The following is a 256,387-nucleotide window of genomic DNA, read 5'->3' as shown; positions in this document are numbered from 1 at the left end:
AGTATTTTGGCTTTCATGGCGCACGTACTGTGAAGGCAACTACGAAAGATGAAGGTGGCGAGAAGACGAGCGAAGACGACGACCTCCTGCTGAATTCGTTTCAGATTCTTCAAGACATGAATGAGGAGGACTTCCGGTACTTCACTCAGAATCCCGATGCGTATTTTCGCTTATGTGCCTCACGTCGACCACCAAAATAAGAAGAAGAAGAAGAAGATAGACGCAGGAAGAAGAAGATTCGTGTGTGAATATACTGGTGTGATGTATCTTAGATGTATGTTCCCCATCTCGTGACTTGAAGATTCGTGTGTGAATATACTGGTGATGAATACAACATCAAATCATGCCAAAAATGAAAATACAAATACCCCACCAAAATCCCAAGTCTCATCATTGATTATATTTTAGGAGCAACCGAGGGTGTACATGAGAGTGTCAAGATCATGCATCCCGGTTTTGTCCACCTAAGCTACATAATTGATGTATTTATTCTACGCAACAAAGAGTAGCACAGGATGATGACATATTGATCAAAGGCTCCCCTCCTTTATCATTGACTGCATCACATGATCATAGACAGAGGCTCTAAATCACCAAAATAATTGGATTTCTTTGTTCACGACATGTTTGGGGATCATGAAGGAGACGTGATTCTTTACACGATGTCAAAGACAGCAAGAGGCCATGCCTTCAAGCTCCTCATTTTGGCCTGAGGAAGTGGAAGGATCCATAGGAAATGCCCACTCATTTATTCGAGTTAGGTTGATGTGGATTGGTGCAAGTCACACAAGTGTTGATGAATCTATTCCCTCGTCAACTTTAGCTTTCTTTTCCTTGTGGCTCTTCTAATTCAATTCACGTTCCAAAATATTTTTCTCTTTAATCATGATTTCAATCCAATCCGTCAATTTTTCTCTACAGGGAGTAAATCATATGATGAAATTTCAAACTCTCAACATGAAATATTTTCGGTATAAGAAAATATATAATAATAATTTAAATATTTAATCTAAGGATAAATAAAATCAGATAATTAATTAATACAGCTAAATTCGATGCAGACATTAAAAATGGCAGATATTTCCCCATTTTGTAGAGGGTATTAAGGTCAATTAGGGTGTAGATCGTGAATATAATAAAACAAGCTCTACAAAGCAAAAGGAAGCCGTGCGATCTAACCCACCTTCGCCTACAAAGCGTAGAGGGTCGACCTTCGCCTCTTATTCCCGAGAGCTCTCTCTCTCTCTCTCTCTCTCTCTCTCTCTCTCTCTCTCTCTCTCTCTCTCTCTCTCTCTCTTCCGCGCTTGAAGGCGATCAGCTGTGCCATTGCCATCTCTTCCTTCAGCCTTTTGTTTCATTCGGTAAGGTATGCTGCTTTTGGATCTCTGTTTGTGATCTATAACCCCTGTTTTGTGTTAGCATCTGCTTCTTTCTTCTGAGAAATGTGAGTTGAGAAGATGAATCGGGGAGCGATCTAATCGGGCAATGTTGTGCTGAATGCATCGGTCTAAGAATCCTGTAGTCTGTAGTTTGCCATGGAATTAAGCCGTTCAGTTATCAGGGAATCATGATTTGTTCTTCGTCTTCTTCTTCGGTGTCATTTAGACACAATGGGCCACTTATTGATGTTATCGTGAAGTGACAGTAGTTGCAAGGTCAAAACCTTTGTCCTCTTTCTCCGGTTTCCTTACCGATGTGTTTGCTTCGACAATGGCTTCGACAACCTTTTCTCTTCTCTGTTCCCTGTTCGACGCGCGTCATGCTAGGTAAAAGATCCCAACTTTCTTGCTTCTCTCCTTCCAGGTCTGCATCTTTCTCGTCGGAGCGATGAGAGCAGAGCACACTCGGATGCCCAAGGTGGGATTTTTCTCCCAGAATTGAACTCCTTTCGCAGTGTAGTTTTCCTTATCTGCTATCAAAAACTTATTACGGAGCTTGTTCGCAGTCTTCTTCTTGGACAAAGACCGTGGTCTGGAAATGGTTCCAGTTGAAGAACGCAGAGTCCTCCTCTGACCGCAACAGTAAGCCCAGTCCTCCCACTGCCACTTCCTGTCCCTCGATCTCTTCGCTTTTGTCTTTCTTCCTCGCTTTATGATTGAAAGCTTGCTTCTTTCTCTCCCCCGCCCCCGTCCCGTTTTTTTCTTTTTGGATAAAAAGCAGATAAACTTGGAGAGCAACAAAGGAGGAAGAGCTGTTCGGACAAGGACAGCAGCGTGCTCGGAATAAGGGACTTGTCAGGTACTTTGCTACCGCCTCCTTCGTTGCCCTCTCTTAAACGTACTCAGCGCATTTAGTTGACGATGATGACACAACATGAAAAGCTTCGTTCTTTTCCTCTGTTTCTGTGAGTAAATAGGTGGGTGGGTGGTGGAGCGCTCCGGCAATCTCGAACCTCCCCCTTCGCAAGACAAGTCACTAGCCGGCTCTTCTCTGCCCACCGAGAACCTCCGGTAGCGAGCATTAATCCATCCCATGGAGAATATTTTGGAGTTGATACCACCTCATTTTTCTTACTCAGCAGTGCACTAATCGTCCTCTATAATTGTTGCGCATATGCTGCTGATGATGGTGGGAGAAGGGTGTTCGTGGGGACATGGAACGTGGGAGGGCGACCACCCCACGGTGGGCTCAACCTAAGAGATTGGCTCATGAGCACGCCGTCTTCCCCTGCAGACATCTATGTCCTCGGGTACTGCATCGAACCTATCACATAAAAGATCACTTTCTGCCAATTATCATGATGACTCCCTCTCTCCCTCTGCTTCTCCTTTCCCTGAAAGATTAAACATTTAGCAACTTAATCTACTTCTTTCGGCTGTTCTGGAATTGGAGTTTGCTGTGACTCGTTGTGAAGAACATGATGACATGAATGGAGCCAAGTCACACGCACTGAGAAGGATGATGTGAAGGAGCAAGAAGAGTCCTTTCCACTCCTTCCCTGGAAGCAGTGAGAGGACAAGAAGGTGCAGGGAATCAACGAGGTCTGGCACTCGCAGTAAAGGCGGATGGGAGCGAGAGTTGTTGACTTAGTGTACACTACCATTCCTGTGCAAGTGTCTGACCCATCAGCAGGAGACATCCTCACCATTCGACTGCTCTGCAGCAAATTACTCCATCTAAATGTGTCTGGCCTTGTGCCGCAGGTTTCAGGAGATCGTCCCCTTGAACGCCGGGAATGTGCTGGGCCCCGAGGACAAGGGCCCCGCGGATAGGTGGCTCTCCCTCATTGGTCAGACGCTGGACTCCCACCACAGGGCCGCCCCTGGCGTTCCCAGTCGTTGCACCAACGCCGCGGAGAAGCGGAGGGTCAGCTTCCCAGACCTCTCGTCCGTTGAGCTTGGGCTGGAGGAGGCCGAAGACGGCTGCGAGGAGTACCACCTCGTGGCAAGCAAGCAGATGGTGGGGATCTTCCTCTGTGTTTGGGTGCGAACCAGGCTGGTGCAGTGCATCACCAGCCTCGAGGTCTCCTGCGTCGGCAGGGGCATCATGGGCTGCATGGGAAACAAGGTTCGTAGGATCAGCTCAGTTACTGTTCTTGCTATTTTTGCGCGCCATGGAAACATGGATGATGTGATCGGCCGCAGGGATCGACCTCCGTCAGCATGACACTTCACCGGACCACGTTCTGCTTCGTTTGCACGCATCTGGCTTCCGGGGAGAGAGATGAAGACGAGGGCCGAAGGAACTCCGATGTGATGGAGATCATGAAGAGGACGAGGTTCCCACAAGCACGCAGGAGGATTCCAGGAGCAGCATCACCTCGTTGTCCACGGACAATACTGGAGCATGAGTAAGCCTTAATAAAAGGAAGCTTTGGTCGTGCGTATATGATAGTATCTAATCCTTCATCAATGTGTTTATCTTTGCAGTAGGATCATATGGCTTGGAGATCTTAATTATCGACTGGCTTCCGCCGGCAACGACACAAACGAACTGTTAAAGAAGCAAGACTGGCAAGGCTTATTAGAGAAGGACCAGGTGAGTCGAAGACACGCAGCACGATCCAGTTTAAGGCTACCATCACTGATCGATTAGGTTATTTGTATGAATGGCTGCAGCTTCGTATACAACACAAAGCAGGGGTAGTGTTTGCTGGGTGGGAGGAAGGGAGGATATGTTTCCCTCCGACTTACAAATACATTTCTAATTCCGACATTTATGATATGAATTGGGCAAATTCAAGAGACAAAAGACGCACCCCAGCTTGGTAAATGCCTCCTCTAATTCTCTCCTTTCATCTTGTTTTAAGCTTCCTACTATATTGATAGATAGATGTCAGAGTCGTGTCATGTGACTGACTGACTCTCCAATTGGACAGGCGGCTGAGGTTGTTTGACTTTGACCTGCCCAATTTGCATGGCATGTTGGGATTAAGAATCAAAGTCTGTCATAGCTTTAATCTATGGCTACTACTGCCGCACATTGGCCGACCTCCTTTATTCTAGTCCAAGCACCCACGTTCGTGCAACCTAAGCCTTGCTTAGGCTCTTTGACATTTTTGCCCCTTCTTCCCTTGTGTTATAGCAGATCTGCCGACACCATGGAGTTAACCATGGTCTATGTTTTGATCGCTGACATTGGTTGATCAAGGACTAAGATTTGCATGTTCAAATCTTATTCTATGCTACGTTTTTATTATCATATGTATGCATATATCTGATGCTGTGCATGGGATGTGCTGCGACAGGTGCGACCGTATACTATGGCGAGGGAAGGGGATGAAGCAAATGTGGTACGTGAGAGGAGAGTCGCGGTTCTCCGACCACCGGCCGGTAAGCTCCCTCTTCGCTGTACAGTTGGACGACGGACACCACGGTGTGGCAGCCGACCAGCACAGAACAGCGGGAGCAGATTCAAGAGGCAGCAGCTCGCCGTGCTCATCATCATGGGGGAAGGTGCAGGCCGAGGAGATGTTCCTCGTAGGGAGAACACACAGCTGCTTGGAAGCCAGCAGATTCTGAAACCTTTTGAGGGAACCCATTGTTTAATCCCGGAGCTCAGATCCTAATTTGCCATCCAAAGAATAGGTAGAAGCACGAGGGAGAAGAAGAGGCCAACTGTGTTCACAAAAGGTCTCATTGATTCAATTCACCGAACACCTGGTAGGCGCGTGCAGAGAGGAGAGGCCAAAGGCGGCCTTCGCACGTCTAACCACGTGCTCGAGACCGGGGAGAAGGCAACCTTGTCAACTGACGGAATCTAATAATTGTGGCCGCCGCATCGAGGAGAAACGGTGCCATGCTTTTGACATTAAGATAGAGAATAAAAAGTGCGATGATTTAGAAGCCAACAGGAATTTGCATACCGCGGCAAACCTAACGGATGGCAGCTTTTGAGCTCCCTCTTTCTGTCATCATCATCCTCTGCTCTCCTTCTGCTACCAGTTTTGGGCGCTGTGCAATAGCGTGCAAGAAAAGTAGGGAACAAAGAGGAACGCCTGCTCGGTTCGATGTTGTCGACGAAAAGAAAATACTGTACATACGTCAATTGATCGAACATGTGAAGCTCGCATGGTCTTCACGGTATGAATGTGGTGGTGGACTGTCACCAACATGTTATACACTGGAAATACTACAAGTGAAAAATCACCGCTTGCTGCCATTTGCAAATGACAACAGAGGCACCAAAACAATTAATGATGAACTGGTTCATGAGCTTAAACACCTTGCCTGAAACATGTTACAGAGTTCAGGCAACAACTCATTCCATCTTATTCCTTTAGAATCGGAAACAGAAGAAGAGTTTTAATGAGGATGACTGATCGGACCAGGCTGCATTGCTTTCTGTACAAGCTCAGTCTGCTCCTGGACGTGAACCGAGTAGAAACCGGTAGCTGTTGCGGCAGAAGGTGCCCTTCCAACATATTTGATATCTTCAAAAGTCCCCCGACCTAGCATCCTCATCGTGGTATATAGGCGAGGAGTGATGTAACCGTATGCACCCATGTTCATCGGCTCTTCCTGACACCAGACGATCTCTGCATCTGCAGAAACACATATGACGAGATTGAAGTTAGCCACAAAGATCATCAGCAAATTAATACAAAAAGAAATGTAATGCAGAAGCTGAGGAGTGATGCAAAATAGTGTACCAGCAAAAGTTGTAAGTAAACACACAACATGTGCAGGGTAGGAAGCAGAAAGCAACATGTAGATGCAGCAGCTCTACATACGCATAAGGGACAAGTTGTAATTTAAAAGACACCATGGGATGATAAGAAGTTTGGCCTTTAATCCTAAAATTTTGTTATTCATGCCGCTGCAAAGCTTTAGTTGAACTTTTACTGAGCTTTGTGGGCAAACTTGTCAAGTCAGAGCTGAAACTGATGCTGAACAACATGACTTGCAACAAGCATGAAAGGGCAGCTAAGAACACAAGATTCAGCCAAGATTCTTCCCTAGCTAATCTGATCGCCAGCAGCCCAAATTCATCCTGATACAATTGAATAGGATGAATCCCCAGCAATGGCAGGGAAGCCCAATGCGATATGCTATAAAATGAGTCAAAATCCAGTAACATTCCTGGCCCAGCTGACAGTTATGTATATGACAATAAACAAATTTAACAAAACACTTGAAAGGAAGTTCCACTGAAGATGGGAACTAAAAGCAGTTAGCATAAAGAAAATGCATCTGTGGTGATCAAACAGAGGAGCCCATACTTGGATATCGCTTAAGCTCTCTTTGAATTAGGTCATAAGGGAATGGGCAGAGCTGTTCGACTCTACAAATTGCAACATCCTTACGGTCCAACTTCTTACGTTCTTCGTGAAGTTCATAATAGACCTGCAAAGATCATATTTCAACAGAAATGAACTAGTTGGATCATTTAAAATGGTGAAAAAAAAAAACAAGCAAGCTCAAATGTTCTAGAGAAGAAAGATGTGAAATCATATAACTTGCCTTTCCAGAGCACAAGATGAGACGATTAATACCCTCCTCAACTTCTTTGTGATTATTCTGGTCCTTTACAAGGCGCTTGAAGCGTGTTCCTTGCATATCAAATCCTGGATGGCCCTCCAGATCATCAAACTCGGATAGATTTGATTTGCAGTCCTTGTGACGAAGCAGGTTCTTGGGAGACATTACAATCAGAGGTTTCCGGAACTCCCTATGGATCTAGATGGAAAATTAAACAATGACTTCAGCTTAATTCCACGACAAAAATATAAAGTATATTTCAGAACACTACCTGACGTCGCAGAACATGGAAATAATTAGCAGGAGTTGTCACATTGACAATTTGCCAATTACATTCCTGGATTTGTTTCCGTAGAGTTGGTTCCATCTCAGGAATTACATACGGGTTATCGTCGCTCATCTGTTTAACACAGTAAAACATCAATTTTCAGATAAACACTATAACTATAATACTTCAAGAAGCTTAAAAAAGTGTAAGAAATTATAACATTAATTGGTAATAATATTCTTATATAGCTCAAATGAAATTGATGCAATGAAACTACATCATTGAAACCATTAATCACCTTCTCAAGCCATAGAAAATAACGGCCAAAGAAAATGTAGAGCTCTACAAGTCAAGATAGACATCCAATTGCAACCAAATACACAACAGTATCTCTTATGATGTACCTGAACTTTAATTACAATATCAGTGAGAAAAGCAATGAACTAGTGGATGAACAATGACCTTGGGAAAGGGGGAAAGAAAAATAAACATCTACACATAACAAAACCAGCGCGATACAAGCATGGAGATCAAATGCAAATATAGAAGCCGATCTGCTTAACGATAAAAATGACAGATGACTTAAATGTGATAAACAGCACATGATAGTTATAATAAATTACCTGGAGGAAACGCTCCAGTCGTGCACTTGAATGTTCTGGGCCTTGACCATCATAACCATGGGGAAGTAGAAGAACAAGCCCAGTTTGGCGAAGCCACTTGGATTCTCCGCTGCTCAAAAACTGATCAAACATTACCTGAGCACCATTCGAGAAGTCACCAAACTGAGCTTCCCAAAGTACCAATGAATTAGGATTTTCCATTGAGTATCCTGATTCAAATCCAAGGACAGCAAACTCTGAAAGCGAACTGCAATTTGAATGGAGTGTAAAAAGATCATACTCATTACAACATAACACAAATGGTGGAGGTTAATTCATGTATACAGTAACTCAAATGCATACCATGCCAGTTCTTGGACAACTCTGAATTGGTCCTACTTTTAAGACAACAACCTTAAGTTATCCCAACAAAAGCATGTAAGCAAACAAAGATGAAATACATATGTAAAGTTTTTCAAGACACTATCTTCAAAGAAAAATAGATGCCAAAATAGGAAAAAATTCCACTGTTATCATGTGTTTTTGATAAATAGGACAAATGAAAGGCCCTTGAGAACCTACAATGCTTTGAGTACCAACAGAAGCAGTAATAGGTATTCATCCTTTTGTGTTTTCGCAAGTCAGCTCCATTTCCAGGAACAAGCAATTAACACACCTCAGTGAAACTATTGCTTGAAAAAAATATACATTTCCAAGATAATCCAATTCTTTGGAAACCAACGGTGACACTTTCTAGGTGTAGAAAAGCATGCAAGTAAATGGTAAGGAAAAGAAAAGGTAGTCAATGATTAGGAAAATCAATGGCATCCCACAATAAAGAATGAATATAATCAATAGCATCCACGGAGATTTAATTTTAATTGGCACGAAGAACAAAGTCATACCAGATCCAACCATCAGATGGTCACTAAAGGCTTTACCAGCATTTGTGAAAAATTTATACATCTGAACCATTTAGCAAAAGAATTGGTCAATCTATACGGTAAACAATTAATTGAGTGATCAATCCACCTTTAAAGAGCAAACAAACTGGATAGAAATAGCACAGATGAAAATGATAATGTTTACATGGTATTGATATAGATATGTGTACTAAAACTCCACTGATACAACATTTATGTTAAGAAGTCCAGACAAGCAAGAGCATTATACAGAACCAAATCATAACAACTCAATTATATGGCATTTATTGATCACGAATTATTTGACTTCCAAGAACATAAATCATATAATTAGGTGAGATTTATAAGTTATCTGTGTCCATTAGTATATGAACCTACATACTAAACAAGCAGAAAACTCATAGTACAGACCTGTTGCTGACGGTGAACATCTCCTCATCCTGGTTCATCAGAACATGATCCAGAGGGCAGTACTTCTCTCCCGTTTGTTGGTCATGAATAACTGAATGGCGATGACTAAATGTACCTCTTTCGACATCTTGGCCACTCAACCTAACATGGTTTCCTTCTATGATAAGAGTAGCAAAAGCTAGCGCCTCTCCCATTGCCCAGTCAATGCCTTCCCCAGTTTCAATCATCTGACCACGTTGCTCGAAGATCTTTTTCACTGCTCTATGAGGCTTGAAATTTTCAGGAAGAGATGTAATGGCTTGTCCAACGCGCTTTAAAATCTCAGGTCTAACTCTGCAGAATGATTCAGAAGTTTACATTATGCATGACAAGAAGACAACAGATTACAGGAAATTTAAAATCAACGAACAAGCAACTGTACCCAGTGTTTCGAATACGTGATATCTGTTCTGGAGATTTAAATCCTGTCCAAAATGCTGAAAGCCAGTCCCTCCTTTTTGGAACATAGTCTTTGCTATTAATGAACTCCTCGTTCAGAATGGAAGTGACTTTGCTGCGGATCCTATCAATCTCTTCTTTAGAGATCTCTCCTGACTCTAAAAGCTTGCTTTGGTAAATTTCAAGTGCACTTGGATGATTCCGAATGACCTGCACGGTAGAAGAAATAATTATTTGCTAATTTGGTCGAAAAATCTTTTTAAAAACCTAAAAAGAGTAGAAATAGCATGTGCATGCAAACAAATAGAACTCGGAGTCACTGTTCTCATGACTTCACAGCTTAGCTATTTATGATTCATTACCATGCAAACAAAAAAAAGTTTAGCCATGCAAATAATGAGTGCAAGATAAAGGAAACTGCAAAGTTGCGTTAATGGAAAATAAACAATGTGTTAGAGAATATTAACAAATGCAAGCCAGTGTGCCAGAAACTGTTACACTGAAGAATTATTCACCTGATACATCTTTGGTTGTGTGAAAGAGGGTTCATCTATCTCATTGTGGCCAAATCGTCTGTAACAAACAACATCAACCACCACATCAGAATGGAATGTCAGTCGCCACTCTGCTGCAAGCTCACAAACATGTACAACTGCTTCCATATCATCTCCATTGACATGAAAGATTGGTGCATTCAATGCTTTAGCAACGTCTGTACAGTATTGAGAAGACCTTCCTGACCTAGGATCAGTGGTGAAAGCGACCTGGTTGTTAATCACTATGTGAATTGTTCCACCAGTAGTGTAGTTGGGAAGAGCACTGAGATGTAGAGTCTCATAAACCACACCCTGCCCCGCAAAGCTTCCATCTCCATGGATCAATACACCCATATTTTTCATCCTCTTGGTATCATTGGAGTGGTATTGTTTTGCTCTTGTCTTCCCAATCACAACAGGATCAACAGCCTCCAAATGACTTGGATTGGCAACTAAAGACAAGTGAATCCTTTTCCCACCCCTGGTCGGCCTATCATATGAAGTACCCAAATGGTATTTCACATCACCAGTTCCTGTATACAACCCAACTTCTCCATCCACAGGCTTTGTGCCACCACTAAATTCACTAAAAATCTGGCGCAACGGTTTCCTGACAACATTACCCAAGACATTCAACCTTCCTCTATGAGGCATTCCAATAACAATGCTCTCCACCCCTAGGTCAGCCGCTCTATCGAACATCTCCTTCATTCCTGGAATCAGGGTTTCTCCACCTTCGAGGCCAAACCTCTTTGCAGCTGTCCACTTGGTAGCTAAGAAATTCTCAAACTCAGTGCTCCAAATGAGCCTGTCAAGAATGACTTCACGACGATCCCGACTGTATTCCCTTGGTTTCACCGTCTCAATCTTGTCCCTTATCCAATTGCACTTATCCCTATCAGGGATGTGCATGTACTCATACCCCACATTCCCACAATATGCCTGCTCCAGTCTGTTCAATATCTCGCGGAGGGTCTGCACAGGGCGGTTCTCCGACAAGAAGCCGGCCATCCTCCACACACCGAGGAAGAATTCCCTATCCAAGTCTGCGTCCGTGAATCCATAGAGGCCCAAATCCAAATCCTCCGGAATCTCCCGCTCCTCTAGACCCAAAGGATCCAACTTGGCCTTCATGTGGCCGTTGACCTGGTAGGCCCTGACAAGCAGCAGCAATCTCATGCTCTCCTGGATGGTCTGGCCGGAGATTCCTGGCGAGGTGGCAGCCTGTCCAACAAAGTTCCTAAAGAAGTTGTCCCAGGATTCATCGACGCTGTTGGGGTCGGCTTCCCAGGCCCTCTGCAGCTCCTCCAAGTAGACACTGCTGGTGCCGTCGAGGAAGCTGTCGGACAGACGGGAGAGGGGCACGGGGCGGGGGATCGGCGCGGCTGACTCGGCCTTGCGTCTGAGGGCAGTGGAGTGGAAGGTCCGGGCCGGCGGATGGGGCAGGGCGCGCACTCTGGCGGTGTGATGCGGCGCTTGAGCCAGGTTTCTCCTAATTGCCGATGTGGCCACACCTGACACGGCCCTAAGCCACGCCATGGCGATGGATCTCGACTAAGAGGAGTCCACCGTGAGTAAAAACTTCAGCTTTCTTGCAGAACACCTGCCTGTCTCAGAGAACAAAGAGATCAAGACTAAAACATACACACCTCAACCTGAAAATACAATGAGAATTCATGGAATAAACATATAGAAAAAGAAGAAATGCTACCAACCTGCAAGAGATCTTGGAAAAAATAATATTCTAACGAATCAAAGCGAGAAAAAAGAAGGAACGATCGAGAATTGGATGAGAAAGGATGAGACGGTACCTGACGAAAAGGGGTAGGGGAAGGCGAGACCCCGGGCGAAGGTTCGTCTTCGGAGGGCGGAAGGCCCGGCACCAACTTTGCGTCGTACGCTGCTCATCGAGCACGGGAGCTTCTCTTATTCCGCTGGGTCTCTAAACTACACCCCTTTTTCGATACATGTACTCTCTCCCCATCATCTCATAATGTCGCCTTTGAGTGAACAAATTGGGCGTCCGAGGGAATAAAGGGGGGTGTCAGTATCAGAAGGTGGAATACGCACCTTATTAAGCGACTTGTACGCGTGAAACGGTGACGCCATCTACCAAGCGCCGGTCCTCTATACAAGTGTACAGGACCGGAGTTGTTGAGCCTTCTTCCCTGTCTCGGGCGCCACAGGATCGAGGTTTCGGCACGATTCATTCGTTTTAGACCGTAGATAAATAGGAGCCCCACCTGACCAACGGTGGTGATTTTAATGTACGCTACCATGATTCAGATTTGTACAGAGTTGTTTTGACTAAGGTTTATGGGATTTTGTATATCATCGGCATCACTTTCAAGAGTAGATAGTATTAGGGACTCAGCATAGCTTATTTTGTATTTTATACATTTAATCATATTATATTGCCGGATAGTTGTGCTTCTTAAATGTATTGCTTATTTATCGAAATATATTCACATTAACTCCATCGTCCACATGGAGAAAAGGTCAAACGGAGATGGTTAGAGAGGACTATCTTTTCATAAAATATTTTATATTCTATCCGATTAGGTATAAAAATTTATTTTTAGCGCAATCGTAAGGGGATCACTTTTAACACTTATGATCATACGTATTTATCTCGGGTTACTAACTTAGGTATTGAAGAAACCAGGTCAAGAAACCTCTTCCGACCTCAATCTTCATATAAGTAGCACTTAGGAGCTCGATGTTTTTATCTTGAAGGTATCTTGAACAACCCTACGCATATGAGTCTAGATCATATCGAGTTAACCAGGACGTTTATGACATCTTCCCATAACACTTTTGACATTAGAATGAGGGCTCAATGTTGTAGGAATGCCCGCCCTTAACCTTCTCAATGAATGCTCAAACGAATAGGCATTGCCCATGACCTACAATATTGTTACTAAGGGGGGCAGTAGTCACCCTTTCTACACATCAGTACATCCACCTCGGAACAGATACTAACACAATACTAACACTTATTCAACGACCCAAATTTCTCACCCCTAGGGATCACCCTAAGCCACCTACTCGTCCTTGCTAATGTGTTCTTAAACCCCACTCAGCAAGTGTAAATGCTAACGAGAATGATATAAGCTATTGTTTTGCTTTTGCCCCAGTTAGCTTAATAAGTGATACCACCAGCTTAGTTGTAATACTTAGCTCCATTAATAACGGCACCTGTTGAGGTTTCCTAACTCGATGTGATGCCAATATCCTAGGAGCGCTTTAGACCTATCCAACTATCAGTCGATGGGGCATTTCAACCAAAAATTATGGAATTCAACGGATCACACCACCCTAAGTATGCTCGACCTAATTCCGAGGCTCAATCAACGAATTTGATGAAGGACTCCCTATGGATCCAACCATGGTAAATGAATTAATATTTAGATAAGATACGACCAAAGCTCTAGCAATCAAAAGGGGAAACTCTACTCAATCCCACCTCGAGTCAATTATTGTTCACCCAAAAAACCTAAGATGAACCAATTCCAATGAACTTTTGTCTCACATCATTGGAGATATTCGATGGTAATCTCAATCCAATAAAGCACATTACAGTTTTTCATACCCGGATGTCATTATACGATACTTTGGATATCCTAATATGGCGCACCCTCCCAACCATGTTAAGAGGCATAAGATGAGAATGATATGTTTGTCTGAAGGCACTTTCCATCTGCTCTTGCACCCAACTATTTAGAGAATTCAAACTTTACTTTCTTAAGAATGTACATCCTCAACTTTTAACGATAGCACTCCTTGAACTTAGGTAAAGAGAGGAAGAAACGCTTGTAAACTTCGTCACTCAATTTAAGATCTAAGACGTAGTATATGCTCATTCATCTGATACAAACTTTTATGATGAGACTCAAGCTATGTTGTCTCTTTTAGTTATTGATAGAAAAACCACCAATAACATATCATATGCGTAGCACAAAACTATAGTATGATCTGATGTTTATAGAAAATCGAAATGCAAATTTTCTATCAATATAGTATGATCTGATAGAAAAACATCAGATCATACTATATATATGTCCTGATCCCACCAAGAATACAACAAAGAAAGCAGCATATGATATGTTGACTTTTGCACGTAATACGATCACCTGAGCCTTCGATGTTGCTATAGTATACTCACTGTTGATGATGGACCAAACAAACGGCATGCTTCCCATCACGGCACCGTAGCAAAAGTTGGCATTAGATAAAATGAAGACCAATACAAGGCACTACAAAATTTGCTGGTGTTAAATCTTTGATAAGACGATCAATACAATGAGTTACACAGATCATTCGTGACAAGAACAACATTTTTAACAAAATTGCAATACAGAGAGAACACATTTACAAATTAGGTTCAGAAAATGTAAATAAGAAAAGGAAAAAGACAAGTCTGATGAAGTTAATGCAGTTTGGAGAAGTATCCATCCTTGCTTTTAAGTTTGATATTATACAAGAAAACAACCTAGTTATTAAACAACTGCATGCGAGGAGATCAAAGAAAATTCGTTACTTGCCGAGGATGCCCAGATTAAAAAAAAACTGCATAAACCCCGGTACAACATAGTCGCCAAAATTTGATGACACAAGAAATTTGACTCTCATGGGGCAAACTCATCTCCAAATGCCGGTGACACATGGTCTGCAACTATACAAATTGCAAGCTGCACCGGTTATAATGTAGTACATCCAGTTTCCGCAAAAACGAACTGCCCGATCTGAACAAGTAGATACCCCGAACATTGAAGAAGACTTGCCATTTCTTATGCGACTCAGCAAAGGAAAATAATTAAAATCAATCAATAAATAAAGCGGACTCAGGTTCTGTACATCACATGCTTCTAATTTTCTCTTACAAAATGCTAATTTACAACTTCTGATCCAAAACCTGCAAAAAAAAAAAAAAAAAAACCCATTACTAATAAGAGGAAGAGAAACTACAATTTCATGCATAAAAGAGAAGCACATAGATATGTGGCAAGATGAGGCCCTCCAACTAAATGTAGAAAATGCTTGAATAGACAACAAAACCAATACCATTTAATGGCACAGATTGGACATATATACAACAATATGGCATCTAAAGTTTTGAAATGACAAAGAACAGGAGATGGCATCAAACAAGCAGTATCAGAGCCAAAAGTATCAAGGATCGTTCCTAAGCAATTTTTATCTAACACTGAGTATTTGGCAAAAGGCACTCGATATTCTTTCAATCAATCATCAATTTCCAAGTCCTAATAATTCAAAAATGTTTTACTTCTAAGCAAATTTAAATCACCTCTTACTCAAGTAGCGGAAAATTTGCTCTGGATGTTCTGCCTGTTGCATTTTCTAGCAACACTGCAAGAATATTGGGTACGAAGTCCGGTTCGACCTTCATTCTGAAACCAAAAAATCGAACTTCATGATCTTATAACAGGGATCCAAGATCATTTGATAGTTGCAGTATCCCACGCATTTGAAGGTAAGGGTTCTCCAGAAGCTTTTCATTGTTGCTCTATCAAGTAAAAACACAATAACATGTTAGTTGATGTGTTTATTCACTAAACTATAATGGAAATATGCATGCCTTCTTTTTAGCATTGTGTTCAAGCCTGCAACTAGAGTAAGGTCTACCTGTTGTGCCTTAAAAATAAGACTCTGAAGCATGCGCTGATAAGTTTCAGGTTCTTCTGTCATCATTCTCTGTAATGCAATTTTGAATTGTAAAAATTGTGAAAAAGAACCAATGGTGCAAAACTAATAAATCACAAATTTATGACATACCTTTAAGAGAAAGGAAGCAGAATAATATGCTACTCTTGAGTCCATGTCATCTAAGAGTCCCCTGTAAATGTTGTCAAGTCATATCATTGAACCTACAAAAGAATCATCCTACAGAGCAATGACTATGGGCAGGCAATAGCTTACCTAAAAAACTCTTTTCCTTCGATCTCCAAAAGTGCATCTGGATCAGCAGTACATTTACCAATTAAAAGGAGGAGAAGGGCAGCTCTTATATCTGACGTAGCACCTGGTATATTCCCTCTTCCTTTACTGCCAACAGCAACACCTAATGCAATATCATCCGTTGCAGCACCAGCAAGTTGTATTAATGGCCAATAGAACAGGGATGCTGGAACACGAGCTACTAGCTGCATCGGAGCAATCGCATGTCCTCGAAGAAGCATTGCTGCCATTGATGCTGTTTCGCATACTGTGCTGGCTTGATCAGCACCAGAGAGATTATCGACAGCCTGTGACAACTCATCTCGCCGCTGATCAGAATTAGATCCTTCTAATGAAATATGAGTTACTAAGTTGCCTTCACGACTTTTAGTTGTGCGACAAGAGAGATGACTGAGGTCATTGAAATCACCAAGAGGTACTTGAATGGCAGACTGAAGCCTCAAACATATTTGAGCAAATAACATATCGCACATCTGCAGATGTTCACAATCAAGTAGAAATAAGGACAGAAGACACAAGTTACCTCTTTCCAAAAAACTCGAGAAGTTCTTGGTCAATCGTTCAGGTGAAAGAACAGTTACTTGGTCAAGAAACTTGAAAAACTCGACCAAAAAACCAAAGCATACAGACTATACTGTGGGGTGCCTAAAGTAGGTAAATTCTTGGACAACAATCAGGTCCGATTCAAACAAATCATTAGTACGTGCCCAGTCTAATAAAATGATGACTTTCACATGCACGGATAAGGTAACACTTTAATATTGACTGTGAAACCAAGTTGAAGCTGGCAAGTTCAAGTTGTATATCTTCAGAAGTTCAGTAAGCAACACTACAGCATGATTGTATCAAGTTGAAATTACTTCTCTACCACAAGTTACATGCAGGTAGACAGACAGACAACTAATCTCTAAGATATATCAAGAAACATTTTAAAATGACACATGAAAGTTACCTTTAAAATGTTGATGTGATCAGTCTCATTTATCTGAACCACCAACGATAAAGCACCACTCATTATGTCTATCACTGCATTCGCTTTGTCCAGACGATTTTCAGTATTGTTACTGATAACATTATCATTGTTCATATCTTGCAGCTCAGTTTCATCAAGCAATAATTTGCACCGTGTAAGAAGTTTCTCCAGAACAAAAAGGAAACCCCATCTAATAAAATTGTGTTTCGACTTCAAAAGCCCACACAACATACAAATGGACAGTGGTACTTCTGAAAAAGCTGAGTCTTGATTACCAGTGACAGCAATTTGCTGCTGAAGGTTTTTGACATTCGACCATATACTCTCATTTTTCCTCTCACTGATTTCCAAAATAAGTAATTCAACAAGCCATATGTACCCATGATGACGGTTGGCAAGCCTTTCTGAGTGGAGAAGAGAGTGCAATGTAACCCATGAAAGTCTAGCTTTCTCACCAATATCTGATTCGCCAAGGACATCCTTAATGCTCATTGAAGATTTGCATGTTTTTGTAATCCGAAACATATATGTGAACTCAGTATCCAACCTAGTGAATACACTTATAGTCGCATCAAGTTTTCTCATAATTTTGTCCAACAGCTACAGATAAAAGCGGACTGATCAGATTGGTGAAATAAACAATAGAAATTGTGACAAATTACAATTCATTACAATGAAAATGAAATCGGCTTCACATAGAAGCCAATTAAATAAGTCAGAATGCAGAAAGGCAACCAAGGTACTTGGTGATAACAGCTCACTAATAGACTAACTGCTGTAGTTCCAAGCAATAACACATTTTGTTTCATCACTATTGGGTTTGCTGGATAATCCAGGTAACACTAAAACAGTTTTGGCAGACTGGAAAATTTCTGAGCAAGAACACTTTTTGGTTCATCGCTATTGGGTTTGCTGAATAATTCAGGTAACACTGGAACTGTTTTGGCTGATTGGAAAATTTCCAAGCAAGAACACATTATGGTTTATCACTATCTGGTTTGATCAATAATTCAGGTAACACTACAACTGTTTTGGCTGATTGGAAAATTTCCGAGCAAGAACACATTTTAAGCAAATCTATTTTTCTGCTTGTAAGGTACAATGATGAAACCGATGGGCCTCAAAAGATAACACAATACACCAACAGGTACAGTCGGTAGACCATGTGGCAAGTAGCACTAAAGCTGAAGGAATGGGAAAATTTTGTAAAATTTTGTCAAAACATGACAGGTAAATAGCTCCTATGAAGTCTTTTATGGTAGCAATTGAATATTTAGTCGCTGCACTAGATATATGGTTCGCCCTGAGTAACTATGGAAGCCTGATTTTCATTCGTTGTTGCAAGTTCAGGAAAGTTCTCTGTGGAGTGGCAAATGAAAAGTACCAGAACATGACAGAAGACAATAGGTTCTGAAACCAGATACCACAGCAAATCAGCTTAATAACAACTTTCTAGCAAGTATTTCCTTCATAATTGACCATTTATAGCAAAAGGTTGTGGTTTGTGATTAATTTATAGTTTCAGAAAAGATCTATCATAACCATGATGGTAATAAGCATATTACCATATTTTGGCGCTCATAATTTGATGATCTCAACAAGGCTACAGAGATGGATCTTTTCAAGATCTCCCCAATGCCATCCATACCATGCTTAATGGCAATGTAAAAAGCTTCAGGTGCATTAGCAAGCATAAGCATGGCCACAAGAGGTTGAATGTCATCATGGGTATATGCAGAAGCTCCACTAGCCAAGCAAATTTCATTTATCTGATGTACAACATAATCAAAAAGAACAAGGAAAAGGTTGTTCTTTTCTTCCCTGGAATTTGCCCGTATATACTGCACAGAAAAATGCAAACAATTCAACTATATATTAGCATAAAATAAATGACTTTCATGTTCATCCTTCAGACAACGAGCTTAGAATAATTGTTGGGTGAAAAAAAAAGAAAAACAACTATGACAAGACATTTTAATATACACTGTTTCATAGTCCAAAATTTTAGGATGACAGGAGATTCATGAACAGGTTAACGATAACAGCCTCGAGGAAGAATAGTGGGTTGAAATGCCTGTCACAACATAAATATTCCCAAGTAGAGTTGTACATGTAATCATGCATCTTTTATTTTCATCCAAGCACATCAAAAGCACATTCAGGCTGGATTTAGTTATGTCAATATGCACTATGTCAAAAAGATGAATAGTGAAGCAGAACATACAAACCTGAACTCAAAACACTAACATCTTACCATTGGCATTTTAAATCATATTGTGTAGGTCAATAGAACATGTGGATATGGAGGTTGTTTACCATGATGTTTTAGGACAAACTTCTAAATGAGTCTCTCACATTTAAAGGTATAAATTCTAAGTTGAATCTTGAGTCTTAACTAGTTTTACTAGTAGCCATTTGCATATAGAGAATGTCTAATTGCAAACAAACTAAAAATGATCGTAGCTTACTAGGAATATTCAAAATCAAATTTTGTGGCACACATAATCTGCTGAAATTGTCTTGATCCGTGAAAGCCAAGTTAGGATGAAGTGAGCAAAGGAGTTTAATTTTAAAAATCAAAGTTTTTAGGCTAAGTAGGACAACAACTAAACAAGCAAAGATATAACTGGTAAAGCAAATAGAAAACTCAAAGATCTAGTTAATAGTAGATGGACAAAAAATTTGCAATAGTAGAAAAAAGTTCAGCATTTACTATAAAACAAGCAGATGACAAAAAAGATACTGCTCATAGAGATGAAGTGACATTTTCAAGTGGAAAGATGCACCTAAAGTCCTGTGTTTGTCCTGTGTCATTAAATTACAGAAGAAATGTAATTCAAAGCAAGTATTGTCATTTGTAGCATCAGTGTGCTGATAACTTTTTAGCATGACATGATCCCATGATATAATAATTGACAAGCCCTTGTGCCAGCCAATACAGAACCAAATATGTGCAAGCCATATGTTGGTACTTCTCAAATTGGGTTAACATCATGCATTACATATTTCTAGCAAAATGCAGTTCAATCCATGCCAATTAAACAAGCATCATTGGTTGCAAGTCCTGCCATATTTGTATGAATCTGAATGTTATGCAATTAAAAATCAAATAACAGGAAATTAGAATCATTGAGAAGGTGGCATTGAATGTATGAATAAGGTTGCTAGAAAAGATATAAGAAATGTTTACAACATTGACACATGGGGATAGTTCAAAATGAATATATAATAAAGAAAGGATTCTTTAAGATGATTAGACATGTACAAAAAAAGAACTACGAATGTGCCATTTAAGTGATGTAAGTATATTTAGGTTCATCATGAAAGAAGTAGAGACTTTGTTAGAAGAAATACGAGGAGTTTCATAGCAGAGTTTGACTAGTGATGTTGCTCACAACAAGGCTTCAGCTAACCCCACAAATTATGTTAACCCCAAAAGAAATTATCATGCATTGTGTAGCAAAGACAAATGCACTTATTTGTTTATAGCACTTAAGGGTGCACCTCTATACAGATGAAGTCAATTCCCCCAAGACGATCAACCTGTTGAACCAGGAATGTTGGAATTTCTGGAACATCCTCTGCAGATTCATTCGAAGTTTGATATAACATGTTAGTCATCATGCAGATAAGCTTGCAATGAACAACTTCGGCCCATGAATATTCACTGCTGATTTCTAGAAATGTCTTAATAACCTGAAGTAAAAAACAAGGATAAAAAGGATTTAAGTTAAATGGTGATGTTCATAACCAAAGCAAAATCCACATATCTACAGCAGAAACAAGTAAATGTTTCAGATAGTTCTATCAGGTATATGATGGCATGAAAACAAATTAGAACTTAATGAATGGTTCAAAACTAGAAAGACACATTAGATGTTGTCATGGAATACCACAAGTAGAAAGATAACACTTCACAATATTGCCCTAGGCAAAGCAACAATGGCTTAATAAGAGGAATTGACACAGCTCGGAGAAGTTGGGTGAAAACATAATGTCAATGACAAGGCCCATATTTGTTAATTGTAATAACAGTTTCCACTGAATTTTAGCAACCAACCATATATCTATTTATGAACAATAGCTGCCCACTCCAGAGATACCAATAGTTCACAGAGATACACATATTGACTAACATCAATATTAAAATATTTCCTCATTATAGATGTCTTGCTATATTGCAAACCAGTCTTGCTCACATGGTCCCAGCAATACTAGGGAAAACTTTTAAAACATGAGCAAAAAAGAAAATCAGTCATTGTACTCAATGGTTATTCTAGTCTCAATGCAGTACAAGGTGCATCTCAGATAGTAACACAGGCAAGGTTCAAGGTCCAGATATTGGTTCTTATAAAATGTGCCGATAGGTTAAGTCAGGCCTAATGCCTGAAAGGCATGGCTACTCTGACCATTCTTGGACTAAAAGGAAACTAGTTAAGTAGAAAAGCTTGAACAGGAATATTATTCCATTATGTATGCCAAATTGAACTAAACCATGAAACTATATGACACATAAAAACCCTATGTTATATAAACTTGTGCTACTCTTACAAGTCTCTGGAATTTATACATTCCTTCCTAACTAGTCTCCATGAGGATAAGGGTTGTTGGTCACCATATAAACATATAAAACAACAATATGCTGCACAAAATGAATTGTGAACAACATTAACTAAAAACCAAGACAATGGATAATTTGAGGCTTTAATCGGACTCTACCTAGCGTTAGCAAGTCTTGGAATGGTCTTAGGTCCCGTGCCAAGTATAAGTTCACTACAATCTAGAGTAAGCCAAATGCATATATCACTCCTTAGGTCAATCAGGACTACTTTATATCAACCACATCTATATTGAACTGCATGTTAGGTATATGGAGTTGCAAACTATAAAGAGATGAAGTTGGTCCAGAGAAAGCAAAGAAAGCAAAGCAATCTTGCTTGTACTCGGATGTTAGTGTTGAAATTTGTTAAAACTCAATGAAAACCTTCTACTTTCTTTATTACTTCTTATAACACATGGGATGCAGTTTGAACTGTAATTCTTCCCAAAATTTGACAATACTATTTCTGTAATGATACATGTATAATATCTGAATAATATAAAATGAAGTATCTTTTTATACAAGAAAGCACTTTTTACAAAGTATCTAATTGCCATGCTAATTAGACTTCAAATGACCAATGATAGATGCATCCAATAACCTGAATTGGAGAATTATGTGGTTTATGCACCATTATCATGTTAAGAGACAATCTATAAGTGTCACAACCCGAGCCTGATGAGTTAACTAGCCCATCAACTTCGTTTGATCTAAACCACGAATCAAAATACTTCAATTGAAGTTAATAGTACTACACTCATCAGACCCTTATAAACCAATATTAGTATTACCCACTTCCGTCGTGGGCCTAATCGAGGTGTTACAATAAGATTGATGCTATGTAAGTGTGATACATATCATGTCTATGTGATTATCTGATTCATAATCGTAAATAATCTGAAGCATATACAATAGACCAGCCTAATTAGGAGTAGTATGAAACAATTAGACGTACTACAGTACAACCGGCCCTACAATAATCAGTCAGCATGTATTCGGTCCAATACAAGTATTACACAACAATAATCATCAAACCACCAAGCACAGCATAAAACATAAATTTGCACCACAAACATTATGCAAATCAGGTGGAAGGAAGAAAAGAACCCTGATCAAGTTGTAACTAAGCATACTAAGTCTTGCCCACCAATGCCAGCCCATACGTGCCATTGCCTCAAATAGCAACATCCAATATGTAACACTAAAATTCTTGTCTAAAATTTTAGCTCAAAACCCTCAAAACATTCTCCACATCCCTAAGATTGGTCTTATGCTGTTTACACTTGCCATATTTAGGAGGTACCCAGTGAAGGAAAACCACAAAAATCATATTGATATGTTGAGCACTTTGCTTTTAAAGCAAAAAAACTCAACTGTCATTTTAGTAAGTTTAATTTATTAATAAAAATGACATAATCCCTTATTAATGTGCAAGTGGATTCTAATCCAGCAATTTTACCCATGAAATGTAAAATGAAACAAGCTGCTGCTGGTTTTTTCAGGTAATGCCTGATACGATATGAAACAAGCTATCAACAAGACATAACATTCTTTCATTTCATCCAGCAGAATTACAATGCGGATAAAGAAGAATGTTTCTCACCCTTATATCAAGACCATCAAGTCTCCTCCTTAAAATGTGTCCCTTATCACAAACAAAGTAAAATAAACAACTCAGAGCAGATGCCCATACAATTTCTTCCCTTTCATCAATCTGCAACAAACAAAATGCATCACATTGTTGCCCAAAAAGAGAAAAAGAATTGTGTACTTTTACATAGGGAACAGCAACAAAAAGATAATGAAGTTATACAAAAAAATCCAAGCAGAAATTTAACATGATAGATCAAAATGAATCATGAAAAGAAGGGCCCAACAGTTGCTCAAGTTTTATATTTTATATTTTTATGTCATTACTCTCTAGTCTTTAATTCATATATAAACTTAACTATTGAACTTCAATTAGAAAAGCCAATCATTATTTATAATCCTATTATCAATTAACATTGATTAAAGAATACTAGAGATAAATTAGGAGAAAGAGATTAACCTGACAGGATTAATTAGAAGTATGAAAAGCGAGAGATAGAAAGAGCTTAATTTAGTCTATTGGCTGAAAAGTAAACTACTAGAATTAATCAAAGACTAAAATTAATTATAGAGGAATACCGATTCAAGGTATTAATTAGAAGAAATAATTTGGGGTGGAGGTTAATTTGCCTACATATTTAATTAATCTTTCTAAATTTATACTAAAAAATCAAACACATGGATCATGCAGGCATATGACTAGTTCACAGATAAGCAGGTCCTTCAGCGTCCCAGAAGTAACTGCACTTCATGTCAATTTAATTATATGTACAATTTTTGCTAAAAATAAGCATAAATGTGAACATGACATGCCATTCCACCAAAGAACATAAAAATAAGTAGCAGCATATGCAATAAACGAATTGAGACCATAAGACAAAGCTACAATTCTCTGCTTAAAAGAGACAAGTACAAAAGGGATGCGGTAGTGTGACCTCAGTCCTATCATCCAAATATTTTAAACAATAATTTTCAGAAAATAAGCAAGCACAAAACAGAAGATCACATTCTGAACCATATAATGAATCTGCTTTTTTTTCCAAAAGTCTTTGAACAATTGACGAAAAAGAGCATGAAAAGCAGACAATAAACCAGCAATATATTCATCTAAATTAGTGGCAGGCTTATATTTATGAATTTTGCCCATCTAAAGGTTGTAATTCATAAGCAAATTCAACTTTAAAATTCAAAACGAATCAGTTTGATTCATTTATAAATACCAAACATATCCAAAGAGTATTTTCAAATGATCAGTGAAAACAATGTGAGCCGATTAAGTCTACACAAGGGGGCAAGAGAAGCCCAAAAAAGAAGTCTTGATTACTGATTAAGTATAGCCTTAAAGTACAGATGCTGGCAGGATTTTATTAGAAAAGAACCTTAACAGAGTTAAAAGCTGTCAATGACACATGTAAGTTCTCAAATAAAAAGGCAAAGGCTTCTCGTTACTGTTTTTGTCACTGCATATCCAACTCAACTAATGAACTGTAATTTTAAAACCTATGGTTGCTTGTTTTTGTTGTTTTCATTCTTTACATATTAGTAGGTGAATAGGACTCAGTGTCACACATGTACATAATGGACAAGGCATTCACAAATAATATGCCACAATATCTATAAGATGTCTAAAAATTATCCAAAGTAACTAGACGTTCTATGCATAATTACCTGAACAAGAAGACGAAGAATCTCAAATAGGATGACCAAAAGCCAAGACTCAAAATTATCAACAGCTGAAAAAATCCTTTGCTGCATGCTAGACTCATTATTCATCTTTCCTGGTGTTCCAGGCTGTTCTTCATTGTTTATATATGGTTCTTGCAAAGGTTTAACCACCTCAGATGATTGAGGGTCTTCAAGTAACATAGGCTCCAACAGTTGTGCGTGGACACCAAGGTTTAAAATAAAATCAAAAGCCCGAGCTCTAGAAGCCACTCTTTGAGAGCCAAGCATACCCTAAAATTGTTCAAAATATGAGAAATGCTAACAACAAATTCTAGTCAAGTTGCTTTAAAAGTGCAGCACCTCCAGCATATAAAGAGCGAGAGGAGTAGCAGTCCCAGGATCCAACATATACCTACAAAAGTTGATTATACTCTTAAAAATGTGACGGACTTCTCGAGTAACACAAACAGTAGATGTACATTGGAAAAAGATACAAAGTCAACATGAAGGGCATGCTTGTCAACTGTCTACTACACATATAAGGAAACAAGTTTATAGTCAGCTTGCAGTCTGCTGACTGTCTAAAGACAAAGTCTTACTATTAAAATCTGATTCTATAGCACATAAGAAAGATCCATGCAACTTCAGATCAAAATTTTTCATTATTAACATTTTTTATGAACAAAAAAAAGCTGGAAACAGCAAAAAGCATATATACCAAATACAGAAAATATTCAGATATGAAAATACCAATCTAGCTGTTGATTCATAGGAAGATGAAAGAGAACCAGAAAAAAGAAGACTTTGATAGTTCCTGCTCCCTGAGCAAGGATCTTAACTCCATTGGTCAATATTAAACCCGAGGAAAATATTTAAAGATATCTATAGCAAAAGAAAATGATTATACACAAGATTCAGACAAAGAAAAAAAGGGGTGGGTGGGTGTGGGTTTCCCTTGTCAAATACCTATTAGATCAAATGCAAAATTGGATAAAATATTGAAGTCGATAAAATAGGCTTTGAGGTAAAAAGATGCATCATTAAGTTACTTTAACAATGTGAGTATCAAGGTTTCAAATACTATTCAAACTGATATACACCAACTGGGTATTTACTGATAAACACACTTCACACCATCCTTCAAAAAATCAACAGGAAGCTTATAGTTATATTAGGTGGTGCTGTGGTAAGATGGTAGGCTGATTGAACCTTTAATGTACCAGTTTTGGTAAAAATTTCCAACTGCAAATAGTAAAAGAACTGTGGAGAATGTACAGCACTTTGGATTACTAACATAAATGGGTAAACTAACAACTAAGGTCACTCCTTTGCGACCTGACAGAATAGGAAAAGTCTCAGAGATAGCCTCTTTAAAATAGATATAAGACTATGTGCATTGACTATCCCTAGACGCCATGGTGAGAGCCTCATACACTGAGTTCGCCCTAATAACCAAGGTTTTAAATACCAATAAGTGGACCGATGTGCATTTGGCACTAACTTGTGTCTCGATACATGGTACACTGGCATATCGATCAACACACATGAAAGAGAAAGAGGGAGAAAAAAAGAGGAGGTGGAAAAGGGAAAAGACAAGAAGAAGGATAGTAGCAAAAAGAGGAGGAAGAAGCAAAAGGCATAGTGGAGGAAGACGATACAGCCGGAGGAGAATCCGAGGAGCCAGAGGCAGAAAAGGAAGCAGTAACAACAATGACAATGGTGACACAATGGGATGGCAGGATGCTGGAGCTGCGCGACAATGGTGATACATCGAGGAGAGAGGGTGGGTGAAAACTTAGAGAGACACATGAAAAACGAGCAGGAAAACGAGAGAGAAAGAGAAGTGTGAGAGGAAAAGGAAACGAAAATAAAAACAATTGTCAAAAGCTGTAAGAAAATCCAAAAAATGATAGGAGTACCGGACAGTAGGCTTGCCACCAGACACCCCCGATCTAAACCATTAGAACTGGACAGTACACCTAGTTTGGTAAGGATACTAGAAGCACCTATCTTCGAACCAAACCAGGTGAAATCGCTTGGTCCGCATCCTGATCCATGTCAGTATGGCCCAGTCCAACCAGTTTAATAATAGCCGATAATAATAAAGTAGGAAAAAAGAATATAACAGCAAAAAAAGAACATTTTGTTATATTTTAAAATAGTAAACGGTTTAAATAAAGGTTCACAAAAAAGTTCAAAAGAAATAAAAGCACATAATTAGACTTTCGCATACACTCAACAGTTAGTAGTGTATACATATATATGAGTGATCTACAGCTATTAAATGAATCTCGAGTTAATTTGTTCCATCTTCATCAGATACTCACACTAACACCATCCTGCCATGTCACCTGCAACAAGAATCATTCTTGAGACTACTTAAGATAATAGGAACTGGAACACTTGGTCATAGAATAATGGTGATGCCACATTCAGGTTAAATATATTAAGCATCACATTGATCCATCAGTATAAGAAGAGTAATGCAAACAACTCATGGAAGCCATCACAATAATACAAAGCAATCAGAGATGTGAAAGCATACATGTCTATAACCAGCTTGATGAGAACACTAATAGCAACATCTGTAGCAGGTTGACTGATGTGGTTCGATTGTGACGTTGCAATTAATGTATTAGCATTTGATGTAGTGGATTCTGAGCAAACTTCAGCTATGACTTCATGAATTTCAGCAAGACTTAACTTTAAAGGTTGCTGCTCACTAGCATAAATTAAGATGATAATTAGAAGCAATAGAAAAGAATGGCAAATCACCAAGACCAAAAATAAAAAAGATTCTTCAACATTTCAAAGTAAAAACAAGACACTAATTGTTATTGTGTTGGATCTCTATCCAGCTCTATCTCCCATCTAAGTAGTGATGCGACAGAGACTATAGTCTACACATTTATAATAGTGAATAATTGCCAAAGCATACCCCAAATCAAATATATATGTAACATATTATGCAAATATCATATGCTACTTCATTTTTCCTCTTTAATAAACCATTTTTATGTACCATACTTAGTACATAGGCCATAAGGTTACATTACATCTCACTCATCTGATTTCAATAGTTTGTCAGGTACTAGGTTCTTCAGTGAGTACAAATATCATCTTATATGTCAAATTATATTTGTCATGTTTTTATTGTTTAAAATATCATACATTTCTGATTTGTTACTTAACCAGTATATTTTGAATAATTTAAATTAATTCTCATAGATGGCTCCATACTAACGCGCATGCATATATGCTGTGCAATATCAGAAATACCTGCTTGCTGAATTTGGTTTTTGGAATATTGAGTATAGTGATTAGACCCAGACCAGCCATGGACACAATCATGTTTAATATTTTTATTAAAAATAAAATAATATTATATATCATATCAAAAATACAAAACATATGGATAACTATTAAAATATTTTTCCTAATACTATGACAGAGAATGACAAGGGCATGGCAGACATGTTGAGAGCAGGTAAGAGTAATTCATGTAATTGAGCGTTCTTGTCTTTCATCCTTATCATGAAAAATAATTAAATGCCCTCCAAAAAATTCAAACTGGTATTCAATAAAAAGTTAAAGAACTTTCGCTCTTTTTAAAGTTTTCATGGCTCAGTGAACTGGACCAGTCAAAGGTCCAATGTTTCTGACCCAACTGGCCAATTCGACCTAAGTTTTATAACTATGATATTAGCTGCCATCTCTTTTTCTTTCCTAAAAAAATATTTACATGCTTCACAAATATACCTAATTTTCAAATTAAATATACTAGTTCATAAAATTCTTCATCTGTTTAACAAATATACTTATAGGAACTAGTATCATTCTTTGACGACAAAAATCTATCAATTAAAAATATCATCAAAAGGAAGAAAAAAATTCTAAATCAAATATAAAATATTAACTTCTTGGAAGGTATAATTGATTGATTTGACTGGATGTAATCATATTTTTCCATATTTATGTATCTTCTTTTTCTTCTTTGTATTTATTGTCTATAAAAGGCAGATAGGGATTGTAAATGGATAAATAATAAGCGAATGGATGAATGCCTTTTTCTCACATTAGGTATGAGTGGTCTAAGGCCGTATATCTTTTACGATGACATCCGCGTGTCACGTGTGCGAAGGTACATGACTTTTAATCCTACACCTTAAGCAAGACCAAGTCCAATTATTATCAAATTTCTTCTATTATCTTTACTATCCTCTCTCTTTCCCTTCCTGTATTCTCACAAAAAAATATTTCCTCTGTTCATCATGAACTTGTTATACATCACACTGCATGATGAACAAGGAGAGAGAGGTTGAGATGCCTTTTACTTGTTATACATTCAATATGCAAATCAGCATCCGGTTTACAATTTAAAATTTTGACAAGGTTATCCTACAAATAATCCAAGTAAATTTTAATAAAATGAAATTAGTTCATTTTAACTATCAATCACTGGTCAAGTTCAAATCAACTAATGCCACAAAAGGTCATGTCCAGAGTAACTTGTAGTTCCATGTTTTTGCCAAACCACAATACCAAATGCAGAAAGCTACAGCAATAGCAGAAAGTGTTTGATCATCATCCAACATAAAATTCATATGAAATACAATTCACGCCGACACTTGTAAATGATGCAGACACCACCTGAAGCTTTAAGGGGCAAAGTTATGCAATTTGTTGCTTTATGGATTTAAATGTTAAACTATTGAAAAATAACATATGTATATATATATATATATGTATGTATATGTATAAATATATATATATATATATATATATATATATATATATATATATATATATTGTTTGTGTTGCTTAGATAAGAATATTGAGGTGGATGTACGTGACTAATAGGAAAAATAAGAAAAGAAATGTTTACATTCATAAACAACTAGGCATCGATTTGATAAAAAGTAAAATGAGAGAGAATTGTTTAAGATGGTACAAGCATGTGTTCAGAGACCAACCAATATGATAGTTAAAAGAGAAAAAATAATTATTATTAATGGTACGAAGATAGGTAGGAGTAATGATACGAGGATAGGTAAAAGAAGACCAGAAAGAACTTCAATAGAAACGACAAATAAAAACTTAAATACTCATATCTTAACTAAAACATATTGTTCTCTACAAATCTTAATGCGACAAAAGATCCACGTTATAATTTTTTTAATTCTTCACAATGCAAACGAATAAAATGATTGACAATGTGAAACTAGTGAAATTTCTTGTCACCTAAGAACAGAAGTTCTGGTGGATCCACATTATCACAACAATTTAAGCAACTTAGAACCATCCATATTTTGGCAACACCTTGCAACATGAACTATGATATGACACCAATTTAATATATTATGGCCACGAAAGATCCAATATCAAAGCACAAATTTCAAATTTTCCTTTTTCATTAATGCAAATTCATTTAATTGTAAATATGCACTTATAAAACTTCATTGTTATTGAACATTTTTTTTCTAATGTTATTAGCTTTAACTAGTTCTTCACTTTCCTTTTATTAAGTCTTGCAAATCTACATACTTAGAAAATTTCAGATTGATCTATATTTGATGAAAAGTTATTTCAAGAGAGTACTCATAAAATAAACAATCAAGAAAATACATGTCTGCATCCAGATGCGTAATAATGCAAGGAATGTCATATACTATTTCCTTTTTGAAGAATAAACAATTCAGAAGATGGTAAGAGCTTTCCTTTAGTACCTGTAATGTCTATATTGAAATAGGGGCCGAACTCGTGGATGAAATGTGCTCACTGGTATATTGGCCCTGAAGAAAAGAACAATTAACTACATACACAAACTCTTACATGTTCAATTATTTATGCTTCCAATTCGTCAATCATAATGTAATTATTTAGCTTTTGATAATAACATGTTTTTCATGGAACCAAATAGATTGGCAAGACTAGCCAGCAAAACTTCCTTTTTTTTCTTGAGTAGAATTATTTTCAATCATCTAACATGAAGATCTACTGACCAATTGCCATAAGAAAGAATAATCTTAAAACTTTTACATGCTAATGGGTATTTATAGATAACAGTGTCATACATCATCTAAGTGAATCTAATAGTGTAACTCAGGCAAATTACATGGTTGACGTCTCTTCACATAAATCTATGAACTGCTATTAGGTGGCAAATATTGCAATGCACTTGCAGAACTGCAGGAATATCTGAAAAAACATGAACTAACAAAAAAGGTACTGAAAATGGCAATGAAAGAAGACATGCCAAACTTGTTGAGGGCCTGGTTTCATGCGCTTAAATGCTGTTATTGCTTTCAAGTGGCTATTAGACGATGAAAAATTGGTAGCCATTGTAGTTGTTGAAGGCCACAACAGGTCAGTATCCCGTAAGTTGTGAGTTACAGAATACATCCAGGAATGGTCCTTGATTTTGGTCTCTATGTCTCCCACTAAAAGACCTGCAGCACCAACTTCTAAAAAACTATGTGTATGAATGTCTTGAGACCGCATAACACCACAACTGCATGGCAAGGAAAATCTTGTTAGACTTGAGTTTCAATTACTATCCAAACATACATAAGAACACATACCATCTGAAATTGCATTAGTTGGATGGAGAAGTGTGACTAAAAGATATTTGTGCTATACCTTTCCTTTGTTAAACAAGACATTCTGTATTCTCCCTCCCCAGGCCATCGCCATTTAAGTACATCGGAAAATATATACTTATTTCCTTCTCCATCAACTTCTTCAATATTTGATAATGCGGAAGCAGATGGACCAGAAGGTTCTTTAATCTCAAGGGCATCTTTGCTACTAACAACTTCCGGACTTAATTGAGAAGTAAATGATCTAGTCAACAAAGAAGATAGAGTCGGAAGTAATTGTTTTGCAGAAGTTGATGCTGTAGTTTGCATGACAGGTTGGAAAGACAATTTTGGTGTATGCCGTGCCACAAGAGAGCGCACATAATTTAAGGATTTCATAAGTGAAGCAGACGCAAAATTGGGGCGTGGTAAGGAAGGAACACAAGCATTTGACACCGTCGATGATGATTTAGATCGTTGAGTTGATGACTTGGTCAACATTGGCACTCTTCGACTATTTACAGATTCGCACTCAGCAATTGCATTCATGCAAAATAGATCAATCTGCCGCAATGTTGAAACCTTTGGCACATATCTGCAGGAGAGAGATAATACGACCAGAAATATAAACCTAATCAGACTTTTTTCCTACTATAGCACTGAATGAGAAATATCAGTTGCATGGCATCAAGTGCAAGAATAATACCACAGGTAACTCACCGAAGAAGATAGAACTTCAAGAATGCCACACATCTTGGAAGTACTGCTGGGCTGGTCCATAGAAAAAGGAAGAATTAGATACTGCATCATGTTTAAGCTATGATCCAAAATTCCAAATTCTAAGTACATCATCACACAGCAAAATCTGCCTGGCTTGAAATCTTCTTTTTTATACCCAACCTTAGTCAAAATCAAGATGTAACAAGATCTAAAGCATAAAGACCCATCAATTTTAAGTTTTACTAAAAATCATCATAATTCATCCTATGCCATATTGTACACTGCCCAAATTCCACTAATGTTACGAACAATTTCATAAAATCTTGCTAAATAAAATATAAAGAGTAAAGAATTTCTGGAAAGTATAAATATGAGCTTCTATTTTAATAGAAATAATACCAGAATATACATATCATCAAACAACATAGTACCTCCGATCTCTTTCTGCCAGTGCATGTTCTACAAGCATGGTATAAGCCATGTCAGTGGTTGAAGGGTTAGCCATGAAATCCTGTCAGCATCCAATCACTTTAATGCTAAACTCAAATAGAAACAACATGAAAGTAATAAATGAGCCAGTAGAGAGATGAAGCACAATGAGAAAATAATAGAAGGCATCTTAATCAAGAGTCATGCTACTAGGTCTTGTGTGCACGAGACTAACAGTGGCATCATGTACACAAGCGGCTGGGAGCAGTCTCTGCAATGGGCCCCTGCTGCTTGCCCAATCATGTATGCTACCGTCATTATCACTCAACTCCAATCAATAATAATATCACACTATTCCTTGCCAATGGCGAACCCAATAACAAGACCACCACATGTAAGATGCTGAGTTTGTACACTTTCAAAATGGTTGATGAATATGGGTTCCAGATGTGAATGTTGACACGAAGAATCAAGTGTATATATTTATGAATGAGCATAAGGATAAAATGAGGGGAAAGCTGAAACATATGATTACTGACACAACACCTTGGTATTGCAGGCTCAAAACACCAAATATCATTTCATCACTTTCAGAGTTTCAGTTAGTCATAAGACTTAATACAAGGCAACTTTAGAAAATGATCCTACATAGTTTTAAATGTCTTGATGGAATAATAACATTCCAATTATTACTACCATATAGAACCATTAGATTTAAAGAAGTTCATTATGGAATTTACATAGTTGAAGATGTGACCATTTTTTGACAGAAGAGCAACATGAGTGCAGTAACTCAAAAATTCCAGTAGCAGAAGCCCCAGTGGAGCTTAAGAATATTTTGAGAAAGTTTGGTTTTACCAAATTGGTGCAATGCAATAATGGTTAAAAAAAACATATTAACTATCAACAGAAACTAAAACATTCCAAGAAATGACAACACCTGAGATGTTTATTTTATTTTATTAGGCAATTAAGTTTACTTAACAAAATTAATGAGAAACAACCAAGAAACATCAACTATCTCAGAATCAAATTATAAATATGAACTCTTTAAATGTTATCTAAAAGCATATATTGAGAACATGATCATTAGTAGGTAACATAATGCTACACCATACAGACAAAAAATCCAAAATATACTAGAGTATCTGCATGCTGTAATGTTTTACTGAAAGTATAAGGGATAAAAAGATGCAAGATAATTTATTCAATTCACTGATTTCAATATAACCCTTCTTATAACTGCACTGAAGAGGTTTGTAAGTCAAATATTATCCGTTAAGATTCAAGAAATTGTATAGTCAATATAGCACTATCAAATTTTTAAACATATATAACTAAAATTACACAGTTAGGAAAACCTCTCGAATCATCAAACAAGATTAAAATGGATTTGCCTTTTAAGGGATAAATTAATCTAATGCATCATGCCTTTATTGGAAAATCTTGTTTTTAAGCACAATAAGCAGAACATTGATGCTATACTTTTTGGCAAAATATAAATGTGGCTGAACAAGACATGATCAAGCTACAAGTCAGCACAGTGACAAGTACGAATTGCTGAGGTTCACAAATCTGACAGGAAACGGTTTACCATATCACGTTAGTTCCTGATAGGATATTGAACATACATAGTCTCAAAATTCGCATTTTGCTTGGCGAGCACATTATGAAAGGAAACGCCAAACTTGGTAAACCGCAGGTAAAGGTGGCATTTGAGACCTAAGACCAAATCAGACCCGACGGACCACAGGATTAGGACCAATAGGAAAGAAGCAAGAGAAGGCCAGGATTTAACAAGAAAAGAGATCCAATCACAGAAGTATACAAGGGCGTGTACGAATGAGAAAAATCAGACCTTCGCATCCAGATTTATAAGAGCAAAGTGGTTCCATGTCGGTGGGGTTCTCAAACCTTAAAGCACCAAAGACATGTAAGAAAGAGACGGAAGAAGATGACTGACCCGGAGGATCCTCGCCGCCTCAGAAGCGAGGGTCGAGGGGTTCCCATGTAGGTGGGGGGCGGCGGGCGAGAGGCAGTCCGCGACGGCCCTACGGAGCGGCTCCGGTGGCTTCTTGACCGCCGACGTCTGCAGCGCAGGCCTCCGTGGCGGCACCCGGAAGAGCCTCGTGCTCGCCGGACTCCGCGACGGGCTATAGCTCAGCGGCCTCTTCGACGATCCCGGCAGCGCCTCCTCCACCGGCATCTCCTCTCCACCTCAATCTCTCTCTTTCTCTCTCGAAACACTTCTTCTTCAAAGATCACTTCCTAATTTGCCACCACCTTGATTACTTCATTCCTCACGTCTTTTTCTTCACATTGGATGCCTCTGCAGGATGGAAGGGTAGAACAGAGAAAAGAATGAGAGAAAGATGGAGGATTTGAGAGATTTGGGGGATGAGTTAGGGTTGAGGGAAAGAAGACGAGCTTTCGAATCCTTGTTTTAATTAAAGACGAAAACACGCCAAAGAAAATGACCCTTGCAGGGAATGACATGTACTCCACAGGCTTCTCGGCGATTCAGGTGGCTGGGTGTAGAATGGGTGTTTACCAGGTTAGATACCAAGAAAGGAGGTGTTCGATAGAGGGTTATAGCTGTCACCGGGACCCGCCACTAGGGCTTCTTTTATACTAGATCATACTAACCCACTGTCCTGGAACCCGATACCGACTGCTTGCGCGTCGTCAACATCGTTATTACAAGTATAAACCAGGATACGTATGAGTAGAGCACGCGGCTCGATCGATTCGGATTGAAATCGGTGAGCGATTAACGTGATAGGTTTTGACCTATTCAATCAAATTTCCACCAAATCTTGAAACTCCATCTGGCAAACGATCGATCGATCGATCGATCAAGCCATTTGCTATTTCAATTATCACAACCGACCCCAATTGATTCATTTTGGTGTCGGAGATCAAAATGGCATAAGATAGTTATTATGACTTGATGTTTACTGCTGACAGTCCAACACCAAATTTTGGTGACTTCCTCTCGAAGTCGCTGTTCTGGTGGCTCTCGATCAGAAACCTTGGAAGCTTTTCACCCTGAAATCTTCCATCTCAGATTCATAATTGAATGTTATGGACATTACAGCGAACGAATGAACAGAACATGCATCTCGATCGACAAGCTTAAAAGTTTCTAGCAGAACATGTCAAACAGCATCATAACATCATCATGCACTCGACACCAAAAAGGATGCATCTCAATCGACAAGCTTAGAAGTTTCTAACAAAACATGTCGAACAGCATCGTAACATCATCATGCACTGAACAGCAAAAAGGATGGCGCTCTGCTGGAAGAGCTGAAAACAGAACTATTATCATTCAGCAGAGATAAAGATTCAGCAATCGAGAACGAGAATAAGTACCAGCGCCCAGAAAACCAAAGAAACCCTCGATGAGCAATCCCCCCGTTCGATCCGGTTTTGCCTTTTTTCTTGGCAGCAAGCCATTACTAAAGACGAAACCCTAACCACCATAACCGTAGGTAGTCCTTCGCTGCCTCTCAGGTCATCCGACGAGGAGGCAGCTCAGCGTAGGGGGCGGCATCGCGGATTGGATTCGCGAGGAAAACCTTGAGGACGCCGCGGGTCGATGAGGCCGCGCGTTAATACACGCTTCGGGCCGCCCCTAGTCACGATGCGACGGATGGCTGGCTACCTGAGGCCCTGGATGCGGTTGAGGAGCACCTTGAGGTGGCGCTTCGCCCAGCCCTAGCCCGATCCCTTGCCGTGCGCGCTTCCATCGGCTGATCTACAAGTTCTCGGCAGCAATTCAGGGCGCCATGAGCTTGATTTGCGAGGAAGATGGAAGAAGGGAACAGAGGGAGTGCTTCGATTGCTCGAGATCGCGGGAGCCGGGAAACTCGAAGCGGTGCGAATGGGTTGGCGTTCGAACGTATTTATACGTGGTGGGAAGGAGACGAGATTGTGGGAGTTGGAGGTGATTCGGACCGCTGGAGATGGACGGCCAGTATTGACTGGAACTTCCGGATACGGATCACTGAGGTGGCACATAGTACGTCAGTAGATAGTATAAAACAGTAGCCTATTAGTATTTTGATCTGAAACTAAATAATAATAATAAATGCTTAGTGAGTTAAAGGTTCCACAGCTAAATCCTCATGCATATCTTTGTGAAGCATGAAATATATAGTGCTATAATAAGTTGGTATGAAATAGTTTTTTGTATGACTGATTGCAGTGCTATATATTCAGAAAATACAAACGAGTCTCATTGACTAGTCTGCAAGCAGTAAAGGCTTGAAATCTTGTTGAAAGTCGACTGCGTACTACTGTCAAAAGTGGGCAGCTTTTAGAATCTACAGAGAGAGATACGAGAAGGAAGACGTAGCAGTGCATGCAGATGGACGTACTGAGTGACACCACATTACAGTTCCGGTATGCATACTAAGGCAGCTAAAGAGATGCAGATCTTTAATGTCTCGTTTGGTTGATCGATGTAGAAGATGAGGGCTTGGACATGGCGAAGCGAGTGAGTTGGAGTCGCATGGTGGAGCAAATGAGGGAAAGCAGGAGCGTCCTGCATGCAGGACAACTGGTGATGAGGGAGTGACTGGCCCGAGTAAAGAAGCTGGTAGTGCCTGCTAAGCCTCCTTCGAAGCTTCTGCCCGTCTCTAGCCTTGTGGTTTTGGGAAGCAGTAGAACGCGTTCTTGCCCTCTATCCTGCCATGGTTGGATAGACGGGCTATTATTTTCTGTGTCTGTGGAGCACTTGGGGTCCTCACCCCGCTCCTGTAGATCACCTCCAGTATCATCAGTTGTTCTGGCATTCGACACCGCCGAGTAGAAGGCGACTGAGATATCTCTTTCTCACACTTTCTGGACCCCTGTCTCTCTCTCTTCTATATTTGTCTCTTACTTGGCATCGATCAGTGGTCTGGGTTTGGAGCCCATATATAGAGAGAGGGAGCACAAGGAAGAGAGAGCGACAAACATGTTGCAGGGAACTATAAAAGGTTAAGGGATCGGCAAAGGGAAGGAAAGTACCGTCACGCTGATGCTTTGTTCCCATCCGAAGCACTGTGAGAATTCAATGCTTTTGCTTCTTTCTTTTCTTACGTTCCTACTCTCTAAAACTAATTTTGTTTATAGTTGGGTCATCAGGTCATGTCTATCCACAGACAATATGTGTGTGTGTGTGTGAGAGAGAGAGAGAGAGAGAGAGTCGTTGAAGAGAGGGAATGACACGCAGCTGCACAGGAGAAGGAAAATTATAAGGAGATGATGCCGCTCAACTTTCATTCCAACAGTGGCGATCCGGTTTCCTCATATTCAATGGCGATCATGTTCATATACATTTCCGTCATCGTATTCTTTCACCCTTCTCTTCCATCACCTCCTTCTTGTTACTCTTATATTGTTGCCGATCAGATCCAATGATTTGAACATATAAATCACTCACAAATTCTTGGATATGAACTCGATACGATGGCTAAAGGTTTTCTTTTTAGCTTTTCAATCGATCCTATCATTGTCAAATATATATATATATATATATATATATATATATACTCAAGATGCTTTAAAACTATCCAAGATCAATTGGGTAATCTTGTTATTGGTGAATAAATGTACCATGGCTGATGAGTCAGCACGGCTTGGTCTTTGGGTTGATGTCGGGAGCTGTCAACTAAGCTGGATGACGAGGTGGCTGTACCCTCGGAAGGGGGTGCTTATCGACATTTGTCAGTCTCGGGGCCGGTTAGCGGCTCGCCCTTACGTGCTGGATGGCGACCCCTGGGTTGAGACGCTCGCAGCTCGCAGGTGGTCATTCGATTGCAAAAATGGCTCTCGTCGAGTGATCCTTGACTTTGTCCCCTCCGACGAGCAAGTCAGTAGTGAGTCAAATTATTTTTTGCTCTTCTTTGGTCTGATGCCGGTCGAGGGCTTTTATACTATTGCATGAGGGTCGATTGCACGCGGGTTCGGCATGGCCGCTAATCCTCGAGGGATGGGATGACACTTCCGACTGGCCGCCATCTCGGGACGTGCGGAGTGGCGTCAGACAGCATCGCCTCGAGCTCTCGGGACGGGACATGTTGAATAGCATTTCGGAACGGATTCTGACTTGGCGTGTGGCATCGGCTGTAATGTGTCTTGGGCCCAAAATACACCTTATCACCTATGTTCCTTCTTGTTGAATATTTCATGGAGATAGTTCGATGATGTGCTTGTAAATTAATGTAGAAATTTGTATTGTATCTTAGGATGGAACAATTTGTGGTTTTTCTAAGATATCTTTAATTATGGGAAATCATGAAGATCCTCTAAAATTGTAGTTTCTCGGAGAGGAAGTACTAAAAGATCTTATCTAATTAGAATGAGTATAATAGGATATGCTAGCCAAGAAGTAATATATATAAATAAATATATAATAAATGTATTACGAATAAGTTTTGGATACAAAAATTCTATATTTGAAATAGGTTAAACAATTATTTAGTCTTTTCAATATTGTAATTTATAAATCATATTTGCTTTTGTAGCGAGTAATTTCTTCTTCGCATAAGATGACCATTATATCAATCATCATGATCATGATAAAATAAATAATTCATTAACTTCATTGAGTCTAAAAACAATAACATATTTCGATATCACGATTTTGTCGACCCAATGAATGCATTAATATTGAACGGTTGAGATCGCTTCATGATGATATGTGGAGCTTCTCCTTGGGTGGCAATTTCATTTTTTGACCTCCCCTAACGTGGTTAATCTCGAAGGGTATGATTAGACTTGAAAGAAACTATTCTCGACTTGTAGCACCTTAGTGTTAGCTTCTTGGATTCCCCGGTCCTAAGGATTCTCTCGAATTCCTATTTCTCAAGTCACGGTTACACCATCACATTCTAATTGTCCGATATTGGAGCCCGTAAGATGTACAGTTGATGAACGTATTCGAACCATACAATACTAAGAGAAAATACCGACCTACGGTATTGTCACCAGATCATTACATCCTATTTAAGGACAAATGCCCTTGCCTCCGTCGAGTATATATGAGACTTGGTTGCATGGAGTGGAAATCATCCCATCCCATAAGCTCTTGTCTGTCTCTACAAGCATTTGGTATGAAAGTTTTGTCTTGGAGATTCCAGACTTCCTATTCTCTCCCTTTGTTGTTGAATTAATTTAGTTTAGCTTATTTAATCTTATTACTATTATTATGTTCTATATATTTTTTATATTATTACTATTATTTGGATTAAACTCCCTTCCATATGGCAGGAGAAACAATGGCCTTTAGTCAGACCGCTAGAATTGGAGCTTGTGTGTTTTGTCTTGGGTTCATCTCCTTCTTACTAGCTATATTTGCAGAAACCTCAAAGGTCCTTTCTTACATCTCAATTTTTTGACATTATTATTCGGAACGAAATGTTACAGTGAGCATCCATGATATTTTATTTCAGAAAATTTCTATTCTTCTTAGATCTCACACGGTTGTTGCTATTCATTCATGTGCTTGATCGACAGCCTCCCTTCGGAACTCCAATCCAAGCAAAGGATGCAGTGATCTGCAAGTTCCCAGATGATCCATCCATCTTACTGGGGACTCTATCTGTCGTCACACTCGTTCTAGCTGCCATTGCAGGGCACGTTGCTGTTTACTTCCCTTACAAGGGCAAGTCGGTCCCAAGAAATGCTTTGTTTCGGAGCGCTACCTTGTCTACATTCTTTGTCCTCGCCGAGTAAGCAAGCGAGCCGGCTCTCGAACCTACCCTGCGAAAACTCCTTCATGCTTCTTCACTCACATGTGCTTCTTTGTGGTTTCAGGGTACTCACGGTTCTGGCTTTGTTGATGCTGCTGTGGACTACCATCAGCGAAAGCCTCCACAGGTCTCGCAACGTGCACCGTGATCTCACCACGCAGTGCCCAACCGCGAAGACGGGGCTCTTCGGCGGTGGCGCCTTCCTCGCCCTCGATGCCGCTCTCTTTTGGCTTGTTTGCCAGATGCTAACACTGAATGCGAGGTCGGATTACTTGGACGAGGACGACACCAAGGGAGAGTACATCGACGTCTGCACCACCGAGTTTGATGTCGCTGAGACGCATCTCCCCACTGCGTAGACAGACGTGGATAAACACAAGGTTGGAGACTCCGCACTGTTAATATTGGATTGTCTGTCTCATCGAGGGTCGGGGGCGTGTAATTCTACTACTAACACCTGTGATTAAGACCAATACATTAATTTCATGAGTCGCCAAAGGATACCAAACTTGTTCGTTCTATTTACATGCAAAAATATGCCTGTCTAAATATTATTAATCTGCGCGTGCTTATATTGATTGTATACATCGTTAACTGTTCTTGCAAATCCACAAAATTAACATTTACTCTAAATAAATAAGAAGGAAATAATAGTGACTACAGCCAATTGAGTCTACCCTCATGTTGAGGAAGTGAAGGCCATAAAAAAGATCGAGAGAGATGGGAGTGTTTGCCACCATTCGAAATCCATAATAAGATCAACCACGCGCACGATCTAATAAAAGTGTTTAAGATATTCTCAAGCTTCGCAAAACATTGTTGTCGTATCAGTATCCAACGTGCACAGCTATCAGGATATAGTCAGCCAAACATTAGAGTAAGTGTTCCTAATCAACTTCTTAAAACTTTATTATTTATCTTACGAGGAAGAATTGTGGACTTTGGTAAAAGATGATTTTATTCATCTACAAGATCATCCTAATATTACTAAAGATCAAAGAAATCAGATGAATGAGAATATATAAAAAGATACAAGAGCCCTCTACATGCTACAACAAATTAGCTATAAACCATTTTCGTTTATATATTCAGAAAATATAGATGAACCTTTTGGCTTTGCAAATTAGTTATTCATTCTCAATTAGTGGTTAGATTGCTGCCTTGTGATGCCTCATTTTTCTTGATGCATTTCTGCTAAAGCCATTAAACCGTATTCCGACGACATAATTCTTTGAAGTGCATTAGGTAGAGACTAGATTTCAAGTAGTAAAGGCTTGAAATCTTGTTGAAAGTCGCTTGAGCACTACTGTCAAACGTGGGCAGCTTTTAGAATCTACAGAGAGAGAGAGAGAAGAGAAGGAAGACGAAGCAGTGCGTGCAGATGGACGAACTGAGTGAGACCACATTACAGTTCCAATATGCATACTAAGGCAGCTAAAGAGATGGAGATCGTTAATGTCTCGTTTAGTTGATCGATGTAGAAGATGAGGGCTTGGATGTGGCGCACTCATCCTTGAGGCCGGTGCTCGTAGTTGGGAAGAGATCGAGAGTCCTGAGAGATCTACGGTTCGGAAGCATCATCATGGACGTCCATTCATGGCCAAAGGCTTCATAATTCGTTTCTGGTGCTTCTTCGGCGTTGCTGATCTCCATCTTCTCTAGCAGATTCAGCCCTCCGTTTGACTCCTGCAATGATCACAAAATGTGTAAGTATCAAATATGATGTTATATCTTCATGACTATAAATGATATTGCACATCAGTTTTGTAGGAAAAGAAGAAAATTGGAATGAGGAAAAAGATCAAACACAACAACAAGTTCATACAACCCTGCTCGATGGCTTTTATAGCATTTCCTTATTGTAGCAGTAGAACACTAGAATTGATTGTTCAGCAATAGCATTTTGCGAGAACAGAAGTTTACTGATGAGAAGGAAGAAATAGAGCTGGATGCGAGTGGAGAACCAGATGAAGGGAGTGAGTTGGAGTCGCATGGTGGAGCGAATGAGGGAAAGCAGTAGCGTCCTGCATGCAGTACAACTGGTGATGAGGGAGTGAGTGGCCCGAGCAAAGAAGTTGGTAGTGCCTGCTAAGCCTCCTTCGAAGCTTCTGCCTCTCTCTAGCCTTGTGGTTTTGGAACCAGTAGAACACGTTCTTGCCCTCTATCCTGCCATAGTTGGAGAGATGTGCTGTTACTTGCTGTATCTGTTGAGCACTTGGGGTCCTCACCCCGCTCCTGTACATCTCCTCCAGTATCATCAGTTGCTCTGGCGTCGGACACCACCGACTAGAAGGCGACTGAGGCATCTCTCTCTCTCTCTCTTCTAGATTTGTCTCTTTCTTAGCGTCGATCTGTGGTCTGGGTTTGGAGCCATATATAGAGAGAGGACACAACAGAGGGGGCACAAGGAAGAGAGAGCGAGAGAGACACATGCTGTAGGGAACTGTAAATGGTTGAGGGATCGGCAAAGCGAACGAAAGTACCGTCACGCTGATGCTTTGTTCCCATACGAAGCACTGTGGGAATTCAATGCTTTTGCTTCTTTCTTTTCTTACGTTCCTACATGTCTATTCACAGACAATATGTACGTGAGAGAGAGAGAGAGAGAGAGAGAGAGAGAGAGGGAATGACACGCAGCTTTACACAGGATTAGGAAAATTATAAGGGAATGATGCCACTCAACTTGCATTCCAACAACGGCGATCCGGTTTCCTCATATTATATGGCGGTCATGTTCAAATACATTGTCTTCCTCGTATTCCGTCACCTTTCTCTTCCACCATCTCCTTCTTTTACTCTTATATCGTTGAACACATGTTGTTGACTGCAATATCATGCAATATTGAAGGACCAAGGAGCGAAGTAGAAAAAATGATTATTTTTTTCATGGAAGTAATTATCTATAACAATTTTTGATGGAAGATCTTCCTAAGAACGTACATGAACAGTGATGAATAATCCGCATTATGATCCTATAGGATCTTACATCAATACCTTCTTTAAGTAGTGCGAGTTTGCACTGAGTGAGGTCTTCTTAAAGCAATCTATCTATTCCCATGCTCCTTGCATCCATGGTGTTCCTGAAGCATAAGAACTTGTATGCAAGTAGTGCAGCAGAGGAGAGGAAGAGAGAGAGAGAGAGAGAGTCCTTGTGTTGGCATTCAGTATTATGAACTAGCTTTGTGACTGCATGTGTAGTCACGCATCACAGACAGGTTAAATGTTTCAACGGACAAAGGACAATGCCTTGGCTTTATCTGGAGCCAGCAATTGGACTCCTACGATTCTGTCTAATCCAACAGCTTAAGCTCTCTAATGCTCCGAAGGGAATGTCTCCAACGTAGATTTTTAGGCGACGAAGTTGGTCGCAGCAACACGTACTACTTTTTCTTCTTTTGCCAACAGATGATGTATGCGTCTGACTTGACGAGGCAAGGAGGAGAGTTGACTACACGCTCAGTGACCCATTAACTACTCAGCAGATCGAACCTGGGAATGTAAGGAAACAGGCTATTTTGTGGCGTTCCTAGAATAAGTTAATGCAGCTCTTGTTCTTTTTTGTGTCTTTTCCATGGCCTGGGAGATGGTGCGAGATCCAGTGTCATCGGATTTTGTTCAGACAAGATCATTAATGAAGTCGTAATCCTCAGTGCAATCTGTGGCTTTGGTTTTGTTGTCGAATGTTGACCATTGGTTCTCTAGTAATGGCACGTAGATCCATGCATGGTGGACCGGGTAACCTGTTCTTTGGATCTTAGTGCTTGTTTAATCTTCTTGCACAAAAGCCAACGCTTTTCTTCATTGCATCAGCTTCATAAAACTTGATCCGTATTAAAAGGAAGTGTGAGTATATATACAAGGATTCCTTGTGTATAAAGGCTTTTCTTCCACCTCTGCAATGCCACTGCTCGCTGCATTCCCAGTCTCTTGCGTTGACCGACAACATTCCAAAGCAGCCGCTCTCCACCGAATCACACGTCAGTGACGACGACAGTGGGGAAGGCATCAAGGCAACACCTCGAAGTCCGAAACGCCTGCAGACTCTGAAGTCTATCGAGTGACAAGACGTCCGCTTCAGCGACTCTCTTTCTTTGAGAGAGAGAGAGAGAGAGAGAGAGAGCGCATTGATGCAGCAGCTGTCCACTGTGGCAGATGATAAGCCTACAGCGATACGTTGACCAGAACGCTTCGTTTACTAATGCAGGCAAGTTAGCTGAGACGCAGTGGTATAAGTTTAAAGGAGGAAGAGGAAGAAGAATCTCTGCGAACAAAAGTCAACTCGAATACTTTGATCCCCACCTAGAGAAGGGCTACAACAGCATCAGAGGAAGTCATAGCGCAGTAGGGCACGCAGTGCCCAGCCCGACGTGACATTGTCTCCCATCACCTCATTCTCCTCCCTTGCACGCCAAGTTCTCTCTCTCCCCATGCCTGACAATGGTAGGACATGAGCGACGTCATGAGTCCAGTGTTGCAGACTCACAGGAACGATACTAAATGCTTGCTTGCACTCGCTCGCCCATGCCGGATATATATATATATATATAGTAAATGCTTACATAGAAATAACTAATTATTTTAATTTGAAATAGGTTAAACAATTATTTAGTCTTTTCAATATTGTAATTTATAAATTATATTTGCTTTATAGCAAGTGGTTTCTTCCATACAATCTTACATAGTATTTGAATTTATATGTAACATAATAGGTGTTATAATCTTCACTTAAGATGACCTTCATATCAATCATCCCTATTAACTTCATTGAGTCTAAATCATCAATGAAATATATGCTTAAACTCAGGCTAATAGTAGCACATTCATCGATATAAGTTAATTTATTTAAATCTTAATATATTTTTTATGAGACTAAATTAATGTGGTACATCAAATTCTTCGAATCATAAAAAAAAATAACATGTTTCAATATCACTCTCAAACTAAAAATTAGTTTCTCACAAAGAATTTGCTATAGCTTTTTTTTTTATATATAGCAAATTAAAGTTGTGGGTAGTTCAATGGAAACAGACAACGAAGGTTGTAGAGATCAATACGGGGAATAATACCAATAAACTTGTACTATTCATTTAGCGGTTTTGGTGTCGTCCCAATGAATGCACTAACATTGAACGGTTGAGATCGCTTCATGATGATAGGCGAATATTTGAGCCCGTAAGATCTATCTATAGTTGATGAACATATTCAAACCATACGATATTAAGAGAGGATACCGACCCACAATATTGTCACCAGATCATTACATCCTATTTAAGGACAAACACCGAACGACTCATAAATATTTATCAAAATACCCTTGCTTCCATCGAGTATATATGGGATTTGATTGCATGGAGTGGAAATCATCCCATCCCATAAGCTCTTGTCTGTCTCTCTATAAGCATTTGGTATGAAAGTTTTGTCTTGGAGATTCCAGACTACCTATTCTCTCCATTTGTTGTTGAATTATTTAGTTTAGCTTATTTAATCTTATTTCTATTATTATGTTCTTTTTTTTTATATCATTATTACTATTATTTGGATTAAACTCCCTTCCATATGGCAGGAGAAACAATGGCCTTTAGTCAGACCGCTAGAATTGGAGCTTGTGTGTTTTGTCTTGGGTTCATCTCCTTCTTACTAGCTATATTTGCAGAAACCTCAAAGGTCCTTTCTTACATCTCAATTTATTTGACATTATTATTCAGAACGAAATGTTACAGTGAGCATCCATGATATTTTCTTTCAGAAAATTTCTATTCTTCTTAGACCTCACAGGGTTGTTGCTATTCATTCATGTGCTTGATTCACAGCCTCCCTTCGGAACTCCAATCCAAGCAAAGGATGCAGTGATCTGCAAGTTCCCAGATGATCCATCCATCTTACTGGGGACTCTATCTGTCGTCACACTCGTTCTAGCTGCCATTGCAGGGCACGTTGCTGTTTACTTCCCTTACAAGGGCAAGTCGGTCCCAAGAAATGCTTTGTTTCGGAGCGCTACCTTGTCTACATTCTTTGTCCTCGCCGAGTAAGCAAGCGAGCCGGCTCTCGAACCTACCCTGCGAAAACTCCTTCACATGTGCTTCTTTGTGGTTTCAGGGTACTCACGGTTCTGGCTTTGGTGATGCTGCTGTGGACTACCATCAGCGAAAGCCTCCACAGGTCTCGCAACGTGCACCGTGATCTCACCACGCAGTGCCCAACCGCGAAGACGGGGCTCTTCGGCGGTGGCGCCTTCCTCGCCCTCGATGCCGCTCTCTTTTGGCTTGTTTGCCAGATGCTAACACTGAATGCGAGGTCGGATTACTTGGACGAGGACGACACCAAGGGAGAGTACGTTGACGTCTGCACCACCGAGTTTGATGTCGCCGAGACGCATCTCCCCACCGCGTAGACAGACGTGGATAAACACAAGGTTGGGGAATCGGCACTGTTAATATTGGATTGTCCGTCTCATCGAGGGTCGCCAATACATTGATTTCATCCAATATTTAAGAAAACATGACTGCGTTAGTTAATGCATGAGTCGCCAAAGGATACAAAACTTGTTCTATTTACATGCAAAAATATGCCTGCCTAAAGATTATTAATCTGCGCTTATTTTGTATACATTGTTAACTGCTCTTGCAAATCCACAAAATTAGCATACTCCAAATAAATAAAAAAGGAAATAATAGTGATTACAGCCAATTGAGTCTCTATTTTTCAAGGTAATTATAGATTACTCCATATAGTTACATAATATTAGCATTCCGGTTCCTATATTTTAAAAAAGAAACATTTAATTCAATTCTCCATCAAATTCGTCGTAAATGGAAGAGGTAAAAACATAATTTCATATAAACTTTTGGCATCAACAAGAATGCATGATGCAAACTCGTACGGTCATCTTTTTAATATTTTTTTGGATTTTTAATCACCGATTAACACTTAGTTGATTCTAATCCATCATATATTTAATTTCATAAAATAAGTATAGTCTTAATTTTTATATGATATCATGGATGCTCTTTCTCTTTGTGTCTCGTTCTTATCGCCATTATTCTGGTTCCGACGGATGAAGAACTTCTAGGCTTGGCTAGCGACCTACGTCAGTGTTCTTGTCTTCATTGCCCACCATAAGATGTTCCTCCAATCCCCCTTCTTGTACTTGGCCTAGGGGATGCCACATTTCTGCTCCTCTCCCTTGCCTCGGACGATCGGTTATGTTAAGATCGGAGCGACACTAAGAGGAGGGGGTGAATTAGTGTAGCGGATTAAAACTCATAAGTTTGAAAACGATTTCGTAAATGTATAGAGATTTCGATTCAACAATGAATGACTTGGTGAAAGTAGCTCGAGTAAAGTGAGAAGATGAAAATTGAAAGCTTGCTGCTACGTAAATAACGGTTTCAGAAAAGTAAATACTCACATATTCAAGGAACACACCAATTTAAAGTGATTCGGTCAAAATGACCTATATCCACTTATGAAGCCTTCTTCGATGAGGCTCCCAACTTTCACTAGCAAATCACTTTGAAGGGGAAGGACAAATACCCCTCTTACAACCTTTTACAAGTGATTCACACTTTTACAAATTTTCAATGAGAAAGAAGGAGGTGAACACTCTAAGCAATTGAAAACAAGACTTGCTAAAGACTTTGCTAAGGCTTTATCTCAATCTCTAACTTCTCAAAGGTTGTTATCTCAATTGAGAATTAAGGGGTATTTATAGGCCCTAAGAGGATTCAAATTTAGGCTCCAAATTTTGAATTCTCTTGGGTTCTCGATGCTGGCGGTGCCACCGCCGGACCTCTCGGGTGCTGGGTGGTGCCACCCCCGAACCTTTCGGGTGCTAGGCGGTGCCACCGCCCAGTCCGACGGTACTATCGTCTGATCCTCAGGTTCTGGGCGGTGCCACCGCTCGGTCCTACAGGTCACTAGATGGGCTTCAAATCTGGCCCAAACTAGGTAATATTGGGCCCAGTTGGCTCCTAACCAGGATATAAGACTATCCATTAATCCTAACCCTAATTACATACAAACTAGGCAACTGAAAACATAGTCCTAAGTAAGTTTTCAACCGGCAAACGTCGAGTCTCCTTCCGGCAAGCTTTCCGGCGATCTTCTGGCGGACTTCCGATACACCCTCGAATTTCTTCCGGTGGACTCCCAGCAAGCTCCCGATCTTATGGCGAGTTCAGCGAGTAGCCGAGCCTTCTCGGTGATCTCCGCGAACCTCCGACGATCTCTTTGGCGGACTTCCGAAAACTCCGACAAGTCCCCGATTTCTTCTCGGTTGGTTTCGGCAGCATCTCCGATGAATCTTTGGACTCTCGAACGCCATCGAACTTGACTTCGGTAGACTTGCTTTATATTTTCAAGCTATCGTAGTTAATCCTGCACATGTAAAACAAAAGTTCGATCTAGACAATTACTCCTAAGCAATTAATCAAGTTGTCCGGCATGTCATTGGTCCCTCGACGTTTTGTCCGATTCTTCGGCGCATCGTCCTCTCCTGTGGCCTATTGCCCATTCGGCCAGTTGACTCCGCAACTCCGATATCCTTGGCGTAATACCCACTCTTTTTGGCCCGATGCTTGAATCCATGGCCCAAAGCCTTCTGCCAATACGTCGACCGATCCATTGGCCCGACGTCCAATCTTCTGACATGTTCCTCCGGCACAACATGATTTTCCTACTTTAATTGTCTCATCTTGATCAAATCATCATGCGTCACTCAAAACGCAGATTAAATCATAAACAGATATTAAGTGGTTTCATCATCAAAATACGAGATTCAACAAGTTATTAGTGGTGCCATACGCCATCGTCGGTGTAACACCCCTGATTAGTCACACATCGAAAGTGGGCAAGATTAAGATTGACTTATAAGGGTCTGATGAGTGTACTACTATCAACTTCAGCTTAAGCATTTTGGTCTGTGGTTTAGACCAAACGAAGTTGATAGGCCAGTTAGCCTATCAGGCCCGAGTCATAATAGTCGAACTCGTCGTCGCATCATCGTTTGCCTCGCCCTAGTAGTCCAACATCTCCATCATCCCTCGCTCCCAACTGGGGTGACCTTTGGGTACACCACCAGGGCCAACTCGAGTTTGTTCTCCTCCCGCGTCCATGGCCTCAGCACCATCCCCATGAACTACCTGGAGAACATGGACATCAAGTCACCCTCGCCCATCTGACTTACTCTTCTTTCGCAAAGAATGAGAGGATTGGTGGCATAATATTTTTTACTTGACATCGCCATTGGTCTGTCATCCACAACGCAACTGGAGGCACACGAGGGTGGCATTCCATAAGAGATATGGGCGTCGGCCTCGCATGCCACCGGTGCCGTCGGCCTTGTGCCCCACCAACGCTGTTGTCATCCGCAAGGAGGAAAGTAGGGAAGTTTATATGAAATTATTTTTTTACCCCTTCCATTCATGATGAAATTAATGATGTGAGGAGAATTGGGGTTAAATGTTACACTTTCATAAGTATAGGGATCTTAATACTATTTTTTAAAGTATAGGAACTAGGATGCTAATCGTATGAAACTATAGGGGGGTAATCTATAATTACCCCATATTTTCTCGAATTATGATAGTATCAACATCAATAAAAAATCTGAAAAATATTAAAAAGTGTGTTTGGAGGCATAGATAAGATAAAAATTTCAAAGCTTCAAAATTTTTGACGTAAATTCAAATTCTTATGATAAAAAATTTCTGAATCTATTATTGATTTTTTTTTTTCAAAAATCTCTTCTACTGTGAATTAAATGAGATGAAAACCTAAAAGATCAAACTATAGTATAAAATATTTTACGAAGTTTATCTCTAAAATTTGATATAATTTCTACCGAAGAAGCTAAAGGTATAAATGCATTGTCTATTAATGAATTAATGAGCTCCTTTTTAGTTTATGAAATAAACTAAACAGATCTTTCGATGAAACTTCAAAACATGATATTCGGACGAAGATAAATTAAAAGAAGGACCAAAAGAAAAATTTAAAAATTAGATCTTAAGAAAGAGATCAAAATGGTAAAAGTTGTCACCGATTAAATGAGGGTAAGAGGAACTCTAATAAAGGTAATAAAGAAACTCGTCAATATTTTTGTTTAAAAAAATTGGCATATTAATAAAATTACTGGTACAAAAATAAAAATCTTCCACTTTGCTCTCATTGTTAAAAATATGGTCATTTTGAAAAAGATTATTGAAACAAAAATTAAGAAAATTATTATGAGAAAAATAATAGTGAAAAAAGGATGAAGAAAATATTTTGTGGATAGCATCTAATTAAGAATATTCTATACCTATTTGTAATCATATAACAAGGAATAAAAGTTTGTTTAAAAACTTGATGATTCAATTAGGTCTACAGTACATATAGGAAACGATAGTAAGGTACAAGTGGAAGGAAAATGAACAATTACTGTTAATACCAAATCTAATAAAAAATTTATTGATGATGTGATGTTTATTTCTGATTTAAACAAAATATAATTAGTATAGGGCAATGAATTTCATGCCATGACGTAAGTAGTGATAATTGAGGAAATATAACTAATGTGACGTATACACACAAAAATGATAAGGCCATAAACTCCAATGATAATAAACTTGCAATCAAAAAGCCACACAAACAAGAAATTTTTTGACATTCTCCGAAGAGACCAAGGATAACAAGAAAAGTACAACTAATGATCTTATCTTTGTTATGTTAGGTTTTGATAAGGATTCAAGAAAAAAAAAGAAAACACTTATCGTGATGTACGAAGCATAAAATCATTGAGCATCAATGAGTTCCTAAAGTCAACTAAAAAAGTTCTTAGATAAAAGATTATGACATAGTTATGAGTAGATAAAAGATTTTAAGCTATATTATTATACTGTGATTGGACTGGCCTTGCATATGATAGAAAAAATACTTTAGGATTTGTACTCAACCTTGGGTCAAGTGTGATTTCAAGGATAATAAAAAAATAAGGATGTGTTGCTCTCTCAAGCTCTAAAGTGAAGTATGTTGCGACTACAAGTATAACATGTCAAATAGTTTGGCTTCGAAAAATTCTAACAGTTCTCCAAGAAAACTAAGATTTGGACCAACTAAAATCTATTGCGACAAGTCTACTGTTGCAATGACGAAGAATCCCATCCTCTACGAGTACACTAAACACATTGAAGTTTGATATCATTTCATTCGTAAACTGATTGATAAAGAAAAAAATTAAATAAACTATTACAACACCGAAAATCTTTGATGAAAGATGAATTATGTTTCTTCCGAAGACATCTTCAAGTTACAATTATTTTGAATTAAGAAGATATGATAAGATTAATTTAAATAATAAAGATTAAATAAAATAAAAATAAAAATTTAGATTAAAATATATAAATAAGAATGAAAAAAATTATTAGAATATGATACATTATTTTTATGATCAATATAAATAGGTGCTCTTAAAAATCCATAATAAGATCAACCATGCACATGAACTACTAGAAAGTTCTTAAGATATTCTCAACCTTTGTAAAACATTGTCGTCGAATCAGTATCCAACGTACACAGCTATCGCTGCGTCAGGAATGTATGTTTACTAGCTTCGTATTGGTGGCGAACTTCACATCGGACATGATCCACAATGGATTACGGGGTAGTCTCCTACCAGTATATGGTAAGGCCATCCCTTACAAAAAGAACATACTAGACTGTCAATTTGCGGAAGATCCAAGTATATATATATAGTTCATACTGGAGACCAGCATGATAGATCTGGTTCACCAACCCAGTTTCTGTCACTCGGTTAAGCCACCTGTGAATCGTGAGCCCATATGCTCATTGGCGATGCGCGAGAAGCCAATGCTTGTTCTCATCTTGAAACTACTAGTAGCTGCTACATCAGCATGAGTCTCCATATATTCCTCATGTACACCACCAAGGACCACACAGCAAGGCTGGCGGATGCGTAGAGTAAAGCTACACCAGAAGCAACTACCATGTCTATCCCAGTGAGGCTGCACAAACAAAGAAATGAGAATTAACAATTAGGCCTTGAGGACGATGCCACAGATACTCAAAAGCATGTAAAATAATAGCATGACAACTTGGAGTCTCTAGTTGCAAGGAGTATGGTCAGTGCGATCATCTGCATCGCCGTCTTCCACTTCCCCAATTTATTGACCGCCACAGCCTGCCATCACAAATTGACATCAGGAATCTCTACATCAGATTGTTAAAAGAGAATTGAACGACGGAAGCAACCTCAAGAACTTTGCTATTTTGAGATGCAGCCCACTCTCTAACTGCTGACATTGTGATCTGCAAAGAGATACCAGATGATATTATTAGCTGCCTCTACCGATGCTATCAATGCAAACACGCTCCTAAACAGGGAAACCCTTTTCGTCAACAACATTACCAAGCACATGGTAGAGTAACTTATCTCAAGGAAACAAATTCATCCGTCAAGGTCTACATCTTCAAGCACTCTCCACAGGATTTAATTTTCATTACACTTTTCTAAACAAAAGGACTGAATTGGTGCATCTTATATTCCATTGGAAACAAAGCCTAAATTACATCATCAAATGACCCATTTTGCAATTATTTTCCTCCACTGAACTCCTCAAGTTAGCAATTAGATGAATATAATAAGATGTTGCTTTCATTCCTACAGGCAATACAGTAACTTGTACTTTGTAATCGTATACATGGCAAAAATTCACCATAAATAATTAAAATGATTCTCTATATCACATGATTCCTAGCAATACATTTTCATGATGACAAATGTTAAAACACTATATTCCTATACACAAGAAATTAAATTTCAGCACGATGCTGGCCCTTGGTAAATACCAATCCATATCAATTGGTACATCCGAGTTTTGACTCCTTGTCTATACCAACATTTTTATTGAGAAGTCGGATCTCACCAAAAACTTCACTGGAAATCCAGATGTCATGCAGGTTAAGAAACCTACATCTGTTGCATGGATATAGGTGCAAGAATCAAATTTGGAAGCATATCATACAGTCCTAAGTAGTAATAAGATAAAGGAGTATAATAAAATGTAGGCAAAAGGTAATCCTACAAGCTTCAACATTATAAAGATACATTTTTTGAAAATCAGTTTAGGAGATGCCTCAGAAACCCAGAATGTCTAAAAATGTATCTTCATGAGATCCCATGGATGTCTCTGACAAGTGAAAATGTTTTATAGAGCATGGATCCCATGGAGTCCAGCTCATATTACCTTGCATGTGTTGACAAGTAGACATTAAAAATTTAAAACTACATACATAAGCAAAAATTTTTTATCCATTCAATTAAAAATCGATCAAAATATTCCCCCCTATGAGTTTGGGACGATGTATTCAGAAATATAAAAAAATGCAAGGAAAAAGTAGCAATTTAGCTTAATTAAAATGGGGTTTGATGTCACAAGAAACTAACTACTGCCACATCTCGCAGTAATATCTTGAAGATACATAGCAAAATGTTCGTGTTAATTAGCTCATTATCCCTTTTACCAATTAAAAACTCCTCCATGAAAAACCTAAATATCTCAAATGTGAAATAATATTTTTTGCCTAATGAAATATTGTTTTTCTCCACCAAGAATTAAGAAATTAAAATTAAAAAAAGTGCTATCAGTTCTCCATACCACATTTAAAAAATTTTAGTATAGAGTTCCCTAATCAAATGGCTAAAATAAAATAAGCATAGATGAACCAGTATTCAAACTCCACATCAATTATGTTTTCTCTCTCAAAAAGAGGATTTTAATTAACCAAACTGTTAAGAAAAGAGAACAAGATGGTGCAACATTATGTTAACTCCAAAACGTTAGGAAAAAAGCAACAAAGTAAAAAGAACAGAGAGAATAAACAATGTGAACCCAGGTAAAGCTGAAGTAAAAATTTCAAAGCAAAAGAAAGTTAGATTTAGCTGGTTACCTCTCTTCCAATAATTGCAATTGAAGGTATTGTTAGAAGCCATGGTACCTCTCCAAATGTAGCAACTTCCAAGGGTCTAGTACACAACAATACTAGTGTGGCAGCTACCATAAGCTATATTAAACCAGCATAAGAATTCAAATGAACACTTTAAAACTGTCAAGAGAAGTCCAATGATGCTATTAGGAACCATCTCATATCAACTAGCAGAGAAGAAACAAAACCTTGAGCATAAGGCAATGGGAATACCTTGTCAGCCACTGGATCCAAAAATGCCCCAAATGCTGTTCCCAGATGCTTCTGAAGTATACCAATATTTTGAAAAGAAAATGTTCCATCAAAGCATGCAGTCGCATCGTACTACTTTCTGAAATAGGTGTCACTTAAAGTGGCCACAAACCTTTCGAGCAATATAACCATCAAGCCAGTCTGTGATTGCTGCGGCAATAAAGATGCTTGTTGTAGCAGTTGTCGCCCACCAACCATTCATGTAATAAGCTAGTCAGGCAAAGAACATATTAGCTAAACGAAGTGAAAAAACATGGACATGTAGATCTTAAAGGCTAAAGCTGTACAAAGAATACAAAGCATGAAATTAACAGTTGAAGTATATTGAAAAATGAGCTATTAGGCATAGATGTTGATTGCCAAAACATATATGGTTTGAAAAACACTACCACAGGCCATGCCAAACCTTCCACACTCTAAAATGTAAAAAATGTTAGATCAATAACATCCAACACCTGAAATTCATTATGGAACATTACAAACTTTTCAATAGGAAACCGCATTATTATTTAAGCTTTGCAATAACGTCAACTACCAACATTAATGATAACAGGCCTCTTTTCACAATTTTTTCGTATCAACCGTATGCTTGTTTTCTCTCCATTGTGTTCCGTTTAGGGCAATGTCATAGATAAAATCAATGGCCATCATATTCATTCTTATTGATAAAAATCAAGTTTTCTCGAGTACGGCTCTGCTTCTCTTGGTGTATTTGATCTGAACTTACATGACTCCTATTATCTAAACTAGCACCCACATGTCGATCATGTTTAAAGTTAAATTGTAATTCTTTTTATTCCCATTCCATAATTTTTTTCAGGCAAGTAAAAGGTCATGTAGAATTGTAGATATTCACTTACTTTTACAATTAACAAATAGAACTATCACCCAGAAAAGTAAATTGGGTTTGAGAGAAACTATCTAGCCAATGTTAGTTTGAATACAATCCAAGTAAAAGGCAGTAAGAATTTAAATAAAATTATAAATTCATTCAATTTCGCAGGGAAATAGGTTGGCAACGACTTTTTCTCAGTTGAGCAAAATGTCGCTCATAAAATAGTGAAGGGGCTAATTACATGACCCCGTATTGTACTGATTAACCCAATTTAGTCATGAACTGCAAACTAAAATTGGCTGACGGTTTCAGCAAGAGGCAACTGAAACTAAAGCAAACCTAGTTGGAGACCTTTAAAGTTGCAATCGGACGCTCAGCTGTTATATAAGTAACCACAGAAGAAAATAATTGGGTGGAAAAATGTTATGAGATATTTATAAGGACAGTAAACCATTATCTTTGGAATTCCTGTTCAATGAACAACAAAATGAGGAGAAGATATGGAAACCTACTGCACACAAGAAGGGGAACTGCCGCGACTCGCCCGAGGGTGAGAACAGTTGGCAGCGTGAGCAACGTAGGAGGATCAGAACTTCTCTGTTCTTGCTGCTGCCGCGGAGGATGACTCCCATTGATCTCCATCTCTCCAGACTCCGCCGGACCCACGACCTGAACTGCGTCCCTCTCGCCGGCACCCCCGCGATCCGGCCCGCCGGCCGCCCAGCTTCTCGCGCCGAGGAAGCCTCGACCGAAGGTCGCCGGCCCAGATCCGGGCCTCATCATCCACCACGAATCGGCCCCGGCGGGTCGGGCCCAGCCGCGGAAACCCGTCCCGCTGATTAGGGCACCGACGAGACTCCTCGGGCCGACGGATGGATTTAGGGCGACGCTGGGATCGGCAGCGGCGTTGAAACGGACGATTCTATGAGCCGATTTGTGCTGCTGCTGGTTGTGCTTTCTTCCATGAAGAAGGGGGGAGGGAGGGTGATGGTGGCGGGAGGGGAAGGAGACAGCAACCTTGAGGAGGGTTGAGGAAGGGAAGAAGGTCGGGGGCATGGAATTGTTTGGAAGAAGGAAGAAAGGAGAAGACAACGCTAGCGGATGGCCGGGCTTCAATGTTAACTAAAAGAAATGGGAATTACCGACCTCGCCGACGAAGGATCGAGAGAGGCGATGGAGACGAAGAACGAGCGGACCGGGAAGCCGAAGACGAAGGGGACAAAGGAAACGCGCACGTGTGGCGGTGATGCTTGTTAATGCTGTGGGCAAACTATAAATGAAGATGGCTACTACCACCATGTAATGTATGATTGGGATGAAAACATTTCCTGCCTTGTTCACTTGCTATCCAATAACAACAACAATAAATGTATGATTGGCATCAAAACATTTCCTGTCTTCTTCACTTGCTATCCAATAACAACAACAACAACATCTTCTCCATTTTTTGTTTTCAAAATAAAAAAATTATAATAATAGAAATGTTTGGTGAATAGTGTGCTCATATTATCAACTCATAAGAGAGAGAGAGACCTAAGGACTCGGGCCATTAATCTTTTCAAAAATTTGCAGCTTCGCTCTATATTGCGAGTGATAAAAGAGAAAACACCAATGCAAGTTGACTTCCGGATACATCCATAGGATTCCTGGCCAAAACTATGAATCCAATGGCAGTTCCTTTTACATTGCAACACTTCCAGCAGTCTTTAACATTGCAACAGTTGTAATCAACTTTGTTGAGACTAAATTATTGATCAAAATTATTGAACTCATCAATGCATGTCTTGGGTTATGACTAGTGTGGCAACTTCACATCCATGATCTATCCAAACTGGTCAATATTGATGATCTCATATGCTGAATGAGCTTGCTAAATCCATAGTGGAAGCCAGCATATTTAGTTCAACCAAGGAATAGTATGCTTGTCATACTAGACAAGTAAGCTTATTAGTTCCCAGAGTAAAGAGTCCATGATATAGCAAAAGTTTTGACAGCATGAAACTACAAATTCTAGCGATTTAGGAATGCAGTTACTTAGTATAGCTGATTGATACCTCTCCAGGGTTTACAAAGAGGCAAAAAAAGAAACATACACACATGTGATTGTTACTGGTACAATACATAAAGTCATTTCTATCTAGTGTTCTCACATCATTTAACTGGAAACTATCCATCAATCAATTGTTCTTCATCAAGCAATTTCAAATGCCTACTTTCTAATACTTACGTAGCCCCGACAACCACAAGCATGGTGGTTATCTATCTGCATCTTGGCTACTTTGTTCTTGCACAGATTGCCGAACAAATTGTCCACGAACACGTGGCCGCTGCTCTGCGAGTCTCTTCCTGCTTTGGTAGCGGACCTAGTAACCAAAACCAACAAAATTCCACTTTCAACTGTAATTTCTATAAGGCACACTTAAATAGAAAAATTATGGCAAAACATTGCTTGAAGATTAAATCAATGACCGATTATGATGCTGAAAAGCAAGCAGGCGCCACAGCAATCAGAAATATTTGGTACATGTTATTGAGGCTCTCCTTTATAAAGCTTATCCTACTTAAGTAAACATTTTTGCAAGTTTGTCACTCCTTAACACACACAGGAGAAAACAAATAGTAGTCACTTGAAGGAAGACGAAAAATAGAAGGTCCGGAAAACAATATGCATAATCTAATGCCAATTCCTGTATACATTGTGATTAAAGTAAGAAAACAATAATATTTTCAATGACAGTTGAGATTCAGCCTGCTATCCTTAGAAAATTAGAATCACCAAAGCAACTGTTTAAATCCCATGTTCTTCTCTGAGTACTACGTTTCCCTTTTATGTTAGTCTACCGTTTTTAAAGACTCCAGATGGTTACTTCTGTTGTTGTAAGTTGTAACCATATATTTACCAACAGATTTCATTTGCATCAAAAGAGGCAGCATAGTTGAATTTCAGAATAGGAAGCATATAATTATATTTACCCAACTTCATAAATAACCAAAAAACACAAAGACATGACACTAGATGAGGCCCCCACATGTACTTATAACAAAGGTCTTAAATACTAGTACCATAGCCGTTCTAATAATCCATTGACATGTATGCTACAAAAATACCGAATTCTTGTTCACTAAATAAATTAATAATATAATATGTGATATACAATGTAGATCAAGCTGTATGGTCTGCTTTTGGTACTTGATCAAACCAGTAAATAAGGTAAATAGCAGTCAGTACATACCGATCCAACAAGTATTGTAAACTACACATACAATTTTGTAAGCAACATATGTCTTGGTCAGTTCCTTTAATTAAATCCTATATTCCCCATGATCAAACTAGAAAAGAACCAGTGAGGTCCCTTGTTATGATCCTCAAAGAAAAAATTTAAACAGAATTCTGAATTTCACTTTTTTTGCTTGCTCGTCATTTTTTTATTTGCTTCACTGTTGCTTTTATGTTTATTTTATTTTCTGGTTCTGTTAGTCAAAGGCTGGCTGACAAATTTAAATATGATAACATAAACGTAAATTTAGCACACTGAACTGCTCTTTCTTATTGGGATGCATACAGTTCATGTTCAAGGATCACAATATGCCCTCGAAAGAAAATTTAGTAATACCAAACAAAGCAAGTTACCTTCTTTCCGAAATTCCTTTCTTTCCGTTTCTGTCGAAACTTCTTCAAGGCAGCCTCTCGTTGAGCTAACCGATTCTCATCTATTAAACTACCACTGCCACTCCCACTTCCAGGTCCACTTTGGTTTGCAATACCATTAGCACTCTCTATATTCAATCCTCCAGTTTGGATAACCGTATGACTTCCATTGTGCCCATTGCTACTGTGATTACTGCCTGAATTGCTTCCATTTATGCTATAATTTGCAGCATCACCCTCAAGCAGCCTATTGGAAGTCCCACACTGTTGTGCAGATCCTGCCCTGTTATTCAGTGGCAAATCATTGTGAGTTTTTGGTGGCTGTGGTTTGTGCTGCTGCACATTGTGAATATGGTGGTGGTGATGATGATAGTGGTGGTGATGATGATGTTGAGCCTGAGCTTGATGCTGAATCTCCCTTGATTGACCTGTGGCTGAAGCTATTGTCACATTTTCCACATTCTGTTGTGCAGGCTCCTGACTTTCTGAGGCTCGAAACTGCACCGGATGAAAAGCTGAGGGCTTTGTGAAGACATTCTTGGTAGTGGATCCCATATCATTGTTATCACTACTGCCATTGGAACCTTGTTTCAAGGGAGCCGCATTTGAAGTAGAGATTACATTGCATGTGGACTCTGTCTTAATTGCTTCTGAGCTGTTATCAAGTGGAGAGCAGCTTTGTCCACATCCAGTAGGAGCTTGATTAGAAGCAGAAGATGTGTGATATCTTGAACAGTTAGAGCAGTTAGAATATTTTATTTATAAAAGGAATAAAAATTAAAAAATAATTAATATCTGTTTCTTGCACCTTGAGAATGCAGACATATCTGAATGTCTTAGAACATTGCGGTCAACTTGAGTGGCAGTTCTGCTCTCACCAATCGATCTCAGTCTCTTCAAACTCAGCTCAAGGGATGGTAGATCCACAGAGGTGTAATTAATCTTGTCTTGGCCTTCTGAGAACTTTGAGAAGCCACTAGGAGCCTGAATAACCGTGGTCAGCACTCGAGTATCTGAGCTATTGGCAGTCACACCAATCGGATTAGAACTTGGCTCATCCAACACATTGTTGCAAAGAGCGCCTAAACATCCCTTAATCTTGGGGTCCGTTTCAGACAAGTTACCCGCTTTTGTGTTTGTTAGCTTGATACAGTCCTGCTCAATTTGATGAGTTTCATATTGCATTTCTAGGGTCCTGTGTACTCGAATTTCCAAGTCTTTGATCATGCAATCATCTAAGGAACAGAACAGGGTTAACAAAAACACTGGAAACAGTGCAAGAATCTAGTTATCTTTGAAGAAACATTAGCCTACCAGGAAGTTCCTTTTTACCCTGGTTGTCACTATTGGCAGATGTAGGAACCTGATCTTTGCAGAAGGTTTCAGTTGTTGGGAGAATGACCTGTGCACAAGTACTGTCAGGTGGATCTGCTAACCGATATGAAGGACACATAGGTTGGGGGCTGTCAACTTCTGCAGCAAACTTTGTCCAGGAGCTCTGCATGTCAAAGTTAGAATCTTGTCAAGCATTTGTTCTGTATGGAAGCCTTTATTTCTGAAAGTAATGTTGGGAAGTTGCAAAAGAAAGGCGACGACACTTGTTCATTCAAAAAGTTCTGCCAATTAATGATGATTTTTTTTCACAAATATCCCTTCAAAACAGTCAAATGTCTTATTAATCCATCCGGACTTCAAAATAACATACTATCCCTTCAAAAGTGAAAATTTTATCTAATATGTTCATCTGATCATTGACTGCTAGCCTAATGCTTGCTTTGACTTTTATGGGGCTCAAGTATGATCCTACAACTGGTGAAATGATCATTTCTGATTTCTTAATTCCTTAATGGCCTGACTTAAATAAATGTCTCATATAGTCTGGTCCACTTTTTATGAACGGCAAGCACCTCTCGGCTTCACTCCATAAAATCATTCATCTCTGCCACTCATTTTCTCATCACAATGTGCTTGATATGAAGCTTCGATAACCTTTTGTCATTGCAATCAAGTTTAAGGAGAATTTGCATCTGGGAAAGACTTGGTCAGGATCAAGTTTGGAAGGGGTAAGAAGAAAAAAGAGGTTGCTTGCTAAGTTGGAGGTACAAGGGTTATCCCATATTTGATTCATCCCTCACCTGCATTTAGCTAATGTTCGAGCAACACTCACTAAAGGTAGCTGATGGGAGGGATGTATTTGATAAACTACAAATTTTATGGGATATGTTTGACATTTTGAAGTTTGGAGGGATTAATTTGATACTTCTGGTGTTTTGCAGGGGTATATATGAAAATTTTTAATTAATGATTAATCCAACTTTAGATGGAATGAGACACATCAAGGTCTTCAATGTGAGAAAACATACCAGGAAGTTCTATTTATTTAGAAAACAACACTTCTTTACCTTTTGAGCTAGTCTACTAGCTTGATCGCCTTTTCTTCTTGGTTTTTCTTAAGAATATCCTATAAGAGAAGCAGGAAAAACAATGGTATGGCCCACATACACTACATATTAGGTACCTATATGAGCAATGATTTCTCTAAGCTAGATAAATATCATAAACGATTTAGGAAGATTCTGATCTTTGTGATCATCACACTCCGATGATACTAGAATAAAAGGCTATATTAAAAGGGTGGACAAACGGAAATGAATAAATTACTGATTATGCATGCTGATGGTACAGCCATGGATTAGATAAAAGGGCGATCTCTGATACTCAAAGAGACTTGTTTTTGTCCCACACCCAAAAATAAATAAATAAACACACCAAAGAAAATCCTAATATTCGTTGGTAGATCCAGTCAATGATCCTCCAACAGATTGCTCTATCCGATACAGACTGCTGTATTCTTTTTGTACTTTCAGCATAATGCCACTGGACCTAACAATCTGAAAAGATAGATCTAATCTGTAGTATCAATTGTTTGAGTACTTCAGAAAGGCTTGTCACCAAGTGAAACCTGATTGTTATGCTATGTATGAGCAAGTTAAGATGTCAATGGATCATATTACGAATGCACCATTGCTCATTTCAGAAGTGAAAACAACAAGATAATGAAATCTTCCATTCATAACTTGTTTACAAGATAACAATTCTGATGCTTGCAAATTATGATTAAGGTGGGTTCTTTGCTTTGAATGAAGAAAATTAATGAACCAAATAATGTCACTGAACTTAAGGAACAGGCAGGTTGGACAAATAGAGATGAAAATACAGCAGTATAGCATTTCTAGGTTCTTGAACTTCCAGTTGTTACCCACAAAGTTAATAGTAGCACTAGAACCATGTGTATGTTCAGAACTTCGGATATCAACAAAAAAAGCCACATTCAAAAAAGAAAGTGTATTGTTCCTAATAAAATTGAAGCTGCAGCATAAGACAATTTGGATGCATTAAACATTTATTAGTAATCATACAAATAAAGGTTTTACATATCGAAGCATACCGCTCAATATGGGTTGTACGTACTGGTCTAATAGATGACTAGTATGGGCGGTACATTGGTACATCCTAGTGTACCATATGTCAGTACGCTCGATACAACTTGATACATATCATACCAACAACTGGTCGGTATTCTGGTATGGATCGGTGATGCGAACCATGATACAAATATTATATTTTATGCTTTCCTAATTAAAAAATAAGAAAATAAGTGAAAAATCTTAGGTGAAAGGTTCACCTGAGTTCCACTTCCATTATCACTGCCATCTCTTGCATTCAACCCTACACTAGCATTCTCATCATCATTGCTTCCAGTGCTATTGTTAGAGTCATCAGAACTCTTTGACTCAACTGATTTCTGGGTTTGGATGCCACTTTCACTTCCACTACCGCTGGACTGCAATAAAGCAAAGTTGGTGTAACTAGATAGCAAACACAGGAGAAGGATTAGCTTATACAAGCAACAAAGGAGAGAGAACAAAAGTCCACATGTGAGTGAACCACTACCAAAGGCCTTCTTGATCCATTATAGATTGAAGATACTGATGATGATAATATATATGATGACTCATCTTGACCTATGCCATATTGAAATTATCGGTAAACATAGTAGCTTACACTGTGGCATCTCCTCCATACATGCTGCCAAAGATTTTTAAGCTCATTCTTCCGGATAGGTTTCAGTAAAAAGTCAACTGCACCTTCTGACAGACATTTAAAGACTGTATTCATGGAATCATTTGATGACATCACTGCACACAAAGCTCATAAAGTGAAGCAGTTAAAAGTATGAAGCATGAATAATTTATGAACACATTCAAAAGATGTTATTTTAATAACATGATACAAGAATAATACTCACTGATCACAGGAATAGTCTTGCAAGTTTTATGGCTCATGATCTTGCTCAGAAGACCAATGCCTGTTAAACCGGGCATGGTAACCTCAGTTATGACAAGGTCGATATGATTAGTTAAATCCTGTAATATTTTCCATGCTTGTAGACCATTTGCAACAGCAGTAACTGTTAAAAAAAAGAAGAAGCTTTAGGTCAAGAAATGTCCCAAGCCCATCAAACTGATCAAACCAGGAGATTTCTTATTATTAAATAGAGTGATCCCTGATAATATTGAAGCCATCATATGATTTTTCAAACATTAATTGTAGTTGTAACTGAATGGGTGTTGAATTAAGTAAGAGCATTTGATAATCCAAATTATATGTATATCTTATGAGAATATTATAAGCAGGAATGCCAGACTGATTATAAAGATTTGATAGGAAACTTTTCAGGAGTATATTGCCATTTAATATAGTACTATTTGTCATTTCTACATGCAAACACAGAGAGCACTTAACCCTATAAATTCTATTGCAAGACCATCAAGTCAGGCACATGTACCACTACCAGCCACCCTTGCATGGAGCATATAGAATTTTGGACCTCAGTCCCTGCAGTTTATGCCAAGGTCAATTCTGAGTCCAGGTTGCTTTTGAAATCTCATGGGGACTCAGGCAAGGTCCAGGTTTCACTGGTCCACCAAAAAAGGGCAAAATTGAATTTAGGAATGTCATTTTAAGACCATAATTGGAGTCATCATTATAACCACGCAAATTTAACAAACTGATTTAAGACGCAGATTGGAATAAATGAGAATAAACCAGCTGGATACTGCGGAAAAGAAGGGTTAGACCAGAATCTAAATACACCACCATTCCTAGTAGTGCTCTAATTATCAAGGTCTGCCATACCGAAGCGTACCGCCCATACCGGGCGGTGCGTACCGGTCCGATATATTACCGGTACGTGAACCATCCGGTACCATTACAGTGCTACAGTACTATACTGTAGCATTGCTACAGTATGAAAAAATTTAAAATTGTTCGGTACACCCTGATGTACCGCCCGGTACACCGGTACCGTACCATACCGAGCCCGGATCAAAACATCGATACGGTACGGTACGACGAACCTTGCTAATTATAACATCCTATATACGTAAATGGCAAAAAAGACAAGCATATGGCTTACATCAGTTATAAAAAAGAAGCTTGCTATTTGCAATCCCCTTTTTGCTATTGGAAACCCCTTAAAAAGAGAGAGTTTTACTATTTGCAACCTCTCGATTACCAATGTTACCCTTTTGTTACCACACTGCTTAACGCCGCTGGCCGCTCGCCAGCGACGTCAGGCCGGGTAAGGAGAAGAGGAGGAGATGCTTCCTGAGGCCATTTCGGGAGTAGGGGCAGCAGCAGCAACATTGGAAGGGAGAGACAATGAGGGCGATAATGACAAAGGAGCAAAAGAAGAGGAGGAAGAAAAAGAGGAGGAGAAAGAGGAGGAAAAAGAGGGTAATTACATCTATTTGCAGGGGATATTTTAGGAATATTAAAAGTTCTTAAGATGAAGTTGTAAATAGTAAAAAGGGGTTCCAAGTAGAAATCTCCATAAGAAATATCAGTTAAATGGGATCCACATTGGATGTATGTTGACCTGGCCCACAACCAGTCCAGAAGTTTCTAGTGGGTGCCGGATAACCAATATTCCTAAAAGAGGTATAACACAACATATGAGCTCTAACATCCCCTCTCAAGTGAAAGCAAGATGAAATAATGGACTTGTGTGGAACTTAATGCAAGACAATAGTTTAAACCAAAGGTTGACAAGCATTAGATAACGATCCATATCAGGGTGAATTTATATTGTTTGGTGAAATATGCATGAGATGAACAGAAAAGAGCCAAAATCAAGATTAATGTCCAACTCTACCAAAAAGGAAGCCCACAACTCAACACTCCCACCAATGCAGGCCTTCTTTACTATTATGATAAAAAGTCCATCATAGGCTTGAACATTAAATGGATTTAATCTTTTGTCTAAGATCACTGTGATAAAAATAATAATTTTCATTATTCTAGACTTTAATGATCAATCCCACTAGGGAAAAATGATTCATAAGCAAGCAAGGCAAAATGACATAACAAAAAGAGAAAAATAAACAACAAAACGGAAAGTAGATGCACGTTGACAAAATATTACAAGTAAGGTGCGGTAAGGCCACAAGTATAACACACCGATTAGTCCCACACATCGGAAGTGGGCAAAACTAAGATTGACTTATAAGGGTATGATAAATGTACTATTATCAATTTCAGCTTAAGTATTTTGATCAGTGATTTAGGTCAAACAAAATTGATGGACCAATTAGCCCATCAAACTTGGGTCGTGACATTTAGTATCAGAAGTCGATTTAGTATTTGAGTGTGAGGAGAGACTCGAGTAGGAAAGGGTTGACTTGCGGAGATTGTTCATCTACTTCTTTTGGTTGAAGTAGATTGTTCATCTACTGTGGTAGAAGCAAGACAATTCGTTGATGTAACACCAATTGAATATGGAATGATTACCTTCATAACTGCAGTTGCGGAGCAATGCACTGACAACTTGACGGGTGGAGTCGTCATTCTCCACAAGCAAAACCTTGAGTGTTCTGATGGGAAGAAACCTCTCCCAGCGGACGATTGGCCCCAGCGGCTGTTGCTGCTGCTTCTGGGGATCACCACGCTGTTGTGAAGGCTGTGCGACATCCGCTATCTGGTTATTGTTCAGATCTCCGACCACGACATTGATCTTGGACTCATCTTCTTCCGAGAGTCCTTGACCTTCCCCAGCCGTGGCATCCCTGACTTCCCTGTGCCCGTTCTGATCCTGATGGTTACTGGTCGCCTGCCCCTTGGTTCCAACCCCATCGTGGCTCCTACGATGCGAACCTGCCATCAACCAGACTCACGATCGAGAATAGCACTAGGCTGAACCAGTCGTATCCCCACGATTGTCCAACAATGGAATGTGCACATATGCAAACTCAGCTAAACAATACCTACATCAGAAACCACAAGAAAATATTTTGTGCGTGAGAACCAAAGAACGGAACTCGAAGCCCTACAGATCAAAGTCATCCCCAAATCGGCAAATGATAGAACAAATATTCCAAGTAAAACAGTATATTTACCTGCAAATAAATACAATTATTGAAGAAACGAATCAAGGCGTGCATTAAAAAAGAATCGGTCCAACGATTCACGGCTCTAGATAACGAATCAACAGAAATACCGACAAAAAAAAACCCAAATAACTAATCGAGAACCACAAGGAACAAAGATCCCGACGGAACAAGACCTTTCATGAGCAAAGAATCCAAATCGAGAGGAATTCACATCAGCTTCAACCAACGCCGACAAGAACAAAGAAAACGTATCAGATTTCGAGTACGTCAACCCTCGATCAGAATGGAGAATCCCACAGAAAGGCTCAGGAACCCATTCCCGAAAATCTAACCAGCACCTCCAGAAATCCCAAAACAGATACGTTTTGGGGAAGGAATGGATTTGGCTCGTCCTCTTGGGGAATCTAAATCTCAAGTCACGGTCGAGGGGGAAGCGCCATGGCCGAGTGCTTCAGAGCGCAATTAAAGTCCGAGTGGGGGTAGACGATGACATCCGAGCCGGAAGCGTCGAGGTAGAGAGGCAGAGAGAGAGAGAGATTAGGGCCTCCACGGAGATGACGTGGAACAAGTGGAGGTGGGCAACAGGCCATGGATTCCACGTCGGATGATGAATGAACCCGTCGTGGCGTCACACGTGGACGAGATCAAAAGCCGCGAGCTGACGCGCGCCGTGCGCATCCGTTCCGATCGTGTATCGGCCACGTGTGACGGTGCGGGAAGTTGCCGAGTCAGCTTACCGCGACGGCTTTGGCTGCCTCGTTCGGAAAAGAGAGAGCGATGGGAGGGCGGTATGGGTCTTGGGGGACTGAGGGGACCAGTAGCGGAAGAATAAAAATCATAACGTCGAAGTAACGGTGTTTACTAGTCCTAGACGGAGGAAACGGATCTCCGGAAGTTTTGCAGAAACGCCCCATTATTTCATAAATTAAAGCCAGGAAGCTCCAATAGCATTTATACTTTTTGTTTGCAGGCAACAACATTGCTATCATAATAGTCAGAATAATAAAACATATATATATATATATATTCTAACTATTATGAATATAGGCTGCATATATCTTTTATCATTATTGAGCTATGTGAAAAGTCATATCCTTTGTAATTTATAGGTTTTTTAAATATATTTTATCTTCTAACTATCATGTGTATTTATCTCATTAGTATATATTCACGTCATCTTAAATATTTTCTTAGTTATTTATCAAAGTTATACCTAATATTTTAAGAATGATTTTTTTTTTTATTTATCCTAATAACTTCATACATTAAGTGAACTTTATATTTAAGTAAAATTAATTTGAAAGTCTGAATAAAATTGGATTAGAGCGTGATTAAGTGCGATATAGAACCTATGAGAGGGGGAAAAGTTGAAGGATGAATAAAGTGTTTTTTACTTGGCCGTCTTCTTTCTTTGCCTACTATGAGGGATATGACCATGTCGAACATGAAGGGCTGAGGTCGACAAAGGTTGAAGACTTCAATTCAAGCCCACGTCAGTTCCATAGGAGTTGATGCTGCGTCCATCTCCCCATAGCAAGCGACAAAGACTGAAATCTGCATTGCAACTGGAACGGATGAAGGAACATAAATGCGGAAGAGATGCTCTCAAGTTAAAAGCGGGACGTGGCAACAGAGATCACTGATTCCATCGTCTTCCCTCGAGTGAGGTTCTCCTACTTTATCTATGCTTTCCTTGTTGTGGCCCAAGAGGCAGTGCTCGGATCTTTGCATCTTCTTCTTTCTCCTCGTGTGGCCTGCCTTCGTTACCTTCTTCCATTCGATCTGGCATCTGATCCATCTGGTTTTTTTTGTCTCTCCTGGTTGTGGTCGGTGCACGCGGGAGGAAAAAAAAGTTGAGATCTTTCTTCCCCAGTGCTTGCTTTTGAATGATTTTGCTTGGCCTTCTTAAAAGCAATGCAGATAATGGGGGAGGACATAGCTTTCGATTGGAAAGCTGGAAGACAGTGCAGAAGGTGGTCTAGGGATCAGATTCAGCGAAGATTCCCGAGGACAATGGCCTAGGAATCTTCTTATGCTCACCATTGCATGGTATAACAACAGTATTTTAGCCCACAGTAATGGCAACTACATCGCCTTGCATTCTGCCGTGGGAGTATTCTAAGTTGGATCGGAGACCAAACCATATTGGTGATGCAGTATCTTCTTATCTTCACAGTAACTTGTTAGGATCTTGCTGTATCTGAATTCAGGGATGACGCCCCTGAAGACTACTGATGTAAGGCCGAATGGAAAACCTGCAACTCCATGAAAGAAACCTTGCACAAGTTGTGTTGGATTCTTGGAGAACAAAATCTAATGGAAATTAACAAAATCTCCAAGTGATGCTGGATGTAACACTTGTGGGCTTTGAGCCTCCGGGAAGAACGAAGACGAAGCCCGAGAAGGCAGATGTCAAATTAACTTTGGCTTCTGGAAATTAACAACAAACAAACATTAGACTGCCGGTAGCCGATGTCAGAATTAAGACTCAGAAGAATAATATTCATATTTGAATATTTGGCAGGAAGAGACGAAGAAAGGCATAATATTCTTATTGCCGACAACGCTATGGCCATAAACAAATCTTGAAGAAGAAGCCAAAACGTAACGCCAGGACATGGATTTGAATATAATATAATATTAAAGTGACAGATTCATACAAACACGAGAGAAGAAAAAGTACGAGCAATTGAGAACAAGCATACGTAAGCAGTGACGTGCTTCTTCGCGATCAAGAAGGATTAATTAGTTCCGCAGACTTCTTTTGGGACAGGACAGGACACAACTAAGAAATATTTCTTGACACCAAAAGACAAGGAAATATTCTTGAAACTTATAATACAGATATGTAGGGAAAAGCAGACGATCGTAAACGCCAATTCAATCGTATAAAAAAGGGTTTGCTTTCCGAAAAATAAAAAGAAAAATACTCACATGTGTTTTCTTTAAAGAAAGGGAAAGAATAACTCACATGTGGGAAGAGTCTTCTGGCGGTGTTTGGACGAACGGCGGTACGTCTCTAATAATTTGCGGCTTATCCTTTTCCTGGCAATCACGTGGAAGCAAATGAGTTACCACAAGCTGGAGACTGTACCAACCTAAAAGCATCTCGTACCTTTTAATGGTTGAAAGATAGGCAGGGGCAATTGTGAGATCGGGAGCGGAGTAGTTTAATATCCAGGTACAGGTCCACTTGCACTTGTTGCTTTTTGCTGTTGTACCTACACAATAATAATAAGCAACAAAAGAAGCAAGAACGTCGACACTAATAAGTCAAAGTTTATCGTCCAACAAACAAATAATATTAATCTGACCACCTGCAGTCTCGGGTCTACGCAACCTTAAGATCAGTTCGAGAAACCAGAGTCACCCATAGACATTGCCAAGTTGAAGAAGCTGAGTTGATGGTTTAAGAGGGAATATTTTGAAGCTAAAGCAAACAGTGAAGGTTCCATAAAGAGGAAGAGCTGAAAACATTGCTCCTCCTCACACGTCCAAAATAAGACAAAAGGGAAAATGAACTCGCCACAAGGATTTTTAAGAAACAAGCACCGTCAAGTAATGTGTCTTTGAAACTGGGCAGAGCCTCCGCCTTACCCTGTTGATAGGTTTACAGCATGTTCACTGTTGTTTTGTCTGCAACATTGCACCGATACTGAAACAGCTTCTGGGGAGAAACGGAGACCATGGGTTGTTTAAGGTGGTCATTGCTGTTGATAAAGAGCAGCATCCTGGTGATTCTGCAGACGGAAACAGTGAGAGCTTGTGAACCAACCTACTCAGAGCTCTTCTGTCTCATCCTGTCCTGCATTTGTTGCCAGAAACTGTTAGAACAACTAGAAAAGATGTCGAACATAAAAAAAAAAAAAAATCATGTAGTAACAAGAGATAAATAGATACAGCAGATTGCAGTTATCCCAGATTAATATAAGAGGCTCCGATGGACACTACCTAACCTTCACAGTAGCACGTAACAGGCTTAAAGGTTTAAAGCCCTAACCTGAGTTTAGGAGGGTGAGATGGGACCCTAGTAGTGACTTCCGCATGGACCTCTTAACACTACCTGGCTTTCTCCTAGGAAAAGCCAAAAGCCTAGAACTGTATGTAGAAAGTACAAAGGAGCTACAATGATTGTTCTACCAAAAAAAAAAGAACAAAATTTTACTTGATGAGCCTTTCGGGCAATGGAACTGCAAAAGCAGGCTTTAAACCATAAGAGCTACAGGCAAGGCAATGATACTGACACCAAATATTTCTATTACCATTTAAAAGGTCACATAACCATCTCATTAGAGTTAAATTCATCAATGAAGTTGTACATAGAAAGATCAACGATAATGTATATTTGTGTGATGTTCATTGCATCATATGGTTGTTAATCTTTCGCCTTTCTGGGGCACACCCATACCAAGTTATGTCTAAAAAGACAACTTTGTCATAAATGATGCATGCCAGTCATTTGAGCTTGAAAGCATTTTACCAAGTTATAAAAGCCAAAATGGGCATCAGAGTTTGAGAAGGGCACTCTATCATCGAACTCCAAATCAAACAATGGAAGAATTGAAAAACATCTACATTTGCACGTATAAAGCATTGGATTACATGCACATTAACAAAAAAAGGCTTTTGACAATCAATATACAACATTTGATTAGCTGTCTAATTATTCATGAACTCAAATGATTTAGATGTTGCTGTCCAAGCTGTACCGAACTTCAAATTTTCAAACAATTATGATACCGCATCAGCAATAAAAAAAACCAATGAGAGCAGTGAATTAGGCATCCACAAATGGAATACGAACAAGACAACCTCGACAAAACAAAATATGGCAAAGATCAATGGGGGATGGCACCATTCACGATTGCATAGGAGATTGATGCGAGTGATGGTTAGGATAATCTAAATTTCTTTTTTGGCCTTCTTTTGTGGGTGTCAAAAGCATTTCTCATTCCATAAAACGATAACGAGACTTTATCATAAACCATATTCAAATCATAAGTCATGCCCAAAGAACTAAGCAACCATTCAAGTTTAATCTGTATTTTAGTTAAGTGATCCAACCACAATGGAAGTTCACTTCAATCGACCGAATTTGCAATTTAACACAGCATTTTTCGAGACAGTGCCTCAATTATGAGAAAGAAAGTGTTGGATTCAGCAGTCCAAAATGAGGGTGCTCAATCTCTACAGGTGAGATATGTGGCATAAATACCATATGACTTAAAGCATTGCTAATCAGTTGCAGAAGGAAAAAAGAGGAGAAGAAGATGAGAGGAAAAACTTTTGAACTGTACTATACAATTAAAAAAATAGAGAGCTCCTATCAGTGATTAAATATGAGAGCCTGAGTCCTCCTTTTTCAATTCTAAAAGAAATAAAGAAGAATGTCTACATGGGAACCACACAGAAAAGTGGAATCAAGCTTAGAAAAAGTCTCTGACTGCGAAAAAGAGAAACCAAAATTTATGGATATGGCAAATGGGTTATACTTGTTTTGTCAGCATCAGAAGCTTCAAATTGAACACCCGTTGGATTTTGATTCCCTCTCTGATTGTGGACAGCAGGTTGCGAAATCCTTAAATTCAGATCCATATCATGGCCTGCCAGCAATTCAGAACATTGAACTCCCATCAGTTTAATTCAGGGAAAGATTTGCATAAAACAGATTAGTAAGAGGTTGCAATATGTGGATTGCACCTTCTTTATCACCCTCCAAAAGTAGTTCTTCTTCGTAGGCACTTGGATCAAAATTTGTAACAGCCTCCTTTCCATTATACTTTATAGCTGCTTTGTCATAAGCCCTAATGAAAAACAAAAAAGGGGACAAACAGAAAAAATGGTGTCAAAACAAAATCCTGGTTTAAGTAAAAAAAAAAGTAATCAGAAAATCATCATTAGTAATGAGATAATCCATGCTCAGGAGGACCTTGCAGCTTCTATTTCGCTGTCGAATAACCCAAGATATATGTACCTGCACATCCATTGATATTCTCATTGGTAAAGGGTGGGTTTTTATGTGATCTTTCTTTTTTGTCAAATGACAAGGACTCTAACATATCAAAGATCTATCAAGAATCAACTTGACAAACTAACAGCATGTAAAAGGCAAGAACTCATTCTGATCTGAAATCAAAGACCACAGCAGGCTTAGTCAAGGACTTGAACACAAACTTCTTACTTCTTGCCAAGGACTTGCCCCATGCGAGCTTCCCAGCGACCACACTTGTGAAGAGTCACTCCCCTATATTTTGAACTTCCCCTCGAGAACCCAGTGCTTTGGCGACGAAGAGCATGCACAAATTCTTCCTTTGGTAGATTTTTCATCTGGAAAGGGTTAAAAGAAACGAAAAAAAGGAAAGAATTTAGCCATCTAAAGAATAATCAAGCAACTTATTCAAGAATGATATATAGTAACCTCTTTCAGATCTTCTTCATAGTCGCCGAGATTGAAGTTGATGTCAGCATCAACTCCACGAAATCTAATCGCAGCTCGATCATATGCCCTGAAAATAGAATACATCTGCCCATATATTCTTGCCTAAATAGGTAGAGACATGACAAGATGAAGATAAGGACCAGACGAGAAAACCAAATCTCACCTTGCGGCAGCATCAGCCGTGTCAAAACCACCTGTAAAACAAGAGTCAATCATAAAAAATATATATGGAAGCACATAAATCGATGATGACAACAGAAGAAATTGCTCACCCAAATAAACTTGTTTGCCGCAATCCCTGCCCAAGAAAACAAAACTCATGTCAATTTACCCGATTTAGGGGAGAAATGACTACGATTCGAAGGGCCAAGTTGCTAACCAGATGTGAGATTCCCATCTCCCTGTCCTGCGGTAGAAGGTAACGCCTCGATACTGAGAGCTCCGAGACCGTGGCCCCCTTCGACTCCTCTTCACCTGCTGTTGCGGTTGCGGTTGCGGTTGTTGTTGCTGCTGCTGCTGCTGCTTATGGATAACTCTCAACTCCGTTGGTGCCTCGGCATGCGAGAACGTAAAATCCAACCAATGCGGCCTGGTCGACGACGAGGAAGAAGCAACCATGGGCAGTTGAGAAACATGCGGAACCACCGGCGGTGGTGGAAACAGCTGCCTCGTGACTAGACCAGGTTGTCGCCGATCGTCCTCGTTCTCCTCTTCGACTTCATTCCCGCCTTCACCCGACGTACAGCTCTTCAAGATACTGAATTCGAAGGCAGCGGCAGGCTGGGTGGAGCAGTAATCGTCGATCACATCGACCATCGCCTCGGCGTTGAGGCCGGACGAATTGGAACTCCTGGAATCATCCACCTGCCCGGGGCCAGAGCGCTCGCTGGAAGACGCCAAGTTGAGGTCCAACATCGCTCCTCCAAGAAACTCGTCCTCGATCCGGTTCGACCTCTTCCCCATCGCAAAGCACTCGTCGCAGCTTAGGGTTCGGATCCTTCCTCGCTATTTTAGGAAGAAGAACCAGAGCAAGAAGAGATAGAAGCAGGACAAGGCCGAGTCGTTCTTACGGAACATCTACTTCGGACTTCGACGATCAAATCGACGGCATGGGATCCGCCAAGGCATCCAATGGAAGAGACTCCAACCTCCGATCGCGTCGACCTTCCACCCTCGTCGTCGTTCGTTCCGCCCTCCAATCCCCAGATCTTTCTTAGCCCAATGATCAGAGCTTCGAGAATGGAGACGGAGCACCCGAGATCGGGTCCGATGGGGAGTTGAAGGACAAAGGGATCGAAAGCCTTCTGCTCTTTCGACGGATAGCAGAGGGACGAAGGAAGCGGAGGCGGAGGAGCAGAAGACATAAGCGAGAGTTACTTCGGCGATGATATATAGAGAGGCAGGCGTGGGGTGGAAGGTGAGGTTGGGTGACCGGGAGAAGCCGGTAGCCCCGGTTTTGGTTTCAAAGGTCTTGACCTCCTTTTGGGGTGGATGGATTCATCCCCGCCGTCTGATGGAATCGGAGGGAAGGGGGCGGATAGAGATTAGTATGTGCCGCCTCATGGAGGACGACACGTGCTAAAATACAATAAAAAAAAAGAAACACGTGGATTAGTTTAAGATGATGATTAGTAATGTGGTAAAAAGTGATGGCAACATAATAAAAATATTATTTTATTATTTTTTAAAAAAATAATCAATAATAAAAAAGAATTATTAATACTAAAAAATATTGTAAATAGTAAGCTTTTAATTAATCAATATGATTATAAGACTCGAAAGAAAGATAGACGTTAAAACTAATTCGAACCCAATTATTAAGAATCAAATTGAATCAATTTTTTTTTTGTTTAATTTGGTTAAAATAAGAGAGTTCAAATCGGAACCGATTGGAATCTACTTAATCAAACCGATCGATTTATAATTTTAAGTAATTTAAATATATCGATTTAATTTAATTTAATATCACATCATAATAATTATGAAATTGAGCCCACATTAGCTATATAACAATGAAACCAATTAATGAGCATTTATAAATTGAGCCCACGTCATTTATATAATAATGAAATCAATTTATATAAGTACTTTGCTTATGATTGATTAACTAGTTTGAACTGTTTGACAATGAATTCGATTGGATTGATATCTGTTAGATTAAAATCAATTCGGTTCAATTTAAATCGAATAATGAAATCAATTAATGGTACTCTCCGATTAGAATAATCTTCAAAATCGAACCAATTTTATTCAATTCAGATTCGATTTTAATTTGAACACCAATATCGAAATTAATATGTATGGAAATTAATATGGTACTCTCCACACCCTTAAGCGGAAGAAAGAGAGATGAATGGCATTTATGGTATGGAATTAGGACATCCAACCACTACCAAATCAAAGTAGGTACGAGGTCTATGGGATAAGCAAAGAGAAAGGGAGATGAAGATGGATCGAGTCACATTTATATTCCTTGGTCCATTTGCCCTATCATTATTAAAGAGGAGGGAATCCTCTTTTAGTTGCCCCTCGACCTAAAAAAAAGATGAGATGCCCACAGCTATTGCATCTTAGTAGTCTCATTTCTTGTTCGGATGTATTTGAGCAAAACTAGATCGACACTTATCTTTATTATTGAAATTGATTACCGATCTATCCGATTTTATTTGTTTTTTAAAATTAATAATATATTAAGAATTAAACTTTTGATAAGAATTTCAAGATGAATGTTCGTTTAATTTCAACTCTTTAAAGTCGAAGTACTAAATAAGATTTCAAGGTGTGGAATTTCGAAAATATTTTGGATCCAAATCTAATCCTTCAAAATTCTCACTTAGTGAGTGACTAAGGAATACTCTATGAATTGAGAATATTCAAAGGAAATTATTCCTTCCGACTTTTGTTTATGTTAGAAGGACAATCATGTCATCCACCCATGTGTCGTCGAGTGACCAAAAATATCAATCATATCGGTACAAATGAATTTTGTGAAAATTTAAATTCAAACTCAACTATTTGTTTAGATAATCTAATTCAAATTTAACAAGACGTAAATTTTATTTGATCTAATCAAACGTTGAGAAAGAACAAAAAATGATTTGGATCCGATTGTACTCTAATTATAATTATATTATATTATATATATAGTATAATAGTAAACAAATAATTGAGAAAATATCTTAAAATTTCTCTAATTATTGGGTAAATATATTTTTAAAAGAAAACTATTATTTATATTAGCACTAATGCTTATATCCATAATCGATCTTGGAATTTGGCTTGTATCAATTTAGATTTTGTTCCCGAAGATTTGAATGTTACTAATGTCATATTATTTTTTTTTATTATGGGTTGATTATTTTTGCTAAATATATCTATTCAAGATTTTTATAATTTCTTATTTTATTCTAGTTTGATTGATTTAGATTTATACAGTTGTAGATTGGATGGGTCCTAATGAATAATTGTTTATGTTTTTACTTTCGTTATGCCTCGATTCAAAATCTTCCCAAGATTTCTTTGGATCATATCTCCTTGTTGATTAATCTTAATCTTTAAAGACTTTACCAATCCCATGAACACCTCCTCTATGCTCTTTCAAACATGGGGATGAGTATGTTTTTGTAAGCATAAAGTTAGTTTGAATAATACTATTAGGGATATCAATTCTATGAAAAATACATAAAACTTTGCCCCCTTATTTTAGCACCATAGTAAGACTCTCTACTGCCTCAACAATAGACTTATTCCTCTACAAAGACAGGGCTAAGACTCAATGGCCCAATGAGGCTGACAAGAAAATAATTTTTTTTTTGATAAATTGATTAATCTGAGGAGGGAAAAAAATACTATTTACATAATCCATAATAATTCTCAGCTTCTAGTCTCATATGTTAATGTCATCTTGTTGGAATTTGTGGGGTGGTATCAGAAAATATAGAATGACTTATTCATTGATTTCCATAAGATTATCAATATTTCTAAAAGTTAGGGTTTACACTTATTTGGTTTTCACATTTAAAATTAATAGCCCTAAAAGAATTTTTAATTTTCATCCTAGTGCCCTTATTTATAATCTCTTAACTAAAATTTTTGAATCTGGTCATTAATCAAGGTCAATTTTTATAAAATATGATGTAAAAAAAACTTTTGACTGAATGCATAGGGATGCTCTTATAAACATCATGTGATGCATGAATTTCTATGATATTTTTGTCTGACTCTCCAAAATTTACTTATTGCATCAATGGATTTACATCTGATTTTTATGGTGCTTATAGGGGAATTAGGTAGGGGACCCTATTTCCCTCTATTTGTTTATCCTAGTCTAATAATTTTTTTATTATTAAATCTGAAAGGTTCTTTCTTTGGATGTGAAGAGGATCAAAATTTCTCATCAAAATTTCTAAAAAAATTCTTTGTTAGTAATATGTTTTTTTTTCTCATTGAACAATAATTATTTCTTAAAAGATAAAATTTCCTCTAGTCTTCGCCTCATCAATTATCGCCTTCATCTTACTCTCTCGCCCTCGCATGCTAGAGAATTACTCCTAGCACTTATTTCATTGCTCGAGTCTAGGCATCATTTTCAACCATATTAAGCAGTTACATGCACACCTTCTCACCATCCGTCTCTTTCATAGCTCCTCTCCCTACTGCTTTCCTTAAGCTCTATGCCCTTTACCCATTTGGTGACCTCACTCAAGTCCTCGTCACCTTCTGCTCCACCCCCTACCCTACCACCACCACCAATGATTAGAACATCATCATCCGTGATATCATCATTGGCCCCAACCTTACTAGTGCCCTCACTCTCTTCGATCACATCACATGCTCTCCCTCTCCGCTTTTAATCCTGATGCCCTCACCATCTCCTTCACTCTCCATGTTGCCTTTTGCTCTTTCACCCTCCCCGCATTATGGTAAATAACGAGAGTGAGAATGAAAATGAGAGAGACGATGCACCGGTAAGGACAACAACAAGGGCTAAAGACAATTTTATTTTTTTTAAGAAATAAAAAAAAGACTATGTAAGAAAAAATGAAAAATAGAGCACTAAATTAAAAAAAATGATCCAATATTATATTCAAATGGTAACAATCATGCATCAATATTTTATGATACGACATCATATGACACGAATTTAAAATGATCTGAATCCACTTCCAAAGTTAGAACGATTCTTACATTCTCCAACAATTTTATTTAGATCGAAGATAGCATCGAGTCCGGAATCCAACTGTTCTCATTATCTTAAACATACTTAAATATTAAGGCTCCTAGTAACACTTACATTCTTCATGCTCAAGCATAGTTTATATTAGTTAATTTAAGTTATATATATAAATAAATAAAATCAATTGTTGATACATGGATCTCCTCTCCACATTCCACGTGTTCCCTCTCGCTATCACTAGGTAATATGTTAAACTCCACATGGTCTAAGATCCAAAGTTGGTCATATGTATTTTACACACCTAACACTAACATATACAACACTATGCACATTTATTAATGGGATTGATGAAATGCATGGTTGTCCTTTTTTAATTGCTACATGAACATTGATCACGATGATCTCCTCCCATATCTTGTCCACTGGATCACAGGAAAGGGCAAACAAGTGTCATAGTAATAATAACATTGGTTGCTTTCCTAGGTTTTGCTATGAACAAGATGATGTGGGGCCATATACTTAAGAATAATAGGTAGGGACACATCTTTATTGCCTCAAGTTCCAATTCATTTCTGGCCTACCATTTGTTGGTATGTGGAATTCGTTGGCCATTTCCACTTCCACTCGAACCTACCTTTAATATTAATATAAATATAAATAAATAAATATATATATACATATATATATATATATACATATATAATACACGTTGCAAATGAATTGGCCGTCTTTTTTGATTGTCTTGCACTATGATTTGTCCTTTCTCTAACTTTATGTTCGACGATCGTTATAAGAGCATACAACAATAATTGCAAGTCACAATATTTTAATTGTTTAGGTTGATTGTATATACTTTACTAAAAAAATGCAAAAAGGATAATATTTGTATTAAAGTAAAAAAAGCATTTTCTCAATGTACAATTGATGTGAGGATTCGATATGTTCGGACGATTCGAATTTGAACTCGAGAATTTTAGATTAAAGAATCAATTTTTCAGGTGAAATCTTCAAAATAATAATAATAATAAATAAGATAATAAGATCAAGAAATAGGCTGAACACGGAATCGTGACGTGCTGAAAAGCAAGTGGCGTAGGGGCCCACAAAGCTCATAAATCTTATCGATATTTAGCAAGTGGGTCGCGGTGAGAAGGTTACGTTCGACGTGGGCGATTCGTTTCCATTCATGGTAAGTCAGCGCCCACGAAAAACGTGTTGGTGTCGCCCGAAGCACGCACTCCCTCATCGCCTTTCGCTGCATCACGTTGTTTCTCGGTCATTTACGTCACAGCTAAACCAGTCGACGGCATCGATAAGGAACCCCTTCTTGCATCATTTCAACTCGCCGTGAGAGACAAAGCGAAATCTACCTGTGGTTGGCTTCTCAACTAGGTTGGCTTGGTCACGAGCTCAAAGAAAACCATGAAAGGACTCCTCCTACAACAAGAAAATAATATCTGAATCCACTGCTTCTGAAGAGAGAGAGAGAGAGAGAGAGAGAGTAAAATAACCCATGGACATCGCCATCGCCGCATTGACTCAGCATCACTCACGGAGCAGAGACTTCATGGGTTGCATTGACTCAGCTTGGCAGCAGCAATTCTTGAAGGAGTTGTATAATCCAATCCACATCTTTCTGTCTTGTATTATTGTAGGTGATGAGGAGTGAGTCTCCGATCCATCCTCGCCACTCGATTCCTCCATTTGTACGTGGTACTAAGAATACCCAACGAGTCTCCCTCTTCCCAGGAATAACACACGAGGAAGCACAAAGAAAGCCAACCGAGTCGGATGCTTCTTTGGCAGATCAAAATGAGGTGTGATGGGACGATGTAAGCTTTCAATTCAAAGCTCATCTTCTTCAACGCCAATTATTTTCCTTTTCCTCGTAAAACTATCGTTCATGACCGACGTAGAAAAGTACTAATACAGTAGATTAAATCTTACGTCGAAGGAGAAATTTATTAGGGCTCTCGTTAGAGGCATATTATAATGATATTAACTTCACTGCGATCAGCTAGCTTAACAAGCTCCCTGGTGTTGTTCATGGTGGTATGGCTTCTTGTCTCTCTGCTACCGCTGCACATACTTATCAGCCCAGTTAAAAGAGGCCGAATCCAGTGTGGCTCTATTCGTGGGGGGCCTTCTCATCAAGAACAAAACATTCGTCCGTAGTTGTTGGACATGGAAGGAACACTCGTCTTCCTTTTCCCAGCCTAATTTACTCCATAGTAGATTAGCCTTACCACGGAACAAGCAGCAACTCTAATATTAGAGCTTTTGATGCTATGAACACTAAGATAATAGACAAGAAGAAAACACATGCTTTGCAGGTACTCAATACTTAGGCGAGGCAAAGCAACCAAATAACTTCAGCAAGAAAGACCAGTTTGACTTAAACCCATCAAGAGTTTACCATAAAATAAGTTGGTAAACAAAAATGCTTTTGTTACAGATTGGCGCATCACAGCGATGCAGGTTAGAGAGAATCAAAGAATCCCTGATGGATCCAATGGAACGAATGAAAGAACACTTGCTCAGATGTGCAGAACATGATGATGGTCTTGTTGAGCTGCCTCTATTGATGATCCATTCAGCTGCTTCCTTTGACTTGTTCCACTGCCACACAGACTGTCATGATATCAGTGAACGTGCTTCAGACTTTCTACAGTAAATCATCTATGAATCTGTAAATATATACCAACGAAGGTATTTTCTTGCTGCAGTCCCAACACTTGGCAAAAAGAACTTACATCTGCCTATACCTTCTTAGATTTCTCATTTCTGGTTAATGTTGGTTCTTTTTTTTTTCTTTGTTTTGAGAAAAAAATCATAAATATATGATAATTACATCAAGATGAAGAACTTGCCATAGATCATCAACCGAGATGCTGCTCATAGATGAAATCATAAATATTTTGAGTTAATTACCACAAATCCCAAATATTCAAGCTGTCAGGAAAATGCCAATATATGGTATGCTAATATGCTCTTTCACTTGCAAGCATAGACATTGCACGAGTATTTACCTATTTTAATACCATGATAGATATTTTGATTGCATAATCAATAATATAAAAAGCTTAATTCGATAGGAAAGTTACCAGTGGCTGGAGGAGGGATGACGGTGGGCTTGGAGATGATGGTGGGAATGGTTGTCATTGCAGCACCTGCGGGAGGGAAGAAGTGGGCGGGCACTCCCATGCCCTGCTGATTCTGGAGGTGATACAGTGGGTACACCGGCAGCATTCCATGAGGAGCAACCATCCCACCTTGTGCTGGGTAAGAGAACTGCCCCTGGAAGTATCCTCCTCCTCCTCCTCCTCCGCCACCACCACCACCACCACCGTGGCTCAGCTTCTGCTAAACAAAACCAGGAATGAATGGGAGTCATTTCTGTGGTGCTTTTATTGTAAGAAAAGAAGATCGATGGTAGGTAGTTTGGTAGTATCAGATCAACCAGGATATCACAGACAGGAATGGTGAGATTACCGCATTGTAACCCAAGTCTGTCACGTAATTGGGGGAGTACCTGCAGAGCATGAACAACTTTGTGTGAGTCACTTAACGTTACCCTCATCACGACATGACGGGTTCATGTTTAGTTCCGGCGATCCAACTCAACCAAAGCGGGCCCGGTGACTACACCAGTGCCTTGTAACCACGTGGTCGACCAGATGGCCATGTGACCAGTAGACCACATAGCATGTGCCGATCCCTCGTGACACAGAATGTATAAATCTACGACCGTCCGTTCCACTTTCTGTTTTAATCTTAACCGTCCATCTGATCGGATCATTTTTTAGATATAATTTTTCCGCGTTCAAAGATATGGACGGTCGATATTAAATAGAAAAGTGAGATGAACGGTTCCCGAGGGAAGGGGATCTATGGAATTTGCATCTGGTTCCGTGAGCGTTGTTGACCGGGCGATGACGGTCGCGCCACCGCCGCTGCTACTTGCGGCAGGAAATTATATGGAGGGTTAAAGACTTACCCGTAAGCGGCGGTGGCGTAGAAGGGGACGACGCCGTGGTAGTGTTGGAGCTGGAACGGCGACGGTGGTGGCGGCGTCCCCGAGGTGGGGGGATAGTACCACCGCGCTGCCGGCGACACGCCCCTTGATACCACCACCATCCCTGCATCGGCTCACACCCGACCACCAAGCGCAACAAAGATCACGTCATCAGCAATCTCCTCCTCTCTTTGCTAGGAGAAAGAAAATGTTTTATACTGAGTGAGAAGAGAGGCGTGAGCACGTGATATACCAGGCGGGGGGTGGTGAGCGTGGGAGGGGAGCGGCGCCGGAGTGGAGGGAGGAGATGGGCGGAGGCCGCTGCGCTTGGCGCCGAGAGAGGCGAGGTTGCAGTTGGCGCGGCGGCCGTTGATCATCGGCGTCGCGTCCTCGCACGCCTTCTTCGCTGCCTCCGCTTCCTTAAACGTCACCTGCTCACATACAAACCCAAAACATGCAGTCGAACGACGTTGACAGCCACACGAACACACATATATGAACACAGAGAGAGAGAGAGATGGAACGTACGAAGCCGTAGCCCTTGGATCGGCCGGTGATCTTGTCGGAGATGATGACGGCCTCGAGGATCTCGCCGTACCGCTGGAAGTGATCGCGGAGCGCCTCCTTCTGGGTCTCCCACGCCAGCCCGCCGACGAACACTTTGGTCAGCGTTGTGTCGCCGAACTGCTGCCCCATCGCTCTCCTCCTCGGTCAGCTCCCACTCGGAAGACTCCTTTTCGGGCGCAGCTCGATCGATCTCAGAAACCTTGCAGTTAGAGGCAGGTAAGTTTGAGGGGCTGAGGCGGAGAGAATTAATGGAGGCTATATAAGGAAGAGTATAGAGGGAGGCCCAGGAGCTGGTGGTGATACAGCTCTGGGGGTGTTGGGAGGAAAAGGAATGCCTGTTTTGTAGATTATATCCATAAACAAAAGGGGTGAGGAGGGTAGAGGAAGAAGGACAGACATGGATGGCAGGAACAGCTTGGCCGACCGGCCCTATCAACGTGCTTTCCGGTTCTTTTGACTATAATAACTTTTTATCGACTATTGGTATTATCTAAATCCACATCCATCTTGTGAACTACGAATTTAAACGATGCATGGAGGAGTCTAAAGAAAAAGAAATTTGAAGTTCAGGTCGCTGTGAAGACGAGTAATTGGCTGCCTGCTGCTGGTGGTTTCCATGGTCGAAAACAGGGTGACGACCGAGCCACGGTTTTCGGCAAAGGTTTACAGCCATGCAAAATCATGGCAATCTCGTACTGCATTTGAATGGGCAGAAAAATTAACCAACATTAACACATATTCTAAGAACGATGCTGCGTTCCCTCTCGCACGCTCAGCAGCCTTTTCCCGAGGAAAGGAGCGACAAGATGTGCAGAGGGTGTGCGCCGAGGTAATACCAGCTTCGGCTTAGGAAATTATATTATGAGTTGCATGCACGTAAATTTCTAAGAACAATGATGATGACCAACGTAGAATTCTTTTGGTTGTTTAGCACAAGAGGTGTAGAAGAGACATTAGAGAAAATTATTTTTCTGTAAGCCTTTTTCTTAGAGATTCTTGAGACAAGAGAACTGAAATATCCTTTTTTTATAAATGGATAACAAATCTATGTATCGCTTATTTAAATTAGTTAAACACAAACTAAAAGCAGAAGACTAATCAAGCATTATAAATGGACTCAAAAATCTATTTTCACAAGTAATGCGAAACTAAATTGGGATGATGTGCAGTTATCCTCTTCGAGTAAAATAAATCAATTTAGGATGTTTTCTTTCCAAATATCAAAGAATTCAAAGTGAAAAATATAATAGACAGAGAAAGATATCTTCTTTGCAAGTAAATCTTGCTGGACTCACCAACCATTGTAAGGTCATACCAAAAAAAAAAAAAATGAAATGTGACCGAAGCACATGGTCTGTGACTCGTAATTCAAGAAATATATTTAACCAATTCTATAAGGATCTACCGAAATCATCAGAAATGTTCCATAAGAAAGTTGGAGAACTTGTTGAATTGAGAGGCCGTACAAGACCTGCTCCTAATTTTCACGGTCCAATCGAGGAATCCTACATCAGGTCAGTCCAAGCTCATGACTTCATAGCAGCAGTAGTACGTACCAGCTAAGAATCAATGGGCCACATTGAACGCATCTGGAGATAATTATTACGTGGAGTGGCTCGCCATGCACGTGCAAACTGCCCGAGCGAATGACGACTGTAGCACGGGACAGTTTCTTCGGAATGATCCGTCACGGACGACAGTGTAAACAGAACGGATTCTCCCAAAGCAAACCCCACAAAATAACACATCAGGGCGACAAGAACACAGAGGCAACAAGAACCAAGTGACGCAAACATTATCCTAAGCTCCAAAACTTCCTTGTCCCGGTCATTTCTTATTCTCTTTCCACCTCTTGCTCGCTATCAGTGGTTTCGACAACTGTACAGCAAAATCTATATAGAAAGCAGGAGAGGGAGACAGGTTATTATTAGAGGCAGTGGTCGGTTTTGTAGGGTTTGACTCTCTCAGAGACAGAGAGAGAGAGGGCATGCATTGCTGTAAGTTAGCTGGAATACCTGAGGAGTGAGCTGGCTGAGGGACAAGAATAATGCATTAAACAATGAGGCAAGTGGCAAGTGGTGATGCCTTCGTGTGGCTAAAGACCAAAAGCTTGTGTTCTGCGGTAACAGCAGGTGCCGTGTCTTCGATCCCATTATGCTACCTGTGAGATCTGGGGGTGAATGGTGAAGAAAGTCCTGTGGAGTACGCTGTGGAAGTGAGCAGGTGAACAAGCCACATGGCTCTTTCACCCCTTTTAGGCAGTGGATTGCGATGACCTTTTTTATTCTTTCCTCTCAGAATACTGATCTGCTAGGATTCTCCCGAGCAAAAGTTTCGGAAATGAAGTAGCTGATCAGCATATAAAATTCCATATGATAGCATGCATGACATGCTGGATACAGTGGGGAAGATGGAGATATCCAACTCAAAAGATTAGCTTCTAGTGAAAAGCGGACGTGAGTTCAGCTAACCGTGTGGTATGTGGTCCAGTGAATCAGGAAGACAGTACAGCTCGTGAATTAGATTTGGCTTGATCACTAAGAAACCATTTGGTTGCCTGCATGTCTCAGTATAATACAAGTCGGAACCTCATTTTGATTTTTTTTTTTTTTTCATCTTGTCATCTAAAACTATTACTTGCAGATATTGACTTATAGATAACCAAATGCACAACTAACTAAAGCATTGAGTTACAAGAATTCGTTAATCTTAAACTAGTGACCAAGCACCAAGACATCAGCTAGTGGCGGATGCTTCTTGTGACCGAGCACATGCTCTACATGTGCGGTGAATTCTAGATTTAACCGTGATAAATATGACCAGCTTCCACTGAGCCCAGCCAGCCTGACAAAGGAGATCAGCCTAGTACATTTCGTGGGTTTTGATCTATCTCCCTCCGCCCAACTCTGTCATGCTTCCATGTTGCAGCGCCAGCTCCACATCCATGAGATGACACTGAGATCCAACATCATGGGCTCCGACATTATTAGTTGTCGACCACAAACACACACCACCTCTCAACAATCTCACCACGTACTTTAAAACCCGAGGGTTGCTATTCTCCCATGCCACCTTTTAACTACGTGCTTAAGATGGATGTTGGAGAGCAAAAGTCCATTTGAGGTATCATCATCACGCCTCTATTTCTCACCGTGTCCAACTTGTAATCTATCATGATGCGCTGTTGGTCACAGCGAAAGTCCAAACTCGCTGTAGCCACAGGAATCAATTAATTCCTTCTCATGTGCATACCCAGCTTGCGAATCTGTCACCACGACTGTGCAACCGGTTTAAATAGTATGGGTGGTCAAACAACGGTTCTGGTATTAAGACTAGCTCAAGTTAACCATGCAAATCAAATTCCAATAGAGACCTCCTAAATGCGAGGAACTTGCCATGCAATTAATAGCTAGAGGGTATAATTAGGATGTTCGGAGCACGATTACACCATGCTGATATCAAGGTCGTTGGATGTGTAAGGTTGCCACTAGATTGCTTTAATTTGACTATTTGACATGCGCTAAATATCAACCGGATGTGCACACAAAATTTGGATAGATGCAGTATGCAGAATACGATAAACCACAGATCAGTCATATCACACATAACAACAAGAATATGCTTATATGCACTTCAAATATATATATACATATATATATATATACATATATATGTTCAATGGGAGGAAATCTAACCAAAATTCAAACTTACCAGCCTGTTTAGTGGCAGCATAGAGGCAGCAAATCTTCCCACTCAGGATATGAGCTCCCGTTCTCATCAATCACTACACAAGTAGGCGAGAGGGGTAAAGCACAGATGAGTAAAGTACTGTTATATATATATAAAGCATTGCCCAGATATTTTGAGCAGAAGACAACAATAAAACCATGCCTAAACCAACAATAGGTGGGTCTTGGTTTAGATGCACATGAGCTTAGAATTGTGAGACTTCATTGATCCAGATGCATACAAATATCATGCTTAATTGATTTTAGTGAATGGGAAAGTTAAATATTCAAATGAAAGCAGTTGCAATGCATATACCACTGAGATTTCATACCTGTAAGCCGCCTGTTCTTGAATATCTTCCAAAAAACAAGCAGACAGAATGAAACTCAATACAATTTCCAGGCTTCAAAACATCAAGGGTAGATATTTATCCCTCACTTTTATAAACAAGATTTTCTATGATATAATCAGAAGAAGAAGCATGTAGCAGCAGAGTTACCAGGTCTTATCTTCTGATAAATAATCTATAAGTAGGGAGCTTAGGCTTTATGGTATCAAGGTCAACTCATTTACATAACAGGAAAAACAATGATATCTATTACAAGAAAACTTTATGGTCTCTAACCAAAAAGAATTAGTCACATGTCTCAGGAAGAGTTTATATTTGCTGGAACACAAAAGATGCAACACTAATATTATCGGGTATGCTCGAGGAACCAGGTACCATCATTATATTTGCTAATTACTATAAGTAATGGTTTACCACAATACTTATCGAGCAACATGATGGTTTCAACAGGTTTAGCTGATTTAAAAACGAACTCATACCAAAAGAAATGAACGAATCATTAACAAACGTGGATAACCAATTTCATGAGCATTAAAACAACCATACCCTTCCCAATTTTTTAAATTACCATGCATTTTGCCACAACTCTGTGAAGTACAACAAATAATTAAACATCTAGACCATTGGACCAGCACATTGCACAAGAAGCAAGATACTTGACAGTTTTCTACTGAGAAGCAAGACGAAAGAAATACGTTAAACATGTGTAGAGCATGTCCTAGCATATGATATTTCAAAAATAGTATGTCAATTTCATAAGCCATGTGAATTGAATAATCTGGAAAGACCTGAGAGCATTAAAATTGAATAGTGACTATGTTATTGCGATGCTCTTTATGCTATTTAATGTGTCAAAAGAGCTGAAGCTTTACCGAGGCAAGAGGCACTTGACTATCCAAAACTAGTCACTCACCAAGCCGCATGTGTCCTAAGCTATCTACATATATATATAAGGAGGATTTCTTTAAACTCCATTTGTGCAAAGAAAATGGTTCAAAGAAAAATTTTCCACTGAAATTTATTCTATGACAACTAAATACAATTTGTGTGGATTGTAGGAAGGAAAATAATCTCTGTTCATTTTCTCATGTACAATATGCAAGAATCTAAAACTCTCTCTTAAAAGATGAGTTACCAAAATGGAAAGAACAATTTGAAGAAATTTACTTGTTCTTTTCAGGAAAAAAGAGTCCAGAAAATTGGAGAATTCTCTAGATTTTTCTGACTCTCCTGCCAATAAACTTAAAAAAAAAACAGTTTTCTGATGTGAAAACCCTGAAATAAAAACACCCTTATAAAAAAACGAGAAAAGCAACTGAAGATACAGAAAACAGAAGATGATGTGCTCGAAAACATAATGGTATACTGGAAATCAAGTAATATATTACTCTTTCCTTCAAGCAATTAACAAAATGGGCGAAGGATAGACACATGTACAAAAGAAAGCTAACCTAAGTAAACCAAGCCAGAAGTATTTTTAAGTATTCATTATGGAAGACTACGTAGTCTATTAGCAACTATAAGTACCGAAGACAGTCAAAGGGAGAAAAAAACACTTAAAGCTAGCAGTCCAATGCTTACATGGCTGACAACGATTGTAGCTTGTGAATACACGATATTATGGTAAGTTGATCAATATGCAGGACAGCCAAGCTACATGTCTCAACCTAGTCTGCACTTATTGTCCCATCATCATACAGGTTGACGAGAGGCTGATAGGCAAGTCCACCAGGTATGATCAACCACTAATAGATGAATTTTCAATCAAAGGTACATAACACTAAAACTTCCAAGATCCAGGAAGCAAGATATGATTACCGAAAGATCAAGAATTACTGAGACCAAGTAGTCTAGCCCCCAATATTGATTTCTAGTGAAAAGAACAGATAAGTTCGTTCAAGTAAGCCTGGTAGCCAAGCAACTACTGACCTCAACATGATCATCATTTCATGTTCGGGCGCCCACAATAGTAGTCCATTTATCATCCATGAGCTCAAGCAAGTGCAATAGAAGCATCAAAGATCATAGTATATATTGGTACGAACCAAACTTAAGTGACTCCAACTAAAAGATTATAAATTACTGATAGAAAAGAAAATTCATGTCACTGATACTTACGCGCTCATATCTTGATTTAGTGAGCTTCTAATTCAGAACTTTAACTTGGAGTTTCCGGAACTTTAAACGGTTCATGCGAAGCCAGTAAACGTCTGAGGATTCACTTCTCGTTGAAGAGAAGTTTTTGGAAAACCTAATCACGGCCATTATCAAATAAATGTGCCGTAACAACAAGGAGGCAAAATATCCCATCCATCAAACGAATAACGATTTGCAACAATCAAAACAATTAAACCTCTTAACAGCTGGAATAAGAAGGGGTACCAAAACGAAGTAGTACTCTGTATTCCTGCAGGTGAATCCATTAATCGTCTTCCTCTTCTCCTTCTAGAATCTACCGCTCGCCTTGCACCGTCGATCATTAACATCGAAGGAAACCCAAAATAATCGATAGGAGCAGGATCGGGCACGGAAAGTTATCCGAACTCACTCGCTGGTAAAGAAGCCTGTTAACACGAAGATGCAGCTCTGCATCGTTTCCTTAGCCTCCTTGGCGTTGGCGGGGAATCGCCATCTTCATGATCCGGATAATGTCGACGGCGGAGGCTGCACCGCCCAAGTGATTGAGCCACAGCCGAAACCCTAAAACTAACCCAAAGATCGCAATAGCGGGAAGAGAAGAGGAGAGAGCGATCATATTACCCTTGTTTGCTGCCCTTTTCGGCGCGTGGGCGGGAGGAGTGAAACTGTTGTGGTCTGATCGTCCCTATTTATAGCGTTTCGCCTGTTTCAAAAAGTGTCCAATATACTTGAAATTGATACTTCAAAAAGGGATCCCTCATTTTCTCATTATCATAATTTTTTATTTATCCACGTTGGATGATGATGTTGGTGATGACTGGATCACTCCGATTTGATTAAAATTTGTGCGTAAAAAATTCTTTGTTTTTTTCTACATTATCGATTCTTAGTATAATATATTTATTTTTTTCTACAAGCTCTTATTTCATTATGCTACTTGTAGATGTTATTATCGTCATTGTTCATTATCGACAATGCTCACTATCCTCTAAACCTCATCTTTTGAGGAGGAAGAAGAAGAGTAAGAAAAAAGAAAAAGAAACGGAGAAGGTAGGAGAATAGGAGGAAGAAGATGATACTTACACCTATTTATAGAAGGGATAATTTAAAATTATTAAAAAATTTAAAATGAGATTACAAATAGTAAATATGAGACATTAAATAGTAATATTTTAGGTATGAGAATGGTCTTATTAAATATTCCATCGATATAGATTTTATAGAGTCTCTGTTTGAATTATTTGTTCTCTTGACATCCCATTTCTTGTAGACATTATCCTTGTCATTATTCATTGTCAATAACTGCCCCCTCAATATCATTCTTCGAAGAGGAAGAAGAAAAAGAGTATAAGAAGAATAAGAGGAGAAAGATAAGAGAAGAAGATGAGGAAGCCAAGATACTTACGTTTCATCTAAAAAGAGATAATTTAAAAATATTAAAAATTATAAAATAAAAAAATATAAATAATAAAGAGGGGATATTAAATAATAATATTTTAAGTATTAAAAAGGTATTTACCTATGTAGACTTTTTAGAGTCTCGATTTGGATTATTTATTCTCTCAATACCATATAAACTTAGAAGTGGACATATCAATTGACTTGAAATTACAAACAATTAGAATTTATTATAACAAAATATGTGCGTAAGACCTCAATATGATATTCCATCATTATAATTTATCTTGAAAGTGGATTCCCATACTGTTGTTGAGTAAATTGGGAGTTAGATAGGGTCAAGTATCAACGACACCTCCAAACAACACTAATAATAATATTAAGGAGGAAATTATTATGTTGGAAAGAATAGGTCAAAAATTATATACAAACCAATCCGTTTCGACAATCTGATCTCAGAGAAGAACATCAATTGAGCATAAACATTGGTCACAAGTGAAGATGATTGGGTGGTCAACAACAACTGGAGTTAACAATCGCAAAACCCTGGTCATAGCCCAAGAGACTTAAATGTCAAAATGTTGATCTGGTCCACAAGGTTGTGTGTGATTAGGATTTGGACCCAATCAAGGTTGTCATGCATGACAAGCTATCCAGGAATATCTGTTGCTATAAGAAATAAATAGTCAATTTACAACATGCATTCTCATCTCTCTCTCTCTCTCCCTTTTTTATACTTTATTTTTCTTATTTTATTTTTATATCCTTTCGAAGTTTATAATTACTCGTACAAGTCGAACTCATACATTAATCTCCATCCAAAAAAATATATTAGTCTTAATATTAATCAGTGTAAGTCATATATAATTCGAGTAAACATAATAAATTTATAAAAGTATATTATTTTAGATATTTTTAAAAAATATTCATCTTTTTATAGTCTATAACTCAAAAGAAAATTATATAATTGACTTATTAAGAATCATATTCAAAAAATACATAATTATTCTTAAAACTTCTCATCATACTTTTAATCATATCCATAAAGTTATGATTTCACCCTTTAACATCATATTATACTATAGCACATCTGATAAGCATAAATACCTTACTATTTTTAGAAATCTAACAAAAGAACTAGAACTATGATCGGATCCATCATAACTATCATAAAATTTATCATCTCTATCAAATTTAATAATTTTGACTTTTATATCTAGTTATCTCTCGACTTCATTTATATATACATAAATGTGTCGATAACTTGAGACATTATATAAATTAGATATATATACTTAAATCTTAATATCTAATTTTAAAAAATCTAAAATACTCCTTAAAAGTTTTTTAGTCAAAATTTTCTATCTATTTTTTTTTACAAGGGTTCAACTATGTTTTTATTTGGCTCATTTATAGGGTTTTATTAATATACTAAAAATACTTTTAATGCTATTGAAAAATATTGTAAGTGACATATCTACTCATACCACTACAATATCATATTTTTAAGTTTGTAATTAGTTTGATTAGTGTTAGAAATATATTTAGATCATTTTATCATAATTTTAACTATTATTTAAATATATTTAGATGATATTATTTTTGAAACATAATATGGTATATCAAATAGTATAGTATATTTTGATTTTATTTGACTCATTTATCATGTTTTCAAGTTGGGCATATAATATTGTTTTTGTTACGGAGATCAAAACACAATAATTTGAGAATTTTTTAGGAATAATTTGAGTATTTTTTTAAAAATTAAGATAACTGTTTTAAAAAGAATAAAATGGGGGGATCGATTGAGAAATACATAAAAGAAAAATATTTTATAAGCAAATCGCTCCAATAAAATTATAATAATTTAGAGTTTTGATTAATAACTAAAGGATATAATGCATTTTTTGTCGTCTTCTCGGTTGCATTACTGCAGTTTCCTTTTTCGTGTTGGCTTCATTCCATTACGATCTGTAGTTGCCGTCGTCGGTGGGAGGGGGAGATGGGTTCGATGGACCGATCGAAGAGGAGGAATCGCCTGTGGAAGAAGGCGCTCCTGCACTTCGCGCTGTGCTTCGTGGTGGGCTTCTTCACCGGTTTCGCGCCGCCCAGCACCGCTACCTTCTTCTCCGGCGGCGCTGCCGAGCGCCGGCCCGTCAGGAGCATCGGCATCCTCCCCGCCGCCCCCGGTGATGTCGTGGAGCGGGTCGTTGAGCCTGGCGTGGCCGTCAACAGGTCCATGGTCGAGATCCCGAGATCTGTCCCCGCCGCTACCGGCGGGAACGGCGACGTCGGGGACGATCCGCCGCCGGACATGGAGGGGGCGGGGGCGCGCGGGCCACAGGCGCCGTCGCGGCGGCTGCTGATCATTGTTACCACCACCAGGTCTAACGACCGGTTCCAAGGCGCGTTCCTGCGGCGATTGGCGCACACCTTGCGCCTCGTCCCGCCACCGCTCCTGTGGATCGTCGTCCAGGCCCATGCGGAAGCCCCCGCCACCGCCGCGATGCTGAGGACCACCGGCGTCATGTACCGGCACCTGACCTTTAGGGAGAATATCACGGATCCGGCAGCGGAGGCTCATCACCAGCGGAACGTCGCCCTCAGCCACGTCGAGTACCACCGGCTCACCGGGATCGTGCACTTCGCCGGTGCATCCAACGTCTACGATCTCCGATTCTTCGACGAGATTAGAGAGATCGAGTATGACCACTCTCCCCTTTCCCTTCTTCTGTACTGGTTTTCGCCTCGTCGATATGAATGACTAGCATGATCTGCTTAGGGCAAAATAGTTTACTTCTCGATTGAATTTAACTCGATTACTAGTAGGGAAACCTAAAAGATGGAATCAGTATAAATTTCTCTACATCTTGAACCGAACAAGAGTCTGCTACCTTGTGCAGTCTTTGACCACAATTGAGCTCGAATCTCTCTTGCTTAAAGTATTTTCCTTGAAGGGATCAAGTGTGATATAGTCATAAAAAATCTTTCTTCTAATTTGCGCTTCTGTTCTCCTTAATCTTACTCCTGTTGTATGCAATAATTCTAGTTTATCTGGGTACTCCAAAGATTGAAGTATAAAAAGGTTCGAGGAAAGAAAACCAAGGGAAATTGATGTTCTTCTCCCAATTTTTCTTCCCATGTTTGTCTTCAAGGATTCTTCAGTTTGCTTTCATGATCGATCCATTACCAGTTTGGTTTTTTGCCTGTTTTTTGTTGTATCATTGAAATCTGACCCTTCTTCCTAGGTAGATTTACTTGTTTTTGTGTCAGGTAAAGGAAAGAAATAATGAAAGATGACTTACTATGGAGAAATTTTTGGGCCCTTGGTTGCACTACTGATCTCTTGGACAAAGCTATTTTGGTTTAATCTGTTCCTCTCTTTTCCCCTTATTTCATAGTTTTCATTGTACAGCATGAACTCTATCGATCCTGTCATTCTCAGCTGCTTCTTCTTATGCCTCTCTGCTGTAGTCTATGATATCGTTGAATTAATGTCAAGTATGTTTTACCGAACATCAGAGTTCGAGTAATAGTCATGTATATGATAAGCATCAATACATAACAAAGAAATGTGGATTACATGCCTCCAATTCTCATTGTATTAAACTAAACCTTTCTTAAAGAACTTTCCAGCCAATTCGTCGCCAGCCCTTCCTGTTTTCCCACGTAATGTGTTCAGATGTTTCTTCAATGATCTAATGAGGTAGAACACTGATTCATGTACATTCTTGTTCTGTCAGCTGCTTTAAGGTATTTCTCCAAAATGCTTCACTTAATGGATGTAAGCTCAGTATATTTCATTTGCTGTTGGAATCTGATGAATGAAATTTCACACTTCCACTAATTCCAAATTCAAGAAATTATTCTGTTAACGACTAGGGAGGATTTGCAATTTGTCTGCAGGTCATCATACGAGAAATCAGAGTTTAAATATCTTCCCTTTTCTATATTATCTAATTTTTTAAAATACATTTGGATTCAGAAATATTATTCTTCTAATTTATTCCTCTAAGCTTTTTCTTTTAAATGCTCCTGCACATTTAGCATTCCAAAATGTTACACTAGTTGTCACATTAACATATTTGCTTTTGTGTCCTCTGCCTCTTGAGCAGCAAGTTAATTATTCTAGTGCCTCCTGCATTACAATTTCAGGGTTTTTGGGACATGGCCAGTAGCAGTGGTGTCAGAGAACAGGAAGAGAGTGGTGGTGGATGGTCCTATTTGTCATTCATCAAAGGTTGAAGGGTGGATCTTGAAGGACTTGAGCAATGACAGAAGGTTGTTGGTGACTAGCTCAGATGTGAGCTCTAGACCTCTAAATATTAATATTTCTGGGTTTGCATTCAATAGCTCGATATTGTGGGATCCTGAGAGATGGGGTCGCCCTACCTCATTGCCTGACACATCACAGGTTAGTCTCTAGCATTTTATGATTAAAATCACAAAATACGTATGTTGCATAAAGTAAATTTTGCTTCACTTTTGTCAGAGTGCCTTTTTTTTTTCTTCTTGTATGAGGGTATATTTTAAATGCCAAGTTAGATAAGATCGTGTGCATGATCAAATTGCAATTGTGCCTTGATATACAGTTCAAGAAAATATTTCATATAAACATTTAGGCACTTAAGATGGAACATGTGGTAGTTCATAGTCTTGTAGGCACTATGTGATCAAAGAGAAGATTCTTTTCGCTGTGGTGAAATAAATATTGTGCTCTTTAGTTTTCCCTTGTTTACCCTGGATCAGTGGTCAAATAGAGAAATTAACCGATCTACTTTGTGGTTGGTTGATCCTCAGTGAAGTGCAATTATGAGTCTAGATAATTTGTTTTCTACTTTGATGACTGAGGAATAAGTTAGCAATCGGTGACAATATGTTTGTAGCTATATGCATCACCTCGATCCCTTTCATTTTATTTACCGACTTCATGGACATTACAATATTTGGCACATAATGGACACATGCATGAGATTCTCTCGAGCAATCTCTGAAAGCAATAAATTTAGAAGTCAGTCCTTTTGTTGTACTACAAAGTTCTGTATTCCCAAAGGTTCTCAATTTACCTAATTGACAGCAACCTTCCTCGATTATTAGCCAATGGTGGACATTTACCAACTTATCCTCCTTATTTCACTCAAGAACAAAAGTCTAGCACAGGGGACTTTATGATTAGGACTCTTAACAAGGGTTTGTTTAATAGCTGGTAACTGCCACTTTTTCTCTCTAGAATTTTACCAATGACATCTTCGTGGTGATGGTATTTTCAGGATTCAATCAGGTTTGTGCATGAAATTATCCTAGAAGATGAGACTAAGCTGAAGGGTATTCCCGCCGACTGCTCCAAGATCATGGTGTGGCACCTCTACATGCCTAGAGTGATTCCTCTGCCCTTTCACTATCAGAACCCAAGATGAGAGGTAGACCAGGAGAAGCAAGGATCCCAAGAGGGATTGTGTAAATGAGAGGAAAAACGAATATCTATATATATATTCTTGGTTTTGATTTTTTATTTCCTTTCCCTTGGGGAAGGCCACTAGATCACCTCCCAGGAAAATATTACTGACCATTTCTTCCTGGTATTCTTTCATGTGGTTGGTGCATTCACAACCAAGCGGATTGCTTGCCACATTCCTGTCAACCATTAAGACAAGAATCAAAAGCTGGGAGTTGACTTGCCATTGGTGCCCAGCTATTCATTCTTTTCTGTAATTCGAACCATCATGACAAGCAAAGTGATGGCATTCGGGTGGCCCTCTGTGTGACGGAGAATCCAATGCTTGTCGGCTAGTCTGCCGTATGTAACTCTAAGATTAATCTTGATTCAAATTTACAGTAGAAGAAGCATTTGTTTCATTGTTGATCATTTTTAGGACACCAGAAGATGATTGGAGAGGACAGCCTTTACAGAATGGCCCTCATGCAAGTTCCTTTTTGTGTTTTTCGAGGAATGCCATGTTGGTGACCACACACACTTTTAGGTTTTCTTGTTTACTGTGTCTCTTATCTACAGATTGCATGCCATAAAAGCAGAGCTATTGAATTCACCTTGTTGGCTTCAATTCAATGCATACCGTTTGATCTATGTAAGCATTGTACTTTTTTACTTAAGCTCTCTCTCTCTCTACATACATGTATACATAAGCCAATCGACAAGTGAAATGACAACTTTGCCCCTCCTATGTTAGTCTCCCCCAACCAATCTTTAGTGGTATACATGACTCAAGCCTAAGGAAATATTTGATGATGTCATATAGTTTGACTGGTAAAAATTCTGACTTTTGATATAAAGATGTTAGAAGCGAGTCAAGTCTTCCCCCCAAAAAGAACAAAGGAAAGAAATGGAGAAATAACCCTTTTATCTTTTTATGACTATTAGGAGAATTGATTCACCATATCGGTTGAGAGTCAATATGTGAAATCGTTTAGGTTTAGTTCTCTTACTGCTTAAAACCATAGTTGACTCAGGTCAAAATCAGAACACATAGGTGTTCTCTTATTGGGCTTTTTGGAGGAGACGAAAAAAAGCCGCTCAATACTTCTTAGGTACGATTCCATCGAACGGTATATAGACATCGATTCCGTTTCATTCCCCTCGCAGTCGCCGTCGCCGTTCGATTCAAGGCCACGCAGTGGCGAAACAGGAGCGAGCTCAGTGTCAACCGGATAGTCTCCATGGGCCTCTCCCACCTCGTCAAGGCCGGCCGACCTTCTTGGAGCTGCAGCGCTGGAACCAGTTGCGCCTCGCCGTGAAAGCCTTCGCCGTCGCCGCCCTACTATCAGGCGACAATGGTAAGTCCACCATGGAGCAATTCATCATCTTTTCATTTCCACCCACAGTTTCTATTACTTAACAAGCACTAGAGGGGCATTTCTGTAGTCTGCATTTGTGGATGTATTGCTTTGCATTGGCTAACGCATGTATTTGCAATTGCGGATAACTTGTTTGATAAATTGCATGTGAAAAATGTTGACTAACACTAATGTACAAGCATTAAAATGAGCACAGAGAGAGAGAGAGAGAGAGAGAGAGAGAGAGAACCAAAAAAAAAAAAGTACATGCAGATGACATTTAGAGAGAGAGAGAACCAAAAAAAAAAAGTACATGCAGATGACATTCTAAGATGTATTTTTAGACCTGCATTAAACGGATGTTCAACTAGGTTGTGTGACGCAAAGCATGATTTAGACATTATACAAGCTACTGAACACAGACTTTGGAAAGTCGGGAAAAGAGTCATTTTGATGCGACACATGTGTAAGAGGGATGAGGTGATTGTCGAGGGGTCTCGAGAGTTCTTTTGAGGGCCGAGAAGGATCTGGGATCGCACTTGTACAAGGATTGAGGTCGGATGGGATTCTCAACACAGTCTTTTCGACACTCAAGTCAGCTCCCGCGAGAGATAAAGACTAAATTTAGTAAAGAATAATCGAACTCGATTGCTGTGTCGAAGTATGCCACAGAATATTGCTTGGCAGAACATGCCCTAGCTGCTTGTTTGGACTCCTCTCTGTCAACTAAACTGCCATGTGTGCTATTGGTTGAGAAGAGTTCCCCTATCAAAAAGTAACAACTAACTTATCATGATGTTTTCCACCAAATAGCAGCTATCTTTGCCAGTATTAATCACTATGTTACCTTGGTAGAAACTAGCAAGTCTTTCACACTCTTCAAGTAAGAAGCCTTGCATCATCCAGCTATGATACAGAGAAAGTAAGGGAAGATCTAGTTCAGCTAGGGCTCACTGACACCAAAAGAAAAGGAGCAGCAGCAGTTTAAGCAAAGTAGAATCCAGTCTGGGCTCACAGCTCCTTGTCTTAAGTGACCAGAAAAGCTTGTGAATATTTTTGACCAAAACAGAGAAACAACACATTTATTGTGCTGGAGTCGGAGTCAGATGAACGCTAGTGAACACTTTCTTTTTCGTCAAAGAAACAACTCATAGTAGCATGTTTGAGTCAGTCTTAAAGCCATGTGATACTAAGTTAAGCATTCATTGACTAATAATCACTCACTGTAAATTATCATCCACATTTTTCTTCAACTAGATGTACCACATTAGTGAAGTGATATGGATCCCTTTTATCTTGACAGTTGATTATTCATCCCACTAAAAGAAAATATTACAAGTTAGAAGCAATACTGAAAGAGCTTCAATTCTCCAGATCTTTCCTTTTTAAAGTCATTCTCATTAGATCTTAGACCTTAGTCCAAATAAAACCTAAACTCCAAATATGGTAAAGTTGATAGGACAACTAATGGATTAACTTCGTAAGTTTGAACTACTAGTTCAAAATTGTTAAGGTTTAAATTAATAATAGGATATCCATCAAATACTATATCTACAAGAAAGTCAACCAAAGAAAAAAATTTCAAAGTTTGTGAGCTTAATGTTGAAGTGAATAGTACCTTGACTGCTGTGATCAATATTTTTCTTCTCATTTCTCAGTGGGGCTACATTCTTGAACCTTTTTCTTTCCATTTGACACAGGCTTCTTCATTTTTGGTGGAAGTATCCTCGGTGCATACATATAGAGAGCATAATTTAATACAAGGAGCAGCAGCAGCAGCAGTCCCCAATCAGAAAGGTTTTCAATATATTTTTCTTATCTTAATACAAGGAGTAATTTTTCCACTTGTCTAAAGTTAAGAGTGCATCTTGTCGACCATGCATCTTCATGGTAGTTTTTTTAATCGTTAATGGTGGGATTAAAAGGCGGATAAATCATGCATTGTTTTTGTCTTTTGAGGTGACACACTGTCTTGCAATGTGCAGCCCTTCTAGGAGCCTATTGGTAGGAGGCCTTACCCTTGCTTTCACCAGTTTATGTTCATCAAGGAACTCAATTCTATAGGATTCATTTCCTTTACAAGTGCTTGATGTTAGGATTCTTGGCTACAGAAGCTGAATGGTTAGGAGTTTTTTCATGGAAGAGTTGTATGCCACCAAGGTCTCATAGGTATAGTAGGGATGTGGTTCTCAGTCTTCCAGAGCCTCAGCTTGGAAGCAAATGCTCATTGTTCTGCTGATTCTTTGGCAGTGTATAATTGAGTGCCACTTTACTTAGCTAAAGTGTTACCAAAAGGAGGTTCTGAGGTCATCATCCCCTGTGGTGGATCAGGAATTCTCTCTTTAGGCTTATCCTTTCATAAAGAAATGTAAATTAATGTTAAGCAGGACTGGAAGTCTCCACCCATGAAGTGCTATCAAAAGGACAATCCACCTCATTGTTTCTTAACATGTAAGAAATAAATGCAAAACTCTCACCAGTTAAAATCATGGTTGCTTCTTTGGCCAGGAAAACCAGCAGCAAGCCATCACCGCAGGGGGGGAAGGGAAAGCTGTCTTGTCTCCAAAAAGAAATCAGCATTATTAGAGCACTGTGAAGCCTCAAAGCTAAAGAGAATTAAAGGCGGAAAGCAACCCATATCCATGCTCCAGCAATCGAACATTTCTTTTGCACTCAAAGCAGGAGTAGCATCACCAGTTCGCAGAAAAAAAGAGATTTTGGGATCAGAATCCCAGGGTTTCATAGAATGTATCGCTTCAGCAACACCGTGATCGGTTACCTGAACCTGTTGACGCTGCTGGCGTCCATCCCCATCATTGGCGGCGGGCTGTGGCTGGCGCGGAGCTCCGCCACCTGCGAGTCGTTGTTGCAGACGCCGCTCCTGGTGCTGGGTTTCGTGGTGCTGCTCGTCTCGCTTGCGGGGTTCGCAGGCGCCTGCTTCAACGTGGCGTGGGCGCTGTGGCTCTACCTCCTCGTCATGCTGTTCCTCATCGCGGCCCTCCTCAGCCTCACCGCCTTCGGCTTCGTCGTCGCCGGCGGCAGCGGCGGCGGGGTCGAGGTCCCTGGGCGCGTCTACCACGAGTACCACCTCGACGGCTATTCCCGGTGGCTCCGGCGTAGGATCACAGAGCCGCGATACTGGAGCGCCGTCTTGGCGTGCGTCGTGGGGTCGAAGACATGCGCCAAGATCGCTCTTTGGACGCCTTTGGACTACATCCAGAGGGACCTCTCCCCGATTCAGGTGACATCATTTTTGTTATATGAAAAAATTTATATAATAAAATTTAAATATATTTATTTGAAGGAATTATTTTGTGACATCATATCCTATCACTGCTAACATATTTTTATTATATGAGAAGATTTATCTATCCTAAAAAATAATAAAATTTAAATATATTTATTTGAAAAAACTATTTTGAGTCTGACTAACTACAAGACATCTCCCTGATTCAACTGACATGATATCCTATCACTATTAACACATTTTTATTATATAAAAATTTTTATCTATTCTAAAGATAATAAAATTTAAATATATTTACTTGGAAGAACTATTTTGAGCCTGGGTAAGTATGAGACGTCTCCCTGACTTAGGTGGCATAATTCTTGTTATACGAAAAAAATTATATAATAAAATTTAAATATATTTATTTGAAGAAACTATTTTGAGTCTGACTAAGTATGAGACATCTCCCCGATTCAAGTGACATCATATCTTGTCACTATTAACATATTCTTATTATATTAAAAAAATTATCTATTCTAAAGATAATAAAATTTAAATATATTTACTTGAAAAAATTATTTTGAGTTTGACTAAGTATGAGACATCTCCCCGGTTCAAGTGACATCATATCTTGTCACTACTAACATATTTTTATTATATGAGAAAATTTATCTATTTTAAAGATAATAAAATTTAAATATATTTATTTGGAAGAACTATTTTGAGTCTAGTTAAGACATCTTCTCGGTGACATCATATCCTATCACTACTAACATATTCTTATTATATGAGAAAATTTATCTATTTTAAATATAATAAAATTTAAATATGTTTACTTGTAAGAATTATTTTGAGTCTGGCTAAGTATAGACCTTTGTGACATCATATCTTGTCACTATTAACAAGTTTTATTATATGAAAAAATTTATATAATAAAATTTAAATATGTTTACTTGGAAGAATTATTTTGAGTCTGGCTAAGTATGTTATGTCATCTGTGCATTACATATTACACACTTCTAAGAAGCACTTAAGTATAAAGTTACCTAATCCTCTATTTTGAGTTTGGTTTAGGTGAAAAACCCTCAACATGTTAGAGAAGTCGGGGGTTAGTTTCTACACCTCAGTAAAATTGTTTATCATGATTACATTTTGAGCCTTATAATTTCTTTTCACTTGATTCATGATCAATTGCAAGTTTTTGAAAACCATCAGTTCTTGAACTTGAAGCTTCATGACGAGTCGAAGCCTCGAGAGGAGTGCTTTGTGCTCAGCTTCATTATTGGAGATCTTGAAATCAAATCATAGGGTTTGCTTAAATGCTTATATGTTGGGGCCTTTCAGCATAAGTCCGACATCGCCTTTATTCGAGGTGGCCTAGACATCCATTAACAGTGTCCATATTGGTGGGGTGTGCTTGTTGACCTCAAATGAATGATGAGAAAGTTTTGAAATGAAATCCATAAATGTTTGAGCCTTTATAGTAGTCCTCGGGATGTACTAGATGTTGAACTCTACCAACTTTATTGATCATTTGAGCAATTGATCGAAAACGTTAAATTAGAAGAAAAGGGGTTAGTCGTTGATTACTTGTATTATATGCACTTGAAAGTAGTGTGAAGCTTTCTAGCTAACAAGACTAATGCAAATGCTACTCTCTCAATCGAGGGATATCACTCCTCGGATCCACTCAAGACATAATAGATGAGTCTCTGGTCTCTTGCATCCTCCAAAACTAGCATTGAGTTGACCATAAGGTCAATGACTTTAAGATAGAGGCTCAAAGTTTTATCCAAGACAAAGGAGGTGAGTTGTGGTAGTCTTGTAAGGTGCTTATTTATCTTTTCGAATACATCATGACATTTCTCCATCTATGGGAAACTTTTTAAGTTTGTTAATGCTCGAAAGAAAGGGAAGCACCCATCGTTGGATCAAGATGAGAATCAACTGAGTGTTGCTAATCAACCCATTAGCTATTGAATCTCTTTTATCGACTGAGTTGAGTACATCTCTAATATGGCTGGTTTCTTCTCAGGATTGACATTTATCCCTCTCTAATGCACGATGAACCCGAGGAACTTCTCTAAGTTAACTCCAAAAATATATTTGGTTAGATTGAGGCACATGTTGAACTTTTTCAAAACTCAAAATATATTATCCAAATCTACCAAATGTGAGTCAATTGTCTTGCCCTTTATTATTTTGTTGTCCACATAAGCTTCAACATTGCTCCTAATCCGATATTTGAACATCTTGTTCATTAAACTTTGGTAGGTTGCCTCGACATTTTTCTGTCGAAAAGACAACTTGGTAGTACTACATTCCTATGTCAATGATGAAAGAAGTAAGCTCTTGACCCCTCAATGTTTTTCTAATTTGGTTATATCTTAATAATGAATCCATAAAGGTGCACAACTTATGACCCAAGATGGCATCAACCAACTGATCGATCCAAGAAAGAGGGTATCTATCTTTTAAGTATATTCTGTTAAAATCGATATAGTCAACATACATCCTTCACTTTTCATCATATTTTTTAATGAGTATAACATTTGCGAGACATTAGTGGTATTGCATCTCAAAAACAAACCTCGTGCCTGATAGTTTGCCTTTCTCATTACTTATGGCTTGTTAGTGGTTGGGAGCAAACTTGCGATGCCATAGCTTCATTGGTCATACCTTAGGAGAAATGTTCACATGATACTAAGTTATGTTGGGGTCGATTCCTGACATAACTCTCGATGACCATGTAAATACTCTAGCATTCTCTCCAAGAAAGTTGATGAGCCTCACCTATCTCTCTTCGAAAAGTGTCGTCTAACTTTGACAATTCAATCGAGTCAAACTTTATTTAGAGATACCTTGATTAACATCTCTATTAGCTCGAGATTTGGGGTAAACTTAGCTTTGTCTCGAGGGTTCATATGTGGTGCCTTGGGTCTGACTTTCTTTAGTAGAAAGATTGTTTTCAGGTAGTACTAGTGTGATTTCTTTGTATTACTTCTTAGCTCTCCGATGCCGACTCATGTCGGGATCTCATTATTATGTGGTAAGTTGATACCACCACCTTCAGTCTATTGATCGCCTACTAGGAGTATCACCTCAATGACTACTCTAGTAACTTCAATGTAGGATCACATAGCGATGATATTACAGGATCATCATGGCATGCATTGTAGGGTCAAAGATGTGCACTAAGATTGCTCTTGGATGCCTTTGGCATCCAAAGAGACCTCTCCCCGATTCAGGTAATATCATATCCTATCACTACTAAATATATTCTAGTTATATAATAAAATTTATCTATTCTCAAAAGAAAGATAATAAAATTTTAATATGTTTACTTAGAAGAATTATTTTGAGTCTAGCTAAGTATGAATAAGAAACACTTGAGCACAAAGCTATCTAGTTCCCTATTTGTTTAGATAATTATTCATCTAAGGAATTTATTATAGAAAAATATCATGGATATCCAAGTTAGTTTAATATAATTTTGGACTGTGTACACAGGGATATCCAAGGTGTGATTGATGTGCCTTCGAAATAAAAATACTAAGCTCCCGATATATCATCTACACAAAAATTAAGGTCGAATAAAGTTTTTCAACATAATCAATCCGACACACTCTGGTTAGTAATACGAGAAAAATGAGTATGCCAATGAGTGATAAAAATAATCCTCCATTGTAATCATGTTAAAAGAGCTTATATATGTCAGATAGTAAAATGATAAAATATTCTACGAGGAGATCAAATGTTTGTTTACTTTTACCCCTTGTAGTTTAAATGTTATGAATGATAATTCACTTTTATCTAATTTGAGCGTCGATGATTATATTTCGTTAATTGTTGTTCGTGCAATTGCATGCAGTCGGGCTGCTGCAAGCCCCCAACAACGTGCACGTACACCGGAGGGATGGCGGTGGCAGCGCAAGACGAAGACTGCTACCGCTGGAACAATGCGGCCAACATCCTCTGCTATGACTGCGACTCATGCAAGGCCGGCGTATTAGAGCAGGTGAGGAGGGACTGGCACAAGCTCACCATCCTCAATGTCGTCGTTCTCGTCTTCCTCATCGCCGTTTACTCCGTCGGCTGCTGTGCTTTCCGCAACGCCCGGCGTGCGGAATTCGGGTATCCCTATGGCCCGAACCGTATGTCCAAAGCTCACCCCTTCTGGGACGACTACTGGTATTTATTTGCCTGCCCAACTCTCATTCTATTCCCTTTTCTGTACTGACCTGTACTCGTATACTTCGATTCAATCCATCATCTATGATGGATTACGGATACTGAATTAAACTTGTGCTCTGTTACAGGTGGAGGCCGCGAGACAGATGAGCACAGCTCTACCGATAACACTGCCTTTTCCCCCCCCCTCTGCTGTCGTGCTTGTCAGGTGGCGTACGTACACTGTAGACCATAAAAGAAGTTTCCTGGGTTTGGATGTGAAGAGTATGCATGCTAAGAATCTGCAGAACTGTACAGCTTTAGTACATACCCGATGCAGAAACCATGCTTTCCCCTCGTCTCTGTTGATAGCTTAGTTGCGCTCATATGAATTGGCTGGGTTATGGCGCCCATCCCCTATCTCATCACCCCATTCTATTCCTCGCGAATCTCAAAGCGTTTCTACTTGACCACTCTTTGCATTCGACCTTTCCTGTGCGACGCCCGAGGGCGGTTGGTTTCCTTGATTCGCAAGGCAACCGCGTTGATTCCCGTCTATTCCTCACGAATCTAAAAGCCTCCCTACTTGATCTCTGCCGTTTCCCGGTTGTTTCTCGAGTGGCAATCGACGGTTCCGGTGCAACCGCCAACGCGTCGCGGAAAGCATTCGTCCCCTAATTAACCCCTCTCTGCTTTTTGAATCCCACATCCTTCGACTCTCGGGGTCCCGTCAACCCCCACCACCACCGCCGAGATGGCGAAACCGTTCTCCGTTCCCCCGGTGGTCTTCCGGTCCTCCGCCGTCCAACGCCGCTCTCCCCCGCGTCCCGCTAGCCCTGGTCTCCCCTTCATGTCCTTCGACCTCGGACCCGCCCCGTCCTCCTCATCCTTCTCCGCCCCCGTCCCTGGGTCCTTCGAGGACGAGCCGCCCCTCCTCGAAGAACTCGGCATCGACACTCGCCAGATCTGGCGCAAGACGTCCTCGATCCTGAATCCACTCCGCGTGGACGCTCATCTCCACGACGACGCCGATCTCTCCGGCCCCTTCTTCTTCCTGATGCTCTTCGGTCTCTTCCAACTCCTCGCCGGGAAATTACACTTGGGGGTCATCTTGGGCTGGGTCACCGTCGCCACCCTGTTTCTTTACTCGGTCTTCAACCTGCTGGCCGGAAGGTCAGGGAACTTGGATCTGCATCGGTGCTTGAGCCTGGTTGGGTACTGTATGCTACCGATGGCGATCTTTTCGGCGGCGTCGCTTTTTGTTCCGCGTGGTGGTGTGACGATCCTTGCGATGGCCGCGGTGTTCGTGCTGTGGTCGACGAGGGCGTGCACGGGGCTCCTGGTGGAGTCGGCATCGTGTGGCGATGAGCTCCGTGGGCTGGTAGCGTACGCCTGCTGTGTTGTTTACGCCGTCTTCTCTCTGCTTGTCATCTTTTGATTTCCGGTGCGACCTGAGGGGATTCCAGTGTTCTCTTTTGCTTAATAATTTGTATTTATATTGGTCATGTCTCTTCTTTTTTTTCTAAGTCAATTTTAATTCCAGTATAATTTTATTTATACTGTAATTAAAAATTATGTTGGCTTTGTTACTTTAATCAGACTTATTAGTTTAGCTGATGTTATAAAAATGAGATATTTTAACATTTTTATTTCCTCTCTCTAGTCTTATTTACAGAGTACGCTGCCATCGTTAGGAGGAGCAGCACAACTTAAAAGAAGAAAGAATAAATATGAGTAGGAAAATGAGGAGATTCGCTGCTAATTAATTCTGGCGATCGGAGGGGGGCTCGGCCTTTACGACAACGGAGACCGTATCGTCGACGGCGCCCGGCGATCGCAGCTTGTCGATGTAACTCCTCACCTCTTCCGCGATCATCTGCCGCATTATCGACACCAAGCACATGTCCCTCAGCCGTTCCACATCTCCAAGCGGGCCGTCCGACCTTCTCTCCGCCCCCCCGCCGTCGCCCGGCAGACTCAGCGACAGCGACGTCGTGGGGTCAGCCGCCAACGAGCTGCATCCGCCCCCGTTGGCGTCTTCACTCGAGCGCTGCCGCTTCCTGGCCGAGCCCGAATCCGAGTAGTCCGGCTCGGTGGCGATCGGAGATGAGGAAGAGAGGGGGAGGGGCGAGGACGAGGGTGATGGGGCAACGGGAGTCGCGCGGCGGCGGCGGCGGCGGAGGGTGGAGTTCCAGTGGTTCTTGATAGCGTTGTCGGTGCGGCCGGGGAGGAGTCGGGCGATGGTGGCCCACTTGTTGCCGTACCGGTCGTGAGCGGCGAGGATGGTGGCGTCCTCGGCGGGGGTGAAGGGGCGGTGGTGGACGGAGGGGCTGAGCTGGTTGCACCACCTCAACCGGCACGATTTCCCCGACCTCCCGGGGATCCCCGCGCTGATCAGCGACCAGTTCCGGGCCCCGTGCCGCTCCACCAGCCTCGTTAGCGCGGCGTCCTCCTCCGGGCTCCACGACCCCTTCACCCTCTGCTCCCCCTTGTCGCTCTCCTCCACCATCACCATCTCATCCGACTGTTCTTCTTGTCCTCTTAATCCTCTGCTTCTTCTTCTTATACGGAGAGAGAGGACAGAGTCTAGCGAGTCGTATAGGGAGATTGACGGGGAAGGGACGGAGCTGGTGCGGTTCGTTGGATTGGTTTGTTTGTTTGCGGTTTAGGTGGGGTTGGCTTTATAATCCGAAAAGTGGGAGGTTTCGTGTTCCATTTCAATATCCGTTACGCTTCGTGACTGGAGAGAGAGAGGGAGAGAGGGAGGGGGAGTGAGGTCGTTCGAGATGGGCTGGCGTGGAACCGTAAACTGTTCACCCGATTCATTACCAACCTCCGAAACCGCGTGGGCCCCGTCTTCTTCTTGTGCGTTTATTCAGGGAAGACAAACCGGTGGTGATTGATTTAAGCCGCCATGGACTTTTTAATTATATATTAAATTTATTTATAATTAATCAACCTGGATAATAAAGAAAAGTAATTTTTCCATGTGATAGATAATTTATCAAAATCATTTATGTTTACTCTACATAGTTATAAATTAGTTAGTTGAATCATAATTTTTAATCCTCGAACCATATTCAACTTAGCGAAGCGGTGCTTAGAAAGATGTGGTAACCGTAGAGTGAGTGCAATCCGTACAAGGCAGTTATTGGAGTCCTCGTATGAGTTTGGAAATCCTATTAAATTTCAGTTGGTATTGTTTGTGACATGCATTTTAATGCTGCAGCAGTTTTCTTTAGTTGTCATGTTCTCATCATGTAGGACTGAAATTAATGGATCATCCCGCAACAATCAATAACAAACCGTCAATTGCTTAGTTTTGAATCATGTGACATTCTTTTAGAAACTCTCATAGAATATACATACATTGTGTCGATCTTTTATGACTAGTTTATAACTGAGTTTTTTGTATTAGTGAGATTAACTTTGTTTCTTGGAATGTTTTCATTGATTAAAGATGCATCTTTAGTTGATTTACAAAGTAACGGCATCGGGATTTAGTTCAACCAATGTGGGGCCCTTGTAAGACGTGGCTTCCTTTGAGGTTGTCAGCGTAACGGATTCCACACGCTGGACTGTTTTAGTTGCAACGGCAAGGCTGTCAATCCTTGTTCTCATGGTGCAGTGACGTGACCAAACGGAACCGTTTTGTCGTCTCCAGTGATCCCGATCGGACGGCAACGACTGGAGGAGAAAGGATGACGTGTGAGTACAGCTGGAGGAGGTCCGGTTCATGGTTGGTTCGGCAGATCGTTCTGTTGGGTCCCGTCGTCCTCACCGCCAATCACGATCTCAGGTGCGTGTGATACGGTACGACAGGTGTGAAAAAGGTTTAGCTTTGTATTAAAGCGTTCGTCGTGGCGCGGCTGTTGGTCGAATTGCGTGGAAGGACTGCCGCGTGGGCCACGGAGATTTCATCCGTTCGATCTTGACAGGCTGTCATGAGCGAACGGCCAGATGGTGGGGGATCGGCCGTCGTTTTCTATCAGATGATGACTGACGCCTTAGTGGCCATGATCATCCAGACATATCGGTGACTGTTGTATCGCCGTAGAATTGAAGGACTGGGGAAGTAAAGGCTAGAATCCAAAACCCAATCTCCAAAGGGCTTGGACCGGTGGGTGTGCCGGCCCGGAACAGTTCGTGGTCAGAGAGGGAACAACTGAGCCGGAGGCATGTCCAGCCGGGCTGGCGATCGAAGCATATCTGAGCTCGCTCGCTCGCTGGAAGGCAACGACGGGGAATGCGCAACACGTAACAGCTTCTTTGTACTCGCCGGAGAAGGTTTGGCTCGATCTTGGTTGGCGCCGACGCCATTACATAATATGTGCTCCTTCGTATGACAGTTGGGAGTTCAACTGTGTTAAAATGCGACCGTGGATTCTATGACACTTGTTCCCCACGCCCTTACCACCCCCGTCTCTCTCTCTCTCTCTCGCCTCGGGACTACTGGTACGGGGAGAGGAGGCGAGAGGAAGACAACCCGACATCCACGCTTCCCCTCCTCCTCTTTCGTCGGAACTAAATCACCTCTCTTTTTCTCTTTCTTTTGAGAGCGGTTGCTCCACCGAAACCTGTTTCAGACTTTGTATTATATCCCACCCATCATCTTGGGAGAGAGAGAGAGAGAGAGAGCTGGGGAGACCAGCCACCGATGCATCCGGACAACCTCCCTCCTCCTCAACGTACCTCCAATATCATCTGGTTCGCGGCCAAACCTTCCGTTTTTTACTCCTCTGCCTCTTCTTCCCCATCCTGCTGGTAAAAAAAGGTGCCAATTTTCCTTGAAAGAAAGAAAAAGGCAAATCGAAATGCTTCTTCCCTAAGCCTGGGCCACCTTCGTCCCTTTTCCTTCCCTTCCGCCTTCCCTCCTTCCCTCCCTCTCTCTGCATCTCTCTTCTCTGGTGGTGCTTGCAGGTGTCGCCATCATGCAGCCTTTTCTGCGTTCTTTTCCTGCTTTTTCTTTTGATTAGGAGAGAGCAAAGGAAGGGAGGAGAGAAGCAGAGGAGAGAGAGAGAGAGAGGAGGAGGAGGAGGAGGAGGAGGAGGAGGTGGAGGAGGGGAACAAGAAGATGCAGAACCATTTCCTGACGACGCTGCGCAGCCTGAAGCTGATCGATGGGTGCAAAGGGACGCAAGTCTACGCGGTGAATCCGGCGGTCTCCAATTCCAATGCTCCTTCCTCGTCGTCGTCCGATAAGCCGCTGCTCCGCTCCACCTTTTCCCTCCGCAATAAATCTATCCAGGGATGCAACGGCGGGGGCGGCGGCGGCGGCGGCCTCCACCACTGCCCCTCTTATCTCCTCCTCGACTCCCTTCTCCCCTTCGGCCTCCCCTCCGCCGACCGCATCGACCCCCCCGTCGACCCCTTCCTCCGTCCCGTCGACCCCGTCTCCGCCCTCTCCGACTCCTTCCGCCGCCTCTCCTCCACATCCGACGCTAACTCCGGCACCGGCGCCGAGCGGCTCCTCCTCCTCTGCGACCTCTATCTCGAGCAGCATTCCCTCCTCCGCCCCCTCGCCGACCCAAAGCTTCTCCGTCGCACTCTCCGCTCCGCCCGTCTCCACGCGCCCGACACCCACCACCGCGTTGTCCTCTCTGCCTGGCTCCGTTTCGAGCGCCGCGAGGATCAGCTCTTTCCCTCTTCCTTCCCCTCCCCCCTCTCTGCCTGCACCACCACCTCGCCGTCCCTCGAGTGCCCCCGTGCCGCCCTCCTCTCCACCTCCAACGACCTCCTCTGCCCTTGCCGCCGCCCCCCTCCCGTGCCATCCCCCTCCCCATCCTCCTCTTCCTCCTCCTTCCGCCGCCACGAGCCAGAAGAGGGAGCGGACGCCGACGTATGGTTCTGCATCGGCGACGACGAGGTCCCTTGCGTCCGCTCCAACATCGCGGCCCTCTCCAAGCCCCTCTCCACCTTGCTCTGCGGCGGCTTTGCCGAGGCCCAGCGCGAGCGCATCAGCTTCACCCACAACGGCATTTCTGCCCGCGGGATGAAGGCTGTTGACGTCTTCAGCCGCACCGGTCGCCTCGACGAGTTCCCACCCGATACCGTCCTCGAGCTTCTCGCCTTCGCCAACAAGTTCTGCTGTGAGGGCCTCAAGTCCGCCTGCGATCTAAAGCTCGCATATTTGGTTCGCAGCCTTGACGACGCCCTCCTCCTCGTCGAGTACGGGCTCGAGGAGATGGCGTACCTCCTCGTCGCAGCTTGTCTTCAGGTGTTCCTCCGCATGCTCCCCAAATCCCTCGGCGACACCGAGATAACAAGGCTGCTCTGCACTCAGGAGGGAAGGAAGAGGTTGGACGCGGCAGGGCACGCTTCGTTCGTCCTGTACCATTTGTTGAGCCAGGTGGCCATGGAGGAGGACATGAAATCCAACACCACGGTGATGTTGTTGGAGAGGTTGGTGGAGACCGCCGCTCCTGGGTGGCAAAAGCAGCTAGCTTTGCACCAGTTGGGTTGCGTGATGCTCGAGAGGGGCGAGTACAAGGACGCCCAGAGGTGGTTCGCAGAGGCTACTTCAGAGGGGCATGTGTACTCCCAAGTCGGTGTTGCGAGGGCCAAATTCAAGAAGGGGCACAAGTACTCTGCTTATAAGCTGGCCAGTGGCCTCATCGATGAGCATGAACATGTCGGGTGGATGCACCAGGAGAGATCATTGTACTGCATTGGCAAGGAGAAGATGGCGGATCTAAGGATCGCCACCAAGCTCGACCCCACCCTCGCTTACCCTTACAAGTTACGGGCAATTGCTTTAATGGAGGATGACAAGGTGGGTGCAGCCATTGCAGAGATCAACAAGATCATTGGATTCAAGGTCTCCACTGATTGCCTCGAGCTTCGTGCATGGTTCCTTCTGGCACTCGAGGATTACGAGGGTGCATTGCAGGATCTGAGGGCGCTCATGACGCTGAACCCCAACTACATGATGTTTCATGGGAAGCTACACGGGGATCAGTTGATCGACATCCTCCAGCAGAATGTGAAGCTGTGGGACATGGCCGATTGCTGGATGCAGCTCTACGACCGGTGGTCCGCAGTGGATGATATTGGTTCTCTTGCTGTGGTGCACCAGATGTTGGCAAAAGAGCCCATGAATAGCAGCTTAAGATTTAGGCAGTCGCTACTGCTGCTAAGGTAAGCCGTTCGCCACAAAGCTTTTCTTTTCTAAGACTGTGTCCTTGTTGCAAGCTTATGATTTAGCTGCTTTTGATGTTATTTTTTCTTTCAAATGATATCGATGGAGAAAACATTTTTGATAGATATTTTCTCAAAATAAATCTTTCTTGTCAACCATTTGACTTTCAAATGATCTCGATGGAGAAAACATTTTTGATAGATATTTTCTCAAAATAAATCTTTCTTGTCAACCATTTGACTCTTTAGATAATGATGTCGTAATATGGCATTCTTTAGCCAATTTGGCATGCAATCTCATAATATATGTTAACAATTTTATGCCAAGAAGTGTTGCTGCAACCGCTAAGACTGCTAACATTGGTGCTGCTTACAATCCATCCAGTTTTAGATAATGATGTCTTTTTCCTGGAGTATTATTGAGCAATTGAGTATATGCAGAAGAGAAGAAGTGATTGATTTCAAGGATACACATGAAATTTCCTTTTTTTTTTTTTACATAAGTACCACATCACAATATGCTGATAATGCTTTTCGATATAGGTTGAATTGCCAAAAGGCTGCGATGCATAGTTTGCGGCTGGCTCGGAATCATTCGACCCATGAGCACGAAAGGCTTATCTATGAAGGATGGATCTTATATGACACTGGCCACCGCGATGAAGCATTGGCTAAGTCTGAGGAGTCTCTTTCTCTTCAGAGGTCATTTGAAGCTTTCTTTCTTAAAGCATATGCTCTAGCTGATTCAAGCCTAGATCCGGCATCTTCATCTTATGTCATTCAACTACTTGAACAAGCTAACAGTTGTGCATCTGATAACCTTCGTAAAGGGCAAGTGAGTACTGTATGTGAATTTTGTTGAGAATTATGTCGCCTGTCTTTTGCAATAAAGTATGATGATCTAACTTTAATAGTTGTGGCAACAATCTCCTTCAGGCACACAATAACATGGGAAGCATATATGTCGATTGTGATATGCTGGATGAGGCTGCAGAATGTTACTTAAAGGCACTCGGTATAAAGCACACTCGTGCACACCAGGGTCTGGCTCGGGTTTATTACCTCAAGAATCAGAAAAAAGCTGCTTATGATGAGATGACGAAGTTAATAGAAAAGGCAAAGAACAATGCGTCCGCATATGAGAAGCGGTCAGAATACTGTGACCGTGACATGGCAAAGAGTGATCTTAATATGGCAACAAGGTTAGATCCTCTGAGGACATACCCCTATAGATACAGGGCTGCAGGTGAGTTATTTAAGCACATAGGTGTTTTGGTTTTGTTCACCATCAGTTATACAGATCAGATGAAGGAGAAAAGACATAACTTTTTATTCATAAATTCTCTTTCAAGTTGAATTGGTGCCTTTTCTATCAATTTGAGGTTCCATGTAGATTTAATTGTTTACCACCTTCAAAAGATTTTTAAGACCTATTATGTTAGTTTCTCTATTTAATGTCTATATTGCACTTAAGATTATATTTGCTTCATTGCTTCTTGGATGTCTTATATATAAAGCAACATTAGCTTTTTGTATATCATAATTGTTCTCCATCCTTCAGATGTAAGCTTGTTAGTCCTTGAAATCGCCATTATATTAATTTTTGTCGAGTTTAATAACCTTCATGGAAGCCATTGCAACATCTTTGTCCTATAATTTGGCTGCTGGAATATCAGGTTGAACATGAAAAGGCCGAAGACCTTTCATAAGACAGCCAAATGACGAGATTTGTGTTTCACCAACTTGTTGAGGTCCAGATGAATTTGTTGTATTTTCATAGCATGTGTTAATACATTTTAAAGCATTTTCTGGAATTGAATCTTAAATAACAATCTTATTAAAATAGTGAATACCGGAGTCTTTTTGACTGTTGTTTCATGTTTTATAACCCTAAAGGAAGTCAGTTTAAGCTAAATCTTCGTGCAATATTTGCTTTTGTGTGTGTGCATTTTCAAGGTATTTTGTCAATCTGATAGTTGCACTAAGCATTCATCCTTACATGTAAATTAGCAACAATCTTCTTATAAAAGGAAGGCAATTCCTTTCATTTACTGGAATAAGGCCCAAGTTAGTGTCTTCAAGATGATAACTATTGTAACCCTCTGTTCAGTTCTGATGGATGAGCACAAAGAACATGATGCTATAGCTGAGCTCTCAGGAGCAATAGCTTTCAAGCCAGACCTCCAGCTGCTTCACCTGCGTGCTGCATTCTATGACTCAATTGGCGACTCTGCATCAACCTCGCGAGATTGCGAAGCAGCACTGTGCCTTGATCCAACACACTCTGATACCCTGGATCTTTACAAGAAAGCTCTTGGAACGGCAGATCCCCAGAGTACATAAAGCTTGGCAAAGATGTTTCGATGTGCTGTTATTCAAGAATCAAGAATGTGACTATAGACGATTGTAGAGAGGCGAAGATGGCGTGTACAAAATTGAAACGGATCAGTATCAGAGGCAGGAAGCAGTATGTATATAGTTATGCAAAGAATTGTGAAAATTATATATATAGGAGTGGAACAACGAAAGGGTGCACGCTCCATGAAAGATGAGTGCTGTAAAAAATGTGCGAATTGGAGGACCAGTTGATCTACAGGAGATAGCAGAAGCCTTGAACTCTTGAATTGAATTCAGGCTCATTTGTGTAATATTTTTCTTCATGAACAACTGTTTTTGAGAGATGGTAATTGACAATTTTTCTATGATGTGAGAGTACAAAGGGGGCCAATTTCTTCCCCCTCATGTTTAGTTTCATCTGAAAAAAATTGCTACAGCCTTTTTGCTGCAAGCCTTTTCTTTTAGCATTGTTTAGAAAGTTGATGGGTGTCTGGAAAACTGGAAAACATATTGAAAAGTGTAATGTGGATGATTTGCTCATTTCTACCCCCCCCCCCCCCCCCCCCCAAAAAAAAAGTAATTAGTGTTTTCTATCATTGACTATACCATCAAATTCCTTGTTCATCATGTTTTCTTTCATAAACACATCAACAATCAATATTTTTAGATGGTGGACATAATGTGTCAATATGTATCCTTGATAATAATATGGTTTTGATTCTTCAAATTCGAATCACCCCAAAGTAATTAGTGTTGATTGTGTTATTTTTTTTCAAAGTTTATTATGTTAATTTTGACAGGATAAAAAAACAATGAATCCATTCTTGATTTGTTCTATTTCTGTTTTCTATAGATCGTAAAACCTATGATTATTGTACAATAAAAGATGAAAACTTAGTATATAACTCTTAGGAAGCATGAATGCACATAGTCTAGGGTTCAATCTCATTATGTCTCATTCCAAGTTTTTATTTATTTATTTTTACTAATAAAATTCTAATATTGTAGCAACTTTAATTGAATTTAATTTAGTCATATATTTTTTATCTAAACTCATTCTTTACTCTCACTTATATATATCAACATTTCTAGTATTATACTCATATTTTATTTATATTTTTATTTAATTTTTATTACTCCATCCATACTTAAGTAGTTTAATATCCACTTAAAATTAAAACTTACTTACTTGAATCATGTTTAAACTCATTCAAATCTTGATATTCATTAAAGGTTGATTATAATTCGATTATAACTTCTAATGACTATATGTATGTTTATTGTCATAACCTAATCTCATACTCAACTCCGCAAGCACCATACCTTTTTCACTATAAAATATGTTTAAAATAAACATTGATTCTTATACATGAAATACCGAGAATAATATTTTTAGAAAGCATATATATACTTCAACTTTAAAAGTCGAAAATACAAGCATATTATTTATCATATTTTTGAAATATAGATATCACAAATCATATCACTAAGCGAGGATAATATATACATATTATTTATACTTCTATTGGTATACTAATCATATCACTAAGCGAGAATAATATATACTAATTATTATTTATAGAGATGTTCAAGGTGTGATTAAGGTACATCCGAGGTGAAAATATAAAGTTCTCAATATGCCACCTAGACGAAGACTGAGGTAAGGAGTTTTTCAACATGATCCCTCCGATACTCAAGTTAGTACCTTGAGGTAAGTGAGCATAGTAATTAGTAAAAAATGATCCCCTAACAATTATGTTAGAGTTAACTTTTATAATTAATAGTAAAAAGAAAGAATATTCAGTAAATATTTTACAAGAAGACAATCATTAACTGTTAGGTAGATAAAGGGGAGGCAAATTCTATCTTCAAATCTGATTGAGTTGCCACATCTATAGTCACATGTTGGATGGTTATTAGTCCCAATACTTTTCCTATTAAGATGAAACTTCAACCGGTAAGTTTGAACAATTAAAAAAAAAAAGGCCATTTGTTTTAGGTTTTTCCTCAAAGGTGATCATCTTTTCATTTTCTTCATATAGTGCCCCATATTTTTTATAATATTATAAATACCTCTAAGTCATCCTTATCGTCTCTACCCCATTACAATGTTCTACCACGATTGTCTTATTGCCTTCATATCGTACCGCCTTGTTGAATGTCCTTCCCTACTTACTCCCAACACTGGTTGCCTTGCTAAACTGCTCTTCGCCTCCCAAGGTAGCCTCGTACCCCAACAAAGGGTGGTGTCGGAAGCAAAAGATAGAGAGGAGTTCAATAAGTCGAACTATATTTAGAGTAGGTGATGAAAGGCATTCAATAAGGCAGGTGATACAGAAGCAATGGGGCCTCACAACCAGGCATAAGTGACGAGCGAGGAAGGACGAGGGCATTTATGGGATTACAAAAAAATATGGAACACTATATGTAAAAAAAATTGAAGATATGGGGCACCTTTTGAGGGAAAAATATTCAAAAATTGAGTTTTTTTTAAGAAAATCATCCATTTCTTAAAACAAAATACATATAAATGTTAAGAAAAACTTTAATTGTCTTATTAGCTAGAAATAAATATTTGCAACGAAAAATTTGAGTTATCCGGAAAACACTAACAATTACGGGGTCGGATCCAATCATCATGTGAAACCCGTTAGCAACTTATCGGATCTCCAATAAGGATCGAGACATAAAGTTTTATGTCAGATATCAGATTTATACACGATGAATCTAAGATCCAAACATGAACACGAGCTTAAAGGAAGCATAACGGAGATCAATACATACCCCAAACCACTACGGGTCGGTTGTCGGGCTGTGGTAAGAACGGTCCATAATACTTCGCGATTGAACCCGGCCCAATCGACCCACGGTGCGATTTCAAAAGGTAAAATTAGGGTTTCGTCCTCCCGCTTCCATACCTCCTCCAAAATCCCTCTATATATACTCCCCGACGACCGCTTGTTCGAAGCATCTCTCTTCCTTTCCCCCATTCGCCAGTGCCCACGGCAACATCAGTGTGAGTGAGGGCGATAGCGTCGCGACTATTCCGGGCAGATCCTGATCCCGCCCCAGCCCCTTCGGTTCCAGCAGGCTGCGCATCTCTGCCCTCTCCATCCCTCTCTAAGGTATCGCTTTCCGATCACTGATCTAGGGTTTCTTAGATTACACCATATTCGAATCCCTCTTCTCGATTCCTACGGTTTTTTTTTCTCTGATTTGTTGCCGGTCGATCATCTACCCTCTGTGTGATTTGTCGTCTAGTTGTCTGCATGTTCTTTCTCGTTGTTTCTTTCGAGTGTTTGCTTGTCGAAGTATGTAACCCTACTTATATAGGGCATCTACCTGCGGGGCTTCGATCGTTTTGGTGTAGATTGGAGTTTGTGTTCGATTTCGTCTTAGGGTTCGGTGTTAGGGTTTGGGGTTTACACTTTAATCCGCTTCGGGACTATCTTTTCTGTTCCAAAGAATTGGTATTCTGGGCGATTTTATGTTTTTGTTTCGGTGCATGTGGTGTTGGATGTGTTGCATATTGTATAGCTTGGCTAATGTGTAAGAATTAGTTCATGTCAATTGTATGTGTATTTTAACAGTAAAAATAATTTTGTAGTTCTTGTTAGGTCATGCAGATTTGCTAGATTTCGTTCAAGATATTGCAATTTCAATTCAAATAATAGAACTTAGAATGTAGCTTTGTTGAACATGCAAGTGGGAAGTATGACATATGCCTGACAATTATAGATCACTATAGATGGGTGTGTATTCCTAGTAATTGTTTTTTGTTTGTGCGTATATGATGGCTAGGTCATGGAAGAAATTGCTTGGTTTTGCTAATTTTATCATTTATTGGTTTCTGTATTGTTCTCTAGTGCCATAAACATGGCGATGGAGATTACCCAGGTCCTCTTGTCTGCCCAATCTCCTGACGGGCATACTCGAACTCTTGCTGAAGCAAACCTCAAGCAGTTTCAGGAACAGAATCTCCCCCTCTTTCTACTTTCCTTATCTGTTGAGCTATCAAGTGAACAGAAGCCTCCCGAGTCTCGAAGACTTGCCGGTATTATTCTTAAGAATTCCCTAGATGCAAAGGATGCAGTTCGTAAGGAAGAATTGACTCAGCGGTGGGTCAGTGTGGATCCATCTATCAAATCCCAAATCAAGGATTCTTTGTTGAGGACGCTTGGATCATCAGTATCTGACGCTCGACAGACTTCTTCACAAGTCATTGCTAAGGTTGCATCAATCGAGGTACCACGACGTGAATGGCAAGAGCTGATAGGGTTGCTTCTAAACAACATGACTCAGCCAGATGCCCCTGCTCCTTTAAAGCAATCAACCTTGGAGGCACTGGGGTATGTTTGTGAGGAGGTATCTCCTCAGGACTTGGAGCAGGATCAAGTAAATGCCATCCTCACTGCTGTTGTGCAGGGTATGAACCAGACAGAACATAGTTCTGAAGTCCGCCTTGCAGCTGTTAAGGCACTTTATAATGCTTTAGATTTTGCTCAGACTAACTTTGAGAATGAGGTAGAGAGGAACTTCATCATGAAAGTTGTCTGTGAGACCACTATGTCAAAAGAGTCAGAGATCAGACAAGCAGCAATTGAGTGCCTTGTTTCTATAGCCTCTACATATTATGAGTATCTTGAGCCTTACATGCAGACCCTTTTTAATTTGACTGCGAATGCAGTGAGAGGAGATGAGGAGCCTGTTGCTCTTCAAGCGATTGAGTTTTGGAGCTCTATCTGTGATGAAGAGATTCAAATTCAAGAGGAGTTTGGGGAAGATAACGGCGAGAGCTCTTCTCCCCATTCTAACTTTATAAAGCAAGCGCTTCCTACGCTTGTGCCATTGATGTTAGAAACACTGCTTAAACAAGAGGAGGATCAGGATCAGGAAGATGGTGTCTGGAATCTGTCTATGGCTGGGGGAACCTGCCTTGGACTTATTGCAAGAACCGTTGGGGATGCAGTTGTGCCCCTTGCGATGCCATTTGTGGAGAGTAATATAACAAAGGGTGACTGGCGAAGCCGTGAAGCAGCTACTTTTGCATTTGGGTCAATTCTCGAAGGTCCGTCCATTGAGAAGCTTGCACCACTTGTCCATTCTGGACTTCAATTCTTGTTGAATGCAATGAAAGACCAGAATAGTCATGTCAAGGACACAACAGCATGGACCCTTGGTAGGATCTTTGAGTTCCTGCATTCTGCTGGTGGTGAATATCCAATTTTAACTGCCACAAACCTTCCGCACATCATGTCTGTATTGTTGGAGAGTATCAGAGATGCTCCTAATGTGGCTGAGAAAGTTTGTGGAGCCATTTATTTCCTTGCCCAAGGTTTTGAGGATGCAGGTTCTAGTTCATCGATACTTTCACCCTATCTTGGTGATATTGTTTCAGCCCTCCTTTCTACAGCTGATCGCACAGATCCAAGCAATGTTAGGCTTCGTTCTTCTGCATATGAAACATTGAATGAGATAGTTCGATGTAGCAGTATACCTGAAACTTCGAACATGGTTGCTCATCTACTCCATGAAATCATGAATAGATTAAGCAAAACTCTGGAGCTTCATATTGCATCTTCGGAGGACAGGGAAAAGCAGGGTGATCTGCAAGCCCTGCTATGTGGCGTCCTTCAAGTAATATTACAAAAATTGAGTAACTCAAATGAGACGAAGCCTATAATTCTTCAGTCTGCTGATCAGATGATGATCCTCTTCCTTCAAGTTTTTGCTTGCCGCAGTTCTACCGTGCATGAAGAAGCAATGCTTGCGATCGGGGCGCTTGCTTATGCCACAGGCCCTGAATTTGCAAAGTACATGCAAGAGTTCTACAAGTATTTGGAGATGGGCTTGCAGAACTTTGAAGAGTATCAAGTCTGCTCCATATCTGTTGGTGTGGTCGGTGATATCTGTCGTGCAGTAGATGACAAGGTCCTTCCCTATTGTGATGGCATCATGAGTCAGCTTCTGAAAGATCTCTCCAGTCCTATGCTTCATCGGTCTGTAAAGCCTCCTATATTTTCATGCTTTGGAGATATTGCTCTTGCAATCGGGGAGCATTTTGAAAAGTATGTCCCTTATGTTATACCGATGCTGCAAGGAGCTGCCGAGCTCTGCTCTCACTTGGATGTAAATGATGATGATATGCAAGAATATGGTAATCAGCTCAGACGTGGTATTTTCGAGGCTTACTCTGGTATACTTCAAGGGTTCAAAGGTCCCAAGGCAGCTCTGATGGTTCCTTGCGCGAGCCCTCTTCTGAGCTTCATCGAAGCTGTTGTTCGGGATACGAACAGGTGTGTTAAGTAGAACTACCTAAAATGCTATTCATATCTGTATTTTCTCGTGGCATTTTAACATGATGTACTTTTTATGTTTTCTTTTTCCCCAGGGACGAGGAGGTAACCAAAGCTGCGGTTGCGGTGCTGGGAGATCTTGCAGACACTCTTGGTCCAAACACAAAGATCCTGTTCAAGGATTGTACTTTTCATATGGAGTTATTGGGAGAATGCTTTCGATCAGACAATGACCAATTGAAGGAAACTGCGACTTGGACTCAAGGAATGATTCAGCGAGTATTAGTCTCGTGAGGGCCGATGTATCAATCATTTTGCGGCCAAACAAAGAGGTTCGTTCCTTTGTCAGTTCAACAAGGTAGAAAGGTCTTCTCCATACGGTCATGTCCTCGGCAGTGTACCACGAATTCTGTTCTTGTATTATTTTTTCTGCTGTTCTTGAGTCTTAGTGGCAGTGTGTTGCCACTGTTGGCTGGTAGATGAATGTGAACATGGATTGGGGTCAACCTGTTTTTGTCCTGAAAACAAGAATTAATGCTGCTTGAAATTGCCATAGATTTTACAATCAATGATAATGTAGTTTAATGTTAATCCTTGATAAGAGTATGTATCAATTAAAGTTTTGAATTGTGAATCTTTGATAAGAGTATCTGATATATTGACTACTAGGATAATATTTAAGGTGTTGTACTAATTACATGTTCCCCTATCGTTGGTTCCTTATAGCATCTTGTGTGTGTGTGTGTGTGTGTGGACTTTTAAGTCATATTTGGATCCCTACAGTTTCAAAATTAGTATAATTTATTTTATTTTTAATCATGCTTACTTTGATAGAAACCTCTTCACATTTGTGGGATTGATGTCAATATAAGGGAACAGTTGAGTTTTACCCAAATTAAAACTCGACCTCTCTCTCCTCGTGCGAACGGAGTGACGTAGATGGAGCTGGGCTCCCATGTCTTCTTCTTCTTCTTCAGTAGACCCTCCTCCCACTTGAACTGATCCACTGTCACATCCCCACCGCGAGTTGCCCACAACCTTTGGCGATCAATTTTGCCATCGAACTATTATAATCGTTCCACGTTAGGCACGAGGGTTGTCCAGTATGCAATCGACGACTCCATTGGAGCCTTTTGATTTTGACGGAATCCCTTGGGAACTGTCATTCCCAATCAGTGGTAGGGCTGCTTGGATCCAAATCGACGGGCCTGTTTCGCCGGGAGGCTTAGTGCTACTGTCGGAGATGACGGGCAGGAGGCAGGAATCTCGCCACCTATCGACGTTGGTAGGTAATTTCATCGTGGCTCCTTGAGGTGTGGGAGCAAGGGCGAGGTGCTAGACCATGCGCGGAGGTATAAGGTGGCCGTGAACCATGCTGTGACTGGTGGAGCACTCGACGGCGGAGGTGGCGATCACTCCCTCTCTCATCGTGGCCCTTTCCACCCCCTCGGACCCCAGTGGAAGTCAACGTCCTTGGAAGTGCTAGGCAGTAGGTGCAGCAGCCTATAATTCCCTCAGCAATGAAATATGAGGCGATCGTCGGAGCAGCGATCGGTGCGACTCCGCTTCCCCAAGCAACAAGTAGCCATCCGCCGATAAATCCCACGAGCAACAGTGGAGGAGATGGTGGGGCCTAATGCCACTACTACTGGCGGTTTCGATCATCTTCGTTAAGATCGTTTCTTAGGCAGCCATGGCCGCCAATATCCACCTCTTCCTGCTCTTCCTCTTCTTCGGCTTCCCATATGATGCACCACCTCGACGATCGTCAGAAATCTCTCATTCTTTTTCCTCTGATTCTAACCTATCGTCACATCCGAGAGAGAGAGAGGCCTTCTCGATTCAGTCTTATCAAACAAGGAGAGGGTAAGGGGATAGAATAAGATCGAAAGAGAAGGATCACCGGAAGATTTGCTCGATATAGTGACGTGGATCGTTTCGAATGGGCCAAGCCAACGACAGAAAACGTTTCATGTTTTCTTATGTTTATGAAAACCATCAACAAAAAATTTTAATTTTTTTTTGCTTATGTACCTTAAAAAACAATAAAGTCCCGATCGTTTGGACTCGATTACATGAATCTTTTACGATAATTGAAATCTGTAAAAAATTATATATTTAATAAAATTTAAAATATTTACATATTTATTTATAGTTTCTATTATATCGCATCTGGATGTCTCTTAAGCATATGTTCATATCATCTTAAATAATTTTTTCTATCTTATCTTTTGTCAAAATGATATCTAATTATTCATGAATAAAAATATTTATTTTTTTATCGTACCTAATAACTCCACACGCTCATCTTAATATTTTTATTTTGATAACATAAACTTTTTGTATACATTGTTTTTAAATTGTCAAGCACTCGCACTCATATCTATAAAACATCATTCGTATCTTAATTATTTTTTAGTAAATATTTAAAAAATTATTTTTGATGATATTTAAATAATTTGTCAAAAGTTTCATCTTATTTTATTCATGATATTTCACATAATTGTATATATCCATCTCCTTGTTGTTGTGATTTACACAATCGTCGTAATTTCTTAGTGCTTGCTATGTAGTTGGATTTAATAAAGAGAAATAATTAAAAATTTTAGTATTTTATTTGGACACTTTTGTTGTGAAGATTGAAATGATAAATTCATAATCTTTCTCTACGGAATAATAATATTCTCGAGAAACAAAAAGGATTTGTGGGTGCAATGGTGTGACATGAGGGCCCCTCCCCTGTCCCTTATTTTGGTGTGTTCCTTTATGAAAAGAAATGGTGGAGCAAATTAGCTGACCGACTTCAATTGCCATACGGAAAGAATACAGAATAAGAGAAGCGAAGACAAAAAGGAAAAGACGGAGCCAACAAAGGTCGGAATAAGAACAAAGACAAAGCCCAAACAAAACAGGAGAGGGAAAAGAAAGAGCAGCAGAGATCGATCGATAGATACCTTACAGCAACAGTAACAACAACAACAACAAAGCAAATGAAATCTTACGTCTCTGTAGAATCAAATCTTATCTCCGCCCACCAAGTGTGAATCTGAATTCTGGCTCACAGAATTGACTTGACTTCTTCTGTTGACTCGATATCTGTCAGTTCTTTGACGAGGGTTTATGATTTCTATCACATCTGACCACCATTAGACATTTCTTAGCTTCTCTGCCGTCGTGTCAGATCAAAATAAATGAGGTATTGGAACCCACACTGACTGCACCACCATACCATTGCCATGGAGGTGGAGGTGGAGGTGCAGGATAAAGTAAAATATTGTGCTAATTTAATGGAACCCAAGCTTTAATAGAGGGACCAGAAGGTAGGGAAAAGGGAGGACAGCTTTACAGGATTAGAGTAAGAAAGCAAAGTGGGTGGGTCATAATGATGATGGCTTAATAACAGAGACAACTCACAGAAGCAGTCTGCACCTCAGATCAAGACAGAATGAGAGTGCTAAAGAATGCAAGGTTTCAGTAGATCCCAATTGACTCTGGTATTGGTAGAAGCATATACTGATCCAAACAAAGACTGGATGGAAATAATTTGCTCACAGAGAGATGCAAAAAGATCCAAAAACATCACAATCTAAACCTCCTGAATTGAGTCAAAACGAAAAAAAAAATCAAATAAATAAAGTAATAGATACCATGTCATATGGCACATTTGCATTTTTCAGCTTTCGATACGATGACAGAACAAAAAAAGAAAAAGAATTCTCTTGCAAAGAAAGAACATACCAAATCCACAGTAGGGTAGAAAGCTTTCCGTTAACGCTTAAAATAAAAAGAAGGGAAGGTTCGAGCGGCTCATCGAACGTTTTGCCTGTTTAGGATTGCGATGATTTCTGCAAACTGAGGCCGCTTTGCGGGGTTATTGTTCCAGCATCTCTGCATCAGCGACCGCAGAACCTGTGGGCAGTCTTTAGGTATTTCAGGTCTCAGCCCACACGTTGCGATCCCCACTGCTGCTTGAACCGGTGAATATGAAGAGTAAGCAGCCTCGCCGGTTACCATCTCCCAAAGCACCATGCCATAACTATACACATTGCTCATCCAAGTCTCTGTCACACTCTCGGGGTCCCCCGCGATTATCTACATCGTAATCAGTGTAAACCATACTGGTTATTGCATCGTAGGTCGTTCAATTTAATCCAGAAAAATGACATGTAATTCTAGCTGATTACCTATTTAAGCAAGCATTGACAGAAAAGAGGAATACAAATGGTCGATGTTCATTCTGCATATTGGATTAGGTACAACACCTATATATTTCCTGTAATTGTGATGTACCATTCGTATGTAGCAATGAGAAAACACCAGTCTAAAAGGAAATTATTTGCGGACAACAGTTAGCTAAGGTAATGCGCTAGAAGTAGCATATAGCTGCTTTTCGAGATAAAGTGCACTTCCATCTAATGAGATCGATAACCCGTAATGATCTTAGAGATAAAACAAGGTATATAAATGCGAAGGTCGTAAATGTCCCCATGTACGACGCCCATCTTCTTTAAGATCTTGAGCAACCAAGAAGATTAAAACAAGTGATATATACAATCAAAGATCAAAAACTCGAAAAGCCAGAAACAATTTGGAGCCTTGTTGTCCAAACAGTTAAAAGAACAAGACAATATAGAGTTTACTGATTCCAGTAACTATCAAAAGCAGGACTTATCATTAGCAGTAAAAACACAACATTTTTAGTTTCTGCTTGATTAGGAAAATAATGTTCAATTTTCAATTTCAACTACAAGTTCACCGTTAACCTTAACTCCGATCGGCAGTGTTTTCCACACTCCATGTTAGCAAATTCACAATAGCATACCTAACATTTTACGACTACTTTGCTGGTTTGATATTAATGCAAGCAAATATCAATGCAGTATATGGCAGGGCAAGTTGTAGCTAGATCAGTACAGCAGAATAAATAACATGGTTAGAAGATGAGCAATGAAAGCAGAGACAGTGAGTAGTATGGCACAGTGACAACACACACTAACCTCAGGAGCCAACCACCGGTATCCGGCCATCTCATACTCGGTGACCTCGCCGACATTGTTACAAGAGGTAACTATGCCCATGTCACCGAGACAAGCATTCTTCTGCCTGTCCAAGAGAATCCTGTGTGTGTTGAGATCCCTATAAGCCACTCCATGATTGTTCATGAACATGAGCCCTTCCGCGACATCGAGCGCAATCCGCATCACCTCCCTGATCGCCACATTCTTGTTCTTCTGGATGACATCGTGCAGGGATCCTCCATCCAGCATCTTGGTGACCACACACAGCCCCTCGTTCTCTTCGAAGAAGATGCCATAGAATTGGAGGATGTTCCTCTGCCCGCAGCTCATCAGCTGCAGCAGGTCCTGCCTGATCTCGATCTCGTACGCGCTTCCCCTCTCGCAGCCCCGCAGCTTCTTCACCCACACCCTCCTCCCCCTGTATGCACCCCTGAACGAATTGGGCCGCACCCGGTCGACCAGCTCGACCTCGTCGGAGCTCAGAACCCACCTCCCCATCTCGTCCCCGCCCGACCGGATGCTCTGCCACTCGTCGATCGAGACGACGACGGAAGACATCGGCAGAGGGCACGGCAGTTGAACCCGGCGGAGCCGCTCGCCGTCGGATCCTCGCCCGTCGTCCCCGTCGAACTGGGCGTCCTCCTCGACGTTCCGCGAGCTCTCCTCTTGGCATCCGCACAACCCGAACGGGAGCTTCACCCCGTTGTTTTTGGGCTTCTTCACCGCCGCCTTCAGCGAGGCCTCGATCCGGGCCTTGAAGTGCCTCTCGTTCCCCTGCTGGACCAAGACGGTGACGACCCCGAGCGTCAAGCCCTTCTTCTCGAAGATCTGGATCTTCTTGCAGCAGATCGAAGAGCTATCCAGCGTTCCGGACATCGCCGGCCATGACAGCGGGGCGCTGCAGGCGAATGTGAGCTTGAAAACCGATCCCTCCGCTCCGCCATTGCCGTCCGTCTCTTGAATGTGGATCGCAGGATGGTCGTCCGCCGACGCCTGCTCCATCAATCTCAGATGCAGAAGCACGTCTTTCATGTCGAATCCTGCTTGAGCGTAGCTGCACGATTCGTAGAAAAAGGATGGCTTTTGTCCGTCATATAACTCATGCAAATGGAACCATCAGACGAAATGCGGAAAGAATGTGACGGCAGCTGCAGAGCACCTGTTGGGCAGCGAGTCGAAGTGGCGGCGGACGCTGGAGACGAGCTTGTCGGGGGGCAGGCCGCCGGGATTGCGGGCGAGGCCGACGCCGCGGAGGAGGCGGTCGAAGCGCGAGGGCGAGGGGTCGCGGGAAGGATCGATGTTGAGGGAGCTGCGGAGGGCGGCGATAGCGCCGGCGAAGTTGCGGCCGAGGCGCTGCCATTTCTTGGGAGGCGGGAGGGCGGCGGAGGGGGAAGGCGGGGAAGAGGAGGTCGAGGAGGAAGAGGAGGAGGAGGCGGAGGAGGAGTTGCAGGCCGGGGAGGCCGCGGCGGCGGCGGCGGCGGAAGCGGCGGAGGAACGGTGGAAGGCCTCGGACCGGTCCTGGGTCTGCATGAGGACCTGCTCCACCGTGTCCTCGTCCGTGCTCGGCCTCCCGGACCAACACTCCAGCGCCGCCGCCATGCCACCGCAAGGTACAGAACGGAACTGCGGGAAGAAGCTGTAGGGTTTGAATGCTAGGGAGAGGAGCGGGTGGTGGTGATGGAGGAGGAGGAGGAGGTGGTGGTGGGGAGTGAAGGGTGCATGTGATATTGGTCTGACGCCTGTAATGGCGCAGAAGAGTTAAATAGGACGCACATGGGTAGAAGCGGCAGTAAATGGGTAGGGAAATGGGAAATGGGAAATGGGAAGAAGGAGAAGACATGGATTTGGATTTGGCCTTAACTTGGTGGCACGAAACGGAAGCCATTGCAGAGTGCGTCAGTTCACATCACAGTCTCTTACCTTTTGCTTTCTCCTCCTCACTTTGCAGCCTTTCTCTGACTCGCCGTCGCACTCGTTTAGCAGTCAGCCTTCCGAGCCTCCTTGTGACTTCCACATAGATTATGCGATCTAAATAAAGCGGCGGTGATCCTCCTCTTAATCCCATTAAATAATTATATAATAATAATAATAATAATAATAAAACACAGATTCAATAAATAATAAAAATATTTTAAATCTTTAAAATGATATTTTTTTATTCATCGATGTTTAATTAAAACATCCATACGTATAAACCGTCGTACATAATTTAATACCTGGATAGATGGTAAGTGATAAGGGACTCACGACAAATTATTCGTTTTGGGCGATAAGCGTACCCACACGGTTTTGTCATTTCGGATCATGTGAGTTCCAAAAAATATATTTAAAAGTAAAGGAGACTTGACGAACTTATGAGCCCTTGGTTCCCATACTCTTTAACCAATGTGAAACTAAATGGTCTTATCACTACTCCCTCTCTCTTGTAGGGGAGCTAAGGGCTCATAACCAAGATGCACGACTCGAGAGCGAGTTTGGTTGGCCGAGGTACAGGCCTCAGACCCTCCTTCTAGTGCCAAAAATATTAGTGAACTCACGCGCCATAGCCGAGGAGTTAGCACGGCTTGGTCCACGGGTCGATGTCCGGAGTTCCCGACGCTCGGAGGCGGGTCTCTCGGTCGGTTGGAAGAAACGCCGAGGTCGAGCTAGATTGAGAGTCGGGATGGTCGCGTCTCTGAGGACGCCTGCGTTCCTGCACACAGGCCCTGGTTGAGAGATTCCCGACTTGGGCCTCTCGGAGATCAAATCAATGGTCTTTTCTTTATTTTTTTCGTCCCCTGGCCAAGTGCCGATCAAGGACTTTTATACCGTTGCCCGAGGATCGATCGTACGCGGATTTAACGTGGCGACCGATCCCCCAAGTGACAAGATTGTACATTCGCACGATCGTCACCCGGCATGCGCGGAACGATGCCATGCGACGTCGTCCCGAGCTTTCCAGGACGGGACTTGCCTAGGGGGCGCCTCCCTGTGCAGACTCCGACTTGACGTGGAGGGAAAGGCAGCCCTCATGCTGACTTAGCAGGGATGTGATGTGGCGTGAGTTGTGACGTGATCGAGATCCAAAATGTGCCTAATCAGTAAGTAATTGTGGTGAATACGATATTTTAGTCATCAGTGTGTGGTCAACGCCCTCCTCCGTGGATGACTCTCCTTTGCCATGTGATAGATACAATAGCGGGAGAGTTGGGACCAACATGTCTTTTGCCATCACTGAGCTCACCAAACCTTCCATGCCGTCGTGCCTTTGGTCGATGCAACTCTCCGACAAGCGAACGTTGACTGATGACTGATGACTGATCTTCCAAAAAACGATCATCGTGTCTTCTTCTTATTCTTCTTCTTCATCTTCATCGAATCTTGAAAAAAAAATATATACTCATTGATGATCAATGAGTATATCCCAAATAAGAATATCTAAGAGATAGACTCATTGATGATCAATACCGAATGTATTCACGTATATCCCAAATAAGAATATCTAAGAGATAGACTCAAATACATGAAAAATTATGCATATGAACAAAAGAAGCAATTTTCATCTGTATAGCTGCAAATACTATACACACAGACATATCAAAGAATCATATTGCACATTTTGTTGTATCCATTGGAAGGTTTCTCGGATTTTAATTTACAGAATAAATTAATATTAATGCAGAAAAACAAAAAAAAAGGGAATCCAATCCGTCCACACAATCATGTGGTGTTCCACCCTTCTCGGACTGACCAAAGGTTGGTGGCGATCGATGGGAGCAATAAGGATTCCCCATCACCATTGTTTCTATTGCATTGACAACTATCTTCAAACCTAATTAATGTGCTGTCCACCATCACGCCTAACATCCTCAAACTACTGAAATGAGCTTAGTAAGCTGATGATTAGTCAGTCAAAAGTGTTTGAGAAGAATCAAAGGTCACCAACATCAAACTTCTTCTTCTTCACTGCAATGTGTGTGTAAGTCCTTCTTTTTACTGTCTCACAAGTCTCTCCCTTCTCATGTCTATGCGATCTTATAAGATGGTTGAGCACTCCCCATAAACATACAAAAGATTAAAGACAAGAAAATATGGTGATGCATGTACCACCAGGGAACAGACTTCATATTGAATATTTATGGGCTCAACAAGAAGTGTAGCACAAGTTAGAGAGGAAGAAGAGAGAGAGAGAGAGAGAGAGCATGTGGTGTTTGATTATCCAATCATGGGTTTGAATTCCAAGGCCATCAGATTCCTGCACCTAATTCACATAACTTAGTGTCCCACTGGTACCAACAGCAGCGTTGGGATCACATGACAAGGAAGCCCCAGGAGAGGAGAGGAGAGAGATGGAGAGAGGAAGAAGACGATCGATCGAGCACATGCAGTGTTGGGTGACACCAGGTCTCGAGGATGACCGGGGTCAGGTTGACATTGGCTTCAGAGGACATCATTTGCAGGAAACAAAGAATCAAATTGGCTCTTGCCCCCATCTTGTTGGGCTGCTCATTTTGGGTCTTCCCCTTATCTCTAGTGGATGTGTGTTTTGTTGAATTTTTATATAAATATACATACATTTTGCTTGTTTTTATTTGTGAATTTGTCTTGAAACTTACCCCTTATTCAATTAATTATTTGTATTAAATACAATTTTAAACAATCCAATCTTAATCTCTTCTTTTTTTTTATTGTTTTGAGGATTAATATACTGTTAAACAATTGATATATATATATATAATTAATTAATGGATGGATGGAAAGATATTAGCATATCTCATGCATTCGGTGGGTCCTCAGTCATGGCAATTGGGGCCCGCAAGAAAAGATGATCATCGATGGGTGCTTCGTCTCGTATGCTTTGGGGCCCGCAACAATTGAGTTGAGGGCGGAAATGATAAGGCACGAGGGCGGCCATCATAAGGATGTCATTCATTCCTTGGCAAGTCAAGAAATATGTTAGGAGGAATCGATCGAACGAGATAAATCGAATAATGTGCTTTGTAATCTTAGTTTAATACGATTATATCATATAACAAAACGTTCCGTGTCGAAATTGATAAGTCCAATCCCAAACTCAAAATATAGTGCTTGTAATTCTTCGTATGCAACAAGAGAAGAGATATATTCGTTTATGTTGCTTGTACTCTTCATTTACTATTTTGTGAATCATTCTAATATATTTTTGTGAAACAATAAGATAATATATGTCGTATATTTCTCATTTTAATATGATATTACGATAAACTTCAAATACATCGAGGTCCTTTTTTTTTTTTTTTTTTCGTTCCTTCTTCTTTTGGACTTCTAAAGCTCTAATGCCGTAATATTTGATGATTAATTCTCGAATATGATATTATGATAAATTTTAAATACATCGAGCTTTTTTTCTTTTTCTTCTTCTTTCGGACTCATAAAACTCTAATATCGTAATATTTGACTCAAGCATCGAAGATGATTAATTCTCGAATATGACATTATGATAAACTTCAAATACATCGAGTTCTATTTCTGTTTTCTTCTTCTTTCGAACTCCTAAAATTCTAATACCGTAATATTTGACTCAAGCATCGAAGATGATTAATTCTCGAATATGACATTACGATAAACTTTAAATACATCCAGCTCTTTTTCTTTTTCTTTCAGACTTCTAAAACTCTAATACCGTAATATTTGACTCGAGCAATGATTAGTTCTCGAATATGTTTGATGGATTTATTTTGTGAATCGAATGAAACTTATATGTCGGATACTAGTAAAACATGTGATATAGAAAGTTTTAGAGAGAGGATTCGATTGACGTTATCCTTGGAAAGAGACCGATCACTAGCATTATGATTCTTTTTGGTGAAACGTTTGCCTTTGGGTCAGCGGTGTGACGTGGGATAGAGCATCTGTGTCTTCACATGAATAGTAATGAATTGCCACCAATGTCGTTTTCCCTCCATGGGTTTCCGATTGCGTGACAGCCTAAATGATCCGAGGATTTGCTTGATAGCAATTATATGTCGCATGAGCATGGAAATATTCGTTGAAATATCATATTATGAATTATAGAATTATTGATACCAAAAATATTTTTATATTATTTATCGACTATAAAAGATGAGCATAAGCCTTCTTCTTAAGGTTTGGGTTTTCTTACTATCATCTTCTCTCTTATTCCATCTCCTAAGCTAACATCAGAAGGTCAATACGTCGATTAGGATTGAACCAAATCCGATTAATCAATCCACTTGACATAAGAAGATAACAAATATGTACGAGTATGAGATAAAGAAAGAAGGTTGGGAGAATAGTCGGTATAAGGATTGAAATAGTGAAGTTCCATTAAACTATGTTTGACCTATAATATAGAAATTTAAATTTTTAGATTGAATTTGTTTCTAACCTCATATATATTAATTATAATATGTATGACTCATACTCATCAATATCTAAATTCTAATTATTATTATTTTCAAGTGTCAATGCCATTATTAAAGGTTTGAAAGGGATTGATGAAAAATTTATTCTTGATAAGAAAAAATTGACATAATAAGCTAAAACATAAGGACATATGATTGACAAATCGATCATCCAAAAAACTTATCAGTCAAACTCAATCAACATGTGACAATCTAATCTCACAACACATGGTTGCAATGAGTTGTACGTTACCGAATGTTTGATTATTGGACCTCACGATGGGTACAATAAGATACCATAAGCTAAAATACTACAGGATCCCCTCCCCTCTCGTTGTTGTTGATGACCTCGGATGTAATCATTTTCGAACCATCGAGACCTCAAGATATATAATCAATACATATTTTCTTTCTTTTGATTTCATTGGCTAGTCGGACGAATTCAGTAGATCCAATAATTTTTAACATTTTGAGCTCGAAAACTGATTTGATCGTTGGAGAGATATTTATCAAAAATCTTATTTGAGAGTTGTTTATGAGTTTTGGTGCAAACAAGCATTGGATTCTATTAGCATTATTTTTAAAATATAAATCAAGAGCCTGTTTAGTATTTTTTTAAAGATATTTCTCTCTCGTATGCATACATACATAAGCACATTTCATATACATTTTTTTAACATTAAAAAAAATATATTTTTTTGAACAGTGTTCTTATCCTATGATTGCCCATGCAACTGTTGAGGTAGATGATTAGGTGACATGAGAAGGATATAGCCACATTAATATATCATTAATGTCTCTATGTGAAACTTGAAGGTACAAAAGTATAATTATATTTATTTATATAGAATATTAAACATATGAATCCACCAGTTGAAGCAATGATCCGAATCCGATCATATCCACGTTTAGGTCCATTGCATGCTTCCTAGACGTCGATGCAATCATGCAAAGGCTGCGGAACTGTGCAAGATGCCTCTCTCTCTGATCATATCCATGTTTAGGTCCATTGGATGCTTCCTAGACGCCGATGCAATCATACAAACGCTGCGGAACTGTGCAAGATGCCTCTCTCTCTCTCTCAATCAAATCACAACACAAAACCTTGGAAGAAAACATCATCAAATGATTCACGTAACCCTACTCTTAGGGGTCACCAACTTCGTTACGTTTCTTAGTCTCTATCTTTCTTTCTTGCTTCATATATCCAATCAGCAGCATTAACTCTTTTTGACGCCCGACTTCAAGTCTCCCCACTTTCCTGCGCACTGCGCACTGCACACGCACCCCCACCCCAACCCAACTCTTCCTCGACAAGCAAAGAGGGGTTGTAAGAGAGAAGACTGCAAGTAAACCAAGTAGAGAAGATACAAGGGCGTCAACAGCGACTACGGTTGCATGGATCCTGGCCCGACCGATCTCGGTGTCGTCGATCCATTTCCGCCTCCTCCATCATCTCCTCAGCAGCAGCAGCAACGGAAACCGCCGAGCCGATACGAGTCGCAGAAGCGGCGAGACTGGAACACCTTCCTTCAGTACCTGAGGAGCCACCGGCCGCCGCTCAGCCTGGCGCGCTGCAGCGGGGCTCACGTGATCGAGTTCTTGAAGTACCTGGACCAGTTCGGGAAGACGAAGGTGCACGCGACCGGGTGCACCTACTTCGGCCACCCGAACCCGCCGGCGCCGTGCGTCTGCCCGCTGAAGCAGGCGTGGGGCTCGCTCGACGCGCTCGTCGGGCGCCTCCGGGCCGCCTATGAGGAGAACGACGGCGTGCCCGAGTCCAACCCCTTCGGCGCGAGGGCCGTCGGCATCTACCTTCGCGAGGTGAAGGAGAGCCAGGGCAGGGCTCGCGGCGTCCCTTACCACAAGAAGAAGAAGAAGAAGAAGAAGCGGAAGCTCCTACAGGACACAGCGGCGGCCACCAGCGGAGGGGAGGCTTCATTGTTTCCTGCTGTTGGTGCTTCTATTGCTGACGACGCTACTGGTGCTCGTAATAGCAGTGCTGTTGCTGCAGCTTTGAGCAGTTCGGAGGCCGGTGAGGGATCGCGTGCTACGCCAGCTGGCTCGTCATCATCTTCTTGAGCGTCGATTCCTCTTGTTTAGTTCTTCTTGCTGCAATTTGGCAGTCAGCGCAGGGGAAGGATACATGAGCCTATGCATCTGATGTTCTTGGCTCTAAATTCCGTATAATTGTCATGAGGCTGACCAACTTGGGAGACTGATTCAGTAAATTTTGATGGAATTGGTGCATGATATATAATAGGTAATCGAAACGTGTTGTTCCGATTCTTGTCAGTACATAAACCTCTTACTTCTTCTCTGATACTTGTCTCTGCGTGAGTGATGAGAAGGATATATATGAATTTTGTTTGGTTCATACAAGCAGCAGAAGAAGAGAACACCAAGGATAATATGGAGATTGCTTGCATTCATGGTATCGACCGCCCACTGTTAATTTACACTGATTGGTTAAGATAAGCTTTTGCATGCAGTAAAAAAACGTTTCTTCTGAGGTCTCAAAATGCGTGTGCGAAAACAGAGAGAGAGAGAGAGAGAGAGAGAGAGAGAGCGTCTTCTTTTGTGTTCACATCCAAACTGGAGTCGAAGTTACTGTCCGACTAAAGGTGAGCCGCAGCAGAAGAGATTCTCGTACGGCCTGTTGGAGAAGCTAACTTTGGAGGTGCAGAGGGAGGAGGTTTGAACGCCTGCAAAGTGTGCGGTAGGATGAGTGAGTGCAGTCCTCCATTATTTTGAGAGAGAGAGAGAGGTGAAAGGGAAAGCACATCCGCACCCGTCTGGCCTTCTCCGGCAAAATTATTGTGCGACTTCTCATCGTTTCCATAGGAAAATGTGCCTCGAACAGCGCCAACTACACTTGTCACCAACGAAGCACCACTACCATACATTTTCTCTGTCTCATTCATGACATGAATAATCATTCTTTTAACCATCTATCACATGATCAAAATAATTGGATGGTGAATCATCCAATTAGGCATTCACTCGACAAAATAATCCAAGAAAAACTATGAATAATTTTTGTCCAAGAAAAATTTGGAACCGAGATAAGATAAATCATCTACATTCTAAATAAGAATAATAATTTTTTGTTGGTGTTCAGCATGTGCACATGTTTGAGATCAAAGAAGATATAGATCGGACGACAAAAGCTCCTATAGTCATTGGTATTGTCCTCTTGTGGAGAGACGAAGGGGGCGTACGTTTAGGTCGCGACAATGCTGGCAGTGGATAAAAAGCTCCACCGGTCCCGTTGTCGGTGTTGTAGCGGCCCTTTGGTAGCTTTAGGACCATCCGCCTCAGTTGCAAGCAAGTCACGCTTGCTGTGATGATCTTTTTTTTTTTCTAGGAAGGCATCAAAAGGAATCCACTAGAGATTAAAATTTGAGATGACCGATCAATATGCATTTTTTTCTTGATAAATAAAAATACATTTTTGCGACTTAAACCTGATCATCCACCAGACCACAAGAGAGAAGACATCAGAGCTTATAAGCAATGTATGTGTGTGTCTGTTTTGACAAATTCAAATTCGTAGAACAAACTGTATCTTTACTATTTTCGTAAGTACCATACCATTACCGGGTTGCCGACCTCCAAAATTAGCTTGATAACCGCATCAAAAGAAAGGACTGCAAACAGCCAAGAAACGCAACATTATCAGCACAAGGCGTAAATATTCATAGGCTCCAAGTCTAATTTGATCTTACCATATGACATGCACTGAAACTTTCGAGGGAGCAGAATGATTTGCATACTATTGGAGTCTGTTACAGCATCATGGCTACACCCGACCTACGTGCACAATGATGGCAGGTGAGTCAAGCCCTTGTATTCTTTATCATCTTCAGCCTCATCATCTTCGAACCCTTCTTGTTCTTCCTAGCCCTGGATCTTTCTGTGTTTTTTGCATTCTTTCCTCGCTTGATTTTTGCTCTTTTACTTTTTGACCCGGTAGAGAGTTCCGCTCCGTAGTCCTTAGAGTTACTTTCAGAGGAGCCTTCTTCCAAGTTTCCAAAACCAGTAAGCTTTTCATATTCGCTTTCATCAATCAACCCTCGCTTAAGCTTCTTCAGCAAGCGATACTCATTTTCCAACTCCTCGTCATCCTCTTTGGTTTGAGTCGCACGACGTTGCCTGCCTGTTTTCTTCCTTGTAATGGCAACGTTGTCATCCGGTATCTTCTTCACTCTATTTTGTTTAGGCTCTTCCGCTTGCTTGCTCTGCAAGATCTTCAATCTGTGTCTCTCTCTAGCTTTATCTCTGGATATAACAAGGAACATAAGCAGAGAGAGAGAAAAAAAATAAAAGAAACCACAGCCAAATATATGTTCTGTGAGTTCCCATATAGTAGGTCAATTCTCAACAAGATTGAAACCAAGCACAAGGGATATGTATGTAGCCACAGGCAGTTCACATGAAAATGTTATTAATAGCAAATATAAATTACAAAGGAAAAAGTTATTGAACAGGTTTCAAGATGTAAGATATTCCAAACCCGGATCAAGAATTATGGAAGATAATTATACTCATTTATAGAAGTTAATATCTAAAAATAAACTATATAAGTGATAAATTATATGAAATAGTTAAAAAATATTAGTTAAATCATTGTTGACCAAATCTTACAGTACTCAAATGACAATTTGCCTGATAAACAGATGCTTACTTGTACTTGATCTGTGACAAATCGATACCAACTACAGGAAAGAAACCATCGACTGACAGAGAGTGATGCTTCACCTCTGGCATTGATGGGATCTGCAGTAAACCATATCCCATGGCCAATTTCCCAATCTCCAGTTCTTTCCACCTGTAATTGATGCCATTAGAAAACTTAAAAAATGCTGTGGTATCAAAGAAAGATAATGATAAGGCAAACCTGAAGATGAAAGAGCAGTGATGTTCCTTGTATGCACGGATGTAAGACACAAATGCTTTAATCCCCTTCTCCATTACATCACGATCTTCTTTGGCTGCAGATCTGATCTATAACAATTGTATATCATCTATGAGATAATTAACATTCCAGAAAACAAATAGAAAAAATAAAAAGAAGAATGCCACTCATCCTTTCATGGAAAACATGTGCACAAATTGTATGAACTGGTCTTATTTATAAAAGAGTACAGCAGACTGGCAGTCCAACTCATAGGTTGATGCATCACAACCTTATCTTTGTGACTGCAGCAATAATTCAAGATGATATAATCTGAGTGAGCTACTGTGACATAATTTATTAACAACCTAACCCCCCTAATTCAACATAAAAGTCAAATACTAAGAGCATCATAATAACATTAGGAAGTGAGCAATGGAGAGCCTTGTACTGTTCCTTAGATCACCGAAAGAGACAAAAGAAATCAACATAAAAGCTCAGAGTGTAGCAATTTCAGATTTCTTTGTTGATATACATATTCCAATTCTTAGGTTTGAGAATATCTTTATTTCTGCAGCCTAACATACCACCCAAGAAATACCAACGCTATAGTTGACTTAAGATACTGATCAAAAACAGGATACCAGAAGATTAATGACCCTTCATATTAATAACTCAACTGTTTCTAGTTAGTTTTCAACTTTCGATCAGTATAGCTTAAAAATCAAATGTTGCAAGCAACATTAGTGCAAAAACTAATTTTAACCTGATTCGCTTAACCTCAAGCTATTAGATGGCAGCTTTTACCTCCAAATTTCTCAATAATAATGAGCATTAAATATGTTTATGTATTCCAATTTAGTATTTCCCATTTTTAAGACGCACCGTTCCGTCAATAACTCATGTTCCTGCAATATTCAGACAAGATGAAAACTGTGCCACCGAACAGTTTGGACTTTGGGGAGTGGAAAACTCCATAGGTTTTTAATCTGAAGAAAAGTCTTGCCTGGGGAACAATGTCAAATGCCACATCTAAACTTTTTCTCTCTTTAAGGGGCACCCTTCTCAGGCGCAGGAACTCCACATAAGCATCCTCCTGCATGCAGAATAGCATTTTAACCCAGAGGCAATGCATATTCTATCAACATGGAATTTCCTGGTGAATATGAATGCTGAATGAACCTTTGGCAACAGAAATACAACAGCACTTCCTTGTCTTCCTATCCGTGCAGTTCGGCCAACCCTATGTATGAATACATTTGGATCCTGTGGCGAGTCATACTGTCAAGAGAACATAAAGAACTTAGAGAACATTGTATTTAAGCAAATACAGGTAAAATCTAGTTCAGAAGATATAAATGGAAATTTATACTGGACATCAAGTAAACAAAGAGATAAGAATTATTTAGTTTGAGCAGTCTGCATATGTTTATGCCAGAAAGCAAAATGTTTCAATTTAACTAATTGATGATCCATGCTACACGAAATTGGTTTTGATTTTCTAAGAGAATTTATACCGTGTGCTGCTCGTGGAACTTATGAATATCCTGAGAATATGCCCTTTAAATGATTTCCTCAAGCTTCAGTTTAACTGAACAAATGGGATACGATCGTGAAGAAATATAAATATTTTGGCAATTGCACTCTGTTTTTTCTCAATTTCTAAGTGACTGATCCACACAACAACAATACTGCACTCGTGATTCTATGTAGTATCTCTAGAAGCACCAGTAAATCTGTTGGCATGGTGATTTAATTTTGATGACCCCTTTGTTGACGGAACATTTCAAGAATCGTAGTTTGCTACATGACTTTAGTTAGATATCAGAAAGATAAATAGGCAATAGTGCCAAATTTTCATAGAAAAGCTATATTTTAAGATCAGCCAAATTTCCTCAGCAACAATAGCAAGCCAAGACTCATGTGATTGGAACAAAAAGCCTTATAGCAACATAGCAGGCAATCTACACTTTTACCATGTACAACAACAATAATGATAAACCGCATTTTCCAAAGCTTGTACTTTTGTTAACTACACCATAAATTTACCTGCAATATCCAATCAACACCAGGAATGTCCAGACCCCTAGCTGCTACATCGGTGCATAGCAGAACACCACTTGAAAGATTTGTAAAAGATGCCAATGCTTTCTCCCTCGCTATCTACCAAGGGAGTACAGAATGTGTAAGAAATCTTATGTATTCATCACAGAATACTTTAAGGACCTCAAATGCTATGAATACCTTAAGTCCATAATTTATTGCAAATTACCTGCTTCATTCTCCCATGAAGTGGGATTAATGGACAACCTTTTAACGCAATAAGTTGAGGAAGAATAACTCCCCAGTAATCAACACATGCACATGTCATAAAGTAGCTGCAATTGACAAAGCTCAAGATAATATTGATGTACCACACAAACAAGTCATACATTGTAGAAAGCACAACCAAATAATGACTATGGATAATCTTACACTATTATCTTTTTTGACATGTTCCTTGATATGAAGTCAACAAGGTAGGACAGCTTGTTCTGTGCTTCACATACCATGTACTGCAAAATATGAAGAAAATTTTAGAAACTTGAATTAATGAGCCAGGTTTGCTTTTGAAGGAAATGGCTGCTTTTACTTTAGGAAATTAGATTATGGATCAGTTGTTATGGATAAAATACATAGACAACATGACAGGCTAGTGATTGCTAAACTTCATTAATAACTAGAAACAGATTTTGTGTGAACTTAAACAAACTCTATCCTTGGAGTAGGTACACATATCTTTTAAATGATTTACCACTAGATACACTTAATGTTGCTGAAAAGTTGTTAGGTACATGAAGCAACAATGCAAAATTGGGATATAGTCTTACCCATTGTCAGAATATTAGTATAGAATACATTCATGGATATTACAGACAAACGTCAAACAGTCTCCTGAGGGATCTATGGTATTTGGATAAAAGAACCAGACCATAATTTTTGGTTCCCCCAACAATCACTTAAATCCATAAGGAAGAAATAAATAAAACACCACATTGAATCCACTCCTTCACAATGGATGAGCAGCATATCAGTTGGCTTCATGATGACCATTACATCAAGACACAAGTCACTAATGAACAAGACTATGGAAGATTGTTGCTACGTCATCTCTGACTAGGACTGGAAGCAGAGTTGAATCATTCAAGAACTCAAAAATGCTTGTTGTGGAAATAATCAAACATTTCAAACGAAAATCAGGAAGATTATAACTTAGGGAGAAAGTACACTTGTTATGTGACTTCACAACTCATGTCAATATTATACCTACGACAGTATACAGTCAAAAAATGGATACTAAAACAACTAAGCTCTCATAAGCATAAAACAACCTTAATACTACAGCCTATACCTCAATATGAAGACCCAAAGGTGTTCTTGAAGAAGCTAATTCTTGTGTTGATGCCATATCACCTAATGCTTTGGCTTCTACTCGAACTTCAACCTTGACAGGGTTCCTTAATCCTGCCTTGGAAAGCTCATCAACAGCCTCAGTCTGAGTAGCAGAAAAAAGGCCAGTCCTGCGGAGCTTTGGCAACCGAGAAATTATGTAAGTGAGTTGCTTCTGAAATCCCATGTCCAGAAGTCTATCCGCCTCATCTAGAATCAGGATCTGCTTTATCAAAAATAACAAAAAAAGGGGTTAAAGAAGAACAAAATTGATTTTCCTGTATGAAATGCAGCTTGAACATGTGGAGTTACAGGTACATGTGACTAAAAGAAGATTGTTCTTTATTCAGAAGAGACTCATTTGGGTGGCGGCCACTGGAATTTTAGACATAACAGTGATAAGATGTTGATATGGTCAAACATGGAAAAAGTCAACTACCAGGATCTTAACTAACAAACCTCAAGACTACTTTAACTTGGAACCCCCTCAGATGATAAATGGGTCAGTTTGGTCATTGTTGATTTTCTATAGGATGACAAGAAGTTGTTTCAGAAGTTTGGGGTTGGCCCCAGACTTAACCTGTGTAGCAAAAAAACCTAACCCAGCTTGCTGGTAATATCAAGAATCCATGGCCTTAATCTGTAACAACTAATATCCTGTAGAGAGTTTAATAGGTAAGATATGGTATTGTATCTTCAACTTATACCTGGATTCTGGTTGAATTTTATACATTGAAAGTCCATTTGATAGCTTTTGTATTCCCTGCTAATGCTTCTTACTTGGTTTGTCAAAAGAACTACATATAGGAAAATAAGTGCTGGATGAACATGGTAAGATCGTATCCTGATTCCTGACTTAGCAAGAATAGAGGAAAAGAATTCGCGAATATGTTCGATCGGATAATACAAAAAATACACACTTTTAGCAATATTTACCATAAATTATAAAAAAATTATTTGATAACTTTAAATTTCTATAAATAAATATGTTAAAAAAATAATGAACCTATATATAAGACTCCTGCCAATAAAAGATCCAAGAAGAATTGATGTACACAACTTATCCCTGTAAGCAAAGAGGGCTCATTTCTACAACTTGAACCTGGATCATCCAGGTTATTAAGGAGCATCTTAACCATGATGGTAAAATTCACCCTCAATATGCCTATGATAAATATTTAACTAATATCATATATATTAACCTTCCATGTTTAACTAAACATGTTAGGTGACCAAATTGTTAATTATGATATACAATGTTTTCCAAATTAGTTAATTAGGATCAGGGATAAACAGACATTTGTCCAGCCAAGAACAACTCTATAATTTTGTCATTTGCATCTAGACTGACAACCAAGCAAGTCACGTCAGGATAACTATATTGTGATTTGAGTCACAAGACCTCTCTCTCTCTTTCTTTCAACTCACCTTGTTCCTCTCCCTATTATCTCGTTCCTAAACCCTGCTCTTTCTCACCATCCCAAACAATACATGCACAACAACCATAAGTGCAGCAGTAATAGGAGCTCCCTCATATGCTCAGATCAGTCCTCCACCAAATCTGACACTGATAGATAAACCATAATCAGCCAAATTCAAACCTAGTGGATCAATTTAGAGTAAGCTTATTGAACCAAGATCAAAACAGTCAAGTCAGGTTGAATCAAGTGCATATCTAGGGGAACACGGAAGGGGTGAATGTTGAGCTCAGGATCTGGACAAACAAGTCTAGGTCACACCAAGCGAAGGGCAAAAAAAAAGAGTAATCGATGCATCATCCAAAGAACTTCCTACATTAGCCTCCCTCTTGTTACCAAGTTTCAAAATAACCTTTGATTAGGAGCACAAACACAGGCATCTGGTAGAAAATCCAAAGGAAAAGGGACAATAATTGTAAAATCACTGTCAAAGACAAATACCTCAAGGTTTCGAAAATCCAGTACATCTAGACGCTCCATTATATCATGCAGCTTCCCAGGAGTACCTACGAGGATGTTGGCACCTTCATTTTCTATTTTTCTGATATCTGTTCTTATGTCTAGACCACCAACAAGAAGAATAGACTTTAAATTTTGCACTGTTGAAAAGAAAGGCTGTGCAACATGATATATTTGTGATGAGAGCTCCCTTGTTGGAGAAATAATCATTCCCATGACCTGCCATAGAAAAAGACATGCTTATCAGAAGATGATACCACTCTTGTTGAGAAAAATTCATTGTCATGACCGAAATACAGAAACAACATGTTTTCATAACACGTAAATAATTTAAATGATAAAGGACACCAAAATCAATAAAAACGGGAGACTACCAAATATCATGTCGGACACATACAGCAAAAAGGTAAATTACATGATCTCTTGTTCTTTCCTTCTCAGCCAAAAGAGAACAGATGTGTGAGCTAGTTTACGAATAACTTGAGACATACGAGTATAATCTCAAGTACGTACAAACAATTATGACGTTGCATTCGGTTAAAATGAGAAGAGCATTTGTTACATATACGGGAAAGCCTGTTACTAATCGTGTTATCTAAAAGCCCTGCTATAGTCATGTAAGTCTACAAAGTAGTTTCTAAGCAGTTTGCAGCAATTTTGATATGAAAGGGGGAGAACTATACCATCAATAACTAAGACAATGATGCTCTATGGCCAAAACAGCATAAACATACAGATTGCGTTGCAATGAAGCGAATGAAGGTAACAAATCGGCAAACCAGCTAGGCTAACATGAAGAAACCCATCGACTTCCTAAGTTAGACCTGATGATTCTTTGTAACTTATCCACGTTATATATAATGACAAGGACTAGGTACCACGAAAGGCGTCCATATCAGTTAGACTACAGCACGATACTCATGGCGGAATCATCGATCTCCAAAGCGGAAAATCCATCACTAAGTATTCAACACGAACATCATTGTGCATGTCAGAACATTGAGTAAGAGAGATGAAGGCACCTGGTGAGGTTTGGGGGGAGAAGGGTACCGGCGGAGGATCTCGACGAAGGGTACTACGAAGGCCAGGGTTTTCCCGGATCCGGTGGCAGCATCAACGGCGACGTCCTTGTGGCCGCAGAGCAAGGGGATGGTGGCGGCCTGGACCGGCGTGCAGAATTGGAATCCTGCGAGGGTTAGGGCTTCGATGACAGGCTCGGAGAGAGGAGGGTTGAGCTCGGAGAATCGAGTCGTGGTGAGCGCCCGGTTCGAGGGCTCCGATTCCGCCATGTCCTCGCCGCCTCGGCCGTTGTTGCACGTAGTCGCAACTCGGCGGAGGGTTTCGAGGGTTCGTAGGTAGCGTCTTTTGGGACTTTGTATTTAAACCGGAAGGATCCGTCGGTCATGAGGGGAAGTTATCCTCTCGTGAGCGAATCATAAAGCGAAACAAACGGTTCACGGCTGGTCCTGTGGTGTGGGAGGTGCCTATATGAGGAAATTGCTTGAAATTAAGATTTTTTTTTTCCTGCAGTCATATTTTGAAGCAAAAAAAAAAAAAGATAGCCATATTATCCATATAATAGAATCAATCACATTAATGCAAATATTTTAGGAGATAACAATGCAAATAAATATTTTTGGAGACTCATATAGCCAGCAATTGAGTCATGCAGATCATCTCTACTTGTAAACATGAGACTTAGTATATTGTCCCTACCAAGTTTACTGCACAATTATATAGGTCTGTAAAGATCTCATGTTGGTATGATAGATCTCAGGTTTGAATCTGTACAAGTGAATCATATATGCAAATTAATATAATGCTGGTGGAAAGAAAAAAAGAAAAGAAAAGAAAGTTGGCATGTAATCTTTAGAAAAGTAAATTTTGTGAATGCAGTAGCAGAACTCATTGCAAAAGGCAATCCATTCATGAGAGCCTGATATCTGCAAAGGATGTCCTTGTCAACTGTAACTAGTAATTGATCTTTCATATCTGTTAGCGCAAATCAGTAATGGTCTTAAAATTAAAGTGCGAGATGTACATTTCAGGGAAACAAAAATTAATAACATTTTCAAGTACAGTTTCGTTCGATGCTGACACAGATAACTCGTGTTCTTGCATTGGAAGCAGCAGCACTTCAAGCAAAGAGTAGATCTATCGATTGATATCCAGGCTGCTTTACGGTTGTTCCTGAATTAAGAAGGTCTCATTATCATCTGCAGCATTTTTATCTCATCTTCCTCCACAAGCTCCCTCAGGAGTTCATCATCGATATGTTCCACCTGTCTAGAAGAGGAAAATTCGATGTAACGGCCAAGGAAAATCATCTTCGACATCCAAGCCTTCCGTGCATTACTCTTGTACTTGCCCTCTTCCCAAGTCCCTGAAGCCAATAACAGATACACATAGACCACTTTCTCCTGCCCTGGTCGGAATGCTCGAGCAATTGCTTGCCTTGTCTTGGAATGGTTCCACTCTGAGTCCAACATAACCAACCTGGATGCTGCAGTCAAGCTAATGCCTTCGGCACAAGCTGTGGTTGATGCAAGCAGAACCTTGCATTTGCCATGGACATCACCGTTAAACTTGTCCATTATTTTTGCACGCAGAGGGAGCTCTTGATCGCCTTGCAGAACCAGTACTTCTTCTCCTTTGTTCCACCCAAAGATAAGCTTAAACAAATCAACCAGAAAGTTCAATGGCGAGATATTGTGACAAAAAACCAAAACCTTCTCCCCTCGAATATCGGATTTGTGCACAAGATCAATCACAAAATTTACTTTGGAACCAAGCCTGAAATTTTCTCTACATTTACTGATGGTCTCCAACTCATCTGCGCTGAAGAAACTAGTCACACAACCCACTGATTTTACCAACCATGGGTGGATAGAACATACTGTGACCAGTATCTCCAATTCAAGTGGGTATCTTTTGTGTGGCACTGAGTTCTGTAACTTCATCAACATTTCATGTTGAAGTTCTGTTGACGCCAACATAATAGTGTAAATTTCCAAACCAGGAAGCATATCTAATATTTCACTGCCATAAACATCGACAAATCCACCTGTGATTTTGTTTAACAAACCAAACCCTTGCTTTCTGTCATGTTCTTTGTTTGATTCAATATTTTGTCCAACTTTTTCCATGAAAAGCTTTCTTGCCAGTCTTTCTTTGCGAATTTTTGTCTTTGCTTGCTTTTGCTTATTTCTATCAAAAAGATTCAGCATATTTGGCTCCAACTCATTGACAACATCGTCAACAAAGCGAGGTCTGGCCAGAGCTAGTGTGTTGAAGTATTCCTCAAAGTTGTTTTGAAAAACTGTCCCAGATAAAAGAACTCTGTTTTCAGTCTTCACTTCCATCAAGAGCTTCCGTAATTTTGATTTGGTGCTTCTTGGGTTGTGACCCTCATCCAGAATCAAAATCCCAGGACTTTTTTGCAGAACTTCAGCCACGAACCTAATATGCTCGAGTTTTGAATATTGCTTCGACAAGGCAAAGAATGATGAATAATTCATTAGAAGAATACTTGGATTTTCATGCCATTGTTGTAGCTTTTTAACAGAATCCATTATTTGCCTCATTTTCCTACTTGGCATACTAGTCCTGAAGGATGATGTTCTAAATTTGTTTTCCCTTTGAATCAGGTAAACAGGAACTGAAATCCCCCATTTCTGAAATTCCTTGCTCCAGGTATGGATGGCAGATTTGGGAGCAAGTACCAAGGGTCGGCTTTTAGGAAATAGTCTCAAGTAGCTGACAATAAACGCAATTATAAGCAAGGTTTTTCCTGAACCAGGAGAATGTGAGATCACACAACCACCAGTATTTTCTGACAAATGGTTCATCTCTTCAGGTTTCAAAGATCCAGTGGTGTTTTTCCAGATAAACTCAAAAGCTTTCTTCTGGTGAAGGTGTAATTTTGACTGGAGATCATCTATCAAGGACCATACATTTTCACACCTTTCTGATAACAAAATTTCCCTCGAGGAAATAGCATCTCCTAAAGCGTTCAGTTCCAGATCATACCGTTCAATCCAGAGTGTTTGATCAACAAATTTCTCCTTGAATGAATTCCAACCATCTACCTGTAACTGTATGGAGCAAATATGAAATTGTTATATACAAAAAACCAATTTTGTCAAAATCAGCTAAGGAACTACAATTTCTGCCTTTGATGCTTACAAATGGTGGTGACACATGCTTTATTTCAGTGCAAACAAAGCTGCATAACCGACATCTTAGTCCAATCTCATCATGCAGCTCGTAATCATGTTGGCATTTTTCTTCACCATATTCCACTGAATTGAAAGTACCTTCGGTTTGGGATTCGAAGTTCACTGCCTGCCAATTCCTTAAAATAGCTTCTATGAGAAAAAAAAATTGCACAATTTTTGTTAACAAAATAAGATAAAATGATATTTCTTATAACTAGTATTTTCACATCTCATTTGGACTTATTCTAAGACCTGTGTCAAAAGATGCTACAGAGAAAAATAAAAATAAAAGAGACCAACATAAACATAAAATAAAAGACACCAAAAGCAAATCAAAGAAAAACATAAAAAGAGGATGAATTTAACAGTTTTAAAGATTTACACATAACAGCGATAGTCTCCTAATGTTTCCATCATTGTTAAAAACATAGACAGACTGTTTCAGAAATGATTTGGCTGACAGAACTTTATTAAAGTATCTTTAGTCCTACATAGCATGGTATGATGCACCAGATAAATGAACAAATTGTAATACTCTAAATCGGTCATACCTGCTTCTGTTCAAGAAGAGCAAGTGTGGTCAAAGAATGCTCCATCTCTTTCCATAAATCTTCGTGTTCTTTTTGTTCTGCTGGAGTATCAGCCAATGGTGTCCAGTTAAAATCTTCTTCTTCTTCTTCTTTTGGTGAAGCTGTTGGTTGATAAGCTGCCTGTGGCACAATAGGTTCAAACTGTCTCTCAATTTGATTTCTAATATTTCCTATGCACTTCTCTATCACCTCTTTGCACTCATTTGGATTTGCTAATTTCTTCCTTTTGAATCTTCTCTTGTATACATGTAGAGGAATATGGTCAATTTCATTTGACGATGGGTCCGTACTTCCATCTTTACCTCTTTTGTGTAAGCCTATCAGTGTCATTTCATGCAGATTGGAAGAATGCCGTGAGTGAAGCAGTGCAGATTTTCCCTCCAACAACTTCTGTTGTTGCAATTCCACATAATCAAGATCCCCCTCTAATAAAACCCCAGATTTAAAAGGAATACAAGTTTCATCAGTTCCATTTATACCCTCTATCACAATCTTCTTAGTACAGCGACCAAAATCTGGTGAAGAATAGCTACTAAAACGATCAGGGACCACTTTTAATCGTTTAGAATGTCTCAAACTCGTGTGTTCATATAAAAGCTCGACTTCTGAGTCGCTTTCAACATTGACAACATGATGGTTGGCCTCAGTTGCTTTCTCGGGAGTTATTTCCTCAGAAGGTGCCATGACAACAGTCTGAATCTTAGGCTTCAGTATCTCATTGGACCACTGGAAGCGCATGATCTTTATTGTCTCATGGGAACTTGAATTAGTTATGTTTGTGGCACCATCTGACTGTAGATTAGATAGACTTGCAGACTCTTGATAGCTTTTAGTGATAAAAGACACTAACTTATTTTGAACCAACTTCAAGTCAAAACTCATCCCCTTTAGAGTGGACAGTACAAGCAACCATGCAACTTCAGAAGAAAATGCTTCGTTGAGCAGCTTACTTTTACCGTAGGATACACAATCTACAGTTGAGTTCCATTGGTAATATCCATCTTCACAAGGTTCACTTTGGAGTTTCTGAAGGATGGAAATATTATCAATTGGAACAACCTCAGCCCATCTGTCATTTCTGCCCTTCTTCTCACTCACTGAAGATTTGTTTGTACAAATCATGACCGAGAATAGGAAACTGCAGTGATCTACATGACGGACTTTCTTGATCGAGATAATTATTGCATCATGCCAAGAGAGCAACTGCAAAAACGTAGCAATTATGATTCAAATGGGTGCCTAGCAATATCCAAGGCCATGATGGTGGAATGGCTTCTATCACAATCTGGTTCGAAGCTGCTAAACAAGGGTAGATATAAACAAACAAATGAATGAAATAACATGGCTTACAGGTTTTTGCACTTCTTGGCCAAAATTTGCTGAGACTGGATGACGTGAAAGCACACACACCTCTACGCCAGGCTTCAGAAAATGGATGCAATCACTCAAGCTTGCTTTCCTAGATCTCATACGTAGACAATCACCATCTACTTTATCCACAATCATGGTTCCGTGGTAGTTTAACTTTGCAAAAGTACTTCCATTTCTGATGCTAATATGATCTACTCCATGCCAAGATCCATGATAATATGCCTCAAAGGCTGAAGGTTAGCATTTAATTATCTGTCAGTCTAATTACCAGGAAGCAAGAGAAAACCTAAAAACAGAGATCTAAAAAGGAAACTAGGTTGCTTTTTTATGGTAACCATAGCCAGGTTAAATTCATCAAACTTAAACATCAAAGTTCTGATAAGTAGCAAGGTTTGCTCTTGTTGTTCTTCAGAATCTATATATTCCACACTGGAATTAGTCATGGATGATGTAAATTCATGAGTTTGCTTCGATCAGTGGGTTCAATTTTTTTTTATAAGATCCACATGATGCTTTGAACGATCGCTTTCTTAATTTTCTAACAAAGAAAATCTCATAATATCCACATCCTTCTTAAAGAATTATCCATCTAGAATTCTAGGTGTCCACATTCAATTGGATTTTCATGAATGATTGTGTTTGCTTACGAGTTCCATTAATCGGATGGTTGCAGTGAGACAATCTCCTTTTTGACATTATTTAACAGCAACCTAGCTTTTAGTGTACCACATCCACAAGAACCACCTGCAAAAACAAAAAAAGGGGGGCCAGTCACACTTAGATGTATGATAAAAAATATGAATTACTCGATATAATTTTGGAAGTGCAACATAAACAAATGTAGCCATGAACTTCTAATATTTGACAATGTGCGATGAGATACAGCAGCCCTGCCGGCCAAAACACAACATATAGAAAACAACAAGCAAAAATAAATTTTTCTAGCTATAATCAAGTTAAAAAACAGGACATTTACACACTTTCATGATTAAAATCACATGCAAAGTGGAAGCAAGTCAGCAAATCAGTTAAAGTGGGAGGACAATTATAGTCATCTAGCAACTATGCTATCAAAAGAAACGATTTCAAAATGAACCAATAAGACTCCGACAAATACATTTTTTTTATGGTAACTACAATAGCATAGAGACATAATTAGAAACCACTGCAGAAATTAATAATGGCTTCTCAATTTGATCACGTCGCAATTAACCTTTGCAACAGGGAAAAATCTCAAAAGAAAAGAAAAAAAAAACCGCAGTTTTGCTTGCAATGAACACAACTCTTCTAATGCGTCTCTTCATAATCAATGATTTAAACCTATCACAATCATCACGAGAAACATCTCAAACCGCATCGCGACTAAATTAAGACAGACAAAGATTAATCGTTCAAGGCAGTCAAGGAGTGTCTCGATAGTTAACTATTTCCGGTTACGAGCATCTGGTTGCGCTTTCTCTTTCTATGCTCAGTAACACGAGCGTACATCGCGAGTCGCTTCTGCCAAAAGTTACCTGCCTTTCGACCATGGGCACAAAAGTAGGAGGGGAAACAAGAAGATGCAACAGGGCCGAGGGCGCATTGTGTCTCTTACCGGCGGGCGGGGGGTCGGAAAGCAGCGCCGCCGACCAGCGGCGAGGACGGGGCGGCCCTGCGATTCTGGGAGAGAGAGGAAATTGATTGCCCGAGAAAAAAAAATTGGTCGCGTAGGTGCTTTATCAACCCTGTCGAGTTTCTCGGTTCTCGGGAGGGTAACTTTATATGGCAGTGCTATTGATACTCGTTAAAGTTACGAAAACGAGTAAAATAACGTTTATCTTCTCCCACATCCAACGGCTTCGCCTCTTGCCAGCACAGCACGTAAGCTTCACGCGTGATCTTGGTCGTAGGCGTAACGCTTTATCGACAGTGTAACCCGGACATGAGTCAAACATGGCGCGTGGCCCACATTGCGATGCTGTGGGCCCCTTACATGAACCCCGATAGAACCCTAATCGGGCTGAACCACAACAGAAGCGGGAAATGACCAGACCATGGCTTCCGTTTTGCTGAGGGGACGGGCCATCAGAGAGCTCGGCAGAGGGACCAGCTTCTCCTTCCTTCTACGCCGTGATGGAGGCGGCGGCGCCATCGCCGGAGGAGGAGCAGGTCTCCTCCGCTCCGGCTCCTCGTCCTCCGCCTCGCTGGCTTCGAGCCCTAGCCTCTCGATCTGGCGGCGGAAGAAAGAGATGGGGAAGGAGGGCCTGTTCGTGGTCCAGCAACTCAAGCGGCTCGCCTCCCACGGACCGCGCCTCCAGCAGTTCATGAGATCCCACGTCGCTCGGCTTCTGAGAACGGATCTGCTTGCGGTGCTCGCCGAATTCCAGCGTCAGGATAACGTTTTTATAGCCATGAAGGTGAGATGGATTGGTTTTCCATGCTCCTGATTGAATTGTTCTGCTGTGTTGGCGATTTGGTTCGATTAGATTTGGGAGCATTTATGTGATTTTGTTAAAATTTCTGCTGCTTGCTAATTAGGTAGTGATGGAACAAAAAGATGCTCTCTTGTGAAGGTTTTAACAAAAAATATGGTGGTTATTGCCGTTGATCCTGCGTTGGTTGAGCCCTTGTGCAAAAGGCCGCCCTTTATTGCTATACTTTAGTTTGGAGATGCAAAGAATGTTATGTAGTATAAAAAATATCAATTATTTTTGTACAAAAAATATATTGGCAGTTAAAACAATTAAACAAAGAGGTGTTAAATTGGATTTACATGATCTTTACATTTGAAATCCAAAACTTAAGCCACATTTTACCACTGTTCACACAAGTTGAATATAGAAAGTTGTTCTACTTATTGTCACAATGTTGGTAGGAATGTCTATGTTTCCCATGCTGTGCCCTTTTCATATTCAATTTGATTTCTACTAGTCCCAACATAAACATGGACGTGAACCTTGGTTTTTTCACGTTGTAAATGGCGCATGGCCATATTATGCCTAGGTACACGTAGGTAGACTGTTGGCTATGGCCGCTTGGTGGATTAGAATTTCAATTGATTGCTTTTCAGTTTGTCATAGATGACACGCTGATTGATAACCAAGGACATGCATGTGCTGAAGCAGCAAGTAATTTAAATGGTTTTAGGAAAATTAGAATGATTTAGGTGACATGACATTGCATAGCAACATTATTATGCTGTTGCATGTTTTGATTAAACATCAAAGATTGGGCAACTCTCGGAACAAGGGCCAAGAAAAAGGAGGACAAAAGTAAATGCATATTTGTAATCAGACTGAAAATTAAGCACCAGGGAATTTGTCAAAGAGAGGGAAAATGTGGAAAGAGGGAGACAAGGTGGCTCATCGTGCTTTTAGTTCATGGTTGGTTCAAGGTTAAGATAACCAAGTTAAATTTTTCTAAGCCGGCTAACTAACTTTAACTCTATTTTTTTATGTTTGGTTGATAAGGATGGGTTATCTAGGTTAGCAAGGAAAACATGGGGGTGTAATTTTAATTTTTAACACCATTTTGATGGGCTAATTTTCTCTAGTTATCTGGATTTAACCTCTTTGGACGGATCTATTTAACCTCCTTAACTCGATATTGTTTGTTCGATGAACCAATAACTACCAACGTAAACCTCTTTAACCCTGGAGCAAATGCAACCTTTGAGCAGGACATAAATATTATGGTCTTAGTCACGAAAAAGTTCATACCTTCATGCAGTTGACCACCTTCAATTTTTTGTGGTTTGAGGCATGAACTTAAGGTCAGAATGTCATCTAGATCTATTTGCATACACATTTGTTGGCAAGAAAAAAAAAAAAGTTCATTTCTGTCTACTTTTCCTTAATTTGTGGATTATTTGATCATCCTCTTTCAATGAAAAAGTTTTAAAGACATCTTTAAATATTTACAGATTGTATGACATGAATCTCTATTGGTAATCACTCCAGGTGAGTTATAAAGTCTGTAGAAGCCAAGAGAAAAGTGATATTGCAGAGGATAAGTGGATGAGTGAAATGTCCAAAAGGTTATCACAAAGCATACATATACAGGAAATTTACATAGGAAGAGAGCTCGCTTTTGAAGTTTAATTAGCAATTTGAGAAATCTTGAGATTTTAGATAACTCTTATGAATAAACACCCCATTTTACCTATTCAGGAGCTGTCTAATCTAATTTCTTCATGAACAATCTTTGAACCATTCAACATTTAATTGAACAGCTGACCATTATGTTGTATGGTAGCATTCATGAAGTTCTCGTTTCCTGTTGTGGTGATATGGGGTAATTTTTCCTGAGAGTAATGCTTAATTTCTCTTAAATGAATAACAATAAATGCTTGTTTTCTACCCATATGCAACTGAATGATAAGCATTTAGGTTGATTAGAATATCACTAACTTTATTAACTGTCTTAGATATATGATGCAGTGCGGAAGGAGATATGGTACCGGCCAGATATGTTTTTCTACAGAGACATGCTCATGATGTTGGCAAGAAACAAGAAGTTGGAGGAGGCAAAACAGGTTTGGGCACATCTGAAGAGTGAGGATGTCCACTTTGATCAGCATACCTATGGTGACATTGTGAGAGCTTTCTTGGATGGTGGGCTACCTGCTTTTGCCATGGAATTTTATGATGATATGAGAAGCTCTCCTGATCCACCATTATCTCTCCCTTTCCGAGTTATGTTGAAAGGTCTCATACCATATCCTGAATTGAGGGAAAAAATGAAGCAGGATTTCTTGGACTTGTTTCCTGATATGATTGTATATGATCCACCAGATGACTTGCTTGATGAGTAGGGAGTAATTGTATCCTCTCGAGAAATTTGAAACTCCCATCTCTTATCAAGCTGCAATAGCAGTTCTAAGAAAGATGATTGATGATATAGGAAAAAAATGAACCTTTGGTCATTCTGCAATTTATGGAAACTTAATCTCTCTCTGGTCCACAATCCAAAAGTTTGCTGTGTGGATCGAGAATGGATTCGTCGTTTCATATGGTATGATCGCCATCTTGGTATGTAGCTCAATGACGATGAAATGTGTATGGTATGATCGCCATCTTATTATTGCGTATCCCCTTCATTTGGTTATTCGCTCCTAATGTGGGCCTTCCCACCCTTTGTACGACATCCGGGCCGTCCGCTGCAAAATTGGGCCTTGCTCTGGTTAATCTCAGCCGTCTCTGGTTAATATTTTCTCCACGACTAAACATTGACTTATGGTTACTTAAACCCATATCTTGACCCGACCCAACACAAAGATGGAAGAAACCAATCGATTCCGCGATTCCCACATCAGCAAGCCCCGCTTCTTCCGCCCTCCCCTCCCCTCTTTTTAAGACCCCCCGTTGTTTCCTTCTTGCGCCTCAGTTATTCCGCACCGCCAGCCGAAAACCCTAACTGAAAGCTCCGATGGCGACCAAATTTGGCGTCGCCGGTGGCATACCGGAGCGCCGGGTCCGGCCGATTTGGGACGCCGTCGACTCCCGGCAGTACAAGCCGGCGCTCAAGCTCGCCTCGAGTCTCCTCGTCAAGTACCCCAGCTCTCCTTACGCCCTGGTGAGTTTCTCACTTTCTTGATCTGTTTCTATGCCCTCTCGGGTACTCTTAGATACTCATGGCAGCCTGTCGCATTCGTTCTTGACACTTTGATCTTTCGCGTTCTTGAAACCCGGAACTTGATCGGCGTAGGGGAAATCTGTTCTTTGGTGTTTTGATCATTTGTTGTTGTTAAAAACCTGGAAATTAAACCGAATCGTGGACGTAAAGATCGTTTCGTTTAGTATGTTCCTTGGCGTTTGGATTATGTGGTGTTCGTGAACGCTAGAACCTAATCCGAATTAGGCAAATAAGGTGCTGGCGTTCTTGATTTCCCCTTTCTTTGTCGTGAAGGCTCTGGTTTACGAGCTTTTAGAAAACTATTGATTATATTTAACGCAAGAAGAGGCTAAGGGGAAGCGACAGAACAGAAAACCAAGAAGCCAAAGAAGGTGATTGTTTTCTTAAAATGATCCTTGGTACAAAATGAAACCACCTCTCTTGAGAAATTTGCAGGTGAAGGATCCTACTGCTATCGTAGTATTGGAACATTGCCGAGTTAAATAAAGAATACTTTTCCTCCAAATAAGTAACAATTTCTTTGCTGAAAAAAAAAACCCAAGAACCATAATAGTCACTTTATAAACATGACTGGCTATCATATAGATGGTACATATCATCTGATTATGCTGTCCTAAAACTTTATGGATGAGGATTGAGGAAAGTGTAGACCTTAAATATTGTACTGTGAAAAATGATGATCGAGTTTATTAGAGACTTATCCTTTAGACAAGTGAAAGCTTTCATATTTGCCGAAGCAGGGGATCGTTTCTTTACCTAAATGTTCCAAGTGTTACAAATAAAAAACAAACCTCCATTTCTACGACTCTAATGGTGGGTTGATAGGGTGGTTGATCAACTGAACTCAAGGTGTAGCATCTCTATCATCTTTTAGTTTTGAATTTTTTCCCTTCTGAGACAAATTTAGGCTGTACAACTTGCTTTCTGTACCCATCTGGTTGTTGATTTTAGTATTTGGTCAACCAGCTAGCCTAATTTCTTTTTCTAGTCTGAGTGTTGAATTGTAGTCAGAGTTCATGGATGCAACTAGCTTGTGCAGAAAGCGACTTATGTTGTGTGTCTGTTTCATACAGTCGAAAATTTCTTTTCTGCTTCTCATTACCAAGTGCTTATTTGATTTGAGCAGTCTGTAGAAATCCTTATAAGAGCAGGTTTTGGAGTTGTAAGAAGCTGTAAGAGGAATGTGATAGGATATGTAATTATAAATTCAGGGTCATGGGAAGTGTCAGTCACGGCTAAATGAATTGGCAACCGGTAATACACAAATGAGTGTACTCACCCTGCTATTTGGTTGCACTCCTAAGTATGTTAGAAGCAAGTTTTTGAGTTGCCCTACACTGTGTATACTTATCAGTATGTACTGTGCCAGGTTAGGAATGGCAAGAGGTCATACCACATTGTAGAAGAGGCTATGCAAGTTTTCTTTTGCATAGTGGCATGAGCAGCTTAAAACAATAGTCTCTCATTTTATTCCATGAATAATATAAAAAGGATTAAGCATTTTTTATCCTTTATTCAGTTGTTTTTCTGACCGTATCTTCTTTTGTGCTGCTACAGCTGCAACTCATGTAAATTCTAGCCTAATTCAATGAAACTCCAAACCTCATAAATTTGTCTTTATATCTCAAGTTCATAGTTTGCCTTTCTCTTCGCTCCTCAATGGAAAAACTATTTTCGACAGAAAATAAATTATCCTTATACCAAAATACTTGTTGCAAATCTTAGCATATTTATTTTATTCATTGAAATATCTTTACAGAAAATTAGGCCAAGTAAATGAAATTATGTATTAATTGATTTTATTCTAACATTTAAGCGTGAACTAATGTAATAAAATTTCTGGTCTATCCCGGTTGGTCGTTCTTGATATCAACTTCGATCCTTAAACCTAGGACAATTATGGTCTTGATTCTAGCCATTCGAAACTTGTTTAAAACCCATAATAAATAATTTTCAACATCTTACTGAAGGTCTTGTAGTGATTCTATCATTTTTAGTTGGTCTAAGATGTCCGTGTTACTTATCTTTGCATTTTTTTGTATGTCTACTTGTGCCCTACCTCTTGTGTGCTTTTTCTCTAATGTATCAAGTTATTGTGAAATATTGTTAAACTGATTTCCAACTTCGTAATTTAGGCACTCAAAGCTCTTATTTTGGAGAGGATGGGAAAGCCCGATGAAGCATTACGTGTTTGCTTAGAAGCAAAGGAGTTTTTATATTCTGATAATTCTCTTCATATTGACGAGCTAACACTCAGCACGTTGCAGATTGTTTTCCAACGGCTTGATCACTGTATATCTACTTTCTTTCAATTTTTGTTCTCTGCATGCAGTTATAATCTTTTAACATTTTAAAGCTTTGGCTGATATTACCAGTGGATCACGCTAGTTCATGCTACGAGCATGCCTGTGCCAAACACCCAAACAACTTGGAGATCATGATTGGTCTTTTTAATTGCTATGTTCGTGAATGCTCATTTGTGAAACAACAGCAGGTTTGGTAGTTTCCATGATGTTGTAATATTAAATAAAATATGGACTATTTGGTTATTTTAAGTTGATTTTCATGTTACTTCTTTGTGAAAATTTTTCTGGTTGTTTTGGCAGATAGCTATAAAAATGTATAAACATTTCAGTGAAGAGAGGTTTTTGCTCTGGGCAGTTTGCAGCATTGAGTTACAGGTTTTTGATGTCTTTTCTTCTCCTTTTTGTCCTATATGTTTCAGTTGTATCTTCTATGTTATTTCAAGTTTTTTTAGCTGTTCTGATGACATGTTAGAAAAAATAAAACTTTGTTTAAATTTGCTATCTTCAGAGATTCAAACTGAATTTTTAGTTAATAATTTTTTAGGACTTTTTTAAATTAATCCACCTTAGCTGTAGCATTTGTATCATTAGAAATGCGTAAAGATTTTCTTGACATTTTGAAGCATAGCATGATAAGCTTTATTGGGATCAAGAGTGTGACTTTCTTGTCCTTGTAGTTTTCTTATTTTAGTGACAACAAAGTGGTGTTATAGATGATGAGAATATAACTTATGGCATGATTAATTCCAGTGATTTAAAAAGCGCTAGGCGTCAAAAGGCGCCAAGGTCCAAAAATGCCTGAGGCGCTAGGCGCTCGCTCGAGCGAAGTGAGGCGCTAAAATATAAAAATATATAATATAATTAATTAATATAATTATTTAAAATTTTAAATAAAAATATGCTATTTTAAATAAAAATTCTAGTCGCGAGCAGAGGGAAGGCTCGCGGGAGGCACGAGCAGCTGGGAGGGCTCGCGGGAGGCGCGAGCAGCTGGAGGGTTCGCGGGAGGCGCGAGCAGCGAGAGTCGCGAGCAGAGGGAAGGCTCGCGGGAGGGCTCGCGGGAGTCGCGAGCAGCGGGAGGCACGAGCAGTTGGAGGGCTCGCGGGAGCAGGAGCGACGAGCAGCGAGATCGGGAGCGGCAGCGACAGCGGGTTAGGGTTGGGTAAGGGTTATATCGGTTTAGTTGGTTCGATTGAACCATCTAACAACTGAACCAGGACCGAACCAGACCTAAAATCTTGGTTCGGTCACTTGGTTTACCTAGGCGCTCGCCCGAAGCGCCCAGCGCCTGGGCTCGGGCGAGCGCCCAGGCGGCGCCTGTTTGAAGCGCGCCGCCTGGGACATTAGCGAGGCGCTCGGGCCTCGCCTCGCCTCGCCCGAGCGCCTAGGCGAGCGCCCGAGCGCCTCTTTCAATCACTGATTAATTCTTCCCAAGTTGATGACATGTTATGTATAGAAAGTTCCTGTTGTGGTTGCTGAGGTCCGGATTGAGCAAAATTTCCTAAATAGTGTGGTTTTCTTGTCCAGGTTATGGTTTTTAATCTTGATCTACTGGCTAGTATGGTACCGATGAACCAGTTGGTATATTGACCGGGACCGTCCGGTATCAGCTGAAAGACATATGATTGGTATCAGACCATATGGTCTTTTGTCAGACCAATAAATATGTACTGATCAGTATTTAAAACCTTGACTCTACCTTTGTTGGTTTTGAAAATTCAACCCATGAAAATTTTGTGATATTATCTGAAATTAAATTTTAGATATTGAATATGTTTTCTTATAAATTTTAAGTTTATTATCAGACATTTGGTATGTTTTCTGAATGCTTGGTCAATTGGTCATGTATGACAGGTAGTTTGCAACAGCAGTGGTCACAAACTGTTGCAGTTGGCAGAGGCTTTACTTAAGAAGCACATGGCTTCTCATAGCTTGCATGAGCCAGATGGTGTGGATTTTTTTCTCATCTTCATATATCTTGGCACCATTTATAATCTCTTTTTGTTTGGATTATTATACTTAATTATTATGCTTAATGTGACCATTCAAATTCACTTCAGCACTTGTTATGTATATATCAATACTGGAACAACAAGAAAAGTATGATGCAGCTCTGGAAGTTCTTTCTGGGAATCTGGGTTCTCTTATAGGAATTGAAGAGGATAAGCTAAGGATCCAGGTAGAGTTCCTGGATTGTACTAAATATTACTGTCATCAATATTCGTCCTTCTCAGTTCTCACATTTGTCCTTTTCCCTCATATATACTAAATTGGCTGCATCAAGTTGATATAATCTGTTAGATGAGACTATGGTTTGGTTTTTAAGAGATGTCTCACATGTACTATAGTTGAAATCTACCAATTTTTCTTCTCTGATGTCCTTTTTTGATGTCAAGTTGACAGGGGAGGCTTCTTGCACGTGCATGTAACTATGCTGCTGCTGCAGAGATCTTCCAGAGAGTCCTAGAGTCATGGTATTTGATCATCCTATGACTATGTAGATTATTGATGCTACTGCTAGCTTTTTTACAGACTTCAAATGGATGGTACTAGAATGCCTGGATGATATAGATGGTGTTATGAACTATGAAATACGTCACTTTTTTGGTTTTTGTTTTCTGGGAATTGAGCAGATACATACCAGTCTGCAACAGAAGTGCAAAAATGGCCTTCTTTAAAAGATATTATGGTTAGAACCTTTATAAAAATTGTGATTGTTTTCCTAGTTAAAAAGGCTGGAAGTCTTCAATCTACGTGAATAACTGATTCGTCACTAAGGGATTCTCTCAATATTTTTCTTCTTGTTCAACATCCCCTCTCTTTTTTTTTTCACTCTCTCGCCAAATGCACCAATTTGATAGCGAAGAAAATATCTAATTAGTCTCTTCAATTTTCAAATTACTACTTTCACTTGCAACAATAGCTTGCAAAAACCTCTTTGGCTCATGGTAAGCTTTGGCCATTGGCATGGTCTTCTGGCTAATTATTGTGGGAGAAATTAGCAAAATAATAGTGGATGGTCACAGTTTTCTGATAGTCATTGACAGTGATTCACATAAAGGTTAGGTTTGTCAGGGTTAGATCAATAAGCTTCATTTCTTGGAAAATTGTAAATATGCTTAACTAAGAAAGGTGAATATTATATGGAAGCTATAGGGATGATTATATCTTTCTTAGTAGAATGCTGTACTCTTAGTTCTAATTTCTCCTTCTATTGTGGCTTAAGAATTTAAGTTTTTCTAATATATAAGACTGACATGTCTTTCTGCTAGAAAAGTGTATTTATTTATTTTTTTCTTCTGTGGCTTGTTAAGTTTTAATTGTAATTCTTAATGCACTATCTAAGCAGTCTGATTCCCTGTCTGTAATTGGCTTTCACTATATTTGATCTTTCTTTGTTACCACCATATTTGACCTTTGTACTTCTTTGATTGTGCAGTCCGGATGATTGGCAGACATTTCTGCATTATTTAGCATGTTTGTTGGAGGAGGATGTGAACTGGTCCAAGACAAATTCCTCCCATCAATCATGTTTACCATGTGTTGATGACATTAAAGCATGCAAGGCAACTCATTTAACCAAGGATGAGGTACACTTGAAACCATGAATATGATAATTCTTCTATTGCAATGCATTTTTGGTGGGAAATTTAAGTTTTTCCTTAATATGGAGCTTTTTCTTTTCTTTTCTTGTGAACAAAAACATACAGTTTGATTCACGAATCTCCAATGCTCTATCATTCGTTCAAAAGCTGCAAATGGATTGCTGTAATGATTGTGTTAGAGGACCTCACTTAGCACAAATTGAAATTGAACGGCGTCACCGTCTGCATGGAATAGAACATGATGGCAAGTTCATGGAGTCTTTGCTGAATTATTTTTATAGGTTTGTATTTGTCTCGTTTTAACTGGATATGAGACATGTTTATCTTGCTTTGGAGTGATCAATGGGTTGCTTTTATTAGGAAGTAATACCTGAATTATTAAATTTGCTGATTGGTTGAATCATAAACAAATCATTCTTTTTTTTTCTTTAATTTTCATGTAATTTGAACACAGACTATTCATGGAGAAATTTTTGTGCTGCTTCAACTCTTGTGCTTTTCATTTTTACCACTGCTTATGTTATTGTTTTTGTAGGATATGATATATGAACTTGCTAAAAGTGGGCATCTTATCCTCTGTGCATTCTGAGTAAACAGTAATTCATACTTGTTTCTTTGAAGCCTTGTGTTTGATCCACGTCCAGATGAGACTTTCTGGTTGTTGAAAGTTCCGTATCAGTCACTTCATTTCAATAATGCAAAAGAATTTATTATGGGTTGGTGGAAGTTTAATTGTATTTTCTGTATAAAGTGGGAAAATGAGCATCGATCTTATTTGTTTCCTTGCAATTTATATTTCAATGTCTTCTACATTTTCATAATGTAATGTGATAAATATATTCTCGAGACAGTGGATATGTTTTATGTTTAGCTCTATTTTTTCTGTATTTGTTCTTTTTATTGTTTGTAATTAAACTAAATCTTAACTCTGTACTATATTAACCTGATGAATGCAATGAACTACTTGATCATAGTGTTTTCTTTTTTCTGGTTTGTAATATCAAAAGCCAAATATTCTGTCAAGTTTTGATATCTTAGTTGTGACAAATTCTATTTGATGTTATCTATTTAGGATCATAGTAATATAATTTTTATATTGCTCTAATATTATCTTTGAATCCAAGATATAGTAGTCTTATATTGTTTTTCATCTTTTTTGTTTGGGAGACCGCAGGTTTGGTCATTTGTCTTGCTTTACTTCTGATGTGGAAATGTTTCTTCGCCTCCTAACTGATGATGAGAAAGATCAATTATTAGACAATATGAGAACTTTGGAATCAACATCTGCATCCCCTATAAAAGCCCTGGGCCATGCTATGACAGTTTTTAAAGTACAAGAATCTTTTGGTTTCATGTTCACTCTCTCTCTTAGGGGTGGGTAAAGTTATTAATTTACTCTATGCTTAAAATAGCTGCATAATATCGTTTTAGTTCTACATGTATTGCACTAATGTTAATGTTCACCAATTTAATATTGTGGCTGAATCTAGATCTGCCATTTTGTAATCTAGGCATCTCGAACTTATGCTTATGTTATCATGGGACCATGTTTAACCATTCATATTCTCTATTTATGGATTTTTTGGAGGGCTTTAACCATTCATTTCATTTGCCATTTATGGACATTTTTAGAGGGCATGACAGAACTTGAGTGTTCATGATCATTTATGGACAATTGTGCACGAAAAAATTTTAATTATTCACTTCCTTAGCAATTATAAAATAGCTTCTTGATACATGAGAATAAGCAAATAGAAACCGATTAGTGGTTGAGGCTCAAAGATTAGCTCATAGATTGGAAGGTTTTGCAGATTGTTGATTTCGGTCCCTTGTTGATGAAAAAGAGAAGAATCATTAACTGCCAAGTGTATGGGTTCAGATCACATTCAAAACAGTGTTGAGAAAAGCAAAATGGGCTACCGAGCCTTAATTCTGCATTAGAAAAAATGAGGTGCCATGCCTATGGAAATCAAAATCCCTTTTTTTAATTTTGGTTTTCTTTGTATGTTTGTTTGTGCGTTGGTGGGAAATTACACCAGCTGACAAGGGATAGCAGTCCCTTGTTGCATCTGTTTTTTTTCCCAGGCCTGTGCTGGACCCTGGTTCAGGAAAATCATTTTTTTGCCTCTTTTTTCGAATAGCTCTAATCTGACTTGGAAGCCTTTCCATCACCTATCTTGTCCTAACATGCCTTTGGTGGTACAGCTGCTCTTTCTGGCACTTGTTCCAGTTCATTTAGTAACTGGCTGCAGGCACTTTATTATCGTTGAATTCCCTAGCCAGATTAGAGACCAATTTATCATGTTATGTACATTATAGCTTATGTAATTACGTAATTTGTTTTTTCAGTACATTTCTTCTTTAGATTGATATCTTGTGTTTTTGCATCAATTTGTTCTCTAAAGGACCTTGTTCTTCACCTAGCATGCCTTAACACTTTTTTGCTCTTTCTTTTCTTTCATAATACAACTTACCTTTACATGAAAATATTTTTCATTTTTCATGTTAAATGACTCTTTTGCTCACCTATTTTTGTTGGATATAGACATCAGAGCATTTTCAGTCTATTTGTGCTGGCTACTTAATGCATGACCACTTTTGTGATTACTTTACTGTCACTTATGTTTTTTATATGTCCTGCTATCATACTCAGAACTTGAAGGCACTGCTAGAAAAATGTTGGAAATGTTTTGTAAAGACCTTAAACTTTCAAGGGACCTGGACCCTCAGGAAAACATGCATGGAGAAGATTTGTTATCAATGGCCAGCAATATCCTTGTCCTGGTATATTTTTATTTGGAATTTTTTTTTCATTCATGCAAATTTTCTTAAAAAAACCATTAGATACTTTGTATTCTTTCATGGAAATTTGAACTCCAACCAGAAACAACCTTTTTTTTTAAATTAGTTCGGTTAATGTTTATATTTAAATTCCTGAACAATGCATGAATAAGTTCACATGTACGTCCTTGACATATTTACATAAACATTTTAATAGCATTTAAAATTCTTGAGAGTTTACTACTTTGTAAACTTCTGACTTAAAATAGTGTATCCATACATTGTAAATGTCTAAAAGATATTTTTTTTTGTTCAGTTCTATTTAACCTTTTGCTTTTGTTCTGATCCTTTTCTTGGTTCTCATGCTTTCATCGACTTCTCTAGTGAACCCAAAGCTAATTCCAAACTCCAAAAAGACATAATAAAAAAGAAACAAAAAAATCTGCATTAGGCCCAAGCAGAAATAAAAGCTAGTTTTTGGTCAAACTGAATTATTTCTTACGAAAGTAACCTTTTTCTAATTTACAACTTATTGCAGCTGTTTTGGCGTACTAGGAAGCTGGGATATTTGTTGGAGGCAATTATGGTTTTGGAGTATGGCCTAAACATAAGAAGGTATATAAAATTATATGTTGTTGTCTTTAACTCTTGGTTTTATTAAACTGAAGTATTGCTATCTACATTTTTGTTTTTTGGCCTACTGTTGGGACCCCATTATCGGCTGTCCTCCTAACTTTTATCCTTGTAGTGTGCCTAATGATGCATGTACATGTGACTACTGTCTGTGCTATGTGACAATTGTAGATTCTCATTCTCATCTTATTTCAAAGGATGAAGAAAAAATATAACTTCTTGGTTTTTTAAATAAGGAATAGATCATCGTGTAGCACTAGAATGTGATAGATAGTATGCCAAAGGAAAATATTGAATTTTTTTCTTGTGGTAAAAGTTCATAAAAATAAACTGGGGTGATGCTCTTTTTGGTTGAGAATTTTCCAAATACAGTTGTTATTTAGGTGTTTTCATTTTCTCACTAACTTCTGCATGATAGAGAGACTTTTGACATTTGTACTAGTGAATCCTCTGGATTGCGAGGGATTATTTATTTTATTAAAGCTGAGGCAGTAAGAGTTATATTTTGTATTGAGAGAAAAATTGCTGCAGAAGTAAACATTTGCCCAAAATGGCTACGCAGGTGAAAAATATGTGAGAATTATAGTAAACATTTATTTGATGGTCATGGCTATGCAGGATCTGAAATTTGCCAAAATGGCTTGTTAGATTGAGCAATGCTGGAAGATTAGGAGTATTAGATGGCCCAACTGTGCTCGCCAAAGGCTGTGACACACCTGTGTTTACTGACTTCATTTCTTGACTTATTAATTGCATTCCTGGCACACAACCAAGATGGGCATGACACTGCCACAATACTGTGGCATTGATCATGTATGTTGGTGATTGGCTTGCCCGCATGCTATGAGAACCATATCCTTGCTGAAGATGTTTCAGGAGGATTACTTAAATTGTTTGTTAATGCTGAAGTCTTGTGCTTATTATTGGTTCTATTACTGGTTGCTTTCTGAATATATGCTGGATAAATCTTTTGCAGTTCCCTGTTCCTGACTTGTCTGTCATGTTGATCAGATATGTCTGGCAGTACAAGATTCTATTATTGCATTTGTACTCTTACTTGGGAGCTCTACCATTAGCATATGAATGGTAATCTTAGTTCTTAGATGTGGATCAACACAGTTCCTTATTTATCATTAGAAACTACTCATCTCATGCCAAGGGTATTGGCATCTTATATTGTTTACTGCTACATTCTTTCTAAGGTTTATGTTTGTTTTGTAGGTATAGTACACTGGATGTCAAAAACATCCTTCTGGAGACAGTTTCCCACCACATTTTGCCCCAAATGATCAGTTCACCACTTTGGCAGGAAAATGGTGATCTTTTGAAAGATTATCTGAAATTTATGGATGATCATTTGCGAGAAGCTGCTGATCTTACTTGTGTTGCATATCGTCATCGTAACTACTCAAAAGTATGTATGTCTTTTTATTTTTTTCCTTTTCGGATCCTCATTGTGTTGACTGTATAACTGAAAACTATGTGAAAGAATAAGGATGTTAGTTTTATCTGCATGTCTTTTATGCCATATATGTTACTCTTGATTTGCTCATCAAGATACAATAGACATCATAATCTGTCCATTACATGCAACAAAGAGAACAGTTTCCACTTACTGAAATTCTGTTAAATGTTTGTACAACTGAGTTTGTGGGAAAAATTAAGTTTATACTGCTCTCATCTAGATGGTTTCGCTAAATTATTATTATTTTGAATACATATTGGTTCATCAAATAGTAAGTTAATTTTTGGAACAATGTGTATTTTGCTTGTTGAAGCCTATGTTGCTGCTGGATTACCCACTTTGTGCTGTATGTGATTCTGAGAAATTTTGATGTTCCATGTCATATTTGTTTATTAGGTAATTGAGTTTGTTCAGTTTAAAGATCGCCTAGAAAACTCGAATCAACTTTTGATGGCAAGGCTTGATGTGTCCATTCTGCAGCTTAAGCAGAAAGCAGATAGTCTTCAAGAAGTGGAGGTAAACAAATTTTGTTATTTGTAACACTATCATCTCTTTAACCATTCTAATTCTTAGTAATGACATTCAGTAATAAATTGTTCCTTTGTGTTTGCAGTGCATCTTTGAAAACCTGAACTATGGCTCCAGGTTTCTTGAGATGTCGAATGAAGATAAACTGAAATCTTTGACATTTAACGAAGATCTCCAAGCAAGACCTTGGTGGTCTCCAACCTCCAGTGTAAATCTTCTTTCAGGTCAGGCATGCTATGCTTGTCATGGCACTGTTTTCTGATCACCTGTTCTTTCACATTCCAGTTCCAAAATTTTAGTAATCTGTAAAACTAAATTCAATCTGTCAATTATACTTCTTTGTCACACAGTATGCATTCTGAAAGTTCTGGTTGTAAGGGTGGTTAGTTGTCGAAGCTTGGTTTTAACTGATTCTTTTTAATGGTACAGGATGTTTTGAAGAAGGATCTGCATGCCTAAGAGAGAGCTTAGTATGCTTCTTAACTCTTAACTAATTCTATTTCTGCTGAAGATGTCAATGTGAAGATATTGCTAGTTCTGTAATTCATTTTGCTTTTAATGGTACAGGATGTTTTTTTTTCTTGGTCTCGTGTTTCAAATAAATTGAAGTAATAAAGTGAAATGTTCCTTATGCCTTTGTAATTTAGTCATGCTCATTTGGCATTTATTATGTTTATCGTTTTGATATTCATTGCCAGACCTGCACAATTTATCACAATGCACCATTTCACTAAAAAAGACTTATTTGCCAAATTTGTTGGTTTCCTTTGATTATCTATATGTACAGTGGATTGGATATGTTATCTTGGATTGGATTTTACCAGAATCTGATTTCACTCTTTGTTCCTGTTGTCTGCCCACTTCAACTGAATCACCAACAGTCCTGAAGACTGTTGTTATTTTAACCTGAGTTGCCTGACATTGAACAGAAAGAATCATCCAGTGTCGATATGATCCCTATATATAAACCCATTAAAAAAGACTCATTAATAAGATTGACTGGAATTATTCTTCACCTAATGTTTGCCTTAGTTTCGACTATTGCCATCTTTTATTCTTTCCCGTTTCCTATTCTTTTTACTGCTTATTTTGTACTCTTTAGTAATTGAAGTTGATAATCCATATGCCTATCAAATTAAGGCAATCTAGCAACTTTAGACAGAAGGTGCAGACTGGTTGTGAAAAAAGATGTTGCTTATGTACCTTAGGCTTCTACAAACTAAAGATCTTTTTAACTGGTATATTGACTTAAAGATTTTGGGCTTTAATGTCTAAAAAAAAAGTTTCTGTTGATCGGTTTCCTGTGTCTATGTCTGTTAGCAAGAATTTATTAATCAATTCAGGACACAAGATCACTGTTCCTTTTTTTTTTTCTAAAATAAATGCTGTTTGAATGTTATTGCTCTTTCAAGCTTTTTATACTTCTCTATTCTATTCCAATGTGTGCAGAAAGGTGGAGACGAGGAATACATCGTGAAGAAAGTTATTGAGAGAAAATCTATTCTTCCTCGGCTAGTCTATCTGTCAATTCAGAGTGGTTCCATCTCCTTGAAGGAAAATGATCGTAATGGCTCTTTATCTGATGCTAGTGCTGTCGGCGAACTAAAATGTCTTTTGGAGAGATATGCAAGGAACATTGGTCTTTCTTTTGATGATGCGATTAGTGTGATTCTTGCCATCTCCAGAGGTCAAAAATCATTCAAGGTATTAGTATGATGGATTGATTGTTGCTTTTACTGGAGTCTATTACTTATCCACACTATGGACAAGAATAGTATATTTGAAGGGGTACTATGCATAAATCAGCTTTAGCAATGGCAATTTGGTTGAGCTTGAGTTGACCTAAGCCTGACTCATTTATATAGGCTTAGAATATCAAGCCTTACCTGACTTGTTAGGTTTTGGTTTGGGATAGAGCCTGAGATCTTTCAAAAACAATAAATACTTAGAAAGAGAACAATTGGAACAGTAAACATACATTATCTAGCAGTAAGGTTGCGCCCGATACATAATCTATCTGATACAAAGGCCTATTGATTCTCATGAGATTTTATTAAGGCAATGTTTTGTTTTTTTTTTTTTTGACAGGAATTCGGTTCAGATTTCATCAGCTGGATAAACTTCGCTGTTTTTGTCAATGCGTGGAACCTGTGTTGCCGTGGTGTGAAGCTACTCAACGAAGATAAATGTGGTATGAGTTCATGGAGAATTGTCGATAACTTGGTTAAGTCTTGTGTTGCTGAACAACTGATGCATGCGGAGCCTATATTGGCATCTCCCGGAGACAAGCTTTCGATTTTGGTACAGTTGGTGACGGAACCCATTTCTTGGCATATCCTAGTAATACAGTCACGTATAAGATGGATGCTTCCATCAGGAAGAAGAAAGAAGAGAAGTGGTATGACGGATCATCTCAGTTCCCCAGATATGCAGGCCGTGTGTGGTTCAGTGCTGTGTTTAATTGATGCCATACAACACATCGAGAGATGGGTGGCAGATCAAATGAACAGGTCGGAGGATCAGGATCTGGATATTTTACTGTCCCATGTACATAGAGGAGATGCTGAGGGTGGGCCAGGCTGTGTGTTGCAAAGCCTGGAACAAAATGCATGTGCGGACGACGTAGGTGACAGAATATTGGGAGCTCTACAATCCTGGAGTTGTGCTACCGTTTGTAGGAAAATAGTGGGGGCACAACGTAAGATGCTATCACATTTACTCCGAATATGCCAGTCGAAGTTGAAGCTGTTGCGCTCGATGCAATGACCAAAATGATGGAAGTAGTCAGAGGGTTAGGAGGGCTATTTATTATGCATCTTTTTTTGTGTTTTAGTGGTGATGGGGAGGGGGGAGCGGGGGTGACAGTGCTGCCCACCGTCTGGCCCTTTTCCCCGAGCACACAGCACGTCTAAATTTTGATTATGTTCTTCTTCTTCTTTCTGTCGGTCCCTTTGTCTCGAGCGACAATGTGTTAACTAACCAACATGGTGTGTGCATGTGACTGACGCAGGATGCTTCGCTTTGTGAAGAAGCCAGCCATCCGATGACTGACGATGTCAATGCAGTTACTGCTGCTGCTGCTACTATGTTCTGTTCTTGGCCGCTTTTTTTTTGTGTTCTTGAAAATTTTAGGTTAGCTTTCTCCTCCTCTTTATACAGTAGAGGGTTAAAAGGACTTAAAAACAATTTTAGCATTTCTAAAGCAAGTTTCTTCTTTTCGGATATGGCCGATGGCTCGTTTTTCTCCTTGAGGTAAATTAGGCTCTCTTTTCAAAGGACTTGAAGGGTTAGGAGGACGTCCTTACACATTAACCAAATATTTATTATTCGGGCTAAAGGATTTAGTGTTGCGCGCAAAGCAGGGAGACCAGAGCGAAAATGAGTCAGTTTTAGCCTGCACTATGGATGTTTAGAAATAGATAGAACTAAAACCATGTTCTTTACCAGGAAGATTTTGGATAGAAAATTATAGGCAAAAAAAAAAAAAAGAGAGTAAGTGGGTGGGTAGAATGCGAGACAGCGGCAGCTACCGCCCCATGGAGAGAGGCCGCTGCAGAACAACAGAAATCATGTTGATACCACCTACTTAACTAGCATAAAGGCGAAACCACGGTGAATGAATTGACTCACCGTTAAAAAGCTATTGCTCCTCCTTTTGACTCCGTGTCTTTTGCCGTCTGCCCTTCTTTTTCCAGCTCCGTCCTGATCCAAAGGACCAAGCAAATGTGGTTCCCATGTCGGTTCCCGCACAAAAGACGGCACAGTCCTTCAAACCCTGACGCAAATGACGAATCCAAGAACAGACCAAGGACGGAAAGACAGATGAGAAACGCAGAATCCGTTCTAATTCGCTTCCCAAGAAAGAAAGATCCACGGAACCTTTAGTATAATACATGGCATATGATGGCAGCTCTCAAGAACCAAAAATCCAAAGGAAAAAAAAGATGGAAAACCTTTCCAGCCAATAGCGTCGGAGATGTCCGGCCAAACTCGAAGCCCAAGAAAGACGCTCATCGTATTGCCAAGCGGAAAAGAATCAACGCAAAGAACCAGATGTCGCATCAAGAATCGACATCAAACTCACCGCCCACAGATATCCGTATAAGGAGAGAGAGAGAGAGAGAGAGAGAGAGAGAGAGAGAGCAAAGTATTGGAGGATAGGTTCGTCGAGGGAGAGGACGACGATGGTCGGTGCAGCGTGTCGCGATCGCTCGAGGTTTATAGGACAAGCGGACAGTCACGAGGATGGATGAGCACGGGGGCACATCTACGAGTACCCGCGTGACTACCCACTAAACTGTGGTGGAGCCATGGTGGGTCCTGCTGCTACAGCCAGCAACCTTCGGCTGAACCTCCAAATATATGTAACGAAACCAAACAAGCTTCACATTTCACTCGACTCTTTGTACATCTCCTCGTTATGCCATCGCACATACTCCTCGAGAGGACCAACACTCTCTTGTATGATGACCACCTTTGACGACACATTCGTAGACTCGACTACTGCATTCAACAATATCTCGGTCAACCAAAGGAGGGAATTTTGCGAGGATGATGATGGTTACTTACTTCATTCGACTGTGGTGGTCTCACAGCACCTGCATAGATAAAAGAGTCATTCTGCTAGGATGATGATGGATCGATAAGGCAAGCAAACAGCTACCTATAGGACTAAACCCACAAAGAATTTGATGACCTCTACTCATTTCCTAATTATTATTTAGACCAACAAAAGCATAGATGCAATTCCCGTAATGCCAGCAGAGCAAAACAGCACTCACTGTGCATAGTTTTGTGACGAGGATTGAGTTTACGGATTACCACCACTGGTGAACCAGAACACCACCGTCCCTGAGCCTGGTGAACAGCTTCAAGCATTCACCGTAGGTGTTCTGATACTTGGGACTCCTCTGCCCCGGGCAGCACTTCTGCCATCGGTTGTAGTGGCACTCCAGAAACAGCTCGTCGATCAAGCAGATCCCCCCCGTCTCGAAGAGCCTCGGGACCAGATCAAACTCCGTCCCCTCCACATCCATCTTCATCACGACGTAGTCTCTCTCCGTCACCGTCCTCTTCAGCCATGCGGCGAAGTCGAACCCCTGAATGGCGTGCACCTCGCCCGATGAAACTCGGCCGTCGGAACCCCCCGCCGGTCTGATTCGGCCCATCCCTCGCCCTTTCTCCACATCATCATGGTTTTCCGGGTCACGATTGATCTCGAAGGTTAAAGTCTCGTTGCGTACCCACGCCGCGAAAGGCAGCAACTTGACGGCCTTCTTGGTTGCGTACTCGTCCTGGAACGCTCGGTCAGCCTCGATCGCGAAGACTTCGAAGGTGTGATTCTGCTTAGGGTACTGTTTCCTGAACCAGCTGCCGATGCTCGACCCGTAGCTCCGTGCGCCGACGTCAATGTAGATGTACCGTGGCTTGAAGCTTATGTCAGCAATGGAAGGCAAATACTTGACGTTCTGGATGTTCCTCTTCAGGGTGATCCATGGCTTCAGGGGCTCCTCCTCGATCAGCGGCTCCGCCGACCGTAAAATCTCGAGCTTGTGCTCCGGGATAGGACAGTCGCCGCCTGACTTCCCGTTTGGGCTAACGGTCTGTGTGCCTTCTTGCTTCTGGAATACGATCTCCCAGAGTGGCTTCGCTGAATCCGGGCTGTGGATCACCCGTGATCGAACAGTTATGCAGTCGGGGAAGAGCTCGGCGAGGGAGTGACGGCTGTAGGCATCGTGGGCGGATGCAGTGAGCGCCACCAGGAACCAATGTGGCTTCAGCGTCCTTGCGATCTCTGCTGCGAGATTCGCAGGTTGTTTGCTACGGTCGAGGCTCCGGCCGGCGAAGACGAAGTCGAAGGTCCCGTTCCCGAACGGCAGTCGGAGCGAATCGGCGCCACCGACCACCAGAGGCGGCGCGCTCTTCTTGGCGACGCCGACCGCGTCAGCAACGCCGATCTCCTTGAGGGCGAGGACCTCATAGCCAGCGGGCGAGTCCACGCAGAGGGATTTGGAGGCCGGGGAGAGGAAGCCCTCTGCGACGAGGTTCTGGAACACGGAGGAGTAGAACTCGACGGCCTTGCGCCACTCCCGGCTGGTCCAGAGGGCGCGTAGTGCGGGGGTGGCGGCCGATCCGAGGCCGGCATGGACGGAGGCCACGGCGGCCGAGGCGGAGCCGGCGCCGGTTCCAGCGACGGCGACGGGTTCCGCCGGCGAGGAGAAGAGGCAGAAGTCGCCGGCGGCGCAGGTGCCGCCGTGGACGGTGACGACGTAGACGAACCGGAGGAGAAATACGGAGAGGAAGAAGAGGAGAGCCCGGACGAGGAGATTTCGAACCGAGATCGGCTTCGCCGCCGGATCCATCGCCGGAAAGAACAGATCAAAGAATCCCTGTATACCTACCTACACCTGTAAAAAAGAGAACAAAGAATCGAAACACAAGCCCTAACCCTAGAACTAAAGCAGATCTAACGGGAGCAGGAGGAGGAGGGGCGGCGTCAACGGGAGCAGAAGCGGGCGGAGGTGTGGTTGGCGCCGACGAGACGACGACGAGAGTTCGACGAGCGGAAGCAGACGGGTGGGGAAGGGGCAAAGGGGTGATCCATGAGCGGTTTTCGGATCCCTTCCTCTCATACGCTTCCTTCTCCCATCATCGTTGCGCTCTAAGCCTCCCGGCTCCTCGCTTTTCTTGCTTCTCTCCACGGCGGCGGAGCGGAACCTAAAACACAGCCGCACGATCTTCCAACCGGCGATTTCTTTATCCGATCAACTTCCCCGTTCGCTTTCACGGGCGGCGGAGAGGAACCTTAAAAGGAGTCGCAAAATCTTCCACCCGGCGATTTCTTGATCGGATCAATTTCCCCAATTGGCCCTACGACGGTGCATGCGAACCGATGTGGTTTGGGTGACACCAATGGGCGGAACGAAGGGTAGAAAGAAACATCAAAGAATCGCGACTGTTAGACGGGTAAGGGGCGAAGATATCGATGACTTATCCGCGTGGTTCGAACGCATCCGAGGTAATGGCATTTGGGAAATTAGGTGCACCAGGAGGGGTGTTTCCGTGGCAGGTGTCATTCAACAAGGGAGACGTATCCAAAGTCGCGTTCACCGCTTTCGCGGGACCCGTTTACGCGCTGGGCCCAGGAAGCGGGACCGGTCGCGGGCCCCGGCGCCGCCCTCGTTCGCGTTTCCCCGGTGGGAGAACGTCGATCGACCGGAGAAACGCGTCGCAGCTTACTCCGCCGTGCAAGCAGTCCTGAAACACACGCACGAGACCGGAACTTAAGCTTCAGTATCACCGGTAGCTTACAACCAAACCTGGAGGAACACAAAAGCTCCGCTGCCTAAAACTTCCTCCCCATTTGCTGTTGCTGCTGCTGTTGACAGGTGTACGAGCTCACCGAACTCCGGTAACCTGAGACGTAAACCCCCGAGGCACCAAAGGCATCGTATGCAGCAATTTGACTGGCGTGACCGGCCATGAACGATGGACGCACTGCTGTGGCGGTGCCATAATCCTCCGGTTGAGGCCTGCTCTGTAAGTGCGGCCCGCTTCCTCTGGCTGCAGGAACATCATGGTTGTGCTTGCCTTCATACGTGGTGATCACTGAACTGGGATCTTGTGATGCCCTCTCCACATGTTTCCTTACGGGGCAGCCCATGGTAGTGCATTTGTAATAACTCCTGTGGATCGAAACACAAGAGAGTCATGGAAGGGAAGCTCGATGTTGGACGATGGGTGAAAGCGTAATAGCAGCTCACCTCGGGTTTGGATTACCCTTCACCACCTTCTGCCCATACTTTCTCCAACGGTACCCGTCGTCGAGGATATCGACATCGCTGTGTGTCTGCACAACCACTCTCGGCTCCCTCGTAGCCCTATTTCCGGGAGCTGATAGCTCTTCATGGTCACCTTCTGTCTTCCTGAAAGATTAGCCAGTCATACGGTTCATTATCATGATTACTCGACAGGAAACGATCGGATACAGCACATGCATACCATCGCTTGGCATCTGGTTCGGTTTCGTCCAAGGCTTCACCTCCCCGATTGCTCCTCCGAGAGCTCAAATCGATGATACTGTCACCAAAAGACGCCGATGAATTATCCGGCCCGCCGAAAGAAGCTTCGGATGCTTCAGGAGGCGCAGCATCCTGAATCGCTTGAACGGCGGCCGAATGCCTCGTGGTGGACTGTGGCTTTGAGTGGCTATGAGTACCCTTGTAAACGATCTCGGTGATCTGTCCGTCCGAGGACCTCTCCACCTGCTTCTTTCTCGGACAACTCGGGTGCGTGCACTTGTAATAGCTCCGTGGGTTATCGCTTCCTTTGACCTGTTTCTCACCGTACTTTCTCCAATGGCATCCATCATCGAACTTCCTCTGTTCTTCGAGGGTCGGAGGAGCTTGACTGGATCGATCGTGATCGGTTTGGCCATGGTGGGCTCCCAACTCGGACTGAAAAGTTGGAGCTACAGCTTCGACTTTGATGTTGTTGCTGGTCTCGTGATGATAATTGCACCGTCTGTGGGTTTTGAAGGCGCCTTCCTGAATCAAACATAATCCAAACGGCATTAGCTTAAATCCATGTATAGAATTTAACTTAGATCAGGAAATTAATTCTCGGGAACATTAAGTACCACAGCGATTGCAGACCCACAAGTCTGAAATGATGCTGTCTCAAAGTTTTGGGGTTCTGTGTTGGTTTGGTATGGGATGTCGGAGCAGGCAATGGTTTCATCTTTGTTCCCTTGTCGATGATCAGCAGAGGAGATTCCCCGATTCATAGCTTGTAAAGTCCCAGTAGTTGGAGATGGCAATATCTGTTCGGATAACATATGAGTTGCAGGGACAAGATTTGCATGTACCGAGTATGGAGCCTACATCTTACTAAATGAATTAGTACAGCTAACAAGAAAGGAATAAGTAGATGGCCATTTGTTTTTCAACCTCTTACAGATGATGAACAAAAAAGGCAGCATGAGTCCGTCTGGAAGATGACATCAAATCAATTGAAAGAACAACATGAAATATAGTATTACTCGAGCTACCGGGCGGCAGATAAACAACAGCAACGAAAGAAATCAGAAGAACTTGTTGGAAGAGGTGCACAACTACAGATAAAAGCGAAGTGGATTGGTTGGAACCGTGCCAAAAGACTCGAATTACTGATTCTTACGTTGGATGAGGAGAAGAGCACCGGAGAGTCCAAGAGCAAAGCAGGGCTGAGGCCGGCCGGGATGGCGAAACAAGACGAAGGCGAAAAGGGAGGACGGGAGATGGCCAGCGAAGGAGGAGGATGTGCAGACTTGAAGTTGGGTACGAAATCTCCAGCAAAGGCCGGGAAGTCCCTGCCGCCATCGCCGTCGACGCCGCCAGCTCCTGCAAGGAGTTCGGAGAAGGCGAGGGCTGGTGGTTGCAGAATGGCTGAGGTCTCCATGCTGCTGCTTGTGGAAGAAGACATTGGGGAGAGGATGAGGAGAGACGTAACAACGAGAAAACCAAGTGGGGGGAATAGCAAATGGCAATATTACGCATGCATGGATAAACAGAGCGAGAGTCACGCGTGCACAAACACGTACGGGATGGGGCATGAGAGAGAGACAGAGAGACGGGCAGCTTCCCAGAAGAGAAGCAAAAAGGGGTAGGCGCCTGGTCAAAGTTGATGAGTTTGACCGACCGGATGAGAGTCGGGGTGTCTCGAGAAGGAGAGGAGGAGGCACTGCAGAGGCTTCCCGAAGAGATGACGAGGCCTGTGATTATTATTGTACATATTCCCAATAATATGTTTTATTATTTCTTTAAATTTATTTTAATTGCTATTTAACCATATTAAATGCCATAAATTTTAAATACATAGATAAAATTAGCCAAGTAAAAATAGTATTTAACAGTAATATAGTTGGAGGCTAATGTTAAATGGCACTTGTCTAATATCTCAGTTTGGTGCCGTGCGAAAAGGAAAATTTTCTAGAGATCCTTTCCAAGAAAACAGGGTTTCTTGCTTACCAAGGCAAGGATATGCCTTCGTGACAGCGATGAGCCGGAAGACCAGCGTTATCTCCCTACATTCCCCAAGGGGGAATAATGAAAGAACAAGACAAAACCCACCGTGCGACACGTGTAAGCCGTGAACGAGTAGGAAAAGTATGTTCGTTCTACCATGTTCTGTTTGATTCTGATGTTTAGACGCTTCTACGGAACCGCGACCCCGTTGCGGATATCACGAAAGGTGGTCGCACGGCTTAGATGGCATCGTTCTCGCGAACGACGTCAAGTGCGTCTCCGTGGCTCTTCAACCAAGAGGCCAAGTAACCGAGGCCCCCTCCGTATCTATTTATTCCATTCACTCGGTGGAAGAAGAACAAGCCTCAAGAATGGACTTACTAATGCAACATGGGAATGGGTCAGGCATACTATACTATACTAGTTTCTGACTTGACCTTCAATATCACACACACATTGAAGAATTAATTCCCTTTGCAGTTCATGGAAGAGTGAACAGAACCAGAGGGTCTCCTACTTCGATTCAGCCTCAACTTTTGACCAGTAATATCCTGAAGTTGAGGTCATTCTTGAAAGACGCCTGCAACCATCGCCATCATCATCTACACCTATCGAGACCCGATGGCTGGGTCTCCATCTAACCCCGCAGTAACATATTCCTCCCCAAGGTTATAATATTTGTAGCTTGACTTTTTCCTACAGCTTCACAAATGTCGCACTTATTTGCTTTAAATCAGCAGGTAATCTACAGGTCCATGTGCGAGTGGCGCTCCAGACGTAACACTCGACGTCCGGCACCATCGCATGACACATGCGTATAACCCCAACATATAAAGAGAATAAAGATCCAAGGCAAGAAAAAGGATGAAGAACACCCCACGGTTACTACAAATCTTTTAGCAAGAGATTATGAATAAGAAAAACTGCCAAGTTAGCTAGCTATGTTCTTTTTACTAGTGTCTTGTTCAAGGACATTTCACTGATACCAAGAATCACAGATCAATTTGTCTAGATGAAACTCTCTTTAAAAAATGTCATAACCTAAACGAGCAACGGAGCAAGTTCCAAAACCCGAAGAAGAAAATAAATTCGAACCCAAAAAAGAAATCCAGGCAAGCAACAGGATGAGCAGATCTTGACACGCTGGTAGTGGATTTGCATTGTTTTTTTTTAACCAGAGTAAGAATTGTGATCGACAAAAACCCAATTTTAGAAAGTATGAAAAGTACGATGGTGCAGCTAATAAATGTAAACCAGACATTAGCAAGAACAAAATAGTTCGAGCAAAACATAACACAACTTGCAACTAAGCTGAAGAATTGAAGTAGCTCATACTGCCACTATACTATGTGCACAAAGAAACGCACAAGGAGATCCACTTTTTGCCCTAGACGCACAAGAAATCAAGTTCTAGCAATTACATTTTTTATGACATTCTACGATAGCATAAGTAAGAGATCTAAACAAGTATTCTTGCAAACTACGATAGCAATTACGTTATCAATTTCTGGCATATGTTCTCAACTTCACAAACTACAATAAGATCTAAGCCGACGGAAGCCATGTACAAAGAGTTCCATAAAACCTTCCAAGCATAGAAGAGTTATCCAGGCATTAGCAAATGCAACATCCGATTATAATGCAGAAGCATGTTAAGCATGTTTTTTTCCTGAAGGCTCTGCCACATCTACTCCTCTCTGTAAAAACCTTTCGAGACACAAGTATGATTCTATACCTCCAGAAACTATCCGAATACTCATTCAGCATGTTAGATTATGTCCAGACTCTTGTAAAAGGAAAGAGTCGCCAAATCAGATACGGGATCCATAATGGTTTTCTCTTGGATAAATGCAGCACTCATATCATATCATTAGCAGTGTTAGTTCATCCAATACATGTAATTAATTCAGTTAGAATACATTCTTTTTAAGATTTTGTTCTCATTTTTCATGATCATGACTATATGTGATGTATAGAATCATAAGAAAATATCATGAATATGATATCTCGATAAAAGAAGGTGATACATGCTAATTTAATGAGTCAAATAGGCATTCACAATATGCCATGATTTTTAACAATAAATGATAGCTCAATGATTCACCAAAATAAATCATCTGAAAGCAATACGATCACACAAAATAAGACTAAAACCATTACATGACGTGGGGCACTACACCGGCGCCACTATTAGAGTTGTGATCTCATTCTAAGATATTCCTGACATTGGTCTCTATGGCATGAAGGTAGCTGAAATCTATCCGATGGTTTATGTGGATGAAATCAGAATTTTCACTCGAGCAATGGGTTATATCCGGGAGTGGTCAGTCCATGAACCAGGTTTGGATCTATACCAAAGATTTAGGTTTTGCAAAGGATCGGTGTGATGATTATTAGCATTCCGATGCCTGGCAGCTAAATAATCGACTATATGTCAGGCCATTCATTGTAAGACTTCTATTTTACTTTCTAATTCTTTGAATGGTCCGGTTCGGCATCTGAATCGTTCAGATTTCTAGGGTTGCATTAGGTAATGTTTCAGGCTGAACCAGCGAGGAATCACCTCTTGGGGCTTCGTTTTGTTCTTGCTACTAGCAATCACTGCCACCGGGAGGAAATCAACACCAGAGAGACGAGAAGGCACGTTTACGTCAAGATCAGACACTCCGAAATTTAGAGGCAAAATGTGATGATACCTCAAAATCTTGCCCTCATCGAAGCAAACGTCCCCGCCTCCGCGTTTTATTTCGCGTAGAATTCAACACAATCACCCATATCGAGCAAGACCCCGTCACGATAAAGCCCTAATGACCGACAACGACACCAAGACAAGGAACAAATCCAATGAAATCTGCAAAACCGTAGGAAAATCCGCAAAATGGCGAAGAAAATTTTACCTTCCTCCATATCAAATCGCCTATTCCCGAGGTAATTATCGTCCCAAAGCTCCGTCGCCATCGCGAGGAAGGAGAGGAGAGCTTGCAGTGGCTCCACCCGCTTCTTCTGCTTCCCCGATGGGAAGAGAAGGACAGGTCCCTTAACAAATGAATCGGATCCCGACCCGATCCGAGTCTGGCATGCAACAATCCGACAATAACCAATGAGCCAATGGTGGGTGATCGCATCACATCTGCTAAGACAGTTGCGTGTGGACATCTCATGGCTCCTCATGTCCCCATGAGTCACTTGCAGAAGCGATTCCAACGCATTCATCACGAACAGTAACGACCACACAAGCATGAAATATTCCAAGTAAGTGCTGTAGAGAGAGCTGCTTCTCCAAGCAATGATAACTTTCCGGCGATCACCATGACGCCAAAAGTGGCTCGTCTTTTAGCCACGATCGGTGTCGACAGACCACCGACCAGGAATAGTACCACCCCCCTTCACTTTGGACCGATTGCAATCATCGAGCACTTGGATCGTCAGATTCTTCTGTTCATGGAAAGTTTATGGCTTCATTCATGTCACTCGTTGCGTTCTCCAAGGAAGCCCTGTCGCTTTTACATATGGATTTGTGGTCCTGTGACCAGTGGATGATCTCTTTGATAATTCATCGTTGGATTTTGGGTCATCATCGAATTAAATGTACTTTTTATTCTGAATTGATTTGATTTGTGTTGTATTGTTTGTAGTGAGAGGGAATTTGTCGAGAAAACACAATATATTGCTTAATATAAATATGTGTATCTATTTATATATTAATTGACCATGAATTATTTATATTAAGAATTACTTATGTGTTTATAGCAAATTATAATTAAGAGCATCAGCCCAATCCGCCGACGCGAAGTGGCCCACTCAGCATGGGCCTCAGCTTCTCGTTCCAGAAGCTTCCGTACGCTCCACTGCCCACCTCCACCTCTACCACCGCCGTGCCGCCGGTCAACCGGTGAACTTGTAACGTCAGGACGAACTCCCCCTTGTGTCCTTCGATCACTGCGGCCGAGCCCTTCTCGCCCTCCCTCCTCACCACCAACCCTGCCTCCCTTCCCACCTCCTCGACCCGGTCCAGGATCCGGTCCACCGGCTCGACCGACGCGAACCGCTCCCGGTCCCAGGCCGCGTCCACGAAGAGGCCGGAGAGGTCGAGCCCGGATGCGAAGGATATGAGGTCGAAGGCGTTGAGCTCCCCGCCGCGGCGGCGGTGGGGCTTGTCATCGAGGCCGGCGTCGCTTCCCTGGGGTCGCATCATGGTCGCCAACTGCTCGGGGTCGGCGCCCCGGACGAACCAGGGGTCGTGGAGGATGCCGTCGACGGAGATGCGGGTGGCGGGGTTGGGGTCGAGGAGGCGGGAGATGAGGCGGCGGAGGTCGGGCGGGGTCCAGCGGGGGCAGCGGTGGATCTTGCGGTAGAGCGACACGAGGTTGCGGTCGTTGAAGGGGAGGTAGCCGGCGTTGAGCACGAAGAGGATGACGCCGCACGACCAGATGTCCGCCTTGGCTCCGTCGTACCCCGTCGTCCCTTTCCTCGATAGGAGGATCTCCGGGGCCACGTACCCCGGCGTCCCGCATTGGGTGTGGAGGAGGTAATCTTCGGAGAAGGAAGAGACGGCGGAGAATCCGAAGTCGGAGACCTTGAGGTCCCCAGCGTCGTCAAGGAGGAGGTTCTCGGGCTTGAGGTCCCGGTGGAAGACGCCGCGGGAGTGGGAGTAGGCGACGGCGGAGAGGAGCTGGTGGAACAGCCGGCGGGAGAGGTCGTCCGGGAGGCGGCCCCGGTCGTGGACGCGGGAGATGAGCTCGCCGCCCTTGGCGAGCTCGAGGACGAGGTACACACTGGAGCGGGAGGCGAGCACCTCGTGGAGGCGGACGATGTGCGGGTGGCGGAGGAGGCGGAGGGCGGAGATCTCGCGGATGAAGGAGTCAGAGGAGGAGGAGGAGGCGGAACCGGAGCTGGAGGGCCGGCTGGGTTTCGGGAAGACCTTGATGGCCACGCTGCGGCCGTAGGCGATGTCGCGCGCGTAGTAGACTTTGGCGGAGGCGCCTCGGCCCAGGACACGGCCCAGCTCGTACTTGCCGAAAATGACCTTCGCCGGCGTTGCCCCACCGCTGGACTCCGCCATGCTTCCCTCGCAGGTATCTTCGTAGTCTATCTTCTCTGCCAAATCGGCACCAAAAGCAGAAAAAGGGAAGGCGTGGGGTGGGTGGCTGTGGAAGCTCAAATCTTGGGATTCATATGTACACAACTGAAATATATAAATAAATATAATAATAATAATAATAATAATAAAGATAATAATAATAAAGATAATAATAAAGATAATAATAATAATAATAATAATAATAAAGAGAACAAATTTTGTAATTTTTTTTATCAATATCATCCGATTTAAGAACTTAATTATGTAGACGAAAAATTATATAGTTTTTATAATCCTTAATTATCCAAATCATCAAACACACAACACAATTCATAAATACGTGCTGTCCTTAAGAGGACACAAACATAGAAAAAATTACAGTGAAGTGCGCTGCAAGGGGTTTTGGAGTGAAGCAATCATCGATTAGGAGGGAACAGCTGTGCTTATCTTCTAAAGCACGAATTCCACCTACGTAATTAGTTGGGCTTCACCCACCCGTCCACGTGGGTGTTAGTATCGATAAGTATTTTTAGTTCCTTAATGGAAGATGATTAACTTTTTTATTTGAATGTTTATGACATCTCGATATCTATTTTCTCTATTGATCTTTGAGCGGGAAGAGTTGGTTTATTCGCTTGAGGAAGGGTAGGAAACATCGGTCTCTCTCGACAGTGGTCGCCGCACTTCTCTTCATCTTCTTCTACTCCGGTGTTAACTCATGCTTTCCACCGATGCGAGCCCGGGAAAGAAGCCACGGCGGCTATGTGCGGCGCGAGCCTAGGGGGCCGGTGTCTCTCCCGTGGCCGCCGACAACCACTAGTGCATCGAATGGCGTGGGATGGCGGACCACAAGGAGGCCTTCGCCTGCGGTGGCGAAACAGAGGGGAAAGAAAGCGATCGGATAGGTTTGCAGTCACCACCCAGCGGAGTGAGGAGCCCAATGGGATCGAAACTGGGTGCCGTTCCCCCGCGAAAACTAGTGGCGTCCGGTGGTCCACCACCTGTTCGATGCTTGTTCCCAGTCGCCGAAGCCCACCCGCCTCTATCACAAACGAGTGCAACAAAAGCAGACCAGACAAGGCGGAGCCCACCACCACAGTCCCCTCTCGGGTAACGTTCCTACACGGTGACGCCCTCCGCGGGTCCTACTCGCGGAAGGTGCCAGAGCATATAGCGTCCAACATTCCATGATCCTTTCTCCTACTCGCGCCAAGTGTGCCGTGACCGTCGAGCCTCGTCGAGCGCGCCGGCGGCTCCGCCCCTCGAAATCTCACGCCTCTTCCGTTTTAGCTCGAACGGATTTAAACTGGCTTTTCTTTAAATCAAAATTCCATATATATATATATATATATATATATATATATATATATATATTATCCTTATTAATAAACATAGATCCTATATAAAAAATAAAACAGAAAACGCCATATATGGGAGAAAAAAAAAGAATAAGGATGTTTTTTTCAGAAAAATCACCCAATAATTTTGTGGAAGAGACTGTTGACAAAGGGAGATACATCATCACATTAATTAACTGTGCAATAATTACCCCAAAAGAAATGTGATGATGATGACATCAAATACCATGCGAGCGTATTGGTGTCTTCTAATTACCACGAATACAACTACGATTGCGGTCATGTGGGTCCCATGCAACGTAGAACACAAGCAACCATTTCCCACCAAGTGCATGTTACTAGCGACGTGGAGACGTGATAGCTCGTTCCCTTTGGAATCAGTGTGCGTGTCTGTTCCTCTAGTCATTTGTGGCTATCCCCAGTGGAATCGTTGTTGGGGTCACCAACGATTCCATAGACAACTGGAAGCAGTGGAACCGCGTAGAGTGGAAAGACGAAATGCCACTATGCCATGACCAAGCAACCGAAAACATATCGTACACCATAACAGTAGTGTGCGTCACACCACCAATAAAAGAAGAGGCACATGAGATGCGTCGAGATTTGTACTAATCCTAATACTAATTCAACTTCCAACCATAATAGAAGCACACTACATTATGATTTTTTTCTTTTTTATCATATTTGATCAGCATCGGTGTCTTTTTACGTCGTGGCCGGGCTAAGTTCAATTCCGGGTTTGTAAGGTCATTCTGTCTGATGCTCGGGTAGCATAGGTGGGCGTCGGTCTTTCAAGGTCGTCTGGTCTAGCACTTGGGCAGCAGAGGTGGGTGTCGATCTTCCAAGATCGTATGGTCTGACACTTGGGCAGCAGAGGTGAACGTCGGTCTTCTCGTATCCGACGCCTCGTCACGTGATCATCGAATCCCTGCACGCAGATTGGGATCAGAAGATTTCTCGATCCAACCCATCCAAAAATTAAGTTAGCCTTCTATCTCTGAGTTTTTCTCTCTCCCCTTTGCGTCAATTAGGGGTGAGTTTTTATACCTGTGTCCGAAATCGATCATACTCGATTGATTAATGATTGCCAACCGCTAGGGCGACAGACCCATACTTCCCATGTGGGCGCTTTCCGAGGGGCCACGTACCTTGCGGTGTCTTCCCAAACTTTCTAAGACGGCATCTTACGGGTCGATGCTAAGCGGCTCGGATTTTCTGGGATAGCATCATACCACTCAACGTACCACGCACGACATCGATCTGAATCCGACTTATTGCGCTTACGCAGTTCGCAACCTCGGCTCCACAGGCCGCCTGATGATGATGTGGTTGCGGGTCACTACCTGAGGGTATGTGTCGCTAGTATATGCCCTATCAATCAGTAAAGAGTGATTCATTCGTATTAACAAGAAATTTCTTCTTTCTTTGAAACAAAAAGAAGAAGAATAGTACAGAACGATTCATGCAATTGATTGGTAAAGACACACTGAATCCGAAATATGTGTGGGTTCCTCCTAATGCATGATGATGAATAAATACCATGGTCTAAATTGCAATAACCAGCTATATATGGGTCCCACCAATGAGTGTAAATTGCAACAGTTGTGCTTCAAAGCCACGTCAACAAGAAGGAAGGAAGGAAGCAAAGCTGACAAGGTCACAGGAACTGAAAACCAACCCTAACTATTGGTGAGTTTGAATCAAGAATTTACATGCACTGCAATTAGTTGTATATATACACATACTTTGTCCATAAGCTGGAAAGCAGTACCTATCACAAACAACAGTACATGCTAACTTGTCTCCTAAGACAAGTTTCTGCAAACATTCCTTCAAAGCTGCATGACAGGTCACAGCACGCACATTCCTTCAAACAGCTGCATGACACAGTTTCTGCAAAGGAGGAGCACGACATGGTTTGTGAGAGCATGCTTACATTCACAAGACATAGACCATGCCGACCTCGAGAAGGGATGCAGGAGGCACATGCAGTGCCACGTCTGATCCTCGGCAGTTTCTCCTTAAGAAGTTGTACGCGACGTCGATCGCCAACTTCTTCATGATCGATGACCCTTGACTCGCTTGCACATGAGAATGTCCCAACACAAACGCGCATCCAGACTCCCGTGCCGCCAGTAGATCATTGAGCTCTTCCCTCGCAGGCTCAGACAGTGCCGGGTGACTGTTCTCCTCCAGAAAGAACCTAACCTTCTTTCCTGCACTGGCAGGTGCCAACTCAATTGCATTTTCTTCAGAAGCCAGCTCGCCGGTCATCGTCCCCCCTGGAGTGCTGCTCACGGTATTATAATTGCGACCGCACGTAAGCAGACTTCTTCCGATGACAGTAAGTCCATCTTCGTAACCATCCATCAGCTCACTAGACCTTTGTCCGCTGAAAGATGCTTCAAGTTGTATGAAGTCAGCTAAACTTGCAATCAGCTCAGATTCAAAAGAGTCAACATCCTGATGGACATCACGGTACCCATACCGAACAATGCATCTGTAAGAACGATGATAGGGCGGTCCAACACGTCCAACAAGGTATCTCTCAGAGGGAGGCACGAATGGAACAGGAACAGATTTGACGCAAACAAAGACCAGGATGCGATGGAACGCTGGGAGGTTGGTGACAAATCGGGAGAAGTTAGCAGGCACACCGGAGATGATATCGGTGAAAACAAGGCCAATGCCAGGAACACGGACGATGCCAAGTTTGTCACCAAGGGCCAGGAGCCAGTCCAAAGAGACCTTGTTATGTAGGTCAAACTCATATTTCTTAATTGTGGCGTAATGCCAGACAAACATGACAATCATGAGAAAGAGAGCAAGTAGGATGGGAAGCCAGGCACCCTCAAGGAATTTGATCAGCGACGCAGAGAAGTAGAGGACCTCAATGGAGCCGAAAAAGAGGAGAAATGCAAGGGCCAAGAATGGAGACTTGTGCCAGCAAAGGATCATAACTAGGGAAGTGAGGCATGTGGTCACCAGCATAACAGTGATCACTGCTAGTCCTGCATCATGTGCAAACAGAAACATCATTCACAATGGCAGAAATCTGGCATAATTGTATAGGATGATGTGCGGAGTCAGTTAAATTTACGAACCATATGGTTGAAAGAGCATAAAAGACATGCAAAATTGCAATTATCAGGTCATCGCTTTCTAAAATATGAAGACAACTCATCTATAATGTCACAAGGTTAAAGAATCTGCTTTAATAGAAGCACATGAAAAGGGATTTCATATACATAGCCCTTCAGGTGATGACTACACAAAGTACATGGTTGGAATGCAAGATGACAAGGAGATAGGGGTCTCAAGCAATATTTGTTCCAGTAGTCGACTCTTAGAAAGTAAATTCGATGTAGGCAGGCATTTAGAAACTAAATACGACGCTTCAGGTCAAGCGCAAAGAAACTCTTGGAAAAAGTGTGACTTTAAGTGAGATATGGCGAACAAAAGGCATGAAAAATTGAACTAGTTGAGCATACCAGAAGCATTTCCCATGTGCTTTATGTCTCTAAATCCAACAGCAACAGCAATGCAGAGGATCATGAGCATCCAATTAATCTCTGGTATGTAGATCTGCCCATGAATTTTGTCAGAGGTGTGAACCACTTTGACTCTTGGAAAGCACCCTAGCGATTGACTCTGATTAATGATAGAAAATGTTCCACTGATAATTGCTTGGCTCCCCACAACCGAAGCAAGTATTGCTATCCCAAGTACAGGCCACCTTAAGCATTCTACAAAATCAATAGTCAAATCGCTAAGCAAAATCTGGGTTTTCCATGCAATTAGAAATGCCGTACATCAAATTGACAACGAAGCCATATAATGACAAGAAACATGAAGGTCAAATTGACAGCATATTTTTCCAAAATCAAAGTAAACCTTAGAAAATCAATCCCAAACCATCATGTTAAATGCTATGCTACGAGCACTAGGTGACATCACAGAAGTCTCAACTGTCTTTATCTGATCTCTTGGCTTATCCTTCCTTTAATATTACTTGTCCTCAACTGACAATGACTTCACAACCATAATACACATCAGTCAAACACTTCTATCACGGTGCAGTACCTCACTTTAGGAGATCAAGTGAATCTAGCATCTGACTAAACACCTACTGGAAGTTACCACAGTATCACTTCTCAGCTAAATATCTACACACAATGAACACAATGCTACTTTGTAGACATAAACAAATGATGTTCAATTAAATAGAAATTTGTTCTCATAATAGATCACAGCTCCACATCTCTTTTGTTAAGCTATACGTGTGACAAGCCCTTAAGCACAGGTTAAAAGTATATACCTGGAACTGAGGCATAAAAGCCAATCTGGTAACTCGTATAGATTCGATGATGCTTTGACAAGTAAGCAGCCTGACCCATGTATGCCAAAATGAGAGAGGGATAAACTACGAAAGTGAAGGCCATCTATGATAGGCATATACAAGAGAGATCAGTGGCAAGTTGAGAGATGAAGAAAACATCAACCAAGTAAATTGCTAGAGAAATGGAACCTGAATTGCAATGTATGAGAAGTGGCCGAGATCTGCAAACATTGCCTCTGATCCTGTTATCGTAGGTTTTGCAGCAAGTCAGTAATCTTAAGTCGATGTTTATAAAATTTTATGGCAGGTTAGGTAATCTGGGTTCTGCTGATCTTGATAGAAATTAATAAGAAACCTCAAGCTTTTAAGATTTTTCATGAGTTTCTATCCAATTATTTTGTTTGCTTATCTATTGATGCTGGGCTACTCCATTTGAATATTTTTCATCTTTACCATTTTCCGTTTCACAAGTTAAACATACTCCTAAATCCTAATGCTTCCCAAATAAAATATGTCAAATAAATCCTAAAGCATTCTAAGCAGGTTATTAATGGAAAAAGCTACTATTTTAAAAGTTACCTGTTATGCATAGTAAAATTCCACCCAAGGACATCCAGCCACCCTTCTTAGTCTTTTTCAAGAACTTAAACATGTAATATGGAGAAAGTGCCTGATAGACATGTGGGTTCCAGTGAACAATATTGTATATCCCAAGTCCACTGATGCACAATAGCCAGGTCAGAACAACTGGTGCGAATAGAATTCCAACTCGATGAGTACCATAGTGTTGCAGAGCAAATAAGCATACTAAAATGAAGCATGTTATTGGAACCACGGCATCTGCACATACAAGGAGCACACATCAGATCAGATACTGATGTAAAATATATACGATGACTAACTCAAACAATATGCACAAGTACTAAATGATTTTAGGTATAATTTTTTCTCTTTAGATTGCTCCAGATGTCAACAAACTTCTAGTTTGTTGCCAAACATTGCCCTCATTCATGCTACTTAGAAACTGATTTATCAAGAGGACAACATAAAAAGAATCATTCATTATTTCACTAACAATAGAACAACATTCTCAGATCAAGTTAGTATCTTCATGCAGAATTAACCATATATGCTTTATATTTTAAGGTTATGCCTGTATTGACATCTTCTATTGCTGCCTCCATACAATATAAGCAAGTAGCAACGGTTGTAGGTTCAAAAAACTTACAATTAAAAATAACATTCTTGGAGCAATTTAGTTTCTTCATATAGAATCTATTTGTAAAATACAAGGTTATGCGTGTCTTGATATCTTCTCTACTGCTAGCTCCACACAGAATAAACAAGTAAAACCAGTCATGGATTTGAAAATATTATAGTGCTGCATTGTTGTGACTACCGATCTACTTGGCATTGTGGACATATTGCTACCATCAGATGACCACCTATCAGAATATTACACTCAGATGACTATAATTACCAAAAAAAACTATGATTACATAACCTGGCCTGCAATTACTATATAAAACCTGATTGGGAAAAGAATGAAGGAGAATTGAAAGGATGTTTACTTCCTAAACTTCTTTATCTCCTTAAGAGAGGGGAACTGTGGCCAAAACAACTAACAAGACAGAATCGGCTTAGAAACAAGTGGCTTTTACTTTGTACTCTAGAGTAATTTCAGCCTTAAATATGTTAGGGTTTATGCAGCACATTCTTGACCAGAGGAGTTCAACATCAGAAACTAGTAATAGCTGACGTGTGCCACAAATGGAGTTTTCAAAAAGTTCAAAAAGATTATCTACATATATAGATATGGTGATTATTCCAAAATATTGTACTGGTAGATTGCGCCATAATGAAAGTTCAAATATTGAAAAGAGAACATGTGTCTTTCCCATCCAGCAAAAAAGTTCATGAAATAAGAATCAACTCTAGCAAACCACTCGACTGAAACCAAAATATCATTCATGATGTGGCTGGTTAGCTTACATTCATGGTGCTCCTTAGACATGGACAACTCAAGCCCTGAAACTGCAGAAAACACTGGAGAGGAAAAGATAACATTAGCATGACTTCCCTGATTACAGTAACACACAGTGTTGACAAAGTCACCTGATATTGCTGGGGTGAGGATTCCATCTCCAATTACCATACAGGTACCAAGCATTACCACTATCAGCAGAGCAACATGCAGGTTCTTGTGCTTCTCGAGCCAAACCTTGATCCTTGACCTGTTGGTAATTTCCGGAGGGCATTCATATTTGTAAGTAGAGAGCTCTTCATCTGCAACCTGTCTGTTGGGCAGAAGGCTTACATTGGCATGCCGACATATCAAAGAGTACAAAGCAAAAGTACCCCCTGCGAAATAAACAACCAGATAGTAAAAACAGCTCCATCTCATCACTTGAGAAAAGAGATTGTAACACCGGCAGGCTTACCCTCGCCATTGTCATCAGCTCTCAGAACTATGAAGACATACTTGAAGAGGGGGACGAGCGTCAGAGTCCAGAACACAAATGAAAGCGCACCAAAAATCTCTTCATTCGTTTCTGAATGTTGAATATCTTCTGCAAATGTACTTTTGAAGACATATAGAGGAGATATACTCAAGTCTCCATAAACGACACCCAAGCTCTGGTATGCTAAAAGCAAGATGGTCTTCCAAGAATCTTTCTGCAAACCAACTAAATCTATCAGCAAAACAATCAGAGCTTGAATGAAGAAAAATGAAAAGAAATAAAAAAGTCCAATCTAAATCGTAATAGGAGAAGGAATCTATTGAAGAACTACCCCACTTGCAAGAAAGGAGGAATAAGAGTAAATATAGATTAATGAAGTGGAAAGGCCACCAAACCTTCAAAGAGACCGGAATTCTTCCAACCTCTGGATCCATTACTCAACTGAAACTTGATTTTTCACATACAATCACTAGCTCAGTTCTACTTCCACCGGCAGATCTGCGTCACAACAACACAGGTCTCCAGAAAATTGTAATAGAAGAAATAATCAAACATGAAAATTACAAGATCACAAAAATTTTGGTTTGGAAATCTCAGCAAGCAAAGATAAGCTTCCATAAACATACTGCTCCTCTTCCTCTCCTACCTCACCCACAGAATAGTCTCTCAATCCACCACATGATTGGCATTTCTGCACAACCCCATTCTTGAACATTAAACAAAGACAAGCGTATCTTCACAACAGGCCATGTTGATCTGTGACTAAAAAACGAACAAGAAACTTCAATGTGGATAGAAATGAAGAAGCCATGTGCCGAACAAATCCATCAACCCCCACAGTCCAGAGTGTGTTCCACCCACATGCCTAATCAAAACTCTGTCAGCCCCCACAGAGTGTAGTATCCAAAAGCTGGTGGCTGGAGGTGAGAAAAGGCAAAAGTATAGCCCAAAAGGAAACAAAAAGCAAGTAAAAGATGGAGCCATGAGAATTCGGGCAGATGGGGGAAAGTAAAAGCAGCGAAACCACGTGAGGAGGGGAGGCATTGCATCAAAACTGGTCTCTCCTCCGGGCACACCTATCACACCCATCCACCACCAACTACTGATAGTACAACGGGGAAAATGCTAAACCTAGAAGAATCTGAGATGCAAATCTACCTCTCTCGATCGAAGAAACCCCCGTCATAAAATTCGCCTTAGGTACCTTTGTATCGTTTCCGCAGATAGGGATCGAGAAATGTGGCCACCGATTCATCGCTCATAAACGAACAAATGAAGGTGATAAGGGAAGCACGAAGCATGTGGGTGGAGAGCAGCGGGTCGGAGAGCTCTGAGGTGGGCCAAACCATGTGGAGCGGTGCCGCTGCGAGGCGGTAGAGACGAAACCGATCGTTACCCGTCGGGTCTAATGCTGCGGCACCGACCAAACCCTAATCCTCGAAAACCTCACCCTTAACCCCCCCTCCTTGTCTTTATCGCTACCCTTCTTCCTACTGCGACCCACCGCCTCGGACGGCAAGTACAGTAACTTAGAAGCCTGAAAGTTCGAGGCTTCACCAACGTTTAGCGGCCAAAGTTTGGATCTTTGTGCTCGATTCGACAAGTTCGGGACCAAACCCCGTTCCGTTCTTCCTCGTTCCTCCCTGCGCCGCTCCGCAGCCCCCGTCGCGCTCGAATCCGCATTGAAAATCCCATCTTTAAGAAGAAAACTCCGCCGATTCAGCAAATGTAGAACCCAATTCGAGCGAGTTCTAGACCAAGGTCAATTCCCTCGGCATTCACGGAGCGAAGAGACCACATCCGAGAGGGTAAACGCGGGGGGCAGATGCCGACACGACCCATCAATTTTACGTTGCTTGGCACCGCGAAATCCGAAATGTCCGAACAAATGTCGGGTGAGAAGCCATTGATTCGCGTTGTTTTTCTACGTGTTAGGTGAAAGACGCGAATCAACAAGATTCACTCGACCGATCAGCTCGCTGATCTATGGACCAGAAGCAGATCGCCATCCGAAATAATACCAATGCATTCATGCAACAAACCTTGATCGAGATGGTGTCATGAATCAGCCTTGGACTTGGCGAAGCAGACCTGCAGGGGTGATCACCGCAGAATCTGCATTTCCTCTTCTTTCTTCTATTCCATGGTGGTGTCGTAAGCATGACCCGGGAACACGGAGGGGAAGGCTCTTCTTCTTCCCTCCCCCAGTTGCTTCCATTGAATCCCCTCAATAATTGCGAAAGGGACGACTCGGATTCGGTTGCGCGGCGCTTAAACAAGACAAAGATATCATCCCCAGGTATCAAAGTCTTCGAAGAACGCAACAGCGGAATCAGAGCAGAAGACGGAGCTCCGGCGTTTGGCTTTTGGCACGCCGATAGATATCGAGTCTTGTAATTGGTGGAATGGCGCCCACGAATACGTCCTCCACCGTGTTGTTGTGAGTGCATCAGCAGCCATTGGATGGTGACAAGTCACGCATCAGAACGCGTCAGAAGATGAAGACGGTCGGCTATACTTAATGCTGCAACACCCTTCCAAATAAATAATAATGATTATTGATATGATGCAATCAACTCTTCTGATTTCTATTGAACCTCCTCTACCTACTCTATTAATTTGAGCATCGAAGGGCTTAAGATGAGATATCTTCCGATATCGACCACTTGTATAAGGCCCAGACGTATCCAAAGAGTACCTCGGAGCGACGCAAAGTACTTCCAAACAAGGTCAAGGCGTCCCTCGAGACAATCTCGAACTTCCTCTAGCAAACGAGCCACACCTCGTGACAACCATAAGTCAGCCACTATGAGCCAACAACGCCTCGGGAGTTTACCTATCGTCTTGACTGCCCACTCGGATTGTCTCGTCATTCGTGACATGAGCCCTCACGATGGATCTATGCCTTTAGGATCGAACCAAATTGTGTTGAACTTTTGGTCAATAACACCAAGGTAACAACGTGAGGGTCTCTCCAAGTATAAAATAATATATCTAACTCTTCGAATCCTCGTTAATATCCCGATCTCGTTAATCGTTAACTTTCACCTCAAGTCGAGGCTTTTCAGAAAATATTAGATGAATTAAAATTTGACACTAAGGCTACTTCTTTTAGGAGTATACATTATATCTTAAATCTTATTAGAGAGTAACATCAGATTATTATGAAAATTAAATAGTATCAGATGGATATATTATTATTAATTTTAATTATTATTTTTAATCTCGATTCAAACAATCATATAAAAGTGGATATTAAATTGATGGCCACGATCCGAGGAAGCCTGCAGCCGTCGCCTCATCTTCACAAAATATGTATATAGAAAACGTAGATCGAGTTCATCGAATGCCACAAAGTGGCGTCAATGGTGTTGTGATCCACGAACGACTAATTTGTATGCCTCTCCATCGACATGAGAGGATGAGAGTCTCGCTAACTTTGAGAAGAATGTGAGAACCAACCGTATAGAAACCATGAGCAGAGTGTTGTAAAAGGATAGGAAGGGACCAAATGGAATCGATCATAATAGAGATGATGACATTGATGCAAATAGAATATGACTGACATGTTCATTGAATTGGAGATTGCTTGGATCATTAGAGCAGTCAAAAGCTTTCCCACAGTGGTCAATGGGGTTTGTTCTTCTTTTCTGCCTCACCTGATGATAGGTGGAGGAATGCTAAGTGTAGGTATTTGTAGATGAAAGTAGACCACCCACCACCTTCATAATGGGTCACATATAATACATGATTATTGATGCTATAAATATTATTATGTAGATAAAATAATGAGGTCGAAAACATATTTAAACATAATCAATGCCATTTGGAGTGCTAAATAGCATGGCGGGACATGATATTTTTTGCTGAAAAATAACAAGCAAAAGGGGAAAAGAAAAGACCAAGCCGACATAACTTGGTATAATGAACAACATAAACATAGTTCAGAAGAAGAACATTCAAAGTAGCATTTCAGCCACAGGAAGAAATAATCCAAGAGGGTTATGCTAGATTGGAGGATACAAAAATAGTACATTGATCTAAGGGTATACATGCCAAGGAAACCCAATATGGAACACAACGGAGAATAAGTGTACCAAATACATAAGATACAATCTTAAGTTCGGAAGAGGAAGAACAAACCGAACCTTGTGCGCCATGAAGTATGATGGACACTTCAACACCCTGATATAAACTGCTCAGCATTCTCATCAAAAAGTAGAGAGAGGCATGGAAAGAGAAACAAGGCTACACTTGGAAGACGACGAGTTCACAAACCAAAATAACGATATTGTGTTTCTCTTTTTCTCTTCAAACCTTCTTCGGTCACCACAGGACGTATTCAAGAAGCATCACTGGTAGCCATGTCTGTGCCAACATCTCCTTCGTCATCGCCGCCTTCTTGCTCCTTCGATGCAGAGGCAAAATGGCTTTCATCTGGGACTTTTCCTTCGCTTTCTCCAGGGGCCTGGGGAACAGTTAGCGAACTAGGACTCCCCTGTTTACTTTGTTGACTAGCCAAGCTTGTAAGTCCGTTTTGCTTAAGATATGTCTCCAAGGGCCGGTATGCATCCTGGAGAAGGCTCATCATGCTGTTTCTGGGATTTAATGCCTGTGAATCATGAGACATTGGGTGGCAGTTGAGGTCTATCTGCCCCTGGCTCACCTCAACATTTTCCATGATTGTCCTGCTACTTACAGGGCTGAATTCATTCTCCTGATGCGGATCCAGATGGTGAGCACCCTTCGAGGAGCTGCTCGTTCCTTCGACCTCTTCCTTGCTTCCCCATGGAACCTTCTTATGGACCTCAGATTCCTCACGCTCGGACTGGCGTTTCCTCTTCCGCATCATGAGAGTTTTGAAGCGGCGTTTCACGGTCATGCAAACATTACACGTGCATGTGGGATCATGTTTTGGACCTTTTCCACTGGGTGGCTGGATGCAGACAATGCACGTGCAACCTGGGCGATGTCGTGGATGTTTAGTGGTAGTTGCATATGGAGTTGTGGTTTGGTTTCCCACATCTCCAAGCGCTGCAGCAGCAGCCAAGGCATCAAGACTTGATGCTGCTATCTCTGAAGAATCTTGCTTGAAACATGCACTTGTCCTCTGCCTTCTGAGATCTGCACAAGGGTTTCAACTTTTTCAATGATAATACGACGTGAAACATCATATAGACCTAAATTTAAGAGTCCTTTGGCATGATATTCAATCATCTTCTGAAAGTTTCATGAAACAGACAAGTATAATCAAAATAATAGAATGGAAAATTGATTCAAGAAAAATATGGAGATTATGAAACCAGAGGGTATGCTGCACACTGTCCTCATAAGTATTAATATGCATCTCTCAAAACCAACATCATCTGAATTCCGAGGCACAAACGTCCATGACAAAAAGCAAAACCAACACACAAAGTATCTACATCAAGAAATGAAAAACTGGCAAACCTTAATTCTGGCAACACCATAATCATACATTACATTGATGGTTTTTGGAAGTAAAAAAGCAAACCTTCGTACTGCCTGAGAAGTAGTTGCATTTCTTGCTGGCTCAATTCATCAGGTGCAGAGCATGAAGACCTGCATAAGCGTCATCAGACGATGCTGTGAAATTTAGGCAAGTGATTACAAATATGAAAGAGACATCTAGAATAATCAACTGTCACGAAGGGCATGAAAGTCAGGCAGAGTCAGTTGCTAAAATGTTAAATGCTCTTAATGCCACTCTAATTTCTTTTCATGGCATGACAGCATATCCAATCCAACAACTGATACTATGCATTATCAACATGCCCTCATACACATAAAGACAGATGGCGACTTCTCTGAAACACCATCTAGATTGATGTAGGATCCACATGTAACTAGTCAAAAATAACAATCATGGTTCTGTTTAATTGACCACATATTTAAAATTATTTATCTGCTATGTCACTTTGTCAGTTTAGCTTCTGTATTGGTTCATTGGGCAAGCAAAACTGCAATTCTTTGAATAATTTATGAAACCAGATGTTCCAAAATTTTCTTTTTCATGTACATAGATAGATCATATAGATTATCCAAATAGGAATGCTTTTAACTTTTAAGCATAGTAATATCTACCAGGGAACATCGTTATGACATTTCAATATATTAGATGATTTCAGTGCAAGTATATTATTGATGTAATTGAAAATTTTCCAATTTCATTTAACACATAAAAACAAACAAGTAAATGTAAGGTGCATCCCACAAAATTCTCGTTCTTTCTTCCCTTCCCATTCAAGATACACTGGTTCTGGAATTCTAACAACTGTCTAGGTGCAACTTATATTGAAGCTGAGTTTTATTGAAATCTTGAAGGTATCGGCTTTTATGTGAAAAACGTAAGGGAACATTACATACAATCAGCCATCATAGGACAATGGTTATTTGCATATTGAGGGAAAGAAAGAATACAAAGGCTTCTACTACCCTAATATTCATTCTACTTGAGCAAATAATGTCAGATCATATATAAATAAACTTGGAATGACAATTAAATAGATCCTTCTGGACGAAAAGTAACTGATCAAATATCATGTGCACTCATACATATTACACAAATGAGATGATATAATAAGAACATTTTTTGCTGAAAGAAATGTCTCTCACCTTTTAGGGTCCCATGTGTTATCAGCACAACTCCATTTCGAAAGAAGAAGAACATCCACAGGTAGCCGACGCCATTTATAGCAATCGTCACATTGAACCCATTGATCTTGTTCTCTGAAGTATAACATCAAGGCAAGATTACATGCATGAAGAGCTATCTCCTAAAGCTAGATTCCAGGGATGAAAATTAAAATTCACTAACAAAATAGTTTATCCATGTTTAACATGTGGATTATAGTAACCATAAGAGCCATACAAGAAAATCGATACAGGTAGTATGGATGGTATACCGGCCAATCATACTGAACCATCAATATAGTTAATTTTATTGCTAGATTTTCCCCTCTTTGATGTTTGCATAACTGCTTATTAACCGTACATCAAAAAAAGCATAGAGAGATAATTAAACATGCTGGTATTAGCATACAAGTTCCATTATGAATTCAATGATTATACATTTCAATCATTATGCATTACAGACTCAAACCTAGAACATAGCACACAATCACAAATTATACAAAATTCAATAATTATGCATCACACATTAGACATTCATACAACATGCCCAAATACGAAGGTGTTGTGGGAGCCCAACAGCTGACAATGACTGAATGTCAATGTTAAATGTGTTCGAAACATATGCATGATACTGCTTCCCAACACAAATGGTGTTGGTAGACAATGTGGTATATGTTGATTAGATACATCAGCAGTTTAATTATCAGTCAGGTAGGAATCTAGAGATTTATGGATCTTCATGTAACTTAGGATGGCAGGGGTATGAGGGGAAAGTCTGATGGTAGACACCATCCATATATAAGCATCTCTATGTTCAACAGTGTGGCTCAGTGTAACAATAACATGGACGTGGCGTGCACGTCGATTCATGAGCAACACTAAGCTCTTTGAGTTGATAGAACCCCCTGACCAAAAAAGCTGAGACCAGGAGTCAATATCATACTTCTCTCCCTGAAATCCATACTGATATGAAGGCAGTCATCATTTCAAACTCCTAATAGCCTCAATCTTGGCAAGGCTCTCTCTTTCGTCAGCTTAAGAGTAATCAATGGTCTTATTCTTCCTTCTTCCTCTCCTCTAATATAATTTGCCAGTTATCCTTGAATCACGATCTTGATCTTACATGAATAAGTATATTCTGCACCTTGGTCCAAATCTCACTTATCAAGGTTGAGAAAAGATAGGACCATGTCCATCATCTAGTGAAGGAATACTATATACATAAGTTCACACCGTTCTAAATCAGAGCCAGATTGCCATCAGAGTGAGAAGTCACATCCTTCCTGAGTGGCTTTCATCAACTGCATCTTGAAAAACAATTAATGATTAAATTTAGATCTTACTGTTAAAAGTGAACCTTTGACACTGCATACTAATGATGATTTTTCTCCTGTGTCCTACAATTTGGGAGACTATGGCATCACTATAATGAACTCATTGCCTATTCTATGATCTGTAATAGAAGAAATGGAATGATTTTGTGTGAGGAAGAAACCTGGAGGCTTGGAACAATAAGAAAGAGAGGCACCAGCCTACAGTTGATTTGGCTTTTAAGTCAGTCAAGACTCAGCATCAGCAAACTTACCACTTCGTGCATGGGTAATGTTTTTTAGCTATATCAGAAGGTATACATTTGAATGAAGCAAATAGCAAGTGATAAGTTCAATACGGTAGGATACCAAGAAATGAGCACTTCTGTCCACCCAAGGCTCATAGTAGAAACTAGAAAGTAGAAACGTAGTTCAACTGATCTTTAAATCACTGTACATATATCTTTATCTCGTTTGCACGCACAACAGTTTGTCCAGAATATGCAAGTCTATGTACACATACAATCATTTTAACTATATCACTCCCCAATATTTTCAAGAATAAATAAAAAAAATTAAGCATATTTAGGAAAAGCATCCTCACCCCGATGGTCGGGCTGTAAAGATGGTTTTCTTGCCAAAAATTGGGGGTTCCTGCAGCCAAGTACTATATTGGATCAGTGGCCACAACAACTTATATGTACAAACAATGCTATAACTAATGCTGGAAGTAATATGAAAGTTCATACATGTACTACTGAACTTTTCGAAAGTGATATAGGATTGCCTTGTAATAGCTAAAATCAACCAAATAGTCATGAACTTCTATAATATGGTGATCTATCAAACAACTCCAACCTAAAATAAAAGAACAAGTATAATATAAAATTTGATTGGAAATTTTAGGAGAAACAAGGAGCAAAAACACAAACCAAGGAAACATTGTTGTGAATTTGTGATTAAAAAAAGAAGTGGTTCGGTGCATGAGGCCCCCGTCAATATGAATTCTGGGGAAAGTTAAGGTACATGGCCTAACTCTCACAATGAATGAATTATGCCGCGGTACAGTCTTGTGCCAATCCAACATATAGGCAACAATACATGACATGGCATAGGGCCATAACAAAATAATGCCTATCATGTGCTATCCATATAAGCATGTATCTATGGGTAATACTTATAGGCACATCCACTCTAAACCAAAATTTATTGATGTAAATTAAGGTCTAACATCCACTACTGAGAATATTGATTGGGATGCTGTCAAAAATGGCACTTTATAGTTCATAAGTCATTTAGTGGAAGAACAATATCTAGAAAAGCAACAAAAATCATACAGAATGGCTTGCTCTTTATCCAATCATGGCATGACATACATGTGCTGGTTTGCCTAAAAAAAAAGGCTTACATGTTTAAGAACTCATTTACCTAATTAATTTGGTAAGATGTGGAACCAAATTATCTGTAACAGTGTACCATTTACATTCTCAACAAAACTCAAAAGTATATGACTAACTAGTCAAGAAACCCTGCATTATCATGCACATTGTATCTAAATAACACACAGTGATATAACCTAAGTTTTTCAACAGATATTACTCACATCATATTCTTCAACCTCGTAATCCTCAATCGTGACAATACTAGGTTTGGCACTTGGGGGAGGACGAAGCAATTCTTGAGCATCCTCCCAAGTTAGCTTAAGCTCCAAGGCATCATCAGTGTTCATAAGCAACCTCCTGGATTTGGCACCAATATTCCGGGTTCTCTTTTGTAAAGCCTGCAACTGCATTCCCTCATTTGATGTGCCTCCCTTGTGCCAACTGATCTCTCCATCAGATAGGTTCAGATGTTCTGATTGAGAGCTCAAGTATGGATCCATTGCTCCCTTCAGTGACTGAAGAAGTCCAGAATAACCGCTCACTGCAGGTACGCTCTCGCTGATACCAGTAAACAATGTTTCATTGCCAAAAGTACCATTGGCAATTGCAGAAATCTGAGAATCCTGCTTCAATCATCAATGCAAGATTGTAAATCTGATAAACTACAGCAAAACAAATCTAACTAGGGCATGTCATTATTACTCCAAAAAAAAAAAACAGAAACTACAAGAAAGAAATTTAAAATAAATGTATAAAATTACAAAAGAAGGATATTATACTGTCAAGACATGATTATTTACCAAAAAGTGAAACAATGAATTGTTCCTTACCTGTAGTGGCACAGTGTTCGTTGCCTTCCGGTAACCCATGACAAGTTTACCTTCAGGATCTATCCGGCTAAAAGTCACTGCAAAATAATTGAAACCATTACATTACCAATTTAAACCATAATAACACATTACCAATATAAACCATAATAACCTGGATAGCAGCACACAAGAAAAGCTAGAAAGGTAAAGGATATCATACAGAATGCAATATTTTTGGTGCAGCAACCGTAAGTATCTTATATGTTACATCAAAGTGTAAAAGAATGTTGAACAGTCAGTCTTACATTCATCTAATAAATTTAAATTGTTTAATGGCATCTAAATATATCTGATGCACATTCTTATCAGTAGCAAAGAGTGCCATGCCAATTTGTACAGGGTATTAACAAGTCTACACTAAAAGTCCATGTTACTGTGTACTAGTGTGTAACAGCAAATGCTTACATACAACTTATTACTAGTAAATAATTGTCTATATCTACAAATCCATCTAAGTTCCCCAACATTAGAATTATTGCTTATCCTTATAAGTGCAAAGGACTTCTTTCTTATTATGAAATTGTACTTCCTTTTACCAATACTTCTTATTTAAGTCCTAAAAGTATCACATAATGCCTATTTTCATCTCATACATAGATGATAATTATAACATTATACTCATTCACATGGAAGCACAGTTATGAATTATGAGGCAGTTCATTCTAGTCAACTACAGGCATAATAGAGGTTTATACTCCAAACCAAGGTTCGCCGTACCGTACCGTACCGTACCGTACCGGCGTTTCGACTCGTGCTCGGTACAGTACGGTACGGGTGTACCGACCGGTACACCGAGGTGTACCGAGCACTGTAGCACTGCTACAGTGCGCTACAATGTTACTGTAGCACTGCTACAGTGCGGACCAGTACAGGGCGGTCCGCGTACCGACAACTTGTCGGACCGGTACATACCGCCCGTACTGGGCGGTACGGCTCGGTACGGCAAACCTTGCTCCAAACCACCATACATCCATTGTATTGATCTAAATTAGTGTGCTTCAATTGATATACAAGTCGCAGAGAGTAACAGACAGTTACAAGGATTCTTCCTTTCACAGATATAATGTATGACATTGGGTCATCCCATAACATAGTATACCATTTCATACCTAAGCGGTAGATATGGGTCCCAAAAGAAATTTTGTGCATATATAAATGCCAGTATTTAGAACCTTGCTAGACATCTCATTCAAACAATATGAGTGTTTTTAGTCACTGTTTTCCATATGTACTATATGAGGATGTCAACATAAGATCCAATCAATCAAGCAGCAAGCCATTGTTTTCTTCTCTCAAGAAAGCAATTATAATGATGAAGACATCGAAACAAAAAAACAGAAAAGAAAAGGAAAGGTCTAACTATGAAAAGAGAGGAAATAAAAAGGCCTCCAAAGCTATCATAACCAAGGTATGCAATTTCGAATAATATCGCCCGGGAGGTACGTACCGGTCCGTCAGTTGACCGATACACGGACCGCCCCTTATCGGACAGAACGAATTATATATATATATATATATATAAGGCGACGTCGCCTTTTATAAGAATATTTATATATAAATATATAATATTATATATATATATATATATATATATATATATATATATATATATATAAACTCGACGACGTCGCGTCACCGAGGCGACGCGACGTTGCCTTTTATAAAAATATTATATATATATAAACGAGGTGACATTGCGTGGCCGAGGCGATGCGACGTTGCCTTTTATAAAATATATATATAAATATATATAATCTTTTATATATAAATATATAATCTTATATATATATATATACGAGACGATGTCACCCCGCTTGAGAGAAGAGAGAGACGACGTCGCCGGATTATATATATATATACCGAGTGGTATACCGAACGGTATACCACTCGGTATACAATATCGTACCGTACCAAGCGAACGTCGAAACTCCGGTACGGTACGATATTGCATACCTTGATCATAACTATTGGATTTAGTAAACTTCAAAGTTCAAACTTCAATATGAATCATATATCACAAAAGCAGAATCAAAACTGAAATTGGCCAGTGGCAATATAATTGATATAATATGAATCAGCCAAATTGAAATTCACTGAGAAAATTGTTTATGAATAAAAATTACTTTAAGGACCATTAAAGTAAATAAGAAAACTCGTGACTAAATAGATGAATCACAACAAAATATAAACCATCTTTAGGACCATGTGCCAAAAAGATATGAGTGGTCAGGGTGTGCCAAAAAGTTTTTTCACTTACATTTGCGACACAATATTCTTAATGAAGATTTTTGTAACTGTTGAAAAGAAAGACACCAAATTCCATAGTATTAATCAAAAAAATTTTAATAGAAAGTTAAAGTCATAGAAGTACTATAGCAATGATGCAAATTATCAGTTGACAATCACATAATTGTGATTTTTTCAACAAAATAAAGATTAAAACTATTAGCAATTTAGCTTCCAGTTAAACAAGACTAAAGCATGTGAGCTGTGCCAAAAAGATTGAATGGATGACAAAAATAGTAAAATAATTTTCTATAGACTTCATGCATGCTGAATAACATTTTGAAGGGGATGCATGAAATAAATTACCTGTATCACCAGCTTGCAACTGAAGAGACTGTATGCAAGGAGTAACACCCTCTAAAACATACATTCTACTGTTGTTATTTGGCCAAAATCTGAACTGAAAATGCCAATCTTTTCCCTTTGTATCTTGAATTGTTAATGGAACACCTTCTGGTTGAGAAATGCGAGGAAAATATGCCTTGGAAAAATACCACAGAAGCAAACATCAAGAGAACAGGCATGCTGAAGAAAGATAAAGTTTTATGTCTCGAGTAAAAATAGAAAAATACCACAGAAGCAAACATCAAGAGAACAGGCATGTTGAAGAAAGATAAAGTTTTATGTCTCAAGTAAAAATAGCAGCATGATATGCACATTCAAAGATATGATATGCACATATACCTAAAACATCAAGAGAACAGGCATGAGTGATGGGTCTATTTCGGTTGGACGCTCGTATACCTAAAAGATATGATATGCACATTCAAAGGCACAGATTAACAAATTATGCATATTATTTTAGACATAATTTGACCACTGAAAACCAAATTAGCACCTATGACACAATACACTATCTTATTTCAGAATATATTAGGTCAGAAGCAGGGTAGAAATTTGGTTTCTGCAGTTGGAATGTAGCTTATTTGGTGCCTATACTATTCTGTATCAATTGGTGGACTAGTGTTTAACCAGAATTCAACATATTTACAGATTAAGATTGATTTGAACAATATTGCAGTATGCTTATATAAATAATGCAAGACTAAGTTAAAATAAGTTGTAGAAGAGATTTTCTGTCATTGGAAGAGAAATGGAGGCACAAGAATAACACAAAATATTAGGATATGAAATAAATTTTATTATGAAATAGAAGTATAACATTCTGGGAGATCACAAAATTGTGACCATGAGTCATGGCAACATCATGCAATGCAACAAGAATCTCATAAGTCCATGATAATAGATCTCTTTCCTTTCCATTGATTGGTCTTTATATGGAATTCTAATGAATCCTACAAAACAAAGTTTCATGGTATTTGTTATTTGAAATTCTTGGGCTATCTGACCCACTTAATGACAACTAAGATAATATATGCATAAACCGAGTTAAGCATATCTTTTCAAGAAAACAAACTGACCAACAAGGTAACTGAAATCCCCATGTGCTGCTAAAGAAACCTAATAATAAAGGAGGCAGGTGATAATATCCTTAACAAGCACATGTGGAAAATATCACGTCTGATAAAAAAATCGCTTAGTATGAGATATTTAGACTTTAAAGCACCATGGCCGAATCATGTATATAATAAACACAGTGTCAATCTGAATCATCTTTGCATCTAAGAGAAATAAAGACCAATTCGTTAATGAAATACAGCAATTAGATAAAAGTGAAAGCAAATCAAGCAAATATATATAATACCTCTGCACAAGCTTTTGGGAGAACTAAACGACCAATACGACCTGCATCACTAGCACTCAGAACCTTTTCAAATAGTGGCACTATAGTAGAATTTGAACTTTTGACAGCAGAATTAAGGGAACAAAAGAGACTTTGAGGATATATAAAAAAATGGTCAGTAAGAATATAAAGACAACAGATTATGAAAGCAATCAATCAAGTAATCAACAACCTATTCCAATTTTTAGTTAAATTGAGGATACTCTCCAGATATTTGCTGTAGTTCTTGGTCTGTAATTCTTGGCCAGTAACGTGGAAGTAATTGATTACGACCCTCAGTGGGTGGCCTAGCAACTCGCATATATGGAAGTCCATTCTTTGATGCCTCTGAAAAAGATCGAGTGCATGTCTTTAGAGGCTTTGCAAGAATACATTGAGGCCTTTGCATCTGTTGAAGGGCAGAAATTGTATTCCTTTCATCCTTTCCTTCAGCTATTGAACAAGCCATATGAAGTGCAAGAAATGGTTTCCCAGCAGTATTACATGTTTCTGTGTTGCTGCCTTGGTTACTATGCACCAAGCTCATACTAAGACATGACTGGGCTAATGATTCACATATAGACTTATCTGTCATAAAATCCTTCTCATCTCGTAGAGATATTTGGGAGGACCCAACTGGACCTGGATATCTATTTGACAAACTTGTAATTCCTACCTCAGGGGAATGTTGTTCCCACTTGATATGCCCAAACGATCTGATTTCACTCTCACTCTGCTCTAGATCTGCATTTTGCATGCCCTTTCCCTTGACGAATTTACTAACATCGATTTTACTATCAGAAGTAGTGGCTGACATTTCACATGTACGACCTGTTACTGCTGTATCAGCATCGTTTTCTTTGGAACTTTTAGGTGAGGGAGCATTTACTCTTTGATGGTGTTGAGATAAAAAACTTTGAATTACTTCACTAGGCATCTGAAAGGAGAATACAGAGTTATAAAAAAGAAATTATGAGAATAATGTAGCAGAAATGCATGCAAATGTTTTGTTAATGAAGTAATTACTAAAGAATAATATATGTCCACACACCATAGATAAGATAATAATTCAATTGTACCATTTTATGGAGTAAAAAAGTTCCTTTGATTATACATTTGAAAGAATATAAAGGTAAAACTTCTCCTAAAAGCAACATAAATAGATGTTATCCATAAATTTGCCACATGCATGCAACTTCATATACATCATATAGTCGCCAATTTGTAGACCCTTTCAGCTAGAAGAATGGCAAGGCCATGTGGGATACTGAGTCAGAAATTATCACTAAATAATAATCAGAATGTCATCCCAAAGAAGTTCAATGCACACATAGGCAGAACATAGTGGAGATCACCTTGATATTGTAAAAATAAAAATTAATAAACCTTATTCAACTATCAGCTTAAGAGTTAAAATGAATGACCAGCAGCAGATCCTATGTTAAGAATATCCAGACAGGGCAACCAAAAGAAAAAAGGGCAGCTCTGTGTCCAGGGCTCCTGGTCAATGGCTTCGGAAGCAAATGGTCAATGCGTTAAGTATATTTTATTAAATTTGAGTTTCACACGTTGGGTTTGAGCCATAGTTTCAACCCACAAGTAAGAAGCCTTTTAAAAATTTAATAAACCCTATTTCATATGTCAGCTTTTAGATGGATTGGCAGCAGTAAGAAACTTAACCTTCCAAGTTAAATCTCATAGATAATATAAGGTTTACTATTTTTGTTTCTAAGATTACAACAATTAGTCATTATTTTTAATGTCATATATTGCAGTAAAAATTAATGCCAGATTTAAGGCAGGATTCCCTTGGAGGTGAACAAATTTTCCCTTCTCACAAATAAGAGCAATATTGCTGTAGATTTAAAGGATTGCAAATTCCATCTTCCAAGCCATCTTACACCAGAAAGAACAGGCAAGACATCATTTTCAAGTCTGAGAAGTTGAGCAAAGATCATGCACTACATCAGTAAACATGAATATCTCAATCGAAGCATATGGATAATTTTGTATGTAGGTTAGACGAAAGATATGATCTTACGGAAGGAACTTCTAAGTTCTTCATGCAGCCAGTACACTGAACTCCTCCAGTATCAAGTAGATGAAAGAAAGACTTTGAAGCAATGCATCCACAATGTAAGCGCTGCCAGTAACATTTACCAATTACCATAATATCTATCATGCAGAGATATTGATAACAAGAAGACATGAAAATGTACGCCTCAGTGCTCGGTTCTACATTACCTTACCACAGGAACAACATTCCCTCCACCCAGACTCTTTTTGGTGAAAAATGTCACAGAAAGCTGACTGCTCATATGCCATCCTGATTAAAGGAGAATACATGACAAGAATATAGTGATAATAAAAAACCAACATAAAAATTATTGCCAAAGAGGAATTTTGTCAGGAAGAGCAGGTATCATGCTGTAAGTCTGTAACGAAAAAGGTTATTATTATCAAAGTATGATAATCATATTACACAAATGAAAGACAAAATATCAATAGATCGCGTAATCAAAACCTGCAAGCTAGACAAAATAGTAAATTCGTAATATAACAGACGTTATCTAAGTTATTTTCAAAGTCACATCGTCTTATTGTAATTCGAGTCTTATTGTAATTCGAATCGATAAGCAACCTAAAGAAAAATGTGCCGGGTTATTTATATAGTCCCAAATCCCAATCAAGTTAAGGAAGACAAGAATGCCAATATCAGAAGCTCCAAAAACACAAAAGCAAATTCCCATTTGACAAGTTTAGACACTAAACTAACAAATTTCCGCAAAAAATAATGGAACTAACAAAAATTTGAGCAACCAAATCTATTTAAAAGACACTGACATAATACTTGAAAGAGAAAATAAAACTACAGAGAAAACCTAATTATTGATACCAAATATCCAATGCCTCAAAGTCAACTACAAACACCTAAAATACAGGAATAGCATAACATAAGTTCCAATCCTGCCTCCGAATGCTCGATCGAACACAAAACCAATTTACTTACTATGACGGGTACTTGGAAACACTCGAATCATTTCAATAACTCAGTGGACAAAAGAAAAACGCAAAAAGACTTCAGTACCCGCACTTGACGCATAGAGTAGCGAATCCACCCGATCTCAGCTCCCACCCCCGCCTCCACTCTCCCCCGGGATCCGTCAGCCCACACGCCACGTTCATGCACCTCACCGTCGCCATCCGCGTGTCCTCCGAATCCACACCCACCACCGGGATCAACCACCAATCCTCCTCACCACAAACACAATCAATCAAACCCACGAACCCGTCGAGACTGAAAGGAACGAAAAGCTATGCCTGCGCTCGCAGGTCGAGATACATGAAGATGATGTCTCCTGATGCTTCTCTGACCAATCACTTGCGCCGCTCTGCAAGAAACCCCATCACACCTCGCGAGAGCTCAGCCGCGGGGCTCATCGGCGATCTGGTGGCGGCGATGGGAGGGTTTAAGGTATACTAGGGAAGAGGGGAGGCGGAGAAAGGGGGGTGAAAGGAAGGGAGGCGTCTGCATGCAGGGGTGGTGATGATGATGTCCGCGCTCTCTCTCTCTCTCTCTCTCTCTCTTTCAAAGGGGAGAGGAAAAGGACCTGCAAATAGTAAAAGAAGTCGAGAGGAGAGTAAATTAAACGAAAGAAAAGAAGGGGAAGCGATAAGCCGCGATAACAAACAAGTTGAATGCATGCGCGAGCGGGCCCCGCCCAACGGTCCTATTACCCGCCCGATGATCGTATGCCAGCCGTCCGATCGGCCCTCCTCCTCCGGATGCGACGAGACCCCGGTCAAAGCGTCCACCCAGGGAGGGGTAACCCTCACCGAGACGTGATCACCGCCACGGGGTCCATCGAGTCCGTTCGAGTAGGTGGAGCCCGACTAGCAGCGGCCGGTGCGCCAGCGCATCGGACGGTTCCGATGATTAGATGCGATGATGGGGGCACCGGGTGTTAGGGGGTAATGATTCCGGGTGTTGACGAAGGTGGTTTCATGGTGCGCACGGGAGGGGGAAGTGGCCTGGCGGGGCGGGTATGGTACGAGGAGGCGTCTCCGTGAGTTATGGGCTGGAGGTGGGGCCCATGCAATCATGGCCGTGGATGGGCGAGGGGCAGGAACGCTAGCCGTCGATTTGCGGTGGGGCATGGTGTGGGGTTGGAAAGGCCGGGAAGAATGGGGGTTGTGGTGGTCCGCGAGCAACGTAACGTGCGATGGAAGTGGATGAGATCATTCCCGATGGCCACTCGTACCAACCGCCATGTGGACCATCGCAAGAACGCAACACTTACGTCGCGTTACGCACCTAATGTTACGTTGTTGGGTCATATGACACCTCTATTGCTCTTCTGAAATATCACCAAAGACACTATTTCTAACTCTCAGAAAATAATATGAATAGTGATGACATGATGAGTGACACGCCTCTCAAAGTACAGCGCATGATGTGATTCTAATGACAAATGTGTAGCCATAATTGCTGGGAATGTTGGATGGAGGAGGAGATGATTAAGCAATTAAAACTTGGCTTAACCACTCGCATGTGCTCCGCACGTGCGTCCAACCATCCATCCATCTTATACGATCGTGTGAGATATTGATCCAAGAGTTACTTAATCGAATAGGATAAATGCGAGTATCAAAAGGCAAGAAAAGGAAAAATCCGACCCGTTTAGGCTCCTTCCCGTCGAATTGGATTCCGGGATGGCGTCCGCTGTCCCGTGTTGGGGAGACTCCGGTCTTCGCTCAGGCTTTCGGCGGCTCTTTGAGGTCGTCTATTTCGATTCCCTTTGATCCTTGTCTCCTCGTCCTTGTTGGGTTGTGTGTCTCGATTTGGAGGAAGGGGATACGAGAGGCCGCGAGGAGAAACTGGAAGCGGGGGATTCGCAACGAAAGGTGGGTTTGTGTTTGTCTTTGTCTTCTTGGGATCTTATGTTGTTGCTTCAGAATCCACGAAGATGTTTCTTAGTGTCCGTAGGCTTTGTAGTTGGGAAAAGATTGGATCTTTTGGAAGAAAGATGGTATCTTTACTGATGATTGCTGCTTTGCTCAAAGTTTGATGATGAGTTCTGGCATGGTCTTCGTTATGTGGGTTTTTCCAGGATGAACTCGTGCGGTTTGGTCCTTCTTGGTGAAGAACTGTTTGAGACCCTGCTACGCTCATTATTAAATTTCGATCGTATTTTGGTAGACCATATTGGGCCAGGAGATGAGATTCTTTCTTCGATTGACAGAAAAAGTTCACATGGAAACACTAAAATGATCTCTATAAGATGTTGGATTATCGTCCCATAGCTGGCGGTAGCCATAGGTTAAGACAATTCACGGAATCTGTTTGGCGAGCAAACTTGTTCCAGCTTCATCATGAAGCCTTACAAGGTCCTTGATGAATTGGATTCCATGGCTCCCATTGATTGTCTCCACAGAATGCTCCAACTTTCTAGCTTCAAAATTTATATTGACTGCCGCAACAATGTATGTCTTAGATGTGTTTGGATAACAATGGCTCCTTACATCAATTCTGGAGTAAACCGCGCATTTTGGGAGAGAATGGTAAGAAAGATTGAAAGCTATCAGCGCAAGTATATAACTAGAAGATCTGTCTCAAGTTCTATAACAGTCTTTTCTTTGATTCAAAATGAAGATGACTACACTATGTGGATGATAACCGAAGCTCATATCCTGTCTTACAGAGAAAACTTGAAGGAGCTGAAGCTACAGATTACCTCCTGCTGCTGTTGCTAGTGTTCCATTCAGTACCAGAATCCGAGGTTCGTCAAGTCCTGCCGCCGCTGTCCTCTTGCAGATTGATAGAACATGGACGGCACAGCTTAGCCATCTCTTGACTCGGATCGCCCCTTCGGAGCTCTCCACAGCTCAAGGCATTGGTACTCCTGGTGAAGGATCCTGAGATCTCCCTGATGAGAACCTCAACCTGCTCGTGCCGACCACCAACTTCCGAACCTGGCAAGATGGCTTTCAGCTGCGACGCCAGTTCGTGCATGACTCTTCCGTTCATGTCCCGGAAACCCATCCATAGACGAGAAAGCCTCAGTTGACTCCTCTCATAGATTCTAACATGGGGGGTATCAATCAATGTAGGACACGAGGTGATGGAATCAAAGGGCGCCAAAGTTTCGTCAGCCACTGTGACAACACAACAGCACTGGCGCCTGGTTGAAGATGGATAACATGGAAGCTGAACTGAGAGTTCACGTGGCGAACTGTTCTTTAGTGTCAGTCGAGCTTAATAAGCAGCAACTCCGAGTGATGTTTGAATTGCTTGTGAAGCATAACTCGATGGAAAAGTAGAATTGTAATTCATTACAAACGAAGCCATAAGGGTAGCTACAAAGAATGCGTATCCTTTCTACATCTCTCATGAGATCTATCAGTTTGGGCATCGACAGCATCTTGTTATGCCCGACCTACGTCCTCCTAATTCCCCTGCCTCGGCAAGTATATGGCATCCATGATGCTGCCACTGCTCCCTGAGCTAAACATGGCATCAGCGAATTCCGCGACGGGGCAATAATCCACATCTCGGCCACCCTGCGTCTGCCCTTCTTGTCTGCTGCTGCCCTCGAACCAGTTACCCAGTTGGATCGAAGTAGATCGCGTTGTTGTGGGCGCAGCTTGTGGGTGGCCATGGCAATTCCCGTCGTCCTTCTCATCCTTGCCGATGGGGCTGTGTGCCAGGGAGGGGATCATGATCGGAGTCGGAGAGGTCTTGCAGGTGTGACTGCCACAGTAGGTGACTTCCAATGTATATGGATCGGCGTCCAGCCTTTGAACCTGCTTCTTTGCCTCGCAGCCGTAGTAGTTCTTGTGGGTGCAGCGATAGTAGCTCCTGCCATACACACAGCACTTCGATCTTCTCCATTGTGGTACTAAAGAAAGTTCTTAAGGAGATCGAGCTTACCTTGGAAACCTGGAATTGAGTATGTCTTTCTGACCGTACTTCCTCCACGTGTACCCATCGTCAGGGGGAACCTCCATGTTCCCTGTTCGAAGAACAGGAACCTTCTTCGTCACATAGCCTTCCTTCCTGGGAATTCAAGTGCCAACAATTAGTTCTCCGGCAGCTGATCTGAATCAACTTCTGAAACATACGTTCATGGTTTGTATTTCACCTCTTCCTCGAAGATCTCCCGCGGGATGATGCGCCACCCACCGCAACTTGAGCCTCTCCCCCGCCTGCAAATGCCTCGGAATGAGCGGCCGCCGACGGCTGGACTTCCAGAGACAGTTGCGGCGATTCCGAGAAATCGGCCATCTCAAAGAACGGGTGCTCGTCGTCTTCCGCAGCCGGTATTGGGGGAAGCTCGAACGGTCGCATGCGCCCTTCTCCCGTGAGCATCCGAACACCATCGATGGCTTTGTTGAAGGCGTCGACGATGTGCTCGCAAGAGCTCAACAGGAAATGGGCATCGGCCGCGGCGTTGGAGAGGCGGAGGCTGCTCTCCAGTTCTCCAGCTAGCCTGCATGCGCCGAAGACTTGAGACAAGACCTCGTCCATGGGCGTTTGCTTTGGTTCTGAGTCGGCGAGGCACAAGAACATATTTGATGCGAATGGTGGGGGAATACGTAGGAATGGCAGAGACTTTGCATGGAAATATATACATAGAGATACAGAGGCATCGGAGAGATGGAAAGAGTCTTCTTCTTCTGACGTTAGGAACGTGAGAGTGTGTAGAATGGGCTGAGAAGGAAGACTCGGTCGAAGTCCTGCATGGGGTTTGTTCTTGAGTCTTAGGGAAGACTCGTTGGTCTAAAAGCCTCTTTGACTGCGTAGAATATTCAATGTGATTGATCATATACTGCCACAGAAGGATATGAGATTATTTCCTACGACAATTACACTCTGTAGAACAGGTCGCAAAGATCAAACGTTAACAGAGAGCACAGCAGACGGATACTGGTGGAATGACATCTTTTACAAGTTCCATCTTTAACGGCGAACTACATCCTGGCAGAGCGTTCCATTATCTCATATCACTGTATCGTCGTATTCATACTTGATCTCACTCTCGGTCTATCGGTAATTGCCTTGCTCTCGTTTGGTGCTACCGAGACATTGCTAAGACGCTACCTCTTCTCCGACATGGACCCTTGGAAAGACGACGGTCCGAAAGGGTTTCTCCTCCCTCCTCTCCTGCATAGCCCACCGTGCCTCTTTCGGGTGCTGCGTTGCTCCCTAATCAAGTGATGGCGAGGGTTAGAAGCTGAGTGAAAGCGATAGACAGGGACATGCTCCTTCAACATGAGAGGCCCAATATCCATGAGGTGGAGGAGACGGTCGAGGATGTCATCATCGAAAATGACATCTGAGGTGAAGATGAGAAGGAAAATGATATAGCAGTGGATGCAGTAACAGATAGGATAATATCATCTCTTAAATAAATAAATAAATAAATATATATATATATATATATATATATATATATATATATATATATATATATATATATATATAATTGATGGATTATTACGGACTTCAACTTTGTTGGGCCTAAGCCCATGAAGAGCACACATTGTGTCGCGGAGACGCTCGTCCTCCACCAGCGACTTATTTCGGTAAGTGGAGTCTCGTCGGCGTTTACTGCGAGATTTCACGGATCTTTTTGGGTCCTTCCCTCTTCTTCTTACAGGAGTCAAAGAGGAATTCTTGGGCCCAGAGATGCGTCCCCGTCGCCGTCCCGATCTGGTCCATCTAGGGGTTTTGCTAGGATTTCTTCTCCTGTGTTATCGCGCCGGGGCTTCGATCCATGAGTACTCCAATGGCGCATTCACTCCCCGCTCCAATTCCTTCTTCTTCCACGGCGGCAGCGAGGGTCTCTATGCCTCTGCCCAGGTCAACATCACCGCCCCCTCCTCCGACGGTGATTCTTTCATCCAGTGAGCTCCTTCTCTCTCTCTCTCTCTCTCTCTCTCTCTCTCTCTCTTTCTCTCGCCATGACGTGTTTTGCCCTCTTTTGAACTTACACTTGCTTTTCTCATTCTTGAATTGGTTAATCTATGTTCAAGATTGTTCTTTTTGGTTGAATCATTGTTTTAGGCATCTAACGCTGCAATCAGGGTTTTGCTCGATTGATCATGCTCATGACAGCAATGGTTGCTGATTGATCAGGGCGAATTCATTTCCAGTCGGTACATATTTGTGCATCTACGACTTTACGATGCATTCGATCACACGCCCGGAAAAAACCAAACCTGGATGGCACTTGTCACTTGAAAGTGCTGTTGATACTTGTCACCAGAATCTATGCTTGCTTTCTTCAGGCTTTTTATGCATTACTTTGCTTAAGACCCTGCATATGCATTTTTGGTTGAATCATTGTTTTAGGCATCTAACGCTGCGATCAGGGTTTTGCTCGATTGATCATGCTCGTGACAGCAATGGTTGCTGATTGATCAGGGCGAATTCATTTCCAGTCGGTACATATTTGTGCATCTACCACTTTACGATGCATTCGATCACACGCCCGGAAAAAACCAAACCTGGATGGCACTTGTCACTTGAAAGTGCTGTTGATACTTGTCACCAGAATCTATGCTTGCTTTCTTCAGGCTTTTTATGCATTACTTTGCTTAAGACCCTGCATATGCATTTTTGGCATACAGCAACGTCTAGTATATTGGTTTAATTTAATGTTTGTATAGCTGATAGTATTTTTGATGGCAATCTTGATATAAGAAAAGAAAGGATATGCAAGCTAGAAAGTAGGACTAGTATCAGTTTGAATAACTTGATCATGGTCATTCTCATATATGAAAATTTTTCCTTATTTATATAATATTTCTTTTGAAAATGTATTCCATCATATCTTATTGCTGTAAGTTATTTCTCAGGTTTGAATCTGTCACCTTCAGGCGCACAAAAGAATCAGCATCGAAGCATAGTGATATGCAACAAAATACTGGGTTAGTAGAAGCTATAATAGTTGAAATTCAAGACAGGGATAAGATTGGTGGTAGATACCTAAACACCAATGCTATATGCTGCACTCGTGAACTCAATGATCAGAATCTCTGTAAAGTTGGGGAAGTAATCATTCGTCCAACTCAGGCTAACTCAGATTGGCCAAAACGCATTCAGACATTTTTTGAGGGTAGTAGTAAAGAAACAACTATGATGACTCAGACTATTCCTATAAGAAAAACTGGAATGTATTACCTTTATTTTATGTTTTGTGATCCACTACTTATAGGAATGGTAATTAAAGGTCGAACTGTTTGGAGAAATCCATACGGTTATCTTCCTGGAAAAATGGCACCTTTAATGACATTCTATGGATTCATGTCATTGGCATATCTTTTACTTGGTCTCATCTGGTTTCTACAATTTGTGCGACATTGGAGGCATACATTGCAGCTTCACTATCATATCACAGCTGTAATAGCTCTAGGCATGTGTGAAATGGCTTTTTGGTATTTCGAATATGCAAATTTTAATTCCACTGGAACTAGACCTATGGGCGTAACCATTTGGGCAGTCACTTTCACTGCTGTAAAAAAGACTGTTTCTCGGCTTCTGCTTTTGGTAGTTTCCATGGGCTTTGGTGTTGTTCGACCAACATTGGGTGGGATAACTTCAAAAGTTGCTGTTCTTGGTGCGGTGTATTTTGTTGCCTCAGTAGCTCTGGAACTTGTTGAGCATTTGGGAAACATCAATGACTTTGCTGGAAAGGCAAGATTGTTCCTGGTGCTGCCTGTTGCACTTTTGGATGCAACTTTCATTGTTTGGATATTTTCATCATTGTCAAAAACTCTAGAAAAGCTTCAGGTAAATGCTTACATGATTATGGTGTCTCACTTGTCAGATTTTAATCAACATCCCTTCATCCTTGGCATATGCTGCTTTCTTTTTTTTCTTGCATACAGTTACTGGTTTGCATCATATTTCAAGATTTGATATCACACAGCAAATGCTATATGTATAAGAGTTTTTACAACATTTATCTGTTTAAGTGAAACTTGTACTTGAAATTTGGATTTTTTTTTACTCTAAGATGGTATAGATGTTCTTAATTATTTTTGTTAATGGTTGTTATATATACACAGTTATAGTTCTCATAGGTTGCTTAGGTATAATAAGTTGTCTAAGTCATACAAAATAGTATTTATACATAAAAGAATATCAATTTATGGAAATTATGTTTTTACTGATTGTCATGTCCATTCTATCTGGTGTCTTAATTCTTAATGTTTATCATTAACACATTCATAAATTGTCTTGTTCATTTCCTGTGTACATATCCACACTTCAAAATGTTACAATTATGTTGCTTTATTGCCACTTGGGCATTTTGGATTTGAGTTATAGAGATCCAAAACAGCTCTTATAGATAAAGTCATAAAAAAATGTACATTAGAATATTATGAGGACTCTGCACTGTCGGATGTCTTGCTTGACAAGCTTCCCTTTCTTACTTCTTACAAACAGATAATTTGATAGTATTATTGGTTATACAGTTATGATATCAATATGTTTCTTTAAAGCTCAATATTTGACATCATCCTTCATAAATTGGTCACAATGCTATGTTTATACTCGCTAAATGCCCGTTAATATCATTCTGAATATCACGTTGGTCTTGGTGAATCTTGCTGCTAATGAATTCAGGTAACTATTTGTTGGTGTTTGGAACACTTTTTTATCCTCTTTCTACATAGCTAGCTAGTAGCTACTATGCCAAGCTACAGTTATTAGACTATAGAGAATTGATGTGCACATTATGATGAGAAGTTGGCTTTATTTGATAACATGTTGAATAATTTCAACCTTCTGTATATTTAGACTATCCCAATTGAGGAAGATGCTTATCATGATACTTGATTCCTTTAGTGATACTAGCCATATTTAATTATTTATCTCTTACCATTGAGCTTAGTTTCTTTCTGTGATGCTTCAGGTAAGGAGAAGTATAGCAAAACTGGAGCTATATCGCAAGTTTACCAACACTCTTGCTGTTTCTATTCTTCTTTCACTTCTCTGGATTGGCTATGAGGTATTTTTTTTCTAGTTAGTAACAAGTCAATCGTACTCAAATTTTAAAAAAAATCCTTCTGATATATGATTAGATTATCGAGTGAGGCAGTTATATAGGCGATAACGTGTTCTGAAGCTAACTGATCTCTTACTTCTTTGCTTACTACATCTTAAATGGTCTTCCTGTTTGAGGATTTGGTCTCAATAGAGATACATCATGGTACGAACCCATCTATGTGGGAACGGTGACCTATCAGAAATTCTGAAATGCTATCGAGAGATGACTTGCTTAAACTAAATTGTTCATGTTCAACTTAACGAAACAAGATGAATGCAGTAAAATATTCATTACTGCCTTGCTTTTGTTTGTGCTAGTTGATTAGGCACCCTCATGCAAATCGTGCATCTTGAAATTGGAATCCTTTGATGCACCAGTCCTGAGTTCTACTGACTTATGTATGAACAAATTAAGTTACCCACTGCCAGTTAAAACAAGTCCTGTTTCCATTCTTGAGCCTGAACGTTGAACAGGAAAACCAACTATTTTAAAGTATGGCTTACCTATATTTCTGTAGTTCATATTGTCAAAAACAGTTGTACAATTTGCAAGCAGTAGGCAGATTGTTTCCGCAAGTTGTTGCATATGTTTGTTGCCAGTCGCGATGCATCTTCTGACTTCTAGTAATATCACAAAATGTATCTCAAGCAATTTACGTTTTTTTAGTTAACCTGAAATGTGACCTCTTGTGACTGCAGTTGTATTTCAATGCAACTGATCCCCTAAGTGAACTTTGGCAAAGGGCTTGGATTGTCTCTGCATTCTGGAATGTCCTGTCATACGTACTCCTTGGAATTATCTGCATCCTATGGGCTCCATCTCATAATCCAACTGGGTAATGTATTAGTTATTCTTTGTTTTTGTTTTTTTTTCTGTTTTTTGCATTGGGTTCTGCAAGAGACTGTCTTCATGATTCAAATTCTTAAGGTTGTCCTATATGAAGTTAAGACATTGAACAATTTGTCGTTGATAGATAGTGAAAAACTATATGAATACATTTACCAATCAATTAGCATCTATATATCTCCTTTTTCTAATTTATTACCATAACGGTGGGAGTTATAGTAATAAAATTAGTACATCATGTGTGTACCATATACTACAAATGGGTCAAACCCGCTACTTATCCTGATTTTCCTTTTTTATGTTTGCCTGAAAAGTCTCGTTTTACTAAGCTTATCTGAAACATGGTATGAGATATGACATGATCTGACTTAGGTAAATTGGTGTAAAAGTTCTATGTTGAATGCCTTCCTCTAACGTAAACTTGACATTGGAAATCCATCATACCTCTAACAGGGTGTGAGTCATTACATATCCAACTTTACTAGGGCTAGTGGATTCGACATAAGTGACCTGTATGTGATTCACATGCAGATAAAATCTTTTGTTTCTATTGAACAATTTCTTTTAGTAAATTGATGTTAGAAACTTATAATTTCAAATACTACGAGAAATTTCATGTGGACATGATCATCACTGCTTATAAGAAATTTTCTGTTTGTGATCAGATGTTATCTCTGTTTGTCCTTTGTGAAATTAAATCAATGAACAGGTTGGGTATATGTCCATCCTTGTATGGTTATACTGTGATACTGCTTGCAGTTTTGCATATTCGGAGGACACAAACGACGACTTTGATGACGAGGGAGTTTCCCTTACTGGAAGTGGTGCCAGGGGAATTGGTGATAATTTGAGCAAACTGGAGAGAAAGGAAAGGAAGAATATGGATCATGTATTTGGGATTGGAAATGATATCGAGGAGGATAAGCGGGAGTAGCTGCCTTCCCTGGATGGGGTTCTAATCTTCCATCATGTTATGGTATGTTATTGCTCACGTTTCTTGTTGACTTGATTGCAAAAAAGAATATCTTGTCACAAAATATTTTTTTATTACAAAAGAGTGTTTTTATGTGGCCTTAAGGCTTGCTTCTTATTGCACAAATCTCACCAAAAACTTGATCTGCCAAAAAGTTTATGAGTTTAATTTCATTAAGATTTTTTGCTTAATTCCATCTTAAATGGTCAAGGGAATGGAACCATTGGCTGTCATGTGAGCAGAACCTCATCAAAGCAACTTGATAAAGTTTAATAAATCCCATTATCCATCAGCCTGTTTGGCAATCAGATGATCTTGCTTAATGCATGGATGGCCTTTTAGTTCCTTGGCATTAGATCTTGATCCTTTGCTCATGTGATAAGAGCAAAGTCATAAATATTTTTATTCAAAGAACTATTGATAGAAACAGGATGCCCAAGAGTGAGAGGTGTTTACTAATGTGTCAGCCTTCGCTATGTGATTGGTTGTTCCAGGTAGCATCCATCGCCAGCTAAAAGAAACGTAGGTTTCCTGCTTTGTTCTATACACTTTCATGCTAAGTGCATTATAAGTTGACATATTTGATCCTTATTGCTTACTAACCATCAGATTATTTAGACAAGTGTTCAAATTAGATGTACTTGTAGAAAGGGGTAGGATTTGTATAGAAAGAAAAGAGAGCAACCAAAAGAAGCTTCTTTTTTATTCTTTGTTGAAAATGTGAAAGAGGTTGAGTAATTCTTCTGTCTGCCCTCCTATGTTTTTCTTTGTCTCTCTCTTTCGTCGTCCTCACAATTTTGTACTTGGTTGTCCCTCATCTCAAGACAATTGATTTGCTTTTACTTATATTACCAAATCCAACCAATCGAAACATCTAGTCCTCTTCGGATTCTTGGTCAAGCATTCACATCTCCAAGCATATAGCAGGCAAGAGCACCTAATGTGGCACTTAAATCCTTGGTGTTATTGGCTTTAAGTTACTACAAACGTCGTCAACGGTGCAGTATTTTTCGGGTGTGCATTGGATTCTTGCACCTAACCGATTTCTAACCTTGTACTTAATAGCTGATCGTTCTAAGTTGAGGGGTACTATATTCCCAGTTTCTTTTCCACAGTTCCTGACGCCAATGCCTTGATCTCCATGGCTAAAGGTGTCACCCTCATCCCATTTCATCGACACCTACTGTTATCAAGATCGCAAAAAAAACAATCTTAACATTGCATCGAGATTCATGCTCTAACTTGGTACCATTTTTTAAAGTTTATCGTATGCAGTTCATTGTTTTGATATTCGATATCTTTTACCGTGTTCAGAAATATATGTAATTCATCAGTTCTTGTGGTTCCCTTGTAGCCTGCTATACCTCATTCTCCAAGACACAATGAATTCATTGATGTGGTGCATGCTAGGCCAGCTCTACATGGAATGATCTCTATCTTTATTGTGGTATTTGGCCAGGGACACACTGCTCTTCTGTACCGTCTCCGAGCACGCCTACATGTGGATTCTACTACACACCTGAAACTGCATCAAAGATGGTGCTCGCTGTTCATAGCTGGAATCATGGGGGGGGGGGGGGGGGACTGCTAGCTTCTAAGCCTATATGGATTTGGTGAATAAAAGTGTTAAGAATCTTGTTCATGGTAGGTGTGCAACTTGTCATCATCAGTGTAATGGTTTGGTGGTCGATCTTCCTGTACCTGTGCCACATCTATTTCACTTGCCAACCATTAATCTCACACTTCATGTTCCTGTCTAGTTCAGGTCAATCTTGGGATTCATTCTCAAGATCCAGCCTCAGTTTTAATATCTAATTATGATTTCAGGAAGCTATCTTCTTCCATTATTCCTAAGTGTAGCTGCAACTGTAAGATGTTGAAGTCATCAATAGGTTTATCTTATACACATCTTAACTGTTGGTCTATTGATTCCGGTGGTTGGAGGGTTGTCCTAATACTGCCTTTGTCGCAGGTTCGATACCAGAGGGGGCCCATTAAATTTCATGATGTCCTCTATTATTATTTGCTATCATTTAATGATGTAATTAATAAATTATATATTATTTTATATGATCTTGATGATATTAATTTAATAATGAAATTAATATTACATCTATCAACATCCGATGATTCCGTTAACTAAATCTAAAGCTTTAAGTGCGTCATTTCCTTCTTTTTCGATAATTTAGTATTTCTCTCATCTCAATACGTCGAATCCAGTTTAACGTGGGCCCCTGCCAAGGAAAAGCGGGGCGGCGACGGCTCGCCTACCGTGTCGTCCCACGTGTGTATCCACCGTCGAAAAGTAGGAAAAGAGCAAGAGCCAAACCACAATCCGACGGTCTTTATTGGTCGATCTGCAAACGGGGCCCCCCGCAATCACGCCGTTGGTTCCCTGGTGCCAACCTGACGACAGCTGGCGCGTTGGGAAGTGCAGTACCTTTCTCCACGCTCGCATGCTCAACCCGCAAAACGTACCCCTTCCATCGATTGCTCCACCAGCTGCGCGACCCCCTTCCAGCGGAGGCGTCCGTTTCCACGAGGAGGGGTCTGAGACCGCAAGACAGTGGAAGCCTGCCCAAAATTCCCACTTCCCATCAAATTAGTGGCGCACTACAAAAGCCGGAGAAGTGGATAGCTCAACGGCAGGCGCAGTGCTCCACCGCGAAATCCCGCGGTTTTGGCCGTCTTCTCGCTCGCTGCCCTCCGACCTCCTGTAAGAAGCTTGCTCTGCTCCTTTTGCCCCTCCGTCTTTGGTGTCTGTTTCAACTCGTGTTGACTCTCCGTGGAACTCTTGCTGTGCGTTTCTCTTGGACAGAATTTTTTTAGCTGAAATCCACAGATTTCCGCTGGCTGTAGTGAAATGGAAGAACTTGCCCCGTAGCTTTCAGCAATCCACAGATCGCTTTCTTCCCCAAAAACCCCTTCGTTCTCTCTTCTTTTTTAGCTTCGGCGCAGATCGCAGACTTCCTTCTTTCCACATGAGGAACCATCTCGGCATGTCTCCCGGCCTTCTCTCCGCTTCCTTACTGTTCTTGGTGATTGCTCCGATCTCGATCGCCGCGGACGACTCCAGCTATGTTCCCCGGGACAACATCCTCCTGAATTGTGGCGCCTCAGGGCAGGCCAAAGACACCGACTCCCGAATCTGGACCGGAGACACCGGTTCCAAGTACGGCCCCTCCTTGAACGTTGCAGGACTGACGGCCTCCCTGCAAGACTCCTCGGTCCCCCAAGTCCCGTACATGACGGCCCGGGTCTTCACCTCCCCCTACACCTTCTCCTTCCCTCTCGGCCCCGGCCGGAAGTACATCCGCCTCCACTTCTACCCTTGTAATTATTCCACCCATGCCGCATCCGACGCCCTCTTCTCCGTAACCTCCGACTCCCACACCCTCCTCAGCAACTTCAGTGCCTACCTGACGGCCGATTCCCTCAATTATGCCTACCTCACCCGCGAGTTCTCGGTCAATGTCTCCACCGGCGGCCTCAACCTCACCTTCACCCCATCCACCGCCCATCCCCAAGCTTATGCCTTCGTGAACGGCATCGAGGTCGTGTCGATCCCCGACATCTTCGGCTCGGCAAACCCTATGCTTGTTGTGGGTGGTGGCACTTCCGTGCAGTACTCCATCGACCAGGACTGGGCTCTGGAGACCATGTACCGGCTCAACGTGGGTGGGCAGTCTCTTTCCCCTACCCAAGACTCGGGCTTGTTCCGCTCTTGGAACGACGACTCTCCGTACATCTACGGAGCTGCGTTCGGCGTGACCTACTCCAGTGATCCCAACGTCACCATCTCTTACCCATCTGCTCTCGCCAGCTACATTGCACCGTCGAATGTCTACTCGACGGCGCGGTCGATGGGGCCGGATGCACATGTCAACCTGAACTATAACCTCACATGGATTCTCCCCGTCGACGCTGGTTTCTACTATCTCTTGAGGTTCCATTTCTGCGAGATCCAGTATCCGATGACCAAGGTGAATCAACGGGTCTTTGACATCTTCGTCGACAACCAGACCGTGCAGCGAGGGGCTGATGTGATCGCTTGGAGCTCCGGCATCGGTGTCCCCGTCTTCGAGGACTATGTGGTGATCACAGCAGGAAGCGGGCAGATGGAGATGCGGATCGCGCTTCATCCGGATACCGAAACCAAGCCGCAGATGTTCGATGCTATCTTGAATGGGCTCGAGGTTTTCAAGTTGCAGAACGCCAATGGCAGTCTCGCTGGACTTAATCCACCGCTGAGGCCTGAGCCGGAGGTGGATCTTGGCAAGGTTTCGGACGGGAAGTCCATGAAACCCAAGAGTGGGACCGCGGCCATCGCCGGTGGAGTTGCGGGAGGCTTCGCGTTCTTGCTTGCTCTTCTCTGTCTTACCGCCATCTGCAGACGACATAAGAAGAAGAAGAAGAAGGGGAAGGATGCCGTTAGCAGCGACGGGCCTTCCGGTTGGTTGCCGCTCTCTCTGTACGGCAATTCACATTCGGCTGCGTCGGGGAAGACGAACGCCACGGGGAGCTACGTCTCGTCGCTCCCCGCCAACCTTTGCCGCCACTTCTCGTTCGCGGAGATTAAGGCCGCCACGAAAGATTTCGACGAGTCCCTCCTCCTCGGGGTTGGCGGTTTCGGAAAGGTGTACTGCGGGGAGATAGACGGCGCCACCAAGGTTGCCATCAAGCGCGGCAACCCGATGTCGGAGCAAGGCGTCCATGAGTTCCAGACCGAGATCGAGATGCTCTCCAAGCTCCGCCACAGGCACCTCGTCTCCTTGATCGGGTACTGCGAGGAAAACTGTGAGATGATCCTGGTATACGATTACATGGCCCACGGAACGCTTCGGGAGCACCTCTACAAGACACAGAAGCCACCTCTCACCTGGCGGCAGCGACTGGAGATCTGCATCGGGGCTGCTCGCGGCCTGCACTACCTCCACACCGGTGCCAAGTACACCATCATCCACCGAGATGTGAAGACGACCAACATTCTGTTGGATGAGAAGTGGGTGGCGAAGGTGTCGGACTTCGGTCTTTCCAAGACTGGCCCGACGCTGGACAACACCCATGTCAGCACGGTGGTGAAGGGCAGCTTCGGATATCTCGACCCAGAGTACTTCAGGCGGCAGCAGCTCACCGAGAAATCCGATGTCTACTCCTTCGGGGTGGTGTTGTTCGAGGTCCTCTGTGCTCGGCCAGCCCTAAACCCGTCGCTGCCAAAGGAGCAGGTGAGCTTGGCGGAGTGGGCAGTGCACTGCCAGAAGAAGGGAACACTCGACCAGATCATGGATCCCTACCTGAAGGGGAAGATTGCGGCGCAGTGCTTCAAGAAGTTTGCAGAGACTGCCAAGAAGTGCGTGGCGGATGCGGGAACGGAACGGCCATCGATGGGCGATGTGCTTTGGAACCTCGAGTTTGCGCTCCAGCTGCAGGAGAGCGCGGAGGAGAATGGCAGTCTCGGTGACGGGATCTCAGAAGAGACGGCATCATCGGTTGTGATGGATGGAAAGAAGGTTGCTGATGATCCATCAAGCGAGCCGAGCACCACCACCACCACCACGATAAGCATCGGAGGGAGGAGTGTGGGTAGCGAGGACTCCGATGGATTGACGCCCAGTGCGGTGTTCTCACAGATCGTGAACCCAAAGGGCCGGTGAGTTCATCACGCCGGTGGAGGGTGGCATCGACGCACCGTCTTCTGTATTCGTCCAGCTTGTGTTGTAGTAGCAGTACTAGTACTAGTAGTAGTCTGATGCCTTTGTATGCTGTGCCTACCTGAGTCCAAAAAAACGGATTAGCCTCCAGCTAATAATATATTCAATTACTGCAAACCTTGTCATTTACATTGCCCATCACATCACGCCGGGGGAGGGTGGCCTCGATCCACCGTCTTCTGTGTGTTGATGATGCCTTTGTATGCTCTGCCTAACCCGAGTAAACAATGACTTCAGCTAATGTCTTCAATTACTGCAAACCTTGTCAGTCACATTGCCTATCACATCAAGCAGAATAAAATTAGATTATTTGGGCATTCATGGTGACTGGCGAGGAAGAGAGGTCATTTTGAAAACCACGACTGACGCAATTCATAGAACAAAAGGAGTTCATGGTACAGATGTGTTTTCTCATGGCGGATAAGCTGACAATTGTTTTGACAGAAAAGATTTAGAGTGCAGGGACTTGGCATTATAGATTTGAATTTTTGGAGCAGGAATCAACAAACATGATTATCTTCTTCTCCAGGTCAGATCGGTTGGCACCTATGAGCTTATCCAGCAGTTGCCCATCTTTCAGGAACAAGAATGTTGGAGTCGCATGGATATCCCACGACGAACTAAATTCCTGAAACATGTATAACCATATAAATTCTCTACAACTGACTTCCAAAACATGATCCAACTTAAATATTTACCCAGGAAAATATGGTGAACAATTTCCATTATTTTTATCTGTTGATCCATAAAATTTCCTAATAAATGAATGTATCACACAAGTAGAAGTTTTAGTCCGAGGAAAAACCAAAAACACTGAAGTTGATCATAAGGATGCAGTTATCAGAATTTTCTGAGATTATATTTTTTATAGCTTTATTATGCATCACATGCAGAAAAGAGCTCACCACGATATCTGAGACAAAGATTACTAGATGTTGGCTGCATCTCAGTTACTGATAAGCTTTCTAAGCTTTTCTTACGCTACTTAGTAGTTTTCTCAAGAACAAAATGTTTTCTATCTGGAGTTCATGTTTTTTATTCTCCGCTTGCAAAAAAATTGAATAGAAAACTAAAAGTCAAGCACCTTTGCAGTTTCGATGAGCTCAAACCTTTGATCTTTACATTTAGGAAGATTGGTGAGTCATCTGAGGTCAGATTATAAGCTCTATAAAAATTGCACTGTTAACTCCACAAATTTATGAATTTCATAAAGCTGAAATAATTGTTGATGCACAAGTTCCTTACGTAGCTTAATGCCTATATGTTTCATCTTCTCTCTGCCAGTGGTGAGTGCCTATCCAACCGGTGCTCAAGTTGGAAAGTTCTTGGCTTTGGTAATGCAGAAATAACATTTAACACCATGCTAACGGGTACGGATACCATAATGCAAAGGCTGGGAAAAGGCAGATAGATAGTGATTCTATAAACTTTTCTATAAGCATCAAATCTTATTCCAAGCCTTATCCAGAACCTAAACCGTGACTTAGCAAAGAAGACAAAGTTCAGAATTCCCTGCCCAAACTAAGACGGACATTTATTTTTTTAAGACAATGCTATGTTATGGTAAACTGATTTGCCTTTTTTCCCATCGTCTCAACTAAGTTTTTCTTGTGAAAAATAATCAAAACATTTCCCACGCTTTGAATAAGAGATGTCTCAATCAATAGCTTTAAGCATACTCAAGGATGACAAATGTACTAATTCGAGATAAGGAAGGAGTAGCAGGTAAAAACTAGGATAAACGAAATCAGGCAAGTAGAAAACTAATAACCTATTCATGAAAAAGATAAGTGACATAATAGTAAGTGCACTTTCAAATCTATAGCAGAATGGACCAGAAAATGCGATGGATCAAATAAAGGTTGAAGCAAATCTTACTGTTAACTCATCGACATCTATCGACAAAAACATCAGTGAAAGATACTTCTCAGACAGCTCCATATACACCGGTGCCATCGCTCTGCATGGGCCACACCAACCTGCACTAAAATTTGCTATAACCTGTGGGAACAAAGGCATATATCACAAAAAAACTACATGTATGTGCAGAAATAAAAATAAAAATTTGAATATTCAGGGTTATTGCTTTCAACATGTAACTGACACTTTCAGAGTCCCTTTTTTTCTAAAGCACTTTCATCACACCAGGTATGTAGTTAGAAGATCCGGCTTAAAATCACCAGGTATGTAGGGCACTTACTAGAATGATAAATTTATATTAGATCACAATGAAGACGAACATCATCAGACCCCATCCAAGTATATCAAACCCTACACAAAGATTGCCAATGGCCGTGTAATTGATTTTACAAGTAATATCCACTTCAACAATGCAGGCTTTCTATACTTGGATTTTCGAAGAAACAATGTTGATATATGAATATAAGATTTTATTTCTGCTATTAAATCAAGCTCAACAGCAAAAACACTGAAGTTATTCTTTTTTGTGACTATAATTTAACCTCATGTCATAAGCTAAAGTGAAACAGGTTCAACAGTGGTTAAGTATTCAGAGAGTATATGCAGATCTATCTCTGACAGTTAAAATGTCACCAGAGCAAACAGGACTTAAAGAAGCATGGTCCTGGTTTGAAAGCCTGCAACTTTGAGATTCCTAGTCCGAAAGAATTTGCATATGCCTTAAGTCTCAAGTAATTTACAAGTGCAAAGGAGGTTAGTGTTTGTATCGAAATTAGCTAGGTTACTTTTTAAAAGACCAAATATAAATTTATAGTGCTCATGTACATTTAACCAATACTTCTTGAATGCAAATAATATGAAACTTAACATATGCAAGATGTCTTCACATGAACTATCTAATTCTGATATTAAAAAAATCAATTTATAATATTTGACCAGGCAGCATAGGCTTCTTTCCATTATCACCTGCCGCCTTTGGGAGAAAAGAGAATAGTTGTGGAATCTTTTGACCTTCTGAAAGAAAAGACTGAAAAAGCAACCTCTAAGAAATGCATCCCCTAATGAGTTCCTTTCTTCAATTGGTTGTGCAATTTCAACCAAATTCATAACATAGAACAGGATATGAATTTCAGTCATAAAACTGCAAACTTACATTGACTGCTTGTATGTGCAAATGCAAGCAGTAGGAGATCATTTAATATTTGGTGTTGACTGCTTGTGTAAGAGGACTCTATGATCATATTTGTTAATGTGATAAATGTACATAAATAAGTGGAACTTTTCAAGTTGCTTACTATCTTCCCATCCTTGTTTGCTTCCGAAACTTTTTGGTCCCAGCCTTCCTTTGAAGTTATTACATGCACATTTCCACCTCTGAAGTTTATCTCATCTTCAAGATCACCCCCTCCACCTTTCTAAAATAAAAGGAAAAAAATAGAAAAGATTACTGAATATTCACCAACTCCTGAGACTAACATCTATATATGTAACATGAGTAAGGTAATTTCCAGAGGAACATGGTAAAAAATATGCAACATCAGACGTTCAGGTCCAGAAAATCATCAGATATATGCACGATAGGTGAAGATAACATTTTATACAATGATGAAAATTCCTCTAGCAGTCAACGGATAAAGCATGAACTTGCAGGCTCTTGCAATGAGACAGATGAAAAATGCGACTGGAGAAGAAATCATGTTAGTGCATAATAATATGTTTGATGAAGCTAAAAGTCACAGGCTTTATCGCTGCAACATTACTACTCAGAGAACCATTGCTAACTCATATACATACTCCATAAACCACAATAATCTTTTACTAAATTCAGAATTTCCTTCTACAACACATACAATGCACAGTTAAATTCATTCACATGCATTGACTTCTGAACTATGAGAAAAACATATCTGAAAAGCACAAGTAAATAGTGAATTAAAAAAGGATATCGAGATTGATTATAAAAACAGTGGATAACAACCAAAAGCATGTGATCCAAGAAACATCCACAATACAAAATGCTTAAAACTACAAATTCATAGCACTCATCATGGGTTCTGATGTCATCTATGGATAATTTCTCACTTTTCCTGAACAATTTCCCATTCTGGTTAGAAGTTGAGTCCAAATAATCAGACCACCAGCTGCTTCTGGGAAAACAAAAACAGAAGAAAGAACACATCAGTAAAAGTTAAAGTTCATGAACTGATGCAAACAATCAGATACTGAGAAAAGAAATTCCAATTAAAAGTAAAGCATGCCCAAAATTACGGGTAAAGAAACAAATTGCACACTATGAGGATACTGCAGTTAATAACCATGAGAAGCAAAATAGAGAGTACTAATATTCAAATGAAATCAACCTTGGTTAGGTTGTAGCACAATTCTGTTGATGTCCAAGAAATCAAACCATATAATGCAGTATATGGCAGAACCCAAACGTGCAATTTTTTTTATAATGGCCAAAGCCTATTGCATAAGAAACCAATTTAGAGAGACCATGGCCATGTTACCAAGAGTACAACACTGAAAACGGATAGGGTTGACTGTTATGTATACTTCAGTTTGAGCAATACTCATGCAAAGCTTTTGAAAGTATATGTATACTAAATGAGTACTTGTGGAAAACCACTTGTGTCAGCATATAAGGTTGTCCCACTTCTCATTATAGCTTGAGATTAAGTTCAACATTCATGTAACTAGGACATGCAAGCTTTATTGCCAAATGTATCATTTAAGATTACCTAGTCAAGAATTGAATTATTGCAGAGTATTTTGATACGATTCTTTCCAATATCTTCTTGTTTGCATATATTGTCAAGAAACTTTTGCATTATATCTCATACAGTCAATGTTCACTCTTGAATAGTTTATAAAAATAATGATTTTTGACACTTACCTACTACAAAAGGGAAAAATGTTGGACTTCTGACCATTATGACCCACTACCCTACCCACCTCTAACTTCTACAGATATTCAAATATCCCCAACTTCTATATTCCAACACATTGCTTCCATCTGTTCAATTGTGAATTTCAGTACTTCTATACCAAACCTTTTTGGAAATTGCAAATAGCTATGTTCCTTCCCATTTTATCCTTTTCCATTTACAATGTACTTCACTAGCAATCCTTCAAGCCTCAACGATATGGGTCAAATCACACCCGACCAGCAAGCCTGATGGGCATGTACTTGGATCCCCTTCTCGCAAGTCAAGGGTTTGAACCCTTGCTAGGTGTCTCGTGCGCCCATTGTCATTCAGCCTTCATGACAATCTGCCACCCCTAGATAGGATCCTGATGTACCTGAGTGGCACTTGGAACAAGGAAACCCAATATGGATCAAATCCATGATCAGGGCTCACTATGAGTGAGAACAATTTCAACACCTTCATTTTGTCTCAAAAACGTTGAATCTTCGTTCTTTACCTCTTGTTTCATTTATTTTCCTCCACATGAACCACCCATTTCCCAAAATAATGATATCTTAATCTAACCGCCCACTTATTGCTTGTCATAATGAATCGTATTCCATAGCTTACATTTCTATCACGGGTGATAAGTCAACATTTGGTCGGTCTACCATTGGTGCAACCGCGTTGGCACGTGAGGAATTGTCCGCTTTGGGCGGTGGTCGTACCTGCACGATTTTGCCCTTTCGAAGCTCGTGAGCTCCAAAAAGCACCTCTGAGGGTAAGGGTGATTCGATGGACTTATGAGCCCTTGGTTCCTCTACTCATCAACCAATATGGGACTAAATATCTTTATTAGTATTTCCTCCTATAGAGGAGTTAAGGGCCCAGGCTCTCCTTCTAGCGTCAATCTAATAAGTCAATATTTGGTTGGTCCGCTATTGTTGCGACTCCATAGGTGCGTAAGGAATTATCCGCTTTGGGCGATGGGCGTACCCATACGATTTTGCCCTTTCGAAGCTTGTGAGCTTCAAAAGGAGCATTTGAGGGTAAGGATTATCCGACGGACTTATGAGCTCTTGATTCCCCTACTCCTCAATGAATGTGAGATTAAATGTCCTTATCAGTGCTCCCTCCCGTAGGGGAGCCAAGAGCCCAATGCCCTCCTTCTAGTACCAATTTGATAAGTTAACATTTGATCGATTTGTCATTGGTACGATCCTATAGGGGCGTGAGGAATTGTCCGCTTTGGGCGGTGGGCATACCTGTATGGTTTTACCCTTTCAAAGCTTGTGAGCTCGATGCCTCTGAGGATAAGGATGACTCGACGGCCTTATGAGCCCTTGGTTCCCTTACTCCTCAACCAATATGGGATTAAATATCCTTATCAGTGCTCACTCTTATAGGGGAAGAGTGCCAATATGTAAGTCAATGGTGCAGTCCTACACTTGAGTGCTGTGTGTACCGTGTGGGTGGCCCAAAGCACCTTTTGGAGCTCATAAGCTCCGAAAGGGCAAAACCGTACGTCCACCGTCAAAACAGATAATTTCTCGCGAGTCTATGGGGGTCACACCAAATGTTAACTTATCAACGGAAAAACCATATATAATGCTATGACAAAGCGATAATTTTGCCTTAAAACTTTCCCATTCGTGTATGCAGGCCGATCTGCCACAAAAACGAACGATTAAGACCAGGAATAGATGCAACAGTTTCACACGGGAAAATTAAGTGGAAAAATGAATGAGAAGGCAAGATCTATCTCAATTTGCCGACGGATCCAGCAAGAATCGAGGGCAGGGGAATGAACCTACAAAGATCCGCTTCAAGTTCGTACCTGGTGGTGGCGATGATGCGAACTATCGATCTCCGCGGCAGTATCCCGATCCGAAGTGCAACGATCTGGGGTACGATGACTCCGCAAATGGATCTGAGGAAAATGATGGTGAGTCAAGTTTGAGGCCTGAGAAGGAGGAAACTTGGTCGACCGAGCAGGTCAAACGGCAGTCTTCCTTCTTCTGCTTTTATAGGCAGATGCCGACCCAAACCAAACCGGGCCGTACATTGACGATGCCCGCATGATTGATCCGAACCCGACGTTGTACCCTTCTTGGACGCGGGTTGTTTCAGCTAGTTTTCTCGGATTTTGGTGCGGGCCCAGCGAATCCGATCCATTAGGGAGCAAAAATTCTACATAGATGGGAATCTCGAGATGGTGCCACGTATCTCCCGATCGAGGGAGCCGCAGGATTCAGGCCGCGGGCCCACAGCTGGGCCCTCCCGCCACCCCGATCGACGGCTCAAATGGTGCCACGCATGCCGCAATATGGCGGCTTACACGTACGTAGCACGACTTTTGGCGACAATACACCAACCAAATGACACAATAATAAAATAGCATAAGGTTAGGGTACTGTATGACATGATACTTTTGTTCTCCCCATCTCAAGGAGATAGAAATAATATAATAGAAACTTACAATTCTCACCACCCTTTAACTATCTATTTACCGTTCACTCTTGCGATATGTTCTCGTTTCGACTGTAACAAGGCAAGGGCAGTATCGGCATTCGACTGCCGGTAGCAGGAAATCTTCCGCGGCGAACTCCGCGAACTCGTCGCCTGCGTCCCCACACGGCCACTTCGGTGGGTACAACTCCCTTGTGTGTAACGGTGGATCGACGCTGAGCCCGAAAGCGTCGACGTCGCCGTGGCCCAGGACGTCGAACGGCGTCTTGTCCATGCCGTTACAGAGGACCGACGTCGGGGAGGAGAACGGGTTGTCGGAGGCGGCAGCATCCTCAACGGAGGAGAAGTCCCTGTTTCCGGCAGCCGCCGCCGTTCCGGCGGGGAAGTTGGTCTCGGCGCTGTCTCCCCTGAGCCTGATTGCAGCAGCGTCGTACGCGCCGGCAGCTTCCTCCGCGGTGTCGAAGGTCCTCAGCCACACCCGCTTCCTCCGCGTTGGGTGACGTATCTCCGCCGCCCATCGGCCCCAAGGTCGCCGCCGGACGCCTCGGAACCGCTTCCCACAGCAGGAGCCCGAAACCGCCGCGAGCGGCCGCCTGTCAACCTGCGCCTTCGCCTTCGCCGCCGCCACCTCAAACCCGATCTCCTGGACGTGCCTCTTGACCCGGCGCATGGCAGCCTCGTTCTCGTCGCCGGAGGAGCCGGTGGCGTCCGCGTCGGTGCAGTGGATCCGCACGACCTTTCTCCCGCGGCCGATGGCCACCGGGACCGTCTTCATGGTGGGGCGACGTGCTGCTGTTCTCCGGAACAGAGAGGAGAAATCTACATCCGGTTTTAGCGAGGGGTTATTGGCTGACCGAAGGCATGACGTAGAGGGAGAGAGAAGACGAAGCAAAGAAATCTTATTTATCGTGAGCATCGAATGCTCCTCGTTCGTATCTCTGCTTCATCAGTAGCAAATTCACAGGTCAACACCAAATCTATCAGCTTCGTCTCACCTGCCTCCACTTCTCTGTTACAGATTCTTTACGGTCAACTTATGTCTTGGATGACCAAGTTTCTTTGCTGACACACCTGCATCGTGAACATTGTACTCAAATGCATGCAAAGATCGAAAGATCACTGTACTGATTCCCAATTCTAGTAGTTGTTTTACCAATTTGCAAGTTGGAGTCTTGTGCAGAACACTTGATGAAGTGAACTTTACAGGGCAAGGTGCTTCTGAAATGTAGAATCATATTGCTCATGTTTCCAGTCATTAGGTTGCTTGATACTTGCTGCATTGATTGATATGAAGATATTAACTTCTTCTGGAGATACATAATAATAAAGGTAGAAAAACAACCATGATAATTTTTTTCTAAATGAATTGCAACAACACACACATCTTTCTTGCAATCAGCATTTTTAATGGATATATATACCGGCCAGCCTTGCTCGATACAATGTAGAGAAACATGGTGAGCATACAAGACAGATGAAATCCTGGAGAACACACATGACACTTCTTTTAACAGGGATGATGAGATTTTTGGTGTAATCAGTCTCCCCCCAATCTTCGGCATACACAGTCTGCAAGCTGCTGAAAACTGATGACACCATCTCATTTTCAGAGTCAGGCCATGAAGCAGCTGAGATATCGCAGAGACTTCTTCCCTTTCTGCACATAGATGTTAAAGGTTAATGAACAACCAGTTTTGATTTCAATATCCCCTATATCAAACTACCATAATTGTAGAACAAATTTCCTAGTAAAATTTTTGGCACGGTTCAAAATACCAGTCGAACATATACACACCGACCGGTTTTTACTGATCCAATGAGCTTATCGGGATCTATATTTGTATTTAATGTTCATCTCATGCCATGGCTCGATGAGTGTAAGAGTGGCACAGATAAAGAAGAGATTAAAGAGAATGTAATGAACCTTGGTGCTACTATGCTCGATAGAATGTTGATTATTTTTATCTTGCACTTTGTAGATCTGTAGTTAGATTTCAGCACATTAAAAAACAGAAGGAAGAAATGTGACGGTAATTGTTGAGACTGCATTCTAACTCTGGAAACAGGATGTCTGGATCCGAATTCAACACCTGAAGAAAAAATACTTCTCACTTTCTGATGTGCAGTGCCTCCATGGAGTTATCATTACTGGTTATGTTCTTTTACAGCATGAATACAAAGAGACTCTAATCACTGAGGGGTTATCTGTTCATTAGGTGAGGTTTGTTCTTGAAACTCTTCGAGAAAGTTGATTTTTCCCTTGCACTAAAGCATGAATGCTATAGAATCTGATTTCTAACACCACTTCTAGATCTTAACTAGAAGATTTTAGTTCTACATCAAGTCGAAGAAAGACTTCCAAATTTAGTCCAAGATTCCGGTTTTCTAGAGCTGAACCAAAGTGACATCTATGATTCAGATTGCAATGCTACTCAGCTGAAACAGATAATTGAGCCTCATATATGAATACTCAAAATGATGGCATCTGAGTCCAAAGATGAAACCCTTAATATATTTTTTGACAAGGCCATAACACAAACTGGTTTCCGAAGAGGATTAAGGTACTTGTATTGATTTATGCAAGGAGAACACATCAAATGAGGTGATTCCATCATAAACAAAAATTGTGTTTGTTTTCATGCACCACATCTGGATATTAATTCTAAAATTTTCCTTATAGGCAATTCCTAAAACAACAATAAAAACAAAATTTTCTAGTCGATTATCCTGAGGGAAGTAAAATATCATGTAGTAGTGCTATAATCAAAGCTAGAGATGCCACCTAACTTGAAAGTGTTTTCCCTGTTAAGGTAAGATCTGAACAGTGCAGGTTAGAGAAGCATCTGACTCTAATATTCCTCAGACTTCAAAAATTAACCAAAACCGAAAGGAAAGACATCTAAAAAGAGGTGATGTATCGATGTTCTGACGCTACGTATCAATCTTGTGTCACGGGAATGGTACAACATAAAAGGAGAGAACATTTTGGTTGCATTTTAAGATATAAGAAAAAAGGCCCAGATTAAAAGAAATTAGGAGAAAATATCTACTTATAGTAGATCTGAGTGTTCAACTTATTGGGAAGCCAAGTCTTCTGTGGATGCTCCCTGAGAAGTTAATTACGAGTGATTTTGAACCAATCATCACCTGACACTTCTAGACTCATACTTACCACAACATGATAAATGGGTTCTAAATGGATATTTACAATACAATGTAAAAGAAAATAAAACCTATCAGTCTAAGATAATTTGATACTTATTCTCTATGTCCTATATTTCCACTTAAAATACCCTACCTTGCTCTGAATATATTTAGTCTTATGATTCATCATTGGTTCTTGATAGACTTTTCAAATACTGAGGTAGATGAAGATATTTGTACTGAATAGGATGTTTTCTTGTTAATTAATCGGAACACATTACCTTCAGAGCAGTTAAACTCTTTCCGAAACCAGGTTCTTAACCAATGTCATACGACAAGATGATGATCTTAGTTTATTGTTTCAGGAGGAGTGATTATGTGCACCACCATTTATCAATTGGAGATAAGTGTGTTGCATTGAGCCTGCGTGTGATAATTAAAAATCCTACTTGTGCAATTACTTCGACATCAACTTTGGTTCATCGATGCAGGATACCTATGGAGATAACTCTACACTATTCATTGATGTGCGAGCTTATGTCGGAACCTTATGATCCTATTAGATGCCTAAATACAAATCAAGTTTAATTGCCTTAGAGCAAGAAGAAATAGATTGAACCCTGTAGCTTAAAGATGAGAGGGGTGCTTGTTGCACATAGACATGAGTGTCTGACCTCACAATGGTACATGCAAAACCCCAATATGGTTCACTGGAATGCCCTGAAGATTGCATTAGAAAACCTTTAGACTGAAGCAAACTTTTGAAGTTTCGAAACCTAAGAGATGTTCAGAGATGCCGCCAGATTGAAAATTGTACCATTATCTCCAAGAATTATAATTTCAAGATGTGAATTGATTTCATAACCCGAAAAGCACATCAATTATAAAATGAACCAGCATATGCTCAACATGTATATATTTGAAAGCTCTGCAGCATGTGTAAACTGTTTCCTTGCCTAAGTATACAACGTAGTGATCCTGCAAAAACACTTGAGATAATTGTACATACACACTGCCTCAATGTTGTGATCCTTGAAACATGCAAAATGTAATGCTGGAAGAGATTGAACAAAATTAAAAGTCAATTATAGAAGCCACTTCAGGTGAACATACATGATACAATAAAAATGCAATTGCGTGTTTACTGCCTCAATGTTGTGATCCTTGAAACATATAAAATGCAAAATGTTGAAGAGTTCAATAAAGGATGTATTAGGTTTTGCCTTACCGCCTCTATAGCAAGATCCTAAATGTCTTATGGTAATAGATATCTATCATTCTCACATATAATCATAGATGGAAAGAAGTCCATTGGATGTGCTGTAAACATTGTGTTATTACCATATAGGCATTGCTGCAGATCTGGTAAGTTTTCTTGGTTAGGACTGAAAAAAAGGTTCACCTCTGTCTATTACATGTATCACTATTAAGATCAGATTCGAGTAGTCTATGAACTATTTAAGATCTAATTCAATGAACACTAGTAGAAGAGCATGTGAGCTTTCAGTCTATCGAATTATGAGTGGATTAAGTTTTCGTCGTAAGGTCTACATGTAGTTGTCGTAGATTAATGTATAGAAGAACCAACAAGCGAATAAACCATATCATCCGCAAACTGAAATTTGGATCAAATAGTGAAAGAAAATGAAATGCAGCAAGGAAGAACCATTTCTTACCTTGGTGGACTCATTGCTTTTATAGCGTTGGTAAACCATGAACTCCTCTTCAGTTCCGAGGCTGGTTGAGGGCCTGAACTCAGCCTTATTGTGTTTTTTGTTTGCACGAGCTTTCGAGAAGACCATGGAGTAGTCGGGTGTAGCTGTCTTTTGATCCCACCCTCCAAATTGAGGAACAGACCTCCATTCCTTGTTCTGAAAGGAGACAATTCAACCGGTAAACGGATGAACATAGAGGCAAAGGAACACAAATGCTTCAAGCATTCAATGTCTAATAGTAGGATTGCAGAAAAGCATCTTGACATGTCATGCAGAGTTTCTATGGATCACAACATTGAGGCAGTATCTCCAGTAATAGACATCAGATAAACTTGCAACAGAGAAAAAAGAAGCAGCTTAACATGGCCAACTCCTTAAGCAAAGCTTAAAGAAATAAGGGACAGTGGTGCCAAATCTAAATGACTGAAAGAAATGGAAGAGTTCTCATTCTCTCTCTAGGTGCATTACATATCCACCTGTAGTTCTTAGTCTGATAGAAGAAAACAAAGAAAAAGAAATAAATTCACATGCATCTGAAGTTTCAAACATTTTTGGCACTAGCTCAAAATTAAACAGATTCCAAAATGAAAAAAAAGAAAAGAAAAATTCTATTTCATATCTTGCTCTGATATCCAGTGAACAAGAACATGTTTCAAATTTGCCTAGAAGAACAGCTGGGCTATTTTGAGAAGAGAAAGGCTGATTGTTAATACAAGCGAAAAAAGCTTGATCCTCCAAAAAATTATAGTAAGAAAGTGACAAAGCAAGGCTAAGTCAACCATCTCCAACTGAGGATAACAGTACAGGGAAACAAACACAAGCTTTAAAGAGTAAAAATAAGAAGGTAAAATTTTCATGATGTATTGTTACACCAGATGAAACTCATCAGGTGGTAACGCTCGATTATCTATATCTACTGACTTCAGATATTAACAAAGGAGAATTAAAGAACTAATTATCAAAAACAAAACAAAAAAGGTATGATCTTCGTGCTAAAAAATTCGAAGACTAATTATCAATTCGTTTCAAACATCAAAGAAGCAAAGGGAAAATCCTTTTCTTTTTTTCTTTTTTATGCTTGCTAAATCATGTACCTCCAAGCGCTTCGCCATGATTCTTCCCTAGAAAGGGAGGATGGGAAATGCTTGGAGAACTTCTCTGTCAACCCGAACACATGGATTTATAGAAGAAGCGTTTGCATGCCAAGAAGGATTGCTTTTGACAAAACCATGACCACCACTTTGTTCCATGATCTTTCTAAAGCCTATGGAGGAATGTTTCAACCTTCAATTCACCTACTTTTGAGGATGTCCATGTTTCTTCTCACTCATTGTTTTCCTTTTCTTTTCTCTGCCCTCCATTTCCCCCCCTCTATTTATAGCTTGTAAGAAGACTTCAGTTAAACATGCAAAGCAAATTGGTGGAAGAGAGGCCAAGAGGTGTGCTGAGCTTGTTTTCAATCTCAATTGTTCATTTATGCTGAATTAACACTATGGGGCAGTACTCTTTGCGTAAACATATATAGCAACCATTAAATCTGCTCCGCAACTATTTTTTCCGTCAGTGATCAAGATCAAGATGAGCCAAGGTAGCCAGAAAATAAATAAGCCAGCAATCATGTATTTGATCTTCCTGGGATCCATGTATTCCTTGTTTCTTCGGTAGTTCTTTCGAGATCTTCTTGCGTATCCAAAAATGATGGTTGTGATGCATATGTTAGATTGAAGACAGTGAACTGGTTCAAACCATGCAGCTTTCATGTCATCATCCACATAGTTAGTGCTGATGCTCCATAGCAGAATAAGCTTATGACAAATATTTCGATAAATATCACCGATATGCGCATAATATATCATTTTCTGGAAAGCCTACCTAATCAACTGATCTTAATTCATCACACCTCTACAGCTTTACCAGCTTCTACTTCAAGAATTGTTCGGCAGGAGACTCCTTTAACTCAAAAACTGTGTTGAGATTATTTCTCACTCTCAATCCACAGTTTGATAAGTATTACTACAGAATTAAGGATGCCAAATATAGTTGTCATCATTTCAGCATGGAGTGCAAAACCATTTCATATATCCACTGCAAAAGGAAGCTAAACTTCATGTTCTACCATTTCTGCTGTCAATGTTATTTATATTTCACATCCCATATCATTTTTTCCTCTTTAAATATTTAAAAATAAAGCTATGTACATTGACCCTCCCCAGACTCTGCATTGACAGGAGCCTTGTGCATTGGACACCCCCTTTTTTTCGTTATCCCATATCATTTGAACAGTGAGGTTCTCAATAGATTATTTTCCGCCATACTCTGCCAATGAGGAAGGATTTTATTCAGGTTAACAACACCTTCAGCTTGTTAAAAAAAAAATGCATTCATGTATGTTTATAAGATCCATTTGCAGCTGCTGGAGGTTTACACACTATTCACTTTGCAAATTCTCTAAATCAATTAATCTATTGTAGGGATTAGCTCACATGAGATTGCTTATTTCTATCATGGACTTCAGAAAAGCTGACACCTTCAAAAGCCATCAAGATGTTTGAGATTTTCTCCACCTAACTTGATCCCCACAAGCAAGATTTTGTACATGAAGATTATGAATATAATTCACTATGAAGCTGTTCAGGTTCTTTTGTCCTCTCTTGATTAGCTTACAATCTTATGAATGATTTCTCCAGCATGCCAAAATATTGGATACAACACTGTTCCTCTCATTCCTCTTCTCTGTATATGGTTAAAGAACCACATCTCTTCTCTTTTTTGGATTTGGCTCCGGGTTCCCTTTTCTCATCATGGCCGCAAACTCATCATAATTTATCCTTCCATCCTGTATATTGCAAGAGAGCAGGAAAAAAGATCGTGTTAGTTTTGTTTCTTCAAACAGCTATTCATATACAAATTGGCTAGGCCTCTGAGCTCTACATTAATTATCTAGTAATATGCTGATTCATGCTGTTGCATGGTCTCTTTCTACTTACATTATCCACATCGGCTTCAGATATTATGTCCTTGATTTCCTTTTCATCGTATAGCCCCTTCTCTTTCAGAGCTTGCTCAAGTTCTTCCATTGTAATATATCTAAAGAAGAATAAATAAAACTAATCAGAAATTGATAAGGTCATCAAATTGTTTGATCTATCATCCAACATTAGCAATGCTCATGGCATGTGATAAGTTGTATGGAATTCTCAGTGTGGTCAAAACTTACCCACTGTTGTCCTTATCAAAGTACTGGAATGCTGTATATAGATGCTCTTCTCTATCCATTCTGTTCATGTGCACCGTTGCTGTAATGAACTCCTCATAATCGATAGTTCCATTCCCATCTGCGTCAGCCTGTGTTAAGAAGTTATTATATTGTTATAGAACCAAAGAGTTAGTGCAACAGTTAGGCTCTTTCCTTCTACATTGATTGAATTATCTAGAAAGATTTGAATGCATATAGAACATACAGCTTCCATTAGCTGCTTGACTTCATACTCCGATAGCTTTGTTCCTTGCTTAGCAAGACCTTGTTTCAGTTCTTCAAGAGTTATGGTTCCACTATTGTCAGAATCCATATTCTTGAACATTTCCTTCAGGCCTCTGATCTCCTCCTCTGATAAGCATCCTGCTATTACCTGCAGATATTTAAATTTAGTAATAAAAATGCATTAAAAGATCACAACTAGACCCTTGTGACTGATGAATGCCTTTCTTCTTCCAAAAAGTGACCCAACAGCTTTCTAATTGTTTTTCCTTGAAAAAGATTTTCTTTTAGAATGAAAAGATGATTTCTTTTTAAGCTTTCATGCTCAAAATAAAAGAAAATCTTGTGCGATATCCGGCTAATTACTATGTTTTGTTGTTAAACTTGAATCCAGACCATAAAGTTAATTAGTATCACATCCAGGTCAATGAATTACCTGTGGTTCTAATTTCTAAAAGAAAAAGGTGAGGTGTGGTATGATTCCATCTCCACTAGTGATCCTTGAATTGTTTCACTAAGCAATACTAGTCAATCATATAGCAAATTCTGTGGACCTTGAGTTGATGCAATATGTCAACAGGAAAGCAAGAAGTTTACCCTTAAAGCAGCTTTCTTAAACTGGTTCATTGCTCTGAACTGTTTCAGTCTGTTGAGAACAGCATTGTCAAGTGGCGTATCAGGTGCTTCTCCATCTTCTTTGATCCATGGATGGTCTGAATTGTAAGTCATAATTAGATGAGAACTATCTGCAGTATTTATTATCATCAAGATATCCAAGGAAAGAAGCTGTGTATTCAAAAACATAGCAAGAGACTATACTTGTGGTATGAGACTCTGGATATAACTTATATGGCATTTTGTCCACCCCTCAAAAGGAATAGAAAAGAATAATAAGAAATGAATGTTCTCTGTCTTCGAAATTAAGTCTGCCTTGATTTTGTCAAGAACAAGTAAATACTATGTTGACTACCAATTTGGCCTTTGCCTAGTGATCAGAACATGTCTGATTGAAATATGGATACATTTTTTTTCTCTTTGGATAAATTTTTTTACTCCAAGATTTGCAGCTAACTAATTAGTCTTTTTTACAATAATCAAAATTTGATTTATGCAATGCAATTGCAAACAGTACCATTACAATCTGCACCAGCAAAGCTAGGAAGAAACATAACTAAAAATCTTAAACATGCATCAGTGCCTATTACTATGACAAATGAAGCCTAGAAATCCTATCATGAAAAGCAGAAAACTCTGAGAAATGTTCTGCTATGCATATGAAAATAAATGAAACCTACTCTTGCAGATTGATTCACAACTGAAGTATGCTTAATTAGGGCACAGCACCAAAGTTGACCTAGATCAAGTCCTCGTCGAGCAAAAAATAATCTATTGATGCTGGTAAGTTACAAAATATGCCATTGAGATGAAAATAAATCTTACTGAGAACTTCGAATGCTGTTAACCTCTGTCTGGGATCTAACTTCAGCATCTTTCTGACAAGATCCTTGGCACCAGGTGAAATGTTAGGCCATGGATCACTTGTGAAGTCGATCTGTCCTTGTAGAATTGCATTGAAGATCCCTTGTTCAGATTCTGTTGGAATTAATATTAGTTTTACCCTTCATTCTCACAATTTAGGGAGTATAAACCGTAAAAAGTTGCATAAAAGAAAATTACCAGCCCAAAATGGAGGAACTCCACAGAGGAAAATGTAGAGCATCACCCCTATACTCCAAATATCAGCTTCTGGCCCATATGCTCGCTTGAGGACTTCAGGTGCTATGTAAAATGCACTGCCAACTATGTCTCTAAATACCTCACCTGTTTTGGACAGATTTTAATTAAGTTGTTAGCTATAGATGACATGCGAACCAGATAAGATTAAATGCTGCATAAGCAAAACACTAAAGACAATTCCTCCCAAAAATGCAAGAGTACAGAATTTCTTAATGCATTAATAGTATCAAACTCGTTTTGATATAAACATGCTTCATTTGCTGGACTATTATTTGTTCAGTTGGAGCAAAGGCCACCTAAATATTTTGTAGGCTTTATCTGTAAAAGGTAATATGATATCAGTCTGGAGAAGGCATTTACTGCAGATCAGGGAAGAGGTCTTTTATGTTATCTTCCTTTCTATGGGAGAAATCATGGTAAGAGAACACATGCTCTATGAACTTGAATTGACATGCTATGGCAGTAGGTGATAACATCATTCCCTATGCTAATTGCTACAGGTTTAGTGAAATTTACAGCATTAAATTAAGGTTAAACAAAAAAAAATCGGGAAAAGATAGCAGTATGTCAATGGCAAATAAATTTCATGATAATCTGTAGACAGTAAAACTGTTTAGAGGCCACAGAAGTGATGAACAAAGATGCAGAAGACTCGGTAGAAGTGATTGAACTGTTCAATATTGTAACATCACATTCAGATCCGTGTACAGAGAGGAGCAGGCAAGATTAAAGTTTCGGTGCTTGCTTGTAGTCCATGAGGATTAGATGGGTGAAAGTGTTGGAGAAGATGAGCATTAACTGTTTAAAGACAACATAGTGTAGATCACACTGTATGTTGCAAACATAGTCGAATTTGAAGAATCTCAGAAAGCTGCTGGAGTTGCATATGGATTCATGTCTATGCTTAGCTTCAATTCCATTTCTAGTGGTGGGTATTACACCATTCAAATGGAAAGCAATTTAGAAGGTTTAGCTATTCTCATAGCAGAATTTGCCTTGTTTCGTGCAGATGCAAAGCAGAGTTTCATTGAATCAACACAGAAATAGTAGCTAGAACAAGAAGGAAGAGAGAAGAGGATGGAGAAAGTAAACCTTGCTTGAAGAAGACCGAGAGCCCGAAGTCGGTGGCCTTGAGAGGCGCGTCCTCGTCCTTGTTCAGCAGCAGGAAATTCTCCGGCTTGAGGTCTCTGTGCATCACCCCCATGGAATGGCACGTGTGCACGATCTCCACGATCGTCCTCAGCAGCGACGCCGCCGCCCGCTCCGTGTAGTGGCCCCTCGCGATGACCCGATCGAAGAGCTCCCCGCCGGCGCACAGCTCCATCACGAGGTGCACCGACTGCTTGTCCTCGTAGGCCCCCTTCAGCTCGACGATGTTGGGCTGCCCCGCGAGGTGGTACATGATCTGGACCTCCCTCCTCACGTCCTCGATGTCTTCCTTGTTGGCGAGCTTCCGCTTGGCGATGGTCTTGCAAGCCAGCTTCTCGTCGGTGGCCTTGTGGGTGCAGAGATGGGTGACGCCGAACTGGCCTCGCCCCAGCTCCTTGCCGAGGGAGTAGGTGGCGCCGACGTCCTCCATCGGGCGGCCGAGCACGGGGCCGATGGCGGCCGGCTTGGGCGGCGAGGTGCAGGTGGCGGTGGAGATGGGAGCGTTCTGGATGGGGGCGGCGTCAATGGGATCAGAGCCCGAGGTTGAATCGGCAGCAGCGGCGGCATCGGGTGAGGCGGAGTCGGCGTCCTCCTTGGTGAAGCAGTTGCCCATGACGGAGGAGGAGGAGGAGGAGGAAGAGGAGGAGGAGGTGATCGGCTACAAGGGACGAGGAGGCGGTCGCATGATAGAGGAAGGGAGGAGGAGGACAGAGTGGATATTGGTGGTAGGAGGGAGAGTTTGGGGTTTGGATGGGAAGAGGGAGAGGGAATGAGTTGGAGAAGGGGGAGTAGAGGCGTAGAGAAATTGGCGGGAACCAACCGTCCTTTGACTATTATGCTTTCTCTCTTATCTTCTCCCTCGTTTTCTTCGTATTTTTGGCGCCAAGAAATCGGGATTTATACGTAGATGATTAGTGTCTTCTTTATATGATACGTAGAGAAATTGGCGGGGAACCAACACGTGGCAGAACTGCGAGTACTATACGTAGACGATAAGTATCCTATTGGAATCCCGTATGAAAATGTCGATAATAGCTCACTGAATCGCTTGGGTTAATTTATGTTTTTTATATAAAAAATAATATTTATTTATTTTTATAAGATTTTCAATATGTCGAAATTTCGAGTTTAATGATATTAATGTACTACATAAATGTGAAGTGAATTATTTTCTCCTAACAAATCTTGGAATTAGGCAGATGATAAATGATATATATGAGAGGGGATGATATATATATATATATATATATATATATATATATATATATATATATATATATATATATATATATATATATAATTGCATTGACACATATCTCGGTCAATTGATCTAATTGATCTTTAATTTGTACAATGAAATCACCCTCAGGATTAATCTCAAGAAAAAGGTCACTGAAGAGAGAAAGGATGATGGGAAAACATGAGTAATAGAGAAAAGAGAGGATGCCGTTGCAGTAGATGCTATTTTTATGTACCTTTATGCCATCTTCGAGCATAGCTCGATCCGATCTCGAATACATAAAGTCGTTCACATGGAAACTCGAGTGGTGGAAGTAAGCATCGAGTCGGGTTAAGTTGTGGGTCTCAGTCACCTGTTTCTTCGTAGCTAGCCCCTCTACTCAGATCAAGATCGGGAGAGGGACTTCCTGACTCGATTTCTCTGAAGTTTAAATTATAGTTGAATAGAATAAAAGTAATTTGAATGTACGAAATTCCCTTTTATTGGTCAGAGAGTTGGCTTTTATACTTACGAAGGGATGGTCGATCGTACCTGATCCTTTAATGACAATCAACTCAAAATGAGGATGGCTTATACCTTACGTGCAAGTGTCGATTGACTTGTACGAATCATACCGTATGACATCGTTTCAAATTTTCTGGAGTGACTCTACAATATGTGACATCGACTTATACGACGTCTAATAGTACGAGGACAGACGATCATCCCGAATCACTTACCACTGCCACGTGGATAATCGCTTACTGCTGCCACGTGGATGGTGCTGGAATATGGACGGACGATTTGATTTTTGATGCTCTCTCTTATTAGATAATAATAATAATAATAATAATAATAATAAGTGCATCACGAACGTCACAATGGCCCAAAATCATCACGAATTCAGAATCTGAAAGGACTTGAAAATGATATAAACACATCCATCTAATTTTTACAGGTCCACAAGCTGTTCATCGAGCGATGGATTCAAAGAGCTACACGACACTCAAAAATCAAAGACACCAACCACCATTTACAGCCACCGTCACTCGGAACAAGAAGTCTAAAACCAAATGGATTCCACGGAGACCTTCGCCTCGGTGGGATCCTCCTCGAACGCATCGACGCTGCTGTCGATCTCAGAAGACGATCTCGTCCTTCTGCACCTGTCGCTCCTTCCTCTCCCGGCGGCAGCACCAGCAGCAGCAGCAACGACATCACGAGAAAAGCGAGTGCTGGGCGGGCAGTTGGCGGCGGCGGTGAGCAGCTTGGCCTTTTCCGGCCGCAGGAGCTCCGCCAGGATGAGAACAAGGGAAGCCATGTCGAGATCTGAGTTTGAGCTGGAGGCGATGAGACGAAGATAAAGGTGAGATTGGGGGCATAAATAGCATGAAGAAGTTGGTGGTTATTCATCGGCCAACGGAGAGCACACTGATTCTGATGTCTTGTGTCGCTGCTTTTAATTAGATGGGGATGTGCGGCCTTGTGGGACTTCGTCTCAGACCATTGGAAGAGGAAGACATGTGTGCGGGTACACAAACCATGGGTGACGAAACCGTCGCAGTTTGATGGTTTTCCCCACTGCAGATGGTCCAAATTGGTGTGCGGTTGATTGCTTAGAATGATATTTATGATATAAACTTTTTAATAATATAGGACGAATTGAATTAAAATTTTGGTTTGATTAGATTAAATTAAATTAAATTATAATATATATTTATTTTATTTAAAAAATTAAAATTATATTTTAATATATGGGATTCCAATTTGTTATTAGTGGACGTAATTATTATTATTGTGTAGGACAAAATCCACCCCACTCTGCAATCATCCACTGAAGATAGAGCCATGGGCTCAAAATCTCATAATTATAATCAAATAATATTATATCAATTTTTATGATATAGTGATCTTTATGTGATTTAGGCATCATTTTTAATTCAAAAAATTACTGTCAATGTAAGTAAAACTAGACTCTCCTTCTCTTATTTTCTTATCTTTTCATATGACCATTGATAGTTTAGAAAAGTTAGAGAGAAATTATAATCTTTCAACTGTGTCCTTTATGAAATGTATCGTCTAATCCTTAGAGGTTTTATCTATTTATAGACGAGAGTAGAGAGTCTAAAATAAGTTATTAGAAAAGTTTTTTCCACATTCCCAATTATTCTTATTATAATATTAATTCCTTTTCTATTCGTGATCATCAAAATTTAATTAATTCAATTATACATCTTATCTAATTATAAAGTACCACATAATCTAATATCATCATCCTTCATTATTCTGTAGAACTTAAGATTGTGTCGTTAATACTGTTTCTTTCTACGCAATAGACCCTTGTTGTCTCATCTCAGACATTCGGTGTTTTATAAATTATATAATTAGCATAGATATCATTCCAAGTTAGTAATTTTCATATTTATTCATTTATATATTCATGCAAAATTAAAGAAAGTTGCATGTAAATTCTTATAATAATATATGTCAATTGAACAAATAGTTAAAATTCTAATTCAGATTAGTGTATTTTTAAAAATTATGAGAACATTATGAGTATTTTAGGGTATTTTGTATTTATATTTGGAGGAACATGTATGCTATGTTGAAATTTACAAAGACAAATACTCCATTTCAAATCTTTGGAAGATGGAAATGTAAAGCTCCTTTTGGAAGTGTAATTTCCAATTTCTATATGATAAATTCGATTGATAATTCCAAGCTTTTTGCATTTTGTAATGATTCTTCCTAACATTCTAAGAGAGAAATCAGAATTTCTAAATCAAACAAAACCCTTAAAAGAAAAGAATCCTCTAAATCCCATATTTTGTCCCCCAAATACCCCTTTCGAGGAAACATAATTACTAATGATGTCACACCAAAACCATCCATCACTGCGATGCCCTAAAGGGCAGATCGGGTAAACGAAGTCCGACTTGGACGGGGAACTTCAAAAAGTCCGCGTAGTGGCGGCTTCTCCGTCCGTATATACTCGCTTACAGGAAACAGCAAGTGTCTCTCACATGTACGAGTATGAAACGTATGTATTCATTCGCTCGGTCGCATCACTTTTCGTTTCATTCGTTCATCGATCTGTTTTCTGCGCTCTTAAAAGCAGCGAATCGATCGAGGACCAGAACAGTATTCGTCGTTGCTTAAGAATCCCCGCACACTCTCTCTCTCTCGCCTGGGAACTACGCCACCATGGTTACCGCCACCGCCGCCCCGCAGTTCCGCCTCTCCTCGCTCCCAAACCGTGCCGGGATCTGCCGCTTCCCTGGAGGAACCCATCACGATCACCTCCCTTCCTTCTCGCCCCCTTCCTCTTCCCGCCCTTTCCCTTCCCTCTCCCTCCGGCTCCTCCTTCCCCGCTCCGCAAACCCTAGCCTCTCGCAAAGCCTAACCTCCCCCGACTCCGCCGTGCTATCCGGTGGCGGATCCTCGATCCCACCCAATGGCCCCGGTGATAACGGCCGTGGCGGAAGCGGCGGCGATGGCGCCCCTGACGATGATCGCCACCGCGGGGAGCCGGCCTCGTCCGATCCTAGCGGCCCCCTTGGCCTCTTCCTCCAGGGGTGGCGTTCTAGGGTTTCTGCCGATCCCCAGTTCCCCTTCAAGGTCCTCATGGAGGAGCTCGTCGGCGTCACTTCGTGCGTCCTCGGCGACATGGCCTCGCGCCCCAACTTCGGCCTCAACGAGCTCGACCTCGTATTTTGCACCCTGGTCGTGGGATCCATCGTTAACTTCGTCCTCATGTACCTCCTCGCCCCCACTTCCGCATCCGCCGCCTCCTCCGCCCTTCCCGGCATCTTCGCCGCCTGTCCCACCAGCCACATGTTCCAGCCCGGCCATTACTCCCTCCTCTCCCGGCTCGGCACCTTCGTCTACAAAGGCGCCACCTTTGCCGCCGTTGGCTTCGCCGCGGGCCTTGCGGGGACCGCCATCTCGAACGGGTTGATCGCACTGCGCAAGAAGATGGATCCCGAGTTCGAGACGCCGAACAAGCCTCCTCCCACGGTGCTGAATGCTCTGACGTGGGCGATACACATGGGATTGAGCAGTAATTTCCGCTACCAGACGTTGAACGGCGTGGAGTTTGTGATGGAGAAGGCGTTGCCGTCCGCCGGTTTCAAGGCTTCGGTGGTGGTGCTGAGGTGCTTGAACAATGTGCTCGGCGGGATGTCTTTTGTTATGCTTGCGAGGTTGACAGGGTCGCAAAAGGCGGCAGGGAGCGTGGACCAGAAGGAAGAGATCAAGGAGAAATTGGCAAGCCACAGTGCTGCTCCATTCGCAGAGGATGGTGATGGAGAGCTTCGAAAGAGCGAGTAAGCAGATGGTGTTTGGCTTTGTTGTTTTCATTACTTTGCTAGTCTTCACAAAGTTGGAACAAAGAAGTGATCTTGGGGTAGCGAGGAACATGACTTTAGGTTAATGTGGCAATGCGAACTGCTTAACGAGATGGTTTTGTAGTAGTCAAGATTAGACTTTTGAGCCACTTCACTCTTCTTTATAATCTAAACCTTCATAGTGTGTTTAAACTGGAAAATTTGATCAAAGACACTTACATATTTTCTACTTAGCCACAGTGGTGTTGTATATGATGTGTGGTTGTTTTCTTTCAGCCAATGTGCTATATGATTAGCTAAAAAATTTACAAGATATCGGATCTGCTGATGAACTTGTGTATTTTCATGTAGACTCTTAACTTGTGTTCATTAGCTTTGTTCCTGTTTTGAAGGCTCTGGAACATGTTTACATGTGTATCTTGGTAGATATATCTCAATGGCAGTGGCAGACTGCACCTTATATGCGGGTTATATTTTCTATCATCATAATTAATTATTGATGAAAGTGTCTCAGATTTTGAGAGCATGAAGTAAATTATCGTGGACGTATTTTATTCAAATGAATTGACCATAACCTTGTGGAATGCATTTGAGAGATGTGTTTGCTTGCATTGGCATCAAATGCTATATCCATCTTAACCAATGCAATAGACTTTAATATCTATCTTTCCCTATAGAAATGATTATTACATGAGTTCATCTTGAAGTGCTTAGCTGAAAATTTCAGGATGCTGATAGAAAGATTTTAGTTTCTTGATGGGAGTCGCAAAAGTTTTCCTACATTGGTTTTGATTCGCTAGCAATTAAATCATGATATCTTGGAAAAGAACTTGACTGGTTTGTAGTGTGATGTTTTCCTTGGAAGTTTTATGAGGTTCCTATTTACCCGTATTTGCAGTGCACTATGTAGATTTTGATGTCTTCCTATGCCAGACTTAATGCGACGACGCCGAAGTGATGTTCTCATCGACAAATTTCCCAACATTGTTTCTGTGGTCTTTCTTCCACCATTTCTACTAGTCCTAGCAGACTCTTCAGCACTCTGTTGCCCACAGAAACAAACCATTCCAACCTGCCCAAGACTCTGGATATAGGTATTCAAAAATCATTCCAAACACATACATACATCTTCCTTGCAGTTCTTGTCACCTTCTTGTAGATGAATGGTTATTGGCATGCTAAATATTTGTTTCATGTATTACATTATAAATGACACCTACCCCTTCTTTTTATCCTTGAAGAAGAAACAAATACATGATCTGTGGTTTAGCAAGATAGTCCAGTAGTTGATTGCTGCTGTGGTTTATTCAGAATCCTCCTGTATAAATGTTTCCGATACTTTGCTATTATGGATGTGTGGGGTTATTAGGAAGAGAATAATAATTTGTGAATACGTGGGAAGATCATGTATTAATGTATAGAAATCTATACATTTATACATCCTACTTTTTTTTTTCTGTAAAGAAGGAAAAAGTTTCCATGGCCACTCACCATGAATTGGAACCTGCAGCTGAACCAGAAACTGGCATTGATGGCTGTTGATTCTTTGTATTCAGGAGCGCATGGAAACATACCCCATCTGCTTCTCTGTCCTTTTCTTCTTCCTTTTTCCTTTAGTTATCTCATGGATGCATGTACTAAATAAGTGAACTGGAGGAGAGGGACGGAAGTTGGTGAAATGTGGCTTGAAGGTTTAAGAACTGCATCTGCAATGGAACAGGTCGAGGATACACACAAGCTACTGACTTCAGAAACGCAGAGACGAGGAAGTGATATGGTTTGGCTATATTGTGAGATTTGCAGTGTCTGCAGCAGCACAGTCCCCTTTCCTCGGTGCTCGTGAGACTCGAATGCAAATAGAGTACAGACGATGGATGGATTCATTCAGATCACCGAACTGGAGTGCTTATCGAACCACTTCTTCTCGAGGAAGACGAGTTTGGATCCTAGTTGACCCTCTTAGTTGACCCTCTTTTAACTTCGTGAAGGTCGTGTAAATGGACGATGGAGATGTGGTAGGATGGAGGAGGAACGAACGATCGAGATGAGAGACCAGCGCAACTATGATCCACGAGCTTGGACTTATTTATACGCCGTACCTTTATACGTATGCGACCGCGCTACAAGTTCGAGAGCCGTGTGACGCACACGGGGAGCGAAAAGAAAACCCTCCCCCCCCCCTCTCCCTCTCTCTCTCTCTCCCGCTCCCGCACGCGTAGAGGGGAAGCGAAAGGGGGTCGGCTTCGACCCGAATTTGAGCGCTCTCCGCCGCTTTCTCCCCGATGGGGTCCTCCGTGAGCCACGCCGCCGCCCCGCCCCCGCCCCCTACCGCCGTCGGCCTCGCGGTGGCGCTGCCTCCGAAGCAGGATGAGAAGGCGGAACCGAAGAATGTCGACTGGCTGAATCTCCCCTGCCCCGTTCCCTTCGAGGAGATCCAGCGAGAGGCATTGAGTGAGTCTCCAGACGATCGCGTTCGATTTTTCGTTGATTTATTTCCCTTTTGCTTAGAACTATTCTTACTTCTTCTTTTACTTAATTTGCTAAAAGATCAACTCCAACGTACAAAAGATGTGTCTTATGGTCGTAATTGTCGCGATCTAATTTTGGCTTGGTAATACTAAGAATGATATTAGTATCTTAAGCTGACAGGTAAACATTGTAGCTTACTTGTGCCCTATTGTGAGATGGTTGAAATATTCCCTGATGTCACCATATTATCGATGATCGCACGCTTTGGATACTTGACCTGTGTCTATGATTACCATTTTTGTTGTATAAGGAGGAATTGTATACTGACCTATGTCTCCATCTAGAGGGTTTTTCTTTTTACAAAAACACTCAAAATAGACTTTGACAAGCACGCGTGAATTTTCTTTAAAGAGGATGGGAGTTTTTGACCCACTGAGTGCAGAAGAAACTAATTCTAATAGTATAAAAGAATGTGAAAACAACGGGTAAGTTAGATGAGGTCTTTTGCAGATTATGTTCTAAATATCTTCTTGCATTGCTTCCTACAGTGTCCTTGAAGCCAGAGCTTTTTGAGGGATTGAAGTTTGACTTCACAAAAGGGCTAAATCAGAGATTTTCACTCAGCCACAGGTAGTTTAACTAATATTTGATGACTTCTTGGTATAACCTTTATAATTTTTAATTTGAATACTTTCCTACAGCATTTTCATGGGATCGATGGAGGTTCCATCACAGTCTTCTGACACATTCAAAGTTCCTACTGCACATTATGAATTTGGTGCCAACTTTCTTGATCCAAAGGTTTGTATTTTTGTATTTTTTTAATTTCTTTCTTGCAGTGCATTTCCATAAAATTTTGTTTTTTAATGGATGGTTATGTTGCAATATTGTAGTTGATGCTTGTTGGAAGGGTACTGACTGATGGAAGACTAAATGCACGAGTAAAATGTGATCTGACTGATAATCTCACTTTGAAGATAAATGCTCAGGTGCTTGGTAATTTTGTTCACTTGGAGAAGTACCAATTTTTTCTTTATTGGCATCGTCAATGATCGTTTACTATTTCTGATGTGTATTGACAGCTCACAAATGAGCCGCATTTCTCCCAAGGAATGTTTAACTTTGATTACAAGGTTAGTCTTTCCAAAATCTCTTATTCTGGTGCATTTAGCAATTTGATTAATAGTTCTTGATATTACACAGATGTAATGGTTAAAGCTAATTATTTGCTAATAGGCCATTAATATTTGGAGCAGTATATTCCTTTAATTCTTAGACCCCTGTGAAATGCATAACATGACTTGAGAGTTGAGAGTGCAGATTTTGTCATAATCTCATACTGGCTCTCACAGGTAGGCCAAAAATGTGTAGATAAATGGTTACATTCATTCCAATAGAGAGGGTGGGAAGGTGTGAGCAGGGATGCTGGAACTCAATGGAAGTGCATGATCAGCTGGGTTTTCGAAAAAAAAGGCTTTAAATTAGTTTGCCTAGTCTTTTCTTTTTGGCGAAGGGGTGGGGAGTTGACCAGATGTCAAGATATATATACTGAAGTGTCAGTTAGATCACAGAAATTTAGAAATATATGAAGTCACCCAGGCAATTCGGTAGTACTCTTCTGATATGTTTTTTATTCATGTCTCAAGTAAATGTTCTTATCAGTTATTTGCAATGTTAATATGAGCAACAAACAAAAAATTACTTGATCTGCTGCATCTGCAACTTAACTAAATTATTTTTGTTAAACTTAGGTTCTTGATCTACTTGTCTTGGTAATATAATAACTTGAAATTTTATACTGATTGCAACTTATTTTAGGTAAATACGATGTGAAGGTCTGAATAATCTGTCATGCGATACTAGTGAAACTTGAAAGTGATAGATGACTCTGCTTTCTGGATTTTTTTTTAATATGCATGTCCTTTGTCTCAAAGGCTACTATATCATTCATACAGCCTATGTAATTTACAAATTTTAATGAAGCTTCAAATAAAGTACTATACAGTCTAGTATATGATCAATACAGACTCAATTATATATGAGGACTTTGTTTGGATCTTTTCTTAAATATCCAACTTCATATCTGTTATTTGATTGTGATAAAGGTTCAATTCCATGACTAACCTTTATGCTAGTAGTACATGGCCCACAAATTTAATATTACATTGTAAATTGTTGAATGAGATGAAAAGGTGCATGGTCTCACTTGCATGATTTGTCTTGGTCTTTATTGCTTTTGAGAAGCCTCATTATGAAGACTACCAAACTTTGTCTACAATCTTATAATGCAACAGTTGGTATGGTGCATCTGAACTGAATGTACTCATGCTAGCTGTCCATTAAATATCCATCAATCTAATCATAATCCATCCAGTCTTAACAGCAGTAACTAGTAGCTTCAAATGTTACTATATAGAGATCTTTTATGGAATTGATGAATTATACATGGGTACTTTTACTTTAAGGAAGCTGTAAATTTGCATTTGCATCTGTAGATGATGGAGAAACATAAAATCTGTATTGTATACTTGCGCAACATCCTTTAGTGCTAGTCTTATCATTTATGGCAGATGTTCATAAGGTAAAAACATGGCCCTTATTCATATGGCTTGTTTCTTACAGCTAAATTTGCTGGATAATATATTTTTTTGGTTTGATGCTTGATGACTGGTTATTTTTATTATCACACTTAAGTAGTTTGCCACAAGGTTCATGAAATAGTACAGATTAAGTCTTTAACAAGTCATGAAACCAATTTGAAATATTAAGTACCATGCCTGTGCTTGTTTGCTAGTTGACCATTAGTATGGTATATTGACCTCACATGCTCTATCAAGCCAGTATATGCCATATCTTCAACTATATTAAAAAAGGGAAGAAATCAACCTTATGTTGTGTAAGTAGATGGAGACTGCTACCTACCATTGTCATTTTCACAATGTTCATGGCCAATCTTTCTTTTTTTTTCTTTTTAAAGTCTAATGCAGAATGCTTACTGCATGTACAGGGAACAGATTACAGGACTCAGTTTCAAATAGGAAATAATGCCTTCTATGGTGCCAACTATATCCAAGTAAGTACATTGTGTGGTTTGTGGATCTTTTTGGACTTATTTTGATGGATTTAATAATGAATTAAGCACCATAATTTGTTGAGGAGACCCCTCACCTAAAGTATCATAAGATTGTCCGTATGATTCCATAATAAATGGAGTTGCTCAATGACTTAAGAAAAGGGGAAACTGGTGCGCAGAAGACTTGATCATGATTTCCCCACGTCAATACTTTTTTTGGATTTAATAGTGATTTGCATTTTTGGTTAGCATCTTAACTTATTGGTGTAAGATAGTCCTCTCTCAAGTAATATAATAGAGTTTCTCTCAAGTATCATGATAGACTTTCTTGCAGCTTCATGCATGTCTGAGGCAGTAGCCTATGGTACATCTTTAGTTATACTTGGTTAAGAGTTGTTCTTTCATGCATGATGAGCATGATTATTCTTAGACAGCACTTGGTAACATGACAATTCGTGATTATCCCATGTAATGCTGGAAGTAACAACATTACCTGTGCCAAAATCCTGATTCAATGTTTATATACAAAAAAAAAGATAATGTTAAGAAAAGGTAGTATAAAGAATTCTGTTTGATATCTCTAAGCTTATGTGTTATTTCACTTGTTTTCCATTGGAAGTGTCATTGAAAGGCCAGTGAAACATTAGCAACCTCTAAGCTTATGTAGTTTTGTTTGATCGCCTTTGTTGCTTATCATGATTTAGGAAAGTGTGACTACACTTTACATGCTGAAGAGATATAAATCATCTTCATCACCAAGATATCAAATTTCTAAACATTTCAATGAATCTGGAGGTTATTCCACTTTTCTGATGAGCAAATGATTTCTTGGGATTGTTGAGAGTAGGTGCTCTAACCCACAAATTGACTCTCATATTCAGCATTCTACTTACATAAGACATTTGTCCTTTTTTTTAATAAGTTGCAACAATTCAAGCTCAGAGGATTGTAAGGCTTCAGTTGGAATGTTGCCAAACTGATAATAAGATAGAATTGTTACTTCTCATCGTGTGGCATACTTCCAGTTATTTGGCATTCTGACCTAAGCTTTTTCTATTTTTAATGCAGAGTATTTCACCACATTTATCCTTGGGTACTGAAATCTTTTGGCTTGGTCATCAGAGGAAGTCTGGTATTGGTTTTGCTGCTCGGTACAACACTGATAAAATAGTAAGTCCCTCTCCCAAACCCCAAAAAAGAGGTTGCTTAGGCCCATATTACCCTTTTGTCACTTTTATGTGTACCAGCTTTCTGAACATTTCTTGTGCCAACATTGAGGATTTAATTCAATCATAGTTGTAATTTGATGACTAGGATTTCTGTTGATAACTTCACTGATGTCATTGTTCACATATACCCACTGATTTGGAATTCTTATCTTTTTGAATGTCCGCTTAATTAAATCAAAATTCTTTTGGAAGATATGTATGAGATTTGGCCATGATGCTGCTAATGGTGACTGTGACCTAAGGCAATCCTAATAGGGTTGGATTGCACAGAATTTAGATAACAAGAAAATTAGAAAAATCTGAAAATTCTAATATCCTTGTTTCTTTTTTCCTTCATTTCAATTTTTTTTCTTGGCAGAAAGAGGCACATAAAGTTAGGATTCTAGAATCCTATTACCTCAGTTTTTTTCCTTCCTATGTCTGTTATTCTTTTCCTTCTGGGGTAAAATTTTGGCCCTATTCTTTTCCAAAAGCCAGTGAGGGTCATGGCACCACTGGCCCCAGTACTGCTTCAGCCTGTGTGTTCTGCATCAAATTTTTTTTATATTTTTCATTCTTGCTTCTTTGTCAAAATTTATTTGAAAGCTATATGCCAAGACGCTCTCCATTTAAAAATTTATGGATTTGCTTATGTTGGGTGATTTGTTGACAATGTAATAAATAATTTATGCAGGTTGTAACAGGGCAAGTTGCAAGCACTGGAATTGTTGCACTTAGCTATGTTCAGAAAGTATCTGAGAAGGTTAGGGATCTTCAAGTTACAGGAAAATTTAACTCTGTATTTGCTGTCATAAACTTTACCACTTCTTGCAGGTCTCTCTTGCATCTGATTTCATGTACAATCATTTGACACAAGATGCTACTTCGAGTTTTGGTTATGATTACATTCTTCGACAGGTAAATTCCCATTTTGCTATGAAAATGCTGTTTTTAATTAGTCAATGAAACCATTTCCTTTAATGAGTTTTGCCTCCCTTTAGTTTATGTTCTTTATAGTTTTATTTTTATCTAAGATCTGAGGGCAGGCTTCAGTGTCTTGGTAAGGTTATATAAGATCTGCATACTAAGAGAAGACATTCTTACACATTATGGCTTTGCAAGTCATGGAATATGTAACATCCCATTAGTGATGTTACAGAATAGGATTATGTGCATCATGCTGATTTCTGCTGATTCAGTTTTTACTTCAATGATCCAATCTGTAACCCAAAAATAATGCATTCCCATGTATTTTATTGTGAATTCAATCATTTCTATGGTTTTTATTGTGAACAACCAAAAAAGGAGGGAAAACCAAATAGGAAATAAAGGTTGTCAATAGAACTTTTGTTATGAATTCCGGACTTTTTACTTTTAAATTGCACAAAATTATCACTGAAACTTTGTGTGAAGTATCTTTTAGTAATGTTGCTTTTAGTTGCATGTCATAACCTTGTAGATGTTGATTAGGTTTATTAATTGACTTAGATGCTATGACATTTTGATGGTTTTATGACATTATATGCATAGTCTCCAAGCTTGGCTCAGGTTCTTTAAGCTATGCCCTTTTGGACTACCATATGCACATGCATAACATAATTGAGAATTGTTAAATGCAAATGTCTAATGCATGCATACATAGTACGTAGCTATATATAGCTTCAGCTATGATTTATAAGGATACATTTTATCATTCTCTCTTTTGTTTTTAATATGTGTGTGACTTGGATTTTACAAAGTAGAGACTGAAGCATTCTCAGATGTTTTATGTTTTTTATATGACAGCATGCTAATTTCACAAACAAAAACTTTGAAGCAGTTTGGATAATTCAAAAATGAATTCTATTCCAAATCTGTTGTCTGAGCTATTGCAGAGGCACCTAGAGAAACATGTCCTGTTGGAAGTTCATTGCTGCAGCTTCTGTAGGAGCCAAGACTATCTCTTGATTATTAGCCTAACTCCATTATCACAGTCAGATATGATATTTGACAACTTGGATTTGTTACGAGTACATGTACTGCAAGAACTACAATTCATAGTGCCGTCTAATATCAATATAATAGTTTCTTGCTGAAAGAGTATTTTGCTGATGTTGCTTCTCCAAAAGCATATGAATTGCAATGACCTCTTTTCTTTTGTTGTATAATCAAGATGTTATGAGTCTCTTATATACAAGATTGTGGGTGGATTATGACTTTTATGATTACTATTAATCTGTAAATATTTGGATATCTAACTCATGGTATGTGGGGACTCTTTTTCTTTGCAGTGTCGCTTGAGGGGAAAGCTCGACTCCAATGGTGTGGTTGCTGCTTTTCTGGAGGAGCGATTGAACATGGGTGTGAATTTTATTCTTTCCGCGGAGGTATGTAGAACATGTGTATTTGATGGTTTCTAAAATCCTTAAAACTTTTAGTCATCGTCCCGATTTCTAATCATGATCATGAGATAGGAAATACATGTTATTAAAAGTTGGATCTTGTGATCTTCGCGTAAATAATTGATAGAAGTGCTTACACATTCAACATCATGATCCATCTCTCTTTTGATTTTTTTTTTTTTTTTTGTGATTGCTTCACTGCAGGTTGATCACCGAAAGAAGGATTACAAATTTGGATTTGGACTGACCGTAGGAGAGTAAAATTTTCTTGTTCAATTCCTTGGGAATCTGAAATAACTGGTTTTATGGCGACCACAGTTCCTGGGTGCCTTGCCCTACAATGGTCCATGAATCCTCCATTGGTGGCTTCCAAGCTCATATGTGCTTGAATGCTATTGGAAAGAAAAAAGAACATCCTTTTTTGTATTCCCATGAGTTGGATTTGAACAGAGAAAAAAGGTTTTGGTAGCCATTTGGAAATGTGTTCTTTCATTACTGTGCTTCTTTATCACCAATGAAACAAGATCGATCTATAACTCGTTCATATCGATAACGATCAAAAGATCACCTGTTGCTTGTGGTTTATGGCTCGAGTTTTTTCTTCTATCAATCCTATCAACTGTTAAGATCTCCAAAGATGTTTTTATGAGCCTGAAAAGAAGTTTAATATTTTTAGGTATTGGAGTCAGTAATTATTATATCGAGTGGCGTATATGAACTCGAACTTGAGATCTATAATATAATATGTATGGATGTATAGATGTAGGGCTCGTACTATTCTTAGTCCGATACCCGAAATAAAAAGATGTTGATATAAGCTCCCGTACATCCTGATGAGGGTAATAATGGTGACATGACGTACCACGACGTCAGCCACGCCTGAACGATACTTTGCCCGAGGAAAAGGACAATAATGTCGATTCGATGTGCGTCGACGTCACTCGCTCTCAGACAACGACTTCATCGTCGCCTAAGCCCGTACGCTTGACCGAGGCAGAGGAGGACGACGACCGAGGCTCGTCCA

The 256,387-nt window shown here is 40.5% G+C and overlaps 34 protein-coding genes and 2 long non-coding RNA genes across 57 annotated transcripts; 15 read left to right on the top strand and 21 right to left on the bottom strand.

The window, feature by feature from the left end:
- The first annotated feature begins 1,255 nt into the window (after nucleotides 1–1,255).
- LOC135585688 (type I inositol polyphosphate 5-phosphatase 8-like) lies at nucleotides 1,256–5,290 on the top strand. 2 transcript variants are annotated; one of them, XM_065164082.1, is made up of 11 exons: nucleotides 1,256–1,366; nucleotides 1,804–1,857; nucleotides 1,946–2,021; nucleotides 2,161–2,238; nucleotides 2,357–2,450; nucleotides 2,579–2,689; nucleotides 3,144–3,507; nucleotides 3,585–3,790; nucleotides 3,870–3,978; nucleotides 4,059–4,207; nucleotides 4,688–5,290. In XM_065164082.1, the coding sequence occupies exons 2-11, from the start codon at nucleotides 1,828–1,830 to the stop codon at nucleotides 4,959–4,961; spliced, it is 1,491 nt and encodes a 496-aa protein (XP_065020154.1). In that variant the 5' UTR covers nucleotides 1,256–1,366; nucleotides 1,804–1,827; the 3' UTR covers nucleotides 4,962–5,290. The 2 variants fall into 2 exon arrangements, with proteins under 2 accessions (XP_065020154.1, XP_065020155.1); XM_065164083.1 differs by having other exon boundaries at nucleotides 1,265–1,361.
- Nucleotides 5,291–5,487: 197 nt separating this feature from the next.
- Nucleotides 5,488–12,065, bottom strand: LOC135645572 (uncharacterized). The gene is made up of 9 exons (XM_065164081.1): nucleotides 11,910–12,065; nucleotides 10,078–11,705; nucleotides 9,546–9,772; nucleotides 9,125–9,457; nucleotides 7,812–8,058; nucleotides 7,192–7,320; nucleotides 6,903–7,118; nucleotides 6,662–6,785; nucleotides 5,488–5,983 (listed from the first exon to the last, which is right to left on the bottom strand). Exons 2-9 carry the CDS (start codon nucleotides 11,635–11,637, stop codon nucleotides 5,745–5,747), a joined length of 3,075 nt encoding a protein of 1,024 aa, XP_065020153.1. The 5' UTR covers nucleotides 11,638–11,705; nucleotides 11,910–12,065; the 3' UTR covers nucleotides 5,488–5,744.
- Nucleotides 12,066–14,355: 2,290 nt separating this feature from the next.
- Nucleotides 14,356–35,021, bottom strand: LOC135645521 (uncharacterized). The gene is made up of 18 exons (XM_065163975.1): nucleotides 34,596–35,021; nucleotides 32,635–32,714; nucleotides 32,204–32,254; nucleotides 31,545–32,078; nucleotides 31,162–31,416; nucleotides 30,632–30,697; nucleotides 27,451–27,627; nucleotides 25,266–25,317; nucleotides 24,909–25,196; nucleotides 23,254–23,364; nucleotides 20,555–20,746; nucleotides 18,616–18,891; nucleotides 17,030–17,650; nucleotides 16,039–16,550; nucleotides 15,895–15,955; nucleotides 15,745–15,813; nucleotides 15,407–15,625; nucleotides 14,356–15,013 (listed from the first exon to the last, which is right to left on the bottom strand). Exons 1-17 carry the CDS (start codon nucleotides 34,836–34,838, stop codon nucleotides 15,539–15,541), a joined length of 3,675 nt encoding a protein of 1,224 aa, XP_065020047.1. The 5' UTR covers nucleotides 34,839–35,021; the 3' UTR covers nucleotides 14,356–15,013; nucleotides 15,407–15,538.
- A 6,817-nt stretch (nucleotides 35,022–41,838) lies between these two features.
- LOC135645665 (WUSCHEL-related homeobox 3B-like) lies at nucleotides 41,839–42,632 on the bottom strand. The gene is made up of 2 exons (XM_065164291.1): nucleotides 42,339–42,632; nucleotides 41,839–42,060 (listed from the first exon to the last, which is right to left on the bottom strand). Exons 1-2 carry the CDS (start codon nucleotides 42,630–42,632, stop codon nucleotides 41,839–41,841), a joined length of 516 nt encoding a protein of 171 aa, XP_065020363.1.
- Nucleotides 42,633–45,945: 3,313 nt separating this feature from the next.
- On the top strand, nucleotides 45,946–46,765 carry LOC103994389 (uncharacterized). The gene is made up of 3 exons (XM_065164290.1): nucleotides 45,946–46,038; nucleotides 46,185–46,399; nucleotides 46,471–46,765. Exons 1-3 carry the CDS (start codon nucleotides 45,946–45,948, stop codon nucleotides 46,763–46,765), a joined length of 603 nt encoding a protein of 200 aa, XP_065020362.1.
- Nucleotides 46,766–51,858: 5,093 nt separating this feature from the next.
- LOC135645800 (CDP-diacylglycerol--glycerol-3-phosphate 3-phosphatidyltransferase 2-like) lies at nucleotides 51,859–56,729 on the bottom strand. The gene is made up of 7 exons (XM_065164550.1): nucleotides 55,957–56,729; nucleotides 54,722–54,819; nucleotides 54,571–54,621; nucleotides 54,322–54,435; nucleotides 52,624–52,680; nucleotides 52,467–52,552; nucleotides 51,859–52,376 (listed from the first exon to the last, which is right to left on the bottom strand). Exons 1-7 carry the CDS (start codon nucleotides 56,498–56,500, stop codon nucleotides 52,256–52,258), a joined length of 1,071 nt encoding a protein of 356 aa, XP_065020622.1. The 5' UTR covers nucleotides 56,501–56,729; the 3' UTR covers nucleotides 51,859–52,255.
- A 732-nt stretch (nucleotides 56,730–57,461) lies between these two features.
- Nucleotides 57,462–67,051, bottom strand: LOC103994063 (two-component response regulator-like PRR73). Of its 4 annotated transcripts, none has more exons than XM_009414334.3 (9): nucleotides 66,811–67,051; nucleotides 65,946–66,418; nucleotides 63,403–63,564; nucleotides 63,159–63,292; nucleotides 62,779–62,937; nucleotides 60,408–60,591; nucleotides 59,902–60,328; nucleotides 59,076–59,820; nucleotides 57,462–57,807 (listed from the first exon to the last, which is right to left on the bottom strand). In XM_009414334.3, exons 2-9 carry the CDS (start codon nucleotides 66,313–66,315, stop codon nucleotides 57,700–57,702), a joined length of 2,289 nt encoding a protein of 762 aa, XP_009412609.2. In that variant the 5' UTR covers nucleotides 66,316–66,418; nucleotides 66,811–67,051; the 3' UTR covers nucleotides 57,462–57,699. The 4 variants fall into 4 exon arrangements, with proteins under 4 accessions (XP_009412609.2, XP_009412610.2, XP_009412611.2 ...); XM_009414335.3 differs by having other exon boundaries at nucleotides 66,883–67,050; XM_009414336.3 differs by having other exon boundaries at nucleotides 66,718–66,855.
- A 1,419-nt stretch (nucleotides 67,052–68,470) lies between these two features.
- On the bottom strand, nucleotides 68,471–74,351 carry LOC103994064 (APETALA2-like protein 1). 3 transcript variants are annotated; one of them, XR_010498878.1, is made up of 12 exons: nucleotides 73,363–74,351; nucleotides 73,256–73,281; nucleotides 73,147–73,177; nucleotides 72,963–73,050; nucleotides 72,726–72,871; nucleotides 72,474–72,518; nucleotides 72,245–72,348; nucleotides 72,037–72,147; nucleotides 70,142–70,349; nucleotides 69,660–69,765; nucleotides 69,516–69,589; nucleotides 68,471–68,974 (listed from the first exon to the last, which is right to left on the bottom strand). XR_010498878.1 is itself a non-coding variant. In XM_065164548.1 (9 exons), the coding sequence occupies exons 1-9, from the start codon at nucleotides 73,944–73,946 to the stop codon at nucleotides 70,324–70,326; spliced, it is 1,161 nt and encodes a 386-aa protein (XP_065020620.1). In that variant the 5' UTR covers nucleotides 73,947–74,351; the 3' UTR covers nucleotides 69,896–70,323. The 3 variants fall into 3 exon arrangements, 2 of the variants coding, with proteins under 2 accessions (XP_065020620.1, XP_065020621.1); XM_065164548.1 differs by lacking the exons at nucleotides 68,471–68,974; nucleotides 69,516–69,589; nucleotides 69,660–69,765 and having other exon boundaries at nucleotides 69,896–70,349; XM_065164549.1 differs by lacking the exons at nucleotides 68,471–68,974; nucleotides 69,516–69,589; nucleotides 69,660–69,765; nucleotides 72,474–72,518 and having other exon boundaries at nucleotides 69,896–70,349.
- Nucleotides 74,352–80,548: 6,197 nt separating this feature from the next.
- On the bottom strand, nucleotides 80,549–83,066 carry LOC135645300 (probable RNA-binding protein ARP1). Its single transcript, XM_065163561.1, has 6 exons — nucleotides 82,703–83,066; nucleotides 82,428–82,605; nucleotides 82,157–82,298; nucleotides 81,652–81,691; nucleotides 81,264–81,519; nucleotides 80,549–80,790 (listed from the first exon to the last, which is right to left on the bottom strand). Exons 1-6 carry the CDS (start codon nucleotides 82,868–82,870, stop codon nucleotides 80,753–80,755), a joined length of 822 nt encoding a protein of 273 aa, XP_065019633.1. The 5' UTR covers nucleotides 82,871–83,066; the 3' UTR covers nucleotides 80,549–80,752.
- A 3,365-nt stretch (nucleotides 83,067–86,431) lies between these two features.
- LOC135645031 (uncharacterized) lies at nucleotides 86,432–89,623 on the bottom strand. The gene is made up of 3 exons (XR_010498650.1): nucleotides 89,580–89,623; nucleotides 88,938–89,483; nucleotides 86,432–86,525 (listed from the first exon to the last, which is right to left on the bottom strand). It is a non-coding gene; the product is annotated as an uncharacterized LOC135645031 (long non-coding RNA).
- A 2,674-nt stretch (nucleotides 89,624–92,297) lies between these two features.
- LOC135645514 (probable beta-1,4-xylosyltransferase GT43A) lies at nucleotides 92,298–96,212 on the top strand. The gene is made up of 3 exons (XM_065163964.1): nucleotides 92,298–93,059; nucleotides 94,512–94,770; nucleotides 95,627–96,212. The coding sequence occupies exons 1-3, from the start codon at nucleotides 92,359–92,361 to the stop codon at nucleotides 95,771–95,773; spliced, it is 1,107 nt and encodes a 368-aa protein (XP_065020036.1). The 5' UTR covers nucleotides 92,298–92,358; the 3' UTR covers nucleotides 95,774–96,212.
- A 621-nt stretch (nucleotides 96,213–96,833) lies between these two features.
- On the top strand, nucleotides 96,834–104,904 carry LOC103994067 (tetraspanin-6). Its single transcript, XM_009414344.3, has 5 exons — nucleotides 96,834–97,148; nucleotides 98,849–98,945; nucleotides 99,657–100,389; nucleotides 104,249–104,568; nucleotides 104,697–104,904. The coding sequence occupies exons 3-5, from the start codon at nucleotides 99,895–99,897 to the stop codon at nucleotides 104,716–104,718; spliced, it is 837 nt and encodes a 278-aa protein (XP_009412619.2). The 5' UTR covers nucleotides 96,834–97,148; nucleotides 98,849–98,945; nucleotides 99,657–99,894; the 3' UTR covers nucleotides 104,719–104,904.
- Nucleotides 104,905–105,197: 293 nt separating this feature from the next.
- On the top strand, nucleotides 105,198–106,357 carry LOC135645515 (uncharacterized). The gene is made up of 2 exons (XM_065163965.1): nucleotides 105,198–105,991; nucleotides 106,211–106,357. Exon 1 carries the CDS (start codon nucleotides 105,302–105,304, stop codon nucleotides 105,983–105,985), a length of 684 nt encoding a protein of 227 aa, XP_065020037.1. The 5' UTR covers nucleotides 105,198–105,301; the 3' UTR covers nucleotides 105,986–105,991; nucleotides 106,211–106,357.
- On the bottom strand, nucleotides 106,167–107,120 carry LOC103994069 (transcription factor MYB73-like). The gene has a single exon (XM_009414346.3). The coding sequence runs from the start codon at nucleotides 107,060–107,062 to the stop codon at nucleotides 106,310–106,312; it is 753 nt and encodes a 250-aa protein (XP_009412621.1). The 5' UTR covers nucleotides 107,063–107,120; the 3' UTR covers nucleotides 106,167–106,309.
- Nucleotides 107,121–108,484: 1,364 nt separating this feature from the next.
- LOC103994070 (ethylene-overproduction protein 1) lies at nucleotides 108,485–114,571 on the top strand. Of its 2 annotated transcripts, XM_009414347.3 has the most exons (4): nucleotides 108,489–111,684; nucleotides 112,228–112,519; nucleotides 112,621–112,930; nucleotides 113,795–114,571. In XM_009414347.3, the coding sequence occupies exons 1-4, from the start codon at nucleotides 109,622–109,624 to the stop codon at nucleotides 114,025–114,027; spliced, it is 2,898 nt and encodes a 965-aa protein (XP_009412622.2). In that variant the 5' UTR covers nucleotides 108,489–109,621; the 3' UTR covers nucleotides 114,028–114,571. The 2 variants fall into 2 exon arrangements, with proteins under 2 accessions (XP_065020035.1, XP_009412622.2); XM_065163963.1 differs by lacking the exon at nucleotides 113,795–114,571 and having other exon boundaries at nucleotides 108,485–111,684; nucleotides 112,599–112,762.
- Nucleotides 114,572–116,937: 2,366 nt separating this feature from the next.
- Nucleotides 116,938–120,908, top strand: LOC103994071 (importin subunit beta-1). Its single transcript, XM_009414349.3, has 3 exons — nucleotides 116,938–117,146; nucleotides 117,888–120,317; nucleotides 120,413–120,908. Exons 2-3 carry the CDS (start codon nucleotides 117,898–117,900, stop codon nucleotides 120,609–120,611), a joined length of 2,619 nt encoding a protein of 872 aa, XP_009412624.1. The 5' UTR covers nucleotides 116,938–117,146; nucleotides 117,888–117,897; the 3' UTR covers nucleotides 120,612–120,908.
- A 3,037-nt stretch (nucleotides 120,909–123,945) lies between these two features.
- On the bottom strand, nucleotides 123,946–127,148 carry LOC135644941 (serine/threonine-protein kinase STY46-like). Its single transcript, XM_065162927.1, has 3 exons — nucleotides 126,495–127,148; nucleotides 125,315–126,389; nucleotides 123,946–124,409 (listed from the first exon to the last, which is right to left on the bottom strand). The coding sequence occupies exons 1-3, from the start codon at nucleotides 126,932–126,934 to the stop codon at nucleotides 124,125–124,127; spliced, it is 1,800 nt and encodes a 599-aa protein (XP_065018999.1). The 5' UTR covers nucleotides 126,935–127,148; the 3' UTR covers nucleotides 123,946–124,124.
- A 5,799-nt stretch (nucleotides 127,149–132,947) lies between these two features.
- Nucleotides 132,948–134,013, top strand: LOC135645999 (protein LIGHT-DEPENDENT SHORT HYPOCOTYLS 5-like). Its single transcript, XM_065165031.1, has one exon. The coding sequence runs from the start codon at nucleotides 133,117–133,119 to the stop codon at nucleotides 133,798–133,800; it is 684 nt and encodes a 227-aa protein (XP_065021103.1). The 5' UTR covers nucleotides 132,948–133,116; the 3' UTR covers nucleotides 133,801–134,013.
- Nucleotides 134,014–135,126: 1,113 nt separating this feature from the next.
- On the bottom strand, nucleotides 135,127–143,355 carry LOC135645998 (DEAD-box ATP-dependent RNA helicase 18-like). 3 transcript variants are annotated; one of them, XM_065165028.1, is made up of 12 exons: nucleotides 143,004–143,353; nucleotides 141,964–142,200; nucleotides 140,007–140,267; nucleotides 139,091–139,170; nucleotides 138,888–138,993; nucleotides 138,665–138,778; nucleotides 137,798–137,896; nucleotides 137,622–137,711; nucleotides 136,619–136,725; nucleotides 136,406–136,549; nucleotides 135,447–135,999; nucleotides 135,127–135,368 (listed from the first exon to the last, which is right to left on the bottom strand). In XM_065165028.1, the coding sequence occupies exons 1-11, from the start codon at nucleotides 143,268–143,270 to the stop codon at nucleotides 135,558–135,560; spliced, it is 1,947 nt and encodes a 648-aa protein (XP_065021100.1). In that variant the 5' UTR covers nucleotides 143,271–143,353; the 3' UTR covers nucleotides 135,127–135,368; nucleotides 135,447–135,557. The 3 variants fall into 3 exon arrangements, with proteins under 3 accessions (XP_065021100.1, XP_065021101.1, XP_065021102.1); XM_065165029.1 differs by having other exon boundaries at nucleotides 143,032–143,170; XM_065165030.1 differs by lacking the exons at nucleotides 135,127–135,368; nucleotides 135,447–135,999 and having other exon boundaries at nucleotides 136,619–136,720; nucleotides 143,004–143,355.
- A 621-nt stretch (nucleotides 143,356–143,976) lies between these two features.
- Nucleotides 143,977–149,869, bottom strand: LOC103994075 (SNF2 domain-containing protein CLASSY 1-like). Its single transcript, XM_009414353.3, has 6 exons — nucleotides 149,754–149,869; nucleotides 148,807–148,903; nucleotides 148,139–148,389; nucleotides 146,750–147,991; nucleotides 146,167–146,325; nucleotides 143,977–146,075 (listed from the first exon to the last, which is right to left on the bottom strand). The coding sequence occupies exons 2-6, from the start codon at nucleotides 148,853–148,855 to the stop codon at nucleotides 144,177–144,179; spliced, it is 3,600 nt and encodes a 1,199-aa protein (XP_009412628.2). The 5' UTR covers nucleotides 148,856–148,903; nucleotides 149,754–149,869; the 3' UTR covers nucleotides 143,977–144,176.
- Nucleotides 149,870–150,163: 294 nt separating this feature from the next.
- Nucleotides 150,164–153,089, top strand: LOC135645477 (pentatricopeptide repeat-containing protein At1g62350-like). Its single transcript, XM_065163874.1, has 2 exons — nucleotides 150,164–150,555; nucleotides 152,565–153,089. The coding sequence occupies exons 1-2, from the start codon at nucleotides 150,193–150,195 to the stop codon at nucleotides 152,949–152,951; spliced, it is 750 nt and encodes a 249-aa protein (XP_065019946.1). The 5' UTR covers nucleotides 150,164–150,192; the 3' UTR covers nucleotides 152,952–153,089.
- Nucleotides 153,090–153,405: 316 nt separating this feature from the next.
- LOC103994077 (N-terminal acetyltransferase B complex auxiliary subunit NAA25) lies at nucleotides 153,406–168,176 on the top strand. Of its 2 annotated transcripts, XM_009414356.3 has the most exons (19): nucleotides 153,406–153,712; nucleotides 155,908–156,064; nucleotides 156,148–156,266; nucleotides 156,379–156,453; nucleotides 157,933–158,026; nucleotides 158,139–158,257; nucleotides 158,482–158,552; nucleotides 159,518–159,668; nucleotides 159,789–159,964; nucleotides 160,858–161,057; nucleotides 162,337–162,467; nucleotides 163,003–163,079; nucleotides 164,109–164,183; nucleotides 164,319–164,511; nucleotides 164,959–165,078; nucleotides 165,176–165,314; nucleotides 165,520–165,560; nucleotides 166,540–166,794; nucleotides 167,179–168,176. In XM_009414356.3, exons 1-19 carry the CDS (start codon nucleotides 153,566–153,568, stop codon nucleotides 167,854–167,856), a joined length of 3,018 nt encoding a protein of 1,005 aa, XP_009412631.2. In that variant the 5' UTR covers nucleotides 153,406–153,565; the 3' UTR covers nucleotides 167,857–168,176. The 2 variants fall into 2 exon arrangements, with proteins under 2 accessions (XP_009412631.2, XP_065019941.1); XM_065163869.1 differs by lacking the exon at nucleotides 153,406–153,712 and having other exon boundaries at nucleotides 155,928–156,064; nucleotides 156,129–156,266.
- A 1,277-nt stretch (nucleotides 168,177–169,453) lies between these two features.
- Nucleotides 169,454–172,226, bottom strand: LOC103994078 (uncharacterized). 2 transcript variants are annotated; one of them, XR_010498794.1, is made up of 3 exons: nucleotides 169,872–172,226; nucleotides 169,660–169,688; nucleotides 169,454–169,593 (listed from the first exon to the last, which is right to left on the bottom strand). XR_010498794.1 is itself a non-coding variant. In XM_009414359.3 (2 exons), the coding sequence occupies exon 1, from the start codon at nucleotides 171,450–171,452 to the stop codon at nucleotides 169,908–169,910; it is 1,545 nt and encodes a 514-aa protein (XP_009412634.1). In that variant the 5' UTR covers nucleotides 171,453–172,226; the 3' UTR covers nucleotides 169,454–169,688; nucleotides 169,872–169,907. The 2 variants fall into 2 exon arrangements, 1 of the variants encoding a protein (XP_009412634.1); XM_009414359.3 differs by having other exon boundaries at nucleotides 169,454–169,688.
- Nucleotides 172,227–172,363: 137 nt separating this feature from the next.
- Nucleotides 172,364–178,604, bottom strand: LOC103994080 (WRKY transcription factor WRKY24). 4 transcript variants are annotated; one of them, XM_065163871.1, is made up of 7 exons: nucleotides 177,992–178,604; nucleotides 177,791–177,898; nucleotides 174,268–174,532; nucleotides 173,729–173,911; nucleotides 173,092–173,636; nucleotides 172,854–173,015; nucleotides 172,364–172,775 (listed from the first exon to the last, which is right to left on the bottom strand). In XM_065163871.1, the coding sequence occupies exons 3-7, from the start codon at nucleotides 174,526–174,528 to the stop codon at nucleotides 172,436–172,438; spliced, it is 1,491 nt and encodes a 496-aa protein (XP_065019943.1). In that variant the 5' UTR covers nucleotides 174,529–174,532; nucleotides 177,791–177,898; nucleotides 177,992–178,604; the 3' UTR covers nucleotides 172,364–172,435. The 4 variants fall into 4 exon arrangements, with proteins under 4 accessions (XP_065019943.1, XP_065019944.1, XP_009412635.3 ...); XM_065163872.1 differs by lacking the exon at nucleotides 174,268–174,532; XM_009414360.3 differs by lacking the exon at nucleotides 177,791–177,898.
- Nucleotides 178,605–178,739: 135 nt separating this feature from the next.
- On the bottom strand, nucleotides 178,740–180,255 carry LOC135645476 (CBL-interacting serine/threonine-protein kinase 14-like). Its single transcript, XM_065163873.1, has one exon. It carries the CDS (start codon nucleotides 180,154–180,156, stop codon nucleotides 178,864–178,866), a length of 1,293 nt encoding a protein of 430 aa, XP_065019945.1. The 5' UTR covers nucleotides 180,157–180,255; the 3' UTR covers nucleotides 178,740–178,863.
- Nucleotides 180,256–183,194: 2,939 nt separating this feature from the next.
- On the bottom strand, nucleotides 183,195–190,739 carry LOC103994082 (probable potassium transporter 9). 6 transcript variants are annotated; one of them, XM_009414362.3, is made up of 10 exons: nucleotides 190,376–190,739; nucleotides 188,729–188,831; nucleotides 188,313–188,547; nucleotides 187,987–188,232; nucleotides 187,864–187,917; nucleotides 186,451–186,711; nucleotides 186,061–186,113; nucleotides 185,851–185,974; nucleotides 185,024–185,278; nucleotides 183,195–184,543 (listed from the first exon to the last, which is right to left on the bottom strand). In XM_009414362.3, exons 2-10 carry the CDS (start codon nucleotides 188,765–188,767, stop codon nucleotides 183,471–183,473), a joined length of 2,340 nt encoding a protein of 779 aa, XP_009412637.2. In that variant the 5' UTR covers nucleotides 188,768–188,831; nucleotides 190,376–190,739; the 3' UTR covers nucleotides 183,195–183,470. The 6 variants fall into 6 exon arrangements, with proteins under 6 accessions (XP_009412637.2, XP_009412642.2, XP_009412639.2 ...); XM_009414367.3 differs by lacking the exon at nucleotides 190,376–190,739 and adding an exon at nucleotides 189,891–190,231; XM_009414364.3 differs by lacking the exon at nucleotides 190,376–190,739 and adding an exon at nucleotides 189,492–189,874.
- A 1,583-nt stretch (nucleotides 190,740–192,322) lies between these two features.
- Nucleotides 192,323–206,168, bottom strand: LOC135645910 (B3 domain-containing protein Os07g0679700-like). The gene is made up of 12 exons (XM_065164811.1): nucleotides 205,646–206,168; nucleotides 204,802–204,883; nucleotides 204,599–204,700; nucleotides 202,782–203,494; nucleotides 202,540–202,636; nucleotides 201,141–201,315; nucleotides 198,510–198,586; nucleotides 197,901–198,302; nucleotides 196,902–196,951; nucleotides 194,970–195,083; nucleotides 193,849–193,916; nucleotides 192,323–193,457 (listed from the first exon to the last, which is right to left on the bottom strand). The coding sequence occupies exons 1-12, from the start codon at nucleotides 205,759–205,761 to the stop codon at nucleotides 192,676–192,678; spliced, it is 2,778 nt and encodes a 925-aa protein (XP_065020883.1). The 5' UTR covers nucleotides 205,762–206,168; the 3' UTR covers nucleotides 192,323–192,675.
- Nucleotides 206,169–206,219: 51 nt separating this feature from the next.
- On the top strand, nucleotides 206,220–208,941 carry LOC135645914 (uncharacterized). Its single transcript, XR_010498914.1, has 2 exons — nucleotides 206,220–207,462; nucleotides 208,260–208,941. It is a non-coding gene; the product is annotated as an uncharacterized LOC135645914 (long non-coding RNA).
- LOC135645913 (WRKY transcription factor 55-like) lies at nucleotides 208,864–210,694 on the bottom strand. The gene is made up of 3 exons (XM_065164812.1): nucleotides 209,700–210,694; nucleotides 209,489–209,614; nucleotides 208,864–209,416 (listed from the first exon to the last, which is right to left on the bottom strand). Exons 1-3 carry the CDS (start codon nucleotides 210,125–210,127, stop codon nucleotides 209,005–209,007), a joined length of 966 nt encoding a protein of 321 aa, XP_065020884.1. The 5' UTR covers nucleotides 210,128–210,694; the 3' UTR covers nucleotides 208,864–209,004.
- Nucleotides 210,695–211,135: 441 nt separating this feature from the next.
- On the top strand, nucleotides 211,136–218,175 carry LOC135644902 (uncharacterized). Of its 2 annotated transcripts, XM_065162866.1 has the most exons (6): nucleotides 211,136–211,464; nucleotides 212,419–213,352; nucleotides 214,482–214,577; nucleotides 215,315–215,451; nucleotides 216,222–216,438; nucleotides 217,895–218,175. In XM_065162866.1, exons 1-5 carry the CDS (start codon nucleotides 211,247–211,249, stop codon nucleotides 216,394–216,396), a joined length of 1,560 nt encoding a protein of 519 aa, XP_065018938.1. In that variant the 5' UTR covers nucleotides 211,136–211,246; the 3' UTR covers nucleotides 216,397–216,438; nucleotides 217,895–218,175. The 2 variants fall into 2 exon arrangements, with proteins under 2 accessions (XP_065018938.1, XP_065018939.1); XM_065162867.1 differs by lacking the exon at nucleotides 217,895–218,175 and having other exon boundaries at nucleotides 216,222–216,439.
- Nucleotides 218,176–218,912: 737 nt separating this feature from the next.
- Nucleotides 218,913–222,263, top strand: LOC135644339 (receptor-like protein kinase FERONIA). The gene is made up of 2 exons (XM_065161822.1): nucleotides 218,913–219,151; nucleotides 219,254–222,263. Exon 2 carries the CDS (start codon nucleotides 219,417–219,419, stop codon nucleotides 222,087–222,089), a length of 2,673 nt encoding a protein of 890 aa, XP_065017894.1. The 5' UTR covers nucleotides 218,913–219,151; nucleotides 219,254–219,416; the 3' UTR covers nucleotides 222,090–222,263.
- A 211-nt stretch (nucleotides 222,264–222,474) lies between these two features.
- LOC103994086 (thioredoxin H4-1) lies at nucleotides 222,475–228,973 on the bottom strand. The gene is made up of 5 exons (XM_018830460.2): nucleotides 228,813–228,973; nucleotides 226,149–226,213; nucleotides 225,362–225,481; nucleotides 224,025–224,147; nucleotides 222,475–222,774 (listed from the first exon to the last, which is right to left on the bottom strand). Exons 2-5 carry the CDS (start codon nucleotides 226,167–226,169, stop codon nucleotides 222,619–222,621), a joined length of 420 nt encoding a protein of 139 aa, XP_018686005.1. The 5' UTR covers nucleotides 226,170–226,213; nucleotides 228,813–228,973; the 3' UTR covers nucleotides 222,475–222,618.
- A 400-nt stretch (nucleotides 228,974–229,373) lies between these two features.
- LOC103994391 (pathogenesis-related genes transcriptional activator PTI6-like) lies at nucleotides 229,374–230,579 on the bottom strand. The gene has a single exon (XM_009414713.3). The coding sequence runs from the start codon at nucleotides 230,358–230,360 to the stop codon at nucleotides 229,482–229,484; it is 879 nt and encodes a 292-aa protein (XP_009412988.2). The 5' UTR covers nucleotides 230,361–230,579; the 3' UTR covers nucleotides 229,374–229,481.
- A 6,360-nt stretch (nucleotides 230,580–236,939) lies between these two features.
- LOC135644596 (calcium-dependent protein kinase 2) lies at nucleotides 236,940–241,274 on the bottom strand. Its single transcript, XM_065162312.1, has 8 exons — nucleotides 240,611–241,274; nucleotides 239,459–239,602; nucleotides 239,222–239,374; nucleotides 238,379–238,494; nucleotides 237,765–237,932; nucleotides 237,521–237,648; nucleotides 237,291–237,390; nucleotides 236,940–237,139 (listed from the first exon to the last, which is right to left on the bottom strand). The coding sequence occupies exons 1-8, from the start codon at nucleotides 241,095–241,097 to the stop codon at nucleotides 237,047–237,049; spliced, it is 1,389 nt and encodes a 462-aa protein (XP_065018384.1). The 5' UTR covers nucleotides 241,098–241,274; the 3' UTR covers nucleotides 236,940–237,046.
- Nucleotides 241,275–245,043: 3,769 nt separating this feature from the next.
- On the top strand, nucleotides 245,044–247,428 carry LOC135644375 (protein RETICULATA-RELATED 3, chloroplastic-like). 2 transcript variants are annotated; one of them, XM_065161893.1, is made up of 2 exons: nucleotides 245,044–246,211; nucleotides 247,131–247,428. In XM_065161893.1, exons 1-2 carry the CDS (start codon nucleotides 245,091–245,093, stop codon nucleotides 247,147–247,149), a joined length of 1,140 nt encoding a protein of 379 aa, XP_065017965.1. In that variant the 5' UTR covers nucleotides 245,044–245,090; the 3' UTR covers nucleotides 247,150–247,428. The 2 variants fall into 2 exon arrangements, with proteins under 2 accessions (XP_065017965.1, XP_065017964.1); XM_065161892.1 differs by having other exon boundaries at nucleotides 247,166–247,426.
- A 963-nt stretch (nucleotides 247,429–248,391) lies between these two features.
- On the top strand, nucleotides 248,392–255,855 carry LOC135644878 (mitochondrial import receptor subunit TOM40-1-like). The gene is made up of 11 exons (XM_065162823.1): nucleotides 248,392–248,683; nucleotides 249,250–249,331; nucleotides 249,403–249,502; nucleotides 249,595–249,690; nucleotides 249,784–249,834; nucleotides 251,709–251,774; nucleotides 252,843–252,944; nucleotides 253,677–253,745; nucleotides 253,817–253,900; nucleotides 255,253–255,348; nucleotides 255,568–255,855. Exons 1-11 carry the CDS (start codon nucleotides 248,515–248,517, stop codon nucleotides 255,622–255,624), a joined length of 972 nt encoding a protein of 323 aa, XP_065018895.1. The 5' UTR covers nucleotides 248,392–248,514; the 3' UTR covers nucleotides 255,625–255,855.
- Nucleotides 255,856–256,387: the final 532 nt, after the last annotated feature.

Source organism: Musa acuminata, chromosome BXJ3-8 (genome assembly GCF_036884655.1).
Source record: "Musa acuminata AAA Group cultivar baxijiao chromosome BXJ3-8, Cavendish_Baxijiao_AAA, whole genome shotgun sequence".
In the NCBI taxonomy this organism is placed as follows: Eukaryota; Viridiplantae; Streptophyta; class Magnoliopsida; order Zingiberales; family Musaceae; genus Musa; species Musa acuminata.
This window is presented reverse-complemented; position numbering and strand designations above follow the sequence as displayed.

Coding starts and splice junctions, on each gene's coding strand:
- LOC135585688 (XM_065164082.1), top strand. CDS start 1,828: ATGAGAGCAGAGCACACTCGGATGCCCAAG. Junction 1,858..1,945: donor AGCACACTCGGATGCCCAAG/GTGGGATTTTTC, acceptor GCTTGTTCGCAG/TCTTCTTCTTGGACAAAGAC. Junction 3,979..4,058: donor GCTTATTAGAGAAGGACCAG/GTGAGTCGAAGA, acceptor GAATGGCTGCAG/CTTCGTATACAACACAAAGC.
- LOC103994391 (XM_009414713.3), bottom strand. CDS start 230,360: ATGCTCACGATAAATAAGATTTCTTTGCTTCGTCTTCTCTCTCCCTCT.
- LOC135644596 (XM_065162312.1), bottom strand. CDS start 241,097: ATGGAGGACGTCGGCGCCACCTACTCCCTCGGCAAGGAGCTGGGGCGA. Junction 238,495..239,221: donor AACAGCATTCGAAGTTCTCA/GTAAGATTTATT, acceptor CTTACAATTCAG/ACCATCCATGGATCAAAGAA. Junction 237,649..237,764: donor TCAAGCAGCTAATGGAAGCT/GTATGTTCTATA, acceptor TTCTTAACACAG/GCTGACGCAGATGGGAATGG.
- LOC135645477 (XM_065163874.1), top strand. CDS start 150,193: ATGGCTTCCGTTTTGCTGAGGGGACGGGCCATCAGAGAGCTCGGCAGA. Junction 150,556..152,564: donor ACGTTTTTATAGCCATGAAG/GTGAGATGGATT, acceptor TAACTGTCTTAG/ATATATGATGCAGTGCGGAA.
- LOC135645998 (XM_065165028.1), bottom strand. CDS start 143,270: ATGGCGGAATCGGAGCCCTCGAACCGGGCGCTCACCACGACTCGATTC. Junction 140,268..141,963: donor TGGATTTTCGAAACCTTGAG/GTATTTGTCTTT, acceptor TTGATAAAGCAG/ATCCTGATTCTAGATGAGGC. Junction 139,171..140,006: donor CTTTGGGTCTTCATATTGAG/GTATAGGCTGTA, acceptor CATATTTTGCAG/TACATGGTATGTGAAGCACA.
- LOC135644878 (XM_065162823.1), top strand. CDS start 248,515: ATGGGGTCCTCCGTGAGCCACGCCGCCGCCCCGCCCCCGCCCCCTACC. Junction 249,503..249,594: donor CCAACTTTCTTGATCCAAAG/GTTTGTATTTTT, acceptor GCAATATTGTAG/TTGATGCTTGTTGGAAGGGT. Junction 249,835..251,708: donor TGTTTAACTTTGATTACAAG/GTTAGTCTTTCC, acceptor CTGCATGTACAG/GGAACAGATTACAGGACTCA.
- LOC135645300 (XM_065163561.1), bottom strand. CDS start 82,870: ATGGGGCAGCAGTTCGGCGACACAACGCTGACCAAAGTGTTCGTCGGC. Junction 82,299..82,427: donor CGCTCACCACCCCCCGCCTG/GTATATCACGTG, acceptor GAGCCGATGCAG/GGATGGTGGTGGTATCAAGG. Junction 80,791..81,263: donor CATCCCTCCTCCAGCCACTG/GTAACTTTCCTA, acceptor ATATCATGACAG/TCTGTGTGGCAGTGGAACAA.
- LOC103994077 (XM_009414356.3), top strand. CDS start 153,566: ATGGCGACCAAATTTGGCGTCGCCGGTGGCATACCGGAGCGCCGGGTC. Junction 153,713..155,907: donor CCAGCTCTCCTTACGCCCTG/GTGAGTTTCTCA, acceptor TTCGTAATTTAG/GCACTCAAAGCTCTTATTTT. Junction 161,058..162,336: donor GTTCACTCTCTCTCTTAGGG/GTGGGTAAAGTT, acceptor TATCATACTCAG/AACTTGAAGGCACTGCTAGA.
- LOC135645514 (XM_065163964.1), top strand. CDS start 92,359: ATGGGTTCGATGGACCGATCGAAGAGGAGGAATCGCCTGTGGAAGAAG. Junction 93,060..94,511: donor GACGAGATTAGAGAGATCGA/GTATGACCACTC, acceptor TTACAATTTCAG/GGTTTTTGGGACATGGCCAG. Junction 94,771..95,626: donor CATTGCCTGACACATCACAG/GTTAGTCTCTAG, acceptor TGGTATTTTCAG/GATTCAATCAGGTTTGTGCA.
- LOC103994067 (XM_009414344.3), top strand. CDS start 99,895: ATGTATCGCTTCAGCAACACCGTGATCGGTTACCTGAACCTGTTGACG. Junction 100,390..104,248: donor GGGACCTCTCCCCGATTCAG/GTGACATCATTT, acceptor AATTGCATGCAG/TCGGGCTGCTGCAAGCCCCC. Junction 104,569..104,696: donor CCCTTCTGGGACGACTACTG/GTATTTATTTGC, acceptor GCTCTGTTACAG/GTGGAGGCCGCGAGACAGAT.
- LOC135644941 (XM_065162927.1), bottom strand. CDS start 126,934: ATGGCGGCGGCGCTGGAGTGTTGGTCCGGGAGGCCGAGCACGGACGAG. Junction 126,390..126,494: donor TTCGACTCGCTGCCCAACAG/GTGCTCTGCAGC, acceptor CGAATCGTGCAG/CTACGCTCAAGCAGGATTCG. Junction 124,410..125,314: donor ACCGGTGGTTGGCTCCTGAG/GTTAGTGTGTGT, acceptor ATTACGATGTAG/ATAATCGCGGGGGACCCCGA.
- LOC135645910 (XM_065164811.1), bottom strand. CDS start 205,761: ATGGCGACGGTGAGGTGCATGAACGTGGCGTGTGGGCTGACGGATCCC. Junction 204,701..204,801: donor AATGTTGTTCCTGTGGTAAG/GTAATGTAGAAC, acceptor TGTTACTGGCAG/CGCTTACATTGTGGATGCAT. Junction 193,917..194,969: donor AACACATGGGACCCTAAAAG/GTGAGAGACATT, acceptor ACGCTTATGCAG/GTCTTCATGCTCTGCACCTG.
- LOC103994389 (XM_065164290.1), top strand. CDS start 45,946: ATGGCCTTTAGTCAGACCGCTAGAATTGGAGCTTGTGTGTTTTGTCTT. Junction 46,039..46,184: donor TATTTGCAGAAACCTCAAAG/GTCCTTTCTTAC, acceptor CTTGATTCACAG/CCTCCCTTCGGAACTCCAAT. Junction 46,400..46,470: donor ACATTCTTTGTCCTCGCCGA/GTAAGCAAGCGA, acceptor TTGTGGTTTCAG/GGTACTCACGGTTCTGGCTT.
- LOC103994070 (XM_009414347.3), top strand. CDS start 109,622: ATGCAGAACCATTTCCTGACGACGCTGCGCAGCCTGAAGCTGATCGAT. Junction 111,685..112,227: donor CAGTCGCTACTGCTGCTAAG/GTAAGCCGTTCG, acceptor TTTTCGATATAG/GTTGAATTGCCAAAAGGCTG. Junction 112,931..113,794: donor CTATAGATACAGGGCTGCAG/GTGAGTTATTTA, acceptor CCCTCTGTTCAG/TTCTGATGGATGAGCACAAA.
- LOC103994086 (XM_018830460.2), bottom strand. CDS start 226,169: ATGGGAAATTGTTCAGGAAAA. Junction 225,482..226,148: donor TGGGAAATTGTTCAGGAAAA/GTGAGAAATTAT, acceptor CTTTTATTTTAG/AAAGGTGGAGGGGGTGATCT. Junction 224,148..225,361: donor CAAACAAGGATGGGAAGATA/GTAAGCAACTTG, acceptor TTGTTCCCACAG/GTTATAGCAAATTTTAGTGC.
- LOC103994069 (XM_009414346.3), bottom strand. CDS start 107,062: ATGGTGATGGTGGAGGAGAGCGACAAGGGGGAGCAGAGGGTGAAGGGG.
- LOC135645515 (XM_065163965.1), top strand. CDS start 105,302: ATGGCGAAACCGTTCTCCGTTCCCCCGGTGGTCTTCCGGTCCTCCGCC.
- LOC135644375 (XM_065161892.1), top strand. CDS start 245,091: ATGGTTACCGCCACCGCCGCCCCGCAGTTCCGCCTCTCCTCGCTCCCA. Junction 246,212..247,165: donor GGAGAGCTTCGAAAGAGCGA/GTAAGCAGATGG, acceptor TTCCTATGCCAG/ACTTAATGCGACGACGCCGA.
- LOC103994080 (XM_018830278.2), bottom strand. CDS start 178,255: ATGAGATGTCCACACGCAACTGTCTTAGCAGATGTGATGCGATCACCC. Junction 173,637..173,728: donor GTGGGTCTGCAATCGCTGTG/GTACTTAATGTT, acceptor TGTTTGATTCAG/GAAGGCGCCTTCAAAACCCA. Junction 173,016..173,091: donor GAACCAGATGCCAAGCGATG/GTATGCATGTGC, acceptor CTAATCTTTCAG/GAAGACAGAAGGTGACCATG.
- LOC135645572 (XM_065164081.1), bottom strand. CDS start 11,637: ATGGCGTGGCTTAGGGCCGTGTCAGGTGTGGCCACATCGGCAATTAGG. Junction 6,786..6,902: donor TCATCTTGTGCTCTGGAAAG/GCAAGTTATATG, acceptor TGATCTTTGCAG/GTCTATTATGAACTTCACGA. Junction 5,984..6,661: donor AGAGCTTAAGCGATATCCAA/GTATGGGCTCCT, acceptor GTGTTTCTGCAG/ATGCAGAGATCGTCTGGTGT.
- LOC103994071 (XM_009414349.3), top strand. CDS start 117,898: ATGGCGATGGAGATTACCCAGGTCCTCTTGTCTGCCCAATCTCCTGAC. Junction 120,318..120,412: donor GTTGTTCGGGATACGAACAG/GTGTGTTAAGTA, acceptor CTTTTTCCCCAG/GGACGAGGAGGTAACCAAAG.
- LOC135645913 (XM_065164812.1), bottom strand. CDS start 210,127: ATGTTCTTGTGCCTCGCCGACTCAGAACCAAAGCAAACGCCCATGGAC. Junction 209,615..209,699: donor GGGAGATCTTCGAGGAAGAG/GTGAAATACAAA, acceptor TTGAATTCCCAG/GAAGGAAGGCTATGTGACGA. Junction 209,417..209,488: donor CTCAATTCCAGGTTTCCAAG/GTAAGCTCGATC, acceptor TGTGTATGGCAG/GAGCTACTATCGCTGCACCC.
- LOC103994082 (XM_009414362.3), bottom strand. CDS start 188,767: ATGGATCCAGAGGTTGGAAGAATTCCGGTCTCTTTGAAG. Junction 188,548..188,728: donor GAATTCCGGTCTCTTTGAAG/GTTTGGTGGCCT, acceptor GTTGGTTTGCAG/AAAGATTCTTGGAAGACCAT. Junction 184,544..185,023: donor GCACATGGGAAATGCTTCTG/GTATGCTCAACT, acceptor CACATGATGCAG/GACTAGCAGTGATCACTGTT.
- LOC135645521 (XM_065163975.1), bottom strand. CDS start 34,838: ATGCCGGTGGAGGAGGCGCTGCCGGGATCGTCGAAGAGGCCGCTGAGC. Junction 32,715..34,595: donor AGGCGGCGAGGATCCTCCGG/GTCAGTCATCTT, acceptor GGATGCTGACAG/GATTTCATGGCTAACCCTTC. Junction 16,551..17,029: donor ATCACATCAACATTTTAAAG/GTAACTTTCATG, acceptor GAACATCTGCAG/ATGTGCGATATGTTATTTGC.
- LOC103994064 (XM_065164548.1), bottom strand. CDS start 73,946: ATGGGGAAGAGGTCGAACCGGATCGAGGACGAGTTTCTTGGAGGAGCG. Junction 73,051..73,146: donor ACGGCTGATGCTGCCGCAAG/GTGAGATTTGGT, acceptor TTCTATTTTCAG/GGCATATGATCGAGCTGCGA. Junction 72,349..72,473: donor AGCGAAATAGAAGCTGCAAG/GTCCTCCTGAGC, acceptor GTTTTTCATTAG/GGCTTATGACAAAGCAGCTA.
- LOC135645800 (XM_065164550.1), bottom strand. CDS start 56,500: ATGCCCCCGACCTTCTTCCCTTCCTCAACCCTCCTCAAGGTTGCTGTC. Junction 54,820..55,956: donor AGTTCCCCTTCTTGTGTGCA/GTAGGTTTCCAT, acceptor TTGCCTGACTAG/CTTATTACATGAATGGTTGG. Junction 52,377..52,466: donor CTTGCAACTAGAGACTCCAA/GTTGTCATGCTA, acceptor TTGTTTGTGCAG/CCTCACTGGGATAGACATGG.
- LOC103994063 (XM_009414334.3), bottom strand. CDS start 66,315: ATGGCAGGTTCGCATCGTAGGAGCCACGATGGGGTTGGAACCAAGGGG. Junction 63,565..65,945: donor CCGCAACTGCAGTTATGAAG/GTAATCATTCCA, acceptor TTTTTTTAACAG/TTACTGCTGTTGCAAATGGT. Junction 63,293..63,402: donor CAAGACTATTCCTGTGATCA/GTGAGTATTATT, acceptor CTTTGTGTGCAG/TGATGTCATCAAATGATTCC.
- LOC135645476 (XM_065163873.1), bottom strand. CDS start 180,156: ATGGCGGAGTCCAGCGGTGGGGCAACGCCGGCGAAGGTCATTTTCGGC.
- LOC135644902 (XM_065162866.1), top strand. CDS start 211,247: ATGCGTCCCCGTCGCCGTCCCGATCTGGTCCATCTAGGGGTTTTGCTA. Junction 214,578..215,314: donor TTCTCTGGATTGGCTATGAG/GTATTTTTTTTC, acceptor TTGTGACTGCAG/TTGTATTTCAATGCAACTGA. Junction 215,452..216,221: donor CCATCTCATAATCCAACTGG/GTAATGTATTAG, acceptor TACTGCTTGCAG/TTTTGCATATTCGGAGGACA.
- LOC103994075 (XM_009414353.3), bottom strand. CDS start 148,855: ATGTCAAAAAGGAGATTGTCTCACTGCAACCATCCGATTAATGGAACT. Junction 148,390..148,806: donor CCATCCGATTAATGGAACTC/GTAAGCAAACAC, acceptor GCTAACCTTCAG/CCTTTGAGGCATATTATCAT. Junction 147,992..148,138: donor GCCAAGAAGTGCAAAAACCT/GTAAGCCATGTT, acceptor ACGTTTTTGCAG/TTGCTCTCTTGGCATGATGC.
- LOC103994078 (XM_009414359.3), bottom strand. CDS start 171,452: ATGGATCCGGCGGCGAAGCCGATCTCGGTTCGAAATCTCCTCGTCCGG.
- LOC135645999 (XM_065165031.1), top strand. CDS start 133,117: ATGGATCCTGGCCCGACCGATCTCGGTGTCGTCGATCCATTTCCGCCT.
- LOC135644339 (XM_065161822.1), top strand. CDS start 219,417: ATGAGGAACCATCTCGGCATGTCTCCCGGCCTTCTCTCCGCTTCCTTA.
- LOC135645665 (XM_065164291.1), bottom strand. CDS start 42,632: ATGATACTGGAGGAGATGTACAGGAGCGGGGTGAGGACCCCAAGTGCT. Junction 42,061..42,338: donor CAACTCACTCCCTTCATCTG/GTTCTCCACTCG, acceptor TGATCATTGCAG/GAGTCAAACGGAGGGCTGAA.